Raw genomic sequence first — 288358 nt, 5'->3', positions numbered from 1 at the left:
CATGGTACTCCAGCTGCAGCATGTCTGACAAGAAAGCCCTACAGATGATAGTAAGGGGAGCTGAGAGGGTCATCGGAGTTTCCCTACCCTCTGTCCAAGAACTCTTCCAAAACCGCTGCAGGAGCAGGGCACTGAGCATTTTCAGGGACCCCTCACACCCTCTCCACAAACTCTTTGAACTGCTGCCATCAGGCAAACATTTCCGGAGCATTAAAGGCAGAACCACCAGACTGATCAACAGCTTCCTCCCACAAGCTGTTAGGATGCTGAACTGCTGGTCTGGAATATGCACACTACTGCACCTTAGTCTCAGTCAGAGTCATAGTTCTAGTATTATTTATTCTTATAGTAATTATTTAGTCTTAGTCATTTTAACTTTTTTTATGTTGCACTTTAATCACAGTAATTAAATGTCCATAGCAGCAACCTGTCACTTTTATAGAATCCTAGAGAAACGCTCTCGTTTTGCTTACACACTGTTGTATGTACAGTTGAATGACAATAAAGTTTAACACTAAGTTCGGTAAGGAGATTGGTTGTTGCAAGCTCAGAAAGAGAGAAGACCTCCAGTCTACACAAGAACACACACAACCACTGACTTTAGAGTAAACTCTCTAAAAATTTATTTAGAGAAGCATTCTCTTATTAAACTTTTTTTCTTGTTTCGAGTACCAAATTTCCCTGTTAAACAAAGACAAAATCCACAAAAAAAAACAAAGACAAAAGCCCTTGTTAGGTGCAAAACTTAAATGACCAAATACAAATTTAAAAAAAAGAAATAAAATGAGTCTAGTATTCAGTAAATGTACCCAAATTGGCAGTAAATTAGGACTAAAGCCAGGCATACACTGTACGATTTTTGAAAATCTTAATACCAACACACACTGTACGAGTAATCGTCTACGATGTACGGCCAAAGCTCACGATTTATGTACTCACACTGTACGGTCCAATCATTGAACACAACCCGAGAGCTCACACTGTACGGGTGAAAACCATGTGAAAACGGCCCTTTGGCCCCTGCTGACTGTCCTGTCTATTGAGAGATGTCAATAAAGGTTTGTTTATTAGCAACATGCTAACCAGGCAGAAGAAGGCTGCGTTGTTGATTGCCGCGTTACTGTGCGCTGAAACCTCAAAAAAGAAGAGCCGCCGGCGCATCTGGACACAGAGATGGCTCAACAGATGTGGACAGTACGGACAGTCCTTACCTCCATTTTACAAAGTGAATTGGAGGTAAGGAGGAAACATTGGACAGGCATTCATGCTGTTGCCACAGCTCAACCAATCTCGCCTCCATATTTCTGTTCCACGGACACGTCGCCATGGTGAGGCTCTGCTTTCACTTTGCGAAAGCCTTTGTCGGCCGACCAAAATTTCTGACATGTCAGAAATTAATTCGACCGTCCGACGGAACTCGGAATTTTGGACCCAAAATGCTTTAATTGGCAGTCCTTTGCACTTCTATTTCCTACTATAAGTTCCTTCGTTTTGAATGCATGTCAAACTCAAGTCCCCTTTTGAAATCAGTTCCATTTTTTCGTCTGTCTTGGGCCCAAGAACAACAATAAATTCTGAGATCTCAGGGGAAAAAAATGAAGAAAATCGGGTTCTCCTTAGAAAGATTGCCTTAATGGCTCCTACCGCCCCTTGGAACAGCACACAATGTCCTCCACACATCTGCGTCCTGACAAGATGAAGGCATAAAGGATGGCAGTCCAGGTGGTAGGTAAACAGCTCCACAAGATCACTGAAGATTCGCCCCTTAAAAAAAAGAAAGCCTGCACTCAAGTGTGCAGAACAGTTACCATACAGTCCGAATGTCTCTTTTCTCATCGTCCCTCTTTTTTTTTTAAAGTTATCAACATTATATCTGCAACACATGAAATTTAAAAATTTAAAAATAACCATTACCATATGAACTAAACTGTAACATATATATATATATATATTTTTTTTTTACATATAGCCAACATATTAAATTAACTAGCATATTTGGCCTTTCATATTTTATAATCACACACACATTTGCATTAACCCTTGTTTTAACATATGCATGAATTAGCTTTATACCTTGTATTAATATATACACAAATTAGCTTAATCCTTGTTTTAAATCACGCACAACTTACCTCACCCCTTTTGCTAGGCTGCTGCTGCAGAAACGGGAACATGTAGCATTTAGTTTAGCTGCTAATTTAGTTTAGGCTGCAACAAAGCCTACAGTAACTTCAGCAACAAGCTAGTTTCTCCTCACACATTATCCTGACTGGTTTTTGTTGTTAATCACACATATCAAGGTAAAATAACAAACTAATGCTAATCGCTCACATGAGGTGGCTAACTCACCAGGATAATTCACAAGTTTAGGAGGGAAACGCCGGTCGGAGTTCCTCCCAAAGACTCTATTTTCGACAGCTACTTCTTAACTTGTCCGTTTCCTGTCTTTTTCTTCTGGCTACACACCAGTCAACTTTGTCTTAAACAACGTAAAACATTATAACTCCTTGTCAACATTAGAATTATCGGCGCTGCACTGGCAAGGGGAGACGCTCTGTGCAGGGCTTCAGAAGCCTCGTGTCTGTGTATGATGCATTGAGGGACCCCAGGTAAATTCTAGCGCTTGAGGCGTTTAGGCAACAGGTAAATTTAAGCACTAGCAAATAACCTGGGTTACACTCACGTTCCCATTGTAGGTCCTTTTAGCGATGGGCAGGGGTCAGCATGGGCACCCTGACTGGTCTGCAGGTACGCAGCCCCATACACAACAAACTGTGTTGCGCTGTGTGTTCTGACACCTTTCTATCAGAACTTTTTCAGCAGTTTGAACAACAGTAGCTCTTCTGTTGGATCGGACCACACGGGCCAACCTTCGCTCCCATGATCATGATGCCGGTTCTCCAGTTTTCCTTCCTTAGAACACTTTTGGTAGGTCCTGACCACTGCAGACCGGGAACACCCCACAAGAGCTGCAGGTTTGGAGATGCCCTGACCCAGACGTGTAGCCATCACAATTTGGCCTTGTCAAAGTCGTTCACATCCTTACACTCGCCCATTTTTCTTGCTTCCAACACAAAATGTTCACTTGCTGCCTAACATATTCCACCCACTGCCATAGCAACGAGATAATCAATGGTATCTGTCAGTGGTCATAATGTTATGGCTGATCGGTGTATAGCGGCATTGCTATCCTGATTGTATAGATGGGTAATAAATTGAAAGATAAAAACTACATGAGTGTCTTGAAAAGCGTTGTCACTCCAAAACATCTGCATTTTCCTTCTTCTATATTTATTTAGACTTTTCTTTCCATTTTTCACCTGTTACTTTTTGTAGGTTTTATGTAAAGGCTTGACAGCCTCTGATGTCTGCCAATGACTCCCTCCAACCTTTCCCTGCAGCCCTTTAATATTTGCACCATAATTAAATGTGTTATATTTTATTCATTTGCACAAATGATCTCCTATAGGTTGTATGTGCTGTTTTTCCAGATATGTTCATCAAGCACAGCTGACAGTATGTGACAGAGAACTTGAAAACTTTAAAAACCTCTGAGGCTCTACTTTGCACTAGTTGCTAAAATGCTAACGCAACTCAACATGGTGATTTCTACCTTAGTCTACTGGCAGATCAGTGTAACACAACTTATTTGCTAATCAGCACTGGAAATAAAGTACAGCTGACGCTGATGGGATTTCTCTCCTAGCAGAACCCTTTTTAATATTTTATACTGGCATGAAATAAAGAAAATTCTTAAAACCATTATCCAGCCACACATGGTCACTTTTCAGATTTTTATTACAAAAGACAGCAACACTTCTCATGACCCTCAATCTTCACTCCCATAATATAATCACACCCCTTACAAAAACAAAAACAGAACACCTTCCCCCTGATTTCAATTCAGCCTGCTGCCTCCGGCCTGCATCAGTGTCAGGCCGGGGGCAGCAACAATCACAGTACACTGAGAGAGCGTCGTATGGCAGCAACAACAGGTCCTTCTGCTGGGGATGAAATGGCCTACTCTTCCTCCTGCTGTCCTTCAGAAACAAGAAGGAAACTAAGGCCTCGTCCTCTATTGTGCAACTTTTAAACATCCAGATTCTCCTCACGCATTTCTAGTTAAACTGGAGTTAGCTGTGTTTAAGATGGACGCTACAAGCGAAGATGCAAAGAACTAAGAACTCACAGATCAAGAGTGCCCGTGCTTGGACAAACAAACTAAAGCTTGACCTCTTCCTCACGCTCACACAGACTTTATGTTTATACATTTTCTCCACCCCAACACTCCTTACAAGACTAACTCCTGATATCCTCTGGTCCAAATGAGTTGGTTTAAAATGTCAGGACATCAGAAGGAAGAGGATCATCTCTGCTTCCCAAGTGCTGCAGATGCATGTTTACAGATGAAAACTGATCAAATGACTGAAACTATCTTGTAACCAGTTTTGACTCAGCTTAAAGTCTTTAGAGTGCACAACCTTCTGACATAAAGTATATTTTCGTACAGTAAGTTTTGAGTGCACTATTAACAGAAGATGACTATAATTGATGTGGAGCGCTGTACATTATATTATGTAGAAGCAGAAGGGTGTCCCCTGTAGCAAAGCGTCTGAACTTAGCTCTTCTGGTACAAACATGAACAAGCTGAACTTCAGAAGACGGAGCCAAACAAAACATGATGTCTTAGACAAAAGAAGAACGTTTACTACCTCAGAATGTAAATTATCAGCTGTGTAAAAATAAACATACATAACATGGTTTATGAGACAATTAAATTACAAACAGACAGGATATCATAGGACATGGAGGAGCATACACTGACATGTATCTAGAGTATTTTACTGCCAAAACACAGTAGAATAATTTATTACGGTGAGAATGACCAAGATTCAGTTCGTCACTCGTGACTGCCGCCCCTCCCCGCCCAGTCCAACCCCCCAGCCCAACAGTCCTCTGTTATCATGGAAAACCAGCGACACCAAAGTGCAAAGGTCTACTGCTGGCCCTCCTTCTTCTCTCCCTCTGATGAGCCCGAGCTGCTGCCGCTGCTGCCGCTGCCGCTGCCGCCCTCTCGCTCTGCTGCCATCTACAGGGAGGAAGGAACATGTGAGAGGTGAGGGACACGCACGTCGGTAATTTGTTAATAGTCGCCAATGTATTGACAAAAACTGACTACACCATACAAACAATACAACATGATGCTGTCAACGACGCAAACCAAATTGCAAATGCAAGTTTTTTGAACCGTAATAATTTCAGCTTGTAAAGGTATAAATGCAGACATACACATGAATGAAATCTGATTTACTTCTATGCAATCACACCAGCTCAATCTGCTTTGGTTTTTTCATAGCCCCTCGAACTTCAACGATCCGAGTACAACAGTCTCAATCTGAGCAAAGGAATCTTAATTTGCCTGCATTAGTAAAAATAAAAAATCTTTGCATAAAAATGTAAAAAAAAATATATCACAACATTCAGTCCCTCCAGGAAGCATCTCTGGAACGCTGCATGTTTGAGACTTTTTTTTTCGCTGTGAGGCAGACAGCTCATTGGTGGGATCGTCTCTTTCATGAGTTTCCTAATCCAGCCTCGACCTACAGTTTTTAAAGAGACTCTATACAGTGAATCCATGGTAATAAATCCAACACTCGATGTCTTCTTGTGATCATTTATCCTTGTTTGATGCTTGTATGCTGAAAACTGTTAGCCGTCCACTTAGCCACGTTCTAATGCCTTGTGTGGAGTCGACTGACCAATAAGAGGTTGTGTTCCTGACTTTCCAGCAACCGGAGGCTCTGTTACTGATGTTTGTGTCAGCGCTGATTTAAAAGACTCATTGTACAGTGAGGTAGTAATCACTTTGTCTCTTATCAAAGGATATATATTACATTTCAGCATCCGAAATAACCGGTCGAACAGTGTCAATGTAGCTGGCTCAGCCAATAGACTGCTTTATTGGAGCATTTGTCCCAGTCGCTCACAGTGGATGTGTGATGCGTGACACAGAAAAAAAGGCCTCAAAACATCACAGATTTCATTGCAACTCTTTAAATAAAGCTGCTGCAAAATCAGGCATTTCTGGCCGCTACAATCACAGAAAAAGCTGTGAAATCCTGGAGGGACTGAATGTTGCTATAATCAAGTGTTCCACCATAAAAAAAGCCTGTAACCACAATTATTTCCTGTGAACTTCCTACCACATAATGAGAAAATTACAGCCTTTAAAAACACCTTAAGCCAATTTCCTGCCACACTTCATCTTAATCCTTACATAAGAATCTCTAACAGCCCAAACTGAATCTAAAATTACAGTCACTTAAAGCAAACCAATATTTTGAATATTAGAGTTTTTCTAAACTTGAGATGAAGGTAATAAGAGTAACAGATGGTGTTTGTTAACTGTAAGCTACCGTTGTTCGTGCACCACAATTATCTGGTGCTAACATCTTCATATACAAGCAACCTAGGATCCAGTTTGACGGCCGTATTATGTAAAGTTTCTCTACCTTCTTGTAGGCCATCTCGAAGAGTTTGAGTGACGCCTGCTGCAGGGTGGTGGCCGCCTGTTTGATGTTCTCTCCCGTTTCTGAGTCCTTGTTGGTCAGAAGGTCCCGGACCTTTGTGATCTCCTCCTTCAGCTTGGCGCACTGAGCAGACAAATCAGAGAGACGAGAGGTTATAACAGACTGTCTTAACAATTAATTCAACCTGTACAGTAGTACAATGTACCTGTAGTATGACTGCAAATGTCAATTCACTTATTGACTAAGCGTAACAAAAGAACACATTTGTGCTTCAAAGCAGCTAAAGTTCAGCTTAGACTTGAGTGACCTAAAAATAAAGATAACAAGGAGGCTGCACAATACATCGTTTACCTATCACAAGTGTGATGTGCGATAGTGAAGCAAATTAAGTGAAATAGCCTCTGTCAAGATACTTTTTTGTTGCTCCGAGCAAAACGAAAACTCGCCAGTTTCTCGTTTTTAAGGACTAATAATAATCCACAGGTCTGTCTGATATCACATTAGTGCAGCTCTTCACCAGCGCACACAGAGACCTGACCATGACTGTGTGTCACCTGCCTGTAAACAAGCACCAAAACCTTGCGTCTCCTGCTTCCTGTCGGAACACACCACCTCACGCGGTGTGTGTACTTTGGTTCTAGCCGCTTAAAGTTATCACTCTGCGGCACGTCCGCTCCATTAACTGTCTGTTTACGTGGCCACAGCATCAACGAGCAGCGGAACGAGGTGCCACTGTTAACGGGAAAAGTTTCACTTATAAGCCACCCCACGTAACAGAGCGTGTGCCCTGATCAGCCTGCCGACACCATCTCTGACGGCAGCAGCTCTGTTCGGCGAGGTGGCTCAAGTGAGAGTATTCCTGCCGTTATCAGCCGCACCTCGTCTCGGTGTTGGTTAATGCTGTGGCCATATGAACGGACCGTTAACGGAGCAGACGTGCAGCGGACTGTTTACTTTTAGCGGCTACACCTGCAGCACACACGGGGTAAAGTTGAGTGTGCCGACAGGAAGCAGGAGACGTGAGGTTCTGTTTCCAAAAGTTACCGTCACCAGGCATGTATATACACATATATACATATATATAATATATGAACATGAAAACATGCTACGTTTATCTGGTATAATTTCCTGTATTTTTAAAAAACGCAATAAATATCACAGAACAAAAAAGACATCGCAATGTTTGTTTTGTCCAGTATGGTGCAGCCCTACAAGGAGGTACAGCACACGTTTTTTTTGAGCTGTAAACAGAATGGTATGACTGTATGATGATAAAACACATCAATGTTAGCAGTAATAGTGACATTTCTAACTAAATCTACAACATTTCATGGGTTCAAAATTTCTATTTTAAATCTGCCCTCCATTTTGGAAGACCAAAGCTGACAGGTGGTTTGGGCTAAACTACGTCACCAAACTTGAAAACTTGGGTGGATGTGCGAGGCAGAAATAGCTTGACGTCTTAGCCGTTTCCCCCCCATTTTTTTGCATATTTCAGAATATTGTGAAGCAAGACTTTTACCTCATCAGCAGGAAGCTGGTCCTTGAATTCCTCCATCTTGGATTCTGTGTCGTGGATGATGCCCTCAGCCATGTTGACGGCCTCAACGCGGTCCTGTGCACAACAAAATGAGGGTCAGAGGGAGACAACAGCACACACACACAGTACGCACAGACCAGACAGGTCAGTGAGTGACAGCAAATGTATAGAATAAGGCTAAGTGTTTCTCCCACACTCTTCTGTAGGGCATCGTGAGTTGTAAGCCAAGCTGCTACTAGCTTCAGCTAACCAGCTTATTAAAATCCTTCCACCAGTTAAATGATGGACTTAAAACACTACAAAAGTAGTTAAAAATGTTGTAATATCGATGTCCAGTCTGTACCTTCCTCCTCCTGTCCTCCTCTGCGTACTTCTCAGCATTCTTGACCATGTTCTCGATGTCGTCTTTACTGAGACCTCCTGATGACTGGATAACAACTGAAGAGAGAGCAGACAGCAGAGAGAACATTTAGACACTAAAAAAACAGCAGTGTGACATTTATATCTGCTCATTTAAACTAGGGGTGGAACGATTATTCGACATTGTTGACAAAAATCAATTGCCAACGAATTCAACGAACCAATTTGCCTACACCATCGCGTCCTAAAACGTATTAAGTCTGGGAGCATTTCACCCTCAACGCTGATGAGCGAGCATTTAAAGAGAAGGCACGTTGGGCTTGTGGATGATGCAGACCCGCCCAGATAAGATAATTAGCTTCTTAGCTTGCTAACATTAGCTATCTATAGAGGGAGTTGTACTGGCTTTTAACATTAATATAACAATGTGGTGCTTTACAAAGAACCTGATGCATATCTCTTTTAAACATCAACTGTTAAACATCAACTCAACTGTCCAAAGTCACAGCCACGCTGTTTCAGTCCCTCACCTTAAACACTTCATCTATTTCTCTCCTTCTCTTCTCTTGTTCTTCCTCCTTCTATTTATCTTTTGTACCAGCAGTAGCCTAATTTCTATTTCGAGAGTTTACATAGAAATGTAGATTCTGTGGGCAGTGATGTGACGATTTTAGGGATGCAAGTGTTCTGGTTTCATTTTGTACTAGTCATTTTGACTAATCACGTATCAGCAGGCTGCGGCGTATGCAGGAAAAACAGTACGTGAGAAGAGCAAAAGCAGGCGGAACGCAATCCGTTGTTATGACATCCCGGCTCCCATCAGCAGCTATCTAACAATGATTTAGCTTCTTATTAATCTCTATAGACAGACATCTGCAGGCTAACAATTTGTTCTAGATCTGTAATTCAACGGGAGATAAATTCCCTTGATGCTGTTCAGCGTTTAGATTTCCCAACTTCCCCGAATGCATCAGAAATGATTGAGCTGACCTCTGTTCAACAAACAAACATTTTAAAAGTAGTTTTCTTCTCCTCTTGAGGACAGACATCATGACGTTGAAATTCTGGCAAAGGTAACCGCTGGCTACACGCCCGGCTTGTTCACCATTGCCCCCAGAGGCTATATCGTTGTCAGACTATAAGTGATGGGATCCGAGATTGGTAGTAGCCAAATCAGCGGCAAAGTTTATTGAAAGAAAACTCATATTTATGGTCTGTATTGTTAGTTAGCACATGCTTAAAAGAACCTCAAATTAAATGTAAAAGCTGACAGATAAATAAGAGCCATTAGGTCATTAAGATGACTAGTCATCTATCAAAATTGTCGTTGGTTTGCAGCCCTGATTTAAACCAGCGTTAAAGAGTAAAAAGAAGGCAGGAAACACACAATATGTATGTACATATAATCGTCTTTAGTTACAGCCACATCCACGAACATTAAGAATTAACATTAAGAGTAAATACTACAAAACAAGTGGTGTAAATCATAATAAGTATGAAGCTTACTCTGCTGTTCCCGGCCCGTTCCCTTGTCCTTGGCGGAAACGTGGACGATGCCGTTGGCGTCGATGTCAAAGGTGACCTCAATCTGAGGAACGCCGCGGGGGGCGGGGGGGATTCCCACCAGAGTGAACTGCCCCAGCACCTTGTTGTCTGCTGCCATCTCTCTCTCCCCCTGACACACCTTGATCTCTACCTGAGTCTGCCCGTCAGCTGCTGTGGAGAACACCTGGAGCAGAGCAGAAGGAGGTTTTTAACACCCGTTAATGAAAGCAGAGTCTACTGTAACTACATGAATCAGCGCACTGTCGCTTTAAGTACCTGGCCCTTCTTGGTGGGGATCGTGGTGTTCCTGTTGATGAGCTTGGTGAAGACTCCGCCCAGCGTCTCGATACCCAGCGACAGTGGTGTCACATCCAGCAGCAGCACATCAGTGACATCACCGGCCAGAACTCCGCCCTGGATGGCTGCTCCTATGGCAACAGCCTCATCAGGGTTCACAGACTTGCTGGGAGCGCGGCCGAACAGATCCTGAACCGTTTGCTGAACCTGCAGAGACAAACACGCAGGGTTAGTTCTCTACTAATGCTACTATTCATCACGACTGACGAAGGTCTGCTGAGTTTTGCTTTTTGTGCAGAGACATTATAATCTGTTGTACAGCTATTTTAAAAACGTTTAAACTTTACATAACCCCACAAAATGAGATTAACATACAAGCAACAGCAAATAAACACTCTTGACAATAAGCTAACAACTTGTGCTGGTTTAATTTTAAGGTAAAAGTTTCTTTTATACTTGCATTCAAAAATGAATGTGTTCGTGTCTTTGAGAGCAAGGCTGGAATCTTTTAATTAGTTCCTCACAGAGCTGAACACAACTGTGGTTAACAGCCTGCTTTCATCTTGCTCAAGGTCCAAAAGTGTTGTTTAAACCAGTGGTTTTCAAGTGGAGGGTCGTGGAGCTGTTTTCAGTGGGTCGCGGATGTGTGCTTGAAAAAAAAAAAAAACCTCTATGCTGGGCTTTTATTTTGAAGGACATGGGTGCGTGCAGTAGAAGTGTAGTATATTTACACTCCATGGGTCTTTCTCATTAAATACGTTTGCACATCCTGCGTTCCTCACTTCCACACCAAGAGGACAGAGGAGGTAAATTTGCCAAATGGGTCAATAGCGTCACCGTTAGTGACGTGCTGCTCAGCTGTATGAGCTGTCAAACAGATCTTTAGCAATATTCACAGAATCACTTCTTTACAATCTGAAACCCTGAAGTATCTTTTATAGATGGACGGACAGACAGAAAACTGATACCACTTTATTCAGCCATGTTAATTATTCTAATCATTTAATCCTTTTAAAGTGTCTTTATGTACAGATCAGTGTTATTGTGATTACCGATTCTTTATTTAGTTGCATTTTATTGTCTGCATAAAAATCCAGCAGAGCTGCGAGTTCAGTGATTTCATTGTTAAGTAAATAATAAAGGCCTAGTGCTGCAACACTTTGTAATTATATTATCCTGCATCTAGTTATGTAGCTGTAATTGGAAGATCCTCCATCATGACGGAGGGGAGCCGAGGAGAGAAGACGCGAGGATGCACACATTTATGTAATGAGAGAGACCCCATGTATCCACTGATTGGGCAATCCCAGCTACAGTTACATTCTTGAAACTCAATGAGCCCCACAGTAGTTGTATTTATGTTGCACTTTTGTTTTTTTCTGGGGGAAAGACTGCTAATTTAATTAATTGTAGAGGGTCAGCATGTCATTAAGGAGGCGGTGGTGGGTCCTGAGGCGAGACCGGTTGAGAACCACTGGTTTAAACCTTCCATAAATATTGCCATTAACACTTGTAATGCAGTTTTTGGCCAGCAGATGTCTCACTTTTCACAACACTGCATGGAGGATGTCATTCTCTACACTGAATCCTCTAATTGGATTAAAATGAATGTGTTGTGACTGATAATCGAAGCCAGACATTTCTATAACCACAAAGGTGTGTGAAGGTTTGTTGGACCATCATAAAACACGTCTTGGATTAGTGTCATTCTTGACATTATTCTGCTGCATGTAATGTTACGTCCTCCTTGTCATAATAAAAAATAAACTCGACTAAAACTCTTTGTATGACCTGTGCGCTCGTGCTAGGCTCGGTACCTTTGGCATACGGGACATTCCTCCGACCAGCAGCACCTCTCCGATGTCTCCCTTGGACACCTCGGCGTCCTGCATGGCCTTCTGACAGGGAGCCACGGTGCGGCGGATCAGGTCCGCCACGATGCCTTCAAACTGAGAGCGGGTCAGCTTCATGTTGAGATGTTTGGGACCAGAGGCGTCCATGGTCAGGTAGGGCAGGTTGATGTCAGTCTGGAAGGGAGATCACATTCAGATTCAACACTTTCATGTGTAAAAAGAGTTGGGTTTTTTTGTTACTGAAAAATCTGAGTTTGTAATTGAAGAAAAAGGTCTAATATTCTTGCCGTAATGATGTCAGGCTCAGAATAGCAATCTGAGCCTCGGGAGCATAACGTTGTTGGTCCAAATTGCCTGCCTGAGCAGTACCTGTCGCCCTCCCGCCCTCTTCACTTTGATGTGCATGTTAACAGGTTAGAGCAGCCACACTGCCTTTTTTAATCAACATAAAAACAACCTGTTTCCCTTTCCTACAGGGTTGTCACCATACCAGAATTTTAAACTTCGATACGATACTAGTTAAAATAAATGATACTCAATATCTGTTTCGTTACCACGGCAACAAAAATAGAAGTCCTAGGAACAAATGAGGTCATTTTCTCATTCTTAATTTCCCACTTTCACACAGAGCTGCTACAGAAAAAAAATCTAAACAGACACCAGCTCATCTGACAAACTGTTAACAATAATGATAGGCTTAATGAGCAGGATTTTTCCATATTAAAATCTCTGCATCATCACTCATCGTCCAGAAGTGTGAGCTGGTGTCTGTGTCTGCAGAGGATCTGCCCTTCAGCTGTGTATCTATTCCTATTATTATTCTGCTGTTTGGGATGTTTCTGGACGTCCATCACTGGGCAGGAGCTTGGACAACAGTCCGCAGGTCGGGACGACATGAAAACATGTCTGTCTCTCTGCCCTGCTCTCTGTCTGTCTGTCTGTCTCTCTGCTCCCTGTCTGTCTCTCTGCAACAGACACTATGGTAACTTTAGCATCTTTATGAGACGTGAAAGGGACGTCACCAAACGTCTTTATGTGTCGTTCTGTGAATGAGAACCGTCCGCTGCTGTATCTGAGCTCCAGGTGTGACGAGGGCAGAGCAGACGGAACGCAGTCGACTTCGGCCTATGAAAACCAAACCTTGCACCTTCCTGCGGGTTGTATGGAGGTGTAGGTGTGTTAATTTGTTGTTTAACCACTGTGAAACAATCAGAAAATCACTGCTTTATCTACATGAACAGGGCTCGCTTATACTTCCTGTCAATGCTTCTCGACCACAGCTTTTCAAAGGCAACTTCCAATGTAAACTGACAGTACGAGCTGCAGCAGTTTCCCGAGACAGCCGTCACGCGCTGCTCAGGCAAACTGCACAACCCTAGAATAACGGTTGCAACAAAATTCATCGGAGCTACTTCAGACCTTTTTGTATCATTAGATCAATACTACACTAAGGATTCTGATGTGAACATTTCTAACAAAGCCTGTATACGTACAGAACTATTAACACAAAGTAATAAAAGTGCTTATCTTTCCCTCCCTTTATCCATGAACATCTGCACAGCCTCCACACCCTCCAAAAGAAGAAAATTATTAGGCTTTTTAATACTTTGTAGTTTGTATGGCTCTGTACTAGGCCTGCCTTGCTGTCAGTATCAGGACAGGCCACTCTCACTGGGCCGAGTCCTGCAGCAGCTCAGCAACAGCAGACTCTAAAACAGAACCTGCTGCAGTGAAGTACGACACAGGACGTCCTCTACCAGCACTGTAACACTGAGCCAGACACACACACTGTCCGGACAGCTGACTGAGAGCTGGACTGTTAGAAATACATCACTGAGGAAAAGGCAGGCACAAAGCTGTGCGGATAAGTAGTTGTGTGTACCTGCAGTGAAGACGACAGCTCACACTTGGCCTTCTCAGCAGCCTCTCGGACTCTCTGCAGAGCCATGTTGTCTTTGGTTAAATCCACACCAGACTGAAAAGACAAGAAGAAATGCTCATGAAATCCTGAAATTAGATAAGTGGGAGACTCATCTAAAGACTAAAAGTACTTACATCTCTCTTGAACTCCTTGACGATGTGTCTGAGAAGGTGCTGATCGAAGTCCTCTCCTCCCAGGAAGGTGTCGCCGTTGGTGGACTTCACCTCAAAAACTCCCTTCTGGATCTCCAGGACTGAGATATCAAACGTACCTCCACCCAGATCATACACAGCAATGCTGGAAACAGACACGAGTCAGTGAAATAACTCTCTCACTATCTGTGTTTATTCTGCCGTCTGCCCATCCTGCTCTACTCACATCTTATCCTGGGTCTTGTCCAGGCCGTAAGCCAGAGCGGCGGCTGTCGGCTCGTTGATCACGCGCAGGACGTTCAGACCAGAGATCTGACCGGCATCTTTGGTGGCCTGAACGTCACAGAAACACAAACATTTGGAAATATTGTGATATTAAATGGCTATCAGATGTTTTATACTAGAAATGATAAGGAAATAACTGAACATATGGCTACATCGTATGCCGAAATGTCAAACTAAGAAGACTCTCAAAGTCTGGATGTCTTTCAGGGTCACACTTTACAAGACTAAAACTAGATTCCTCTTGTTATTTTAAGACAAGAAAAACAAACAATGGAGCAGCATAAAGCATTGGGTAAGGCCAGCGTTCTCAGCATAAAAACAAGCACTTTTCCTGGATAAACTTTGCAGCCATTACAGCCTGATTTATTGGTGCCAACTGAAGCGATCTACTGGAGCAATTCTGAACATTTATTTGCATCCGTTAATCATTTAGACTCCAAAATATGCCCCAAAAGGCCCCGTTTGTTCCAATCAGAGCGTTTTACATAGAGCGTTTTTGACTCATCGAGTACTAGGTCCTTATTTAGGCAATAAAAAGCAGCATTACCACATCTGCTTCATAAAGAGAATCCTGTGAAGGAAATCAGGAAACCCTTTTTATTACAGTGCTGGACACAAGCATTATAGGCTGGGAGCCAGGCCCAGCCCTCAGGATGTTTTTTACTACCTTTTTTTCTGTTAACCTATGCCTTGGGCCAACACAAGATGATAACATGATAGCTTTTGGCTACATGATGTCCTAGCACATATGAAGGTAGGTGCATAAACACTCTTACAGGTGTGACATTTCGCAGAGAGTATTCTTAAACTTATGGGAAAGTAAAATAAGATTTAGGGACTTGGGAGTGGTCGTTACCATCTTGTGACGGCCACAGGTATAGGTTAATACAGAAAATAAGCAAAATACATCCTGAGGGCTGGGCCTGGCTCTCGGCCTATTCAATTAAATTAATTGTATTAGAGTCCTGCTCGTTGTGGAGGGCTGATTTTTGTGTAATACTCATCCAACTGTTTAGTGCTCATGTTTTTATAGGGATTATCAGACTGATTATATTATTAAAGTGGAGCTGAAACAGCATTTCCAGAGTATCTAGCTTTTGTATCGTGACGTATTTGCGAGTGAAACAGGACGTGCAGGCGGGACATTAGAGGGATTTGATTTGATCGTTGAGAAGTGGGCGTAGACAGACGTTCTTCACAGCGCAGTAGCTAGCTAACTGACCGAGCGTTCTTGGTGCTCTGCGGCTAAATGTTGCAGATTGATTGGTTGAAATTGTTTGGTGCTAACTTACGTAAGCACGCATGAAATTTAGTTTTACCGGAAGAAAGAATTATCGGATTTCGATTTAAGAATACGAAGAAATGGATTTTCTGTATTTTTTTGGCCTATATTGTCAAATAGATGCACAATATTACCGGGGATGTGTTCTAAAAGGATTAAAATGACAGTTTTTATTTCACCTCGACTTGAATGGAAACACACCGAATAACTGCAGCCTGAGAAAGACATGAAGTAATCGTGTGTGTGTGTGTGTGTGTGTGTGTGTGTGTACCTGTCTCTGAGAGTCGTTAAAGTAAGCCGGCACAGTGACCACAGCGTTCTTCACGTTGGTTCCCAGGTAGCTCTCTGCAACACAAATACCAAATAATCTCCAAAACTTGTACTCAAATTTAGACGATGATGTAAATGACGAACACAGGAGAGCAACATGTCATACCTGCAGTCTCCTTCATCTTCATCAGGACGAAGGCTCCGGCCTGGCTCGGGGAGTACATTTTCCCATGAGCCTCCACCCAGGCATCGCCGTTAGACGCACGTACGATCTTGAAGGGGACGTTCTTCCTGTTAATGAAGTGACAAATTTAACTTTGACATTATAGACAAACTGAATGAACATCACTGAATGTTTGTTAATTTTCAGTTGTTTGTTTCCACATTTGAAGTATTTAATTATTTTCACGATGAGCACACGAACAAAAAGATGCACTCACAGGTCTTTCTGGACTTCGGGGTCATCAAAGCGACGTCCGATCAGCCTCTTCGTGGCGTACAGCGTGTTCTGAGGGTTGGTGACAGCCTGCCGTTTAGCTGGCATGCCCACCAGACGCTCCCCCTCCGCTGTGAAGGCGATGACTGAAGGAGTCGTCCTGGCTCCCTCTGCGTTCTCCAAAACCTGAGACAAACACAAATCCATCAGTCGCTTCTTAATCTTTGGAGGCAACAAAGTTAATCAACTCTGATTAACCATTCACAGCTTTGTCTCCTCCAAGTTGTCTTTCAAACTAAAGCCCTTCATCTTCCCCCGCAGTCTCTCGTTTCAAAGCTAAGAAAATACCTTTTTTACAAACAGATATTTGTTCCCAGACACTAAACTGGAAACTACCAACACCAGAGAAAACTTCTTCAAACATCTACAAACATCCCTGTGACACACAACCAGATTTTCCAGAGCAAATTGGACGGGAGCTGGGATTAAGACACACCGAACATGCTGCATGATGCTTTGACAAACTAAAGACACAGATTACCCCGTCTACTGGAGTGAAAATTTGTGTTTTCCTCAATCTGAGTCAGAGCAAATGGACTTCCTGGTGAGTTCGATTGGCTGAAGGATGACTTTCCACGCTCAGGTTTACAGTGATAACCTGCAGTGAGTATGTGAGAGCTCAGACAGACCGACAAAGACGGTCCAATTCATCATCAGAGAACTAGCAGGCACGGAGGCTTATTGTTGCGTTGCCACAGGTCGCCTCCATCTACCGCTGCTGCTGCTGAAGGCAAACTTGCAGGTACTTTCTGCGCCTGTCTGAGAGGAGATAACTTCCCACACCAGCAGGTGGCAGTAGTCTGTATTGGTCAGTTACCATTGCTTACATAAAGTGATTTCATGCCTTGTTCACCCTCTACATGTTCACTGATCTCTATTTACAGTAGAACTGACCAATCCTTCTTCAGCTCGCTTTGGTTGCATACATAAAAAATAAAAAGGCCCACGTGACGACCAAAAGGGGCAGAACACAATCCACCTTAATGCCATTCCAGCTCCAATAGCGATCACCTGATGATGATTTAGCTTTTTTTATTCATCTCTATTCACTGACATCTACATGCAAGAGCAGCTAACCGTCTGCTTTTAGACGTCCTATCTTAAAGCCTCCATTCTCGCTTCTCAAGTTGCTAATCAGACTGTAAACAATGCAGCGCATGCAGAACTTGGTCTCCGCCTGAAGTCCTTTATCGCTAACCGCTGGCGACACCGGAAACCCCGAAAAGTTGGCCATTACTCCCAGAGGATATATCGCAGTCAGATGACACCTGATGGGTTCTGAGATTGCTTGCGACATGATTCGCTCAGCTGAACCGCCAGTTAGAGGATTTCTATCCCCAACGGCCATCCCTGCCAATTCAACTCGCTCAGTGATTCTTAAATCTGCCGACAATGGCCGATGATGGACAGTCAGCCTGGTGTGTCAGTGGATTTTGGCCATTAAACAGTAAAAGGGCCCTGTTATCTCACATCTCTGCATCCAAACAAAGCTTTCACATTTTTTAATGCGAGACAGAGCGAAACACCAAGGCATCTATTAGGGAAAAATGGGTCGCTCTTCTGATCATGTGGTTATTGTAATAAGTTATTACAAACTCCACTGAGCATATTGACATGTGTCTTTATCACTAAATATGTCGTTTGCTTACATTAAATGTCAGAGGAGGAAACCGTCTTAAAATAACAACAAGTTTACTGGCTGCTGATGAATCTTTTACATATCATGGATTAAAGGAAAAATCAGGAATTGACTTGTCTTTATATCAACTTCAGGAAGCACCAAATGCCAGAAAATAGTGTGTGTGTGTGTGTGTGTGTGTGTGTGGTCGCTAATCAGTTACACAGCTACATCTGAAGGCCAGGGATTCTGCACCGCACTGAGGTCGCTGTTAACAAGGTCCTCACATGCATAGTTCAATCCCATTTAGAGAGAAGCGGATTACAGAATCGGGAAGAGAGATATCGTTTACAAACGGGGTTAATGGTGCAAACCTTCAGACGGTCTCTCCTGCAAGACACTGCACTCAGTTTTCACATACAAAGTGAGTGAAATAGTTGTGTTAAGAATACAAAGAGCTGTGTGTGAATGTCAGATCAGAAAGTCACGGAAAAAGGACACAGACCTAAAAATTGGATGCCAGAAAGATGTGGGGGGGGGGGGGGGGGGGGGACACTGGGTCCTTAGCTGTGAACATTTAGCATTTTTTAATCTCACTGTCCAGATCTTAAGAGACCACAGACTAAAATATTAATAACAGAAGTGTCGGTTCATCCTCACCTTGGCCTGTTTCCCCTCCATGACTGCGACACACGAGTTGGTGGTTCCCAGGTCAATGCCGATGACTGTGCCCTTGACAGCCTCTGACCTACAACACATTCAACATTCAACAGCAGTGATGTTGACATCAGCTTTGCAGGATACTGCAAATAAAAGCCCTGCCAATATATCTGTCTGCCACTATCGTGTTAATAAGGACCGATCACATATACATCTGTATCGATGTACGTTTTTTTTTTGCATTCTTTTACAGAACATAATGCATTCAAACACTACATGAAAGCGAGTAGTTTGTCCAGCAGAGGGCCCGACGACTCCATAGTTTACAGGCCTTTTAGCACTGTCTGCAGCACATGCAGCAGAGCATTCAATCTGAGCAGAGATTTGTCTGTTCAGTTACATAGGCTATATAGTAATGTATTCGTGATAACTCTATTTATAAAGTTATTTATTTAAGAAAGGTGTATGCTGTGTACATTTTCATACAGTCTCAGTTTCAATCTGTGAAAGATCCTCAGAGAAATGTTTTAATGCAGCTAAAACATTTAACGCCATACTGGTGAATCTGCCCACAATAAAATCTGTATCAACCCTTAAAAAATCCATTATCAGTCTGCCTCTAATGTGTAAGTCACCTTCAGAGGATGCATTTCTACTTCACATCATAATTTAAACTTTAATTTGGGCCCTCTAATATTGAGTATCATGTAAGAAACTGCTACTCAAAGTCACACATGCGGACTGAAACTCAAACTCATCACACTGATCAAATCAACTGTGTTTTGACAGTTTTACTACCAATAATTCTGCTTTTCCAACTGCCTTTTTAACAGGACACAATGAGCTGATACTCACGCATAGTCTCTCCTGGACAGAGCTCTGAGAGCATCTGGTTGGAAGCCGCTCCAGCATGCCTATGAACGCATCACAAAAGAGTTTTATCAAAATGTTGTTAGAAACAGCATAATGTAACTTGAAATAATAAAATAATCAATGTTAGATTGTGTGCTGGAACTGTCACATAATGTCCCAACCTATATAATAACAAAGACCTTAATTAGAGCGACTTAGCAGACTAAGAATGTAGACATTGCTATAGATCTTTAAATATTTTCGAGTGTCTTATAACGAGTTGTCAGAGAGGAAGAAGTTTACCATCTCGTGACGTGTATGACAAAAGATTATCACCATTTTCCATTAAGAAGCAGCAAAACGAATACTGTGAGTGTACAATAGGTTATGAATGTGTTCATATCACTTTAGAACAGCATGTGAGAACTGTTGCAGCATGTTGGGAGGGGGGACGAGCTTACTGAAGGTCATGGAGACAGTCATCCGGTTCAGTCTCTGAACCAGTGAACCAACAAATCACGACATGCTTATATAAATACATAAGATCCTCAAACGGTTATGATATAAACACAATACAGCCCATACTTATTCCAGATATCTGACAGGTAACATGCCAAATGTAGGCTGTTAGCATAGCACATAGTACCTGGTATCATCAATGGGACTCATACATTTAAAGGGACAATATAAAGTGAGTTGTCATGTTAAAATATTCAACACCTTTTAATATTTGTGTAAATTATGTTGGTTAAACAACACAGTACGATTCTTCATAGCGCATGTCAAATGACATTTTGATTGTCACGATTAAGTAAAATGGCCTTATGCTACAACTGTTAGCATGATAAGCTAGCCGGCAAATTGACATGTCTCATAACGAACGCTCATCATTAGCGTATGCATAATAATCATCAAGTATGTTTGAAGGTTACCTTTTTAATCAAAGAGGACACATTTCGTGTACAGCTTCTTGTCGGGAGAGTCCTTGAAACGCTTCTGGCGACACTCAACATTTTGACAACTCGGCTAACAGGCTAACAAAATTCAATAAAACGTCCGCAGAGTTTAATGTCAAACCAAACTCTCCCGTTTGTTGTACAGCGAAGAAAAGCTCAAAGATGTCAAATCTCCGGGTGTCTTCACACTTCCAGATGGTGTGTCCTGGGTAAAGCTAGAGCTCAGGTCCTGCAGGGCTGCTTGACTTTTGATTGCCTCGGCTAACGAACTGCGAAGCTCCTTCTGGAATTATCCAACACATGTTGCACCATGCACTGCGGAAGGACCTCAGATTGGGCTGGAAATGTACTGCCTGAATGATTGTAAACAGTGGAGAAAATATAATGGACTTTAATTACAAATAATTATTGACATGTTAGTAATATTATTATATGAATAAGATTATACATGTTTTTGATGAAAAAAATAATAACATTTGTGAATGTTTTTGCCTTTTTTTGTTCAGGCACAGATTAGGGCCGATATACGTAGTGGGCATGTGAAGGTCATGATGTAACGGGTACGCAGGGGTTTCACGTGAGTTACATCAGGGATGCAGGAAGAATATACCTGCTGTCTCATTAAGTAACGTTACTTTTCTTGGTGTGAATGCTGAAGGCATTCACAGCATATGTTCTTCTACGCACGGAATTCTTTATTATTGGTGTGAATGCTGAAGGCATTCACAGCATATGTTCTTCTACTTTATTTTTATTATTGGTGTGAATGCTGAAGGCATTCACAGCATAAGTTCTTCTACTTTATATGTCTTATTATTATTCCGCCGCGTTTTTCGGCTCGCTACTCCTTCCACAAATTTCATCCGATTCAAAAGTCTTTCCATCGGTAAGTCATTAACACCCACATGCAGTAAAATTAAGCACAGGGAAACACATATTAAGTACAGTGTGTATTCAACCATGATTCTTTTTTGTCTGTCCAGACTGTCAGGGTTTTCTACGAAGCTGTCTAGCCAAGACCCCGGAGGCCCAACCCACCCTGGAGACACTTAAGGACCACCCCTGGCTGAAAAGAATATCCACACCCTCCCAGAACACCCCAGGACAACAAATAGACATATAGACAGACATATAGACAGACATTTCGACAAACAGACAGACATATAGACGGGCAGAGAGACATATAGACAAACATTCAGACGAACAGGGCTGCACGGTGACTGCAGTGGTTAGCGCTGTTGCCTCACAGCTAGAAGTTCACTTGTTCAAACCCTGGTTTGGACAAACTTGTGCGGAGTTTGCATGTTCTCCCCTTGCATGCGTGGATTCTCTCCGGGGTCTCCGGCTTCCTCCCACAGTCCAAAGATATGCTTGTTAGGTTAATTGGTGACTCTAAATTGCCCATCGGTGTGGGTGTGATTGCAAAAGGTTGTCTGTCTATATATGTCAGCCCTGTGATTGACTGGCGACCAGTCCAAGGTGTACCCCGCCTTTCGCCCGAATGACATCTGGGATAGGCTCTAGCGCCCCTGCGACCCTAAACAGGATAAGCTGTATAGATAATAGTGGATGGATATAGACAAACACAGACAGACATGTAGACCGACAGACAGACAAATAGACAGACAGATAGACATATAAACAGACATATAGATAGCAAGGACAGACGGATAGAGCCACTGTTTGGTCAGACTTTATCTTTGACGCAGCTACTGTTTCAAACACCCAGCCGTCCGTGGAAGGGGGATCTCTCTTTGAATTGCCTCTCCTGAGGTTTCTCCTGTTTACTTGTATACGAAGGTTTTTCAGGAGTTTTTCCTTGTCTTCTTAGAGAGCTTTGGCTGGGTTCAGAGCTGCTAATCGGGACCTTAGTTTTAATATACATTGGAGTACAGGATTAAGACCCTCAATAGATGAATTTGCCAGCGATTTAATGGTAACTAGAAGAGGATCCCACAAATTAATTGACATGTCTTGGATAGTATTGGTCCCAAACTATTATTGTCAGCCCAATGCAATTCACTACTATTGGAATTTAAAAACTAACATCTGAAAAAAATGTATTTTATGCTAAATTGATTACTCTTCTTGACCCTAACAATGAGGTCATTTAATAAGGAGATTTTAATATAATTTGGAACTTGATTTTAAGTAGGTTATTGAACGTCCCAGTAGGATAATTAATACTACACAAGACTACAAAAGAGTTGAACATTATATCATTTGGACATCATAAAATGTGTTAACTAATCTTGAAAATGGAATAAAAGAAAAATAAATCAGCATCTTACTCATTAAAGTTTCCCATACATATTTACAAATGTTTGTGCCACCTGTTTTTAGGCAATAAATGTAAAAATACTGTTAAAAAATCATTTTAACTCTTTGAAAAGTGATTTTACATAAAAGACTTAAACACATTGTTTCAGACAGAAACACATGCATTACATCCATTTTAAATTCCTTTTGAAATTACATTTTTGGAAGCCTTATTTGTCATTGACCCATATAGCGCACTTAGTCACTATTTAATTACTGTCACAGTATATTTTTTAAATGTTTATTTGTATAGGGACACATAATATTTCCTTTGTAGATAACAACACAAAATCAACAATAGCCAATAATTCCACTGATAGCGAGCTAATTAATAAATATAACTAACTAACCAAATATTTACTTTTTAAAAATGTGGAAAAATATAATTGTTTTGGAATTATGAGAGTTAGAGTATCAGCATGTTCACTCTCAAGCTACGCTACAATGTTCAGGTAAACAACAACACTGATTTCATATTCAGTGTTTTTAAATTTAACAGCAAATTGACACCAACTATTGTCTTTGGTGTGCCGTGGACATCTTCTTTGGAGAGGAGCTTGATAAGACCGGCAACTTCCTTCTCAGAATCTTCTGGCAGGTATGGTTTTCTTCCTGATGCATTGCCAGAGCCAGCAACTTTAATGTGCCTTTGTAATGTGGTCATTGGAATATCCCAAGCCCTTGCTAAAAAGTTAACACTTAACACTTAAACAACACATCCTAGATCTCGATGAATGAAATATTCCAGTTTAAAATCTTCATTGATTACATAATGGAATGCGTTGAGAACAAAATAACATAAGAATGATCAATTGAAATCAAAATCATTAACCCATGGAGGTCTGGATTCAGAATTATACTCAAAATAAAAGTGGAAAAATCAGATCACAGGCTGATCCAACTTCTGTGGAAATTCCTCAAGACAATTCAAAATGAGGCTCAGTAGTGTGTGTGGCCTCCACGTGCCTGTATGCACTCCCTACAACATCTGAGCATGCTCCTGATGAGACGACGGATGTTCTCCTGAGGGATCTCCTCACAGACCTGGATCAGGGCATCAGTCATCTCCTGGACAGTCTGTGGTGCGACGTGGCGTCGGTGGATGGAATGAGACATGATGTCCCAGAGGTGCTCGACTGGATTCAGGTCTGGGGAACGGGCAGGCCAGTCCATAACATCAATGCCCTTATGCAGGAACTGCTGACACACTCCAGCCACATGAGGCCGAGCATTGTCATGCATCAGAAGGAACCCAGGGCCCACTGCACCAGCATATGGTCTGACAGTGGGTCTGAGGATCTCATCCCGGTACCTAATGGCAGTCAGGTTACCTCTGGCTAGCACATGGAGGTCTGTGCGGCCCTCCAAGGATATGCCTCCCCAGACCATCACTGACCCACCGCCAAACCGGTCATGCTGGAGGATGTTGCAGGCAGCATAATGTTTTCCACGGCATCTCCAGACTCTGACACGTCTGTCACATGTTCTCAGTGTGAACCTGCTCTCATCCGTGAAGAGCACAGGGTGCTAATGGCGAATCTGCCAATCCTGGTGTTCTCTGGCAAATGCCAATCGGGCTGCACGGTGTTGGGCTGTGAGCACAGGCCCCACTTGTGGACGTCGGGCCCTCATACCACCCTCATTGAGTCTGTTTCTGACAGTTTGAGCAGAAACATGCAAGCCAGTAGCCTGCTGGAGGTCATTTTGTAGGGCTCTGGCAACGCTCCTCCTGCTCCTCCTTGCACAAAGGAGCAGATAGCGGTCCTGCTGCTGGGTTGTTGTCCTCCTACGGCCCCCTCCACGTCTCCTGGGCTGCTTCCCAAGTCTCTTAAATTGCACCCATGCTTCCTTCACTTGCATCTTTCACTTGCGTCTTAGTCCCTCCCGCCAGAGATGCATGGAGAGACGCGAGGAAACCAAGAGAGGAGAGAGGAAACGAGGGAATGTTTTTTAAGGGACATGAGACGTCCTTTCTGATGAAGCGTCACGTGCTGCGATGTCCGTTTGTGATGATCGCGTCAGCTGATCACCGCTGGATCAGCTGTCAGTCTATTTTAACAGCTGTTTGTGTCTGCAGACATGTGCTCTGTATTCATTCTAATAAAACACACAGTAACAGTGTTTCCTCTCTGTAACCTGTTACCTGTGTAACAAACACCTGCACATGAAGAACAGGCTGCAGTCTGTGTTCCTGCTGCAGAGCCAGACGGACATTTCTTACAGCACTGTGTCTTTATATTATTTGTTCATTATTTACCTTTTTGATCACTGATCATCTGATCTGAATTAATTATTTAATAAGCCCAAATACTGTCTGTTCATGAACTATGAAAATGATTCATTAGGCTCAAAGTTTCAGGATAAATAGAAATCACGTCACGCTGATCAAACCCGACCTCACTGATGATCACGCTCACACGCAGTGTTACCTGCTGACAGAGAGACTCTCCTGCTCCCTCTCAATTCATTCATTCATCTGTAATAAAAGTTAGCAGGGAAATAACTGATCATGACAAGAGGTATTTCTTTAGATTAAATTTAATAGAAATGAATCTGTTTTTGCTACTTTTGATTTTAAGACAATTAACTTATTTTTACTCAGATGTTGACTCAGAAAACAAATCAAATCTGCAGTTATTCACTGCATTTTATATATTTTACGACAAGTTATGATCAATATTTCGTTCTAAACGGTCTCAGGTCGTCAAATACCAACTCATTATACCAACGTTGTTTATAGTCCGTTTCAAGGCGCCCTGTAAAGTCTGTTTTAAGGTCCGCTTCTTCCTCTCTGCGATATGAAACTCCGGTGATGTTGTGAAGTTTCACATAAGTCCGATCTGCTGCAGCGTCCAATCACTAACTGATATCTAATAAGGGGGCATGTCAGCCAGAAAAAGACTTCCGTGGAGGCTGCTCTCGTGTATCCTCGCTTATCGCTCCTCGGAACTCCCTCCTCTCTCCTCACTCCTCGCTCCTCCGAGCAGCGATAAGAACTTTGAGACGGTCCTCAATATGGCGGCTCCTGAACTACTTCCGGTTCGGGCGAGGAGCAAGGAGCGAGGAGCTATCAAATAAGAGACTTGGGAAGCAGCCCTGGTGTACTGGCCTGTCTCCTGGTATCTCCTTCATGCTCTTGACACTGTGCTGGGAGACACAGCAAACCTTCTTGCCACAGCGCGCGTTGATGTGCCATCCTGGATGAACTGCAATACCTGAGCAACTTCTGTGGGTTGCGGACACTGCCTCATGCTACCTCTAGTGGTGAGGGCACTGGAAAATGCAAAAGTGACCAAAAATCAGCCAGAAAGGATGAGGACAGGGAAATGGTCTGTGGCCACCACCTGCAGAACCATTCCTTTATAGGGGTTGTCTTGCTAATTGCCTCTCATTTCAACCTGTTGTATGTTCCATTTGCACAACAGCAGGTGAAATTGATTCACAATCAGTGTTGCTTCCTAACTGGACAGGTTGATATCCCAGAAGTGTGATTGACTTGGAGTTACATTGTAATGATTATGTGTTCCCTTTATTTTTTTGAGCAGTGTATTAGACTACATCTGCATTCTTTTCAGAGGCAATCATCAGTGATGTTGCATGAGTATTTGAACTGTTGTGTAGAAGGCCCTCTCTGAATCTCTGCAAAAAATAACTGTCACTTATTGATGCATCTGTAACAGTTATTTTCTCAAACAATTGTCCTTCAAATGTCACAGAAATTATAAAAAGTTCCCATCATATTTTCCCAAGACGAATGTGGAAGGTCACATCATTACACTAGAAAGCTGAAACTAGTAGCCTATTTTTGCCAATTTGGTTGAATAATGACTCCCAATTTATTGACAATTAAGGAACCGGTAGTTGTAGATTGATTTTCTGTGAATCACCTAATAAATGAATCGAACAATAGTTCAAATTTCAAGTGTCAGCTTTTGCTTGTTAAAAGGAAGTCAGATTCATCCCCAGTGAATTAGTTCAATATAAAAATCTTTCTGTCGTTAGACTGCTTCCTGTTAAAAAATAATATGAATTGATTATCTGTGAAAGTTCAATGATGTGATCATGATGTCGTCCACTGGGTGGCAGCAGTGAATGATTAGAGAAGCCTGAGTGTCCTCCCTCTCTTTATTATCATTGCATAAGAGAATAGAAAAAAAAACTTTGTTTGACAGAAATCTTGTACAGCAGCATTACAAAATATACATTTATGATAATATGTGTGTGTAAACATGAAGTGATGCTCAGGGAATAGTTAGCAGTTATTGCACGAATGACAAAACAGTTAGCAGCAGAAAAACCAGTATTGCACTTGTATACTTGCGTTGTTCGGGAGGGGGATTATGTATTCAACAGTTCTGCTCTGGGGAAGAGGCTGTTTGTCAGTCTGTTTGTGCAGCTGTGAATAGCTCTGAGCCTGCCTGAGGGAAGGGTGGCAAACATGGAGCGTCCAGGATGTGATGGGTCCCTCATGATGGTTGAGGCTAGTCTGTGAAGACGGCTCTGAGGGATGGGAGTGGGGAACCGAGCCATTTTGATGATCCGCTGATGGTCCTGTACCAGACTGTACAGCCGTACGTCAGGATGCTCTCTATCGTGCAGCAGTAAAAGTTCTTCAGCAGATCACACTGGAGTCGTTTGGGCTTCGGGGTCCTCAGGAAGAAGAGCGTTGCTGGGCTTTCTTGATAAGGTGTGATCAGGAATTTGAAGCTGGTGATGCACTCCACCTCCTCCTGGTTGTTGCTCAGTCTGATGTGGTGTGTTCTTTTGTTTTTCCAGAAGTCAGTGATTATTTCTTTGGTTTTCTTTGTGTTGAGATGCAGCTCTTTGTTTCTGCACCATGTTGAGAACCTCCTCCCTGTCCTCCTTTCAGCAGCCTCCTCATGAATTGAGAAATTGACCTAATTTGTCGTCTGTTTCTCCAGTTAAAATCGTAGAAATTCAAACTCACCTGTCTATCAATCAAACAATCAATTTTTATTTATATAGGGCCAGATCATAACAAAACTCTAGAAACACAACATGAATCCACCATGAGCAAGAAGGAAGATGCCTCAAGCAGAACCAGACTCATGTTGACTCACACACGTCGAAAGAGGCTGGATGGGAGACAGAGACTGAAGAGACAAACAAACAGAGCAACAGCAACAGATGAAACAGACTTATGGCTACAATGTCATTAATAATGGTATAAACATGTTTAATATTAGCACTAACAACTTAAATAATGATTATATAAGGACAACTGATATTAATAGTTGTAGCAGATGGAGTGTATCGCGATGAGGAAAAACAGAACTTGTCCTTGAAGGTGAATGTTATTAACATCCATCCATTATTTATACCACTAAGCCTGTTCAGGGTCGCGGGGGGCTGGAGCCTATCCCAGCTGTCATTGGGCAAGAGGCGGGTTACACCTGGACAGGTGTCAGTGATAGGGCTGACACACAGAGACAGACAACCTTTCACGCTCACACTCACATCTACGGGCGTGCTTTTGCTCTCCTCATGGACTGTTTTTCCTGCATACGCCGCAGCCTGCTGATACGTGATTGGTCAGTATTACTCAGACTACAAGCATATACCACAAACGGTAACCAGAACACTTGCAATCCATAAAATCCACGTCCCTGCCCAAATAGAGGTATGATAACTGTGATCTGGATGTAGTAAAAAAACAAAACAGGAAACAAGTAAGATGTATTAGCTGAGCCCTGATAGACAAAAAGTAAATTTTCAAATCCTGATTTAACTTTTAACATTTCGGCCCTGGAGTTTTAAAAAATACATGTCCCCTTTTTAAATGTTCTGTCTTGTTTTGTATGAAGTGAAAGAACATGATTTCACCAGCATTATTTTCCCACAATTAATCAATCTCCCCCTCAGTCTACTCTCTTTGACCCTAATTGATGAATGCCAGAATAATCTCTTCTTCTCACACCTTTTTATCGAGTTTACACATTTTCCTCTGTGTATAAATAACCACACAAGCGTCCATATCTTTCTGCTCCTTTTATTGACTATATGTGAAAGATGTTGTTCTGTAGGTGGCTCTTAACCCTCGGTGGCCTCGCTCTCCACAGGACACAGGTCTGCAGGAGAAAAACAAAAGGACAGAAGACATTTAATGAACATCAAACAGTCAGTATTCAGTTCATCTGTACGAGCAGTGAACAGACCTGTTTGTTTGTAGGTGAAAAATGGAGGCTGAGGGTAGCCCAGACACTTGGCCTGTTCTCCGGCTTTCTCCAGATCTGACGGCGGCATCACGGCTGCCTTGTCTAAGAAAATTAAACAGGAGAAAATAAAGAGTCATTATCTCTATGTGTATTTATTATTTCTATGAATGGTGAAATATAAATAGATAAATAGACATCTATTTATATTTCACATAGAAGAGAAGAGACTGACAGTTCAGAGACTGATTAAAGTGGCTTTGATGAGAATTTCACAGCAACTGCAGCTGACGTTTATGACAGCATTGCTATGGCAACAGCTCTGAAACTGCACCAACTCCTGTCGGCCACCACGCCCCGGTCAGTCCTGGTCCCTGCGAGACACCTGGAGCTAATGTCCTGGTTGATTTCCAATGCCCCAGCGATCTAAGGGAAAAACATTCAGGCTCCAAGCCACCAGTGCTTCCTGTTTCCCCCGACATGTCATTGGCAATTCTAATCTTGCCTTTTCTCATTTCTAAGCACCCGTGGCTCAAGTTTTCTAAATAATGGGATGCTGTGTTTTGTTTATGCTGCCGAACCCCCCGACCTTAAAGTTCAATCTGCATCTATGGAGCTGCAGGAAAAAGACAGCTTAAATTGGGGTGAACAGATTTGGCTGTTTGCATTCACACATGCAGCACAACAGGACAATATTGGGGGATTTTCAGGAGAGCAGTATCAAGTGATAATCTCGAAGATTTTCATTTAAATAAATGTCTGTTAAGTCACTATTTATCACCGAATGAGGTAACACAATGGTGAATGAGCCTATTGCCCACTGATGAAAGCCTGCTTTTCCGGTCTCTGCAAGTGTTGCGAGTATACAGTAATCTACTATGGCTGAACAAACAAAGAAAAGATGGATGACTACAGATACAACTTCAAAAATAAGTGAAAATCCAAAGAAAAAGAAACAAACTCGACGCTCAGATGAAGCAAACAGACTAAAAAGGAAAGCGACCGTCAGCCAGGAAAATCAAGAGTTACAACCAGAGCCAACCGTGGACGTCTGGTTAAACTGGGAAGTGCATAACCTTTATGTGAAAGTATTCTCTCTGACACACTTACATGCATGTGTGACAGCCAGTTGGATCTTATAGTGTCGGAGGCTTTGTAATTGTCTCTATTCTCAACTCTGCTGAGCAGCGTACATATCAGGTATGTTTATCTGCGTGGTTGTATTTATTTTGGTTGTATTTTATTTCTATTTATTTACATTTTAATAGATCTATTGAACTGTATTTTTGTGATATTTGTGTGTGTACATATATATGTGTATGTGAATACATATATAAGTATGTATGTGTTTACTGACTATACACATGTTTAATCTAATTTTATTATTTCTACTATTACTTTAACTTTTTTTCCTATATTGAGCCCTTGTGGGTGGGGGAGGGGTGGTTACTATGTTACTAATGTTCTTATGTTTTGTAAATTGAAAAATCTATAAATAAAGGGTTTTAAAAAATTGCTGCAAAAAGTTTTAAATCAAATCAAATTGAAAAAGTTGCCCATCCTCTTGGGGTTTAATAAAACGTATGTCTTTAAATAAAGACTGAAGTGGAAAATATCTGCTGTTAGGATATGACAATGGTAATCAAACTGTAACAGTACAAGTTACTAAATGTAACTCCAGTTCTGTGAGTAATGACAGCAAACAAATTACCAGTATCTGACTGAATCAAACTAAATAACATTTATCATTATTTAAACTTCATACATTTTAAATATGACATATGATAATGTTAAGGTTTTAACATTGAAGGGAGGCAGTTAGTCTTACGAAAGAGAAGTAGATAAGAATCCTTCTCCCCATTCATTTCAGTGCTGTAGCGCATCATCAGACAGTCATCACAGACCTTCAAGAAGTCAGCTTCAGATGTGAAGTAACCTGAGAGGAGAAACAAATAGAATAGACACCATGAGGGAAAGAAATTTGGACATAAACATACACTTCTTGGAGACGGTTGGAGAATCCAACGAGATTCAGTGTCTCCCTGAAGAAGGAGCTCATGCAGTCTGCAGAACCCAGTAGTGATGAGCTGCAGGAAGGAGTCCTAAAACCCACAAGTCTGAAATTCTGCTATTCCAGCAACTTTACATGCAGGCTCGTTGTCTTGCTCAAGGACACTCTGACATTTGTACAGGAGGGGGTGGGGTTCAGACTGCTGACCCTGTAATTGACCAGTAACCCCTACCAGCCACCACATGCAAGTGGGATTTGGGCCTTGAGATGGGCACAGCCTCAGAGTGGGCTTTTAAGTGTTTGGGTTTTTGGATAAACTTGGTATGGTATGGTATTGATGAGTTCCATATAGACTACAATCTTCTCTGTATGGAGAACCTATCCAAGCTAACCCATGTGGAAACTCCATGGACAATGAAGACAAAATAAGCTGGGCTTGTTTGTTTTCCCAGATGGCCTGACATATTAGGCCAGGTGCAACCCACTTGGCACTCTGCCCCCTGAGTTACAGCACAGACCAATGATTGTATATAAGGATGGACCACGCGTCTCCAGCTCCTCTCGTTGTACAAAAGTGAAGCCCCGCCCCAAAATACCCCCGCAGCGCACCCTGCCATCTTACACATTTGTATCCAGAGTCTGTGCTGTAGAGATCGACCAGTGGTGCCGCAGTATTGACGTCCCGCCCCTTCTACTAACCAAAACACACATTTAACTTGTGGACGAAACGGCAAAGATCCTTCAGCATATATTACAACAAAACAGCTTCTTGTGTTGGTCTGAAGCAGATATTCACACTTATGGACTCTCACTATTCCTCCTCTACTCTGCTACTCAGGAACAGAACGCTGCAGGAGCCCCATTTGTCAACAGAGCTGTCAATCATGAGGCCACACCCCCTTTTTATAGCATCAAATAACTAATTAAAAGTAAACACGTCACTTAAATGAACACTTAATAAATCAGCATGATAAGAACTAACTATAATGACACGATATTTCCAAACTATCTAAAGTGAGCGGAGGAACCGCTAAGGGTGAGGCAAGACCATGCTACATGTATATGCTGCATGCATCAAAGCTCGCTCTACATTATCAGAGGCGCCGGGAGTTGTAATCCTGAATGCACTGTGCGTACATTTTGTCATTATTTTCTATTTCCTGAAAATAAAACTGTGACCTTGTCTTTGCTTTCTTTTATCAAATAATGTTGTGGGCGCTGGTTGAGCTCAGTCGGTAGAGCAAGCGCCCCATGTACAGAGACAGAGTCCTCGACGCATAGGCCGCAGGCTCAACACAGACTTGCGGCACTTTGGTGCATGTCATTCCCCACGCTCTCTTCCCCATTTTTCCTGTCACTTTTCACTGTGCTATCATATAAAGGCAAATGCAAAAAAAATGACCTAAAAAGAATAATGTTCTTAAGTTGCATTCTTTGGCTGCGTCCACCCACAAATATAATAATGCTAATTCGTTTGTCGGCCAGTGATGGGTGAAACTGCCACTGGCTATAGGTCAGAGGTTATTACATGAAAAGATCTCTTCCTTGTGACAATGGCAATGCGGGATTTAGCTTGTGTGTTAGGAAGCTAAGAAGCAGAGAAATGAGCAAACAAGAGAGAACTGTCTTTAGCAGTGAAGCTTCCGCCGAGAGCAGCACGAACCCTGACATTAGTACTGTTGGCTTTAATGCTACAACTGAAGCCTGCTGCATGTCTCGTGCTGGTGTGCTTTGTAAAGGGAAGAGCTCAGAGAGGACTCTACCGTCATAGCTTCCTTAACATAAACACCATCATGAAGAGTCTCGAGGACTGTTTCCATCAGGTAAAGACGTATCTCAGGAATATGATGACTGACAAACGACTGCGTGCACCTACGAACAATCGTTATGACATGGGAATTGATGTGAAAGCTGTTCTGCAAGGGTTTGATACAACAGGTAACTCTGAATTACCTTTAAAAAGGGTGCATATTTATTGTGGCGGACATCTTTTGGCTTTCTGTTGCATATCGTTGTTACTGTCCTCACCTTTTTTTTCTGGCTGTTTTTATAATAAGGCTAAACTGACTTAAAGTGACGTTTTCTTCAGTATAGTTTAGAATAATATAGAATTTTGTTGCCCGTTATTTAGCTGGCTGTTGTTTTTCAGGCCTGTTGTCTGATCTTTGAAGTACATGTGGTAAATCAGAGTCTCTTGGTGGTGTTGTGCTGTAGCATTAGACCTTCACGTGGACGGATGTTTCTCTTGTGTACTGTCAGTTATAATCCTGCCAGCGCCTCTATACATTATCCCTGACTTAGTAGTAAGGCTAATAGTCTTAGTAAATGTTTGGAAGCAAAAAACTGCTATGACTGAGCTTCACTGATCGGCATGAAGTGTTTGTACTGTGTTTGGTTGTAGTAGTTATTTAGACTCACCTGCTGCAGGAGGAAAGCGCCTCTGTAGTTTTATTTTAAAAAGTCACTTTACAGCAAGTTTAAGCATCAAAACATCAGCCACTCCAGCTGGCCTGTTATGGATATAAAATATGAATATTTGGAAGCTCTAATTACTGGCCCTGGATGTTACAGAAAGTGTCTTCATGAGCCCTTAAAGGTTAAAACAAGAAGGATTTTCTCCACCTGCTAATCACACGCACTGTCATAGTTTCTCTCTTAATAGGACATCAAATGTTCAACTGATAAATCTGTTATGGGCTGAGCGGGTAGCTGGTTCTATGAAGCTTCTAGACGTCTATAACTTCATTAAACTATGAAACATATAGAACAGTATAGAAGTTAGCGTAACATGTGCAGCTCCTCAGCTAGAAGCGTTTTGTTCAGATCGGCACAGTCGTCGGGAATCGGAGTGGCTGCAGACACAGTCAGCAGCAGAGCCACAGCAAACACCTGTGACAGGAGGTGCATGATGGACGCCTTCAGAAGATGAAGAAGAGAGGCAGATGTCCTGAGACTGCAGAGAGCACCGATCAGTCAGATCAACCTGTTTTTAATGACAGTGTGTGTGTGTGTGTGTGTGTGTGTGTGTGTGTGTGTGTGTGTGTGTGTGTGTGTGTGTTTTTTTTTTCCACATTATTTCATCCAGTTATCCTGGATGTGTCGACGTGTTTGACCAATATAATCTTCTTCTATATAAATCTAACTTTGCTTTGTCACTATTTACGTCCTTCCTTGTAAGCTATGGAGTCAAACAAGTGCCATAAAAAAAATATATACTGTATCTATAATAAGAAAAACATGTATGTGTGTATATTGTGTGTTATTTAAACCAAATCACACAATCACACTTATTTATGAGCATTTTCATTCATTTATTTAAGTTGAATATGAAGTTGTATTTATGCTCTGTTTGGACGCTTCATTTTATTTTATATCATGTATTTCCTTTTATCTCTTTATTGTCCTTACTATTTAACTATTGCTCTTTCTTGCATTTTATTTGTTTCTCTTTACATTTCCACGACTTTTGTCAAATTTAATCAAAATGAAATGAAGGAACTATATTATATTATTATAAGGTGATAATATTCTATCTTTAGATACTTAAGTGCATTTTATTTCTTGTTTACTTTTACTATTCGTTTGATTGTTGCATCTGTACTTGTTAAAAAACACGTATTTAAAATATATATTTACACATTTCATTTTGTATTTTAATTCATTATTCTGAACCTTCAGAGACTTGTTGCACCATCGATCAGACTGTTGGTTCATTTGTTTGACTTATAAAAATCAATGACCTCTTTCCAGCAGTGTTGTGTCAGTTTACCTGGAACTTAGGTCACTGGCCTTATTTCAGGCGTGTAGGTGGACTGTTTGTTACTTTCCAAAAGTATTTCTGTTAATGCTGTATAGTAATGCTGTTAATGCACTCATGTGCATTTAATATTGCTTAATTAATGTATGACTCATGAGGCACTAAGACATGCATTAATGACTATAACATCAGCAACTAATAATGAGTCATGATGATTCACATACAGAGTATTACATGAATTACTATTAATTACGTCTGCAATTATTAATTCATATCCTGTCTAGTATTAATCTAGTATTATTAATTAATACTGTGTATTCATGTGTTAATTACCAAAAAGAGTTAATAATTGGGCCTCACCAAGTAAAGTTGTAACTTAATTATATCTTTGTAAATCATTAGCTAATGGTTCATTTAAACAGATTCTGATTTCACTTTGAAACAGTTGCCAGGAACACAAACAGGCATCAGTACATCTGAGAAGCTGCAGATCCGTCAGAACCTGAGAAATAAACCAAAAATAACTTTTATCTTTGATGACCATCATTAGTTTGTGGAGCTTTTATTTAACATTGGTTTCAACAACAAAAAAAGAGGTCACCCTGGCTTGGGGTGCTGAGCAGTATAGTAGAGCAGTAAAACATGAATATGATATGAAAAACATTATACATATTTAAGACACACAAACGAAGTTTGGCAGAAGATAGGTTCTAGATAGGATAGACAGTTCTTTAAATGAGAGACAAAGAAACAAAACTCAAAGTAACAAATACATATTCAATCAACTATACAGTGTAACACATTGCATAAACAACTCCTACATAACTGCCTCATCCATATATAAAAACTTAAGACTTTTGTTTGTTAGCTTGATGCTAACACATAATGGAAATTGCAAATAACGGGCTAACAGAATTAGCAATCACGGCAATTTTGACTTGAGAAACGATCTATTTTACTTAACACTCTTAACAAACAACATGACAGACAGACATTCATACTTATTTCACATACACAAACTTAAAAATACAGTTGTGCTAATCTAGTCTGCTGCCTTGATGCTTTAAATGCACCACACTAACAAGTCTACGGCAACCTGAGAGGGACAAACGTAGTGACAAAATTCCCAACCTGGCTCAGGGGCTGAGCTGTACTACAGAGCAGTGAAACATAAATAAGAAATAAAATAAGAATTAAACATGTGGCAATACATATGTGCTCTTACAGGACACAATGTCTGCACACAGGGGTCACTGTATTTAATTGGTTGGGAGTGTATTAGTTCCCTTCCATAGATATATACACGTAGATGCTGCCTCCGGGCTTGTGAGATGCGTCTACACCGTCAGTACCTTGGAGAGATGTGCTCCACCGACTGATCCCATGTTAACACACGGTCGAGACGACAAAAATGCTGAGTTTTGTGCAGCTTTTGAATGTGTAAATAAAAGAAGTACCAAAACTAAGCAACAAGGAATACATAATCACAGAAGAGAAGATGCTCAGCAAAATGTTACTATTACGAACATTTTTAATGTAATATTTTACGTGTTTTGTATGTATTACTATATATGTTGTATATATATTATATATACTGTACATATATATTATTTTATGATAGGCCTAATAGTGTCATATAATGTCATATATGTGTGTGTGAAATGACATTATATGATATATAATAATTCATTACAATACTGTTAATAATAATAATATAATAAAATAAATATAACAGTATGATATAATTAATTAATATATAATTATATATTATACTATATATACATTGTATCATATAAAATATTATATATTAAAATGTAATCAAATATTTATATTATATTATTATATATACACAGTATTTGAAATACATTATATATTATTATTTACTATATAATATATTTTAGAATATATAAATATCATAACATAATGTAATTATAATTAGTATCATATATTTAATATGTAATGATAAACATTTAATCATATTCATTAAATGAATTACATTCACTGCATTGTTTGTCGTTAATATTTTCATTGAGTTTTCCCTGAATTTCATCTTTAACTGCTGAATCAGAAAATTCTGCCTCATGTTTATTTGCTTTGTTCATTCCCCATTAAATGTAATGTTTGTATATTGATGTAGTTCTAAATAAAGTTTAAACAAAAAATCTATTTGTAAACAAAGCAAGCATGGAATACGTTTCCCTGTAAGTGAACATGTAGTTAATTACTGCTCTGGTTATTTATAGTTATTCATTTTCTCTCTCACAGAACAAACATCAGTTTGTGTAACTTTTACACTGCAGCTTCACACAACCCTGCTATACTACATTGTATAAAGAGCATTTTGTACATAATTTGGGACTTAAATAAGCATTTATTCCCGAATTTGTAAACAAAATTACTTCATCGTAACTATTTTTCATAAGAAAATTATTACGTAGGGCTAGTGTATTTATTTTAAATTGCGTCATTAACAGAAAGGTTTCTGTGATTCTCTGTATAAGATCTCTATACTCTGCATATAATATAAAGCATTTTGGTATGAAAACCTGCATTTATAATTTACAGAAGTATCCTGGATCATAAATACATGTCTGACGTTTTTAATAAAACAAACCGCTTGAAAATCAATTCACATTTCAGCGAGTTATGAATATTTAAATTGTGGCAAGACCTCCTGCTGTCTGAGACTTTAGCACATTCGGAGGCGCTGCCACCCCTCTCCGCCGCGTCGATGTATTGCTCCTGTGGGCATCAACGTATTTTTAGCAGCAGACCAGACTAGCATGACAGGTCAGCATTTTTAAGTTCATTTCCACAGAGTATATGAAATATATGCCTGTAGGTATGAGTGCATATGGTATAAAAAGAGTGTTTCTATAATTAAAATTACCGGAATCATGATGCTAATTCTGCTAGCCTTTTATTTGCAATTTCTATGATGTGTTCGCAATGTGACAAGTTGTGTGTCTTTGTGTATTTTTGTTTAAACAGCCTGAACCTGGAGGACGCTGTCTCTCATCTGAAGAACTGTCTACCTATCTTCTGCTGTTTTTTTTTTTACCGTTTGTTTGGAAACTGTTAAATATATAGCTTTTTTCAAACTAATAATGGCCATCAGTGATAAAAGTTATTTTTGAATTATTTCTCAGGTCATGGCTGGTGTACAGGCTTCTTACTCAGATTTATATTATTTATAATGGAGAAACATTGCAAAAATAAAAAAACTTCTGTAAATATTGTTCTTTATTTTCTTCTGTGAGTGTTTCAGAAATGAGATCACAACATTATTTTATAATGTGATTAAAAGTTTCAGCTCTAATTCAGAGCTCTGTCGGTGGCTGTTCTCCCGACATGAAACGTCAGTCTTACTCAGAACACAGCTCTGTAAAGACAAAAGACGACATTCAATATTCCAGAGTATCAATCTATTGTAGAAAAAAGACATCAGGTCAAATCAGGTCCTTGTAGCAGCAAACAGAAATACCATATAACTCAGAAAACGGATCAAATATGAAGCAGAAACTTTAGTTAAATACATAATGTAGACAGTATCTTAAAGGGCTATTTCAGCCATTTATTATTACAAATTGTAAGTTCAAATTAAAGGCCTTTGGAAGAGATTGAAAAACAGTAATGGTCAACATCATCCTCCTGACCTTAAAGTCGAGGTGAAATGAAAACTGTCATTTTAATCCTTATAGATCACATCCCCGGTAATATTGTGCATCTATTTGACAATATAGGCAAAAAAATACAGAAAATCAATTTCTTCGTATTCTTATATCAAAATCCGATCATTTTTTCTTCCGGTAAAACTAAATTTCACGCGTGCTTACGTAAGTTAGCACCAACCAATTTCAACCAATCAATCTGCAACATTTAGCCGCAGAGCACCAAGAACGCTCGGTCAGTTAGCTAGCTACTGCGCTGTGGAGAATGTCTGTCTACGCCCACTTCTCAACGATCAAATCAAATCCCTCTAATGATATGTCCCGCCTGCACGTCCTGTTTCACTCGGAAATACGTCACGATACGGAAGCTAGATACTCCCGAAATGCCGTTTCATCTCGACTTTAAGTTTTAAGTAAAGGCTCCAACAACACAGGATCCTACATTTCCCATATTGCAACTGGATAGTTTTTTCATTAGACTCTCCCTGCCTGGTAACTGATCATGTCCCTCCTATTAGTTACATTAGCTTCTAACTTAATATAATAATAATAATAATTCAAGATTCAAGGAAACATGGACCCAAACATGTTGCCTTTTCCTCATGTAGCCTGTAGCCTCGTATAGATCCCATGTGGGACTTACATCAAGATGATGTCACAGATTTTCAAATTGTTTTCCAGGCTCGAGAAAAGTTCAACTAATAGAAAACCTCCATGGATCAAAAACTCCTAATAGTAAGACTCATAATAAAATGTATTTACACTTTAAATTTCCTCTCAACAGTTTGACAGATGTCTCTTTTATTGACGGCCATTTTCCTCTAACATCACGCTCGGGTGGGGAGCTCTAATGTGCTGTGTTCCAGTTTGTACATTGTATAAACTGTGGGAATATGACAAATCATTATCATTCCACTGCTTCTCCATTGATCAGCAACAGAGAAGACAATCAAACAACATATTTGATGACCTGTCAGCTGTTTTGTACGTGTAGCTAATGGGCTCTCAAATAAGTTGATCAGCCATAAAATTATAACCACTGCGGGTGTAGATAATAACATTGATTATCTTGTTACAATGACACCTGTCAGTGGGTGTGATATGTGAGGCAGCAAGTGAACATTTTGTCTTGAAGTTGATGTGTTGGAAGTATAAAAAATGGATAAGTGTGAGGACATGAGCAACTTTGACAAAGGGCCAAATTGTGATGGCTTGACGACTGGGTCAGAGCATCTCCAAACCTGCAGCCCTTGTGGGGTGTTCCCGGTCTGCAGTGGTCAGTACAAAAGTGGTCCAAAGAAGGAAAATTGTTGAACTGGCCATAGGATCGGCTCATTGATGCTCAAGTGGTTGGATCTAACAGAAGAGCTACTGCAGCTCAAACTACTGAAAAAGTTAATGATGGTTCTGATAGAAAGGTGTCAGAACACACAGTGCCTGGTCTGATGAATCATGTTTTCTTTTACATCATGTGGATGTACCTGGGGAAGACATGGCACCAGGAAGCTTTATGGGAAGAGGGCAAGCCGGTGGAGGCAGTGTGATGCTTTGAACGATGTTCTACTGGGAAACCTTGGGTCCTGCCATTCATGTGGATGTTACTTTGACATGTACCACCTACCTAAACATTGTTGCAGACCAAGTTCACCCCTTCATGGAAACAGTATTCCCTAATGGGAGTGGCCTCTTTCAGCAGGATCATGCTCCCTGCCACACTGCAGACATGGTTCAGGAATGGTTTGAGGAACACGACGAGTTCAAGGTGTTGACTTGGCCTCCAAATTCCCCACATCTCAATCCAATTGAGCATCTGTGGGATGTGCTGGACAAACAAGTCCGATCCATGGAGGCCCCACCTCGAGACTTACAGGACTTAAAGGATCTGCTGCTGACGTCTTGGTGCCAGATACCTCAACACACCTTCAGAGGTCGAGGGGAGTCCATGCCTTGATGGGTCAGGGCTGATTTGGCAGCAAAAGGGGACCTACTCAATATTAGGCAGGTGGTCATAATGTTATGGCTGATCTGTGTATGTTTTTAGCTCGATATATGGCCTGTTGTCCCTTTGAATTTTCATAGTTTATTGTCTTTCAATTGCTCATTATTTGAAAAGCGATGAATGTTTAGAGGACCCACATTCAAACAACGTACAGTTGGAATAAAGCAGCACAATATAATACGGCATTTTAGCTTCACAGCTATGCGTGATGTCAGAGGAAAATGGCCGTCGTATTAATCTGGTGAATGATATTGGTCAATGGGAAATCCTTTTTATCTATATCTTAAGGACGTGTTCTCAATGTATTGTCTAAAATAATGTTCTTTCATATTAACATTTTTAGCCCTGTGATTGACTGGCGATCAGTCCAGGGTGTACCCTGCTCTTCACACAATGACAGCTGGGATAGGCTCCAGCCCCCCAGCGACCCTGAACAGGATAAGCGGTATAGATAATGGATGGATGGATGGATTAACATTTTTGTTTTATTCTATTTAATTCACTTGACAGTAGGAGCACTGCTGCTCACTTTAGTTTCCTATTTTTCATTGTATTTTATAGCAATGCACCAACAACACCAAGACACATTTCTTTTTTGAGTACTTGGCGATAAACCTGATTTTGATTCTGATTCATGGCCAGCGTGACGTCACCCAAAGGTTTGTGAACCGCCCATTTGAGGTTGGCATTTTGGCCGCCGCCACCTTGTTTTTGTGGAATGGAGGTGACCATATTTGGACAAGAGACTGGATACCAATTTTAACCTGACCTGACTGACAGGCTGCAGTGGAAGCGACTTGTCAATAAGAGGTCACATTTATAAACTGAACACCATGATGTATTAAAGAAGACTAAGTGATCGATACATTGAACTTCTTCGGGTAATGTTTACTGAGGTAATAAATTAACTAAGAAGTATAAGCTAGTTTTCTGACTTCTCTACAATCCAGCTGTTTTTGCAGGGGGCTGCTCACCATCAGAAAGAAAAGCAGGTTTAAAAACCTTCAAATCTCTTTTAAAACCAGAGACTATGTCGACTTCTGAAATACAGTCTGCTGTATTCTCACCTTTGCTGGTGTCGTAGTGAAATTTTGCAGCTTTGGGGAACTGGAGACATGCAGCCTGTTTCCTGAAGGTCTCCAAGTCAGACGCAGGTAGAGTCGTGTTCCTCCCTGCAGAGGTCAGAAGTCTTTCTCATTCAATTTCACAGAGAAGCTTTGACATTGGCTCATTTAAACTGTATTACTTATAGGTAACATATTTATCATTAACATCATGCAGCCTTTTATGTACCTGCATGTATCATCCAGTGACCTGCTCTTAGTCCCTGTACCTACCAAATAAGTAGAGTGTTTGGAAATCGTTTTCCTTGTTGTAGGTGTGCATGAGGAGACAGTCAGCACAGGTCTGCAGGAACCGGTGGTAGGTCGAACTAACTTCCACTGCAAAACACAACAGAGATTCATGATGAGGACAATGCTGTTGACATACTTAAATATGTATTTGGTGTAATAAGAGGTGAATATTGTGTCCTCAATGAGACAACTTACAGTAGATCTCTAACTCTTTATCGTTGACAAGGGTCACATTGACCGCAAATCTCAGACATCGATCTTTCCTGAATAAGATCAGACATGAAGGTTTAAGTGAGCGTTGAAGGAAAATAAAGGACAGTTTCTACAGCAAAAGAACCGACAAGACCAAGAGTTTACTGCCATTTCTGTAACTGGAATTTCTTTATTCTATACAAGACTTTTCTGTCACTTGTTATATCAGCTACAAAATGCAACACCATGAATGTCTTCCAGGAGATAACTTTAGAACATTACCATTATCCCTGTATTAAAAATGTGTGCTGTAATATAAGCTCACTTGTCTTGCAACATTATGGAAGGCATTTTTACCAAGGAAGTGTTTGAATGCTAAAGTTAGCTGTAGCTAATGGGTTATCAAACATGTGGATTAGCTTGAAAAGTTATGTTGCCCCACAGCTAGAAGGTTCCTGGTTTGAGTCCTGGTTCAAACGCAGTGGGCCTTTCTGTGTGGAGTTTGCATGTTCTAGTGGGCTAGTGGGCTAGTGGGCTAACTAGCTACCATAACTAACAGAATAATTATTTTAAGGATAGTTTGTTTCAAGGGCCCTTTTTGTTTTGTTAAACATGTGTATCACAGCTATTCGATTGATTTGAAACTAAAAACGTTTACTTTATTATTATTCCTCAGACGCAATGCATCTCGGGATACATTGGGCCTCGAAGGATGCACGCGATGGATCCTTCGTGATTCGGCATTACTCCAATCAAAAGCTCCAACATTTTAGATTCTTCCTAATAACATCTAGAAATTCTTAAAGTATGATAATGATCATATTCTCAGGTGCTCCTGCTTTCTTTTTCATAGATTATGTTATTAAGTGTGTCAGGGTGTAAATAAAGGTAAAGATGAAATATACTAAAGAGACTTACTGTCTTATTTGCTGCTGGGGTACCAGTCTGTTGGCCTGATATAACAGCAGGGTGTTGTTGTCTGCTGTTGTATTTAGCACCATCCTCAAACTCTCTGTGTTCTCCAGGATGGAGCCAAAAAGTTCATTATTAGCAAACCCCTCGATAAGAATCCACCTGCCCAAGACCTGTTCAGAGACAAAACTGTGATGTTATTCATGATTATTAAAAGTCAAAGATAAGTCTAAGTGTACTCTACATGTTGGTGAATTCCCTGGTTTATAATCATTTGATATAAAAACCGATGCTGAGACAATGGTGATCTGTTTGTACCTGATGAAGCTCATTTGCTGGCTGGATCTGTTGACTGCAGTCGTCCGTTATCGGTGCTGCTGCGCTGAACAACAGCAGAGAGACGAGGACAGAGGACAAGAGGAGCACAGACATGGTGGACAGCAGCAGGTCGCACTTCCCTGCAGAACTGGAGCGCCTGAGATTTATAGGCAGGTTGTTTACAACTCACGTGCTCATGGGATCAGTGCGCTGCGATGTGAGTCACCCGGGTATTCCAAAACTTCATTTCAATATTGAACAATTCTGGAAAAGTGGAATTGTGCAATCTTTTGGTGACACCATAAACAAACGACTTATGTTGCTCATTGTCTCTCTATCACACAAAGTCCAACACCACCTCTGAATGTTATTGTGGATTGCAGTAACCTAGGTCATACAAAGAACAGCATGATAAGTTCTGCTCAAAGGTTGCAGTAGCCGTTGTTAGCTGTTACATTTAAGTTCAAGTGTGTAAAGCAAACGGCAAGAGGAAGAAATAACGTGACAACATTGCAACAAAATGGATTCACTGGACTAAAGAAACTCAATGTTTTTTGAGCTGTAATCTATATCATATTGCTGCACTGTGATGAAACGCATAAATGCTGGTGTTAATATTGACAGTTCTTACCAAAGGTATAAAAATCGGCATTTCATGTGTTGGAAATGGCTCAAACACTCCATCTACTGTTTTAAATCGGCCCTGGACCTTGCCAGGTGATGGTGACGTAGAGACGACCGTTTGGGTCAAAATTGCATCATGACATTAAAAAAAAAAAAAAAAGATTGTCAATCAGAGGTGGCCGGTACACCCCCCCCCCCCCCCCCCCCCCCCTGTCTTTTAGAGGGGGTCTGTGAAACTGCACTCATTTTCTAATATATCCAGATCGAGACACATCATTCACTAGAGTTATTTTGCTAGCACACTGTGAATTAGCCTTCTAGCTAACGTTACGTTACCACTCAGAGACTGCGCCTATTCTCTCTTCAGAATCAAAAATAACTGTAACAGGCTGCACGTGCGGTCGGTGCATGCACACTTGCATTGCCTCAGCTCTGAAAGCTCCGGCTTCAAGCATTAGTGGGGCTGGAGCCAACGGCTCAGACTGATAGGGCTCGGGACCACCACGGTCCTCCACCATAATAAAGTGCTCTTCAGGGGACTCTGGAGGGGAGACGTCCTCCACCTCAAAGGAGCCCTCTGTGGCACATGTCCCTTGTGACTCTGTGCCGCTCTACATTTTCCTCTGGCCAGGGGAGGTGATGTCACTGAGCCGCCGGACACCCCCCTCCCCCTCTCAGCTCCTTGCCGACTTTGAGCATTTTTCAAAATTGTGCAGTGGGTGGAGTTATGGTCAGACCTGTGGGTGCAGTTACACTTTAAAACAGTTCATAACTTCACCAGAGGCAGGAAATCATAAGTGGAGATATTGGTACGCTGAATAGTCAAATTTTGTTATGTACCTTATATCAAAACCCTTTTAACATTTAATCTGTGGCTGAGCATTTTGTTTTACGTAGTTGTTGAAATGACAATTTTGGGATGTTGAAAATATATTTTAAATGTTCATCTCACATATGTCAATGATTAACATATATCTTCAACTTAATAATCGATATCAGGGTTCTCTTCTCTACAGAAACCCTAAGCGGACATGCATCCATACATTTTATTTACTCCATTTTCCCATGATTACTGAATTTAGAATCTCGAGATAATAATGCTGGTTTTTCTGAGATAACGAGAAAAATAAGTCATGATCTTGAGAAAAGAACTGAAAATAACTCGCTATCGCAGTGAAACAGAGTAAATAAAATCTATGGATGCATGTTCACTTTGGGCTTCCGTACGTTTCACTAAGTAGAATAATGTCTCCAGTTATCCACAATTAATGTCAAAATGGTGAAAAAGGATTGTGAGTGGAAATGTATGTTATATTCTGACCGGTATAATTTTCTGTCATGATTTTTAAAAAATTCAAGACAAGTTATTGTAGATACCTCAAATACAATTGTTTCGAGGATGAATCCAGTTGTCACGATTGTACTGCAGATATCTGAAGGGCAATTCTTGTTATCTACAGTTATGATTGCAACTAGCAAGAACTAAGCAGTCAATATTAATAATTATCATTTTGAATAGTGAGAAATTAGTCAAATTTACAATTAGCCGTGTTTACTTTCTTATATATGCAGGGACAGTGCACATTCAGGAACATTGCTGTAAATGTGCCAGTGTTAGCCAAGAGGCTATTTTTCATCTGTAGTCCATGGACAGATGTTTTGAGTCACCCTAAAAACTTAAAAACATAATATAAAATTTAAATGACAAAGTTCTATTTAAAACATGCAACACAGTCGCAATACACGATATGCAACCAAACAAAAGATAATAAATAAAGTTAATAAATATATGGACTAAATTATGCTACATTGTGCTGCATTATTAGACAATGTTAATAAAACATACAAAGCAGAGGCACAGACATACAAAAACATGCATAATATTACATGCGTACAATGTGCTTTAGTGCATTTAGTGCTGACAGGACTGAGTACTAATGAACCATTTCTTGAAATGAGTTTTAAAACTGCTTGTAACCAGTCCTCTCAATTGTTGCTGGGATGGAGTTCCATTCTAGTGCAGCTTTAACAGAGCAGGCACACTGACTGTGAAGTCACTTTTTTTTAAGTGGGATAATGCAATCCCCTTCTGTAAACTGATATGCGGTGGTTCTTATGACAAGCATTACATATTTGATCATGTTTTCCCAGCTCAACAAGTTATATATTTTTTAAATATTGTGCAATGATGAAAATGTACCGATTTCTTGTCCAATATTTTAAGTGTTCGTTTACACAGAGATTGTTATGGTTTAAGAGCAGTGGTACTAGCTGTGACCAGATTGTTAAACAGTAAGTGATATGGGAAGTTTGAAACGTACAATCACAGCATGTCATTTAGGGTGAAAAGGTTACTTCAACATCATCTGAGGGGAAGATTAGCCTATAAAATAACCACCTGAGAGCAGAGTTGAATGTATTTAAATGCGAACTGAAGGTAATAATATTGTTTGTTAGCCGTGTTGACAAATTGAGGGCTGTGGTGAGCATAACACCTCAAACATGTGGTTAACGGTTTCATTTGATCGCATCTCGACTTTACATTATTTCCCACGGGACAGTGAATGCTACATCAAATTTCTCTCGCGAGAACAGACTTCCTATGATAACATTGTACGTGGCTTCACAGCTGAGGAGGACTGGGAGTGTTTACTGGGATGTTTCAGTTAAACATACAGGACTGACAACATCTGAGTGTTATGTATCTTTCACATTTGACTTTGAGAGTTGTTTTTATCGACACTTTCTCGGCAGACAGCAGCAGGACGAGCGTTAGCTTGACGGACTGCTAATAGTGCAGGATCCGCCGCCGCTGCAGAAGGCTTCCCCTGTAGATCACCCAGCCTGTCGGTCGGATATGGCGGAGATCGGGTCGTCGGTTGAATTCTCCGGGTCTCTGACGAGCTCGACGCTTCCACCGCCGAGGACACGCATCTTTAAAATCATCGTGATCGGGGACTCGGGTGTCGGGAAGACCTGTCTCACCTACCGCTTCTGTGCCGGGAAGTTCCCCGAGAAGACCGAGGCCACGATCGGGGTGGACTTCAGGGAGAGGCTGGTCGAGATAGACGGCGAGAAAATCAAGGTGTGCTCTGCAGGCACAAGACACCTCTATAAATATAAAACATGAGGAAAGACGCCCATCTTGTGATGTCGTGGCTGCTCTGAATGGAGGACTTTGTCCAATGCAAATTCAAATACATATGTAGAAGTATCAGGGGAGAGCAGGGACAGATGTCACAGAAGATTCAAACTATTAGATTAATAAAAAAATATAAAAACTCAATCACACGTCTAGTGGTAGGGTCTGTCTATAAACAGTCTGTGGACCATTAAGCAGCTCCATTGCAGCAATTGAGGGTCAAGTGCCTTGCTCAAGGGCACATCTATGGTAATAAATAAGGGAGGGACTAATGCTACTTATACAGTTTCTAATGACCACGGTCTCCTATGTGCAATGTTTATCGAATTGAAAACGGCAGTGGCCAATTAACAACTGACTCTAGCCATTTACAATATATTTTCATCAAAGCTCACAAGAAACACACTCTGAAAGCCAATGAGTGTTTAGATTTCCCTGACTTCCTTGAATGCATCAGAAATTATGATATGACTTCATTCAACAAACTAGCTCTGCCTGGTTAATGCTCATATTTTTCAAACCTCATGCCCCAAGTGTTTTTAAGTTCAATCCGAGATAAGCATGGTGACATCATCAGGGTTGATTTCTAAATCTTGATAAAACTCCCGCAGCTCATCATTGACTTCATAAATCCATTCTCGCATGCTGTGTACTGGTTCCAATGATAGGTAAACTGAATTTTTTGAATTAAATAATTTTGGGTGTTCCAAGAAATAAAGAAAATAATAAACAGTAAAAGCCAAGTTTTCAGGAGTTAAAAGTTAATCTGTTGGCTATACAGGCAATAAAATCTAATCCTCAAATAACGTCCAGTGGAAGGACAACGTTTAATAGTTGATAAAATAGTAAAATAGTCGATTAAATGTCAGTGATGCATTAAACATGACAAATCGATTATCAGCTGTGGAATATTATTTGAATTCCCGAGTTTTTAAATAGAGATTGGTTTGAAGTTTCCTAAGTTATTCCATATTTTTCTCATGATTATGATTATCTCATGATAAAAACCAAAACTGACATTTTGTTGACCCAGTGCAACGGTCTGGCACAATGATGTGTTTAGAAAAGTCTTTAGACAACAGAGGAAGGAGTTATATCAGGCTTTGATACACCACAAAGAATACATTTGTGTTTGTCTTCTAATGGGATTTGATTAATTTCCACTGATCCATCTCCACTCTGTCCCTCTACAGATCCAGCTGTGGGACACTGCAGGTCAGGAGCGCTTCAGGAAGTCCATGGTGCAGCACTACTACCGCAACGTGCATGCTGTCGTCTTTGTGTATGACGTCACCAATGCTGCCAGTTTTCGGAGCCTCCCGGCCTGGATCGAGGAGTGCAAGCAGCACGCTCTGGGCACAGAGGTACCCAGGATCCTTGTCGGGAACAAGTGTGACCTCCAAGACTCCATCCAAGTGGGAACAGATGTGGCGCAGCAGTTTGCTGACACTCATTCCATGCCCGTGTTTGAGACGTCTGCTAAGAACCCAAACAGCCAGGGAGACAATGGGAACTGTGGCGGAGCAAACAGCGACCACGTGGAGGCTATTTTTATGACCGTGGCGCACAAGCTGAAGTCTCAGAAGCCTCTGGTACTGAGCCAGCCACCCGGGGGGTCAGGGGTCACTGTCAACCTTAACAGGGGGAGGGATGACGGGGGAGACGGAGCCAGGAGCTGGGGCTGCAGCAGCTGCTGATGGAGACAAATGGAGGAAGAAAGGGAGAAGACTTCAGCCTGAGGCTGCACACAACTGAAGAAAAATGGAGATCTGGAAAGATAGAATGGTTCAAGCTCATGGCTTCATTATCAGCACAACACATAGATGAATGTTAGAGGAGGATACAGGTGTGCCAATGCTTGTGCTCAACTTTATAAAGTTTTTTGGCTACTAATCACAGAAAAATTGTTATTTTGGAATTCCAAAATTCCCAAAAAATCACTGACTAATGGAAATTATCTTAAACAAGGGGCCAAAAATCTGATTGTAAATCAGGTTTCCTCACACAATAATAGTTTGGATCATGAGCCTGTTCCACTGAGGTTTGGTTCACTTACTGTCATTTGTTCTGTGGAAACAGAACACACCGCAGCAGCATCAAATAAGGGATTTGAGGAAGGGAAATGACATGAAATTATTGTGGATCAGAATTTGATTCATGCAGACTTGGTGTGGATAAATAAGAAACACAACACGTTATAAAATATTACTGTGCCATTTCATTTGTCATTTGTCAAACCGTCAGAGAGGTTTTACTAGGGTCATTCTTAAGCCATATCGGTGGCACTCTAGTACTGACTGCATTATGTTGTAAGGTGTTTATGTTGGTTTGTCCGCCTCCTTGTTGTAGTTTGTGTTTGAATGCTCACTTCATCTCTGATACTCTACAGGTGGTTGGAGTTCATTCAACAGTTCCATCAAAACGTGCCTCGTGGATTTTTCTTAGAAACAATGTTAACATGAGTTTCCACCAAGTGTTTCTCCAAAACACATTGTGTATTTTTTAAGTCTCATAAACCTGTTTAATACACTTATTTCTTTAAAAAACATTTGCACTGGCAATATTTGAATATTTGAAACACGGCATTATAATACTCGTGATTGCTAGCTAGCAGACTTCCTGCTTCTGCCAAAATGCTAAATGTATCATGTGTTTCCATGAACAACAATCAATCAGTGGGGTAGTGTCGACAAGAATGTGAAATGCTTTAGCAGCCTGCACATGCTAGAAAATCATTAAGGTTCCCCATCAGTGTCATCCATCCTGGGCTTTTACTAAATGTTTTAAAACAATACTACTCTGGCAGTCATCCCATCACAACCACCACATATAAATAAACAGATATGATTGGCCTGATCAGAATAAGACCCAACAGAACTCTGTCTGAAGTGGAGGAGGACCCGACCTACCTGAGAAAATAAACACAAGCTCGTAGATTTATCTGTTTCAGGTTAATTTTCTCAAGGAGATGGTTGAGATCAAATCTGTTGGTCCAAAAAAGGAATCAAAATGAATAATAATGTGCATTATTACTAGATGTGTCAAAAGCAACTGTTTACTAAAAAAGAAATATGTCTATGTGGAGGTATGCTGCCCCATGAAAGACAAATGATTGCCTACAGTTATAAGTCAGTAGTTGTGTTAGATAACTGACTGTTAGCTAACAGAGCTGTAGTCTCCCTCTTCTCTGTTTATTTAACAATATGGTTTTAATTGCAGAATAAAAAGCCAGTTGGGAATACAGTATCCAGTGTAGAGAAAATAGAGAGATGGTTTTAGAGCTGTATTTAACTAGTGCTAGCCATGCTAGCTAGCGTATTAGAGGTTAGCTCGGTAGCCAGCTAACAAAACAGTAGACAAACAACTAGTCCGTTTTTTGTTCACAGCCTCATTCTGCTTTGTCAGTGGTGAAAAAATCATCAGAGATTTAAAAGCTCAAAGCTACAGAATGTGGGGCAGCAGCTCTATCGACTGTTTCTTGTTTTTAGCATGCAGCACAAGCGCTAACACCGATACAGTATGAATCTGCTGTTTATTCTTGCACTCAATGATGGGCTGTGGGTGTAACCAGGAATCATGAGTATTTGTGAGCTTGCTAGCAAAGGGAAACTGTTTGGACTTCAGTGAGAAATGTGTGTTAGCTGTACCTGCTTGATCCCTCTGCAAAACTGGAGAAAGAGATAAAATACTGTGTAGGCTGCCAGTGAATCAAACATTGAAAACACGTACCTCTCAAAGTGTGTGAGGCTTTGTAGTGTGCACCTCTATTTGTACATGTACATCCATACCCACTACTTATCCTGTATGCTTGTGGTACAATATTCAGCATGTCTTGCTAACACCATTGTATGCTAAACTGTGTTTAATTCCTTTGTAAGCCATGATTCACCCTGTGCTGATGTCCACATTGTGTAGCTTGACAGCTTTGTCTTTGTGGTTTTGTTGTGGCCACAGCTGGTCCTGTGGCTCCTCTGCTGTACATTAACGTCTTCTTGAAGGATATGGACTATCAATCAAACCAAAAGGCCTTCTCTCAGGACTCACCGTCGGCTATGCACATGGGGGGGGGGGGGGGGGAATCGAAGCAGAAGCAGAGACAGGCTGTGCTAGCTGCATCTCTGAAGACAACATCTGGGTGTTTTATAGTTTTACATTTGGTGGCCGCTTTCTTCTGTTCTTTAAGTGTCCTTTGTTTTTGATAAATATGCCTTCACATGATCCTATGATAATTTAATTTGCCTTACTTTTATTCACTACAGCCATAAACTTGTAACGCTACTGTATCTCCAACTGCAAATACCTGCAAAAGAAGAATCTCAATCACAGACTGATATAAATCAAGAAAGACACTAATGAATGGGGAGGTGACAAAAAGAGATACGCTTGCAATGGTTATTTCGTGCGTGTAACATTGCAGTAAATGACCTTGAACCCTCAAATTGTGGCATTTGTTTTCTCTGATGCATTACATTACACAGCTCAGTGAGGTTTTCTTTATTAAATACACATCAAAATGTCAGTTTCAAACAGCATACAGAGAAACACATCTTTCAGTCTTAACATGTCATATACACAGGTATTCAACTTTGGCAATGTTTAAAATGAGCATGGCTGCAGAAATCTTTGGTAAAAGAGCAAATAAAGACACTGCCACAGCCCAAAGTGCTTGGTCCAATCAACAACTCCTCACTCTACAATATCTCTTTGCAACGTCACAGTCTGCTTTAGAGCTTCCTGCCCCAAAGCCATCCACACAAAAAACATGGAATGTGTCAGCACAACATTAAGGAAATATAATCCACAATATCGCCCCCCCCCTCTGAGAGGAAGGCAATAAAAGACCGGAAAGTGTCGGACCAGTCTCTGATGTGGATGTGCGTCAGGTCAGTCGGCTGTACGGAGGCAGTTTGGAGGGACCCTGCTCTTCCTCGGTGGTGGCCTGGTCTGTGGATTGAGCTGGAGAGTTGAAGAGCCGATCATCGCCTCCTGCTGTAAACAAAAGAGAACTACATCAAAGATAGCTGAGATCAAGCTACAAAACTCTCTGTTGCAAACAAAGGCAAGAGTTAGTAAAAGACAATGTTTATAGAGGTATTTTGAAAAGCATTCTTGGCTCAGTTATTCAGAACATTTCATCTGTATCAGAAAGATCCATACTTGGAAATCCCAGTTTTGCTTTCCAGAATCAGCTAGTCCACATTGGTTTGGATCAACCTGATCCAGAAACAGATTTAAGGACCACAAAATCCAGATTACCAGCGCTCTAAATGGGACTACACACCACAGGGTGGCAAAATAAAACCCACACTAAATCAAAAATCTTCTCGTTTGATAATGTCACTTGTTTTTCCACAACCCTAAAGTCTCATCTATTCTGTCACGGTAGCGATTCAGCAATTTAACAGCAAAATATTTTTAAAAAATGTCTAAAGTTTCAACATCATTCTTAAAACTGTTTTGTTTGACTTACTTTAAAAAGGGGCTATATGTAAGATTTTACATGTAATCAACAATCAAATATCATTTTTTATTGCTAATGTGTGAAGGGATAGTAGAAGAACTGATAAATTGAGACCTTCCCCAACTTCCTCCATCGGCCCTAACAACCTGTGGGCTGATTTTTATGTAAAGCACTCAGGATGGTTTTTCCGGGAAACAAAAGGATGTGACGTATCTGCGCGTTCAAGAGTACCTCTGCCTGGAGCAGACAGTGTGCAACACGAGACAACGCAAGCTGTGAAATGGAGACGGATAATGCCAACAAACGACGACAATACGACCACAAAGTACACACAAGAATAAAAAACAAAAAAAGTTTTATGTAGTGAAGCCCGTCTGACCAAACAGGAATGTGATCGACGTCAGGAGGGAAACTAGAGTCAACATCAGCAGGACATGTGAATCGTGGAGACCTTCGATTGCTTTTGTGGATCAAAACAGACACACAACTTATTGTTGTCATAGAAACAGCACTGCAGCGTTCTCTCACCGGGTGCAGCGTTTTTTCTCTCACAGCACAAGTGCTTCATCCTAGCTCTATCCAGCTGCCCTGCCCTGCCTGGCTAATGTAAGCTAATGCTTGTGATGATTTGCTGGTGCGCCGGCGTAATTTGCCGTTTGGATACGAAGCACAATGCCAGAGTCATGTAGTGTCTTTTTGTTAGAGCTAGTTGGCTAACCTTAGCATGCTCGCTAACGTTATGACAACCAAAATACTGTCCGAGTGTGTATGTCAGTGTTGTTAGTCTAGCTTGACAAATAACTTCGCCACCTAACATGATATTAACTGAGGTATTATGACAAACAGTGTTTGTTTTGGACAACATGATGCCGGTCAACATGACACCAGTCAATGAACACGTCTCGTCAGTGAAAAGTGAACAGAGCCGGCGAGTTCTGAAACTATGCATGCTCAGTTTCATGTGTCTTCACCAAAAACCCTGGATGCTCGTTCATTCGCGCGAGTGTCCACACAAGCGCGTACAAGAAAGTTGACTGCAGTTCCCTCAACGACCGACCTTGTCACTAGGAATGAGGATTTTCTGAGAGTTACATATATCACCTTTAAAGTTTTACGAGATTTTGTTCGACATCAACTCCTGTGCTGGGATCAAGATAATGACGTTTTCGATCAAAGTCATCCAGATCCTACAACACAAACTGGAGGTTTTATCCAGATAAAAACCAAAACTGGATTTCCTGATTTTATCTGATTTTGTAATCCTTTTTTCTTCTGAACAACCCGTTTTCAATATTTGATCCTATCCGGTAACTTTAATCCAATAAGATTACCTTTCAACAACCGGGCCCAGTTGTTCAATGGTAATCTTATCGGATTAAAACTATCGGATTATATTTTGCTCTTGAATTTGTGATTTGGTACCATCACGAAGCAGATGAGGTAGACTTTAGGAGTTATGGGAAAATAATGAAGGATTCCGTCCCCATAGAAATATTTCGCCAAATAGCTTCAATATCAAACATGAAACATACAAATATAAGCAAGTGCCAGGATCTTTTGTTTTGTGTGGATTTTGGCGCCCCCCGTGGACAAAGTATGTAGTATAAAGTCCCATACAGAGCACTGGTCATTTGGATTTGGTAGTACTTCAAAGAAAACTGGATAGGATCAACCTTATCCAGATTCAGACATTGAACAACCAGGATAAAAGTAAGATAGATTACTTGATCCTGGATAGAAAAAAAGTGGATTTTCAAATCCGCATACCGTAAAATCCGGAATGTAAGACACAGTCTGTTTTTGGGGGTATCCCACAGGGAAAAAGGTTTTCTATAGCTATTTAAAAACGTGTATACAGGTTATTTCAACACTATTTTAATTTAACACACAAATTACAGCCTACCATCGGTTTTCACCATGTCGAGTTTGCAATCCTGCTAGAAGTAGCTGGCAGTCTACAGAAACGATTGATCATGACGGTGCATGTTCGTGAAAGAGAATTGGAATAGTCGCAAATAAATGGCACATTTTTAACCTGTTGTAAATGTACCTTAAAAAAGATATTTTTAAAGTTTTTAATCCTCTTATCAATATGGGAATGGGCAAATATGCTTCCTTTATGCAAATGTATGTTTATTATACAACGTCAAAGGTACTGCATGCTCAAAAAATATGCTGAAAGCATAACATGGCAAACTGAAGCCCAACAAGCAACAGACGGCATATTGACCTGAATGTAACATTCCTCAGTAATAAGTCATTGGGCCTCATTCACTAATATCTGCGCAGAAATGTTCTTACTCTCCGCAAAAAATAAGTACTTGCGCAAAATCACGGTCGGATTTATGACACGTGCGTACCGGCCAATTTTGTTCTCACCACCGTGCGCATGTTAGTCAATCAGAACCATTCTAAATTGACAGGCGCGTGTCCGCGATCTGCAATCAGCATACTGCCACGCCTCTATTTCTCTATATAAGGACATCTGTTTGGTGCCGCATGAAGAGAGCGGTGTTACGGAGAAGCTGAAAGAACGTGAAAGACGGCCTCAAAAGGAAAAAAGAAAAATTTCACATCAGCAGAAATAGAAACAATTGTAACAAAAATGTTACATTTCAATATGAACATTTTCATATGGTCTACTCTATTGTAAACTTAATAAACTAACTCAACTGAATATTGCTATAAAGATTTTAATTATATGACAATAAATTATGAGGATGACACGGCATTTACGTTTGGTCCATACATTAGTAAATTCAATTATTGTTGTCTATTAAAGCCTTTTTTTTCAATAAATTAAGTTTTAATATAGTATGCATTTAGTTAAAGGGTGTGTGTTAACATTGGACATTTCTTTCATCATTTGTGCGTATGCATGGTCTGAGGGAGTTCTACATTTGTTCACAGAGTACGAAGAAATTTAGGTAAGAACAAATTGATGAATCCAAGATTTGTGCGTCAAACGTGCTTACGCACAGTTCAAGCACAGATTCATGCATACGCACTGTTTGTAAATGAGGCCCAATGAGTCTGCAGCAGGAGATAAAAGTAACATAATTTTAGTCAAAGTTTCACCTACAGACATTTTTCACAACGTGGGGCTCTCTGCATCAGCTGTGTGCTCGGCCAGCAAGTGGGATTTAAGACTTGACGTGCTCCGGTGGTAACTCGGTTCACATCAACAGTAAAAACAAATAACTTTTGTCTTGTCCAGAGAACCATCGAGCAGGGCTTTGAGGCTGAACTTGCCATTTAAAAGACCCTTTTCTTTATCCATTTCTGCTCACAGAGGTTTGTTTGTGCTGGGCCCTAAGTGACTGATTGATAAGAAATAAGAAAAGGAATTGCTCGAGTACATTTCTTTAGCCAGCAGCTGTAAAACAAGATGTAACGGTTGCATCAAAATGCAAAGTGCCAGATCAAAGAATCCAATCCAAAGAATTTCCACTAAAAGTTCTTGTTTTTTTCCCCCGACAGGCTCAGATTGTTATTCTTCAAAGCCACCAGACTCTCTGACAAAAACAGTAATTTTCAACTTCAAACCTTCAGACCTTAAAACATGGGAAAAAATGACCCAGGTTTAAAAGAATATTACATCTCCCTTTAACATTAGTCCTTACCTTGCCAAGTGCAAACCATCTCTGTGTCCCCAGGGTCACACTGCGGAACCAGTGTCTCCTAAAATACACACACAACAAAAAACGTCAAATCCTTGGAGACACCAGAACTTGAATCTACAAAATGCGAGTTACCTCTGTGATCATGATCATTTTTAACAAACACACAAGGCTGATAAATTAGCTGATGTACTGGTAGACTGAGGTTTGCAGAAAACAATGCTCAGGACAATTTAGAAATGGTGTCATCATGTTGTTTATCCAGCAGCGAGTCTACAATCCTCTCAGCATTGCCTGCAGCACTTAAAGTAGAGCATCTCCAGAGTTGGTAGACAAAGTATAAAAACCTTCAAGTAGTAGAACGATGCACAATCCATGTAGAAAGGGTCTAATTTCAGTGCAGCTCAAAAATTCTCCATACGGGTGGATATATTGGTAATTTTTCCCTCCAAAATCTATATTGTAAAATGGTCTGGGAAAAACCTAAATTGGCCCGACTCCACCTTGTTTTCTGTGTTCTGTGTTCCTACCAAGCGGCAACCTCCGGTGTTGAAAAATGAAGCCAATGCGGAAGTGCAAAAAACTGCAATTCCTCGAGTGGCCACTTGAGGCTCCAGAAAACAAGAAATAACATTACAGCAGGTGGGAAAATGCCAATTTTTACAGCTGAAATAAACATGTTTACAGGCTGGTACAAAAACGGTTTTGTTATAAATAGCTAATTTTATTGTTCAAGATAACTGTACGGGGGGTGATTTTTTTTATAACACACCCGTTTTAATTATATTAAGCCTTAAATCATAGGGGCCGGATCACTTGATTGACAGGTGGATCCTGCTGGCTGTCTGCTAGACGTCAACACAGACACACAGACACTAAGCTTAACTTCACCTGTTTGTGTTGTTGGAGACTTTCGGGGATTTTTTCATTCAAAGTTTGGACAGATAATCTCTCTGTGGGATTTATGGAACTTTATGGCTGTGCAAGAAGTCTGAGCTCCAGCTTTTTGGTGAGTTAAATGTTAGTGTTATTGTATTGAAATATTTTTAGCACTAAGTAGCAGGTATACTGTGCTCGCTTTAGCTGCTTGTTAGCCTGTTCAGTGTTTATCAAACATTTATCTAATCGTCGGCCAGTAAATAGGAGTCAGGAGTTTAAGAGATTACAGCGGACTGCACTGATGAAGAGACCGGTTCTTTTATGTTTCCCGTTACGTGTCGGCTCGCCGCTCTCTCACCGGGGGCGAGCGAGCAGCGAGTCCGCTACTTCTTTAGTCTGATAACTAAACACAGTCACCGACAGAATCTCCTCCTGGCAAACTAGCTCATACATTATTTATACAGTCTATGACTAATAACCGCTAGGTACGCTGAGGAGCATATAGCCTAGCTTCATAGCCGTAGCTGGCTGATTCATGCGGCCCGCCCATAGTCCTCAGCCATAGGCTGTAGCTCGGTCGCGCTCCGCCTCTTTGCCTGCCTCTGGATTAGCCGGCTCTGGCATTTCCAATATGGCGACCCCCAGCGGCGGCGCAATTCGGGCTTCAAGACACTGCTTCAGAAACCAGTGGGTGACGTCACTGAGACTACGTCCATTATTTATACAATCTATGGTTCCTACCAGTCCAGTTCTGGCATCGTAGCAGGCACAGCAGGGAAGACTACGGCAACCCACGTAGGCGATGAGGGAGGAGAGAGCCAGGCTGATGGTGCAGGTCAGCAGTATGGTGGCGTTGGCTCCCTTCACCATCCGATGAAGCACAAAAGTCTGAGAACAGAGACAAAGAATGTATTAAATGCTATCCTGTTATTGTTTGTTTACTTCCCACAGATTCCCATTAGTCCCTTCCAAGGTTTTCAGGTGTTTGACATTTTCCACACTTTCCTATCACACACCCAAGCAGCAGAAATAGTATTATATTTTTTTTCAGTGACAATGATTGTTTCTGGGTTTATATCACTACAACATGTAGAAAGATGTTTGTGCAAGACTAGAAAACATAATAAAGACACCTGAGGCGAGCAGTAATGAGCATGATCACCTACTCGCTCGCTGTGAATGTTCTGGACCATTACCTGCTTCACACATCTCAGCCCGACTTAAATAACAGGATGGCAGGAAAAAAGCCTGCTTAATGTCTGGGTCAACAAATTCGCTTTCTCCCACGCAGCACGCTCGGGTAATATCGGGAAATTTTCAGGAGTGCAGTGCATGCATAAAAGGGGACACAAAAAATGGTGCTAAAATTGTCTGAGGATGAAAAGCGGTTTACAGTTTTAAAGGATGCCTCCTGCATTTTTTTATTTTATTTTATTTTTTTAACGCAGGTAGCAGAGAGAGATTTCCTGTATTAACACCAGAATTAATCTAGTTCCTCAAACGCTGAATCATGCACTAATTCCCATGATGCTATTTAAACGTTTCTATAAGTTAGAACCTCACTGAAACATCTCTTCCTAAATATATCTCAAGTCATCATGAACAACAATTAAATGCAACTTCTCCCACTTCAACAAATCGCGGGGGAAAAATAAGTCATAAAATAACTCCTGTGCTTTCTTTATCCTTCCCAATTCATACACCACCATGTTGTCACCGTGTTCTAACTGAATGTGATGCCAAAGTTTGAGCTTATTTGCTGTTACGACACCATGTTAGCATGGTGGCGGCTAGCTCCAGTAAGGGTTTGAGGTAGGAAGGAAGCTAAAGGCCACGCCAACAGCCTGCTAGCTTGAAGGGCTAACCTAGCTTACGTTATGGCCTCAGTCCCCTTGGTCAAAAGATACTCCTGGGGTCCGTTTCACAAAGAAGGGTTCAACAAACTCTGAGTCTAACCCTGAACTCTGAGTCGATCTACTCTGAGATAGGAAACTCTGAGTTTTCGGTTCCAAAACAGCTGATCAGAGTTAGTTCAATCAACTCTGAGTAGGTTCAGCCAGAGTTAAGTGCGTGCACGCTGACTGTAAAAAGTCAGCATTAATGGAACCCTGATACCACGAGTCACCATGGCAACGGTACACAAAAAGAGGTCCTCCTACGTCATACCAGTGGAGCTCAAAATCCTCATGTGGACGTTCAGCGAATACGAGCATGTTTTTAGAAAAATAAAGTAACACAGCTGCAGCTGCAAAAGAGAGAGAAGCGGCGTGGGAAGAAACTGCTGCTCGAGTTAATGCGCAAGTTTAAACTGGTCTATTTATTTAATACTTAATCACGACCGGAAGCTAAAATGTATATTAATTTAGGAGCAATGCAGCGGGAGAAAAAAACTTACATGGAAGCACTTCAATCATATTTTAAATATTAAACAGATTAAATATCATTCAGTGGCAGTTTAAATGTGCATTAGCTTTATCCCTAACATGATGCTGACTTCACATACATTATAATTCATGTTGATTAAACTGAATGTGTTAGTTAAAAAAATAAAAAATCCAATAACTAACGGTGTCTTATTTGAGCGCTCTCGGCAGTGGTGGTGGAAAATCTAAAAATGATGACTTTGACACAGATTTGTCTCTTGATTTTTTTTTTCATAATTATAAAAGACTTTTGCAAAGCGGTCAGAGCAGCACAGAGACGCGACGTTTCTTCTTTTAATTCAGTAACCGCTTAAACACACGCGTGAGACGGGCTGAACGAATGAGGAAGTAGAATGAGGGTTTTATATTCTAGAGGGAGGAGACAGAGCGAAACTCTGAGTTTTCTGAAGAAAACCTGCTCGCGACCAGGTTAGGTTCATAGAGTCTGTTACTACGGTAACTGACCGAGAGCTTAAGTTAACTCCCTTTGTGAAACGGAAAACTCAGAGTTTCCCTCATTTCAGGGTTAACAGACTCAGAGTTTTCAATAAACCTGCTTTGTGAAACGGACCCCTGCTCTTAGTCCTGCTTAATTATTTATCTTGTGAATTTCCACCAGGGGCATGATGGGAAATAATCTCCACAAGATTCTGGTCTTGTAAATAGTGACCCTGCAAGATACCCAGGCAAAAATTTGAAGTGTTTAGATTTGAGAGGATGTCAGACTTTAGTATGAACAAGTTAGTACAGAGTCTTTGCAAAGTTTTCTGGCAGTCACCCAAATATTACTTATGATCCCCAGAACACAAAGAAGCTGTTCTGCTGTTAAACACATCGGCGTGCGGGATCCTTGCTGTTTATTTCGGTAATTCGAGTGTGTGTTTTGGTTAGCAGAAGTGGCTACGGCCGCTCCACCTGCCGATCTCTTCTGGCTCCAAATTACATCACCATCACAAGATGGCAGCGCCTATCAGGGGGGCTATTTTGGCACCACTTTCGTACAATGGGAGCAGATGGAGACGCGTCGTCCATATGTACTGTCATTGATTGAAACTTATAGAGGCTGAATTTTCCAGAACAAAATGCAGACAATAAACATTTTAAACCCGTGTTTAGAGAAACAATGTATGGAACAGCAACATATTTTATCCAAATACAAACAAAGGCTATCACCGAATGGAAAACAGTGCAGCGGCAAGCGTGTGTGTGTGTGTGTTTTTGTGTTTGTGTGTGTGCGTTACCACTTCAGGGCTGTGGTGGTGGTGGAAGACCTCTTTATCCTCCTCTCCATAGGTGAGCGTCAGACAGGAGTAACCCGATATAAACGCTGCAGCCGCACAGGAGAGTCCTGCTGCTACCACCAACACACTCACCTGAAGAGATAGGGAGACAAGTTCAGCTGAACCACACTTCAATTCCTACACTTCTAATTCCAAATCAGGGGTTGGCACAAGCCCTTTACAAAGGCCCCCAAATCATGAATCAAAATTATTATAATATGCAGATATATTGGCTTTTGAACAATGCCCACTGAAAGAATCCTAACCTTAAAAACAAGCTGAGCTAACGTTAGCAGCAGCTTGGCTCACAGTAACTTGGCTCACAGCAACTCATCTGGCAGTGACCGCCAAAGAGCATTAGAGAGGCACTGATATTTGTCGTGAATCTGCTGTATTATGGTTTAAATCGGTTTTAATCATTCAATCCATTTGTTTTGGGGAGGAAGAGACCTCTATGGATAATTTGGCTCCTGGTTAAAAGCCTTATAAACAATGAACACTTAAGGAAACGTAGTGTAAACAAGCTGAGCTAAGATTAGTAGCAGCTCAGCTCGCAGCCCCTTCTTCTGTGTAGTCTGCCGCACAGCATCAGACAGACTGATTAATGTGAAAACTGTTTTCAGGGTTTAAATGTTTTTATTGTTTTCGCTTAAAAAATACAATACAACGTGATAAATAAAGCAAAAATTTGATCAAACTCTTTGGCATTAATAGCCCAGCACAATATAAACTTGCATATACTAAGGAAAATAATAATTAAAAAAACAAGAGGCTAATGAGGGAAACTACCTTGAGTTACAAAATACAAATGTAGAGACAGTCAAGGAGCCGTCGCACTTACCAGAATGGAATTTTTCCTTTGAGAGGCAAACAGCGCCAGAACCCCTGGAGAGGCCATGATCTGTAAGGAGGTCAAAATTATCTCAATGATGTGACAGTTGTTATCTGGAGCCATTTCTAACTTTTACGAGTGAAATAAAGTCCAAATATCGCGTTATCTCTTACTTGACACTCACACCAAACTCCATTCTATATTTTGTAGTGCCTAAACCTCATCAGCAGAAGAATGGTGGTCGTTTGTTCTTTTTATACTGCTTTAACGACCCATGATTGATAAGCTAATGAATCCATATCTCACCAGCCCTCCCCACACCGGTGTCCTAGTGGTACTCAGCGCGGTATCCTTGCGGAAAACGGCGTCCATGACGCCGCACACCACACAAAGACCCGCACAGGCTATCTGGAGGATACCGAGAACCAGCACGCTCTTCTGGTTGAAAATGAAATACCTGTATCGGTCCATCTCCAGGTATTTACCCGCTAGAAGTCCGCTGCTTACAGTCCGTACCTGTTCTCGGTCAGGTGGGTGAAACTTTGAGTTAGTTTGATGTTAGGTGTATTTTCTCTGGTTTTCTGTGACAAAAACACGAATTCCAGCGGTGATAACACCGGAAAATGTTTCTGAAACCTAAATTGTGGTCGTTGTCACCCCCAGATAGCCGTAGTATCACAGTATTTCTCTTCCGGGCTGCAGGTTGGTTTCACTGTTGGTTCAGCAGGTAGGAAGTTTATCCATTAACCTGGCTGACCGGCAGCAGGTGGAGGGAAGCGAGAGGGATTTTTATGCCCACGGTTTGGACTCTCAGACTGGTAAGCCCCGCCCCCTAGTCCTCACATAAGATTTACAGACATTTAAAGCAGAATCTTTTTTTTTTTGCCGAACTGTATGACTCAGTCCAATAAACTAATTTGTCAGTCACACTTAAATAGTTATTTTTTGTACTTATGCCACAATGTTACAGTTGAAAGAGAGAGAGAGAGATGTGGAATGACATTTTTTGTGCAAACTGTACACCAATAACAATAATAATATTTTCTATAAAATGTATTTTCTTTCAGAAAATTTGGGGTGCATTGCAGTTCTCAATCAAAAGGTCAAATGAAGCCGTTGCCATGTTTCTCCTCATACTCCGATGCATCAAGGCCCTCGTGGCTGAGCCAGGTACGTTCCCCAACCACAGAAAGCTAAAGTTAGCTTGTTAGTGTGATATGCAGTGATATAATGTAATGCTGAGTGGCTTAACTTGATGTAGAAACTGTAGCCCTTTTACATATTCCCAAGTCAAATATATTATATAAAGTCACCATCAGAGGTCCACATCCTCACCATGAAGATTACAGTGACATGGTTTTAAATAATAATTAACATTATAGTTCTTAAAACTACAATTTCATTTGAATCTATTTTACATCTCACATCAAAACAATAAAACTACATTTCCCAAACACACTGCTGTCTTGTATTTATTTGACTGACACCATGGCCTCTCCTGTAAAGTGTTAACTAATGACACCACACACACACCAACATGATCACTGCCTTTATTACACGTCATCACTGTGACTTGAATTATTCCAGAGTTGTTGTGATTTCTTCACACAGCAAACAATCAGTTCTATAAATTCATCACACACAAGCTGTCTACATGCTGTTTAAAAAGCCCCCAAAGCAAACTGTTCATAATGACATGTTCAAATGTCATTTTTTACACTCGGAGCAGAAGAAATAAAAACTCCATTCACCTTCATTGATTTGAGAAGACGACAGATTTGTGAAAACCTCGGCACATGAAACAAAGTATCTGAGAACCTGATTACAAAAGAGAGAGAGAAAATACACGTCTGTCATCTGAACTGAGCCAAGTTTCATCTGTTTATCATGTAAGCTGTAAAAATGTGACTTTATGTAAAGATAAGAACAACATGTGAGCAGTTCATCACCTGACTCCATCATCATCATCGTCTCTGCCTTTACTGTCCCACTGTTACAGAGACCTTCACTGGTGAGATCTTCAGAGGAGGCAAATCATCAGTGTAAATGTAAGGACACAGCTTGTCAGTGAAAGTGTGTGTGAAGGTGTGTATGTGTGTGTTAGTGTCAGGATCAGAGAATGACAGCTTTCCTCTGTCCCAGTCCAGATGCACTCTGATCCTCTGAGGCCGTCCTCTCACTGACAGAGCAATGGGTTCACGTGATGGGGTGAATGCTCTGTATTCATCATCATAAAACTGTATTCTCCATAATCCATAGTTAATGTTTCTTTTCCTTTCTGCAGACTCCTCACACACAGCCACTTCCCAGTTTGTGTTCTCTCCAACCTCGACGTCCCAGCTGTGAGTCCCTGAGTTGAAGCCCTCAGAGCCCAGGACGGACCAGGAATCATGAATCCTCTCTGGATTATCAGGAAGCTGCTGTCTCTCTCCTTCTCTCACACTGGTCAGATCTTCAGACAGGATGAGGTCTGAACCAGCAGTGTTTGGGTCCAGAATCACAGGAGTGTAGGAGACCATGTCCTTCATCTTGTTCCAGATGTTGAAGCTCAGGTTGCCCAGGTGTTTGGCCACATCTATCAGAGCTCCTGAGGGCAGCTGTGGATCCTCCAGCAGGGGGCGCTGCTGGACTCTTTGCACTGCAGCCTTGTAGTTGAGCAGGAATGAGACGTCTGCAGCTCTCAGCTCCTCCTCTGTGGCTCTGACTGTGTCTGAAAGAGCTGCTATCTCTCTGCTCACAGCCTCCATCTCCTCCTTCATCCTCTGACTCTTCTGCTCCTCTTCCTCCCTCAGTGCAGAGATTCTGGCCTCCTCTTCCCCCTCTAGAAACTGGTGAAGCTTCTTAAACTGCTCCTTTATCTGCCTCTCTGTGTTTGCAGCCTGGGCCTTGATGTGTTTTCCTGTTTCATCACGGTCTTGTTTGACTTCTTGAAAGCGCTCCAGTTTCTCCTCTAAGGGCTTCAGGGATTTCTGGAGTTGTTCCCTGAGATCTTGAGCAGCTTCATCGATGGGTCTGAATGTGTGGTTGGAGTGTTTTTTAGAGTCTCTGCAGACGACACACGCTGGCTGCTGATGATCCAGACAGAAGAGTCTGAGTTTCTCAGAGTGCAGACTGCAGAGAGCCTCAGAGTCTGATGAAGCTCTCTGATCTCTCTGCAGTAAGAAGGCCTCACACAGGTTCTTTAACTCCAAGTTACAAAGTGGTTCATACATTGAAGGTCTCTTACACATGGGACACTCCTGGGTCTGTTTCTCTGTCCACCAGCTCTGCAGACAGGCTTTACAGAAGCTGTGGCTACATGGCAGGACGACAGGATGTTTGAAGATGTCATGGCAGACAGAACAGCACAGATCCTCCTCTAAACAAGAAGCCATTTTCCTCTGAGTGAAGCTAAACTCACGACAGGCAGACAGCTCACACAGGTCAGACTGCTGAGGCTCCACTCCCTCCTGCACAGAGTTTCTGTAACTTACTTCACTTTGACTAGTGTGTTTTCTAAAGCTCCGTACAGTGTGCAGTCAGTAACTGGTTGAAGTGGCAGTATTCCAGTATTCCCAGTATTCCCTCCTGAAGCTGTCCTCTCTCTGTGGAAGTCGTCTCTTTTATTTCTCACAGCGAACGTTATCTTCTGTCTGCGTGTGTGTCTGTGTGTGTGCGCCTGTTTCCTGGTGTGTCTGTGTTGAGTCATAAACAGGGAGGAGCTTTGTCGGCCTGTTTCTGGTTTTAAAGTCACAGTGGAGCAGAGACGATAAAGTTGGAGCCTTAAAGACAGAGTGTTAGTACTGGGTGTTACAGCAGCTCTGTTTTCTACCTTTGTTTACATGGAGGAATGTTGGTTCTTCAACATAAAATCATCCAAAGCTCAGGTTTTTCTCAGGTTTACTGCCAGTTAGATAATTTTCTCTGGACTATTTTCTAAACGACATCATGTGTTTGAGATTGTTTTCATCACATCCAGGCGGCAACTGATTTTATTTCATTTCATTGAAAGGAAAAATAAAAATAAAAACTCCTGTTACAAGTTAGAAGCTGGTAATTACTGTTATTGTGATAGGACTTGAATGCAGCATGACACAGCTGCATACAGAGACTGTTGAGACACTCCCAAGTGTTGCTGTTTCAGGGTGAAGCCTGTACATGAAACCTATAAAAAGTAACAGAGGTGAAAAATGTCAAGAAAAGTCTGAATAAATAAATAAAGAAGGGAAACACAGATGTTTTGGAGCGACATCGCTTACCAGGACACCCTATGTAGTTTTTATCTTTCAATTAGTCACCCAGCTATACTTCAGGATTACAATGCTGGTGTATACCGGTCAGCCATGACATTATGAGCACTGACAGGTTAAGTGAAAAACATTATCTCGTTATACCTGTCAGTGGGTGAGTTATGTTAGGCAGCAAGTGAACATTTTGTCTTCGAAGTTGATGTGTTGGAAGCAGGAAAAATGTGCAAGTCTCAGGATGTGAGCAACTTTGACAGGACCAAATTGTGATGGCTAGACGACCGGGCAGAGCATCTCCAAACCTGTAGCTCTTGTGGGGTGTTCCCGGTCTGCAGTCGTCAGTACCTACAAAAAGTTGTCCTGGGTAGGAAAACCAGTGAACCGGCGACATGGTTGAGGGCTGTTCAAGGCTCATTGATGTGCGTGAGGAGCAAAGGCTGGCCCATGTGGTCCGAATCAAACAGAAGAGCTACTGCAGCTCAAACAGCTGAAAAAGTTAATGCTGGTTCTGATAGAAAGGTGTCAGAACACACACACAGCATCACTACTCTCTAAGAGTAGTGTTGGAGGTAGAGCCTTCAACTACCAGGCCCCCCTCCTCTGGAACAATCTACCAGTCAAGGTCCGGGAGGCAGACACCCTCTCTTCTTTTCAGAGTAGACTTAAAAGACTCTCTCTCTCTCTCTCTCTCTCTCTCTCCATCTCTCTCTCTCTATCTGTCATATTAATGCAGCTCATTAACTCTGTATCTCCTGGTCTCATTAACATTACTAACCACATATCTTCCCGGGAGTTCTTGTGCTCCCTTGTCTTGAAGGTTCCTGAGGATCGTTGCTGCAGACCACCTGCTGCTGTGGACCTGCTCGACTGCAACTACTAACATCAGCCTTCCCCATAGTATCATTATTGTTGCTGCTAATGCTAATAGTAGACCTGTTGACTTCAACTGTTGCAATTACGATTACCTCAGCCTTTATCATTATTCTGCTTCTCGCGCTAATTTATTTTTTGCTAATCTTCACACTAGTCTACCACTATTATTGGCATTGTAACCACAAGTATGTATTACCTGTTGTTGTTGTTATTGTTGTTGTTGTAACAAGAACATATGTTGTTGTTGCTCTCTTTGCCTGTCTCTATCCTGCATCTCCTTCTATCCCATTTTCGGCCCATCCAGTCGAGGCAGATGGCTGTTCAACATGAGTCTGGTTCTGCTCGAGGTTTCTGCCTGTTAAAAGGACGTTTTTCTGCCAATGTGCCGAATGTTGCTAAGTGCTACTCATGGTGATTCATGTTGGGCCTCTCTTTAAATAACATAACAAAGAGTCGGTCTAGACCTGCTCTTTTTGTAAAGTGTCTCGAGATAACTCTGGTTATGATTTGGTGCTATACAGATAAAATTTGATTGATTGATTGATTGAGTTTGCTGTGTATGTGGCTGCGTTGCCGCACACCGGTCAGGGTTGCCATGCTGACCTGTGTCTGTCATGGGTTGTCGTGTTTGGTTTTGTTCTCAGGTTTTAGTTTGGTTTTAGTGTTTCCAGTTTTATTTTGTAGTTGTCGCCCCATGTATGTCTTATCTTGTTTTTAATTCCTGTCTTTGTGTGTTTTCCCGCCTGTTTGTGCACTGCTCTTATTGTGTTCATCTGCTCCCTTGATTGTCTCACCTGTGCCCAATTAGTCTCAACTCCCCAGTGTATTAAGTCTTTGTCTTCTCATGTCCCTGTGCTAGTTCGTTGTCGTCTTTGATCCTGAAACTTTGTTACTGGTGTTTGCAGTTTGGATTTTCTTAGTGGCTGTTTTATGTTGGACTTTTGATTTGCTGTATTCAGAACAGTAAGCTTTTGTTTTTGCCTCGTTTTGTATTTTTGTTAGTAATTTTATTGTCTGCATTTGGGTCCTCTACCTTTTTGTTTAAACCTCATCCTGACACTATCCACCAACTAAAGCGCCTACAATGGGCCTGTGAGCATCAAAACTGGACCACTGAGCAAGAGGAAGAGGTGGCCTGGTCGGATGAATCAAGTTCTCTTTGATGGCTGGGTGTGCGTCTCTTACCTGGGGAAGACATGGCACCAGGATGCACTATGGAAGAAAGCGAGCTGGCGGAGGCAGTGTGATGCTTTGGGCAACATTCTACTGGGAAACCTTGGGTCCTGCCATTCATGTGGATGTTACTTTGACATGTACAACCTACCTGAACATTGTTGCAGACCAAGTCCACCCCTTCATGGCAACAGTATTCCCTAATGGCAGTGGCCTCTTTCAGCAGGATGATGCTCCCTGCCACACTGCAAACATGGTTCAGGAATGGTTTGAGGAATACAACGAGCTGACTTGGCCTCCAAACTCCCCAGATCTCGATCCAGTTGAGCATCTGTGGGATGTGCTGGACAAACAAGTCTGATCCATGGAGGCCCCACCTCCCGGGTAGCAGACATTAATATTGTCAAGTGTTAGAGAAAAATCTTCTATAAGCTTTTCTCTCACGTCTCAATAAATATTAAAGGATTTCTAATGTCAGACACAGTGAACTTAATCATGACAAGTTTGCATAAAGCTGGGGTTACTTAATTCTGCTGGCTGATTCATTGCTTGAATGATTTTGGTTGGACAAAGTTTTATTATGGATGTATAGAAAAGGTATACTCTAGCTACCAATAACTAGCTTAACAGAGGAGTTTAAGTGTGCAAAGGTCAGGACAGAGTTGTTACTATCAGGGATCAAAGACATGGTAGTTATTAATTTGGTCCCAAATCCAGCAAGAAGGATGAAATGGAACCCAAGACAAGCAGTAAAGGAAGCAAAGGCCGCTCTTAGGCATATAGAGATTGTAGGCAACGTGCAGCAAGGCTGGGGAGGCTTGGGGTTTAGCCCGAGAATCTGTGGGCAGGGACGTGGATTTTAGGGAGGCAAGTGTTCTGGTTTCCGTTTATAGTTCGCTAGTAGTCCGAGTAATATTGGCCAATCACGTATTAGCAGGCTGCGGCGCATGCAGGAATAACAGTCTGCTTGGAGAGCAAAAGCAGGCAGAATGTAATGACATCCCGGCTCCCATCAGCGGCCATCTGACAATGATTTAGACAGACAGACATCTGCATGCTAACAGCCAACAATATGTTCTAGATCTAAAATTTAACTTTCTCTTGACGCTGTGTCACAAAAGCCGAAGCCAAAAGCTTCATGTTGACTTGTTACTAATCTGCATCGTGATGTTGTTATTTCAGCAAAATAAGAGCCGTTAATTTAAGTCAATCACAAGAAAATCTGTTTCTTTTTCGGCTTCATACCGCTGAAGTAAGCCAGAGTGCAGCCTCTGTTACCCCTTTTCCACCAACGTGAAGCTAGTTCTAGTTCAGGGCCGGTGCTTGTGCTGGTTCGGAGCTGGTTCAACTTGCGAACCAACTCAGCCAGTTTGTTTTTCCACCCGCTGGAGCCCGTGGAAGAGCCACGTCATGACTTCACTCTATACGTGACCGCTTTTCCCAGAAGCAACTTTCCCTCACAATAACAATGATGGACTACATGGCATGTTTGCCGTTGTTGCTCCTCTTTTCAAAATCACATTAGATCCCAAAGACAACTTATCCAACAAATTCGTGCTACTCCTCGTGCTTTCCATGGACGGTGACTTCTTATGAGAAGAAAGGTAATGATCCACCCATTTTTATTCTTAATAAGACTGAATGTATGATGTTGTTAGCCTCTCTGCTAGCCCGCTAGCTTAGTTTAGCTTGTTATTTAGACTCAATTAAACTGGTGTCTATTAAACAAATCAGTAATCTCTTGCTATGTTTTTCAGGGAGTGTACACGACAACAGAGTTCTTAAACACTCTCATCTGGATGCACTCAGCGACGGGCAAAACAAAGTGACAATCTCCAGCTGTGATGTTGGACCTTACCTGATCTGTGGCCTGTCGGCGTACCCAATGCAATATCGGCTCATGAAACCTTTTTCAGAAACTTGCAGACTGAAACCTGCTGTGTACTTCACAACATATGTGAGGAACATGGCGATAACTTCACATAAGAAGGGACGAGTGACATTTATCTTTCTCAAAACTATACAACCTGTTCTCTTTGTGTTAAAGCAATCAATATTGTCATTATTTGTTTCCCTGTTGATTAAAAAAGCACTGAATCACAGACGGGTCTCGTTTCATTTTTTATAAAAAAAAAATAAAAAATGTTTATACATGTGTACAAGCTTCATAAAACATGGATTTTAACTGTGGCAGAGCTGCTCGATGGTGCAGGCAAGCTAACATCAGCGGTGGCTGCAGCGTCGTTTCGGCCTCCGCATCATCGACTGCAGACAATTCTGTAAACAACGCAATGAGAACAATGAACAAAACTTTTCCATTGCACATAATGCTTGCCTAGAAGTCAAATGTTAAGTGATGTTAGTTTATGAGCCAGTGGCAAAATGTAGCATGTTAGTAGCATGCTAACGCTAGCAAGCTAGCTAGCTGTTGGTGAGCTAACATTACCCAAATATAACTACAGGGTTTAACGTAACATCGACTTAAAAATGAGTGGCATGCCAAAACACAGCACAACAACAAACCCATGTCTGGTAACAAGGCAAACAAAAACATAACTTACCTTTATCAGTAGAGCTCTAAAAGTGTAACGAGTCTTCCACCATCGACTCCATTATCTAAACTAACTTTTTGTCATATTTGCTCAAACTGTCACTTTAAACATGCAGTAGTACATGAGAGAGATCATCTGTAAAATAAATCATGTTCCTCTGGCTCCTCCTACTGCTCCTAATGGCATTTGTAAGAATCCAACACTCCCGAAACACAACAACCAATCAGAGCCGAGCAGTCTCTCAGGCTGCTGTCAATCACACACTGCGCAGCACCACTCGTCCGCGCATGCTCACACGGTCAAGCTCAATCTCTTCAGTGTGCGCAGCGTCAGCTGGTTTGTGTCCACAAAGGCTTAAAAACAACCACCAGGAATGGAAAAACTGCCCATCCCTCCATTGACAACCAGGCTTATACTACAATTGTATTTGCTTCACATTGCTAAGATGTCTGCGGTTACTGTGATGCTGTGTTACATTGATGTTGCAGTCGGGCTAACGTTAGCTTGTTCTCAATGTGGCTGCTGTTCAGCGTTGTTTCATGGCGGGGTGGCTGAAAATATCTCTGAAGTGTCCAGGCAGTGTGACCGTTTCAGACTTCCTCCTGATAGTTCTGTGTGCCTGTGCTCTCACAGCTAAATGTTCTCAACATCAGTGTGTTACTGCTTAGTTGCCTCTGTTTTTTCCACAGTCTCTGTTAGCAAACTAAGTGCTGCTGGTTTTGCCACTGGTTTGATGTGTATCTGCTTCAATAGTGTCAGTGGTGTAATACAACGGCTGCAGTTGTTGTCATTTCATGTTTTTACATAGTGTATATCTGGTTCCTTCAGTTGCTGTGGTTACTAGCCTGCACACGCATGATAGCCTCCTCTGGTGGGAGGGCTTTGGAGGCTGGACTGTGCGCTGCGGAGAGAGAGAGAGAGGGAGGGGCCTGGAGGATGTAATCTTTCAACTTTTGAAGCTATGTCTGCTCTCTTCTCCATCTAACCTACTGCAGCTTAATGAAACATTTTCATGTCGACTCTCTGACCTCCTGCTCACAGCCTGCATGCCATAAATAATTTCTTCTACTGACCCTTGGCAGCAGTGACAGACATTACACAATCAAATACTAATAATCTTCTTCCAGCTCCTTTGATTTTACAGGTCATATACAGACATCAGTCTTAAACTGAGTCAGTTACATAGCCACAAAAAAACTCCTCACAGTAGTTTAAGGTATGGTAATGTCGGTCAGTCCATCCAACACTTTGGTTCAGACCAGGATGTGATGGTTCTGCTTTGGTTTTGGTTTTGTTGTATGTTTTGGTGGTCTCTCTCCCCCTCCCCTTTCTGTTCTCCTTCTCCTGCAAGGCATGTGTGTGGCAGGGGGTATCAGCAGCAGCAGATAAGGCACAGCTGTCTCCACGCAGCTCATCAACCTGCCGATATAAACCTGGTCTTCTCTCCACTACTCTGCCAGATAATTCTGTGTTGTTCGGTAGTACTTTAGGTATCTTCAGTGTCATATTTTTGTAGTAGCGATTTAGCTGCCAGCTTTTGCAGTTTCTTGTGATCGTGATTTTTGTATTTAACCGTGTTTTCTCTGAGCGCAGATTTTCCTGTGTGCCTTGCTGTTCTGCCAGCCTTTGTCTCTGCGTGCTGAGCCCTTGTTGGAGATTATTCCTCCAGTCAGCCAGCTTTCTGCCTCCTTTTCCTGTATCTAAGTTTTTTCTTGTGGACAAAAAACTGTTTTTTACGTAAATTCTCTTGTCAGTCTCCACTTTGGAGTCCAAACTAACCAGTACTTAACATAGGAGTTCTTTACAACTGTTGAATATCCCAACTAAGATTCCTAATGATTTCTCTGGCCGCTAATCTTTAATCTAATAGTCAGATCACGTTTTCAACAGAATCAACACTTTGTTTGAGAGCAAGATAAACTACAGGACAGATGACTTACTTGGTGGATATCCATGGTCCCCAGAGTCTGAATCCTGATGTTCTTATGAATCCTGCTGATTAAATCTCCTCTTGTACACATGACACAACAAAACAAAACTTTCCCAAACACACTCATGTCTTGTATCTATTTCCAGGGGTGAACAGTAACGTAAATTTACTTGAGTACTTAAGTACACTTTTTGAGTATCAGTACTTTACTTGAGCTTCATTTTTTGGGTAAACTTATAACTTTTGACTCCACTACATTTGAAAGACAAATATCGCACTTTTGACTGCACTACTTTCCTTTCTTAAATCGCGGAGCTCCTTCAAACGAAGCAGGAGAGCACAACGAAGCAGTTAACTTTGGTGGGTGCACTGCAAGGACGGGACAAACTTCCAGCCGGCAGCGTGAAAGCAACAAACATAACAGAGAAGGTCATGGAGTTTATTGTTTTGGATTCGCAGCCCCTCTCTGTTGTTGATAACGAAGAATTCCGCCGCCTAGTTGAGCATCTTGAGCCAAGGTACAGTTTACCATCTCGAAAATATTTTTCCGAGACCGCTCTGCCTGAACTGTACAAGACAGTGTGCCAACACATATCAGAAAAATTAAAGGATGTAACAGCTCAATGAGCTTCACCACAGATATCTGGAGCTCCGACGTGTGCCCCATGACACTTTTCAGTTTAACTGTCCACTGGTTAGACGCGAGTTGTTCACCTCACAGCGCAATGCTCCAGGCAAAAAACTTCCACGGATCACACACCGGAGACGCGATTTCGAGTGCGCAGTTTAGGCTGCTTTGCTCATACGCTGCAGCTCGTAGTCAACGAGGGACTATTGTCACAACGGAGCGTGAGTGATGCCGTTGCAAGCTGCCGACACATTGTGGGACATTTTAAACATTCCCCACTTGCATATTCAAGGCTCCATGATATCCAGATCCAAATGCAAATGCAACCTAAACGCCTGCAACAAGACGTCAGGACGAGGTGGAACAGCACGTATTTTATGATAGAGAGTCTTCTGGAGCAGAGGCGAGCCCTTGGTGCCTATGTTGCTGATCATGGCCTGCCCACGACACTGACAGTCAACCAGTGGACTTTGCTGGAAAAAACTATGAGATAGTAAACATGTTAACATTACATTATAGAATCTTTATCTCTCTCCATAGTAACACTCAGTTGTGTGCAAATTTGAATGTGATAAGATGCCATTATGTACTGTACATTTAAAGTGAGTATAAGTAGAACATATAAAATATAAACCATGTTATTATATTGTTTTTTAAACAGCAATTGTGTGTGCATTGTATTGTGTATATATAGCCTATAATTTCACCTGTTTTATTCTTGTTTCAGATACTTTACAGGTACAGACTCCACAAAGCATGTGAAAGACATACTGACTCAGGAACTTCAGGAAGCTGACTTGAGGAGCAGCACAGCTATCATGCATCAAGCATCAGAAGCTTCAGAGCCAGCAGAAACGGCCCCTCGGTTGGAAGCAGCAGCAGCAGCAGCACCACCACCACCACCACCACCACCAAGTAAGAGCAGCTTTATGGAGGAATTTGATCAGATTCTGGAGGAGCATGAGGATCCCGGTGAAGCAAGCAGCTCAAGCACTGCTGTCCAAGTGCATACTTTTTTTACTGAGAGAACAATTGCTACCTCAGACAATCCATACCAGTACTGGGGAGTCAACAGACATCGGTTTCCTGACCTTGCTGCCACTGCCATAAAGTACCTCTGTGCCCCTTGCACTAGTGTAGAAAGTGAGAGACTCTTCAGCACAGCCTCCAACATTGTGGATGAGAAGAGAAGCAGACTGACACCAGAGAGAGCAGAAATGCTTGTTTTCATGAGAAAGAACCTGCCGTTGCTGCTCAAGTGAGTATTTTGAGCAGGTCACCGAGTAGTGCGAGCACAAAATGTTTACAAAGTTTTATTTAAGGTAGTTATAATTCTGATAAGCTACTTGTGTGTTCTCAGATGCTGTATTTTATATTGGATTTTGTATATCTGTCTGTACTAAATGTTTACATGGAAGTGTTACTTCTGTTTATTTTGTATTTTTGACCAAATTCGTTAAGCTACTTGTTTGTTGGGTTTCAGCTGCTATATTTTATATCAGATTTTGAATATCTGTTTGCACTAAATGTTTACACAGAAGTGTGATTTCTTTTTGCTGCTAATGCACAATTTGTTATTTGTTAATAAATAACATTAAGTACATTTATATGTGTTAATTTGTTACCTTTTTTTAACAAGGTTAGAATGCAATGTTTATGTCAAGCCTGATGCCTTCACTCACATGGCAAGGAATACAGTTAATTCATTCAACAGTAGTATCGGATCGGTATCGGGTATCGGCCGATACGCTGAGCCCAGGTATCGGTATCGGATCCGAACTGAAAAAGCTGGATCGGTGCATCCCTAGTCTAAGTTTGTCTAAGTGGTGTTGTGGTTCCTGTACCTCATGCGTCTCATGGTTGAACGTAGAGCGAACGCAGAGCAAATGTTACCGGCACCAGACCTAGGGGAATATGAACCGGCAGCAAAGGTTACACAGAGTGGAAAGCACTGTGTAGCCAAAATAAACTCCTGTGGAATGATAGAGGACCAGAAGTTACCGTCTTTCTCATGCACAGTCTGTTTATTGTCTGAACACAACAATTGACTAATAACACATACTATCACAGTAACAACATCTAAACATTAAAGAAATAAATATACAATACAACCAAACAGACAATAGATAATATAAAACATACGTTCCAAAATAAAAAAAGTGCACATGACTTAAAAATAATAGAGAATACATATAAACAAAAATAAACTTAATAAACTAAAGTTAATTGGCTTAAAGTATTTTTACTCAAATCAAGATACAGATACGTAACAACATGATATAACACCAGACACATTTAAATCACTCCTCTTCCATTCCCACAGTTACCTAAACACTACACATACAGTTCAGCTTACACTGATTTGGCTACAGATAAATCACAATGAACAACATGGCGCAGCCACGAGATGACACGGGTTATGTTATCATTCATTCATCACCATTCACTCGCAGCTCGACACACATCCTTATTTCACAGAACGTTTACCTTAGCTCTTTATACGGACCAAACTACTTTTCTCACTCTCATGAGAGCTCATTACACTAAGTTAGCAGCTCATGACACGAAGTTAGCATAAAAATGACGACACGTGCCATGACAAAACGCTACAAAATAAAGCTTACAACACTTAAAACACGACACGTTAACCAGCTGCATGTACCTTAAATCTTGAACCAGTTTTACCGTAGCTTACCTGTGGAATGATAGAACTGCGCACGAGCTGAGCCTGCAGCTACGGTCTCGCTAAATGATCCACAGTGGCGTCAGAGCGCCCTCTACAGACTACAAAGCATATTGCCTTGCAAAGACTGTCTTAATGAAGTTAGAGTTGTTCATTCATTATTTCAAAAAAAAGGGGGGTGTCTGTTTTAAATAAAAACTAAACATGTAGCCTTTTCAACCTACTACACAAACATCACACAGATCAGGCAGTTCATTTAGTGCTGGTAATGATGGTTACTGCAGAGAAGGATGACGATTCTCCACCTGAGCAGCCATGACCGTATCTTCAGCCCATGTTTGAGGTTTTTGAAATGAAGAATGATTTGTGTCTTTTTAAATGTTCACTCTGTTTACCCCGCACAAACTTCTTCAGGGTCTATTAATGTGGAGCTGCAAATCTGTAGCATGTGAGTTTAAAATGTAAATGTTTTCTAAATAAACATAATGTAGCAGAATGTACACACATGTATTATTGACTGCACTCATACATTGTGACAATACGTTTTTGAGATTTTTTTAAAAAGTAGTTTGAATAAGTAGTTTTTTTTTAAAGCAAGTACGTCAGTACTTTAACTCAAGTAATAATTTCATTGATCAACTTTCACATGTATTGGTGTAACATTTGACCAGGAGTATCTATTAGTATTCTAAGTAATGAAGCTGTGTACTTTGTCCACCACTGTTTATTTGACACCATGGCCTCTCCTGTAAAGTGTTAACTAATGACACCACACACACACCAACATGATCACTGCCTTTATTACACGTCATCACTGTGACTTGAATTATTCCAGAGTTGTTGTGATTTCTTCACACAAAGTGAATAAATACGAGTTGAACCTGGAACCAAGAGCATATAATCGGGTAGAGACGGTAGGGACAAGATCGTACCAATATTGAGCTACTACTGAATTATCTCTACCAATAACTTTGTTCAATCCTTTATATATAAAGAGCTGATCGACAGGTTCACCAGCCTGCGGAGGACTCAAGCCACTCTGTGTTTCAGGATGAACAGAGACTCCAAACTGCAGGTTAGTTAAAACAGCTTCATGAGAGTAATACAGCTTTACGTCAGGCTTCACCATCAAATGACCAGGCACTGTAGCAGAGACAGACAAACAGTTAAGACTTCCTCATGGACCAGGGATTTTAACTAACAGTCCTACCTGCTGGCTAAAAGTGGCTCTGCAAGAAAAACTACAGGACAGATTACTTATTTGGTGGATATCCATGGTCCGCAGAATCTGAATCCTGATGTTCTTATGAATCCTGCTGATGAAATCTCCTCCAACAAAACATAACTTTCCCAAACACACTCATGTCTTGTATTTTTTTTCCAGGGGTGAACAGTAACGTAAATTTACTTAAGTACTTAAGTACATTTTTGAGTATCTTTAATTTCCTCGAGTTTTATCTTTTGGGTTAACTTTTGACTCCACTACATTCCTTTCTAAAATCCCAAAGACAATAAACTGTGTTTGTGTAGTTCTGTGTGTGTCTAAGTTTGTCTAAGTGGTGTAGCTGTGACTTGAACTATTCCAGAGTTGTTGTGATTTCTTCACACAGCAAACAATCAGTTCTATAAATTCATCACACACAAGCTGTCTACATGCTGTTTAAAAAGCCCCCAAAGCAAACTGTTCATAATGACATGTTCAAATGTCATTTTTTACACTCGGAGCAGAAGAAATAAAAACTCCATTCACCTTCATTGATTTGAGAAGACGACAGATTTGTGAAAACCTCGGCACATGAAACAAAGTATCTGAGAACCTGATTACAAAAGAGAGAGAGAGAAAATACACGTCTGTCATCTGAACTGAGCCAAGTTTCATCTGTTTATCATGTAAGCTGTAAAAATGTGACTTTATGTAAAGATAAGAACAACATGTGAGCAGCTCATCACCTGACTCCATCATCATCATCGTCTCTGCCTTTACTGTCCCACTGTTACAGAGACCTTCACTGGTGAGATCTTCAGAGGACGTGGATCACCACACAAAATGTGAGGAAACAGCTTGTCAGTGAAAGTGTGTGTGAAGGTGTGTATGTGTGTGTTAGTGTCAGGATCAGAGAATGACAGCTTTCCTCTGTCCCAGTCCAGATGCACTCTGATCCTCTGAGGCTGTCCTCTCACTGACAGAGCAATGTGTTCACCTGACGGGGTGCATGCTGTGTATTCATCATCATAAAATTCTATTCTCCATAATCCAGAGTTAATGTCTCTTTTCCTGTCTGCAGACTCCTCACACACAGCCACGTCCCAGTACGTGTTCTGTCCAACCTCGACGTCCCAGCTGTGAGTCCCTGAGTTGAAGCCCTCAGAGCCTTGGACAGAGCAGTAATAATCCTGGATCCTCTCTGGATTATCAGGAAGCTGCTGTCTCTCTCCTCGTCTCACACTGGTCAGATCTTCAGACAGGATGAGTTCTGAACCAGCAGTGTTTGGGTCCAGAATCACAGGAGTGTAGGAGACCATGTCCTTCATCTTGTTCCAGATGTTGAAGCTCAGGTTGCCCAGGTGTTTGGCCACATCTATCAGAGCTCCTGAGGGCAGCTGTGGATCCTCCAGCAGGGGGCGCTGCTGGACTCTTTGCACTGCAGCCTTGTAGTTGAGCAGGAATGAGATGTCTGCAGCTCTCAGCTCCTCCTCTGTGGCTCTGACTGTGTCTGAAAGAGCTGCTATCTCTCTGCTCACAGCCTCCATCTCCTCCTTCATCCTCTGACTCTTCTGCTCCTCTTCCTCCCTCAGTGCAGAGATTCTGGCCTCCTCTTCCTCCTCTAGAAACTGGTGAAGCTTCTTAAACTGCTCCTTTATCTGCCTCTCTGTGTTTGCAGCCTGGGCCTTGATGTGTTTTCCTGTTTCATCACAGTCTTGTTTGACTTCTTGAAAGCGCTCCAGTTTCTCCTCTAAGGGCTTCAGGGATTTCTGGAGTTGTTCCCTGAGATCTTGAGCAGCTTCATCGATGGGTCTGAATGTGTGGTTGGAGTGTTTTTTAGAGTCTCTGCAGACGACACACGCTGGCTGCTGATGATCCAGACAGAAGAGTCTGAGTTTCTCAGAGTGCAGACTGCAGAGAGCCTCAGAGTCTGATGAAGCTCTCTGATCTCTCTGCAGTAAGAAGGCCTCACACAGGTTCTTTAACACCAAGCTACAAAGTGGTTCATACATTGAAGGTCTCTTACACATGGGACACTCCTGGGCCTGTTTCTCCGTCCACCAGCTCTGCAGACAGGCTTTACAGAAGCTGTGGCTACATGACAGGACGACAGGATGTTTGAAGATGTCATGGCAGACAGAACAGCACAGATCCTCCTCTAAACAAGAAGCCATTTTCCTCTGAGTGAAGCTAAACTCACGACAGGCAGACAGCTCACACAGGTCAGACTGCTGAGGCTCCACTCCCTCCTGCACAGAGTTTCTGTAACTTACTTCACTTTGACTCGTGTGTTTTCTAAAGCTCCGTACAGTGTGCAGTCAGTAACTGGTTGAAGTGGCAGTATTCCAGTATTCCCAGTATTCCCTCCTGAAGCTGTCCTCTCTCTGTGGAAGTCGTCACTTTTATTTCTCACAGCGAACGTTATCTTCTGTCTGCGTGTGTGTCTGTGTGTGTGCGCCTGTTTCCTGGTGTGTCTGTGTTGAGTCATAAACAGGGAGGAGCTTTGTCGGCCTGTTTCTGGTTTTAAAGTCACAGTGGAGCAGAGACGATAAAGTTGGAGCCTTAAAGACAGAGTGTTAGTACTGGGTGTTACAGCAGCTCTGTTTTCTACCTTTGTTTACATGGAGGAATGTTGGTTCTTCAACATAAAATCATCCAAAGCTCAGGTTTTTCTCAGGTTTACTGCCAGTTAGATAATTTTCTCTGGACTATTTTCTAAAGTACATCATGTGTTTGAGATTGTTTTCATCACATCCAGGCGGCAACTGATTTTATTTCATTTCATTTACAGGAAAAATAGAAATATGGACTCCTGTTACACGTTAGAAGCTGGTAATTACTGTTATTGTGGTATGACTTGAACGCAGCATGACACAGCTGCCTATAGAGACCATTGACTGTATAGATGGACGACGCGTCTCCATCTGCTCCCATTGTACGAAAGTGCTGCCAAAATAGCACCCGTAATAGGCGCTGGCATCTTGCGATGGTGACATCATATGGAGCCAGAGACTGCGCAGTAGAGATCGGCGTGGGCGCCGCCGTAGCCACTTCCGCTAACCAAAACACACAACTTAACTTACCGAAAAAACAGCAAGGTTCTCGCTCACCGGCGTGTTCAACAGCAGAACAGCTTCTTTGTGTTGGTCTGAGGTTAACGTTCACAGGTATGGAAACTTCAGTGAGTGTAGTGATTGTTTTTGTTATGTTTCCTCTCACCAACAGAGCTGTCAATCATCCTTTTTACAGCATCAAATAACTAATTAAAAATAAACTTATAAATAAAAAAAAGAATGTGTTTGACGTGTATTTCGATAGTTTGACTCATGTCCCATCTGTTAACATGGAGGAGGCGGGCTTTATGACCTATACTGTAGCCAGTCAGCAGGGGGCGCTCGGAATGTTTTGGCTTCACTTTTAGTCGTCCATCTATATATACAGTCTTTGGTTTCAAGCTACATGTGAACTTGATCATTATTGTTTGGTATAATTGGTTGATCACACACCTGACTATAACCCTACAAAATCCCTGACTTTGTGCAAGTGTACCTGTAAGAATTGATGCTGGTTTGAAAGCAAAGGGTAGTAACACCAAAATGAACAATTATTTATATTTTTGACAGCATTCTTAGTTTAAAGCATTTTTTCTCACCTGCCTAAAACTTTTGCAATAATTTGCGAGAATGTTTTTTAAATCACAGGTTGTTTTGATCCGTCAATAATTAAACTCTTCATTCTTTATGTAAATTCTATGTTTTATACAGTGCCCTCAGAGAGTCATACACCTTTTCGAAAGAAGGGGGCGTTTCTTGTAACATAAACTTGTAGCCGGGGAGTAACTTGAATGGTATTGCAGATGGACTCTATTGAAACGAAGGGTGCTCCATTTGGCTGTGAGTGTAATGTCGGAGTTCACTCCGCGATTAACAGGCACAGAGCCTGTTATTAATTCGATTTTCTTTTTAAAGGCACAATTAAATAATTAAAATGAGTAACTAATATAGAGGAAAAAAAAAACTGGTGACCTAAAGTTGTTGGCTGAAGCTCTGACGTACTTCCTGACTTTACATTTATTTAACGGCAGCTCTTTCACTACAAGGTTTAGGTTCTGATCAGAGTTTCATTTATTCACAAAAATAAAAAAGTGAACAAATTTATTAAGTTCACCTTTGTATCGACGTGTACAGAAAAATATAAAATATAAAGGTATACTAACTTTGGCTTTATGCCGAGTTACTTTGCTCGTAGCAATACTCTAATTTACTTTGTCTGCATTACCAGCACTTCATAACAATCTGTATTGTATCCTTACTCAGACATGATCAGCCCTTGGTCTTGATCATTTAATCATTAAATACAAATCTGTGTGCAACTATTAATAACGTACCACAGTGTCTGAATTAGTACAACTATACTGAAAAATAAACCCACCTTAAAAAACACTTTAAAATGGAGTTTACAAGATTTTTAGTCCTTTCAAAAAAGCCCAAAACTTCAGGTGACCTTTTAATCCCAATAGCAACATGATCCACTGCACTATCTGTAGAAGAAGCGTACAGTCATTCCATGGCACGATTCATGAGGCCTGTGAACTGATAATTTTATATGTTCGACTTTATTTTGTGGTCGATGATCACAGATAATGAGGGTAGAAAGTGAAACGAGCTCACTGCAGGTCTGTAGTGGTACAGACGCCATTAGAGTGTTTGAGGTACAAATCAGGAAATGCAGAACTCTACCAAGTTCAGATATAATAAATAAATGAGTCACTGTAAGATAAACTGTTTATCCTTCATGCTAGGTGACGAGGACCATCATGTTTAAAAGGTTTGGATTGGGCCCGCTGAGTCAACGAAGTGTAAGCTTAAAAGTTTGAATACATAAAGATAAAGATTGTGCTGTAAAATGATGCTCAACACATCGAGGGACTGCTGCGTTAAACATTTGACACAGAGGTTAGTGAAGTGAAAACTGAGGAACTTTAATCGTTTTTTAACATTTTCTTAATTTATAAGCACCAAACGTTAAATCTTGATTTCCATTTCCATGTGAGAGGAAGACGACAGTGGTCGTATCAGACAGAACAGCACCTCAAACCAGAGAGATGCCTCAGATCATTTGGTTTGTTGCATAGTTCTTGTGCTGCTCAGGCCTCCTTTCAGACTGCAGGGGATAGAAGTGCTGTGATGCTGCAGGAGTCTTTCAAGGTGTTAGCACAGGAAGAGGGAGGTCATCTATTTTCTTACTGGCCACTGGGAGCCGCCTGTCTCTGCTGGAAGTCCTTCAGCTCCAGTTTGTACCAATCAGGGGCCTCAGGCCCATTTTTCCCCGAGGCCTCGTGATCGTAACCATAAGCCACAGTCAGCTCCTCGTCTTTCTGCACGGCCCTCAACGTACGGATGCACTTGATCGGGCCAAAACGAGGGTGGACAAACCTGCACAAAACAATCATGAAAAAACATTTAAATTCAAAGAAACAGAACAATTGTCCTGTGCTCAACTTGAACTACAGCAAAGGGGAGTGTTTTTGGTAGGCATCGTTAAACTGTTGTAAAATGAGGCCATATTAACTCAAGCCTAATCTCTATGTACAGATTCTACATAGAAATGTAGAGATTAGGCTTTACATAGAAATGTAGAATCTGCAGGCTGTAGGCATAGAAATGTGGAATCTGTAGGTATGGATGTGGATTTTCGTGAAGGCAAGTGTGGTTTCCATTTGTATTACGCCTGTAGTCCCAGTAATATTAACTAATCACGTATCAGCAGGCTGCGGCATCTGCAGGATAAAGAGTCTGTGTGGAGAGCAAAAGCAGGCGGAACTTAATGCACTGTAATGACATCCCGGCTCCCATCAGCGGCTATCTGACAACGATTAAGCTTCTTAATAATCTCTATAAACAAGATAGCCGTGTTGCTGTTGCTTAGCTTGCTACATTTCTCTGGTTGTTAGCTTCAGTATAGTGAAGTTTAATTTAATGTTAAGTAACTGTTAGCTTAGCTTGCTACATTTCTCTGGGTGTAAGCTTCAGTATAGTGAAGTTTAATTTAGTGTAACGTAACTGTTAGCTTAGCTTGCTACATTTCTCTGGGTGTTAGCTTCTGTGTAGTGAAGTTAAATTAAATGTAAAGTTACTGTTAGCTTAGCTTGCTACATTTCTCTGGTTGTTAGCTTCAGTATAGTGAAGTTTAATTTAATGTAACCTAACTGTTAGCTTAGCTTGCTACATCTCTCTGGGTGTTAGCTTCATTGTAGTGAAGTTTAATTAAATGTAAAGTAACTGTTAGCTTAGCCTGCTACATTTCTCTGGGTGTTAGCTTCATTGTAGTGAAGTTTAATTAAATGTAAAGTAACTGTTAGCTTAACTTGCTACATTTCTCTGGGTGTTAGCTTTCAAGGGAGTCAGGGGCCTCAGGGCCAAAACTGGTCCAAACTGGACCGGACAAAACTACATAATGAAATTTATATAAAAAAAAGAATGTTAACGCCTGCCAATCAGAGATGGGCGTGAACCTCCCGGGCCCATCTTTGAGAGGGAGTCTATGAAACCGCGCTCATTTTCAAATATATCCTGATCCAGACACATCATTTACGAGAGTTTACATTATTTTTGCTAGCAAACTGTACATTAGCCTTCTAGATAATGTTACGTTACCACTCAGAGACTGCGCCCATTCTCTCTTCAGAATCAGAAATAACTGCACGTTATAGGCTGCACATGCGCGGGGTGCGACCAGGACTTTTGGGCCCCCAAATGACGTCACTTTGGGCCCTCCAGCAGTGGCCAAACTAACCCTGCACAATTGCTATAACCACTAGGGATGGGCATTTCCAGTAATCTTCATATTCGAGTAATCTAATTACCTTAGGAACGAGTTATCGAGTACTCGCAAATTTTCTTTACCGTTAAAAAACAAAACACTCGGGACACGGACCTGCTGGCCTGGAAATAGTAAGCTATGTGCCTGTAAGACAACATTACTATCTAACACTTTTACATTTATGTAAATAAACTGCAAACAATAGAAAGCAAATGCAATTTCAAATACATTTATTGAACAACCTTAACAGGGCTTTCAATTAACGTTGTAGCATTCCGTTGTCAAACGTCACAGCAGTAGCGGGTGCGCGAGTAGTGTAACGTTACTCGAATAATGACATCAATACGTTGAATACTGTAAATTCAATATATTGTTAAGTGCAGGAAACATCAAGGGTGGCAGAGCAGGGGCTTCTCTCTCCGGCCGTGATTTGAAAGGGTTCATGATTAAAGTGCTGTGTGTGTCTGTGTGCGTATTTCAACTTGCAACAATGTGTCAGTTGCATGAGAAAGTGCGGGAATTCAAGTGGAAAAGAGGAAAGAAAGTGCAACGAGTTGAGTGACGTGTCATGTGACTGCAGGTTTAGAGAAAAGTTGAAGCCAAAGCCGGTAATGATGGATACCTTCCTCGTTGATGTGGGCAAAAAAGCTAAAAGACAATGAATATAAAAGAGGTAAAACCTTGTTTATGCAAATTGTGGACAAAGATGAGGAGAAAATAAGCGCAGTTAAGTATAACGTGTGGCGCTGGTTTAGCTCAGTGGTTAAATCGGCGGCCATGTACAGAGGCTACAGTACTCGATGCGGCGGCCCCGGGTTCAACTCCTGCCCTCGGCCCTTTGCCACGTGTCATCCCCACTCTCTTCCCCTGTTTCCAACACTATCCACTGTCCTCTCAATAAAGGCATGAAAGGCCAAAAAAATAATAATAATTAAAAAAAAAAAAAGTTTAACATGTGTGTTTGTGGCTTCTAAACGAGCCGGGCATTTATCATCCGTCTGTATGACAGCAAGTGGACTTTTAATCTGAACTAGTGGATTAGCATCGCTGTTTTTATCAACACTACATGGATCACAGAAAACCTGAATGTGTTTTATGAACTTTCTCGGCGGAGGATGGATTATATGCACAGCCAGGCACAGGAGAGAAGGCTGCGTCACACAGGTAGGACAAAAAGGTTTGTTTTGACAGCTGACTAGCGGTAACTTGTTAATATTAATTAGGTGGGAAGTCGGTGCTGACCGGGTCTGTTTCGCCCTGTCTTTACCGCAAGGCAATATTTATAAATATAATGCTGATATATGATGCTGATTCATTTTTGAATTTGAAAGTGTATATAAAACGCAGATATGATCCAAGCTTGATTCCTGTCTGACTGCCTTAAATCTTACTTGCTGATATTATCGGAAACTATCGCTAAACTGAGTGAGTTGTGCTCACCTTTCTTTTGAACGACACTAGTTCACAGCTGTTTCCCTCTGCTGCTTTCTCTGTTTATCTTTCTTACTTCTTTTTTGATATCCTGGTTCTACTTTCGTGGGGGAGTCATGGTGCTGCAGGCTACACTGGCACTCCACACTCACTATCAGGAAGAATAATTTCAGAATAATCTACTCTCCTTTTCAGTGCTTACTGCTGTATATGAACACGTGTTAGTTCACCAACTGTCAATCTAAAAATTGTGAATCTTATTTTGAAATTGTCTGACCTCCTTCCTGTCTCTATCCCCTGCTCCACTCAGTTTGTACTCACGGGTCATATTTGCAGTTGGGGGTAAAGGAGTGATTTGCCTTGTGACCCAGAGACGCACAGTATGTCTCTGTCTGGTCGAATGGCTGTGGGACATCGATCACCGTGTCCTCGTCCAATGAGATTGTGTTTCCGTTCAGTGCCCAGTCTCTGCTGTCCACCTGAGGAGGCCATTTAAGTCATTAAAAAAGAAAAATAAGTGGTTAAAGTAGCACAAATAAAATAAAAAAATAAATAATATACATAAATATTTCTTGTTGAAATATTCTAACATATTATCCAACATTTTAAACTACTTTACAATTGGGCCCTTACTTTTTAGCCCTCTTTTCTTATCTTAACTATTAACTATTTTAACTGTTAAAGCATTATTATTGTTAAAGCATGTTAAAGCTAACTGTTATCAATTAGCTTAAGCTAACTATTTTAACGGCTTATCCATTTTTTAAAGTCGAGCTGCAACTGCATTTCGAGAGTATCTAGCTTCCGTATCGTGACGTATTTCCCAGTGACACAGGACGTGAAGGCGGGACATATCATTAGAGGGATTTGATTTGATCGTTGAGAAGTGGGCGTAGACAGACGTTCTCCACAGCGCAGTAGCTAGCTAACTGACCGAGCGTTCTTGGTGCTCTGCGGCTAAATGTTGCAGATTGATTGGTTGAAATTGGTTGGTCCTAGCTTACGTAGGCACACATGATATTTAGTTTTACAGGAAGAAAAAATGATGGGATTTTGATATAAGAATACAAAGAAATTGATTTTCTGTATTTGTATGCATTGTTTTTTTGTGGGGATGTGATCTAAAAGGATTAAAATGCCATTTTTCATTTCACCTCGACTTTAAGCCAACTATTTCAACTGTTAACTGTAAGCTAGCATTTCAGCAGTCATTTCTGTTATTTTCCCATGACAGTTGGCTTACTATTTAAAATGTTTAGCCACTACTTTAAGCTAACTACATAAACTGTTAACCTAATATTTCCAGCTATTTCAACTGCTTTGCCATTACTTTCTTTTTACCACTTTTAACCATCTATTTATTACTTTAGGACAACTGTCATCAATTAGCTTAAGCTAACCAACCACTCATATACTTTAAGATGACAATTTTAACAGCTTATCCATTACAATACTTTAAGCTAGCCATTATCAATTATCTTAAGCTAACTATTTCAACTGCTCATCCATTATTTTAGGCTAACAATTTCAGCTGGTTAGCCATTACTTTGAGCCAACTTTTTTAACTGTTTATCCATTTTTAAAGCTAACTATTTCCACTATTTTTCCACCACTTATAGCTAAGTATTTCCACTGTTTAACAACTACTTTAAGGTAAATATTTCAACTGTAATTTATCACTTTAAACTAACAATTCAACTGTAACCCAACACTTTAAAGTTGAGCTGAAACGGCATTTCGAGAGTATCTAGCTTCCATATCGTGACGTATTTCCGAGTGAAACAGGACGTGCAGGCGGGACACAAGTGGGCGTAGACAGACACACAGCGCAGTAGCTAGCTAACTGATCGAGCGTTCTTGGTGCTCTGCGGCTTAATGTTGCAGATTGATTGACAGGTGGATGTAATGATATTATTGGTTGAAATTGGTTGGTACTAGCTTACGTAAGCACACGTGATATTTTGTTTTACAGGAAGAAAAAATGATCGGATTTTGTTGTAAGAATACGAAGAAATTGATTTTCTGTATTTTTTTTGGCCTATATTGTCAAATAGATGCACAATATTACCGGGGATGTGATTATCGGGGAAGGATTAAAATTACATTTTTCATTTCACCATGACTTCAAGCTGAATGTCCTGGGATCCATCCCTTCCAATTGTTTTTCCATTTCTTTAAACCAATTACTTCAACTGTTAAGTTACTTAACAATCTTTCCACGTTGCCCCAAAGCGAAGTACCCCTGTGATTGTAATGTTTTGGTATCACTGATGTTTAAGATGTCTTCCGCTATACTTCTTTGTCCCGTACCTCAGAGTGAGTGATTCGTACTCCGTTATAAAAAGCCATTACAGTGTCGGTCTCAGCATCTGTCTTGGCAAACAGGCCCTGTCCTGCTCCTTTGATCATGGATTCTGCCACAAACACCCTGACACAGAAACAATATGGTGACAGTATGAGGAGAAGTCCGTAAGTGTTATGCTAGTCATATGTACAATGTATTCACCTTTGGCTCTCATAAGGGTCAGGTAGCAGCGTATGGGTGGCAATACAGGTGGATGTTGACTTGTCGTAAGAGTAAACTGGACCTAAAAACAGAGTATGTTAAGTTCATGTCTTGTTTTCTTACACAAAGGCCCCCCTTCTGACATATTTACTCACTGTTGGCTGTGATTTCGAAGCGTGATCGTCCACTCTGGTTGGAGATCAGGGTGGTGCAGCGAGCCTCGATCAGCTCTCCGTCTACAAATCTTCCATAGAGAGCCGTGAGTCCGTCCGGGTAGATGTACGCTACAGATTCACCTGTCAGCTCCCCGTCCTCATTTACCTCCCCAAACACACAGCCTCCATCCTAGACTCACCACAGTACACACCAACACGCACAAAACACAGTTAACAAAGATTATTTTTTACTTTTTTCAGCTCCTCATATTTTTTTTCTGTGTCTTAGACAATAATAATCAATAACTTTTAGTGCTACATATTTTAAATAAGTAGAGGCATAACTCTTGCTTGAAGGAATTTACAATACATGGCGTCATTTTCCTCTGGCGTCACACTCAGGGTGGCAAACTCAAATGCTATAAAGTTGTACTGCTGTGTTACAAGTTTAAAATCATGTCATTTCAGGGAACCTGACTTATTGTTACCATTGCAACTTGCTTGATAAGCAACTGAAAAGACAAGGAATATTGAAACTCTGGAGTGAAATTCGGCTATATATCAAGTAAAAACAAGGCTAACAGGCAAATTCCTAGCTAACGTTAATGTTCAAATCCCAATTTTAGCTTGTAAGTGGCTGTAGGCTAATGTTAGCTGATGTCTAACAGCAGCTTTATAGTTGCTTTTCTATTGGGAAGCATATGCTAAATGTTTAAGTTAGCAAACATTAGCTTTCAGGTAAATTCATAGCTAACGTTACTTTAGTTTGGAATTTACAACTCTCCTATAATGTAACACTCTCAGATGGTAATGATTGCTAGGAAGTGGCTGTATGCTCACGTTAGCTGTTTTATAACAGCAGCTTTATAGTTCCTTTGCTGTTGTGAACCATTGCAAATGTTAGCATAAAGGCATATCCATACTGTTAGCTAGGATTTTAGGCCTTTCCTATAGTATCATGTACCACTTTCAAATTATAATGTTAGCTAGGAAGTGGCTGTATGCTAACATTAGCTGTTGTCTGTCAGCAGCATTCTAGTTGCTGATTAATTGGGAAGCATAGGCTAAATGTTTAAGTTAGCAAAATTAGCTTCAAGTCAAGTTGGCAAGGAATTTACACCTTTCCTATATCATGCATCTCTATCAGTGGTAACGTTAGCTAGGAAGTGGCTATATACTACCATTAGCTAGAAATTTAGTGTAATTTAGAACACTATCAAAAATATTGTCACTAGGAGGTGTTTAATGTTAGCTGATGGCTAACAGCTTATGGATTATCACAGTGTTGAATATGTTGAATGTAAACATACAGGTAAACATAGCCGCTGTGTTTTAGTGAGCACTGAACTGACTCACAGGGTAGTAGACCCGACATTCCCCAGAGCGGTTGTTGTCTTTGTACTGGCCCTTGAACACCAGGTGGCCCTCTCCATCGAACTCCTGAGCGGGCCCGTTCAGCTCGCCGTCCACGTACGTCCCATGGAGGACGCCGCCCTCTTCATACGTGTACACCCCCTGACCCTGCAGAGCATCGTCTACATAGAAACCCTCCAGGGTGCTGTGGAGAGGAGACAGAGAGGAGAACTGCTGTTAAACTTTAGCTATCATTATATCAACTTAAGGTCAGATAAAGGGATCTCCACAAGTTCAGCACTGTAAGAAATATCTAAAAATATAAATGTGCATGATAATACACACACTACTGATAAGTCCTCACCTTTGAATATGTGCCTACAACTTGAAATTTTATATAATCGTACTTTTGTGCAGAGAATTACAGTAGGGCAGTGGGTCATTGTTGAGAGAAGAATAAATAAAAAAGTTATAATAATAATAATAAAAAAGTAAAATAGAAAAATATTTTGAGGGAGGACAAAGTCAAATATTGAGCCAGTAGGATTAAAGTTGTAATAATTTGGAGAAAGGACAGGATGTATCAAGATAAATGAGATCAGAATCGGCTTCATTGGCCCAGTATGTGGGCACATACAAGGAATTTGACTCTGGGTTTTCTGTGCTCTCAATGTACAGACACATATACTAAACTTAAAAACAAGGACAGGTTAGACAAGGTAACACAGACACTTAGACACTAAAAACTAAATCTAAAACTACTATATAAAGACCTAGACAGGAGACAATAGACAACGGTGCAATAGAGAGTGTAAAGGTGCAGAGGTAAATATGGTTGTGAATCAGATTGTTATGCACAAGAGGTAGATGGTATTTACAGTATTTACAGTGTTTACAGAGAACGTGGATTGACCTTCGATGTAGTGATAATATGGTAAGAGGATGAATTAAGCAATGACAATAAATTAGTAACATATTTCCCATGCACAATGGCTGTTTGTATAACTCACATGTACATTTGATTAGGATATAACATATTTATTGTCCCCGACACTCTGGCTGAGTTAGCTGTTCATCAGAGTGACAGCCTGGAGAAGGAAAAGTGTTTCTTTGTCTGGTTGTTTTGGAGTACAGTGCTCTGTCACGCCTGCCGGAGGGGAGAAGTTCAAACAGTTTGTGACCGGGGTGTGAGGGGTCTGCAGTGATGTCATCAGTCCGTTTCCTGACACTGGACCAGTATAAATCCTGGATGGAGGGCAGGTCCGTGCCAATAATCCTCTCTGCAGATCTGATTGTCCGTTGCAGTCTGTTCTTGTCCTGTTTGGTAGCAGATCCAAACCAAACAGTGATGGATGTGCAGAGAATAGACTGGATGATGGCGGTGTAGAACATGATCAGCAGCTCCTGAGGCAGGTTGTGCTGAGCTTTTTTCCTGACAGTAGACACGGTGCTGTTAAGGATTGTGAGGGGGGAGCATGTGGGGATGCTTCTCCTCAAGTCCACTGTTGTCTCCACAGTCTCGAGTGGGTTGAGCTCCAGATGGTTCTGACCGCAACAGAGGACCAGCTGATCCACATGTTGATACCAGGTCTGAAAAGCCTCACTGTGACATCTGCACACCAACCTTCGTTAATATAGAAGCAGGTTCCGCATCCCCTCGTCTTCCCTGAAAGCTCCGTTATGCGGCCCGCTCGGTAAAGCTGTAAGCCCGGTAGATGTCATGAGCTGTCCGGGATGTGTTCACTGAGCCAGGTTTCAGTTAAACACAGGGCAGCGGATCTGCAAAAGTCCATGGTTTTAGAGTATCTTGTTAGCCAGCAAGCGGACATTCGCCACGAGGATAGACGGGAGCGCAATGCGTTATCCCCGCTGCCTCAGGTTCATCGCTTCCCCCGTCGGCGTCTCCAGCAGATTCCATAAAGAGCTGCTGCTCCTCAGACAAGAATCTCCGTAAAACTGGTTCAGTGAAAACCGGAGAAAAAGTTTTAGCAGAGGAAAAGCCGATGTTTACAAGTTCCTCTCTGGTTAATGTGACCAGAGAAAGAGAGCAGAAGACAGAACAAAAACACAAAAAGTACTAGAGAGCGCAGTGCCGAGGCTGCCATCCACGGTGCCATCTTGTTTTGTTACATTATATTATTTAATTGGGATATCTAAAGCATAATGTCAGAACATAATGATAAAAGGGAAGCTAAATGTATCTGTATGAGCCATTTTGTTGTTTTGTTTAAAAACTATATAAGGCGTCACAGTTTGAGTGTTACATGATCTACAATCTTGGGCATCTGTCATTACTTAAGAAGGCCCAGGTGTGTGACATGAGGACCCAGAGGAGAAAAAGTTTTGTTTAGCTTTAGTTTTTGATATTGCACAGAAATTATTTGTAATTTGAAAACTATTGGTTTAACATTTTGTGGGTTTGGTGGATGAATGGAACCACTTTATGGTAAAGCCAATCAGTGTTTATATTTCCCGACCTTCTGGAATGCTTCAGAAATGATCAATGAAACCTCCAATAAACAAACGAGCATTTTAAAAGTTGTTTTCCACTCCTCTTGAGGACAGACCTGACAAAGTTTTACATTTTTACTCATGATGCTTTCAATATTATTTTTAAAAGACATAAAATCCACTTTCCTTCATCCATGCAGCCTTTGCCATTTTACATTGCACCAAGCAATGCCAGCGTAAAGCCGCCCGAGTGTGTGTTATTACACAGCGTTCTGGCCTTGCGAAAGCAAATCGTGCACAAGGTGTAAACAAACAAATACACACACGCGGTGCTGTTCCGTCGTGTCCCCTCTGTTACTACCTCTGATGCCGACTCAGAGGCGGAACGACCCACCATTCCACCTCTGTTATGTTGTACTCGGTTACTCTGTTGAAAACAATCATGGCGATCGTTCAGCTGAGGTGAAAGTCTACATTTATCTCTCTGTTTTCTTAGCAGTACCTTCCATCAAAGAAGAAGAACTTGCCCTTTCCGTTCTTCTCTCCGTGGCTGAAGTGTCCTTCAAAACGATCACTGGATGAGTATGTGACTGTGCAGAACCCATGGGGCTGATCGTCCTCATCCAGTGGACCTGAATGCACACAAAACAAAGACAAACACACAAACACAGAGGTCAGATGATTCGACTCAACTGAATGCATTCTCGGCTGTGTACAGTTTTCAGTGCACAGACTCTCAATCTTTGCTTCTGTATAATCTCTCTTCTCCTCCTGACACTCTAACCTGCTCTCCAGCATTTTACAGAAAACAGTCATTCTTCAGTGTTTGTGTTTAGACTCTGATTCCCCTAAGAACTCTTTAAACCAAACTCTGCCTCCACCCATCATTTGTCCCCAAATAGGTCCGACCTTCATTTAAATCCATCAATGAACGAAAAAAAACACATTTCATTGCCTATGTATTTTGGATCAAGTAAAACATGTACATTTTTCTTTTGAGGTGCCAATAAGTGTCTAACAATGAACAAAGAACAGAGACAGAGGTGGTGACTGTTTTAAAATATTGCTTTAACAAGAGACTTATTGCAACTTCAAATATGACGCTATTATATATCCAAGCCTTAATGAGGAAATAGATTTTGGGCATGTTTTATAAACTAGCTTAAATTTATAAAACACTTAACTAACTGAAGTCAGCCTGGACTGTTTCCTTGAATCAAAGATCAAACTCACCACTCTGCCTCTGTGTTGCATTTCAATTCCCCCCATTTAAGTGGCTGTAGGTGCAACTTTTTTATTATTTTAAAGACAATTTTTAGGCCTTTTGCCTAGATTGGTAGGACAGTGAAGATAGACAGTAAACATGCGGAGGAGAGAGGGGACGACATGCACGAAACAGGCGAGGTCGGAGTTAAGCCAGCAGTCCATGAGGACTTTGCCTCTGTACTTCGGGCAACCCAATACTTACAACTTCTTAAACAAAAATACAAGATAGGACTAATGGACTTTTCAAAAATGTACAGCACAAAAGTTAATGGTTCGATATAATTATTAGTTTTTATGTGGTTTCATTCTATTATTTTGCATCTTTAGGACAGCAGAAAAAGCTGAACATGTCAACACGTGTTGTAGAGCAGTGTTGAATTTCTGTGGGGGGGATTAGTGTGTCGACCAGGGTTTTGTGTCCCCATCAATACCGATCGGAGCCATAGACAGTATAAAAAGATAGATGACCTGAAAGCTCCCTAAAAGTGAAGCCATAACATTTTTAGTGCCCCCTGCTGACTGGATGCAGTATAGTATGGCGCAAGGAAAAGGACAAAATTAAGACTATTGACAGGCCGAAGGAGGCTATATCCTTGCCGAAGCCAGCTACTGATCTGGCCAATGATAAGCCAGCACTGGTAAATGAGAAGCCGCCTATTCATTCGACAGGGTGGCAAGTCATGCGTCTAAAATAGCAACCCCTTGGACTGGCTTCTGGATAGACTGGTCATTAGCTTCCCAGGCTGTTGATAAGCACGCCGAAGCTAGTTACATTAGCCATTGATTTGACTGGTCTTCTTCTTCCGTTGTATTTTAGTATATTGGAGCCAAATGCGCCACGTTACCGCCACCAACTGGACACACGTAGGATTTATCTAGATTCTTTAAATCAGTCCGTTATTAAGACAGAAAGTGTTTCCTCTTTCCTTTGCTCACAATTTATGTACAGTATGGCTGCTTTGAACATGCATGTGCACAAACATATCCATCCATCCGTTTAATAGTTAATAAAGACCATTAACCGTTACATTTAAATCTACACCAGTTTGTTTACTCAGTCAAGCCCAGCTGTCAAGTTGCCTTGGTGGGTTTTCGGACCAGTGGGAAAGGGGCTTTAGTTTGCGATTTTGTGAGATGAACCCTCATTGTTTTCAAGCCTGTCATGGCCCTTGTGGTCATTATCGATGACGTGTCTTACTATTGAGTGATTGACTGGACTTTTGTTTATCGGAAGTTGTCTTTCATATCATTATTTGTACGTGTTTATATATGCCGGTGACAGGCAAGCAGAGTTTATTACATGATCCAACTTTTCCAGGTTTGCACGCGGTTTTCTTTGACAAAAGAGTAAAGTTTTTATCTCTTAAATACTTTTTCGTCACAAGACACTGCTTTCATTAAGCCACCTCTTGTAACATAAACGACACAACCCCTCCCTGTCATAATTTACAGTTTTAGCGATACTTCTGTGAGATACTTCACAGTCCAGCCGCTCAGCACACCTTACCTTTTCATGTCTTCAATGATCATGAACCGATCCCACGTGCTGCAGCAGCCAGTGAAAAACTAAACAACTGTTCAAAACAAATGTCCCTATACATTTCCTGTCTGGTTAAATGTTTCCAGCAGCGGGACTCTGATCTCAGCCAGGCCGCCCTCGCTCGCTTGTCAAGCGGATTTCCTCCTGAATAAAGTCCGAGGCGCTCTGAAGTTACCGCGCGGGCCCACTGACAGACTGACTCGTGGAGATTTACGGAAAATCCAAAAACAACAGAAACATTTAGCAGCTACTCTACATTTTATCTTTTATAGGGTCAAAACGATGCTGTTTACCTTCCACGACCTCTTCTATGTTTTCATCATCGCTGTCCATGCTGCACGAGACTGCCGGAGAAAAACACCTCAGCTCTCTCCGCTTCTTTTGTCACCCACGAGGCGTCATCTGAGCGTGCAGGATGTGACAGCTGATTTTCAGCTCAGACTTCATGCTGGACGTTTCCTTTGCATAATGAAAAACATGGAAGAAACAGAAGATTGCATGCATAATAGTATTAGTTAAAAAGTAATAAGACAGTCAGGCACGACACCGCAACAATTAAGCTGTAAAAAGATGACAAGCAATAAAACTTGCAAAATAGTGCATAAAATCAGCAACTACAAAAAATAAAAGCCAACGCAATAAGTAAATGTCACTTGCCATTTTTTAAACACATTAAAATTGCTAGGGTGTCAAAGTGCCATCAAGTGACAAATACATTTTTCTGACATGAAGAAAGGATTTTAGAATTATTTTATCATTATGTAGGAAAATGTGTTGACTTTCATATAAATGCTATCACAATATATTTGAAATATGTAACGCTATCCTCTGGAGTTAACAGAGATGTAATTCTTAAAGTAAGTAACTGACTAAATGTAATTGTACTATCAATGAGTGTGCTCAGAGAGATCAGATGGTGGAACCACAGTGTTGACATCCCGCCCCTTCCTCTATCCAAAACACACCTTTACCTTGTGGCCTTGCCGTGTTGGAGCCCTCAGGTGGGCTCAGTCTGCAGCAGAACAGCTTCTTGTGTCGGTCTGAAGCAGATATTCACGTTTATGTAAACTTCAATGACTGTATTGTTAGTGTTAGTTACATCTCCTCTTGCCGTTGCTCCTCTACTCTGCTCGGGAACGCTGCAGGAGCCCCATTTGTCAACAGAGCTGTCAATCATGAGGTCACACCCCCTTTTTATAGCATCAAATAACTAATTAAAAATAAACTTGTCAGAAAAATAAACACTTGGACATAAATCAGCATGATAAGAACTAACTATAATGACAGAAACCATGTTTGAGAAAAATAAATTTGACCTGTATTTTGATTTTATGACTGACTACACAAACTGGTGTAGATTTAAATGTAATGGTTAATGGTCTTTATTAACAATTAAACAGATGGATGGATTATATGTTGATATAACGTACAGTTTGACTCATGTCCCATCTGTTAACATGGAGGAGGTGGGCTTTATGACCTATACTGCTGCCAGTCAGCAGGGGGCGATAGAGAGGGTTTCCAATATTTTTTATGCCCTAGATATAGTTCATGCTTCTCTCTAAATCAGTATAAGTAAGTATTTCTGATTCTGGCTATACAGCCAATGATTGCAACATGACTGAAGTTAGCTTGAAACAAATTAGTCCGACCATGCAGGGGCATGTCTGGCATTTTGGGTGGCTCGACGAGGCTTTGATTTATGCTGGGGTGGCATGAAGTGATGTCCAAATAGCCTTTATTGACCATTTCATCATGTATATTTAACAACTAACATTAACGTATAAAACACATTATATTCCTGTGTAAAGGGTTTTTTTTTTAATTAAAAAAGTCACAGTTTAATGAAATGAAATGCCACATTGCTTACAGCCTGTTGCAACACAGCCCAATGAGTTGGTTTGAACATAAGTCCCGCCCCCGACCGGGCTGATGAAGTAAAGGAAATGCTTATTGGTTGCCTGTTAATAGTCCAGTTCCTGTAAAGGTGCAGAACTACTTGTGTTTGCGTAGCAATGTGAATCATTAATATAACAAAAATTTTATTTTAAAAAGTTTATTACTTTATGCTGTTTGTGGAGGTTTTATATTAAAGCAATATGACACGTGAGGCTGTGGCTGAATATCAGCACGTCTGTGATTATCATCAAAGCATGCTGATATTCAGCACAACACCACTCCCTCTCATGTTATATTGATTAAATATCTCTACATATTTGTGTTTGTTTTTTTCTTTAGTGCGCAATTATCATTTAAAACCAGCATTCAGTGTAAATGTAGATATTAAAAAACAATAGGAGGGGTAAATTATTCGCAGCCAGAAGGATTAACTTATATACAGATGTTAGATTTGATTCTTTTAGCTGACAGAAAGACCGCCGACAGAAACAAACACAACCTTTGTTCTTCATGTTGCAGGCTGGTGCAGAAACATTATTTAAGCATTTTATTCTTGCTTCTCTCTTCTGTTCAGTAACAGGGCAAGGCTTTAATGACACAACGTGACAGCACTTGTTGTGGGATGAGCTAAAGCTAAAGCTTCACCACAGGAAGTACCTCCTACTTCTTATGTAAAGTACACTTTGCTCTCGAGGCAAACTGTGTTGGAGAGTTGTGTTCTCAGCAGAGCAATGGGATCCGACTCCCCTTTTCTGTTGGCTGCCGTGTCTCTTCTGTCTGCCCTGCAAATGGGTAAGCTAAACATGTTAGCATAACCTACAAGTACTCACATGTTCAATAGTCATAGTATATATTGCTTTTCTAAAAGTACTCTGTGGGGGTGTTTTTCAGGTTAAACTTGAAGTAGGAACTGTGAGACACGTACGGTATAGCTACAGAAGACATTATTAACTTTTTAATTCATGCAGTGAGTGGCTGGATCGGTTATAAGGTCACTGAGATTTAGATTTCAGCTTTTGAAGTGAAACCTGTACACTATAGGTAGGTCTGTAACAGACTGAAAACCTGCTCGTCCTCTGAGGATGTATGTAAATATGACAAGAGTATAAGACAAACAAGTGAGAGCAGGAGGGGGACGTCTTTTTTATTTTACAGATCGACAGTAAAATAAAAGTGCGAAGAATGAAGTCAATGTGTCAGGAATTAAATTGAATTGTAGAAAAATAAAGTTTCAAAAGAAAAAAGTTGTAATGTCGAGAATAAAGCTGCAGTGTGGTGAATAAAGTAGAAATGTTAGTCGTATTGTTAAAATGAAAGTCACATGTCAAATAAAAGCTGACATTAAGAGTGAAGTCAAATACTCTTCCGTATAATTTTTGACTTTTTGAGTCTTTTGTTGTTTGTCTCCCTGCAGGCTACCTGGCCCGGCGGGTTGGTTGGTCCAGGATGGCCCATAAGGTCCTTCCTCCCTCTGTCACTGGACCTCCAGAGTTTGAGAGGACTTTCAGAGCACAGTAAGAGGACTTAGACTTCTTTTCTTAAACTTATTGAACTCAGTTACAACCACCGAGTATTTGCCATGTCTTGTCTGTTAGGAATGCACGATAATATCAGCATGACATGTGTAAAAGCTATAGACTGTAATAGACATAGCCACCGTGACGTCACCCATTGGTTTCTCAACTGCATAAATGAAACCTGGAGTTCAGGATTTGGCCGCCGCCATGTTGGTTTTCTGGAGCCAGAAGTGACCATATATGGATAAGAGGGTGGAGCTGGAGAGGAGCGAGGGGTTGAAAAACGAGCTAGTTTCCCACAGAGGAGATTCTGTTTGTGATGTTTGTGACTGACTGCAGGTGTTTATTTATCAGGTTAAAGAAGTAGTGGACTCGTTGGGTGAACACACAGCGGGTAACTCAAAATAACCGATCTTCTGATCATTACAGTCTGCTTTTATTTCTCCAACAACCATCCTGACTCATATGCAGATGAACAAATAAATGTTTGATAAACACTGAACGAGCTAACAAACCAGGTATGGCGAGCACAGTAAACCTGCTACTTAGTGCTAAAAATATACCAATATAATAATACTAGAATTTTACTCACAGAAGAATGGGCCTTGTAACGTTGGCCCTAATGTTTTTTTTTTGCTTCTGGTGACAGCCTCTAGTGGACACATTTTTTTGCACGTTCACATAAGCTTTATTTTTCAACACCAGAGGCTGCCACTTGGTGTCATCCAACATAGAAACCCCCCAAAAACACGATGAGATGATGCAGTCTGCACCTTTACAACTTTGCATAAATATATTATGTTTAACAATTTGAAAAGCATAGAATTTTATATGCGCATCTGCCCGTCAACCTTCATGATAATATTAGACATAGTTATGTGTTAAGTCATATCAGCTTCTCCATCAGCAAATAGCCAAAATGGGTATGAAATCACAGAATATCAGACATCATCAAAAATCTAAATCTGCATCACTAAAGTCCGTCTCAAACCAGTCACAGTGAATGACTGAATGTGTGTGTGTGTGTGTGTGTGTGTGTTTGCAGTCAGAACTGTGTGGAGTTTTATCCTCTGTTCCTGGTCACACTGTGGACCTGCGGCTTGTTCTTCAGTGAGGTGACGGCAGCAGCAGGAGGACTGGTGTACATGATCGCCCGACAGATATACTTCAACGGATATGTCCGGTCCAGCAAGAAAAGGTCATTCATACAACACTGTTTTTACTAAATGCTTAAATATTTGATATGATTTTAATCACATTTGCCCTGACAGAAATTACTTCAGCTGACTGGGTGCTTTCTGGCTTGCAGGTTACGTGGTTTTTACGTGACTCTGGCTGTCATCGCCACTCTTTCTCTGCTGGCTTTTATTGGAATACTTCGTGGAATACTACACAAGTACTTTGACATCCACCTCTGAAGATTTAACCTCCACCTAATCAGACAGAACAATCATAGACTGTATATAAGAAGTGAAAGTTGCCTGGGTCCCAAAAGTAAAGCCAACCCCAAAGTGCCTTAAACCTGCATTCTTTCTGGTGGCCACCAGGGGGCGACAAATAAGCCTGCTGCTAAGTTGGTAAACATTTTCTTATAAGGTTATAGTTTCAATCCTTAGTTTCAAGTGTTTTTTAATACAGTATGATGTTCATTTTGTAAATTATGGTCCCATTTAGAGTCAAATAGACAATAAAGCAGGATATGCTTTCGGGCATGGCTACCTTGCGACTACCACTACCTTAAAAAAGGCTGGTTCGGTGTTTGGTTGTAATGAAGACACTTTGAGGAGTACATTTTGTTTAAAAACGTTTTCTTGACTTTAAATAAAAAGTTTTTCAGACTAGCGCTAGCATTAGCTGATAACTAAATGTTTTCTAACCCCTCACTTCTTGTTTAAAAGTGAAAGTCCACAAACCAATGGGTGCTGTGGTTAAGTCCTCTTCTTCCATACAGTCTATGAACTTCTTGCATACCTTTAAGTCTGACATATTTTATTGAAAAACTTGGCGTTTTGTGTTTTTCTCAGCAATAAAGTTAAATGCTCAAATTTGTCATGTGGTTTATATATTACTACGAATTAACCATAGAATATTACTCCTTTGATTACAATGTGCTTCTCACATTTTATAAAACCATACAAGTTCAAGGCAAACTCATCAAATGAAATAAAGAGTATATTTTCATTTAGTGTGTGAGCTTCTTTTATACATAAAGAGGCCAAAAACCATCACAAACAAAGGTCTGTTGAAGAAAATAAGAGACAACAGACAACACAATGAAGGAAAGGAAGGGGGTTGGACTGAATATATCCTAAAGAAACTCACAATGGATGACAAATGAGGGAGACCTAGAAACAGCTGGAGATGGTCAATATAGGAAGAGGCAAAGAAACTAAAGTAGACTTGGATGGAGCTGGAGAACACAGCTCAGGACCAAGGGGTGTGGATTGGAGTTGACCTGTGCTCCATAAGAAGAGATAAAAACAGTAGGTCAAGTCCATCCATACATTCATGATATGCCCGTACATGTACATCAGACATCCACATGTACTTCTTGTAAAGCTGTATAACATTGATCAATACCAATTTTTTCCACACACATGGTCTAACATACAGTATAAGTTACATTTTTGGAAGTTGGATGTTTTGTGTATGTATTTATTTTGATTCCTCAGTTTCTCCTGTCTTAGACTGACCAGATACAACAATGCTGTAATGCTTTCTGTCAAGCACAATTTTTATTTAATAATAAATGTCTGTATTGATATTAAAATATTAAAAATTGAGTAAGTTAATTATTTTATATATTAATTAAAACAGTTCTAAGATTAAAATAATTATACTTTAAATGGTTTAACCCAGGCAGGTGTTGCTTGCAGGTGTGTCCTGTCGCCCCCTAGCGGCAGGAGGCTGTACTGGCCTGAACAGGACAACAGCTGGTGTCTAACAAGCTGTGGGAATTAACGCTAACTTACCTATTAAACATTTCTGGCGATATTCTGCTTTTCATCGGAGCTAATACTGTTTTTCCCATCGTTAGGTATGTCCAAGTTAACGTTTTTGTTTTTTCAGTTCGTTTTGTGTGGCAGCTAAATAGCATCCGGCTAGTGTGTGTTAGCATGCTAACTGCTAGCTAAGAGCAGGCCTGCATCAGAGTTTGTTGTATTTCCGCCAGCTGGCCTCTTCTGTCACCCTTGCTAATGTGCTTAGCTAACTAACAAGCTAACAGTGCTTCTCTGGATTTTCAGCAAGCCAACGACATGATAGCTCTGTAGCCTGCATGTTGGCTAAGCTCGGGTCAATAATGTATATTATGTGTGATTATTGTTAATCACGTTGTATGTGATGTAACGTCACCCAGCCACTATTCATCACTAGCATGTTGAGATGCTAATGTGGAACTCCGTTTGAAATGTATATTTTTGGCTTCCGGCGACTGTACGAAACTTAATTATGTAATAGAGGTATTTTATGTAAATCACAGTGTTCTTAAGACAAATTCGGCGTACGTTAAAATAGAAGTATGGGTACGCTATTAAATTACACCGTTCAAGTTAGTATGTCTCACATTACTCGCTACGGACATAACGGTGTACTTTGGAGGAAAATGTTTATTGTAGTTTTAGTGAAAAAAAGTTTGCAAGTACTAACATGTCTTATAGCTATTTGATTCACCTAGTGGCCAGAAAAGCGCTAGTGTTTTTTTAACCAGGTGATTCTCATGAACATGTCCATGAAATTCATTAAATATTATAATTTATATATATATATATATATTTTTTCTTCTTACATCCTGCAGTGTCCCTTAGAATCGCAGCCCTGCATTCCAAAAAGGAAGACGAGTACTTCACCATGAGCTCAGACGATGGTGAGACAACACACCATTATGTCCACATTTTGCATGCCAGTCAGTCAATGATGAGTATTTGACAGTCTCTTTATACATCTGCAGGTGACATGGAGAACCAGGCTGAGCTGGAAGAGAAGACGAGGCTCATCAACCAGGTGTTGGAGCTTCAACACACTTTAGAGGGTACGGTACGCACAAACACAATTTATTGACTGACATCACATCCAGGTTGTTTAGCAGCATTAACGATGGTCTGGTGTAACTTTAGCGCTGCAGCTCAACATGATGCTGGAGACAGTTAGCATAAGTTGTCTGGCTGTCAAACCAGACCGCTGCTTTGTTGCTGCTTACTTTTCACTTCAAGAGCAGTTAAAATGCTGTACTGAAGTGTTTGGTCATTGTAATTTATGCCAGGAGCCAACAAATAATATCATTTTGAGGCATGAGAGGAAGGCTTTGGCCAGTCTCTTCTGTTGCCTTATATGCAATAACTGTTAACTTATAGGCCCCATATTAACCTATTACAGTTACATTGAAATATGTTTACGTGCTGTCCGATATGCACACAGTGTAAATGATAACTTTTTTTAGATACACCATAGTTCAGAAAAAGGTGCTTGAGTTAAAAAGAAATGTAGCTGTCGGATGATTTGTCCTGAAGAGAATGTTTTGGCTTCATCTGTGTGGACGTTTCTTACAGTTTTAGAGGGAAACAACCAAACTGCATTTTGCAAAGCAGATTCTGTAAAGTTTGAAATATTAAATCCTCCATCTTTGTTCACCACAGCTTAGCCTTTGTTACCTTCTGTTGTAAGTGAACTGACATATTTTTGGTTCAGTTCAGATCCTGCTAACAGTTCCTTTCCCATCAAATATCAAAATAAGCAAACAGCTCTTTATTTGTCAAACCACATTATTTATTTATTTAAATAATGGAATTTAAAGCTCTTGGTATCTCGTGAAAACACAGCTGTCATTGTATTTTTCTCTGTGTAATGCCATAAAAACACTGCCTTAACTTTCTGTGGAGACTGCAGGTTTTAGATACTTTTGGAGGGAATGATTCAGAAAAGACAAAAAAGGAGAAAAGACAAGTTGAAAAATTGACAGGAAATGGCAACTTTTGACCTTTTTAACACTTACTGAAATACTGATAGCAAGTAACAATTGACTTCAACACCTCAGGCTGAGGTAGAAGTGATGTAAAATAACTTGTTAAGAGAAAGAAGCTGCTGGTAAAGCTGTCAGAAAGCTGTTTAAATTGAACTGGAGATGCTGCATCAACTTTAAGTGAGAAGTCTGGAGCTAATTTTAACTTAATTTCTTTAATGATTTTTATGTTGATGATGTCTGTGTGTTCAGACCTGTCGGCCAGAGTGGACGCTGTCAAAGAGGAGAACCTGAAGCTGAAGTCGGAGAACCAGGTTCTGGGTCAGTACATCGAGAACCTCATGTCGGCCTCCAGTGTCTTCCAGACCACCGACACCAAGAGCAAACGAAAGTAAGGAGAACGCCAGAGAGTCTGACCTGGACCCCCCCACCCCAAACACACACACACACACACGCACACACACACACACACACACCCCTGAACCTGAACCTGAACCCAAACCGCCCTGGATGACTGGACTCTGAACATGAACGTCCTGTACCCTTTAATGCTGCCTTAAACCCTGTTAACACCTGCATCCTGGGTGATCTGATCACAGTGGACAGCTCAGTGCACACCTGGCATTAGAATCTCCACTGATCAGATCCCATCTCCCCGCTCTGTAAGCATATAAACATAAACATCATTTGTATTATAAAAAAAAAAAAATTGGTAGAAAAAACAGACTTAAGTTTCTGTGAACATTGAGAACAGAGAGATCAGTCATTTACGAGGGAGACCTGAGGGCTGTACTACCAAGCACGATTAATGGGTTATTGAGGTGTGTGTAGCCTAAAGCTTTAGATGTCCCAAGGCTGGCTCTCTTTTCACCTGGCTAGATCACCTTTGTCATCCACTCTGCAAACAGAACCTTATTAACCAGGTTAACTCTAAGCGATATAGATTCTCAGCTGAGGGAACATAGATATTGAAGCTGTGTGGTTTCAGCAGATTAGACTGTATCATCCCATCACAGGAAGCGACATGCATTCAGTTAGTGTTGCAGTCTGCCTCTTCCCTTCACTCATGAAAAGTGATTTCCGCAGAGTTCTTATTAAGCGTCAGTGTCCGATCTGAATGCAGGTAATAGCTATACTGTTGAAATCATGGGTATCATGCTTAAAGTTTGAGAGTTGTACTATGTACAGTTTTACATGAGAAACTAGCAGGAGGCTCTGACAGAGCATCAGGTGGTAAAAATATATTACCGTATTGGTCAGAATATAAGACAATTATTTTCCCTCGACATACATCTGAAAAAGTGTGCTCATCACATATTTGAGGTCTAGACTTTTAAAGGACAATATATGTTCACAAAAGTGGATGAGCCACTTATCTGTAAAGGTAGTGTACCCTTCATGACTGAGGCCAGCCGTCACTCACAGCTACAGAGCCCCCAGGACCGTACCTGTCCTCCCCGGCCTGGAAAAATGCTGCGATGTGCCGCAGTTCCGCTGTGTCTTAGAAATGCTAACAGTCTTAGCTAACAGATGCTAACAGAAGAAATCGCACCTCAAAGCAGTCATTTCCAGAAGGCTGACAGGAGAGTGTGTGAGTGTGTTACTGACTAACAGAACAAAGGTCTGCCCGGCACCAGAGCTGTCATCCAGCTGTTTACAGGCTGCTCTACAAATAGACCTCAATTCGATTTATTGACATTTGAAAGATATTTAAAACATGATTTTACTGAAAAGGTAGATTAAAACATCAAATTTGGTCTTAAAAAAGTATTTCTCCAAAAATGTGTCTTGAAAGGGTTATAACCAGGGTCATCTTATAACCAGGGTCGTCTTATAATCAGGGTCGTCTTATAATCAGGGTCATCTTATAATCCAACCAATATGGTAATAGAAGAATAAACACACTAGTTCTCTGCGTTATTCCTCTCTTGCCTTATTTGCAGCAGCAGGGTTGGTTTTGACCATTTTTAACCTTTTTATATTCTTCATTTCTGTTCATTTCAAAAGTCTGACAGAAGTTAGCAGCTAGCGATTGTTCCTTTTTTTTTTTTTTCAGCGTCAAATGATGGGTAAGATGCCCTTTTTATGTGAGCGTGCACAGAACCTGAAGCAGAAAGCCTGAGTTTGCATCCACCTCTGTGATACAGGTTATTCCTGATCGAGGCTCCAGTTTTTGTTGAGCCAGTTTAAGCAAAGAGCCTGGGAATGTTGAACTTGATTTGTAGTACAACCCTCTGGGCAAGAATAGCAGCAACACTCTGGAAGTCAGAGAGCAGTACTGGTGCAGGGCAGCGGTGGCAATGACAGAGCAGAGGAAGAGACCCGAAGTCTTGCAGCTTTAATAGACGCCACATCGGCAGTAAGTGTTTGTCAGGTGATGAGAGAATGACGCATGTCGGAGTGAAATTAGTGCCGCTCGAGTTGCCTTCCTGAATTAGCTCGCATGCATCGTCCCATTGATAGTATGTGGACGTTTAAGATCAGGTGCAGAAAACTTAAAAGATTTTGGGAACCGCAAAATCCAAATATACAGAAAACAATGGTTGTGTTTTCCACCCTTCAAGATTACGAAATGTGCAAATGGGATTTATGCCCAGAACGGTTCTGTTAATAAAAACCTAGCAATGTCTGAGTCGGCCTGCACTTAAAGGAGGCGAATTAAACATAAACTCTCACCGTGAGTAATAAAACCACTGATTTTAATGAATCTCTGTGCACCGTGATCGCAGCATATGAAGGCGTACTAAAGCAGTTTCTGTGTCCGTTAAAAGAAAAGGTCTGAGCATTCACAGCTGTGCTTGAACCTGTCCACTAGTGATCAGATCTTAATACCAGGTGTGAACAGGGCGCAAGCCTCAGACAAGTTTCAGGGGCTGTTTCAAAAGTCTCTTATTTGATATCCTCACTCTTCGATCCTCGCTCGAATCAAAGCAGTTTGGGATTCGCCATATTAAGGACCGTCCCAAAGCTGTTATCACGAGGAGGGAATTCTGAGGAGGGAATTCTGAGGGGCGATGTGCGAGGATATACCAGAGTAGCCTTCCTGGAAGTCTTTTACTGGCCGACATGCCACCTTATTGGATAAAAGTTATTGATTGGGCGCTGCTAAATAATGAATACAAAGTCATATTATCATTAATTATAACTGCAAATAAGCAGCAAACAGTTTGAACACAGAGTGCAGCCTGTTCTTCATGTGCAGGTGTTTGTTAAACAGGTAACAGGATACAGGAAACACTGTTTTATTAGAATGAATACAGAGCACATGTTAGCCGTCATCACAAACAGACGTCGCTTCACGTGACGCTTCAGAGGACGTCTCATGTCTCTTAAAACACACCTCGTTTTATCTCTCCACACTTGGTTTCCTCGCGTCTCTCTGTGCATCCCGAGTGTGAGGGCTTAAGATGCAAGGATAAGACGCAAGTGAGAGATGCATGGATGCAATTTAAGATACTTGAGAAGCAGCCCCAGGTGTTTGTCCAATAGGTGGCAGTGTTGCATTTATCACAACAGAATTTACAGGAGAAGAAAAGAAGGCAGATCAAATGTTGCCTGTTTTCAGTCGTGAAAAATCAGTAGGACCCTAATTTTTTCTAAACTAAACTTCTCAGCAGAGATGTACCCACAGGTTTTTGGACACATTGTGCAAGCTGTGAGAACATTAAACATCCTGATTGTGTCTGCATACAGAGATGCAACTTTTTAGAAGCATGCTATGGATTTAAGTTATCTGCATCTCATATATACATTTTCATCTCTCAGTCCTGCGATGTGTGGTCATCCAATTCTCAAATAATTCACCAGTTACAAACATGCACAGTTGTGGGTGAACTGATTGCAGCCTTTGTTGTTCAATCAGAAATTAAATATAACGCTTCACCTTTGCAATATATGAAGAATTGGCTTTTTGAAATGACAACAAACGGATCAAACGATAGAAGATGTTCGTGCAGCAGGGGGGTAGAAAACTCATGCTCAAAATTAGGCTTTAAAGGAACGCTGCATTGTTCCCATATTTCCTAAACTTTTTGTTCCCAATCCCACAATTTGATAACTTAAAACAGTGGCAGTCAAATAGCTGACCCAGACTAAATAATAAATAAACTGTGTCTGTGTCCAAAACCAACAAGCTGCATGGTTTAAAATCGCAGAGCCCCAATGGCAGAGGTGGGGGTCATATTAATAAGATAAATTAACAGATTGATGGAGGTTTGCAGTCAATGATGTAAACAAATCAACAAAATACCAAGCTGTCAGTCATTTCGGTGTGTTTTCTATCCCCCTTCATCTCATGGTGCTGCTGGAAACCCACCGCAGATCTAAAGCATCACACTGATGATGGTGATGTTTCTGCTAATGTCCTCTCCCTCCTCCTCCATACTGAACATACACACACGCACACCCTGTTCAGATTTTTATAGAGTTATAATGTTTACGTTAAACTTTCCTTTTCTCCTGCTGCTGAACCGTTTCAGATGTTCAGTGTTTGCCCCCCTTAAAGTGGACAGACAGAGTACAGGAGAATTTGGCTTTTTCCTTTTTGTTATTTATTATTCAGTATTGCTGCCATTGCCATAAGTCCAGTGGATCTGATCTAATGTTTTTATTGTTACTGCGTATAACCTCTGTGAAGAGAGGAGGGTCTAAAGGCCCATTTTTATTGCTATTCCATGTCTTTTTGTTGCTGCTTATTGCACAATAGGAGTGAATCACACCACTTTAACTACTGTCTCTGTTGCAGTTTGAAGCCAAGACAATGTGTCAAACTTTAATGGAACTGCAACAGACTTGTGTTCGTTCTAACTGTTAAACTGGCAAAGCCTAGCTTAGCCTCCATTAACCAGTGACAGACATGCATACTTTTAGTTTATGCAGAAATGTTGAACTTTGTTTACATATTACTGTTTGTTTTTTTGTTGCTAATTTAATCTGACTTTGTTTTAATAAAGTGATGATCCTTTTTGATGAAATGTTTGTCGGTGATGTTTCCTAAGCTAATCCTCTGTTTCATGTTTCACACGCTCACAGAGTCACTAAGGGTGCTCGCAAGGACAAGTGACCCACTGCTTTGCTTTCTGCACTTTCAGTGTTTGTATTTAAAAGCTGGTGACAAATGAAAGGGAAAATCTATAATATAAAAAAATGTGGTGGACCAGGTGTTCCTCCCGCTTGTGGAGACCTGAATGACCTGAATGACTGGTTCAAAAATTCTCAAGTAGGTTGCTTCAGCCTGCGGCAGCAAATCAGGCTGCAACATGTTTGTGAAAGGCAAATCCACCTGATCAAAGTACATGCACTAAAAGTTTTCACTGACAGGCCCCCATTATTCTAAGTGACAACATTACAGAAAGGATCCCTACAGAGATAGACCTTGTTCTCTTAAAGGGGCGGATCTTTTAAATGGATATTCTCATATTTTGCAGGGTTTCACATTTTTGGGTGTTTATTGTTCACAGTGAAAAACTGAAAACTGCATAATTCCATGTTTTTCCAGAATTACATGTTTAAAAAGGTCGCCTCTGAAACGGGCCGCTCAGAACAGCTGCAGGTTTCTACGTAGATTTTGCTGAAATCCACCAATCGTCGTTCAGCGTCCTTCACCTCGGGCTGCCTTCTTGCTGTAGCTTGTAGTCAAGTCGTCTAGATTTCAACTTACCGTTCTGATACCTATTGTTGATTCTAGCTCGTACATATAAGGCTGAATAACTGATCATAGAGCAGCCATGTTTTCTACAACTTTGGACTGACAGTGCAGTGCGGCCGCTCCCCACGTGGGGGAGGGGCTACGCGGTCACTTCAAATACTGTCAGCCAATTGCGGCTAAGGTCTGACCTTTGAATGGCAAAACAGCTTGTTGGTTTCAGGAGGAAGGAGAAAATAATTAAATTAAAATATGTATACAATTTTAAAACAAAACAAACTTTACCAACGTAATTCAAAAACACATTTGATTAATAGGAAATTGATCGCATAGTTAAAGCTAAATAGCATAGCTAAATGTTCCCTTTAAAGATTAAGATGCTTTTTTAAATCAGAAAGTGCTGTTACATTGTTCTCTAAAGCCACCAGACTCCATTGACAAAAACAGTATTTTTCACTTGCATGACGTCAGACCTGCTTGTCAACTGCTGCCTCAATTGTTTGGTTTGTTTTTTTATTTTGTGTTACACAAATAATGTGAGGATCTTTACCAACAGTTTAAAATACAAACGTCTCACAATTACACAAAAAGAATTACAGATCTTGGAAGCTGTAGACCAGCAATGCCCCTTGAAAAAACCCTGAAAAATTACGTTTTTGGCTAATGGAGTCAAGTGACTTTTTTCTAGTTTCATATAAAAAATCTTCCTCTTCAACAAAAGCTCTATCTCTGTAGGGATCCTTTCTGTAATGTTGTCAGACACTTAGAATACCAATCTGAGCCTGTCAGTGGAAAAACAAGAACTTTTAGTGGACTTTGATCTGGAGTATTTGCCCTTAAGGATTACGTTGCAGCCATTACAGCCTGTTTTGTGGCTACCGGCTGAAGCAATTTAATGGAGCAATTCCAAACCTTTTTGTGCATATTAGTCATATAGACCTCAAAATCTATTAAAAAACAGGGTCCAGGTTTCAAAAATTCTGGATCCCCTTTCATGCTGCACTTTTCCTTTCATTTGTAACTCACCTGTAGGTTTCTATGTTAGATTACAAACTTGTAGTCACTGTTTTGATGATTCCACACTAACATTAGTCTCTCTATATTGAACTTGTATATACTCTGGTTCCCAGAAACATCTTATAATCAGCATGTTTATTAAAGGAAAAGGGTTGAGATGTTGGGAAGCTGTGTATTCTGCAAGCTGTAGGCTCAGCAGTGGTGTGTATCATAGTTTCCTGGTCGTCACTGTAAAGACAGAGAAGAGAGCAGAGTCAGGAGTTAAGCAGTTTTAGTATTAGCACAGTTAATCACACAGTTTGGATCTCCTCAGACTCTGGTTTCTGCTGTGTTGTGTGTGTTTGACCTTGTTTTCCATCGTAGCTCAGTGTCTGGTAGAAGAAGCCCTTTAAAAAGAGCATGCTGCACATGATACACCTCACTCTTATTACTTACTTACTGGACTGGCTGTACTGGATCTGGGAATGCGTTTTGTTTAGCATCTAGTTCTGATTCAAGAATTTATTTTATACTAAATTTTATATCAAAATAAAGAAACATTTCAGTGCACTGATGACAGTATGGGACAGTTATTATTTTTTTAGGGGTCATAAGTTAGGTAAAAAAACATATATAGAGTTGGGCTGTCGATCAATTAAAAAAAATAATTTAATTATTTAAATTAATTAAATTTATCGCGATTCATCGCTTTTTTCCTTCTTAAGACTAATAATAACAAACCCAGGCCTATAAGTGCCAGTTGAATTTCAAAACCATCACTGTCCTTATCCATCTTTAGCCAGGATGGTTCGGTGTGGTGGTTGTCACAGCACTGCTGCGGCGAGCGAGTCTGATTGGCCGCTGTCCTCCTCCTGGTCAGCCCCGCCCGCCCCTGACTGCCTGCGCAGTGATGCTGCGTACGAGACAAGCGGAGAGGGAGCAACTCAGAGCTGTAGGCAGAGGAGCCGTTTACTGCGATTACTCTGAGCAGCACACATGGGGATTAATTACTATAAAATACGTTGATAAATTTGTCGCGAGTCGCTTTTTAGAAAAGAGTCACCAAGGTGGAGAGAGATAGTCGCTAAATTGGCAACACTCAGGAATTGCTACAGGAAGTAAACACAGCTGTGTTAATTGCGGTTTTTTTTTTTTTTTCTCGAGTTAAATGTTTCAAATTAATCGCAAAAATTAACGTGTTAATTTTGACGGGACTAATTTAGAGTTTATGTTTCCAATTTGGTTTCTGGTCTTTTTCTAAATATTTTTTTAAGCAGTATTAAGCTCGGTTTAACACTTATGCCTGACACTAAAATGCAATCTATTACGGCTGCACGATATTGGAAAAAAAGTGACATGTTTGTTCTGCATTATTTATTGCGATATCAAAATAAATACAGGAAATTATACCGGATAAAAACTGTGTGTTTCTACATATGCAATTAACACATTTCCTCTCTGGGGATCAATAAAGGATTATATTTGGAGCACCGGGACGAGGTGCCGCTGACAAAAGCAATGCACACACTGAAAAGCCACCATGCATAACTAACAGCCTGCCTCGATCATGTCACCGACATGGCCTGTGACGTCAGTTCACTCTGTGCTCCGATGAAGAGCTACACTAATGTGATATCAGACAGACTTTTCCTGTAGATTAGTCATGGAAAACGAGAAAATGGCGAGTTTTCCTTTTGCACCAAGCAACAATAAAGTAGCAGCTTTATGTGTTTCACTTCCTTTCAATTTTCCTGCGATGTGACTTGCACATGCGCACATCGCAATTTCCGGTGGTTAACAGGGTTCTTGCACCATTTTTAAAACTGAATTCAGTGCTTTTTAAAACATTTCTTTAGACCTCAACAAATACAATTTAAGGCATAGCCTCACTACCACTAGCTGCTGCATAGCGCTGGTGCTTTCCAGATCTTATGTGGGAGTCAACAGCTTTCACCCCCATAGTCCCTGACAAGAATGTCTTTTTTGCTTGACCTGCATCTCCCCATATTAGCTTAATTATATCAAACCACAAAACGTTGTCACACAGCCAGACGTAACTGTTTGTCGTTGACCAACAGAACGTTAACATGTAAAGCTTGTGAAGTCTCTGAGACATTACGGTCAAACAACTGCTTCTATTCTCTTCATAATGTTAGACCACTGCGAGACAATCTTCCCACCAGCCTTAAGCGCACAATCCACAAATTTAGTACCTTCTGTAAATTTATAGTAAATTTAAGACAATTTATGACCTTATTTTCCCTGATTTTAATTTAAGACCTTTTAAGACTTTTTAAGGAGCAGTGGGAACCCTGGTTAAACGTTTTATCATGCAACCCCACAAACAATGAATCAAGCATGAAATCAGTGTTTGGTTTTGAAAGTTAACCTTAAACTGATCTGTGTGGTTGTTATTGGTAAATACTTCCTCTTTGAGCATCAAGAGAGGGAAACACATGAGTGCATGAGAACACCATTGTGTGTTCTGTGGGGAACCTAGTTTGCAGCAAATGTAAACACAGGAAGAAAATAAAATGGAGTTGAAATTAAGTACTCAAAATCTGAGGTAATGCTGTGTATTTTTCTTTATTTGTATTTTTTACAAAATATATTGTAAAAGTTACTTCATAACAATATGCGAGTTAATAAATTACTTCTTGAGAAACTCTGTTTTATCAATGAACTCTTTGATAAGCGGAGCATCAATACATCCCTCTTCTGAACCGTATTTACATATTTTACACTGATATCTGTAACATCAGAACACTTCAGATGGGTTCTTCTTCATCACTGAGCTCAGTCAGTCAGTTTAGGCACTTAATGTAATCCTTATAAAAAAAATAAAATAAAGTTCCTGCAGTGAAAGTCTTTGTCCAGCAGGGGGAGCAGTTTGTTCAGGTGAAGCTCACTGTGTGTGGTTTCCTCCTTTCTGTGGTCATCAGACTTTAATGTGAATCTGACAGACAGGAACAAGAGCGAGGGTTAAACACACGTTAGCTGCTGTATGACTACACACACACACACACACACACACACACACACACACACACACACACACAGTACTGATGTCTTAATGAATGACAGTTAGGGAAAATTAGATTGTGAATAAAGGGTTTTGTATCTCTCACTTGAAAACTTGTACAACAATGCAAGTTGAAAATACTGTACAGTGAAACTACCCTGTAAAAATGTTTTTGTTTGTTTGACCCATTTAAAACTTGTATCACATTTAGTTCCTGATATCCAGCCTGAATCCTCTCCGTTTCTGGGATCAGGATCATCCTGGTTTTGATCTACTCAAACCGGAGGTTTTATCCAGATATAAGGCGAAACTGGATCACCTGATCCAAACCAAATTCAGAATCCTTTACTTTGCTTTACTTTGAAAAAACCGCCATAGAGTAAGATGGATTAGTTGATCCTAGAGAGCAAAAAATGGGATTTCAAAATCTGGATCTTTCTGGACCAACTGGGCCGAGCTCTGTACTTAAAGATCTTCTCATCTCAAACGTGTGATTAAGTCAAAGTTGTGTTTGTCTGACGTTAACAGGGAAGCGTCGAGCGTGCAGTCAAACCTGCTCTGAACATTGGGGATTAAGAAAACAGACCGACTCTCCTTGTTCCCCTATGAAAAGTATGTGGTCAGACGGGTAGGTGCTAAAGCTCAAGCATGCATGTGTAGTTACTCACCTGACATAGTTTCATTTACAGTGTTAGCCTACATTTGTTTTAATTGGTCGTGTTTTTGAATATACAGACGATAAAGTCTTCATTATATCTGAATGCAAAATAACTGAACCTTGTCTAAAACACACTCACACACGCATACACACACGCTCTCAAGTCAGACCTCACTCAGCACAGCCCAGACGGAAGCGTTGGAGTGAACCACCAGGCGAAGAGCTGAGACCGGCTGCAGCGCTCCTTCAATCTCACCCTCAGCGACCCCATTCTCAAATGCACCTGAAGCACACATAAACACAAACACACACATTAATGGTGTCTTATGTGCATGTGTAGTACTATTGTCATTAGTATTCAATGTGTAAATCGTCTCTCATTAACAAAAGCACATTTGGACTATCATTACTCGCTGACAGCACATCTGGACTAACTAACCCTCAGGTGATCATTTTCCATTTTTAGACTTTAAAACAAAAACATTTGATCAAGTAACAGTTGATCAGTTTTTCATTATTTTTCATTATTTTGACCCACGTTTTATGTTACAAAATACAACACAGAGAGAAAAAATGGTTTGTAATCATGGAGTTTCCAGCTCCTCTGGTGTTTCCTCCGATGCAATCAAATGAAGACGATTAAGCATACAGCCAACAACTACTGTTCACATAATCCTTTAATCTATTTTTAAAAACTTTGAATCCATCTTTTTATATGTGGATATTTTTTTTGTTTATTTCCTCTTTTATGACAATAAGCTGAGTAGCTTTGGGTAAGACATTTTTAGTAGGGATAATGTTACTATTATCAAAATAAAGCAATTTAGTGTTCTAACATTGCTTATTAGCACTAAACACAACAAATTCACTAACTGACATTGCTGTCCCTACAGCTACAGGCTAGAAAATATAATAACATAATGTAATTAAAATTAATATAGTATAATGTGTAATGATAAACATTTAATCATATTCATTAAATGAATTACATTCACTGTATTGTTTGTCGTTAATATTTTCATTATGTTTTCCCCAAATTTCATCTTTAACCGCTGAATCAGAAAATTCTGCCTCGTGTTTATTTGCTTTGTTCGTCCCCCATTAAATGTAATGTTTGAATATTGATGTAGTTCTAAATAAAGTTTAAACAAAAAGTCTATTTATAGTTATTCATTTTCTCTCTCACAGAACAAACATCAGTTTGTGTAACTTTTACACTGCAGCTTCACACAACCCTGCTATACTACATTGTATAAAGAGCATTTTGTACATAATTTGGGACTTAAATAAGCATTTATTCCCGAATTTGTAAACAAAATTACTTCATCGTAACTATTTTTCATAAGAAAATTATTACGTAGGGCTAGTGTATTTATTTTAAATAGTGTCATTAACAGAAAAGTTACTGTGATTCTCTATACAAGATTGCTATACTCTGTATATAAGATAATAGATTTTGGTATGAAAACCTGCATTTTTAATTTACAGAAGTATCCTGGATCATAAATACATGTCTGACGTTATTGACAAAACAAACCGCTGGAAAATCGATTCACATTTCAGCGAGTTATGAATATTTAAATTGTGGAAAGTCCTCCTGCTGTCTGAGACTTTAGCACATTCGGAGGCGCTGCCACCCCCCTTTAAGAACAGCAGCGTAGCAGGTTAAACATGTTTAGCAGGTATGTTTACCATGGTCACAAATCAGCACATTTGCATGCTTAAATGTATTTATTAGCACGAAACACAACCTATTTACCCTACAACATTGCTAAACTACAGCTACAATGTTAGCATGGCTAAAAATAAATGTATGAAAAGCGTTCCTTTATACTCTAAATGTCAGGCTAACATGGTGATGTTAGCAAATATAATGGTTACAGTACCATAGACACAATATAGCATGTCAGCATGGTAATATCTGCTTATTAGCACAACGCGACTAATTGTCACAAAAACAGTGCTACCACTTCAGCGACAAGGAACAGAAGTGCTTTATGCTAAAGTAAACGCTAATATACTCTAAATGCAATGCTACCACACTGATACACAGTGCTAAAGCCCAGTTTAGCATGGTAGTATGCTAGTATTTGCTGATAAGGACCAAATACAAGACATGACATTTCTATCCCTACATACTGCACCTACAAATATAACTATCACAAATTATTGAGTGTTGACTTAAGTAGCTGTTAAACCTAATAATCGTGTATGTGCTTGATGGGCAAAATGTGTTATTTTACACAAATTATTTATAGAAAATATCAGTTTGTATCTGGAGTTGTAAGTGCCACAGACAATGTCAATCTGAAACCTGTTATACAAAAGATGTGTAAGTAATGTTGGAGAACAGGTTTCAGCTCATTTGCATATTGAACAATTTGCCACTGTTCCTGAAATGTGACCCACAAGCCTCACCCACAGGAGGACTCGCAACACTGCAGCTTCTGTAAATACACCAATGGCGGCTAAATTGCTCTATTCATATTCTTGTTAGACTGAATGTATGCGACATATTTACCTATAACGGTGAAGCCCTGATCAGATTGTTGATTGGAAATGGTCGAGACATTCGCTGGTTTGACTCGTGCCGACGCCTGCAGAGGAAAACACAACAGATATTCAGGGAAGTTTAACACATAACTTCTGAGATCTTGTGCGTTCATTACAGTTCAGTGTGACTAGGGCTGCATCTGTTCCAGAGGTTTGTCGGTCGAATCAGATTTTTCTGTTAAATATACTATCCCTTTTTCTTAATATTCAAGAGGCGGCTGTGAGCAGGACATCAAAGAGAGAGACAGATTTTAACTGTGAAACTTGATTGATTCAGTTTCTCAGGGGTTGTAATCAAAGGCTTTGTTTGTTCTGAGGCAAAGGAGAGCTCTGTGGATAATGTGGCCCCCGGTAAAAACTGTTTAACGGATAAACACTACATGATTGACTCTATAAAAAGATGGACAAAGCCTTAACATTCCTGTCGCCCCCTGCTGACTGGCTGCAGTATAGATCATAAAGCCCGCCTCCTCCATGTTAACAGATGGGACATGAGTCAAACTATAAAATCATCAGTTCATTTTTCTGACAAGTTTATTTTTAATTAGTTACTTGATGCTATAAAAAGGGGGTGTGACCTCATGATTGACAGCTCTGTTGACAAATGGGGCTCCTGCAGCGTTTTGTTCCTGAGTAGCAGAGTAGAGGAGGAACGGCGAGAGGAGACGTAACTAACACTAACACTACAGTCATTGAACTTTCCAGAAGAAGCTGTTCTGCAGTAGACTGAGCCCACCTGAGGGCTCCAACACACCAAGGCCACAAGGTAAAGCTGTGTTTTGGGTAGGGGAAGGGGCGGGACGTCAATACTGCAGCTCCACCAGCCGATCTCTACTGCACACACTCTGGATACCAATGAGCGAGGTGGCAGTGCCCGCGCTGTACAATAAAGGAGGCGAAGTTGCGTCGTCCATCTTTATATACATTCATTGTTCTAACAGGCTGAACACTCACAAACAAGCTAGCAGCAGCTCAGCTCACAGCCCTCTCTGGTGTCCTGTAGTCTCTCAGGATTTGTCTCTTGGTAAATAAACAGGCGTGTCTTCTCAAACCCCGCCTTTTATCAGCAACGTGAACTTTGTTTCTCTCTGGCCTTGAAGCTATCAAACTTGTTACGCCGGGTTCAGAAAAGAATTCAAATTCTCCATTTAAATTTTTATAACACTGGTCGAACACATCACAGGTATGTATATGCAAACTCTGATCCGTTCCCAAGGTCACTATCAACTGTTCAAGGCAAGGCAAGTTTATTTATATAGCACATTTTCAGCAACAAGACATTCAAAGTGCTTTACACGGAACAACAAAAAGACAGAAACACATCATAAAAGAAGACATTAAAAAGTGTAGTGAAGATAAAATAAAAGCCAAAATTGAAAAAGAGTAAAAGCTACAGTGCAGATATAAATAATTAGAACAGTTATTAAAATAAATGTATTAAAATAGTTTAATGAAGGCAGCTGTGAACAGGTGAGTCTTCAGGCTTGATTTAAAAGAAGAAAGTGTTTCAGCAGACCTGCATGTTTCTGGGAGTTTGTTCCAGATATACGGAGCATAAAAACTGAACGCTGCTTCTCCATGTTTGGTTCTGACTCTGGGGACAGAAAGCAGACCTGTCCCTGACGACCTGAGGGGTCTGGATGGTTCGTACTGTGTCAGTAGATCACAAATGTATTTTGGCCCTTGACCGTTCAGCGCTTTGTAAACCAGCAGTAGTACTTTGAAGTCTATTCTCTGACAGACAGGGAGCCAGTGTAAAGACCTCAGAGCATGAGTGATGTGATCTACTGTCTTGGTCTTAGTGAGGACTCGAGCAGCAGCGTTCTGAATCAGCTGCAGTTGTCTGAGTGATTTTTTAGGGAGACCTGCAAAGACACTGTTACAGTAATCGAGTCGACTGAAGATAAATGCATGGACCAGTTTTTCTAGATCCTGCTGAGACATAAGTCCTTTAACCCTGGATATATTCTTGAGGTGACAGTAGGCTGACTTTGTAATTGTTTAAATGTGGCTTTGAAAATTCAGGTCTGAGTCCATGACAACACTCAATAAAAAGAAGTCTGCTAACCAAGAAAACATTGAAATTGTCAATAAAGTGCACTGAATGAACAGTACAAGCAGATGAAAGCCACTGATTCAGTGCCCACAACCTGCTGAATCTCTCATCTGCTTTCTGACCGGTGGTATGGGGCCACTGATAAACACATCGGCATCCAGAGAGCTAACTGTGTTCAACAGTCCTGTTTCATCACTTCAGAGTAAATAAAAGCAACTTCCTCCCACTTCATAATGCACGAGACACCTTGATCAGTAGATATTGGCCTGCATTTTACACAGGACTTCATTGAAAAATAAAACACTCTACAATCATATCTAACAGCAGGAACAAAAATATTGTCACATCAGCGTAAAGCAAAACCTGTCCACACCCTGCTCTGTGTGTGTCGATCCTGATGTGTCATGAATATTCAGCCTACACTCCCCTGTTATCTGAACATTCCTGATAATACCGCTGATACTTTTGCACAGAGGAAAATTATACACAAGTTGTGATAACACATATGATGACAGAGAAATATTAAAGGAACATTATCAGGTTTGAAAGGCGTATTATTTAATGCACACGACATTAGCATAGCAGAACCCTGACAATGTCGGTTCTTTCCCTCTTACATCCCCTAGTGACTGAGAGCTGAGGAGTTCATATTTATTGACTTTATCAATAAGAGTCTGTTCTTTTTTGGGAGATAGTTTCCTGATTTAAATCAAGCTATGTTTCATGTTGTGTTTATGAGGAGTTTTTTGTCATTCAAGAACATGCTAGTACGCGAAAGGGAACCACATTAGGTTCTCAGGTTAAACAGACATCAGTAATAAGTTCCAAAATTCAGACACCCGTCAGCATAAAACAGACCGTTTTTAAAACCAAATAAACAGCTCTGACTGTAAACAGAGAAGCAAAATTCATATGCTTTTATTTTGGTAGTTTTTGTTTTTGTCCATCATTGTGTCATGACGTTTCCATGTCAGCAGTGTTTCCCACTTTGCTCTGCGGGTGTTTCACCCGCAACATGAAGCCTCTGAACTCGTCTTGTGTCCCTCTTATCTTCCCCACAGCGATTCTGTGTCTGTCTAACTTTACTCAAAGGTCACACATGGCAGGACCACTTTTCCCCTTTCGTGTGACAGAAGTGTCGATTGACACACACACACACACACACACACACACACACAGCCAGAGATAAGCTGGGGAGTGACAGCAGATAGCTTGTTGTGTTTCCTGGTGCCCTGGTACTCTTTCTCGAGGCACCAACACCTGAGATGAAAACCAAGACCTGCTTGACGACAATAAAGGAGCTAGACAACACACAAAAAACACGTACACACAAGCCCACACACACAGAGGCAGGTCACTCACATTGCCAGGTAGCACTTCCACTGTCGTGTTGAAGAATTTATCTCCACTGTGCTCGACATTTCCACTGCGAAACAGGTACCTACAGAGGAGAAGACAGCACAGGTATAATAAGTCTTACTGTAGTGGAGTTTCCTGCATGAATGGACGCACAGTGTAGGGCCATCATTTGATTACATTTCTTGAAGGCTAAGCCAGAGATTTCAAATAATTCCACTCCTATTTTACACAATTATTCTTATTATTTCAAATGTAAATCAAATGTGTCTGTATTATTTCCAGGGACGGTACATATTAGAAACATCACATTGTTTAATAAATGTAGCATGTTATAATTCAGGTATAAGGAGCGTCGCAGGGAAACGCATCATTATAATGATACCGTCAGACTATCGAGTCTCACAGGGAAGATGGTGCCACAGCGAAGACTTCAGGGAAGCAGGAAAGATTTTATGGTTCTCGTTAAGTTTCTTTCTCATCACAGACTATATTATACATTATCATGTCTCCTCAAGTGCAGCCACAAGCCAACGTGTTATCGTTCACTTTGGACATGGGAAATAACACAGCGACCTTCAGGGCCGAGGAACAAAGCCCAATGCTTAAGTGCAAAAAAAACTGCAGTTCCTCTCCTGTCCACTTGAGGCTGCCTCCAGCAGTGAGCCAGTCATCACAGAGCATGTTAGAATGTCCAACTTTACAGCAGAAATAAACATGTGTACAGCCTGGTACAAAAACAGTTTTGCTCTCTTTAGTAGGGGTGGGCGATATGACCTAAAATTTGTATCACGGTATTTCTTTTCCATTTGGTGGTATTGGTATTATATTGCGGTATTATAAAATAAGAAAGTACTCATAATATGATTCTTTCTGCTCTATTGTCAATTTAAAGGAACACATCAAGGTGTTTTCATGTACATATTAACAATTAACAATTACACTTAATGTTATTTGGGACTTTAAAGTCCATTTTGTATTTTACAAAAATCCTTCCTACTTTTACCACACTTGGTTCAGCAACAACAGATAGATGTGTTGGCTGCAACTGGGTTACTTGTCATCTATCGTTTCTAACGGTGTTCAAATGTATGTTTAATCAGCATGACCAGCGCTGTGACGGTAACTTTTGGAAACAAAACTCACGCATCCCACTTCCTGTCGTCGATGTATTTTTGTTGCTTTAACGACAGATTTATTCTCTCAGCCGTGTCAAACTATGGAGCAAATAAAAATAAATATAAAACCAGTTTAAAGCAGAATGCTTACTTTAATTACAAAAGTACTTCTGGCTTCAGTGTTTTTATCTCTGTTGTAGATGTGTATCAGTAAAGCTCGATGAACATCTTTCATGAATGTATTTCATAAAATCAGACGGTATAGAGGAAGTGTGTTACCACTCTCTCTCCCCCCTCCCTCTCACCATCAGCTCACAGAGCTCCTGAATCAAGAGACCTGATTGGTCAGTAGGTGGTGTTTAGTTCACGTTGATCTCTTATTTCCAACATAAGGTATTAAGCATAAGTTGCCATGGTGATCTACCCCAGTAAGAAGAAGTGAGCCACCTTCGTAGTACTGAATACTCGGAGTTAACCCTGAAGTTACCGCGATAACCAGAAATCCTGCTTCGTAGTGTACCCCCCAGGTGAAGCTGCTAAAAGTAAACACTCCGTGGTCCGTTCATGTGTCCACAGCGTTGAACAGCACCGGGGAGAGGTTCTGCTAATAACGGGGACACATTCACTGGAAAGTTGACTCGCGTAACTGTGCGTCTCACTCAGTCATCTTGCTGACATTATACATGATGGCTGCAGTGTCGCACACATGTTTACAGGCAGGTGACACACACTCACGCTGCATGCAGAGCGTCAGGCCTCTGTGTGCTCTGCGGAACAGAGTTAACCAAAACGTTTGTGTTTATCGCAGTATTGACGGTATTGCAAAATCCATTTCGAGGCAGAACGTGACACCGCTGACGGTGTGAAACTGCTATACCGCCCACCCCTACTCTATAGCTCATTTCTCTATTCATGACTCAACCTGTTTACATTATATTAAGGTTTAAAGTGATGCATCATTAGGGGCGTGGCCTCTTTGAGTGACAGGTGGGAGCTGCTGGCTGTCTGATAGGTGTCCCCTCAGCTATTCAGTCGCTGGGCCGTGTTTGTGCTGTTGGAGCCTTTTGAAGATTTGTTCATGTAAATATCAGACAAATAATCCGTCTTTTGTGCGCTTCACTGGACTAACAGACCGTCCAACAAGTCTGACACACAGTTTTTACACTCAGTCACTATACTCTTGTTGTTAGCACTAATTTGCACATATGTGTATCTGTGCTCACCATACCTGGCTTGTTCGCTCGATCAGTGTTTGTCATACACTCATTTATTTGTGGCGTGGATGGATTGTCAGGATGGTTGTTGGCTTTTCATCACAGAGAACATCCAAAATAAAACATCACGTGTGACATCAAGCTCGTTACTTCCAATACTTCTTAAATACAGTCTATGCATTATGTACAGTATATCTTTACTCGCTTTAATTTTAAGTCAATTTAAACTGTTAACTTTCTACAAACACCAGTAAATCCAGATGAGAAGAAACAATTTAAATTAAACAGTAGACTCTATTGCTTCTGTGTTTCATCAAACTATGATGAGGAGATGCAAAATAAAAAAAAGTCCTATTATCTGTTATCTTAAAACCTTTCAAACTCATTGTCCATGTGTAAGTTGTTACACTTGTGGTTGTTTTATCCTTTAAAATGATGTTTAAATGTAGTGCCATTGCTCACTGCAAAGACTAAAAAACGTTAGCAGGGTGGAAGATAATTGTGACTTAGACTCTTAAGTGTGTTGATTGAAGGAGGAGTGATTCTATTGATAGTAGGTAAACAACAGTCAGACGCTTAATTATGGGATCTTTACCTTTAGATGTCAGTGGAAAGGATACGTTGACCACTGGATCATGAGGAGACATGCATCAGTGACAAAGTTGTGTGTTCAGTGGGTGTGTTTCCATCAAGACTCAACAGTCATTACTGCTCTGATGATGGGAAGCCTTTAGTTGCTTGTTGTAACAGTTGCTGTGCTTACAATCTTACAAGACAGTGGCCTTCAGGTCAACGTTGCTCCAGTAGATTGCTTCAGCCAGCAGCTCTGAAACAGGCTGTAATGACCTCCACTTAAAGGCTGTTTTTGACATTGTCAGGCTCTGATTGTTATTCACAGTGAAAACGGAAATAAAACTCCATTGCTCTTTTAAAAGCCACCAGACTCAATGGAAAAAACAGTCGTTTTGCAATGCAACACACAGGCGTTGCTGGTCTGCCTCTGCCTTGATCTGTTAGTTTGTTTGCTATTTTATAACTTTGGTGTTTTAAAGTTATCCAACGCAGTATTGATGTAACACACTATAACAGAAAAAATAAATGACTGAGCCAACAGTAGACCAGTAGAACTCCTGTGTTCTGCAAGGTAAAATTACTACGTTTATCAACACAGTCTGGGTGGCTGGAAGAGAGCAATTTTACAGCTGTTTCTGGTTTCTAATGAATAACCTATCTCTGTAGGGATCTTTTCTGTAGTGTCAGACACTTAGAAAAACAAATTGAGCCTGCCAAAGGCAAAAACAAGCACTGTTAGTGGACGTACATGATCAGGGATTAAATTGAAGGCATAACAGCCCAATTCACTGCTGTTGGCTGAAGGCTCTAAATGTAATGTTAAGAAGCTCCTCCTGTTACTTTCACATGCTGCTTTAGCTAGCATAACTCTAAGCAAACAGTACCGTTAGCTTAAGAAGTTTTGAGGATATGCTAACGTGAGCTTAAGCAACAACAGCGTGCGGTCTTTATGGTTAGTTACTGTATGTTGTTAACATCAATGGCAAACAACTCTGAAATAAGCACGTGCTATATTTAATGTAAGACAAAATGAGTTTAGGATTAGATGCTTCATTTTACAACAATCTAATTTGATATCCATTTAAAGTGTGTTGTCAAACATTTCAACAAGTTATTTTCTTCCAATTATTTTCCCTAACTGCAGTTTCTCTTTATTTCTTAACTTCATAATTTCCCCCTCCATCATGGTGTAAAAGAACATTGGCTGACAATCCTTGATAACATAAGATAACAGTGTCAGCTGAAATAAAAAAGGATTTCTGGTGTGATAATTTAAGGTTAGTTTGTTTAAGATGTTTTTAGGTTACAAATACAGACTTCTGGCACTCATGCAGAACATGCATAAGATTAATGGCATGTGTGTTCATTTTCTTATGCAAGTACAGTATATGGCAAGGCTGTGTGACCCTTTAGCTGATGTGGACAAACATTTCCCCATTTTCCCTAGTAAGTACACTGACCTGAGAGGATTTTAAGTACAAAATATGAAGAAAGAAAGGATCAAACATGTTGAAAGCTCTGCAGAAACATAAACATTTATGTGGATGTGCTGGCCATCTGTAAACTGATTTTTTCTGAACATTGTTCTTACTTAATGTAAAAAACAGTCTCATCCCCCGGCTAGAAACATTTATGGAAAAAGGGGAAACCGAAATGGCAAAAAGTGGAAATATCTTCGACCACTTTTCTACTTTCTGCATAAATCGAGAGATCTAAGTGAGCGTCTCATGGCCATGATTTAAATCCTGCACACACTCCAAGTAATTCAATCGAACTTTAAACTTTGTAAAAAAGAAATGGTTCGTCTTTGCCAACATTAATTTCTTTTTAGCTTGTTGTGATGTAATTTCCTGGAATATTTGAATGCATCATATCCCTAAAATCAGTACAACCTAGGGTCAATAAACTATAAAAAGTGATGAAATTATTGTGTCATGATTTCAAAAATAATGAAATAAAAAAATAATGTATCTAATTTTGCTAAATAAAAATACTAAATATTAAATATATTAAATATTCATCCACAACAGTTCTAATTGTAGAAACATGGACAAAATATGTATTAATTAACAGTAACTCTGTATTACCCTGTATTGCTATTTTTTCTCTTGAAGATATATTTTTAGGAGTTTTTTTCCAGGCTTTTTACCTCTAAGTTATTTTATTTATTCTTTAGCAATTACAGCTTTTTTGACTATTTTAATATTTTTCCTAATAGTTACCCTGCGAATCCCACCCCTAATTCTAATGGTGGCAACAACAAATGTACAACATAATGACATGTAGGAAGACTTAGCTTTACTGTGCAAAAAGGCAGAATGCTCTAGGCCATAACGCCACTGGGAGTTGCCTGTTTTCTTGTCACTATGTTTGTAACTGCACATAACATAATTTGATGGCCACATCAATGAAAGTGCAATGTGCTGATGAAAAAGTCTTTAGACATTACGGTTGTAATTTTAGATCACTGCAGCCGACCACACAATTTATTTGTTGTTAAACTGACATTTCAGACTGACCCGGATATGTGGATTGGCTGTGTGAAGGTGAAGAGGACGTAATCATCCTGCATGGGCGATGGCACCCAAAAGAAGTCCTCTCCTTTGTATGCCCTCTCCAGACTGTGCGTCTGGTAATGTTTCATGCTGCTGCTCAGCTCTGCGGGTGGGTTACTGTGGGCCTTGAACAGAATCTGAGACTTAAAGTCCTTATCCTGTATGGAACCAAAGACAAGTACACACACAGAAACAAAAGGTCACAATCAAAATGGTTCTACATCTGAGTCTACATTCCACACATGAACTATATCAAACACATGCATGATTTCCATTGACCTTATATGACCTTAGAAACCAAACAATGATGCCAGGTACTCGTGTGTATCTTGTAATCACTCTGTTTACTTCAGTCTTTGATGGCAGCTTCACCCAATTTAATGATGTAAAAAAAAAGTGATCTATTTGCCTACAGCTTAACAGTTTGAAACCCTCTTTGTTCACTTCTTCAGTGACCTTAAACATTCACACGCCTCTTTTATCCACCCAGAAGGACAGTTCCTCCTCTGCCACCTGATGCAAGAAGCAAAGGACATCAGCAAATGCAACTTCTACAGACCATTGAGTAAGAAATGTTATTATTGTCAAACCCAAACTGAATAAAGTCTGTAATCGTTTCACAAATCCTCTAACATGCAAATCAAACAGGCTTCAGGAGGTCTGCAGTGGACACCTTTGGGTGGGGAACAAAAGAAGCCTTTTACGGTCAACTACATGCTTATATGTAGCCTACTAGTCCAATTATGATCATTTCAATGCCAAGCAGAATAAAAAAAGTGCTCCATATAAACACCTTAATCTGAATTAACAGGACAAACCAAGTGAATTCCAATCAGTTGCAGAGAGGAAGTTTAAACCTTTTCACAAAAGGTTCACATTCTCTTTTCGTTGCATAACTTCCTCTTACTGGACTGCAAAACCTCCAAAGTTGGAAATGCATGCTTATCGCTGGTTTATTAAGAGGAACAGAATTTAAGTAACGACAGCGCTGACTCAGTTGATAGATATCCATCTTCAGGGAGCTGATTTGATGACCTGCAACTTGATTTGACAAAAAATAAATGAATTGAGACCTGACTTGGACTTGAGACATGATGACTCGGATGACTTGAGTGTGTTCATAAGTTTGAATGTTAGCTGTTAAATATAAAATGATAAAATTCAGTGTTGACAAGTATGTACGCAGCGCAAACTGGGAATCATAATTGGACGACTCAAAAAGCTCCCTGTATGTTATTGTCATGATTGGAGGACTGGCTGTCAGTCAAACTCCTTGCTATGGCAACACGCAACATCAAAGCCCCCAAAGAGAAGCCTCATCAGTCGTACTCGTTACTACTCAATACAGTCTTAGACCAGACCATCATCATGGCTGCGTCTGTGCCAAGATAATACAGATACAATTCATCGTCATACTTTTTGAACAGGTTATATAAATTGGCCAATAATATCATTATTAGTCGGGCTACTAACACCTTGTCTTTTCTCTTTATAAAGACCGGATAATACAGGTAAGAGTGCTGGATCTTGGGTGGAAAAAAATTGACTTGACTCTGGACTAGACTTGCCTTAACTAAGGACTCGATGTGACTTGACTTGCCCAAGACAAAATGACTCGAGACTTACTTAGGACTTGAGCAAAGATGACTTGGTCACAACACTGCCATATAGATACTAGTAAATGAGTTTGTGCTAAAAGGAAGTACTTGAGGACAAGGAATGGATGATGTATTCGCTTTTGTGCATGTCACACAGTTGTTCAAATGACCACATGTAATCACCAGACTGTGTCAGATCTCTTTTCATGTGTAACTGTTGGAAAACAACACAACGGAACTGGGAATTAGATTTAGGTGTATCCATGCAACCTGAGACATGGGAGCATATTTGGGAAAAACTGTACACAAAAAAACACTGAACTACATTTCTTTGCAGACGACACACCATTCTTCCTGATCAAACTAATGACAAAAACTAATGACAAAACAAGCCTAAAAATCCCCCATAACTGCTTTGGTGACATCAGAAGTTGGATATCTGACACCTCTCTCAATCTGAGAACACCAAATCAAGGACTGTCCCCTTTATAAAAAGCTGTTAATTTTACTTTTAATTTGTCTATGCTTTGAATTGAATCGTTTTTATACTCATTCAATTGCCCCTGAAATAATTGCTTACTGGACCCTGTAACTTCTTATCATGTCTTTTCTCCCTATCTTATCCTGCTTTCCTCATTTATGCATGAACAACTTTTTTGGAAAAGTGAAATAAATAGTTATTATTAGTAAGTTAGTAAGTTTTATTACTTTTGAGCTGCACTCACCTTGAGCTGCTGTAGTTTCCCCGACAGAGACGAATGGAGGCCAACATGCTGGAAGAGAGAGGGCTTGTAGCTCAGCTTGAGTAATGCCTTCTGCTCATTACAGTTTTTCTGTGGAAGACGACACACCAGCGTGTAAGTCACTATGAGGCACACTGCAGAATTGAGTATGTTTTTGACACATAACTACAGAATCAGTGTTGAGTCTTTAGCAAAGATCAGTAAGGATCAATAATAATGTTTTATTGCTTTAACAATGTGTAAAATAGTGTGGTCTTGTTTAAAGTACGTAAAGTTTGGAATATTCTCCAGCAGATTATACGTCCACTAAAAGTTCTTGTCTGAGACTAAAAGTGTGTGACAACATTACAGGAAAGATCCCTACAGAGATAGACCTTTTTGTTACAGAGGAAGATGCTTTTTTAAACCAGAAAAACTTGTTATGTAACTTTCTTAAATGCCACCAGACTCTGTTGACAAAAACAGCAATTTTACCTTGCAGGACATTGAAGTAACAGGTCTACTGCTGCTTCTGCTGGTTAGTTTTTTTATGTCATAGTGTGTTACACAAATACTACTTTGGATCAGAACTGAGCATTGAGAACATCAAAGTCACTCAATAACACTTACAAACTGATGGAGCATGTGGCAGACCAGTTCTGTAAGGGTCAAATTACAGCTTTTGTCAGTGGAGTTTGGTGGCTTTGAAGAGAGCCACATAAGTTACGCTGTTTCTTGTTTAAAAATCACTCAATCTGTCATCAAAAACAAGCATGTTTATTTGCCCTTGATTGGGCCCATTTGCCCTCAGGGATTATGTTGCATTACGTGACAGCTCATTTAGCAACTGCCAGCCAAAGCTATCGACTGCAGTAATCCTGACACTTTTTGTAACTATTTGATATTTACACTCTTAAATATGTAATATGTAAGCATAGTTTATTGTTCTTCTACTGTTCTTTATTTTATTGATCTGACCTAACTTTTCATTTCTATGTGCTTATGTTTTCATTCTTTAGTTATTTGGTGTTTTTAACCGAAGATTGCTAAGGTTATTTCTAATCTTAAATGAAATGTCAGATTTCTGCCTCAGACCCACACATTCTCATCGCCTGCTTTTCAGTTTACATGAGAAATATATTTATCATTTGTGCTTGGTTATTGGAAAATGTTCAACTCTTTGCACAATTGACTTACTACGTCTTTCTCTGGGCTACAAACTTTGACCCACAGGATGTGATCTAACAGCCAGTCGATGGGTTTGTCTCTGTGGAACATCAGGAAGAACTCTGCGATCATAGGGAGGTCCCGGGTCCGAAACATCTTGCCTGGAGGAATAAACACATGCACACACACAAATGCATTTAATTATAAGTAAAAGCAATACTTATGTGGGTTTACCCATCACTTTGTTACTTCATATGCACACCTATAAATCCCAGCTGGGAGAACTCCAGGTAGAGCCATTCCTTAGAAGCTTCCTGGTTGGCAAAGGTCTTCATGTCGCTGAAGTAGTCTGCCTGTGCAACAACATCGTCCTCTAACTGGAAAACACACAAAAATACACTTTCAAAACTCAATTTAGCAAGCAGCTACTATTTTATTTGGGTGAGTGACTATCTATTACATAAAAAACTCCAAGAACTGTCTGTTCTTGGAGTAGGCAAACAAGTTGCATTTGTGGTTCTGTCTGTCGTCATTGTGACTTCTTCTTCTGCCGTAGATTGAGGTTTTGTTTGATCCTGATTCTGTTTGAACATGGAGCTCATAATGTGCTCAGCTGTGCCTCTGTTTGTTTCAAACAAACAGCTGATGCTGGAAAAGTTTCCGTCGTCTTTTTGTCCTCCTGAGGATTTCTCCTATTAAGATTTACAGCTTTGTGCAAATGCATAAAGTGTTTTAATGACATGACAAGAGAGGCTCCTAGGAACCGTGTTTGTGTTAAATGCAGTTACACTTAAAAAGAGAGATTTATTTGTTCTTAAGCGCATTGAGAAACATTTATTTAGGCTGCTATTTGGGCTGTTTTTTACAGAGGAATATGGGAAAAACAATTCAGGGGAAAGATCGGCAAAAAGTTGAGAATAAAGACAAAATGTTGGAAGTAAAGTTGAAATGTCTGAATGGCAAGAATGAAGTGAAAAATACTGAGAATGAAGCCAAAAGGTCGAGAATAAAGTCAATATGAAGTCACTCCTGTGAGGAACTTTCACTTTGTGTTGATTTTGGCGCCCCCTGTGGACAAAGCTGTACCTCTAATCTCTTTGCTGATTTTGTCCTGTGCATGCTTAAGTGGTGGTTTTTAACACAAAGTCACTTCCTGCTTTCTTTAACTGTCACATGTATCACTCATGTTAAATGTTTGCCCTGTAAAATGTAAACAAAGGCAGCGTGCAGTTAATCGCTTTGTCTGACACCTACCCCCCCGCCAGTAGTTTCAGGCATCAAAATAACAATATAGAAATAATCAGTCTTGTCGCTGATGGTCAGGTTTGCTTTTGTAGTTCGTATAGAGTAATCAGAATTAATTTCAGTCTGTTTCATAACCAGCAAAAAACTCCTAATGTCCAGAAAAAAGTCAATATGACGTCAATAAACCGGAAAAGTCAATACTGGTAAAATTTATAGAACTGACCCTTCGCTAAGTCCCGTCCCCCTTGGTTACTGTTGCTATGCCTGTCAAGCTTTTGCACCAGCATTTAAATAGTATGGCACTTGAAACTTTAACAGTGAGAGATGTTCTGAGGGAAATAATACCAAATTTCTGTAAAAACAGTTCCCAAATATCAGAGAGAAGTCGACAGAAAGGTCGACAACACGCATTTGAAAGCTACATCCGGAACATAATAATCGAGGCAAAAACAAACTGGTCCCAATGCAAGCGTCAGACAGCCCACGTCTTGACAATTCCTGTCATATACAGGGATCATATACAGGAACAACAATGTTCTTGCACAGCAGGGTAAGTCAATATATTTATTTTAAGCTAATGTTTAGTTATGACTCCATATAATGTTCATTATCTAATATGTTTGAGCCCATTGCCAGCAAAACTAAATGATCCCACTTTTTCATTTGGTTTAAAGCGCGTCAGGATATTGCTCGCATATCGTGGGCTTGATCCAAACACTGGATCTGGATTAACTTATAATTCATATTCAACCATCTTTGTTTGCTAACATGCTAACCTAGCCAAGTTAGTTAGCGTCTTACCTAGGAGCAAACGAAGGAGTTTTTGTTGATCTAAGCTGCGAGTGAGGTCTTCCACAATGTATAATCCATGTCCGACATCTCTCGAGTTTTTGGCTTTGAAAAGTGAAAACTATGACAGACCCTCTGAACTTTAAGGATATCTGCTCTCCGACTTGCAGATTCCATATGTCACCGTTTCTGCATTTCTCCTTGATCTGAAAGCTTGACAGGCCTCCCACGCCTAGTTACGGTTGCTAACGTAAGATTGGACAGTGGGCGTTCAAGGGAGGGGCTTAGCGAAGGGTCAATTAAGACATTTCTTTGACAATTTAGTCGAAATTTGAAGAATAATGGCCAAAAGAAAAAATTTAAATCCTTCTGGTTTGCGAAAAACAACTTTTTTCTCAAAGTTTAAACAAAATAAAACACTTCTCCGATCATACAGTATGGCTACATCAGTAGCTGGAGTGTGACCTTTGACCCCTACCTGAACATAATAGGTTCCTTTGTCCTGAGCGTAGAGCATGAGGAAGCTGAAGTCCAGATTCTGCTTTGTTCGCCATCTAAGAACAAAAACACAAAAATAACAGGAATTTGTCCTCTTTTACCCACTTAAGGTAAACCTCTAAGGAAATCAATCTTAAACAACATATTTTTTTTACTGTACAGTATGCACCCACTTCTTCTTCTTCTCTAGCAGAGAAGATGTGATTAAATGCTAACGTTTACACGGCAGCAGCAGAAAGTGCATGGACACAATAATAAAGAAATAAAATAAATGGGATTAAAGCTAAAAACATTAAAGTTCAGGTCTCACTTTTGTTCTCTCTAGCGGCCCCTCTGGTGATAAGGACCCCACTGTAACAGAAGTCTACACTGTTTCTTTACTGACAATTCAGGCTGTTTGTCTTCATCCGAAAGCGAAATGTCTTTCTCCATAGTAGCAGTTTATTCACAGCTAAGCAGAGACTGGAAAAAACAACACACTGCTCCGCTGATTCAGCCACTGCTGGTGATTTGTCCTGGGAATAATGCCTCTTTAACAGCCAATTCATAACACCAAAGCATGCTAGCCAAATCAACAACCATTCTCTGCTATTGTGCAACTAGTTGCTAGCCTCATCTTATTGAAGACACTTATGTGTAACATAACTTCAGCTGTTCATTTAAAATAAAGCTAAGTAGCCATATAAATAATCTTAAATAAATAAAAATAAATTGGCAACCATGAACCTGAAAATCTTCAGAATGATCACTTTAACATAACCCAGAGTTCTAAGATCAAATAAACAGTAAGAGAAATAGTAAACGTACTTGACTCTGTCCTTGGGGTCTCCTAAGGTCTCTTTGAGGCTGGTGAAGTCGGGGTAGTAATACTGTGAAGGAGAGACGACCTCCAATAACCCAGACTGCACCTCCTTTGGAAAACTACAAAGAAACAGCAGTTAACTCAAGACTTTACCAGGAAAAGACAAAGACAATACACAAACAAGGCAGTATCAAATCACATTGGACCAAAAGATTATTTTCACTGCAGTACATATCTGACTTTATGTATCACTTCATTTAAAATTGCCTTTTGGTTTGGACAGTATATCTGAATGCTAATGACTGGATAAAGGAAAAAACTACTTGGTGTACTGAATGTATAATATACTGAATGAACCTGAATGCAGCAGGAAAAACAGAAACACGAAGCTCAACAACGCTTTTATAGCTGATACCTAGCATGCTGTTGCACACGACATAAAACACATTATGTATTAAGATAACATAAGATAAGTTCAAACTTTATTAATCCCAAAGTAAAGCAACACAGTAAAGTATAATTAAGCAATATCACATGACAGGGAGTGAGGATGTACTGAATATCATCGTTATCTTCTGCACTTTGCCTGCGTCATCGCCAACATCACAAGTTATGCAAGCGGCAAATAGTAGTAAAAAGTAACAAACAACAACAGGTTATTATTTGTTGCTCAACCAACTTAACTAGTTCCACAACTTAACTGAAACTGGACCAAACATTCTCCTGCACGCTGTGTCTCCAGGTTACCACAGATCAGCTGTTTTTTATCATGAACATTTATCTGTTTGTTTTAATTAATCATCAGCCAGTGAGATAAGAGTCTGCTGTGTGATTCAGAGGCACCAGCTTGATTAATGTGGACGTACATGGTCTGCTGTAATGTTAATTCACAGTATTCAGAACACCTGGCTGAGGCGGAGTGATACACACTAAGAAAAGTCCCAGTGATGTTGTACTATTCAGTGGTTCCCAACCTGGGGTCTTGGCCCCCCTCGGGGGGGCACCAAAGATCACTGGGGGTGTGCGAGGCTTTGTCTGCACTGAGATTGTCAAGATTAGATTTGCACGCATGTTGAATAAAATCATTAAAAAAGCACTTACTCGATAATCAAAATGTTCAACTATTCCACAGATATATTATTGACATACATTCATATGTTCAGAAATGCCCATATCCACATATTTAAATATAACTAAAAGGGGTGTTTATTATAATAACTAAAGATAACTTGATAAACAAACAACAAAGAACTATAGGCTGATTGGCGTTCATTTTTGCCAATAAAAATTTGGAAATAATCACTTTATGTTTTGAGCTAGGGGGGGCTCAGCCTTTCTTGGATACATTGGGGGCCCCAATGAAAAAAGGTTGGGAACCACTGGTCTATATCAGCACTCATGGAATCACTCTTATTCAATCAGATTACTCGGTTGGAACCAACTGTTAATAATAACAGTTCAATAAGAACTCAAATATAAGTGAAATATAAAATATAAAGTGTGTTGACTGCAAAATAGATATAATAGAATAACTATCTTAACATAAGTTCAAAATGTATAAAATATTTACAGAAAAAAATATAAAAGATTTAAACTGTAGCTGAAGACATTGAGCATATGATAATAAGTGATTGCAATGGCTATCACACAAAAGCACACATTAGTGACTGTCAGAGTGCAGATTCAGCACAGGAAAGGCTGTGTGAAAACGGTCTCCCTTTCTTATTTACATAGCTGTCATGCTACATGTCATATCACAGAGAGGGCTTTTATAGACTTATTTATTCATTGTGTAAAACTGTAACATGTTAGTGGTGTTTTCTGTTTAAAATCTAGGCTAACTAATTGTGCTGTACACTATACAGGTTTGGTTTATGGTTTTTACTGCTTACTGCCTACTACTAAAGATAGTGCCCACTTCCTGTGCAAGGAAAGCTGCTTTGTTGTAAAAGCCCGTGGTTGGAGTGGTTTATGTTTACACAGATTAAATGACATACATTCAGCTGTTGTCATAGCCTACAAGTAAGAAAACATTTGACTAAGGGAAATAAAAATTTAACAGCTAGCTATTTGAGCTAAAGGTGTTATTATCACCTGCCACAAATGACTATGTGAAAGATAAATGACTCAAACTTATATTCCTTCAGAAGTAACAATTACAACACACAAACACAGATATACTGTGCTAGCTAGCTCTTGTGGCTAGCCAACTGTTGTAGCTAGTAACTATTTTGTTGTCTTATTAACAGTAAAGTCATCAAATTTAGTGAGCTATGACCCTATTTTACAAGCTAATGTAGCCGAGATATTCCTATTCTAAAAACAGCCATCTTGGCTCTCCTCAAACAAAAGTCGCTGTAGTTTCATTAACAGACAACTGGAAAAATTGAGTGAGCCTGTCGGGAAAATGATAAATGCCAAATTAAAATGTGTTTTTGGACAAACTCTACTGTTAAACAAATGTTTTCTTGCACACATATTACCAAATCAGGATTCAATTATTTCTTAAGAAAAATACATTTATGTTCCACCTAAAATAACCATTGTGGACCTTTTTCTTCTTCTTTATCTTTAGTAAAAAAATCATCTTAAGCTCATATTTGGCATTAAAAAATCAAACTGTGAGGAAACACTCAGAGACTCTCCAGTTGCATTAAGTGAATCAAAGTCTAAAAATGACTTGCATAATGAAACTGGCTTTGTGACCTATTCACACTCGATATTGACATACACTGAACAAAAATTTAAACGCTCCCATTTTTCATGAGCTGAACTCAAAGATCTAAGACTTTTTCTATGTACACAAAAGGCCTATTTCTCTCACATATTGTTCACAAATGTTTCTAAATCTGTGTTAGTGAGCACTTCTCCTTTGCCGAGATAATCCATCCACCTCACAGGTGTGGCATATCAAGATGCTGATTAGACAGCATGATTATTGCACAGGTGTGCCTTAGGCTGGCCCAATAAAAGGCCACTCTAACATGTGCAGTTTTATCACACAGCACAATGCCACAGATGTCACAAGTTTTGAGGGAGCGTGCAATTGGCTTGCTGACTGCAGGAATGTCCACCAGAGCTGTTGCCCGTGAATTGAATGTTCATTTCTCTACCATAAGCCGCCTCCAAAGGCGTTTCAGATAATTTGGCAGTACATCCAACCGGCCTCACAACCGCAGACCACGTGTAACCACACCAGCCCAGCCAGGGCAAACTGAGAACATTCTTCAGAAAATAAGTCTGCCTTGGGGCGTCACTGACAATGTAAAGGCAAGAAACTCACAAAATTCACAAAACATCACACAACCTGAAAGGTCACTTAAGTCCACCTCTTACTACAATTTTAAACAGCCTGTCAAACAGGCTAGGTCTGTAACTGACACATCACAAATGTCAGTGGAAGAAACTCTGCATAGATTAGTTTGTCATTAGGACCTTTCTAGTTGGCTGGATTAGGCTAAATGAACAGGGACACGCACTCGTTTAAAAAAAAAAATACCTCAACATCTGTGTCGCCAATTTCCCCCTGTGTCCAAAATGTATGAACGCATGGGTCACAGTTTGCCTACCTGTGCGCACATTTCCCCGTCAAGTTTGTTTTTATAGACCACAACTCTTGCATGGGAAGTGGCATACGCAACCGTTATAAATGAGACCCCAGGTCTGTTTGTGTTGGAGGCCTCTGCGTATTATTTGGCTACCTGTAAAAATCTTATGATCAATGTACACTAAACAAATCCTAACCTTACTAAAGCATAAACAAGCTAGCAGCACCGCAGCTCGCCCCTCTTTTTTTAACCAGTTTTATTTAAAGAGTCAGATTGATTATGAGAGGAGGACACCCCTGGATAATTCTGTAAAAATTGTCTTCTCACCTTATTCAAAATGTTGACTTTTAGAGGGAAGCCCTAATGAACACTTCCACAGAGTTAGCACATTAGTCTGCTTACAAATGAAAAAACAACAACCTGGTTGAATTTTTGTGCACGACTTTAAAGCAGTGATGACATCATGTGGAGCAGCACCTAATTTTTATTAGTGGACATTTTCAGATCCAGTACTGGATACTGCAGATATGTGCTCAGTAGAGTTTGGTTTCACAGCAACAGAATTCTAAGAAATGGCAGCTAAAAATTGCGTGAGTAATCAAAGTTTATCAGTGCTGCAAGTCGCAGTACTACCAACCCCAATGCAGGGACTGAAATAAATTAGACTCTGATCTGTGCAGTGAAAAGTTCCTCCAGATGTTTATATTCCTTGAAAAAAGACGATAACGCAGCTATTGTTATCTGAACTTCTTTTAATATTAAAATGTTTATTAGACCAACTTTTCTCAAAATGTTTCTTTAAAAATAGTCTTAGCGGGAGTGTTTCTCTACACTGTCCAATATTACTACAACTATCCACAAAGGAAATGGTGTACATAGTGTGTATATTTTTTTATTTTTACTACTGTTATTATTTATATTGCCATATTTTTGTAATCATTTTATTGCCCCATGTATTTTTTCTATCTTGATCACTTGATTACGTATTTATTTTGCCTCCTTCAGCTGCTGTTCCCCTGTGAGGGATCAGTAAAGCTTATCTTACCTTTTTACTTTCACAGGTTGACAAAAGCTACAACCACAGGCTGTCATGAAAGGAAAATCATCTCATAATCTTTCAGTTCCTCTTCTGATCTAAAAAGGACGTAAAAGTTGTTAATGACGTGACGGCACTTCTAAGGCACTCAGAAAATTTCCCACATCTGACTACAAGTGAAACTCAGTACAGGATGAGAGGGGAAACGAGGTGAATCTGTGACGTCTGAATTATTGATATGGGGTGGGAATCGCCCTTCTCGATTGCACCCCTGCTTTGTGATACAGGATGACAATAAGACTGGTGAATGATACAGTAGAAATAAGATAATTTTTCACCTGAACTCACAGCCAGCAAACACAGGAAAACAAAGTAAACAGCAGCAGTGATATAAAGTGAAACTGCGGTATGGGGAGGAAATCTAAAGTCACTCACTTTGTGGTGATGATCTCTGCTACCCTGCTGACGTACTCAGAGTCCGTCTGAAGTGAAGGGGAGAGAAAAAAGGATAGAGTCAGTGACAGAGGGGATTTCTGATGTGGTTACTTAACATCAAACATGCGATCTTTGCAACAATGAACAGAATGAGATGCCTGTGCTTCCAAAACCAGACCTCGTAGAACCAGTATAGGATGATAAAAGGCGATGTTCCCTCCAACCATGCCTGTAAGGCTGTAAGGTTTAGGGTCAGGTTTTCAGGAGGTTATTTCAGATTGTGTACTCTATATTACATTACATACATCAGCCATGTGTCCACACATACCTCAAAGAACTCGACTGACTGGAGTGTGTACAGTGCTCACTGTGAGTGGATCAAGTCAATCAGCTTTGTATCAGTGTTTGCGCCACACGTGCATGAAGGTGTGACCTGTGTTTAGGAGAGAGCAAAGTCTGTCTTGCCCTATCTGAATAAATCCTGGCTTCCTTTGTTGATCAGGATTTATGATAGGCAGTTGGAAGATTAGGGGGCTGGCTCATTGACAGACATGTTGTTTTACAGTGTTTCAATTTCCTTTATTAGACGCTTTATCCCAAAGCGTTGTATATCTGAGAGTTAATACAACATAAGCAACAATCAAGACAGGAGGGAACGAAGTCAGTAAGAGCCAACAAACAGCTGCAAGTGCGATCAGACTCCGGTGCTGACAGGCAGTGCACAAAGCGTTTTTTTGGTATCATCATCAATAGCATCAATATCATTAAGGTCAGAGGTGTTCATAAAGAGCTGGGTCTGTAGCTTCTTCTTAAAGGTGAAAGGGACTCTGCGGATCGAATGGAGTTTGGTATCTCTTTCCACCACCTGGGGACGACTGAGGAGAAGAGTCTAGTTTGAGACTTAGGGCCCTGTTGTGATGGGAGCACCAGGCGCCTTTCATTGGCAGATTTGATGCGAGCGCAACTGAGAGCCAGTGGAGGGATACGAACAGTGGAGAGATATGATCAGTGGAGTGACGTGTGCCGTTTAGGGTTAATTGAAGACCAGTCGCGCTGCTGCGTTCTGGATCATCTGCAGAGGTTTGAATATGCATGCAGGAAGGCCTGCTAGTAGGGAGTTGCAGTAATCAATGTGTGATACCACGAGAGCCTGTACCAGCAGTTGTGTTGCATGCTCTGAAAGGTAGGGTCTGATCCTCCTGATGTTGTACAGGGCAAATCGAGGCCACGTGAAAAGTGTTCTAAAAAAATGTTTGTCTCTCATTTCTCACGCAAGTCTGACTGCCAGATTATTGGTCTTTAAAAGTGTGAACAACACGTGAAAATCCACCCTTCAGATATTTGAAGAAAAATGGCAACATGTCTGGGTTCTTAACAAAATCTGGAGGCGCACACAGCTGGGTTAATCTCCCCTCCTCCTCCTGAACTGTGTCTGGATGAACTCTCCTGCTGCTTCCAGCTCCTTGAGGCTGACCAGCGCCCAGTGTGATGAGCTGTTAGCTCGGATCAGTACCAGGATGACTCTGACGGACACCAACTACCGGCGTTCTGTTTCAGCTGTGGAGTGCCTGTACATCTGTCTCCGCTGAGTGACAGTTTCACTGTATCTAGCAAGTTACATGTGGGCTGAAGTCCAGCTTTCTACAGTGCTATGAACCCAAAATGAACAGATTTATCTGTGTGAGAAACAGGTCAAAATTACACTGAAATAAAAAAAACCTTGTTACTGATTGGTGAATAGAACATACATTCATTCTTTGTCAGGTCTTTCCGCAAGATGACGAGCAAACAACCTTTAAACTGCTTGTTTTTTGAATGGAGTTTGGATCATTTTTTAAAGCATTTTCAGGACATCAGAAAAAAAAGCACTTTTACGTTATAATTACATCATAAATACTATAAATACTACATTTAGGACACTGGTTGAAACTTAAATCCTAGACTGGAAATTACAAAAATAAAAGTAGTTTTGTTTCCTCTTTCATGTTTTTCCTTGAACTGAATCAGCCCAACAGCACCTGAATCTCACTTATTACCATTTTATATCTGTGGTTATTCATTCATACGGCCATGTTAAAGTGATAATCTTTTTGATCTTTTATTTAAATAAATATAATATATTATATTATATATAATATCTCCAAATGAGATAACACAATGGTGATTGAGCCTATTGATGTAAGCCTTTGCATTTGCAGTATATAGTATTATTATTGACTGGGTGCCCAGTTAGTGACGCGTTTCCCATCAGCCAGCAGTGGTTGGTCTGCCAGAGAGGGTAGGCGGAGCTAAGTGGCTGCTTTTCCCGTTTCTGCAATTGTTGCGAGTAAACAGTAATCTACTATGGCTGAACAAACAAAGAAAAGATCGACGACTACAGATACAACTTCAAACATAATTGAAAATCCAAAGAAAAAGAAACAAACTCGACGCTCAGATGAAGCAAACAGTCTGAAAAGGAAAGCGACCGTCAGCGAGGAAAATCAAGAGTTACAACTGTAACAAAGGGAGCTCACTGTGACGTCTGGTTAAATTGGGTAGAGTGCTCTAATAGCTACTGTTTATCACTAAAGGTGGCACCAAAGACAACGAAAATGAAATCTTCGAGATAACATCATTAAACAGGATTAATGTGGCTCAGGCATGACTTCATCTAGATTTGGCGTGTCGCCTATTTTGTCTGTAGGATAAAGAGACAGAACACACTTCTTTATCTGTTTCTGTCTAAACCAAATATAAATTACAGGTAAGCAGGTTTGGCAGGTAATTATACAAAGAAAAAGTGAACAGTAACAACAAAGACTTAAGACTTGTGTTCGTGTTTGCATGGGTGTGCATCTTACTTCGGCTACGAAGACAATGATGAGGATATCTTGCTTCTGTGATGTAGTCAGGCTGTAGAGCAGAGAGCCTAGTGTGGTGACCAGATAGCTCTGCTTCTCACGCTTCACTGTAGGAATACCCAGCACCATGGACACTGAGGAGGACACACACAACACAAAGACACACAACAAACACACACAAGTTATGCTGAATAAAAAACATAGCAGCAGTGAACAGCTCTGTGAGCTCTCAGGAGCATCTTTTGGCAGGTATAAGACCAGCATCTCTTGATTTGACTCACTTGCAATAATGCCCAAAGCTTCCTTCCCTCCCAGGTACATATAATGAGAATCTTTCTTTTTTTAATAAAGAAGCTTGGTCGTGTCACGTCGCAATGCACAAGACCCCTCACCCCTCCCTTCTTAAGACTGTGCATGTGATTCCTTTGCTGCATCAATACAAAGGGAGACTGGCACTGTCAAGCGTATCTTTCACAAGACTTCACAAGGCCCTCAGGCCATCTCAAGCAGGTCTTCTGTCACCTGTTTCTTGGCACCCAGGCCACAGCAAACAATTCTGCAAACACTTCCTGGTTCTTCAATAATGAACCTGTGTCAGCCTGTGGTAAGCGCTGCTTTACAAACACTCTTTATGTGAGGTCAAAGTGTGTGGATGAGGCCTATCCTATTACACTTTCAGCCAGCTACAATTTTTAATGCAACAATCTCAGAATTAATTTGCTTTGAAAGTATAGCCTAAGTCTTCTATCTGTCAAACAAAGCTGGAAACAAAGCGTTATAAGTCATGTTTATGTGCGAGTGCTCCATACCTCCTCTGCGTCCATGTCCCAGCACTACGTTGGGTATGAGGCTGTCTGGATGTTGTCTGAGGTGGGGCAGGTAAAGGTAAATATTGGGCTGCAGGATTGTTTGTGCGCTTGATTTAATGGTAGCCCACCTTCTTGTTGCTGTCCACAGGAGGGGAGAGGAGAAAAGGTATTCCATCAGTTTAAGATCTAAGTTTTTGTAAAACACTTGCAACTATTTAACACATTACAAAGCTTCTTAAACAGATTACATTTTTTCAACTTAAGAAGCCCTAATAGCTTCTGGGATAAGTCTGACAAGGTAACTTCCCGGCAGCCACTCCCATTATTTATTTTCTGTATGAAAAGACAAAAAAATATGAAAAACAAAATCTCCATTTAAACAAGCCTGATTGACACATGGGGAAACCTAAAATGTTCAGGTCCTTCAGATGTTAACAGCTTTTTGATGATTCATTTTTGATGAATTGATGATTTCCAAATTTCCACTCAGGTGGGTCCAAAATTTGTTTTTGAGCTTTCATAGATATTATTTTTTTCAGTTATGTGTGTTGGGAACATAAATAAGCTTGTTTAAGTCCTACCTGTCCAATCTGAACTTTTTTGTCTCAGTTTAAACCTACTAATTAAAGAAACAAGCCATGTGGAGTACCTCAAGGTTCTGCCCTGGGTGCCTATACTTTTTAGTTTTGTTACAATTATAGGTCATTGTCTGCAAGCATACAAATACATAACTCTTTTTTGGCTGTTAATTCTGGATCCTTACCCATCTTATATTATTGATGGGAATATTGCATCAATATTGCAATATTCCTATTCATTGACTCAACATATCTTTACCAGGAGAAAACAAATATCCTCATTTTTGGTAAAATAAAATCTTGTTGGTCTCTATCAACGTAACTTTTAACAGTCAACTGAACGTTTTTAATAAATTAAAGAACATGTTTAGACCTCCCTGCCCGCTTCTCGCTGTTGGCTGAAGCAATCTTGTAGAGCAATTCCAAAACTATTTGTATTTATTGTACTCATTTAAATTCCAGAATACGTGAAATAAAACAATGGAGAAAAATACTGCAATGCTCCTCAAATTGATGTTCCTCCCTCAAGACAAGCAGAGACATGATTGTAGCAACTTTTTTCCCTTTTAATTGCTGTTAGTATTGTTTGTGTTTTACTGTTACACTGCTACCCATCACATACTTTTTATTCTTGTTCCTGTGGAGATGTTGGCGATGTTGTTGTTGTTGGTATTGTTGGTATTGTTGATGGTGTGATGGGTGTTGTTGGCAGCTTTGGAAATGTTCTTCAGTCCTTCCAGGATGCTGCTGAGATCCTGTCTGACCTGCCCTCCCAACTGTTCAGCCACATACAGACGCTCGTACAGGGTCTGCAGCTCCAGCTGTATTGTTGAAACTGGAGACAATGCAGACAAATTGGTACCATTAAACACAATTCTCTACATATCTGCATGGCCGCCATTTTCCTCTGATGCAAAATATGGTCGGGAAGCTCAAATGCTGTTATAATGTCGTGCTGTAATCCAGGTTTTAAATCATAAAGGGTAACTGACAATTGTTATTTTTTTTAACCACTTTTCTATAAATGAACAACTGTACAACTGATAACTGATAGTGAAATCCAGACGGAAATATGGACATTCAAAGTAATAGAACATATTTGGTAACCCATTAGTTATCGTCAGATAACAGCTAATGCAAGCATTCAAGCACTTCCTTGTTCCTTGTTTTTGTTTTTTATGTGACTCTGTAGGCTGTAAAACTGAATTGCCCTCTGGGATAAATAAAGTTGTCTCAAACATTACCTGTTGTCTGACCGTAGCTAATTTTTTCAATGTGTTCTTTAGGTTTTTAACCTGGAGGTATTTGTGAGATCTGTGACATCAGGACAGGTGACATTTTTCAGGTAGGTTTACATTTTGTTGAAGAGCAGCTTTTTTTGTGTGTGTGGGGGGGATTTCCAACCACATCACCAAACACAGAGGTCATGTGAAAATATTAGTCCTGTGGAAATTGGCATTTCCATACTTTTCAGGAGATATTTCAGAGCATATTTGACATCAGAGTACAAATCACTGAGTGTTTGTACTGTGAGTATATGTTTTCCTGCTCAGTTTAATCCAGACTCCAGGTTTTTGTAGTTTTCTTTTTATTTTATAAATAAGAAAAGATAACAAGTTTACCATAAACTAATTTTGACACCTTCCATGCATCCTTCTTTCTTTACTGTTTATGACAATGATGATGAATGCAGTCATAATGGTTTTCTTACGCAGAAAAGATAGTAATTTTTCTGTTCACTACTTCAAAATTGTTCATCAATTACAGTTAAATATGTATGTATATAAAACTAAACAATTACAACAATAACATAATGAGTCACAGATTAAAAGCAGATTTAAATAGGTGGGGACTGAGGGAGAGTGTCTGAGGTGTTGGAGGAGAGAGAGGGAGGGGGCGACAATAGAGAAGGCTCTCAGCTCATTTTTACATGCTTTCTGTACGTTGACTTTATTGGCACTGTGTGGTCTGACAGTTTAAGATTTCTGATTAGATAAGAGAAAAAAGGAAGCTTCAGACGGAGCTTTTGAGTTATCACAGTTTTACATTCTTGTGACCAGAATACATTAAAAAACAAAATGAGGAAACACTTCAGAAGATAATTTACTGCTCGAAATATGCTTACACATCCTTTCCTGGACTGGATTCTTTTTCCTCTAAACCTTGCTTGTGCTTGAATATGCGTATAGATCACTGAATCAAAATAACATGCCTGCAAGCATCTCTCTGATTTTTACAACATCACCCTCAAGAGAGAAAATGTCAACATAATTGCAAAATGTAACGTCTTTCTTGTTGATTACTGTCAAAATGTTGCAGTCAGAGTTGTGGTATTTTGTTAGGGCAGTTTATATTGCATTATAGTGATACTGGGAAGCTCAACTGCTGTGTTCCAGTTCCTCAGTCGTATAAATGAAGGGTATCAGACAAGCATTAGTATTAATGGTTTCCCAATTGATTAGCACCTGAAAAGACAATTGATAATGTAATCTTGAGGGACATATTTTTAAAACAACAGCTAATGTTAGCATTCAACCTCTTACTAGCTAACAATAAATTGAATTCATAACTTTTCTATTGTATCCTGTAACACAGAGTAATAGTTTCCACCACTTCCTAGCTAATGGTAATATAAGTTAGTTAGTGGCTGAATGCTAATGTTAGCTATTGTCCTGACATTGTATTACAGGTAAATTAAGTATTTACTATTGTATCATGTTTCAGTATAAAGGTAGTAGTTTATTCATCAACTTCCTGGGCCTGGCTAATGGTAATATAAGCTAGTCAGTGGCTGAATAATGCTAGCTGCCTTTTTAACATTATTGTAACACTTCTAACACAAATTATTGTAATTACATTATTGTAATATCTCAGAGTTATGGTATCCCACCACTTCCTAGCTAACAGTAATATTAGCTAGTTATTTGCTGAAAGGTATAGCCTACTTATTGTCTTAACATTATGTCAAGGGGAATTACTTTTCCTATTGTATTGTGTAACAGTACCAAAAAAATCATTTTCAACCACTTCCTAGCTAACGGTAATATTATCTAGTGCTAATGTTAGCTGTTTTATGTTTTGTTAACATTATGTGATGGGGAATTTACACCTTTCCTTTTGTTTAGTGTAACACTACAAAAGTACAAGTTTCCCGCCACTTCCTAGCTAACGGTAGTATCGGCTAGTTTATGGTTGAATGCTAACGTTTTCTTGACATTGTGATACAGGGAAATTAAATGTTTTTGTTTTATCAAGTTACAATATAATAGTAATATTTTATTCATCAACTTCCTGGCTAACAGTAATATTAGCTAGTTATTCGCTGAATGCTAATGTTACTTATTGTCTTAACATTATGTTTATAGCAACATCTTTACTGTTGCTGATCATTTAGACATGGTGAAATGATAATGATCTGTAAAACAACAACATTATAACATTTTAGCCTCCAACCCTGAGTATGACGTCAGAGGGAAAAGATTGTTGTTTGAATGAGGTGAAAAGTCTACCCACAAAGAAATTTGTCCAAGGCTGTCGGGCAAAGTATGCTGTGTAATAAAAATGGAAATAAAATAAAAAGATATCTTCTGCAATGGATTACAATACATAACATAATACAAACAATAAGTGAGTGGGTCTGAGAAGAATTCTGTTAAAACTAACTGCTGAATGACATCATCATATAAGACTAGATAATGTATGAAATTTAATAAAGACATTTATAGTTAGAGCTGATCAATCTATTCTTATCTGCTGATGGAGCTTCATGACAACAGTGATCAGACTTTTGCTATTAAGAACATCTGCCCTAGTTTCTTTTAAATGTCTTAATTTAAAAGTCCCCATGAGAAAGTTTAGAAAAGGTTTGACATTTTTATACTGTGTTCATTTACTTAATCGTATCTCTTCTAAGGTCTTTACTTCCTTTGTGCACTTGTCTTCTGTCACTTAATCTGCCTTTTTGGTCTTAAATATCTTATTTTCAAGCAATGTGTAACAGGAAAATAATATAAATAAACTCATTATTATTATTATTATTATTATTAGTTGTAGTACTTGTCATAGTAAAATAAGGCTGGATTTCAGGCATAGAATGTAATGAAACTTTTGAATTGGTCAATTTTATCAAATGGTTTATATATATATATATATGTATTTACATTATTGTGTGTATGTATATTTTTATATAACTGTTACAGTGAGAAATTAGATAAAATAGACATTACACTACTTTTTAAAGAAAATAAAAGGGTTGAAGAAATAATATCCAAGATGACTGTAATTTATCAAAGAACATTCATCAAAATTACCAATTAGGCTATTTCACCTATTTCACTATGTTGCATCCCTTATTGAAAGACGGTGTTTGGATTGTTTTCATTTTACAATTTCCACATTAGCTAGCTATTTTATGCTTTTACGCAGCTACTAGTCTACATTTTGATATGTAGTCCCATATTGAGCACTGGTAATCCGAACCAATCCAAACCCTGAAATGTTTGTGTTTGGATCAGGTAAACCAATACAAAATTGCTTTGAAAACTAGCGCAGAAGTAGAACTGCAAAACAGGGGATGTTCCAAACTAGCTCATTCTGATCCAGATTAAACGTTTTCAATAACTGGGCTCAGAGTCAATAATGTAAAGTCAGTATGTTGACCTGACCCCAGGATGCACAGGATGACTGTATGAGGATTACATCTCAATCATATGAATTCTGTTTTACAGCTGGAATTTCAAATATTTTTTGGGATAAAATAGTGCCTGCCTCAGAAGATATTTTATCCTCAGCCTTTTGAATGAAAAGATACCGTCGTAAAATAATTTCAGGTGTTGAGCTAGTCACCGCAGCTACCTGTATGTTTTATATGCAAAGTTTGACAAGTAAATTTAAAATATTTGAAGTTGTCAAACAGCTACATAACGACAGGTTGTTAAAAAATATTATATTTTCGGATAATTTCACAGTCAGGTATACTGAAATTGAACTTTTTAGCAAGCTTCACTCACAGCTTACCTCCATCATTGGGAATCGATTTAATCCAGGTAAGCGATATAAAACAAGCGACGGCCAGCAAAAATCCAAATCTGACGGAGTAGAACCTCATTTCATTTCTCACAGACAGTCCGTCCGTTTTTGTCCGCCGACTCGCCCCCGGTGAGTTCCCAACCGGCCAACAGGTGCATGTGAGCGACTCAGGTAAAGTGCAGTTTACGCTGTAAACTAACAGTTGTGACTCTATCCTGACGTCATAGACAAACAACACAAAAGCGTGCCTGCATTTACCTTTTCCGCCTCCGGGACCGAAAGTGTGACACCATGACGGCTCACTTCAACAATAAGATGGAAAGTTGCCAGAGCGATTCACAGACTGGTACTATGTTAATGAGAGGGAAACAGCGACATCTGCCGATGGACTGAGAGAACACTTGTCCTGTCATATCGTGCATTTCGTAGACCGTATAGCGTCTCATAAATTATTAAAAAAATGATATTTAAAAAAATGATTTAAAGCAGCGTACTTTGACAAGGACACACGAGAACCCCCCCCCCCACAAACCCCAAATCTACTAGAGTATTTAACTTTTTTGTCTTTTTTAAGGGTTGAAAAGACTCCGAGTAATTATCAAAACACACAATACTTTATTTGTTTTTAACGTACGTAACGCACTTTTAAAAGATCATTTGTATTCATATTATATAGTAGCTACAATAATGGCACTTCTTTTATTTTGTGATTTTAAAAAAAAGTAAACCTATTAAATAAAATTAATTATAGACTACTTGTTTTTTGATGTGCCGGGACAATGTTTTATAGCTCAATTTCCGTCAGTTTTGCTCAGTTTAAGAGATACCCCTAACGTTCGTTAACTACACATTTGAAGTAAATCTAGATGACTATAATTTCGGTGTTCTCTTGTAGTTATTTTGCAACCTAACATTATATTTCTAACATCATAAACCGCCGAGAAGGGGTGTAACGTCTGCGAGTTTGAAGTCTATTGTATGTCCGCCAAGTCATTTCAGTAAGTGAAATTAACCGGTTTCATGTGTAGAGATCGACTTTTCGTCCCCATTATATGCAAGTAGCTTAATTAATCTACATTTACATACATAAGAACGCAGGTTAAAAGAAGTATAAATATATTGATTTTCTCTGCGGAAGTAACTGGGGATGTAGCTCAGTGGTAGAGCGCATGCTTTGCATGTATGAGGCCCCGGGTTCAATCCCCGGCATCTCCACTCTTTTCCTTTAACAGCACATTTCTGCGCTTTTCATTTGGCCTTCTTTCACGGTCATCGCCTTTTAGTAACAAACTAATCAAATCAAAGGTAAATGTTTTACCTGTCTGTACCTCAGCTGCATCAGGTACAGTTCGTAGACCGAAAAACGGACTGACCGAAATGGGAATCTGACGCCTTTATGTTTCAGAGATACAAAACTATGACAAAGTTATAATTTGTTTGGTGTCATTGTCACCAACTCAGCGTCTACCGTTACCTAGTTAAGATGTGAACGAGATTTACCAGGCATCGAACGTTCGAAGATAACCGGTAGTCTAGTTAACCTTCAAAATAAAAGCGAGACATCTAAAAAAACAAAAACGGTAAAAAGTAAAGTAAAGAAATTATTTTAAGACCAAACAAGGTCAAAACATACTGCATTAAAAAAAACTTATAGCCAAGACACAAAAAATAAAGTAGGAGTATTTTTAATGATTGTTTAAGTTGTCATACTCTGTAGAGTTAGTATTTCCATGGTAGTTTCTGTTTCTTCCTGACTACATTCAGCCAGGTTTTTCAGTTATTTGTTTGACAGGGTCAGTGGGTATTTTCAGAATAAGATATAAAATTGATATATGTTGGCAAAAATATGTTAGGCTGTAGATGCAACTGCCCAACAGTATAAAGAAGTCAAAAATTATTAGATTTACCATATTCAATTAATTGTACCAAACTGTAAAAGTCAGTAATCTCAGTCAGACACTGCTGTGGACCTCTCTTCCATCCAAAGCTGCTCTGGCGGTTTACCACCATCTGATCACCAGTCACCACAGGTCAGCTCCGTCACACCAGCATCAGGGCGGTCCATTGTCAACAACATTTCTTTTTACAGTGTAACAGCCTGTTAGCCTGGGGCTAATGGTCCCACAGATACTCCATCATCAGATATTATGAGTCTATGAGACACTTTCACTAAAAATAGGATTCAGATGACTCAATAATGGCTGTTTAAATCTGTTAAAGTGTCTCACAGACGTGTACAGAAGGATCCCGTGGGTGCAGGACTTCAGAGGCGGTCACCCAGAGGAGTCAACAGACTCACCATGAAGTCCAAAAAGAGCATTTTTGTTGCTATGGACAGCAACAAGATGAGCCCCACACAGACCCAGACACACAGCTCCATTCATGTATTTAAAAGGTCCCCACCCCAGCATCCATCACCCATTACCCCCAAGTGACCTTTGACCTGTCCCAGCAGCTGCATGTGGGAGGAAGAAGCCTGTTGTCACAGTGACAGAGGAAACATCTAATCTCAGTTCTTCCCGGAAACATAGATTTTAGGTATCCATATGACTTAATTAAATATGAAAGAAGAACTTAACGTGTTGTATTCTACCCAATTTTTATCTTCCATGCTAAAGATATTATTTTTATCTACATATGTCTGATTGTATTATCTTTTTATTTTCGCCTCTCTTGTCTTCATCTTCATTGTGATCGTATGTTAACAGGTTAGAGCCTTCAGACGACTCAGGCGCTGCTGCAGCTCCAAAAGTCTAGAGAATAGGAGGCTCGCCCATTGTTACCGCTCTGCTAATTCTAGTTACAAGCATTACGTTACTTATAACCAGTACAGGCGTGCGTTTTCATGGCTGGAGAAAGTGTTACATATTTGGACCTTTGTCTTGTCCTTGTTTGTGCATACTTGGCCACCCAGGTGTCGCCCTGCATCTCTTCATGTGGGTGTTTAGATTTGTCTTGTTGCTGTTGTGTCTTCATGTTTCTTCATGTAAAGTCCAGATGCCTCCTGGCTGGATTTTAGAAGTGGATCCCTTCATGTTGCTGTTTTCTCCTTGAAGTCTCCTTACACTGACCTTCCTCTGATAAAAGGTCAAAGGCCACCGTCTCAGTCTTGCGCAGAGTTTACACTGGTTTTTTTTTTACGGCCAATTTGGTTGTTAATATTCCAGAATTGAGGCCACGTAGAAAAACTATCGGACATATGCTTTGAATAGCAATATAAGCCTCATTAATTTCAACATGAATGAATTCATTAGACATCATCCTAAATGTGTGTCTCTGCCTTTCATTAACGTTGAATGACAACTTTACAATAAGCTACATGAAGAAGCCATACAGGCCTGAAAAAAGAAAAAAAAATAGCCTCATCGGTCCAAATTTGTTTGAGGTCAGTGTGCGGCTTCATTGAACACAACAGCTCCACTGCTTTTGCAAAGCTGAAGCCATCCAACCCATTGGGACAACTTCCAAGTTATTAACCTTTTTCCTCTGTGAGGCGGCTTCTCTGGCTCTGCTTTTATCCGGTTCTCGAGCAAGAAGCCACGCTCTGCAGCCACACTCGACACAGGAATTGTGCTGGCAGTCTTTGCCAACTTTGCCCAGTCGGAGTAGATTTCCCTGAAATCTTGGATGATAGATTCTCAGGACCTGTGGAATTTCAACCCGGCATAGCCACGCAGCTGTGTCACCGTCCGCACTGCACCTGGCGGAGTACTGAAATGCAAATGCTAAGTTCCTCTGTGCCGTTGTCCGTCTCTGCCTGTCCATCTCACCATGTTTTAAGAGTGGAGGAAAAGATGTATAAGTTTATATTTAAGTTCTCCTGGCAACACAACACAACAACACAATACAATTAACACAATAGCCTATTCAATATGCCATTACACATTTTTAAATTACTTATTTATATGGCATATTTTCTAACCGGACATTTTGCCCGTTTATATTTTTATCTGCCTGACAACTACTTGTGATGCCAGCAAAAAGCCGGTACATACCAGCTATTGTAAACCCTGGTCTTGCAATATTGGAGACACTTGTGTCTGCACAGTGTTCAGGATTGCAGCAGCTTTCAGCAAACTGATTCATAACTTTATAATCAGGCCATTGACCGGCTCCTCTGACATTCTAATCGACCCAGAGCTCTGTGGACAGATGTAGTCGCATGTGAATCTTTACACCCCAAAAAAGTCAAAAAAGAAAGTCAATTTTATGACAAACATGAATGTCAAAAAGCTTGAAACACGGGAAATGCTCTGACACACAAACTGCCTAAGGAGAAAAATCTTAGACAAAAACAAACATATATTTCTTTGATTCAGGATATTTGATCTTCTCAGATTTCTCTCTGTGCAGTGTGAGGAGCATCAGTCAGTCACTCGATCTGCCTGAAACGGATCAGAAGAATCAGGTTTCCTGCAAAAACATCACATCAGCCTGAAATGTGTTTTTACAACCAGCCATCGTCCATCAGCAGACAAAGAGCAGATTAGATGGACCTTAATGATCCCAGTGGGACGCTTCACCGCTAATAGAAACACGACTCAAGAAAGAAGGAAGGATTGGTGGTATCGACATGAATCAGCCTGCAGCAGCATGGAAACTAGTGCAGCACACACTTTTATTCTGCTCTTTACAACAGGTTCTCTGCTCTTTAACTTTAAATCATTAGGATATCAGGAGAGTGTAGTAGGAGGATATCAGTGAAGAAAGGGGTCAAAATGTCGGCTTTGTTGACCCCATAAGAGTCGATCTGAAGGCTTAAACACAAAGAAACGACAGGAGAAAGAAAGGAAACAGACGGCTAGAAAGAGAGGGATGCAAATCTGTCTGTCTTCATTTTTAGTTTTTAATCTGCACGTTAAGAGGATTGTGTGTAAAATGTTAATGCCACCATGAGAGAAGATACACATGAACATGCAGATGTTGCACACATGCAAACACGCACAAAATCTAAAGCCATCTTTGCTGCGAAACACTCGCTAATCCTCCACCGGGTCAAACACAGGATTCCAGACTCGGAGAGCACTGTGTCATGACTAATTGTTTTAATTTTAAAATCATATCTTTAAATGTATGAAGCGTTTGTGGAGCTGACAGATGGAAGAAGACACACAGAGTGACTCAAAATCTTCTTAAGTGAGAGAAAGAGGCTTTTTCTGCTTCGTGCATGTGTCAGTGGGTGGGGTGGGGTGGGGGTGGGCGGGTTACGAGCCGGGCTTTGACTGAAGAAGAAGAGAAAGGACCCATCTGTTCATATGGAGGCAGATAAAGAGAGAGGGAGGACGGACGCAGACGAGGAGGAAGAAGGTAAGCGTGAAAACATCCTGCTGTGTGGTTTGACCCTGTCGTTTACTGCATGTTGGACTGGGTGTGAAGATGTTTGAGGTCTATCTGATGCATGCAGGTGTTGCACTAACAAAGTGTTGGAGGTCAGAGGCAGATGGGGACAATGTTGCATGAGTCAAGACCAAGATAAACTGAATTAGTGTACAGCGGCTGGGCGGCTTCTGTGCAGCTATTTAGTCTCATGGGAAAATACAAGTTTAGGAATCTGTGCAGGGGAGATTTAAAAGTACTGAGGTCATAAGTATCGCTCGTCCAGCCCGGAAGATTTTTACTAGAAATAAAGTTTATTTTTGACATATTTAGATTAAGCCAAGTCTGGTGGGAAAATTCAAAGTCTTGTTTCATTATAACTTGTAAAACTTAAAAGATAATCCTGTGATGAACCCATAAAAAAGCAGGGAACTCAGAGCCCCCCGAGGGACGGCCGTGAATGGGTTGGACTCTAATGTTTCTCTCACTTTCCACACGTTGACTGAATGTGTTCTCGGTGTAAAAAAGGTTCAGTTAGTTCGACTCTACGGGCTTCTAAAACAAGTGTTACCGAGAGATTGAGACTCTTATTCGTAAGGCCAAGTCTTTAACGAGAAGTCTGATGGGAAGAAGAAATAAATCTAAATTTGAAAAAGTCAAACAATTAATAGGATTGCTTTCCTGCTATGGTCAACTCTTACCGTTTTTACACATTACTTTCCTGTTCTTCAGACATTCTTAATCAGCAGCGAGGTGGTGAAGACATTGTAACGGCTGACCTAAGCAGCTACAGAAAAAGTTGTCAGTAGTTGGTGGAGACCAAAAACAGAGCTAAGAAAAGAGTTGATAATGGACGTTGCTGCACATTAGACACCGGTCTCAATTAGAAGCAGATTTACATTCATGTTTATCTGGTTGTCTGATCAGTGAAGCACCGTTTTTTTCACTGTCACTCAAACACCACACATCACATTTAGGCTACTGATCGCTGTGGTGGCACAGACAACATGAGGACCTGAATGGTGTCAGTTGTGGAGTTTGTGGAGGAAAAGGAGCAGTGAGAGATTTATCCTTTGATCCCAAGAGAGTGAGAGGAAAAATAAAGCTGAACTTCACTTCTGTCCGAGGAAGACGGTAAAAATCCGGTAGGTGTAGTGACAGGGGGAGGAAAGTAAACGATCAGCTAGAGCTTAATGTGTGCATTTGAATTCACAGCATGCGAGCACAGCATCTCAGTGTCTCCGTCAGGTGATCAGGATGAAGGTTAAAGAAACAGACCACAGTGAGAGTCAGGAGGGACGAGGAGGACTCTGCTGCGTGTGCTGCTTTATAGATGGAAATAAAGGTTGAAATAACAAATATAATGTTTTTTCTCTCTCAAGCGAGTTTTTACAGTAAACCATACGTGTTCAACAACAAACACAACATATTCTAATAGCTTCACAGGGGTCTCTCTCTGTCTCCCTCAGTGCAGCAGGTACGGGTTACAGTAGATATGTTATTTTTGTATACAGGTAAATATTCGTACAGGTTCATGTCAACAATTTTATAGTTTCTCCATCTTTGCTGTGCAAGATTTCTGTGCAAAAAATAATTTAAAAATAATAACATTTTTCTACTGTTGTTAAGGCAACCACCGAATCATTAGCTGTCATTAACCTAACCGTTATATTGTAAACTGACAGAAGGCCCGCCTCTCCTTTCATCCGATTGGACAATCAGAAAAAACGCCCATGATGTTGGGCGCTTTTCTGCTTTGAGTTGAAGTTTTTTCAGCTCGAGGTGCTCGGAGCGTTTCCTCAAAAACGAGAAAATAAAATAAATCAGTGTTTGCAGACCGTCAGCAATAAATAAGAAAAAACTACAACCTACAACAAAACCAGTGTAAGCTAGTTTTTCAAAATAAAAGGACCTTTGATTTAAAGGTTTGTTGGCTTTTATCAGTCCACCTTCTTGCTCGCTTTGCTGCTTTCATCTCATTACTCTAACACTCCTCTCTCCCCCCTTTCGTACCTCTCATCCCTCCCTCCATCCAGCCCCGATGCTTTAACTGAAACGGTACACCCTCTAACTTAATTAAAAGAAGCATCTTCTGTGGGACACGGACACACACACTCAGTGTCAGTGGTTCCTCCCCTCTGGAGTCTATGGTAATGTCCCTCCATCTTCTGATTGCATTGGGTATATCGTCTCCCGGAGGGAATACAGTATGGATGTTTCCCGTCATCTTCATTCACCGGCTGCTTTAACTCATTCATGCTTAGTGACATTGGATGTCAGGGTGTTTGTCCTGATTCTGCTGTCAGAGAATTCAGTCAACTCACCAGGAAACATTCGAGCACAGAGGGCAAAAGAACGTTTATTTAATTTATTTGTCTATTTTTTTGTCTCTAACTAAAAGCTGGGGATAAAAACCTTATGAAAAGTGAATCTGTTTTATGTGTGATGGAGGCGTATTAATGGGATTTTACAGAAATCTAAAGAGGATTTGGGTTTAAAAGTGTTTAGCCAGATTTGGGCTTAAATGTTGTACTTACAGAGTACAAAAATGTAAACAGGAAATGCAATGGTGTTGTACAACCTTCACTTCTATGTTAATGTTTTTTTACATTATTAAATATTTCTGCAATTCGACCTCAGCTTATTGTGAGTTTCAGATCCTTGTCGAGCTCTGAATTCACTGTTATTGTGAATTGTTAGTGTTATTTTTGATCCACAATTAGCAGCAGTTTTCAGCAAAACAAATTGTAAAGGTGCATTCACACACAAAAAAGCAACAGTTACTTTTTTTTTTTTAATGAAAGATCAGCCTTAAGACTCTCCTGACGTCCTTCGATTGCATCAAAAGTGGTAGATGTTTGCACGTCTCTTCTTGGGGACAGACCTGACATTTTTGGAATCAGACTTGAAAACATGCGCTATGATTTAATCATTTCAGCGTCCTTTTGACCTATTTTGGGGCCATACCACTTTAGTTACTTTGGCAGATGACTCAAGTGACACAGACGCAGACATGTCAGCAAGTGGTTTTCTGATGTTGGAAGGAGAAACAATTTGCTTTTGGTTTTGAATCAAGCTAAAGCTGCTGCACACTAACTGCTTAGCATCGAACCGCAGACAGAGACTGTTAGAGACTTTGGGTACTTTCGCAACTAAAGTCTGTTTGTTTGGTCCGAATCAAAGACCAAATTGTTACAATGTTACATTTTGCCTCAAGTTTGGTTTGTGTACACACGGCAGCTTTTACCAGCGGACCAAAAGTTTTGATGTGCGAGGAAACTGCTCTCTAAACAACAGTCTCTTAATCACTGCAAGATCAAGGCGATCTATGTAAAACTCACAGAGGCTGAATGGTGGGGCGTTGTTGTTGTCCCTCCTCTGAGGTAGTAACAGAGGCTGTCAGAGGCGAAACAACGTTAGTGTTAGCAGCGGAGCTAGCAGGGCAGAACAGCGCCGTGTGTGTATGTGAAGCATGCACAGTTTGTTTACACCTCGTGCACGTTTTGCTTCATCAAGCATTTAAGTTTGTTTGTTCAGCCCATATTTCTATAAGAGCCCTCACCTCGTCGCTCCCCCACATCTGCCCTCTGCTCATCTTGGCTGCGTGGCTGCCTCTGCAAGTGTCAATATCCGTTAACTACCCACAATGCACAGTGTTTTTGTTTGCTTCCTATATTTGGTCCTAGTCCTTTTATCTCTTGACCTGAATCGAACCGGACCGTGGTTCATTTGGAAATGGACTGAGTCCCGTATTTTCTGGCAGACTATGGTCCGATGGTTTGGTCCACACCAGAGTTTGAATGCCTCTACACACCTGTCCTGTCGGACTTTAGGAGTGAAGTCCGAAAGTCCAGACCAAAGCTGTCACGTGAGAAAGCACACTCAAAGTACCTTGGTAAGAGTTTGGGAAAGTTTGGCGTCATGGATTAACTGTTAAAGATTTTCAGCCCTCTAGGCTGTGAGGTTATACTAATGCAAGCACGCTAACACACACACATGCTAGCAACAAAAATGTTGGTAAGCAGGTATTTTTGAGTTGTTTATATCAACTTAGTTTAGTGTGCTAGCATGCGAATGTTTAATAATTAGCACTGAATAATGATCACCGATCTCTGACCTTATGGTGGTCCTAGAGGAAAAGTCAGGTGATCACCTCCATAGTAAGGATTCTTCTTAAAGGGCCCTTAAATATATCTTAAAAAAACATGGCATCAAAAAAAGGTAGCGGACTATGAGTATAGAAAGTTTTAGTGATTTGAACGAAGGACAGGAAGGAGAGAAAGTCTCTGAGAAACATTATGTGGATATTCTTGGTCACCAGAGGATGATTCCTGATGTTGTTAATGATTTTAACCCGTCTACTCCAAATTCTATCCTCGTTTAAATTCTCAACTTTAAATTTTGACATTTTTGTAGTTGAACTCGGAAATTGCAGCTGCACTTCATCTCCGTGTTTTAATCTTAATTTAACTTTTTGATTTTCCTTCAGGGACAGAAAATCATCTCCGACTCCAGCAGATTTGAAGATTTCTGTTACGTTTATATTCATGTAAAACTATGCAGCCAAGATGAGGATGTGGATTCTGTTTCTGTGCCTGAGCTCTGGATGGAGGCAAACAGCCTCCACTGCTGATGTGACCCCCCCACCCTCCTCTGCACCGGTGACATCCACTGAAGATGAGAGCACCCAACTGGTGGTAAAAGAAACAACATAAACATTTATAACATTGAAATGCATCCGCTATTTTTGGAACATTTTGGACATTATTTATTCTCAAAATGCAGAAATACATTTTGGTTTATGTCTGCCTCCAGCACTCTTCCTTAGACATCAGCAAGGCAATCATTTTATTTATTTATCTATAAGCACAACACACATTAATCATTAGGGATGTGCAAAGATATCAATACAGCAAAGTATCACGATATTTGTTTTCTCGAGACCATTGATTTTCCCACCCCTCGCATCGATACACTTAATGGACTCAAAATGCCCTCATATTTCCCTGAAGCTCCTGTGATCACAACAATCAGATGTTGCTGTCTGTCGCTGTTTTTTCCCGGCATCCGTCACTTCTGGCAATACTTCAGAGGCGAGTATGGTGGAAAAAATAAAAGCAGACGTTTGAGGGCACCTCGGCTTTGCAACAAAAACAGAGACTAATAATTTAGATAACCAACTTATGATATCAATAACAAGACACCCTGCAGAAAGCCTAACTCTTTTTCTCCACACACCTCTCTGCTGTAACCGAGGTGCTGTTACACAGCGGCTTGTGGCACTTTGCATTTTTCAACCGACCCTGTTTTGCCTTTAAAGTGATAATCTCTAAGATTTTCATTTAAATAAATGTCTGTTCTCTATCTATCGCCTAATGAGGTAACACAATGGTGATTGTGCCTATGGCCCACTGTTGAAAGCCTTTTTTCACAAGCGGCCCCCAGTTAGTGACGCGTTTTCCATCAGCCAGCAGTGGTTGGTCTGCCAGAGAGGGTAGGCGGAGCTAAGCGGCTGCTTTTCCGCTCTCTGTAAGTGTTGCGAGTAAACAGTAATCTACTATGGCTGAACAAACAAAGAAAAGATGGATGACCACAGATGCAACTTCAACAATAAGTGAAAATCCAAAGAAAAAGAAACAAACTCGACGCTCAGATGAAGGCTCAAACAGTCAGCCAGGAAAATCAAGAGTCACAACCGGAGCCAACCATGGACGTCACACATGCAACACTGTCTGGATATCTGGGAAGTGTGCTCCTGTAATTACTGTTTATCGCTTAAGAGAACGAAATTGAGAGATTATTACTTTAAAGATGTTGTGTATCAAAAAAATCCAAAACCAACTGACGTGGTTCTGAATGACATGTTTTATAAAACAGCGCCATAACAAGGTCCGTATTTAACAGGAGACACCTCAATTCATGCACTTACGGGACAGACGTACTGGCGGTCGTCTCTGTATGTGTGTGTGTATGTTTCTCTGAGGAGCATGTGTGGAGACGCTGCTCCCAAGGGGTGCGGGAGGGGCACAGCGGGGGGGGGGGGATTAGAATTTAACCAATCGTGGGTGACGACCTTGGGGGGAGACCAGGTTTATTCAGGAACTTTACACCAGGTCAAATCATAGACTGTCTATAAGAAGTGGACGTAGTGAAGCCAATGCAAAAGTGCCTCATATCTGCATTCTGGATAATGTCCAGCAGGGGGCGACTGCACTGTAACCAAAAAAGAGTCTGATTGTACAGAAGTCTATGAGAAAATGAGCCTACCTCCCCCTTAAATTGATACCTCAGTAAACATTTTCCTCATAATTTATGGTCTCCATCTCTAGTTTCAAGTCTTCCTCCACCCTCTCTTCTAAATGTGCTCACTTCTGGCTCCAATAAAACAAGATGGCTACAGCTAGAATGCCAAACATGATGCTTCCAAAAGGTAGTCCACCAACTCAACTAGACTTGTTTTGGATGCAAGACGTTCAAGACGACAATCTGCTCTTGTGTTCACAGGACTGGTTGATGAAGTATGGCTACCTCCCTCCCTCTGACCCCTCCACTGGTCAGCTGCAGGCCTGGACCGCTGTCACTAACGCTGTCAGAGCCATGCAGAGGTTTGCAGGCCTGAAGGACACTGGAGTTGTTGGTGAGGATTGCAGACTGTGGCTGGGAGTGGTTTTATGATTGGTGTCTAAAATTGAAACTGCTCCCTCTGTTTTCTTGTGTTCAGACGAGGACACGACGGAGTTGATGAACAGTCCACGATGCTCCCTTCCTGACGAGGATGAGTCGTCCAAATCATCGGTCAACCGAGAGGGGAGGAACATGAGGAGAAGGAGGAGAAGAGCGATCTCCATGTGGACACGCAGGAACATTAACTGGAGGTTGGATAAGATCTTGTCATCTATACCAGAAAATGAGCTGGTAAACTCGACCAAACATGAGCTTTTCTATTGTACAATGAGGAACTTGTTTAAATACTTGCAAACAGAAACAGGGCACCAAGATCATCTTACTCAGCAGTGCAGTTTTGGGTTCATCTAACCCTTTACCCCCTTAATTATGTTTAATTTGCCACATGAGCTATACAATCCTTTTGTAAATTAATAAACAATAATTACCTTCAGGTCATCTTTGGTCTTCTTCTCTGTCTCTCATTCTTAGGCTGCGTTCATACCCGTCTTCCTCCCATCTGTCTCGAGAGACGATTCGCTCACTGGTCTTTTATGCGTTAAGAGTGTGGGCGGAGCCAACACCGCTGGAGTTCCACGAGGTTGGTACATTCATCTGATACTGCATTAAGACATTTGTGAAAGATGGTAGATATAGGGTTCTTACAGGGCTGGTACCCATTATTTATACAGTCAGAGGTGCCAAACTGCACATACTTCTGCTCAGCCCTAAAAACTCAGCACCCTTCCTCTTGTCTTCAGGTGGGTAGCCCAGAGGCCGCAGACCTACAGGTGGACTTCCTCCATGGTTATCACGGTGATGGATATCCCTTCGATGGGGCAGGCGGGGCAGTCGGCCATGCTTTCTTCCCATCAGACCCCGCCCGGGCAGGTGGAGTTCATTTGGACGCAGAGGAGGAGTGGGCCTTCAGACAGCCAGGTGGAACGATGTTAAAATGTATTCTGTGACCGACCCGCCTGATTTCAGCAGCAACACCTCCAGTCTTCTCCAACCTGTAAACTCTAACAACTAGTCCACTCCCAGATTCACACGGCGGCCATCTTCCTCTGACTTTATGTTCAGGGTGGGAACTTCAGATGCTGTTATCATGTTGAACTGCTTTAATTAATTACCCACTGAAAAGACAATTGGTAGTGAAAATCCCGAGGGACATCAGACCATATTTAAATGTAAAACCACATATTTGATAACTCATTAGCTACCTTATGACAACGGCTAATGCTAGCCTTCAACCACTTCCTAGCTAACGCTACATTAGCTATGAATTTACACCCTCCCCAGTGTGTAACTCTGCCAAACGTAACTGTAGCTTTCAGCCCCTTCCTCGCTAACGGTTACTGTCAAGTAAGTGGCTGAATTATTGCATGAGTTATGGTCAAACTGTAGCTGATTGGTTGTTATAGCTTAAAATAGGGCTGATTTTTCCTCCACATTTTCACTGTACATTGTTTTTGTAGTTGCTGACAGATCGACGAAGTGGTGAAATGATGAGGATTTTTAAGATATCCTAAATTTATATAACAAAAACTACGGTTTTATAACATCATAACAGTATGTGAGATTATTTGAGGAAAAATAGCCGCTATGTGAATATGGATCTTGAATATTAATGAGTTTTCATGACATTTAAGATAAGATAGACTTTATTGATCCTCCATTGGGGGAAATTCACTTGTTACAACAGCTCAAAGTAAAGGACAGGGTAAAACAAATGATGGATAAAAAATGGCAAGACCAAAAAACAATAAAATGCAATGATAATATTAATAATAAATATATACACTATGTACGCCTATCATTTCACATGCTTCTTCACAAACATGTAAGCAATATTTGAACGAATTATCTACCATAATGCTTTATCTAGCTGTACAAACCTGAACCATTCCACAGCCCTAGTTTATTCACCATAACGTGTTCCTTATCTTAACCATACCAACATGTTTATGTCTGGCTAGGGTTGGGTCATTAGAGGACCCTTCCTTGAATCCATCCATGTCCTTACACTTATCCAGGCCAGGTCACAGTGGCAGCAGGCTAGAGTTGTCACCATACCAGAATTTCAAACTTCAGTACGCTACTAGTTTTAAAACAAATGATTCTCGATACCTGTTCTGATGCCATGGCAACAAAAAAAGAAGTCCTAGGAACACAAAATTAGATCATTGTCTTGAGGCCTTTGCAGCCATTTTAAAGAAAAGAGACATTATCAGAATGTTGTTTGTTCTGTCCAACGGCTCCACCTGGTGGTCATACTGACATACTAAGTCAGACATTGTCCCGCATCAGTCAACCCCAATGACGAGCTCTTCAACATTTAATCAGATCGGCTGACCCTGAGTAATTATGTTTTCTCTAATTAAACTGATGTTTAACTTGTCCAAACATATCAATGAAGATATCTGTAGAACTGTTCAGGCTATTTAAAAAATACCATCATGTAGAAACTACATTTCAACAAGTCCAAACAGATTTACAGATATCTTTAATTTAATGAAACATATCAGTCATATCTTTTCCACTAGTAAGAAAAAGTGTTAGAGATATCTACTGTTAAATTCAATGTGCTGATTGTGACTTGTTGAAATGTAATTTAACATTTCAGATATCAACAACTGTATTTCTAAAATGTAAAACATATCGGGCCCGTTTCACAGACAAGGCTTTGATTGAGCCAAGAGCAGGCCTTAATGTGTCAGTATCACAGAGAAGGCTTAAGCCTAGTCCCAGACTAAAATGCCTGTTCGAGCTGTCTTAAGCGAGTTGCACAGACTTATATTAAAATAGTCATGGATTTAGCCTGTTCTGGATTAAACTAAGCTGACAAGAAAAGTTCAACTTCTTGTGAGTTAAGACAGCTCAAACAGGCATTTTTGTAACCCCCCCTCTTGCCCAATGACAGCTGGAATAGGCTACAGCCCCCCATGACCCTAACCAGTATAAGCAGTATAGATAATGGATGGATGGATGGATGGAATTATGCAGCAAAAAATACAATTTAATCTTGGATATACAGTATATGAACACCATTTAAGATTTCTACAATCCACATTTTGACAAGCTGAAATCCCTTTTTTTGATTTTTAAAATCCAATTCTGACAACTTATGAAAAGAAAACCAACTTTATCTCAATATCAATCAATAATCAATAACTTTATTACATTTTTGATATCTACATTTCGATTAATGTCTGCAAAGTAAGATCAATACTTGGATATCTGCAACGAACATTTGCACAAGTAGGAATTTAATTGTTATCCACAGCAACCGTTACCGCTAGCCTTCTTAAAATGAGCTAACACAGCTGTTTTTTACTCACATTAAAGAGGGGGTATTATGCTGTTTCACATTTTAAGACATATATATATATAATATTACAATGGTGGATTATCAGACTAAACATGGGTGAAGTATCAAATCTGTAGGTAAAAGTATGTTGGAGTAATCCCCTGCTAAAAAAGTCTCAGTCTGCTGTGAACGCTTACATTCAGACAGACTTCTCTAGACGCTTCACTTTGTGATGTCACAAAGTGGAGGAACTCTATATTTTGGGCATCTGCCCACAGCAGAACTTCCTGCCCGTGGCACAGTTCAAGGACACGCCCACCCAGCAGCTCAGTCTGCCTAAATTACTCCACCACTCTCTGGATCCCTAGCAACGGTCTGTTCTTCATAGCAACGGTCTGTTATCGAGAAATAACAGAGCTCAGAATCAAGTTTTTAACACAGCTGTGTGAAAACATTAATAAGACAGTTAAACAGTCAAAATAACATTACTGATAATATGTCAACCTGGAATTATAACAGCAGGACTCTGATAGTACGGCCTCAGCACTGTAACACATCAAAATTAAAGTGTCGACATCTGTAATTGAGTTTAAGATGAGACAAATAAACTTTATTAAGATAGGACAATGATCTCTAATTGCACAGAAAATTGCACAAATTATTTAATAACACACATTTTATGAAGCATTTTCATAAAATCACAGTAAAAATTGCAGAATATTATTGCACAGTAGTTTTTGAATAGAAGGTTATGGTAAAGGTAAAGGTTGACTTGTTTTCATTAAGTTACAGATAACGACAATGAATGTTTCCTCTATAAAGACCTAATTGTTGATCTTTAATTAGAATGTCTAAAGGTCAAAACTACATAATGGACGTGTTTTCTTGGGGTTGTTTCTAGTTAGAAAGCATCATCTGATATTTACAGTCTCTGTTAACGCTACTTATTAAGCTAAAGTGATTTTCAGTCACTCCTACCAAAGAGAAGATTGAATATAAGAATTTGTTGTTCTCTCTCTCTCTCTCCTCCAGCCTCCGAGGGCACTGACCTGTTCACAGTGCTGGTCCACGAGTTCGGCCACGCACTCGGCCTCGCTCACTCCTCATCCCGCCACTCGGTGATGAGGCCGTACTACCAGGGACCTGCAGGGGACCCTCTCCACTATCGCCTGGCACCCCAAGACCTGGAGCTCATCACCCAGCTCTACGGTGAGGTTTTATTTTGAAAGATTAGACCGCATGTCAGAGTGTCTGCCTTGAGAATTTATGGACACACTGGGCAAGTTGTTGAAAAGTAATTGGATTACGGCTACCGGGTTGGATCAAATCTTCAGAATGAGATGTTCAACAGAAAAAAGGATTCCGAAATCGGACTAGATCCGTTAATCTAATCTTGGCTTTTATCCGGACAAAACCTCCAGTTTGTGTTACAACTTCTGAGTTGGATTGGGATAACTTTGGATGTTCCTGATCCCAGCAGAGGGGAGGATTCAGGCTGGATTACAGGAACAACATTTTGATAAAACTTTTAAATTGGTCAAACAAAACAACATTTTTACAGTGTGGATTATATAGAAGACATTTTTTTTATATTTTTAACTTCAATTGCTGTATTACTTCAGTGACATAGCAGATAAAGTAGATATTTGGGTGGTTAAAAAGGAGTTTGTCCCCATGAACTAATTCAACACATAGCATCAATATCAAACATGAAATATTTAAAGCAGCTGTGAGGAACTTTTATTTTGCATGGATTTTGGCGCCCCCTGTTGACAAGGTATGTAGTGTGTAGTCCCGTTTAGAGCTCTGACAATCCAAACTTTGTAATCTTGAGTCTGTATCTGCATCAGATTGATCCAATGCAGTTATATTTTGACAAATCAGGACAAAAGGAACTACTGGGCCCTGAATTAATCCTGATCCTGGCTGGTGTACGAGGATTCATTTATTGTGAGAAACAAACTGTGTCAGCATCATGACAGACAGACAGAAAGAAGGAACACTATATTATTATTTTTGACTTAATGTGTTTAGATTTTGGAGAAGGCTTACAGCTGGAGCTTTATGGAGAACAGAACAGCTGGAGCCTGGTGTCCTTGGCTGACCCCTGCTGTGTTAGTGAGGAAGTGCAGACGGACAGTTTTATCCTCCACATTATGCTCAGATGCTCCTGTCAAAGCCTTGTACTGTTAAGAATCAAAAGCAGGAAACTCTGAAATAAAATGTGTGACTGTTTCTTAATTCATTTTATCTTTGCATAATGTCATGCATGCTTCCTCCACATCATCAGCAGCTCATGAGACGGACAGCTGTGTGCTTGGATCTGCAAACGTCTGTTCATTTCCATCTGCATGGGGATCAAGCAGCTGCTCTGTTTAAACACATCCCTCTGCTCTGGTTCAGATGTAGTCTGTTCAGTTAGACTTTGCAAGAACACTGCATTTGTTTTATGAAATTTGGCCTTGATATGTGCCAATGATTTCTCCGACTAAGGTCAAAAAATGAATTTATCCAGTTAATTATCTAGCTGCTTCTGTGATTGTTGTGGCCTAAAATGTCTGATTTCACTGCCTAATTTTTGAAAAGTTTCAATTCAAGTTGGCGTATTTTGAGGCTCCTTTTCTGTGTAAGACGCCAAATAAATAAAATGTGTAAAAACTGAATGAGACTAAAGTCAACAGCCATGAAATTTCTCACTGCACGTGCACATTTAATGCTATCCATATGTTCAAAGGAGAATCTACATGTTATTTATTACATTCACGTAGTTCTACTCGTTATTACGTGAATGGCTTACAGTTTTCAGCAGTGAAACATTGGAGAATAAACACAAGAAGTGTGTCCTTAAAGAGACTCTAGTTTGAGACCAGATTATGTAGCTCATGAAAGAGGAAGAGAAATTGAATGTTTTCACTCTGTTACTATTACAAACATGCTACATACACTCTGGCCTGAAATACGCACATGCACAAACTCTATGGACTCTCTGGACATGCAGTAATGGAGAGATGTCAGAGTGAGGGGGCTACACATGGACATGCGCCCCGAGCAGGGGATTACGTGCCTCGCTCAGGGGTGCCTCGACAGTGCCAATGAAATCACAGGGCACATCTCCAGCTACCAGTCCCAAATTCCATGTTTGGTCCGTAGCAGGACTTGAACCTGGCCACCCTCCGGTTCCCAAGTCCCTACAGACTGAGCTACTGTCTACCCCAAAGAACACATCAGCCGTCTGCAAAAAAAGAGCAAATCTCTAGCATGCAGCGTTCCAGATATTAAAGATACAGTAAAAGATGCCCTTCGTTGTTTAGTAAGAAAGTTTGGTGACATAAATGTTTTAATGTGCGCAAACAAATAGGATGATTGATCAAATTTGCAGAAAAGTTGTAGCAATTGGCCAAAACTGCAAGGTTGAGAAAAAGTTGTGGTGGTTGAATTTGCGGGAATGCAACATTGCAACTTCCTGGAGGGACTGATTTTTGCATGATAAACATGAGGTCAAAAACTGTAGCACATGAAAAAACTGTGGCCTTTTCCTAACCATACTAAATATAGTTGTAAGACATGTAATAAGTCTGATTTCAGAAGATTACGACAGCAGAAGTCGACTTGTTTTAACACTTAGCTCACTAAAAGTTCTTCATATTTATTGCATTGATAATGTGTATTTCAGAGCAGCAGATTGTTGAAGCTTAAAGGAAAATAAAACTTCTGCACACGTATTTGATCCGCTCATTACCGCTTTTAGTATTTTCTTCTCTGTCTGCAGGATTATTGCTTCATCATTACTGTCACGATTTCTAGCTGCTCTATTTCAACAACAGTTTGATTTTTGTTTAGGTAAGAGGAGCCAGCTGCTGGCCACTGACGCTCCTCAACTCGCTCCAGAGCTTCAGCTGCGCCACGGAGGACACAACCCTCATCCTCACACACACAGGTTTGACTCACAATAAATACATCATCTTCAGTTTTGGGCATCATTGTGTGATTGTGTTTCCAGCTAACCGTAGAACAAACACGTCTGTACAGGAATGTTTAGAACTTCACAATAAAGATGAAATTAATTTTTAAAGCTATTTTAAGATTTATTCCAATGATCAGAAGTCCATGTCTTTTTTTTAGCTTCTCTTTATGTTTAGATTCAAACTCAAGTTATCAGATAATTTGCTGGTTAATATGATTAAAAGCAGTTTATTGTAGTTTTTATTGAGATGCAAAAGATCTGATCTAAATTGTTTTTGTCGTCTGTGTTCATGAGTTAAGTACCGGCATAGACTTCATAGAATGAAGTCCCTTCATTGTATTTTTCATGTGTGAAACTAAAAACAGTTTTTCCAGGATGTAAAAAAAGCAAAGTTTTATTGCATAATTTAAGTTCCTTTTTTATAATTAATACATAATTGCATGTATATTGTAGACACATATAAATGTTACTGTTTTGTGTTTAGAGTTTAGAGTTACCTGGAAGGAAACAGGAATGCTTTCATATAGAGATAGTGGCTGTGCTCGAAATGCCAGACTATAGACTACATACTAAATACTACATACCATACACTACATGCTATATGCTGCATACTGCGTTGGCGGTAGTCTGTAGTATGGAGGAGCTTTTCAAATTATTTTTGCAGTATGCTATGCCAGGCGGAAGTAAACAATAACCGCTGCTTTAGCTATAGCGCCCCCTTCTGCTGGAATGGTCTATTGGTGCACTTCTGCCTCATGTGGCAAAAATGAGAATTACAACAAAATTAAGAAAAATTGGCCTGACTCTTTAAAAAGGGAATTAAAAAATTAACCTGGAAAAAAATGTAAGTAAGTGAGAGAAATTATACACAACACCTCAACACCTCCAACCTTAAAAAACTGTTTCCCTAACTATTTGGGAAATGAAAAAAGGGACACAGAAGTTTAAGGCTGGAAAAAACTTTTTTTAAAACCTGCATCTGAGTCATAACCACAAAAGCAAAAACAACACAGATCCTAATGTGCATCTCAGGGCTTTAGTAAGTTTTACAGCACTCAGTGAGAAATAACAGAATCATTTTGTCTGGAGTTGTAACTATTGCAAAGACACTCAGCAACACACGACAATCCCTTTCAGGTTGTCCAAAATGTAAAGCTACACTTCACAAGAAAGAATAATTTCTACACCATTTGGTTTCAAAGTTCAGCCCTGATTTTATTCCAACATGTGAAGTGTGTTTTCTGCCTGCAGCTCGGTCATCGATCGCTGTAACAGCAGCTTCGACGCGGTGGCGAGGATCAGAGGAGAGACTTTCTTCTTCAAAGGTCTGAACACACCACATAATTACAATTACATAACAGACAGTCAAGACAACATTTTGTCTGGCTCCCTTTTAACCCACTCTTTCACTTCTCCTCCTTCCTGCCGCCTTCCTCGTCCTCCAGGTCTGACGATGTGGCGGGTCAACGGTGGGGGCTTGGTGTCGGGTCGGGGGGCTTCAGTCAGGAGGCTGTGGAGGGGTCTTCCTCCTGACCTGCCTCGTCTTCACGCTGTGCTGGAGAGACAGTCAGATCACGCCATCATCTTTATCAGTGGTACAGTGTATTCACATTACGTTCATACAGTATGAGTGTTACTTTATTTTGAAGGATTTGCTGGTTTTCGCCTCCACAGAGACTTTCATTTCAGGATTCAGACCAGGAAGAGAAATTATATCAAAGTTTGTGGACTCAAAACAGAAAACACACACAGCAAAACAGTGAGCTGTAAACCTACGCTTTGACTGTATCAATAATGAACATAGCCTCTGTTTGAAGCCTCAAGTTTGACATTTTGGCCTTAGCTAGTTATCAAAGCTATACAATCTACGCCTATAGATTATTTATTAGCCTGTTAATTTGCTAGTTAGCGTTGACAATTCTATTTGTGGTGGTAGCTGACCGGAATCTGGTAATTATGAGACATAAAAAGCTTGTAACAAACTTGCCGTTCGCTCTCACACATCTACAGTGAGAGAGCGAGCAGCAGGGGAACAAAATCACTACGGCCCACTGTCCATGCCAATGTATGAGAGACACCTAACGAGCTAAGAAGCCAGGTATGGTGAGCACAGACTCAGATCGCTGCTAATTAGTGCTAACATATAAATAAAATAATAGCAGAATTGACTGAATGTAAAAACTGCCTCAGACTCGTTGGACTGCCTGTTAGTACACTAAAGCGCACAGCAAGATCATTTGTTTGTCTGACATTTACATGGAAAAATCTCCAAAAGGCTCCAACAGTCAGTGACTGAATTAGCTGAGGTGACACCTCGCAGACAGCTAGCAGCTCCCACCTGTCACTCAAAAGCCTTTTTTACACTGCGGTTCTGCCTCAGTGCTGTGAAGAAGCTCCATCCTCATTCCACCTTTGTCATTCTACATTGGACCAAGCAACGCCGGCATAAAGCCGCCCCAGTGTGTGTTTTTAAACAGCGCTCCAGTGTTGCAGAAGCAAAACGTGCGTAAGGTGTAAACAAACAGCGCGTGCTTCAAATACACACACACTGCGCTGTTCCACCCCGCCGGTTTACACAGACGGAGTTTTGCCTGTTGTGCCTCTGTTACTACCTCCAATGCCGGCTCAGTGGTGGAACGACTTCGCCCACCGTCCCGCCTCTGTTCAATGAGACGGAACATAACAGAGGCGTAATAATCCTGCCTTGAACTGGCAGTGTAAAAAGGGCTAAAGAGGCCTAATGGGAATAAATAAAGCAGCAACCTCTGGAGTTGAAAAATGAAGAAAAATGAAATGCACAAGAGCAACTGCAGTTCCTTGAGTGGCCACTTGAGGCTCCAGAAAACAAAAAAAAACATTACAGCAGGTGGGAAATTTTTTTACAGCAGAAATAAACATGTTTACAGCCTGGTACAAAAAACGGTTTTGTTATAAATAGCTAATTTTATTGTTCAAGATAACTGTACGGGGGGTGAATTTTTTTATAACCGGTTATTTTCCGTTCACCTGCCGCTTTCTCGCTGGGTGAGCGAGTTTGATAAGTAAACACCTGCAGTCAGTCACCACCACAAACAGAATCTCCTCCTGGTTAAGTTAAATTAGCTCATTTACCAGCTAATGAATCAGCCAAGGACACAGACTGTTTACCTTTGATAACTTGATGTTTTTCAACCCCTCACTCCTCTGCAGCTCCACCCTCTAATGCAAATTTGGTCACTTCAGGCTCCAGTAAACCAACATGGTGGCGGCCATATTTTGGCTTCATTTAGGCAGTCTAGAAACCAATGGGTGACGTCATGGTGGCTACATCCATTATTTATACAGTCTATGGGATAACCTCCATTCTGGTGTCAGCCTCAAGTGGACATTCGTTGAACTGCACCTTTTGAACTTCTGCTTTTGGTCTTCAGCCCTGAAGGTTTCTGCTTGCCTACAGCTTGACTGTTCTTTGGTAAATTTGGAAATAACAAAGAACTAACCTCTCCAGGTGGTGTCTTGCTGCAGGTTCACAGTACTGGCTGTTCAGGGATCTGTCCCTGCAGGAGGGCTACCCGCAGCCTCTGTCTGCCCTCCGGATGGGGCTGAGCTTAGCTGGAGCAGATGAAGATAATGAAGAGGAGGAGGATGCAGCAGTGAGGTGGGGTCTGGTCTGGGACCCACAGGAGGGTCCTCTGTGGGGAAACATGGGAGGCGCTAAGGAAGACGAGCAGGAAGACGCCTGGACTCGCCTGCTGAGGGAGGGAGTCAGCGGCATCACCACAGAGAGCGACGGTGAGGACAGGATGTATCTATACTTCACATTGTTTGTTCTCACATGCATAATTCAAAAGCGAGTGTTATTAATTATTAACAAACTCAACACATTGTTTCTTCCAAATGCGGCAGACTCGTCAGCCGCTTCAAAATATGAAAAACTAATGTGAAAATACGAATTATTGTGATGAAGATTTGATTACATTTTGCAGATGCACATTTGCAGGAACAAACAGTTAAAACATCTGAAATAGTTCAGAGCAAAGAAGCTTAAGATTAAGCAAAGAAGATTAATCAGAAGATGTAAGACAGGAGGGGAGAGGCTGATAAAACAAGCACACAAGTCAGACAGGACAAAATAACATTCAAATATATAGACTGTGTGTTGTTAAACCTCCTCTCCTTCCTCCAGGCTCCGTCTATCTCTTCAAAGGAGACCTGTACTGGAAGTTCTTGTTTCCAGGCTCCCCGCTGCAGGAAGGCTACCCACGATCCTCTGCAGCAGACTGGCTGGACTGCCCTGACTCCGCCTCCTCGTCCTCACCCATCGTGGACGACCTCTCCTTGTCTCTGTCTCCTCCTGCAGGGCGGCAGGAGCTCCGTGAGGGCTGGAGGGAGGAGAGGGAGAAGGAGGGGGCAGGAGGAAGAAGGAGGGACAGACATGAAAATGAACATAAAGACGCACAGGACAGAGGTTCACACATCTGGACACAATGCACCTGTCAAAATGGAGCCCCTGGTGAAAGGACCTCTATGTCTGCTGTCCTGCTCCTGATCACAGTGACTCTGTTAACTTTTTAAAGCTGCACACAGTCAATATAAGTCAACTGTCTTATTCAGGTGTGACAAAAAGCATAGCTGAATACATAAAAACAATGCAAAGACTCAATTAGATGTGAATTTGTAAGCTGAGTTGATATTTTCTGTGTGGCTTCAGAAATGGCCAAGCTGAACTCCATTCAAAAAACAAGGATTATAAAAGTTGTTTGTCTTTAGGACGGGTGTGACAAAGCAAGAAGTCAACCTTTTCTAAATCTGCATCAACACGTAAGTATTTCAGCATCCTTTTGACCTGTTTATAGCAACTAAATCACAACAGAAATCAGTTTAATCTGGCTTCATAGCGCTGTAGTAAGACAGATTTCAGCCCACTTGTGACTTGCTAGATACAGTGAAACTGCCACTCAGCGGAGACAGATTGACAGGCGCTCCACAGCGGAAACAAATCCTGGCACTGATCCGAGCTAACAGCTCAAACTGGGCACTGGTCAGCCTCAAGGAGCTGGAAGCAGCAGGAAAAGTTATCCAGACAGTTCATGGAGGGGGAGGGGCGATTAACTGAGCTGGGGGCTCCTCCAGGTGATGTTATGAAACGCCTGGCTTTTGTTTTTTGACACATCTAGACGGGAAAATATCCCCAATTCTGTTTAACCAACACTAATAAACACAAATGAGACCATAGTCAAAGTTGCGCGAGGCAAAAACAATGCTTCTCTTTGTCTAAACTCAGCTTTAGACTAAATCAGAAAGTAACAGAAGAGAACAACATGGTTAGCCTAGCATAGCATACAGACTTGAAGCAGGTAGTAACAGCTGGCCTGCTAATTTGATACCTGAACAACAACGCCAGAACTTCTGTGCAGTTCCTCCGTCTATAGAGTGATGAAAAGATCAGGGCGGTGAGAGGGTTTTAGTTTCGTTTTAAAACTGGCAACTTTACTGTGATAAAACCAGCCTCTGCTGCTGTTTGCTAACTCCGAACACATGCTTGTTCCAGAGATACCTTTAGTTGTGTTTGTGATAGAATTAAAAAATGATGTATTGTGAAACATGAAATACAACTGCTGGCTGTGAAATTATTTGTGAGCATTACTTTGGGAACTCAACATCTTTTGTTATTTGACTCCATATGTTATAACCTCATGTTTCCCACAATGCAGCTTGTAGTCTTCAGTCAGTAACAGCTGCTGACTCAGGTGACACCACTTAAATGCAGTCTTACTTCCACACATCTGTAAGTGACCTCAGATTAATGCATCTTTATTATGAAATAAAGAGACAATTCAAATGTAAAAAAAACAAAAACATTGTGTTGAAAGCAAGGTCAGGATGGGGTTAGACTCTGACCCAGGTCATTTTTGTTACTAAACAAACTAAATTTGAATAATAAAACTTTTAACAAACATTGTTTGTTTTTTAATGGAGACAGATCGCTTTTTCATTGATTTGAAATTGATAGATTTTTCCAAACTGTAAAATTGATATTTATCATGAAGCGGTCATTGCATGGGTGAAAAAGTGAAAAAGAGTCGCTCCTGCCAACGTTACTTGTTGCGTTACTGCATTACCTGCTGAGAAAAGTAACCCGTTAGATTACTTTTGTGTTACCAAAAATTAAACCCTCTTTGTGACTCGTTACACAAGTTGGTTATATTGTCAGGACGGCGTGTAGCCTACTGTACATCTACCTTTGAATGTATTGACTCTACCGTCATTGCAGAGCCTCGTTTACGGCCCATAATCTGTCACTCTGCAGCCTAATAACAGGAATGACAGAGGCAGTATAACCTTAAAGCTCTTTATTATGCTAACAATCTGACAGTGAACTGGGCAGAGGCATACAGTATTAGGCACAGCTGTTTCCATGACAACAATACAACACGGGCTCTTAGTCCCACCAGTGTTGTGGAGCTGTGTTTAGCTGCAGACGCTTCTTCACATTTGAAGTTGAGCTCTTCACAGCTGACGAGCACTTATCCTCCAGACACAGCTTACATTTCACCGTCATGTTGTTCTCGTCCCTTTCACCCAAACATTCAGAATACTGTGAATATTTCCACAAAGTAAACGCTGTCCTCTCTTACATCTCGCTAGCTGAATGCGCACTGACACAGCTGTGTTTACCTGCCAAGAAGGAGGAGAGAAACAGAAACAGTGCTTCGGGGATTTTATGTTTTTGTGGCGACAAAAAACGGATTACTTTGTAACGTATCACCCCCAAAAATATACAATACATGCCAATGAAGAAACTTGTGTTCTGCAAGGTAAAATTACAGTTTTTTTCAATGGAGTCTGGAGGCTTTGAAGAGGGCGATGTATCAGCTGTTTATGATCAAAAGAGGGATCTTATGTTTAGAAAAAATCTCCTTAGAGACCCTTTAAGTAAGACTAACAATATGTAATTGCCGCCAAAGGTTGCGTTGCAGTCATTACAGCCTAGTTCACTGCTGAAGAAATACACTGCAGTTTTTGTACCCAAGTTTTTAAAACCCTAACTTATGTACAAATAGGGCAGAGGATTGGAATCACACTTGAATAGTGGATCACATTTTTAAAAAGTGATTCATATCGAGTGAGACATATTTGAGATGTGGGAAACCTTTACCAATACCTGTTCATTAGGAAGTTGGGATTGTTCCAGATAACTCCCAGAGTGTGTATGTTAGGTGAGAAAATGGTGTTAGTTATTAGGTGACGGAAAAAAGACGGAGGGCCAAGAAGGTCAAGGGAAAGAGAAAGTTATAATTAAAGGGAGAGGGTTGAGACTGAATGTTCAATATTTGCTTCTTTTGGCTATGGGTGGCAGTTTAGTGGTTTCTTTGCTCCTATGCCGCATACTCAGTGGAACGTAGTGCTGACTGCTTCAGGGGGGATTTTGGGGTGAGTGGTCATAAATTCCTCTATCAACGCTTCAGGGTTGTGTTTGCTGTTGGATGCTGGAAAAAAGGAGGTTGTATTTTATGCTATGTGGTGGTAGATGGATATGGTTTCTTTTGTCCTTGTTTTCTTCAGAATTAGAGGCGACAGAGGGGGACTGTGACGGAGGTAGGACTTGGTGGAGTTCCCCTAAAACACACAGACACAAGATTAATTTATCTTCAACTCTGCAACCGTCCAAAAAATTCAATATTTTACAATTGAAACATTCTGTGACATGCCTTGAATTTTGTTTTTGAACTTTTAAACCTGGAAGTTGCCGTAGATGAACCAGAGCTTTGAGAAATAGCCACACTGCATTTACCTGAGCCCACAGCAGCAGTAGTATCATCATGCAACAGCTCTAAAGATACCTTACGAAAAACTATGACCACGGCAATTGTCAAATAACAAGACTTTGTCACCCCGCTTTTGTATCTCACAGTCGCACACTGTAGCGTCTGTTTCATGGTAAGTTTTCTTCCTGTCTTACATAAATGTTAAATGTTCTGTTTGTGTAGGTTTAAAACTATTTTGTTCAATCCCCTTGTATTTAATCAAATACTGTAAAATTCGGTGTATAAGACACACTTTTAATACATGTTTTTCATCTAAAAAGTGGGCTGCGTCCTATAAACCAGTGCGACCAATATACCAGTATAAAATGCAGAGGTATTTTATTGTGTTACAGTATTTAACACAGACGATGGTGCTAAAGCTTCCCAACAGACACGCACCGTCATGATTACCCGTGCAGCCGCTACCCTCACAACAATAACAAACTATGAAAAGTCAGAAAGACAGTAATGTTCAACCTTTGTGAATATTTATCTGAAAAACACAAACATCTCTAAACACGTTAATAAACAACATAATAAATGACATGTCGTCATTTACAGATCAACATATTTGCAGTTTCCGTTCCCGTCACCGTCCATGCTCGCTTTTACATTTATTTATTACATTTTATTAAATACTACTTTAACATTTGTTTACATTTAGTGTGGGGCTGGACAATCACATTTGTATACGTCACCAAGTTGGCTCAGACTCTGGGTGACTACAAAGGGAAAGACTGTGGATATGCAAACTCATGGGAAGTCCTGAATTTGGCGTTAAAGAGTCTGCATCAGAGCCCTCACGCACTTGGTGATCTGACAGTGGGACAGCACGAAGCACTCACACACTTACCAGGAACGCGCCTCAAAGTCTGTGAGTGTGGACATTTTGATTTAGCCGATCAACCAAAGCTGAGTTCAACTACCCCATCGATAGCTAGCAGGATTGCAAACTCGACATGGTGAAAACAGATGGTAGGCTGTAATCTGTGTGTGTTTTGAATGTGTTTCTGATGAAAATAAGTTTAAATAGTGTTGAATATACACATTTTTTATTAATAAATAGCTAGAGAAAACCTTTTTTCCTCTGGGATACCCACAAAACCAGACTGCGTCTTATATTCCTGTGTGACTTTGGATTTTGGATTTTGCGGTATATCCTGCATCTAACCTCACTTACGTGCCAGTATCTGGCTCAAAAAGGACAAAAACTGTTTTATTTTAGGTATCCTTAATGATATTTGAATACATTTTCATGCATTTAAACGGTTTCACATGATTCAACATCCCTGCATCCTTGTAATAAAGAGTGCAGAACCTACGAGCTAGCTAGAGAGTTAGCATCCAATGCTTGCTAACCCTTTTGATTTTCATGTCCCCCATTTCAAAACGACAGATATGCTGTGGAAGGCAACTAGCACGTGACACTTTGGCTTACATGTAGCTGTAGGCTACTAATAAGTTCATGCTCCTGTTTATTGTTTGAAACCAAATATGTCCATTCGTTTGAGACACTACCATTAAAATGCATGTGACACTCACACCAAAAACAGTGGCAGTCACGGTGGTTGAGATCGAGTAAGAAAATAAGGGAATGGACATACTGTATGTCTCACTGAATTCTAGCTGGGTTAAAGTGGATGCTTTGTTTTTCACTTGTAACCCCTCTGTCCCCTGACGTGGCTGGTTTTTCACCTAAATATGAAGAATCTTATTGCACTCTTAATAAACTTAATAGCGCACTCCTATCTGACCTCCCACGTGTGGGATGGCCGGAGCAGCTGCTCTGATGGTTTAATATTAATGTGTGTGGATAAAATTGGTCTACGATTCAAAGGTAATATACAGATTGTATTGCATGAGTGTTCTGAGAAGCACAAACAGTGAAGTGGACTCTACTTCAGTTCAAAGTGTTTACATATAATGATGAAAATAATTAACTATTCTTTCTAATAAGCTCTAGATTGAGTGATTTGAATGTGTTATGTTTTGTCAAAGCATCATATCTCACACATCTTTATGTTGTATAAATACATGCGAGTCATATGGGAAAGAAGTTGTTCTGCAGCCGTCACATGAATACAGAAACATCTGATCCATAGTGCAACAATTACTGTATTGGTCCGAAAATAAGACGTTTTTTCCCCCTCGAAATACATCTGAAAAAGTGGGATTGTCTTATATTCGACGTCTAGACTTTTAAAGACCAGTATACGTTCACAACAGTAGACGAGCCACTTATGTGAATCGAGTGTACCCATCATGAATAAGGCCAGCTGTCACTCACAGCTACAGAGCCAGGGGGATGAAAAACAGAGAGATAAAGTGATCGTCCGGAACAATGTGGCTTAAAAGTCGGCCAAGTTAACCAACAACTGAGGCGGAGTTATGATGCTAATTTTAAGATAATTGTTGTCACAGAGTGTAATGTCTATAAAATGCTGAGCCCACAAAAGGGCCACAGCTAGCTACGGAGCTCGGTGCCCCATCCTCCTGCGCTCTCAGCCCAGAAAAAATCGTACTGTGGTCCTCGAAGCGACCGCTTCCAAGAGACTGACAGGAGAGTGTGTGACTGAACAACATAACAAAGGTCTGCCCGTTACCAGAGCTGTCATCCAGCTCTTTCAAGATAAATAGACTTCACTTCACTTCAATGGTTAATGATTTATTGAAATGTTGAAAGGCTTTTTATTTTATTTAAATGTGACAATTTAATCTTAAAGATTTTGAAAACATGATTTTATTTAAAAGGTAAAATTAAATTGTTTTCTTTATAAAAAAAAAATCTTCAAAAACTCTTTTTTGAAACAATTAGTGTTGAAAGGGGATGTCGTCTTATGATCAGGGTCGTCTTATATTTGGACCAATACGGTACTAGTTACTTTAAATACGAAAAGAAACAAAAGACCTCAAGTGGTTTAAGCCTTAGCTTTGATGATTTAGCCACTACAATAAGTGATTTATAGATAATACTTTCCAGTTAGATTTGCATATTTGTGCCTGGATTAGCGTTTTGTTTTCACCCTGTTTTTATTAAGCATCGACACAATTTACTCTACTTTAGATGTAGAGCAGTGTATTCCAAATAAGGGTGTAAGTACCCCCTTTCATGGAAGAAATCACAAGCGGCCCCCAGTTAGTGACGCGTTTTCCATCAGCCAGCAGTGGTTGGTCTGCCAGAGAGGGTAGGCGGAGCTAAGCGGCTGCTTTTCCGGTCTCTGCAAGTGTTGCGAGTAAACGGTAATCTACTATGGCTGAACAAACAAAGAAAAGATGGATGACTACAGATACAACTTCAACAAGAAGTGAAAATCCAAAGAAAAAGAAACAAACGCGACGCTCAGATGAAGCAAACAGTCTAAAAAGGAAAGCGACGGTCAGCGAGGAAAATCAAGAGTTACAACCGTGACAATAGGCTTGTTCCAGATGACAGGCGAGAGCAGCTGATTGCATTCGGGGGAGGAGTCATAAAGTCTGTCTGACACTTCATGAAGTTTAATGAATAATGATGAATAAGACAGACGTCTCATCACTTCCTTTTGGGGGGTGTCAGAGCTTTTTTCAGCCAATAAGCACTTCACTCAAACCAGAGCAAGTCGTTTCCCATCATGCACGGAGTTGTGCAGTCAGTGGAGAAAAACTGCGGCCACCTCGCTCTCGCGGGACTTTAAAGCCTCTCACAGTCTAACCATCATGCAATGTGTTTGGCAAGGTGGCGATCGATTCTGCTCAGGCCTTGCTCATCTTGAAGAAGCCTAATGGTAGCCAGCTGTGGACGTCTAGTTAAATAGGTGAGTGTCCTCCCGCAATTATTATTATTGCCATCAGGGGGCGCCCAAGAGAATGAGACTGAAATCTTCAAGATTGTCAGTTTAAATGGAGTTAAGTAATTCGCTACATTTGTACATCCATCCATTACTGAGTAAAACATGTATCTACGAGCTAGAAAGAAAACTGACTAGGACTAGATACCAAATCAAATGCATCGCATCAAAAACAGGCCAATCAGACCAAAGTGTCATGCATGGCGTGAAAACGTGGGTGAACCATGAATGGGGCAGAAGAGAGTTCAGAGGAAACACCACCTTTGACGCAGACTGACACTGAGGATGGAGCCAAACTAACCCTTTAAAACACCACACAATAATACAAAATACTTTAACTATATAAACCTTTGCATTGTTCCAACTGTACAATCAGTTCGTCTCTTCCTTTTCAGCTCAGTTCACAGGATGCATGTGTAAGGTAACGTTGGCGTTGAGCTACTTTTTATTTTTACTTGAGTAGAATATTTAAGCACTGTTTATTTTGTTGTATTTAGAGGATCTGCTGGCAATACCTTGATGCTCTTGACAAAGATGATTATTAAACATTTACAAGTATTGTATTGTAAAAAGTTTTCATCTCCTATGATGGGAAAAATAAAACTTGCTCGTTTTCTTTTGAGAGCCACAAAAAAACAATCTGACCAACATTCACAGCTCAACTTAACACGAGAAACACGTTCTCAGATGATTGAAATTGTGACTATTGGGGTTGGAAACTGAAACAATCCGGTTAAACATGCTCATTTGCAGAGAAAGGCTTGAGCCACGCTGTGTTCAGAGGTTCATTGCGGGTGATCTCACTGGTTAGGACTGACTGGCACCGTGTTATCACAGCATGGAATCACTAGTTATTACTAGTACTGAACCTTGTTTTTCTGTTATGACATTGTTTTTATATTCTCACTTTGAGACGAACCTGAGAACATTTCACAACCACCATAACTTTTTTTTAAATCTCACAATGAATCGACTACCAGAAGGGTTTTGTATTTCTGAGGTAGGCAGACATTGATGATAAAAATCTGCTCACTGTGCAGAGAACATACTGACCCGGGGTCAAACATTGCTTTAAAAAGGTGTTTTAAGTTGTTGCATAAACAGGATATTTAACCATGTCTGCTGGGGTGGAGGTCAGGAGTTATGGTTGGGTCAGACATACAGGATTGTACCACAGGAAAGTGTGTCGTATCTCGTACAAGACTAAAAGTTAAAGCTGAAATATTTTAATGGACTTTCAAGACTTCCTTCTGTTATAGTTTGCTTGATGTATTGTATGTTACTATACAACACTTTCTAGTACAATCCCAGCCTGAACATGGGCTCAAGTGCTGTTCAGGCTGTATGTAAGGTCTATTTCCTTTAAATAAACAACAGAGCTGGTTCCCATCTGAGAGCGGATTTCTTTTATTACAAGACAGAATAATCAGATGATCCTCTACACATGTAAGCTCTCAGAGATGACTTGCTCTCAGAGATTACATTAAGAGCCAAGCATGATGAGACTTTTTGCAGCATCATTAAATAGTAATGAAGCATTCAATACATGTTTAATTGTATTAGACTTTTTTAGAAAAAAAATGTTGGTTTGATGTAGTTGCACAAATGAAAAGCATCATTCGTGCCACCAATACCTGTGGTTTCACACTGTATGCATGCGCAGTGTGACAGCTTTCGTGACACAGCTTTCGTGACACAGCATCAAACAGATTTGTCTGAAGTTGAATTTTGATCTGGAGCAGATTGTTAGCTGAACTTCCTTTAGATGTCTGTTTATAGAGATTAATACATCGTTGTCAGATGGGAGCCGGGATATCGTTACGGTGGGTCACGTTCCGCCTGCTTTTGCTCTCCACACAGACTGTTTTTCCTGCATACACTGCAGCCTGCTGATACGTGATATACTACTTGGACTAAAAGCGTGCTACAAATGGAAATCAGAACACTTAGCGTACTAAAAATCCACCTAAATCTGCCTACAGGTTCTACAGTTTTTATGTAGAATCTCTAAATAGACATTAGGGCCTATGAGATGCACATGAGACAGGTCAAAAATCCAGAGAATAGGAGGCTTGCCTATATGAACTGCAAGCCGTGTGCTGTTTTAGACTGTGAAAATGAATCTCTCTCTCCGGGGAAACGCCAACAACTCCTGACTCCTATTTACTTACTGACGATTAAATAAAGCAAGCAGCTAAAGCGAGCACAGTATACCTGCTACTTAGTGCTAAAAATATTTCAATACAATAACACTAACATTTAACTCACTGAAAAGCTGGAGCTCAGACTTCTTGCACAGCCATAAAGTTCCATAAATCCCACAGAGAGATTATTTGTCCAAACTTTGAATGAAAAATCTCCAAAAGTCTCCAACAACACAAACAGGTGAAGTTAAGCTCAGTGTCTGTGTGTCTGTGTTGACGTCTAGCAGACAGCCAGCAGGATCCACCTGTCAATCAAGTGATCCGGCCCCTATGATTTATGGCTTAATATAATTAAAACGAGTGTTTTATAAAATAAATTCACCCCCCGTACAGTTATCTTGAACAATAAAATTAGCTATTTATAACAAAAACGTTTTTTGTACCAGGCTGTAAACATGTTTATTTCTGCTGTAAAAATGGGCATTTTCCCATCTGCTGTAATGTTATTTCTTGTTTTCTGGAGCCTCAAGTGGCCACTCGAGGAACTGCAGTTTTTTGCACTTCCGCATTGGCTTCATTTTTCAACACCGGAGGTTGCCGCTTGCTTTAAACATGCAGTAGTACATGAGAGAGATAATCTGTAAAATAAATCATGTTCCTCTGGCTCCTCCTACTGCTCCTAATGGCATTAGTAAGAATCCAACGCTCCCGAAACACAACAACCAATCAGAGCGGAGCAGTCTCTCAGGCTGCTGTCAATCACACGCTGCGCAGCACCACTCCTCCGCGCATGCTCACACTGTCAAGCTCAATTTCTTCAGTGTGCGCAGCGTCAGCCGGTTTGTGTCCACAAAGGCTTAAAAACAACAAGCAGGAATGAAAAAACTGCCCATCCCTCCATTACCAACTACAGCTTACACTACAAAGACCGTTAAACCGAAGAAGAGAAATGAGGAAAAGGAGGCTAAAAAGAAAGAGTTGGAACGAGACAGAAATGAAACGAGAGTAAACATCAGAGCGGCATTTCTGAGGTGGAGAGAGCTACGGGACCTGAGAGGATTAAAAAGAGATGCTGAGTTAGACGGTTCTGCTCGACAGCTAATTACCCCAGCTTCATTTCTGCTGTATTTGTTTCACATTGCTAAGATGCGATTACTGTGACGTTGTGTTATGTTGGTGTTGCAGTCGGGCTAACGTTAGCTTGTTCTCAATGCAGCTGCTGTTCAGCGTTGTTTCATGGCGAAGTGGCTGACAATATCTCTGAAGTGTCCAGGCAGTGTGACCGTTTCTGACTTCCTCCTGATAGTTCTGTGTGCCTGTGCTGTCACGGCTAAATGTTCTCAACATCAGTGTGTTGCTGCTTAGTTGGCGCTGTTTTTTTTCCCACAGTCTCTGTTAGCAAACTAAGTGCTGCTGGTTTTGCCAATTAGAATTTGCTGTAGATTACCTTTCACAGCAGAAACACTGATTTCTGCTGGTTTGATGTGTATTGTATATCTGGCTTCTTCAGTTGCTGTGGTTACTAGCCTGCGCTTGCATGACAGCCTCCTCTGCGGGGAGCAGTGTTGCCAACTTTTTTCCAACTAATGTAGCTAGCACTAGCTCCAAAAGTCGCTAGAAGTCGCCAGATGACATCATACGCTAATTTGCATATTTGTGACGTCATCACATACTCATTTGCATAATGTTTAGTGGTTGTGAGCACAGCAGCCCGCTGCCCTGACTGCCTGCGCAGTGCTGCTGCGCACGGGACAAGAGGAGAGAGGGGAGAGCAACTCGGAGCTGTTGGCAGAGGAGCCGTGAACTGCAAATACTCTGAGCAGCAGGGCTTTGTAGGCAGGAGAGAGAGGGGGAGGAACCTGGAGGTTGTAATCTTTCAAGTCCACTCTCCTCTCCATCTTCCCGACTGCAGATTTAACCAGGAAAAACGCTCTTCAGATTAAAACTCCCTTTGTCAAGAGTACTAGGGCCACAGCAGGCAGCAGCACATAAAGTTTTGCACAAACAATGATCTGCCATTAATACAAACATAACACAGGACACATGACTGTAATAAAAAATCGAACACAGTCGTATATTTCAGGAAGCAGATGTGCCGGCCAACTTAGAGCATCTCTTCCTGTAGAAGAGAGATGTTGTATGTCAACACTTTGAGTACACTTTCAAAGTAAAAGCCTGATCCTGATTTCTCGTTTTTACATGATGTTTTTATTCTGAAGTGTGACACAACCAATGGAATGACAGGTGATGGACTCGACTCACACCTGCCAGGGTAAGATAAAACATGCAGAGTTCAATGTCCAGTCCAGGTTAGGTGCACAGGTAATCAATAAGGCAACAATCCAGAAGAGGCAGGCAAAAAGCAGAGTCAAAATAAGGCTACGGTAACACACAAAATCATTCACTAGGAAAAAAATGATGGAACAAGCGACACAAAGGAGCACACAACAAACTGGCAACCAGAGGGAAGACACACAGGGTTTATATACACAGACAATCGAGGGGAAATTGGACCCAGGTGGATCTTATTAGGGCGGGGTTGACACGTGAGGCAGGAGACAGGACTATCTGGAGGACAGAGGGCATTTCTCAAACCACTTTCTACACACTTCCACTCCGTTTGAGCGCTCGTGTGGAGGCTCCGCCACATTGAATGCTGTCCCAAAGCTCTGAGAGTGGAGTGGGAGTGGGTTGTTAACCCTCCACCAGCGGGTCTGCACCGATGCTGACTTACTGACCAGGTGAAAAGCTGTGTTGATGATGATCGTCATGAGATGAGACACGTAAATTCAAGTTCCATGTTATTAACTGCACAAATGAGAACTGATTAAATTAAGATAAACCTGAAATAATAAACTGACATCAGCGTCTTAAAGTTAACGTTATATTCAGGATCTAATAAACCGTTTTCTTGTCTAGAAAAGATACAGTGAAAAGTTTAGAGTGTTTATATTTACAGGGACGGCTGTAAAAACTGAAAAATAAAATATATTTACAGATAAGACCACCGTGTTAGCTCCAAGTTTGTCTTCCACATGACGTGGAGTGATTATAATGACTCTGCCTCATTAGTATTTATGTAGCTTTTGTTATTTGTGTGACATGTAACCATAGTTGCACACATTTCCTGTCTCCGCCTTAAGGAAGGGTGCTCTGTCCAGTTGTGAGCGTGACGATGTTTGTTCTTTTAAACCAGCGGTCTCCTCTGGTCAGGATGTGAACCTTGCTGTCTTCAAAGGAGTGTCCTTGTGGAAGGGTTGTTTTGTTTCCCTGATGTACAGGTCCCTGCATACATTGGGGAAACAAAACAACCCCTCCACCAACGCATGGCCCAGCATTGGAGAGCCAGCTCCTCAGGTCAAGACTCAGTTGTCGACCTACATTTAAAGGACAAAGGACACTCCTTTGAAGACAGCAAGGTTCACATCCTGACCAGAGAAGACCGCTGGTTTGACAGAGGTGTCAAGGAAGCCATCTTTAGCTGCTTTCCCACTGTAAAAAAAGACACACAGCTTTTTTGTTTAGTGGAAAGTTTGCAATCGGCATTCAGACCCGGGTCAAATGACTCTGCATTAGACCCTGGTAATTATCACCTCGGCTCTGATCGGCAATGATGGAAACACCCGTGTTGACACGCTAATTTCCGCCCCCATTCTGGCGCAATAATATGCTCCGTCGGTAATTTCTGCGACTCCTTGAGTTTGATAAACAGACTGAATGAGTAATAAAGACCTAACCACCGTAACATCTTACTCACCCTGTTTCGAGCGCGCTTGTGACGTCAGACGGTGACGCCGCAGAAAAGAGACCGACAGGAGTATACTCCACTGGCAATGGGAACGGAGACAATCGGCATCTATAAGCGGGTCTTCCCAGCTCTAAAAGACCTGTGTCAATGCGCTAAATTTAGGTGGGAAAGAGGTATAGTAAGAAAAACCATCCCTATCACCCACTCACAATGCAGTGTTGAATTCTCTGCCCAAACAGCTGAGATCACACTCAGGATCATGTGAGCCCAACGACCCATCAATACCAGAGGGTGCTAACGACTCTCAGTGATATGAGGTCAACGGCTCAGGTTAACGACTCTCCCTTGATCGCACATCTATTAGCATACTAATGACCTACAGCTCCGTCCACCAGTCACGTAGAACTAAAGAAGCCTTTTGGATGAGAGGTGAAACATCTTCAAGAACTTCGACCAAATCCAGTTACCTTTTGGATTAAGCTTAGAATTTCTGATAAGACCAGCCCCTGAAACCTGTATAACACCTGAAACTACTCCTGTATATGGCAAACAGCCAGGTAAAGTGAAGAGTGATGAATGTATGTATTTTATTTACCTTGATTCATTTTTATTTACAGTTGAGCAGACGCCTCTTCACTATTTCCTGTATAAATTAAATCTAGGTGACACGTATAAGTTAAGACATTTAAATTGCTTATGGCCTTTATTAAATTAAAAGGCCTGAGAGTGGGTTGTGTTTGCTATGTTGAACTTTAAATCCCATAATGAAAGAAGCCTACACGTTATGTCAGTGATTTATGAGAGGCTGTGACGTCCAGCGCTGGAACTCCCCCAGCTGGATGAGGAATTGAAAAGGGGAATCCTCAGATTTCACATCATCTTCGAGAGCAAAGCAGAGAGTTTGGTGTGGTTGCCAGTGGTAAGATAAGCTGCTTTCTTTCACGCTAACTGAGGCTTCAGAAGTTTCAGATAGCATTAAGGAAAACGAGTGAGTCAATCTTAACATGGAACACACTGTGCCGTACAAATATCAAAGCTTTTAATTTGAAAAACCCACACAATGCAAGAAAAACTACAAGGACAAAACAAATAAACACCTGAAATCTTAAGGATATTGATCACTTTGAGGGAAAGAGCTGTCCTCATAAAGAGAAGAACTGACTGAAAAATGGACGTTCAGAGAGACGGTGAATTTTCCCTCATGAAGCGACGGTTTGGTGGAAATCTGTGTGCGGAGAGATAAGACAAGCTAGCTGCATTAGGCTCCCTATCTCAGCCATCAGAATGTAGCTTGCCACATAAATCCCTTAGAACCTTTAAATGAATCAGCCTTTCAGAGATGAGACATAAAACACTTTTTCACTTTTCACATTTACTTTTTTAACCTAATTTTTAAAAATGCATTTCAGGGTTTCATTGCTCGGAAACCTGTGCAAGACAACTAGTCAAGAGTGAAAGTGTGCAGAAATTAAACCTAAACCTTCATTTACAATTCAAATCCTGAATCTACACTACAATATTTATTTGTGCTTAACACACCAAACTTTGTACCAAGGAGCTCAGCTTTAAAAAATAGAATAAATGTACAAGTTCTGTCCTCGGTCGACGTGATGAAATAGGTGTTTCAAACTTGACATTTGAACTCAACTTTAAATTTTAATGTCGATTGCAACTTTCTAAACAGGCTGAAATTAATACTGATGCATCAATGAGCTTCAAAAGCATCAGTAAAAAATGTATTTATGTATGGTTTCCACAGAAGAGATTCAAAGCTTGCAGACCTGAACTTGTGTAAATAATTTCCACTTTAAAGTTGCACAGTGAGTTGTATGTTAGTTAGATAAAAAGGAAACAGGATGTGATTTTTTTTTTTATCAGAAAACACAACTAACACATGTGCAGGAAAAGTTCAGCAAAGAGATAAGAAGTACCGCTTTGGATCCTCCATCTCTTCTCATTTACAGATTTTCTGGAAACTGCCTCTTTACTGTAATAAACCTCATGTGGGTCGGAAACAACTTACTGCTGCTACCACCGTTTTTTTTACCCAGTGTGGTCTGGTGTCAACACACAACGTTTACAAAAGTAAGGCTCTTCTAAGCAGCAATGTTATTCATAGCCTGAGTAAGTCTACACGCTCAAACACAGAACCCCTTAAGTTTCCAGGGGAACAGGGAACTTCTCTTCTTATGCTGTCCTCACCGCCGGCAGCCTTAAGTGGCTACGAAAGGCACCCACCCTGACACCGTGAGTGCAAAAAGTGGTTCCATTTAACAGACTTTCGACATGGATCACGCTCCGCCCCCAGACACACTGCCACTTGCTCAGCTCTCATTTATTAGTTCAGCTTCCCCGTAAATCAACCGCTGCTGAGGATGATCAGCTCACGGAGTCTCTGGCAGCGGCAACAATCCAGAACAGGTTAAGCACAGTCTCTGAGTAGTTGCCATAGCCACGGAAGACAACTAAAACCCAGGTTCACTACAGTACGTTATAGAGCAATATTTAATATTTTTCAGCTGCCTACAATTTGTTTAAACAACATATATGTTTCTATTATTCATATTGTTGCTAAAATACTCTAATCTTAAGAGTTAAGGCTGAACCCAGTTGCAGACTGACAACAGGTAAGGTGTCAAAAAGGTGTTTTATTTTGAAAAGCTGGCAGGGGATAGTTAAGGGGTAGCTGGTGGGGGTCCTGGGCTGGGGAGTGATGGAGTGGTCTGGGAGGAAGTTGGCTGGCTGGTGGGCAAAAAGGAGGCCCTGGAGACAGGGATCACAGGTGTCACAGAGGAGAGTTGGATTCATCATTCAAGCGTCTCCATGCTGTGTTGCCGGCCCTTCTGGTAACCCCGGGAGTTTACATCGGTGACTCTCACCGGTGTCTACATTCCCCCCCAGACGGACGCGGACGGAGCGCTCGGTGAGTTACACAGACTGATCAATGCGTATGAGACCGCTCATCCTGTGACCGCACTTACTGTTGCCAGGGACTGTAACAGGTCCAGTCTCAGGAAAACACTACCCAAACTGTACCAGCACATTAACTTCAGCACATGCGGAGAAAACATTCTGGACCACTGCTTTTCTCCTTTTATACACTCCTCCATCCTGCTCCTCCCCTCCTATGAAATGGGAGGCCCCAGCCTAGTGTACCGTACACCGCTGGTCAGACCAATCGGACACCAACCTGCAGGATTGTTTTGATCACATGGACTGGGAGGCGTACAGGACCACAACTGGCAATATCAATGACTATACAAACATCGTCACCAGCTTCATCAAAAAATGCACGGTGGACGTAGTCCCCACAAAAACAATAAAAATCACTCCAAACCAAAAACCATGGATTAACAGTGCCGTCCACGCACAGACAGCAGCCCTCACCTCTGGCTCACCAGAGGAGTACAAATACTCATGCTACACATTGAGGACAACAATAAAACAGGCAAAAAGGGAATACTAACAACAACTGGAGTCCAGGCTGGCTTCCAACAACCCGAGGCACCTGTGGCAGGGACTCCAAACCATCACAGACTTTAAAGGAAAAACACAACAAATCACCAACACAGCAGCAGCCCTCCAAGATGACCTCAACTCCTTCTATGCCAGGTTCAACCCTTCTGCTAGACCCCCCCACCATGTCCCGCCCCTTCTGACAACCTGAGGATCCCCCCTCTCCCCTCCACAACCACCACTACAGATCAGGACGGGCCCCTCTCCATCACCGAGGCTGATGTTCGCCGGTCATTCAGGCACATTAACCCACGCAAGTCAGCCGGCCTTCTCTCCCTTCGGACTTTTCCCTCCTGCTTCAAATCCACCACCATTATCCCCATTCCTAAACTACAGAAGGTGGCCAGCTTCAACGGCTAGCGCCCCAACGCCTGCACCCCCATAGCCAGCAAGTGTTTCGAGAGACTGGTTAAATCCCTTATCTGCCCCATGCTCCCCCTCACCTTTGACCCTCTGCAATTTGCATATCGCCAAAACAGAGCCACAGAGGACGCCATCGCCCACGTTCTTCACACCGCTCTCTCCCACCTGGAGGGAAGGGACACTTATGTGAGGATGCTGTTCATGGACTACAGCTCAGCATTCAACAGCATAGTGCCCTCCAGGCTTGTCAGCAAGCGCAGGGTTCAGATCTGGGCCTGAACACTGCACTGTGTGAATGGATTCTGGACAGACCACCTCCAGGTGGTGAGAGTAGACAGCCGCACCTCTTCATCGCTGACTCTCAGCATAGAAGCGCCTCAAGGCTGTGTCCTCAGCCCCCTCCTGTATTTTCTGTACACCCACGACTGTGTGGCGACACAGGCTTCAAACACCATTGTGAAGTTTGCGGACGACACAGCAGTTGATGACCATCCGTGAACAGTGGTGCCAGAACCACCACCTCTCCCTTAACGTCAAGTCCAAGGGCACTGCATTGTGGATTAAACGGGAGGGGAGACACTCACCCCCCAGTCACCATCAACGGCCCAGCGGTGGAGATGGTGGACAGTTTCAAATACTTGGGGGTGAACATCCACAAAGACCTAACATGGGCTAACCACACTGTGGTTGTCAGGAAAGCCCAACAAAGACTGTACAATCTCAGGCACCTAAAGACGTGTGGCCTGAGGCCCCAAATCCTCAGGGTCTTCTACCAGGGCACCATAGAGAGCCTCCTGACAGGCTGCTTCACCACCTGGTACGGCAGCTGCACTAGCATGGACCGGAAGGCGCTGGAGAGGCTGGTGCACACGGCCCAGCACATCACCAGGTGTGAACTGCCCCGCATGCAGGGACTGTACGCCCAGCGGTGCCTCAGGAAGTCCCTGGGAGTCATCAAGCACACAACACCCCTCACAACAGCCTGTTCTCCCTGCTGCCCTCAGGTCGGAGGTACAGGTCCCTGAAGGCACCACACCAGCAGACTGAGGGACAGCTTCTTCCACCAGGCCATCAGACTTTTAAATAAATAAAACAACACAAGTGCGATTCAACCCTCTTGAATGTGTATAGTCCTCTGCCTTACATGTACATAATTTAGCCTTATAATGTATATACTAGAAAAATGTAAATATTTCTCAATATCTTTATTATTATTATTTTTATATTTTATGTCTCTATATTTAATATTATACCTTTGCTAATCAGAGCGTCCCAGCATAAGTATTTCACATGATTGTACTTGTAGAACTGGAGTGACAATTAACATCTTGAATCTTGAATCCAAACCAAAGCAGGAAAGAAGTGAAATAAGTATTTTGAGTATTTTGTCCAGCTAGATTACATCCTCTCAGATCCGTCCTCTAATCATGAGATTAACCATAACCATTGGCTGCTGAAATTTTCCGACCTGCCACAAACAGACTGTCACTTTTTAACGCTTTCTAAGAGCTCTGTGGGTTCAAGTCAAGGACCCTCAGAAGACCAGCTGAGACGGAGAACAATGCAGGCTGCTAAAACCTGATGTGACAAAGCAGCTCGAGCCAAACATAGACAGAGTTTGGAAAAAAATAGACTTATAATCATCCTAAATCTGAACTCTAAACACATTTAAGTCGAAGACATTTAACATTTGGCAAAGACTGGGTGTCTTGTGGAGGAAATTTACAACAAAAATCACTAATGGAGCAGAAACAAACACTGTGTGAGCAGTGCTTTGTGTTATCTGCAGTGACTGACGCCTTAATGTTAGGTAGGCCTGCATAACAAGCTAGCAGGTCACTATCACTTCAAATTATCACTGGAGTTTGTCTGGAACGATCCAATGTTTATGGAGAGGATAAAGAGAGATCTTGTATGCATATGATTTCTATAACGTGCCCTTTAGAATACCAGATTGCAGATCTGGTCCATGGCATGGATTTCTGGCAACTACATAAGAGATACAATGAAATGTAATTTTATCATTTTCTCTGATCTGAAACACTGACAGGCTTTTATCTAAAAAGATCGACAGAGTATGACGCAAATTTGTGTGAATGGAACAGATGCTAACAGAACAGTCTGTTTCCAGTTTAATCTGTTGCAAATGAGTGCCAGGCTGTGTAGGCTCCTACTGGAAATAACAGACCCGTAAACCTTCCCCAAACATCACCATATATGGACATCAGTGTTGCACCTAATATGTGGATAAGTGTTTAACATTTTAGGATATACAAGTATATTATTAATGGGTTACCTGACTTTGGACTTGTCAGGGTCAAGTCTTGACAGTTTATTGAGACATGTCTAAACTGAATCATTAAAGATACATTATATGGGGAAATTCACTAAGAATGAAAAGCGGCCGCTCATAGCACCATAAATTGCCCCCGCTATCTGCTCCATCTCAGGGTCCAATTCACAAAGCAAACTGCACTGATGATATTCAGATGCAAACATGTCCATAAAGTTTCACCCATCTGTGCAGTAAGCTCTTGTTGTGTGTCTGATTGTGGAGAGAAGCTGTCTGCACCTCCACTCTCTGCTGCGTGGTGCTGCGCTCTCAGGCATTAACTGACCTTCACACTGACGGAGCTCAACAGCATGCGCAGATTGATGACGAGCAGGGAGAGGAGGGGGCAGCTCTTTTAACAGTTTATTGTAAAGTCCGGACTTGACAGGTGTTTACTAGTTTCACTGTAACACAGCTTCATTTTTGTAAACAAGCACCAACAGCAGCTCGTCCATATAATAATCCCCATCCTGCGTAACGTCTTCTGACTGTCTTCGCACGTGTGGACAAACTGTGCCCGTGTGCTGGGGTTGAGCCTCGCACAGCCCCGGACTGATTTCTCTCCAGATTATAATAATAATGACAATACATTATTAACAGACAATCACTGATCACTGTAAACTCAGACCTTCAGCCCTTTTAATACTGCGCGGTGCTGTTAGCGCTGGGTTTTGTGAATTAGGTGCTTTTTGACGTGAGGCTCATTTACATAGAAAGGGGTCAAATTTGCCCTGAATGTCTGCATAATGACTCATCTTTAATAAACGCATAATCGGCACCAGAGCACAGAGACGCTGTTTGCTCTGCAGTGCACTTTGGGGAGCATTCAAACCTCTGCGTGTGCTTCGAGAATGAGCCTTTTTGTGTCATTTGCACACGTTTAGTGGTTTAGCCGTGCAATGCTTTAGTGAATTGAAATATATTTAGGATCTAAAATCTAGATGAATACATCAGTTCTTTCGGGACTACGTCCAGGCTAATGCTAGATAGCATACTAATGTTGAAGTAATCCTGAACACACGAGCACGCAGGTTCGGCATGCAATGTGGGTTTGTTTACAGCAGTGATTCCCAAACTGATGAATCTGTACCAAACGTCACAACTACTAAAACAAAGACAGTGAAATATGATGGATCCTATCTCTCCCTCGCCCTCACCGTCCCACACTAGCCGACAGCGCTTGTTTGGAGGTGTTTCAGGTTTAGGGAGAACAATAATCAGCAAAGAGGTCATGAAACCTGCGTCTGCGCCGCAAAGCAACACGACTAACTCGTTCAGGCAGCTGAAAAAACAACACAGAGTGCAGCATGATGCATATGAAGGCGAAGAGGAAGAACGAGCTGCTCCCCGTCCTCCAGCGTCAAGTCAAGACATCCAGAACAGAGACGTTGTACAGATACACCCTCTCCACCCAACTCCACAAGACAAACTGAAATTACCCACATTCAGGTAAAAAACTTGATTTTAAGTCTGAGGCCATGTCCACACGTACACGGGTATTTTTCAAAACGGCGCTTTTTCTCGGTGTTTTGGCCTTTTGTCCACACAAACGCCGTTTTAGGTCACTGAAAACAGATCTTTTGTAAAACTCCGGCAAGGGCGAAGACTATTAGAAACTCTGTTTCCACGGAGATGTGTCAACAAGGTAAACAGCGTTTTTGGCTCGTGACATCAGGGTGTGCGCCGTTATCTCCCTTGTGAGGCGTCACTAATGAGGTGATATTTCTTGCAACATGACGACATGACAAAAACAGTGATGCTTCTTACTTGTTGCGACTTGTTTACACATATATGTACAGCTACTCGTCCACTATATTGATATATTGCCCCCCTTCCTCATTGTGCCATTGCAGCCTGTCAGGTAGTCTTCCGGCAATTTTCAGACTTTTGATTGGCTGCGAGTTTCTTTTTCTTCTTTGCAAGACCAGGTTATATCACCGCCTGTTGTTGTGGCTTTCTCATGACAGCGTTTCTGTTGTGTTTTTGCATTTTCATTTGGACGGGGATTTTTTTATAACCATGCTTGAGTGGACCAGGTTTTTTTGGAAATGAAGGAAGGAAAAGCCTTATAAAAAATACCTGTGTATGTGTAGACATGGCCTTAGTTTGATGCAACATTTGTACATGAGCCTGAATGTAGCACAGAATGAAACTGAACGCGTTGCTCTGTTTATTTAAATGTTAAAGTACAATATAAAAATGTCCTTAAAATGAATAATTGTGATCTCAATATGATTGAAATATTCATGATTATTATCATCAGTAGACCGTCTTAGTTGCGTGCTCAAGAGTCCTTCAGGACTAGTTGTTTGACGTATAGTAGATGGTACTCTCTCTTTCCCCACCCACATTTTCCAAGTGGTCTAAGGATAAACACAATGAGATCTATTTTGGGCTTTAGACAGCCGAGGAGGTGAAAGCCAGGAGAAACAAGAAGTCTGTGTCCGACAGCTCAGAGAGGATGCTCATTTCTCACCAGATGATTCAGCCAGACGGTGTGGATGGAAGCATCTCCGCTGGCCACGTGCCTCAGGACTCTGATGTGACTTACACAAATCTTAAACAAGACATTCTCTTTTATTTTGAAAATCTTTGTGATCTAATCTTCAAGAGGCGTCTGAAAACTTTTTTATTTTTAATCTGACTTACCTTTTACAATCACCAAGGTTCAAGGCTTATGAGGGATTTTCACAAAGTGTGTGAATCTCTCAGAGCCCTGAAACTAACAAGTAAAGCAAAAGGAGACGCTGCTTCGGAACTACAAGCAACAACTTTTATTTTGTTGTTTACTTGTCTTATGGACTACAAAACCCAAGCCACCTGAGCGATTTGGAAAAAAAAAGTAAGGAACCTGTTTTAAGAAGAAATTAACCATGGGTCTTTGCACAAGCAAGTCCACCGTCACCTTGGATCCCAGCGCTCACACCCTGAGTGCAGACCGAGCCAGCCGAGCGGCGGGGGAGGGAGTCAGCCCTGACAGGACCCCCATTCTGGGCGAGGGCATCCTGATGGTTCAGCCCGTCAAAAGCAAAGCTGAGGGTGGAGGGGGAGGAGGCTGGATCAAGACAGGGGGCGTAGTCAACCAAACCGCCAAGGGCTACCTGGAGCTGGGGGGGAAGGGAGGAGGAGAGTTGGAGGCGCGGACTTCCCGGGAGGCCGAAGAGGAAGAGGAGGATGAAGAGGGCGACGAGGTGGAGGAGCTGATCAACTTCTCAGACAGCGAGGGGAGTCTGAGGAGCGAGTTCCTGGAGTAGAGAGGAAGAGGAGGGAAAGGAGACAGATGGGCTGTTGTTACATTCATGTTGTAATCGCTGAATGATTTTAAATAAATCTCGTTTTCTTCTTTGGATCTGAAGGTGGCTGATTCATTTAGTTTCCATTTTATGATTCATAATATATTTTACATAAGTTCTGCTGAACCTGATATTTCGGCCCCAACATCTTGCTGATTGTTCAACTACATTCATATTTATATTATAGCAGTTAAATGATTTTTTTTGTCACCTGTGAGGTTTAAACCTGAATTTGTAGAACTCGATTATTGCTGTTTGTAAACAAATGTTTTTTTTACAAAGTAGTTTCAACTACTTTTTCTAAGTAACCAAGCTAGATTCCTCCCTCGGGTAGCTCTGCTGTAGCACAATTTCTTCCATCAGGAAGTCATTGGTAGTTTACTTTCATTTTCTACCATTTAATAAAAAAAGAATGGCATCTTCAACTTCAACGTGAACTCGTTTTTTGTTTTCCACGTCCGCCTCCATCACTCATCAAAAGTCTTCTTCAAAACGCGTCGTCGCCTGCTGATCTAGAACGGCAAGCCCTTTCACATTAAATTAGTAGCTTTAATACGAATATTACGTTTCAACAAATGAGTCTTTAACAGTTGATACATGGTGCAATTTAGTATCAATTCTATTTAAAGAAATGTGAGGTCAGTGTTCTTTCTTTCTAAGTAGTGGACATCCATCGATACATTATCTACACCACTGTCCTGTTCAGGGGAGCTGTGGGGTCTGGAGCCGATTTCAGCTGACATTGGGACGTGAGGCGGGGTTACACCTGGACAGGTCACCAGTCAATCTCTGGGCTGACACACAGAGACAACCTTTCATGCTCATACTCACACCTACGGGCAATTTAGAGTCACCAATTAACCTAACGAGCATGTCTTTGGACTGTGGGAGGAAGCCGCTGTACCCGAAGGGAACCCACGCAAGCACGGAGAGAACACGCAGACTCCACACAGAAAGGCCAACTACGTCTGAACCGGGATTTGAACCATAGGCTGTATAAAAATATGGACGACATGACAGTTCCCTCAAAGTGAAGCCAAACCCTCTCTATCGCCCCCTGCTGACTGGCTGCAGTATAGGTCATAAAGCCTGCCTCCTCCATGTTAACAGATGGGACATGAGTCAAACTATAAAATCGAAATACACGCCAAATACATTTTTCTCAAACATGGTTTCTGTCATTATAGTTAGTTCTTATCATGCTGATTTATGTCCAAGTGTTCATTTTTCTGACAAATTTATTTTTAATTAGTTATTTGATGCTGTCAAAATGATGATTGACAGCTCTGTTGACAAATTCGGCTCCTGCAGCCGATCTGTTCGGGATTAGCAGAGTGGAGGACGATCCGCAAGTGGAAACGTAACTAAAACAATCACTACAGTCATTGAAGTTTCCATACCTGTGAACGTTAACCTCAGACCAACACAGAGAAGCTGTTCTGCTGTTAAACACGCCGGTGTGTGGGATCCTTGCTGTTTTTTCGGTAAGTTAAGTGTTTGTTTTGGTTAGCGGAAGTGGCTACAGCGGCGCCACCCACCGATCTCTACTGTGCAGACTCTGGCTCCAAATGACTTCACCATCACACGATGGCAGCGCCTATCACAGGGGCTAATTTGACATCAATTACGTACAATAAGAGCAGATGGAGACACGTTTTCCATCTATATATACAGTCATTGGTTTGAACCAGGAACCTTCTAGCTGTGAGTGCTAACCACTGCACCACCATGCAGCCAATGAAAATATTCATTACTAAAATAAACACAATTCTCACTCGGGAGAAAAGGGCCATTAATAATATAAATGTTTGCTGTTATGTTAGAGATATCTGACTGTAATTCTAGATTTGCAAAGTTCATAGTTAGTTAGCAAAGTTAAATAGTTAAAATTAAATTATTATGATTATTATGTCGTCTTGGAACTATAACTAAGAGTCAAATTTTAATTTGTACCAGTAACAATTATAAAACTCTTTTTTATTACTGGTCATTTTTTATTCTAATTATTAAAAAAGGGATTGTAGAAATCATGAATTATGTGTTTACACGTGAGAAATGAATATGGTGTAACTGGAATACAAATCTGAACGGGTTTGTTGGTATCTGAAATGTAAAATAATATTTTCACTTTATTAAGATGAAATTGAATGTAGAAATGTGTAATCATTATTTTTACAAGTAGAAAAGGGACAACTGAGATCATTGAAGAAACCCACTCAAAAATGTGTCACATGTTAAAGTGTTTTACAGATACATTGAGACTGAAAGTCAGACGAGACAAACAGTATGAGTCTGCCCCTCTTGTTAAATGTGAAATGGACTCTAACGAAAGAGAGTTTCATCTTCTTACTCTGAGTAGTCAAACTGTGAAACAGCAGGGGTCACATTATTACTCATTTCACATTCTGGTGTAATTATTTAGAATTAACATTTTGATGTTGGCCGGAAGGAGAGTTTGACCAGAGGAGGGAAATGTTGTATGTCTGTCACAGATAGGCTTTGTTAAAAGTCTTAATCCTGATTTAAAATGTGATGGACCACTTATTATATTCTAGCAGCGTCATCACGTCAAAGATTGCCCTGACCAAAGAGTCAGAAGCTGAATTGTCAGTTTATTCTGATTATTACCGGAGGTGAAACTTTTTGTATTTTGGCGTTTAAATGACAGGTAGGTAGACATAGTTTTGGAATGGCTCCAGCTGATTGCTTCAGCGTGCAGCAGGCTGTAATGGCTGCAATGTAATCTTTTTTTTTGGCCTTTTACGCTTTTATTGACAGAGAGCAGTGGATAGTGTCGGAGGCAGGGGAAGAGAGAGTGCAGGGATGACATGCGCCAAAGGGCCGAGGGTGGGAGTTGAGCCTGGGGCCGCCGCATCGAGGACTGTAGCCCCTGTATATGGTCGCGGATTTAAAGAAGTGGAAGATCTTAGCCATCAAGAACTGCGATCTGAAGATCTTTGTCTGCTGGTCCAGGAAGCTTGCCGTGGCTAGCACTACCGGCTTGTTTTTCAGCCTTGACCAGATGAACTTGTAGTGCACAAAGATTTTTCCCCTGTCGATCTGCAGGAGGTGGAGGGGGAGAAAATGGTGGGTCGCTGCAATGGTTGTGTTGACGAGGCACGATTAACATGCTCAAGTACTCAAACAGAAACTATTCTGCTTTCTTTTGACTAACATTGTTAAACAATCATTTTCTAAGTTTGAAAACTTTTCATTAGTTGAGATGAAATAAAAACCAAATATTGAGTTATCACAAGATTTACACTTCTAACTTAAAGCCCCTGTGAGCTGGTTTTTCACTGGTTATGAAACAGACTAATTCTGTTTCATAACTGACATTAATTCTGATTAGTCTATATGAGCTACAAAAGCAAACCAGACCATCAGAGACAACATTGATTATTTCTATATAGTCATTTATAATGCCTGAAACTGCAGGTGGGGGTAGGTGTCAGACGAAGAGATTAACTGCACGCTGCCTTTGTTTACATTTTCCAGAGCAAACATTTAAAGTGAGTGATACATGTGACTGTTAAAAAAAGCAGGATGAGATTTTTTGTTAAAAACCACCACTTACACAGTTTGAATGATGACAGATAAATGCAAACACCAGGGGCCTATACTACGAGTTCAACAGACCCAGGCTCTCTTTTCCTGATCTGGCTTCACTTAACCTGACACAGGAGATCACGCTGAGCGGTCACACGACGCTGGTTATCAACTCGATAAGTCAACCCAGGGTTTCTATGAGCGCGCTCACATTAAAGGGGCGTGTTTGGAGCAAACGACTGATCTAAACACGGGCAAGTCTGCCGTCAGCTGATCGACATATTTTACTCAGAGCAAACTCTGATTTTAGAAAGAGATGAAGAGTTTACACATAATCCAGACTGAAGTCTGCTCAGCTGCAGCTGCTGAATGCAGGAAGGACAAACAGCAACAAAACACAGACTGTGTAAATGTGCAAATGTAATAATATCACTGCTCCATCATTAGAGCTCCATGTATTTATTATAACACCTGTGTGTTACATTAGATTAATACGCTGCACAGATTTATTTTTGTTGCATTAATGACAGATTTAGATTTATCCTCTCAGCTCAGACGTATCAAACGGATAAAATGGAGCAAATAAAAATAAATATAAAACCACAATTTAAAGCCGTACGAATGCTTACTTTCATATCCGATGAGTATAAGCAGGCTAGCCTACTTCAGGCTTCATTGTTTTTATCAGTCTCTGTTGTAGATGGATATCAGTAAAGCTCGATGAATACTTTCATGAAGATATTTCATATAAAAATGATAAAGTAAAGCAGAAGTTTGTTACCGCTCTCTCTCTCCCTCCTCCCTCTCACCGTCAGCTCACGGAGCTCCTGAATCAAGAGACCTGATTGGTCAGTCGGTGGTGATGAGTTCAGGTTGATCTCTTTCCAACAAAACCTGCTCCGGAGCAGGTCAGGTGTTACCATAGTGATCTACCCCGGTAAGAAGTGAGCCAGCTTCGTAATCCTGAAAACTCGGAGTTACCCCTGAAGTTACCTCGATAACCACAAAGCTTCGTAGTGTAGGCCCTTGAACAATAAAGTGAAGCTTTTATCTCTTTGTGCTTTTCAGTAAGGTCACTGTATAAATGTAATTCTCTCTTCATATTAAAACATGTATATAACATACTAAAATTGTGTCGGGAATCTAAAACAAATACAACAAAAGATTTTTCAGAACATATTGCTAACTCTTTTTTTTATGAGCAAAGTTTAGAGGTGTTTTGGTCTGATTTCCTGAAGTATCTTCAAATGCTTCATATCTGTAAAATCTGTACATTATACTTATATATGTTTTGCTCTAGCTCATTCATTTAGGATTATGCAAAAAACATTTCCTAGGCACAAAAAGAGACCTGAACATTCATCCACAACAGATCACAGCACAAACTGCAAACCTGACATGCTTTTCTTTGTTGAAGACGCAATGCATCGTGAGGTGTAAGTTACAGTTTATCTGATTTAATATCACTTTTCTCATCGCTCCTCAGCTGAAAATGAGTCTCTCGATGCCCCTAACGTGTTCCCTGACGGCGCATGAAGTCTCTGATGTGGCAGGCTGGTTTTACTTTCTAAGAAAACCACCGCAGTTATTCATCTGTTGTTATCACTGTTTGCTGAGCCGCCCACAGACTGCAACGACAGAGGGGAAACCTTTGTTTATTCTGATGGTTATGGAAATTAGTAAGATTTGCTGTTTTGGTCAATAATATTATCTGCTTGAGAAATAAAGTGACCTTTGTGAGTTTCAGTCATGTTATTCCTTTCACGTAGCAACTGGCACAACTGGAGGGGAAATGTTTCTGAACTTCCATGTTAATGTTTTATCTCAATAAGCAAAGGTCGCCGTGGAAAACAAAAGTGCCACTTTAATTAGTTTTTTATCAACTTTTAATCTACACAGTCGAATATTTTCAGTCAAATCCTGGAAGTGGAATAGTATGAAGATGACATCACAGTTATTAAAGGAGCAATTCGTCAGTCAAAGCTGGTGTTCCCTGTAATCCATACAAGCAATAATATTTGAAATTGGAGCCATAGCTGTGGAGAAAGTTGTACAAACAGCTCGTGGTTTCGCCCATTCTACATTAGGGCTTGCACAGAAAAGTCAACTTATCGACGTCACTACCTCAAGTCGGCAACTATTGGGTGACGTCGACGAGTCGTTGACCACGTGATTTCACACACAGCCAGTAGAAGAAGAACACACACTACAAGACTATCTGCGGGTGGCGCGTTGCTACCTTCAGGACGCAGAAAGCGACTTTGCCTTAGACAAACAAAAACCTGGTCTAAAGTCTTAAGTCTATGGCGCAGTCTGTGTTTGCTATTTAGAGGGCGCATTATGGACATACATCGGAGAGTTCACAACACCAGTCTGTGCTTGTCACTCACACGGGGACGCACAGCAGCGCTTTGACTCGTAAGGAAAAAGCGGTGCGTTTGCAGATACGGTGAAATGCTGTGCCTTGTGCATAAATGTATGTCTTTCTTTATGTTCATTTCTGCTGGGCAGTGGGATCGCTTCAGTGGCTTTTACGTCAATCTGTGCTTTGACATGTATCTTATAGTGACCTGTGTTTTTTGCACGTGTGTGTGATGACGTCATCAACGGCACGTCAACGTTCCGTGGACTCTATTGATAGAAAAGTCGACCTGAAAAAAACACTGACATGTTTCCTGTCATTATAGTTAGTTCTTATCATGCTGATTTATGTCCAAATGTTCATTTTTCTGACAAGTTTATTTTTAATTAGTTATTTGATGCTATAAAAAGGGGGTGTGACCTCATGATTGACAGCTCTGTGGACAAATGGGGCTCCTGCAGCGTTCTGTTCCCGAGTAGCAGAGTAGAGGAGGAACGGTGAGAGGAGACGTAACTAACACTAACACTACAGTCATTGAACTTTCCATAACCATGAATATCTGCTTCAGACAAGAAGCTGTTCTGCTGCAGACTGAGCCCACCTGAGGGCTCCAACATGTCAAAGCCACAAGGTAAAGGTGTGTTTTGGGTAGAGGAAGGGGCGGGACGTCAACACAGCGCCTCCACCAGCTGATCTCTGCTGCACACTCTCTGGATACAGATGTGAAGATGGCAGCGCTCTGGGGGGATTTTGGCCTCATTTACGTTCAACTAGAGTAAACGGAGACTCGTTTAAAGTCTTCTTCAATACAGCATGATGTTTAGATTGTAGATTTTGGTCCTTGTTAGAGGTCAATAGATGATAAAGCAGGGTATGTTGTAGGGTGTGGCTGCCTGTGATTGACAAGTTGCTACCTTTAAACCAACGTAGAGGCACAGCTATGTGTATATGCTTCACATGCTTCTCTCATTGGAATCTGGTCACTTCTTGCTCCAACAAATCAATATGGCGATGACCAAAATGACAGCCTTGATGCTGCAAAACAGTTTTCAACTAACTAATGGGTGACGTCACAGCAACTATGCCTTTCTTTTTATTACCTTCAAACAAGATTAGCTGTGCAGTACAGACAAATGTTCAGGAACAAAGCACCGACTTTTGTCTTTTGGGGCGGTCTGACAATTTTGGCATCCTTTCAATGTCCATGTTTATTTCCCATGAATAAGAATAGATAGAGTCCTTTTGTCCACTAACACAGAAAAGACAAATAAATGCACATTATATTCATTTAAATGACAATAATAAATGTTGTTGATGTTTTCATTAATAACTAACAAAGAGACACAATCAGTCCTTGGTTACAAGCAGTCCTTGATGCAAAGTGTCTTGGATGAGATATTTGAAGTCCAAATTACAGTCATTTCAAACAGTCCTTTTTTATATCTATAGCGCAAAATCACTGCAAAAGTTATCCCAGGACACTTCAGAGCAGCTCTAGAGCATACTCTATTTTATATTATTCACAGAGACCCAACATGAATCCGCCAAGAGCAAGAAAAACGTCCTTTAATGGGCAGAAACCTGGAGCAGCACCAGACTCATGGTGAGACTGGAGGGCAGAGAGAGAGGGAGAAGCAGACAGACTTATACATTGGCAATAATAAAAGGAGAACTATTTCTGATAACATGACAGTCATGGCTGTGAAAAGGGACTAACTTGGCCTAAAACCATTTAGGGCCAAAAATGGTGACATTGGACTTGTAATTTCGCTGAGGATAGGAGTCTCACTCACACACACACACACACACACACACACACACACACACACAGCTTGTGGCTTACAAGTTTAGTCCACAGCCTTTAAACTGCAGAAGAAGAATATCTGACTGGTTTTCCTCCATGCAGTGACAGGCAGCTCTACACAGAGGTGAGGAAATGCCGCAACAGTCATAAGCAGTCAGATCGCACTGATATGTGGATGTGCATCGTGCACACACATGCTGTATCACTCTTGCCACAATGTCAGGGTCATGTTGAGTAAAGACGATCTGTGTGGGTGCATTTTATCAAACCATGGACAAAAGGTGCAGGGATTCCCCATTGAGCGGGAAATGTCATCCATGTGTGTTAAAAGCAGACCTTTCGCCCATCCATCGACAAAGCATCAGGAGAAGGGTCAGGCGTGTAGCGCAGGAGACAAAGACTGTCATCACATTATCTGGAGGGAAAACTGATAAACATAGCTGGAGTTTTAATCGGTATTGCTCACTAGCACTTAGAGTAAATCTTATTTATTAATTAGCCATGTCTAGGTCGTGTTGCTCCTCCACATGGATGCTGCCTCTGCTGCTTCTATCTCTTTGTCTCTCCTTCCATCAGTCGTCCTCTTCCAACAGCAGTCACACCGCTGTGACAAGAAACAACTGCAAAATGCACGAGTTCAACATCTACATGGAAAAAATTGGAAAGGCTGTGAAGGTAAGGCTGATCAATCCATGCAACACTTTTACTTTGAAAACAAAGTCTTTCTTTTAGACAATGTTTCTCAAATGTTCTCAAATGAGACCAGAGAAACTCCTTATTAGCAACCAGTTGTTGGAATGATTGGAAATGTAGTCTTTATATGTTCATTTTTTCCCCTTGTTTTGTATATCATGTTGTGTAGTAATAAAAATAATGTGTGAGTGAGTCCAGTGGTCACACAGGGTCTGCAGGGAATCCAGACCAAAGCAATCAAAAGCAGTGTGTCGATGCTGAAAGAGCGACCACTTTAAGCATCTTTTTTGATGCTACATGTGTGATTTTGACGTCTTGTTTTTGGATTCTCAGAACTGTTCTGAAAACTGCAGCTCAGTTCAGATGACCGTAAGTCGACCATCATGTTCGTGTTATTTTCATTTTGTCGCCCTGCTCTTTGATATCTGCACTCTTCCACCTTCACTTTTTACTACAAGAAAAAAAAGCTCACACTTTGTGACCATTTAAGAAGAATAGACAATTTATTATTTGTATTTATTAATATTTACATTTTTGACATGTTTTATTCCTACATCAATTTTACCATCCTCATCTTTCATCTATCGCTCTGTGCTCTCTCCACCAGCTTTAGTCCTCTTGCTTTAACTTAATAATAGCTCAACTTTGTGCTGGTTTTTGCCCTTATTGTTTGTGTTTCTTCTTTTACATTTTGCATATTCTGCAGAAGCACTGTGTAAAATCTCCTTAAAATAATAAAGTCATTATTATACAAATAAAAACGCACTGAATGCATGCTCTGTAGCAGGGGTGAAATAATCACAGTAACATTATTCTATGACATGACAAGTGTTTGTTAATGGACGGGAAACGGGGCACAGATTAGTCTTAAAGAAACCACATTAAATAGATTAAATGTCTTTAAACTGTAAATCACAACGAAGTGGTGAGTGTTCACAAGAGGAGAATGTTTCTGGATGTTTTTTTCACTGTGACGTCACGTTTGCTCTCTTCATTACGCATGTAATCTGCAGCGTGCTCACACACAGCTTCAGCACCACTTCACCACTTCCTCTTTGCTTTGCTGTTATCTCATCTGAACATATGTCACTCATTATCTTTGCATTTCTGCTTTTTTTCCTCACAGTCATCTGCCACTTACACTTTCTCTTACACAGAGACACTTACCTTTACTCTTTATGTTGTCTCTCTGTAGGATAAAGTATGCCAGTGTTTGAACATCAGCGTGCCAGAAGGGGTAAGTGTGTGTGTGTGTGTGTGTGTGTGTGTGTGTGTGTGTGAGTATGAGAGCAATCATCATCTTTAATAACGTCATGTGAGAAGAATGCTTGTGTAGACTGTGATGGGTAAGGGATGGAAGATGCTTGCGTCATGCAGAGGTTTCCCCGTGTGTTAACGTCTGATCTTTGGAAAACTGTCAGAATTTCTTGGATTGTTTTCATGTCTGCTCAGAGAGCCGAGCAGAGTGAGGTCATGGACCAGGTTAAACTTAGCACAAAGATGAGAAGCAGATAAAAACTGTTAGTGTAGATCAGACAACAGCGAAAACTAAACCTTCAGACAACTTTAAAGCATGTGAGCTAACTCTTAAACTGCATGCATCATCACAAGAGACCTGTTAACATTAGGTTTCAGTCACTGGAGGTTAAAACAGGTCAGAAATTTGATCTGGAAAGGGCCCTTAAAGACGAGTCAAAGAGCCGATCCAAAGAGACTGAAAGGCGAGCCACTGTTCAATGCAATGTTTGAATGATTTAGTTTGATCAGACTTATAGAATCTGTCCTCACATAATGCTTTGTGGCCTGGTTTGGTTGTCTCACTACGTCCAGTAAGGGTTAGGGTTAGTAAGGGGCAAGTAAGGTGATCGGGGTGCAGCAAGCCCAGCTGCAAGATATTTATATACATTTTATAATGAACACGTTATCAGTAAGGCTCAACAAATGCTGAACTGTCCTGACCGCCCACTTCTTGCAGAGTCCTTCCCTCCAGCCAAAAACAAGGCCATATTTACTTGACCTGTTGCCACTGCGCAGCACTTTCTTGAACATGATGATGTACTTTAATGTGCTTTTAAACTGTTTCAGTCTCTGGTTCAGTGTGGAAGAGTGTCTCTGTTTTTCAGTTGTGGAATTACAGTATTTATATTTTTGATGTTGTCTTACTGTCTCTGTTGTGTTTTGATTGAATTTGAAAAGCTTAAAGACAACTCTAAAATTCTGAGCCTGAAAGGGAAGAAGTTAGCTTGGCTAACGTTTCTTAATGATGAGCATTCAGGCTAAACTGTCTGTGTTTAAAGACAAAATCTCCAAGTTCTCAGTCTCATTCTATTTGGCGACACCTAAAGGCAACATACGTCCCACGTAACCAGAAGTACGGTTAGCTCCCTTTGTCACGGTTGTAACTCTTGATTTTCCTGGCTGACGGTCGCTTTCCTTTTCAGACTGTTTGCTTCATCTGAGCGTCGAGTTTGTTTCTCTTTCTTTGGATTTTCACTTCTTGTTGAAGTTGTATCTGTAGTCATCCATCTTTTCTTTGTTTGTTCAGCCATAGTAGATTACTGTTTACTCGCAACACTTGCAAAGACCAGAAAAGCAGCCGCTTAGCTCCGCCTACCCTCTCTGGAAAGACCAACCACTGCTGGCTGATGGAAAACGTGTCACTAACCGGGGCGCCGTTTGGGAATTCTTCTGTGACTTAACAGACATTTATTTAAATGAAAATCTTAGAGATTGATACTTTAAAGTAATAATCTTGAAAAATCAAAAGTTACAACCGTGACAATGGGAGCCAGCCTTAGATGTCTGGTAAAATAGGGAAGCGTGCTCCTGTTGTTATTATACATTGCCTTTAGGGGGCGTCCAAGAGAACAAAACATAAATTGTTCTTAAAGTATCACTGCAGGTCAGAAGGTAAGTAGATGTTGAATATTCTGTTTAAGTTAGTCTGACCGGCGTAGAGATGTCCGGGTTGGGTTGATTTGATTTATCAGTGTTAGCAAAGAAACACAGCAGAGACATCACTGTGTATCTGTGAATGTGACAGCAGTGTCTGCTGCTGTTAGCACGTCACTGTGATTAGAAATAGGGCCCAGGATTAAAGAAACAGTACATATAAAACATCATACATAACTTGCCTTCAGAATTATCAAATGCTGATGGCAACCACATGCCTGTTAAGAACTGGACACTAAAGTACTGCGTAGAAACTAAACTATTGTAAAATGTGTACTGATGTTGATTCGTTGTGTTCTCCGGACAGGAACGTGTATTTTTTCACTACTTCACCGAAGGTCTGAACTCCGTCCAATCACAATACACCAGTAAGCTGGTCAGGATGCTGAAACGAATGCTTAACAGGTTTGACGTGAGTCTGATTTGTGTCTGTGTGTAAATATAAAAACACAAATATTTAAATATGTGTGTTAGAAAGAAAGTGAAGTTTTAGGCATATTTACATTTTATTACAGGCTGAAATCATTAACATACTTTAGCTGATGATACCACAGCACACACTATCTTTGAACTACTTTAAAAGTATGCTTTCAACCAGGTGTGAATGGAACATCCTTCCCATTCAACACCTGTAACCGCCACACTTACGCAGTTGTTTAAGTCCCTGCAGGGCAATTCTTCTTTTCCCGCATATTGGAGAAACTCTGGACTAAGTGCAACAACAGAACTGGTTAAAAAGGCTGCAAAATAAAAACAGCGTTAACATGCGCAGGACAGTAGCCGAGGAACTCCAGGCACTCTCTTTCAAACTATTTAACAAAGGAGTAAGGTAAAGTTTTGACGTCCTGGCGGAGGCTTGATGCTGCGCTGGAAAGGTGTAGGAGTTTGTTTAAAGGTGTGCATGACCATGCTGTGACTAAAAAGGCCTTTTAATTGTTTAAAAAAGAGGCTTTGAGCTTCCTGACTTATGACCACATGCATCTCGATCCAAAAAGCACCTCAGACTAACACTGTTTGACTCCAGAAGGCTTCGAACCCCGGTTCAGACCTAGTGGGCCTTTCTGTGTGGAGTTTGCATGTTCCCCCCGTTCATGCGTGGGTTCCCCCCACAGTCCAAACACATGCTCGTTAGGCTCATTGGTGACTCTAAATTGCCCGTAGGTGTGAGTGTGAGCGTGAAAGGTCATCTGTCTTTATGTGTCAGCCTTGGGATTGACAGGTGACCTGTCCAGGTGTAACCCTGCCTCTCACCCAATGACAGCTGAGATAAGCTGCAGGAGCCCCGTGACCCTGAACAGGACAAGCGGTGTAGATAATGGATGGATGGATGTGTTATAGACAGCACAGTTATCAGTCTCGCTCTCCTCGATACACACACAGCTGTTCAGTTTGCTCCGCTGCTGCAGCCTGATTGACGTGAGCAACGTTTGAATTTGTTGATCGTACACATCCTCCCGTTACACCGCTAGCTTGGTCCCCTTCGCCAGGTATCTCAGCATGCTTAGAGTACAGAAAAAGCCAAACACAAACTTTCTCACACATCAGTTCACTTTCTGTTATGATTTTCCAGACAATCTTTGAAGAGAGTTGTGACACCGAGCCGTTCTGTAAATGTAAACTAACAAAATATGGAGCAGTGCAGCTTTATTAACAACATGAATGTGTTTGTGTTTCTCCTTTTAGGAAGTGATCTCTTCACTGAAAGTGATGAAGTATGAACCCGTCATCTCACCAAAAAGGTTCTGGGAGAAACTGAACGTCGTAATACAGCAGATCAACACCATCTGCGCTGAGACTCTCGCCTCAAACAAATAATCAGTAATAACCTGTGATCCTGTTTCTTTATTAGTCCAACAAAGCCCGGGACATCCTCACTCTCAGTAACTAGTATTCAACTTTTACCTGATTCAGATCTACACAGTTATCAGTATGATTCCCTTTTAATATTTTAGGATTAAGCTGGTCAAAATCTCATTTAGCTGATTTTTATTCACAGAAAGGTTTTTGACATTATGAAGTTAAGAAAGTCAGTAAAATATTATTTAAATGGCTCAGAATGAGTTTGATTAAAGTAATATAACTCATAGCTCCACCTGCAATGAAATATGCTCACAAATCCCCCCAAAACAGGCATCATGTTTATATATTTCGTCAATAATCAGTCACCATCAGGTCAATCTAGAGCCATGTATTGGCAATAATCAGGCCGAGCATCATACAGTATATTGAACATATATGATTTTAATATAACAATGGCTGTTTGTCCAATCTAAACAGGGACTTTGTCCATATCAGTAAAATATTTTGTGTACAAACTATTGATTAGAAATCAGTGTTTTTTCCATACAGAATTGTAAAAATTATTTATATATTAAAGTGTATTGATATTTTCTTACTCCTCTGAATCAGTCAGCATGCTGCGAGATTGACATCAAGATGTATAACAGCAGTACTTTGATGGATTTCAACACATTGATGCCAAACAATGATGATTGTTTTCAAATATATTGTTAGACTAATTATTTATTCTATTTATTATTAATTTATCACCGTGTTGAGGAACAATGTTCACTGATTTACCTCTTCATTATTGTTTTTCCCCACGTGGGTGAGAACACAGACCATCAAATGTTCTTTCCTCTGGGCTCCTCTGTGACCTGATCTGTCTTCAGACGTTCTGTGAATCTCTCTGTCAACTGTTACTTAAAACCATGCAAATAAAATCATGAACTTCATTCATCCAGTATTTGTTTTTTTGATCACCAGCAGTCATATAGTACAATTGTACAATGTAACTTCCGCTCTTAATGTAACTGGAACATTTAAACACATGATTTGTGACTGCCCAGAGGTATTTGGAAGAAAGTGGCATCAACTTTATCTGTGATGATTGGCAGCACTATGCCTGAAGAATCCCTCTTTTACTCAATGATGACAGACACATAGAGCTTAATGGGCAAGTTATGGCTGGCTGGCCTAACTGCAGCCAGAAAACTGCTGCCACTGCCTAAGTTGTTCAGCAGAAAGTGGTTGGAATATTTCCTGGATGTGGTCATGGTAGATTTGTGTAGAGCCCGGTTAAACGCGGCCAACGTGGGGGGGCTTCCTCTGTAATATCAGGATTACTTAGAAGAACGTACATGAATAAATATATGATGGTGGGATAGCGGGAGGGGTGAAAATACAAATGTAATGTGACGTGCTTGTTGATTCCTCTATAATAACAAACAATTGTTCATGTAACTTCTGAGGTTGACAAATGAAGCTGCAGTTCCTCCAGTGTCCACTTGAGGCTGGCTCCTGAAGTGAGTCAGTCCCCACAGAGCCCCATGTTGAAATGTCCAACTTTACAGCAGAAATAAACATGTTTAGCCTGAGTCTGTGTTGTACTTGTGGAAGGCAGGCAGTGTGAGTGGGAAGGATGGAAAACCGGGAATCACTTTTCTTAGTTGGAAAAATAAACAGAATTTATTCAGGCCAGCCATACAACAGGAAACAAAAATGTTCACCACAGGAAAAACTGGCTCTTCTCACCTTTTATACCCTGGTACCTGCTTCCTTGAACCAATCAGGTTGAAGCTCTGTAATCAGGGCGAAGTTGCTTCAGGTGGAATCAATTACCCCTCACCTGTTCAATGAGACTAAACAATGTTTAAACAAATTACTAATCAAACTTTACCTTCATAACCAAAACATACATGTTATAAAGGAAGTAAATAGATATTCACTTTCCCCTAGTCAGTTGATAAGTCAGTGTGTGATGTCGAGGTGGCTTTTTACATTATTTAGATTTTGAGGAAAAATTAAGAGACCACTGGAAAAACATGTTTTTCTCTGGTTCTTATATTTATAGGTTTGTTTTAAATTAACTTTTGTTTCATTGTTATGACTCGTAAAGAAAACCTAAAGATTTGTTTTTCAGAGCTTGAATAAAGCAAAGAAAACGAGTTCATGTTCATGTTTAAACAACAGAATTCTGTTTTAACTCGGGAAGAGTTCACAGATCAATGTTTGGAGGAATCACCTGGCTTTAAACGTTCATGCATCTTGGCATGCTCTCCACCAGTCTGTCAGTGCTGTTGTCAGCGCTCTCAAGCTCGGATCCCATCAGCTGTAGTTTGACATCGATATGGCGTCTGGGGACAACGGTGAACATGCCGGGCATTTAGCCAGCGGTTAGCGATAAACGACTGAAGACTTCCTTTTCCGTGTACTGCATTGTTACTTGTGATTGACTTTGATTAACGGCTCTTCAGTTTGCTGAAATAACAACATCTTGATGCAGGTTAGTAACAAATCAACATGAAGCTTTGTCAGGTCTGTGCTCAAGAGGAGAAGAAAACTACTTTAACATGAGACGTTTGTTGAAGGGAGGTCAGATCCATCATGCATTGTTAGCAGAACTTGCTGCAGATGTCTGTTTATACAGATTAATAAATCATTGTCAGATAGCCTCTAAAGGGAGCCCGGATGTCATTACGGCGCCCTACGTTTCGCCTGTTTTTGTTCTCCACACAGACTGTGTTTCCCGCATATGCCGCAGCCTGCTGATACGTGAATGATCAATATCACTCGGACTACAAGCCTACTACAAACGGAAACCAGAACACTTGCCGTCCCTAAAATCTACATCCCTTCTTATAAATTCTAAATATAGAATCTGTAAAAAAGAGATTTGGCCGCTCTTAGAGCAGCTCGTCTTTGTTCGATGGCTTGTGACCATCCATCTTCCTCTTGATCACATTCAGGAGGTTTTCAATGGGGTTCAGACCATGGCCATGGCATGTAGAGAGAGATGCTGATTTTAGGAACATTTGGAGGGGTCTCTTCATTTTTTATAGAGCTATATATAGTCTGTGTATCATTATATGAAGTCATTATATGTACATATATATATTTGTATGTTTTTTTGTTTGAATAATTTACCTTGATTTACCTGAAACATTGTTTCTTTTGTGGTTTGTATTTTTGAGTTTATGATCTGTCCCTTTGTTTGATGAAGCAGATACTGCCCTCTACAGGCTGTCCTCGACACAGCACCACAGAGAGCGAGAGAGAGAGAGAGAGAGAGAGAGAGAGAGAGAGGTGGGGGAGAGGGAGAGAGTGAAAGAGAGGGTTGCACATGTTAGTGAAAATATAGAGGAAGTAGCAGTGCTCCACAACTGAGAGAAACTTAAAGAATAACGGAGACATTAACAGACCATGCAGCCTCCACCCAGAAAGGTAACATTCCTTTATTTAAACTACATTCAAAGGGCATGTTAATGTTGGATGCATTGCATTGATCCTGTGTAAGAGTGAAAGTGTCTGCAGGTATCAGAGAACGTACAGACAGCTGAGGCATTATATATTGCACTCCTGTCAGAGCTGGACTAAATTTCATGTTATAACCTTCAGGTCAAAATGATCTGTTTTTGCTGCAACCCTCACCTCATTTTATGCAGAAACATAGGGAAACATTTAAGATTTCGAAGTGCATCTTTTAAAGGGAGGCTAAGCCTGTTAAAGTGTGTGTTTCACTTAGTTGCAGTGGCCAAATTCAGTCAAGTCAGGTAGTTGACAACAGCACTACAGCTTCAGCTGCTCTACAACAAGCTGTGACACATGCTAACAACATGTCTTATTTATTTTAAGCAGCAGCTTCTGCAATTTAGGAAGGTTTCTTTTTAATCTAATAGCTTATAATGCTTCATAGTGCCTCTATGAAAACTAAACACAATTCAGTTTAATCAACATGAATTGTAATGTATGTGAAGTCAGCATCATGTTAGGGATAAAGCTAATGCACATTAAAACAGCCACTGAATGATTTTTCATTAGTTTAATATTTAAAATATGATTGAAGTGAGGTTCAGCCATGAGCCTGTTCTGCCTGAGCCGCACCTTTGAATGATGTTCTGGTATTTTATTTTTACCAGCTTCCATGTACGTTTTTCCCCGCTGGATTGCTCCTAAATTAATATAAATTTTAGCTTCTCTTCCGGTCGTGATTAAGTATTAAATAAATAGACCAGTTCAAACTTGCGCATTAACTCGAGCAGCAGTTTCTTCCCACGCCACTTCTCTCTCTTTTGCAGCTGCAGCCGTGTTACTTTATTTTTCTAAAAACATGCTCGTATTCGTTGAATGTCCGCATGAGGATTTCGAGCTCCCCTGGTGTGACGTAGGAGGACCTCTTTTTGTGTACCGTTGCCATGGTGAATCGTGGTATCGGTTGCTCCATTAATGCTGGCTTTTTGTAGTCAGCGTGCACGCACTTAACTCTGGCTGAACCTACTCAGAGTTGATTGAACTAACTCTGATCAGCTGTTCTGAAACCAAAAAGCCAGCGAATTTTAACTCAGAGTAAGTCAAACCACAGTCCGCGGTCAGACTGAGGGCTTGTTGAACCTCCTTTCTGAAATGGACCCCAGATGTGTATTGTGCCCTGTCTTTTAAGGTGCAAATCAAACCGAAGCCAGTAAAAGCAAAATGGTTTTTAAAGATTCACAAAGTTTATACAAATTAAACCTGAAAAAAAAAGAAAATAATCCTACAACGTTTGAGCTTCCTGCTCTGGGTGTGATAAATAAACATGGCCAAGGTTTTGTATATGTTGAAAAGATCTAACATTTGACCTCGGCCTCTGTGTGTTTTGTGTGTGCATGCAGGTAAAGGAGAGCCAGCAGGTGAAACTTGTATTCTCAGAGCAGCTCAGCAAACTGCAGGCCAAACAACATCAGGACACTGAACTGCTGGAGGAGATCAGGTACTCTGATACCCTCCCACGAGATTCACTGAACGCAGGGTGATAGGCAGAAAGATCAATACAGTGAAAGCATGTTAAATTACACGTCTGCTGATGTGTGTGTTTATGTGTTCCCAAAGGTCCTTCAGTAAGCAGCGAGCAGCCATAGAGAAAGAATACGGTCAGGTGAGTCCACAACTATTCTAGTCCACTATTAGTTCAATTACTGGAACATTTTTACTGGAAATGCTCGTCATTTATTGATTTCAGGTCCCATATCAGCACCTGAGTGCTGTGTTGTGACTGTGTATGTCAGAATGATTCTGCCATCCCCACTGTAGATTTATCCCTTTTTATACTTTCATTTTAACTCCCTCTCTCAAGATGTTCAGAGTTTCCAGCTTTTCAGAGAGCCGAGAGAGCTTCATGTGCGTTTGCACCATGGTGGAGAATGTGTCACATATATGCGTGAGAACAAAGGATAAACGTGTGTGTGTATGCTAACGCTGACAAACACATAACCAACTTTATAGGACAAAAATAAATGAAGGATGAAATTAATTATGCAGTTTCCTTTAATAATATTCTTGAAAAAGTTACATTTAAATCTCACTGAAAAGAAAAATAAGGGGGCAGTTTCCCAGTTGCATGTGGTCTAACCATAGACTGTATAAATAGATGGACGACCTGACAGCTCCCTCAAAGTGAAGCCAAACCCTCTCTATCGCCCCCTGCTGACTGGCTGCAGTATAGCTCATAAAGCCCGCATCCTCCATGGTAACAGATGGGACATGAGTCAAACTATAAAATCAAAATACATTTTTCTCAAACATGGTTTCTGTCATTATAGTTAGTTCTTATCCTGCTGATTTATGTCCAAGTGTTCATTTTTCTGACAAGTTTACTTTTAATTAGTTATTTGATGCTGTAAAAAGGGGGCGTGACCTCATGATTGACAGCTCTGTTGATAAATCGGGCTCCTGGAGCGTTCTGTTCCTGAGTAGCAGAGTAGAGGAGGAACGGTGAGAGGAGACGTAGCTAACACTTACACTACAGTCATTGAACTTTCCATAAATGGGGCGACGCCTGCGAGCTAGTTCAGGCAGACAACTCAAGCTGCGTTGATTTAATAGTTGATATGCATCACTTCAACATCACCTGACAAACACTTCCTCCCAGTTGGCGGTCTATTTAAGCTGCAAGATTTCCTGTCTCTCCCTCTGCTCTGTCATTGCCATCGTTGCCCTGCACCAGTATTGCGCTCTTACTTTCAGCCCCACCACCACCCCAGCAACCACCTGCAGGCTCCAAATAGGGGGTTTAAAATATTATCTTATCACTCCTCAAACTCCAAAATTTCTGCATGTTACACTAACAATCTGACAGTGAACTGGGCAGAGCCATACAACATTTTCACAGCCGTTTCCATGACAACAATACAACACGGGCTCTTAGTCCCACCAGTGTTGTGGAGCTGTATTAAACTGCAGATGCTTCTTCACATTTGAAGTCGAGCTCTTCACAGCTGAAGAGCACTTATCCTCCAGACACAGCTTACATTTCACCGTCATGTTGTTCTCGTCCCTTTCACCCAAACACTCAGAGTAATGTGAATATTTACACAAAGTAAACGCTGTCCTCTCTGACATCTCACGTATGAGTCAGCTAGCTACACATGTGCACTGACACAGCTGTGTTTACCTTCTGCTGGTACACAGCTTCCGCCCAAGAAGGAGGAGATAAACAGAATTTTGAGAGCGTTTTCTCTTCTTCTGTGTGTGTGTGTGTGTGTGTGTGTGGGGGTGTTTCAAACTACTCCCTTTACGATGTCCCTGAACCTTCTTGTTAACATCACAAAGCCTATAAAGCGCCGTCCTTTGTGTTGAAAATACATCTTTGTGTTGAGAAATGGAGGTACAATCATCACTTTTGTCAGACTTTCAACACTAAAATGAAGAAAATATCAAACTTTTAAACAGTTAAATCCGGTTTGGTGCTCATTGGGAGGTTATAACTTAAAGAGGAATTAATTTTACTGTCTGTATTTGGGTTTTTATTCAGTGGTGAACTGCATTTTCAGGCTCTTCAGAGGTTAGCTGTCCAGTACCAGAAAAGAGACTGGCAAAGAGGAAACGCAGATGCTATTGCTTCTGGGTAACCACACACACACACACACACACACACACACACACACACACACACACACACACACACACACACACACACACTAAACATACACGCACAAACAAAACAAACAGTCATTTCAACAGGTTTTCCAAGAACCATGGTTGATTTTGAGGTTAAAGGTTGTTAAATTTAATGCAAGTGCATGGTTAGCTCATACAGTTAACTGCAGAGTAAAACTATCAGTGTGTGTGTTTTCAGGAGTGTGTTTGGTGTGTGGCGATCAGTGGTAGACGCTACAGCTCAGTCTGCTGCGTCACGACTTGCTGCTGCAGATGAATACCGACGGCTGATTGAACAAGCCTCCAGAAGTCTTCGCAACGCAAAGGACATCCGAACTAAGAGGGTGAGACAGAGAGCTGCACAGTTACACACACAGTGATCAAAGGCTAGGGTGATGAAGAAGTATGCTGTGTGTATGTATGTGTGTGTGTGTGTGTGTGTGTGTGTGTGTGTGTGTGTGTGTGCGTGTGTGTTTGTGTGCTAGGGCCTGGAGCGTCTTCAGAGGGTGCAGGGGGAGGTGGTGGATACTCTGCGGGAGCTTCACAGGATCAAGAAGAGCTACTATCAACTCAGTCACATCGCGAGTGTTGCCAGGGAGAAAGCTGCAGATGCAAAGACCAGGTGTGTGTTTGTGTGTGTGTGACAGGAACAGGCAGGATGATGATTAAATGTGGAGGGCAGTGACAACGGATGGTAAAGACTTACGAGTCACTACAACTCCTATTTAGAACCAAGCGAGCATCAGATACTTTAAGTTTGTCCCTCCTGACACTGCTCCAGGCGTCACCAGGCTGAGCCACATGATGCCTGTTTGAAAAAAATGATTCTATTGAGGAGCGAAGCCCAAACACAACACAACTTTTCACGCTCCTTCTACTAGCTGTTTGTCAAGAAAAGGTCTCATAACTAATAAGGTAATGTGGACAATTAAACTAGTAACAAGCTCCAATTTGTTGTGTCATATAAACCCCCTGAAATCTTATTGGCCACCCCAAGTGCCACCCCAAAATCCTAAACTATGATTGGCTATTTGCTTTGTCAGAGGCGGGACTTGTGTTAACATCAATTACTTGGGCTGTGTTCCAACAGGCTGCTCGTAGCTTTCTTTCCATTTCAATGAGGCATATTTCCCTTTGGTACTAATTAAATGCTATTCATTTGCATGTGTGTGTGGACACATAGTTCATGCCACACCTGAAGTCAGTGCCGCAGTTGGGCCACCCCAGTCAAAAAAGTCTGGATCTGCCCCTGTTCCTGCTAAACCCAAATAACACCTAAATTAATCAATCAATGACAATCACATGAATCCACCATGAGCAATAAAAACTTCCTTTAAAGCTGCAGTAGGTAAGATGGAGAAGAGAGCAGACTTTGATTTGAAAGATTACAACCTCCAGGTCCCTCTCTCTACTGCAATTAGGAGCAGTAGGAGGAGCCAGAGGAACATGATTTATTTTACAGATTATCTCTCTCATGTACTACTGCATGTTTAAAGTGACAGTTTGAGCAAATATGACAAAAAATTAGTTTTAATAATGTTACCTACTCTGCAGTAGTGCATAATGTGCAGAAACCTCGAGCAGAACTAGACTCATGGTGAGCACACATCTGCTGAGATTGGATGAGGCAAGAAAGAGAGATAGAGGAGAGACAGACAGGTAGAAAGACAGGTAGACGTACACAGTCAGAAAAAAACTTAAAATTTACCTCGGTCATCTGCTCTGGCCCCACAAATACACTTTACTCTGCTCGCCTGCTTCGCAAACAGAGTCGGTTTCTTGGCCGGTGTGTCGCTGAGTGGGGAAAAATGATTTGAAACGTGGAGTGATCGGTGATGAACCGTGGGCTCCTTCAGCTTACGGTTGTGCTTCCCTCGGATAGAGCTAATCTCCTTGCATCACATGGTACCACTGAAAATGTTTGTATGTTTCATTTATTATGATTTATTCATATTCATAGATTTTGGATGCTCTTCACCAACATTTTAAATTATTATTGCAGAAAAACACAGGTTTTGTTATTTATGAATATATGAGACGTGTGGCAGCATTCTGTATATGTGTTATATGTGTCTCTTTTGCATTAACCCGTACACTTTACATTTTATATTTTCACTTATATTTGAGTTGTTTTTTGTATTTCTCTAATTTGTACTGTATTTTTGGAGCTATCTGGCACTATAATTTCCTTCGGGATTAATAAAGTTCTATCTTATCTTATCTTCATGTATATTTATAATATGTTATAAATCATTTTAACTTCTTCTTTCAGGGCTAGAAAGAGTGAACATGGGATTTTCCATTCTAAAGCAGGACTCCAGAAGATGACTGCTAAGGTATGAATCTGAAATGAGTAAGACATTTACAGGAGAGCAGTTCAAGTACAGCTTTTTGTGACGCATTTGGAGTCAACAAGAAAGGCAGGTGGGATTGATTTGTGGACTGCTGTTTTTATGCTTCCAGTTTGGCATTTTGGCGGTAGCCATATTGTTTTTTTAGAGTCAGAAGTGACCATATTAAGATTAGGGCTGCAACTAACAACTATTTTCATAATCGATAAATCTGTTGATTATTTCTACGATTCATCGATTATTAATCGGATAAAAAGAAAAAAAGCTCAACTTTAGTATTAGCATTATATTCAAAACACAAAAATATTATATCTTGTTTTCTTGTACAATGCAATGTTAATACATCAATTATGTAACTAGATTAGTATCTCGTTGATTTACTTAATAATGTCACATGAAAAAGGAAAGTCCAGACGAGGACACTACAATAAAAAAAAAACATTGGGGATGCGGCCATGAATGTCATGAGTATAACAGGGAAATGTAACTAACCAATATATATTTAATCAGATGTCGCTCAAGTTTCTGAATGAATAAAAGATTCACTTCAGTCTGTCTCTAACTAACAGGATAACAGGATAAAATATTCAAAAACTCCATAACGTCATGTTATACTCCAGAGTCTGTCCGAACGATTTTCAGCTAACTAGCGATAGATTTGCGTCCATTCTGACAGACAGAAATACTTTAGTTTTAGTTTTCTCTCCATGTTGTGATGTTAAATGAAGCCGGACATTAGCTTTATCAAGAGTTAGCGTTAAATTAGCTTTACCAGTGGCGTTAGCTTATCAACAGCTTTACTACCACAGTCAGCTGTCCTCTGCTGCTTTATCAGCGGCTCGGCTATGGGCCCATCACAAAACGGAGAGGAGAGAAAATAGACGCCGTTTCAGTCCCCCAGTAACATTTTCACAGCGCATGCCGTGCATCATAACAAAGACCCAACTAATCGATGATGAAATTCGTTGCCAACTATTTCAATCATCGATTTTAATCGATTTAATCGATTAGTTATTGCAGCCCTAATTAAGATGAGAGACTTAAAGAGGAGAGGAGAGAGGGGTTTGCAATCGCTAAGTTATCAAAGGTTTACAGGAATGCCAGCAGCTATGCATTAGCTAGCTGGTTAGCTAAAGAGCTAAGCTAACAAGCCAGGTGTGATGAGCACAGATAATTAGTGCTAAAATATGACAAATATAATGATAACAGAAACTCACTCAGTGAAACAAACTGAAGCAGACGGTCTGTTCGTACAATGAGCAGCAGAGGACGTACATTTGTCAGACATGTGCATGGAAGTTTTTGAAAATGCTTTAACAGCACAAACACGGCCGAGATGTTCAGTGACTGAGTTAGCTGAAGTGACACCTAGCAGACAGCTAGCAGCTAATTATGCATAACTAATATGCAATTATAAAAAGCAGGTCTTTGGGGATTACCTCACTTTTGGAATCATTAGAATTGCTGGTTTAGAAATCTTTCACTGCTTTAATTTCCAGCTGGTTGCAGTTTGTTCAAGCTAAAATACGCAAAGGTCACACAAAAGATTACAACGGCGTATTAGGGCCATTGTTAAATAAAAAAAACAAACACACACATTGGAGCCGGAGGAGAAGAGTAATGTCCTGAGAAAAAACAAGAAAATGACAAGATTCGAGTCGTAAATTTGCCAGAAAAAATGAAAAATGTGTGTGAAAACAACCAGTTATAAGATGATAAAGTCATAAATTTGTGAGGGAAAAAATGTAAAATAGTGTTTATCGGAACATTTTTATGACTTCCCCAAAAAGTAGGTTGTGGTTAACGGCCCCCTCCCTCTGATTCACCTGTTTCTCTTCTCTGCCATGTTGGCTCTGCTGCTCACACAGGCGAGCGTGGCACGGAGCTCGGAGCATGTTTAGTTTTCTCTGCACACAAGAAGCAGACTTGAGAAAGACTGAGCGACCCTCTGCTGCAAAAACACCTATTTATGCTCCCTGTTTGCCCCAGGGGTGACAGTTACCCTACTAACTCATGATGGCTACTAAAAGAAAACAAACCTGCATCACAGACAAAAATGTACAAAACTACTTTAAATCAAAGTGTCAGTCGTTTTGTTGTGTGGATGGAGGCTTATACTGTACAACAAAGTCTGCATTATTAGGACTTTTTAATCTCATAAATTTGCCATTTTTTCTTGCAAATGTACGACTTTAATCTCAGAACTTTTTGAGTTTTTCTCTGAATATTTCTCTTCTCCTCCAGGTTGACTTATATTTTTTTAATAGATGCACAATATAACTGGAAGTTTGATGTAACAGGGTTAAATTCATGTCCATACCATGTTTTACCATGGTAAATCTTGTGATGTCTTTTTTTTTTAACCTGATTGGAAAATATAATTTAGTGTGTGTGTGTGTGTGTACGCAGCTCAGCGCCAGGTTGAAAGAGTGTGACGACCGTTTGACTGAAGTTCGTAATGAGTACCTGCTGGCATTAGCAGCAGTCAACGCCCATCACCAACACTACTATACTAATGACCTACCACATGTTATGGAGGTAAAACACACACACACACACACACACACACACACACACACACACACACACACTGACACAGAAAAGCTTGAGGAAAGGAAACTCCACCATGACTTGTTTATCTGATACAAAGCACTGACCACATAACTTCCTGTCTTACTGCTGATGTTGGTTTTCTCTGCACAGTCTGCTTTCTTGTTTCTCAGTCTGTACATTTATGATCATCATCACTTCCTCCTTGATGTTAGATTTGACAAAAAATAAATTAAAAAAATTAAATACCACCACCATCTGCTTTGTTTTCCTCATAATTAATTCTCTCAAACTAACCAAGAACACCTCAAACTACTTTTCATCTTTGCAGACAAAAGAAACAACACTTTTGCTCTCAGTAAAAAAAGATCAAAGACAAAATAAAACCAAAAGCCAAAAGGGCAATATATAAAACTGCTGTTTCAATAATGATGTCAGTTCCCTAAAAAGCTTTGCTCATTGAGTGTACGTGGGTTTCTGAGTATTTAAATGACAGAAACCCCTCTGTCAAAGAATCTTATATTTACTTCTTCTTCTTCTTTGATGCATTATTAAGTAGTTGAGTAGTTAAATGAATAGATATAAAGAAGCCATGGATGTAGTAAGAAGCAGCCAGATCTCACAGTGAATACAAAACTGCCCAGGAGCCCGTAACACAGTGCAATACGTGCATGGTGGCAGGTACCTCAGAAAGAATGCTGATGCAAAGTGCAATTAAGTGAAGAAGAAAGCTTTTTATATTGTTGGTATAAACACTGTGGAAAGGCTGCAGTTTTATTACTTGGTTAAGTTTAGAAAAAACGAAAACCCGTCCATTTTCTTTTGCTTATCTGCGGCCGGGTCGGGTTGGCAGCAGGCTCAGGCTAAGCAAGGTGACCTAGACGTCCCTCTCGCCAGCAATAATTTCCAGCTCCTCCAGGGGGATTCCAAAGCGTTTGCCAGGCCAGACCGGATATATAATCCCTCCAGCAAGCTCTGGGTCTGCCTCGAGGTCTCCTCATAGTTGGACGTGCCTGGAAATTATCCAAAGTGAGGCAGCCAGGAGGCATCCTAATCAGATGCCAGGTCACTGGTCACTGTGTGTGTCACTAAAATGCAACCTCAATGATAGTTCTGGATTCTTTAATATGACGTCTGTCATTCACAGTCTGCTTTGTGAGCTGTATTAGATAGAAACATGCATCTGATACAGTAAACTCTGAACTCTTTAGTGTGAAATGTTTAGAGTCGTGCATTAAAGCTGTAGTGTTAAAATGTTGTACGCTTATTCCCTCACCAGCTGATGGACGGTGATGTCTATGATGATCTGAGAGGACATTTCACCCTGCTGTGTGGGACAGAGATGGATTCCTGTCTGGCCACACACAAGCAGTACAGCAGGATATGGGAGACTGTAGTCAAGGTATGTGTGTGTGCATACACTATTTTCATTATTAGTATACATATTTCTGGGCTTGATGGATGTGCGTCCACTAAAAGTTCTTGTTGTTGTCACCAACAGGCTCAGATTGTTATATAAGTGTGTGAGAACACCACAGAAAGGATCCCTACTGACACAGACATTTTGTTAACGAGGAAGAGGATTTAGTTTAACCACAAACAGCTGTTACATTGCTCTCTTCAACACCACCAAACTCATTTTACCTCAGAGTTCACAGGAGTTGCATGTGTACCTCGATCGGTTAGTGTGTTTATGTTGTTGTGTGACTAAGTTGGAACACTAAATAATGCCAAATAGGGACCAATGGTTGTGGCAGGGATAGACGAGCAACTTCTGTGTTCTTTGGGGTAAAATGACGTGTGTTTTTATCAGTCTGGTAGCTTTTCAGAGCGTGAGGATAAATTGATCTTATTCTGATAAAAAAACCCTGTAAATGTCAAATGTTAAAAAAGCTGTAACATTTAGAACAAAGTGCTTCACAAAAAAATCACAGTACAATAATAACAACAACAATCCAAAAAATGAACAAAACACAGAATGGAAAATGTTATTGTACAAATTAAGTTACATGGTCAAAAGCCGAAATGAACAAATATGTCTTTAACTGCTAAAAGCATCAGTTTAAGATGAGTAGGAAGAGTGTTCCAAAGTGTCTGAGCAAAGAGTTTCAAAGGCACCTTTTGTCCTCAGTCATTCACGAGGAACAACAAGTAGACCCTGGTCAGAGGAGCTGAGGGATCCACTGGGCATATATGGGTGGAGCAGGTCTGCAATGTATTTGGGTGCTTGGTTGTGCAGGGCTTTGCAGACAAAAAGAAGGATTTTAAAATGAATTCTGAATTTCATTGGGAGCCAGTGTAGAGAGGATAGGATGGGAGTGATGTGAGTTGTCCGGTTGGTCCGAGTTAGTAGCCTGTCAACGGCAGTTTGTAGACGGGCAAGGGACCCTTTATTGAGGCAGGTGAGGAGGGAATCGCAGTAATCCAGCCGGGAAGAAATAAAAGTATGAATGAGCATCTCTAGCTCAGCATGCGAGACAACAGATTTATATTTAGCAGTGTTTCTTGGATGTAAGAAGCATGAACTGATATATGTTGCTAAAAAAAACATTTTCTGATCAAAACTGTCTCCAAGATTTCAGATTCTTGATTTCACAGACGATGAACTGGAACCGAGACTCTTAGCAATGTTAGGGGCAATGCTGTCAGAGGCAATGAGGAGGCCCTCAGTTTTATCAGTGTTTCACTGGAGGAAGTTGTCATTCATCTCGTCCTTAATGGCAGTCAGAGTGGACGTATGTGTGACGTTAATTTAACCACCAGTTTCAATAACTGTATCCCACGGTAGCTCCTGAGAAACCAGACGTAGGACATTTGTCACTCTGTCTCTCGAGGAGGTGAGGGGCAGAGGGGTTACAGGCAAGACAGACGAAATGCATAAAGGTGGAAAATAAGAAAGGAAATAAACAAGGGTGAAAAGGTCAAATAGGAAGGGAGTGTTTGAAAGTGAGGATGAAGAGAAGAGCGAGATTATTTTCAATGGAGAAATTGTGGTGCCAATAGCCATGAAACTTACCGGTGGTTTTAGAAAGAACGTTTACCGAAGAGAAATTCAACACGTACATGAAATGTTTGAACTAATGTGGCAACTGGGTGAGCTGTTCCCTTCAGAAACTGTGGGTGGGCAGAAAGCATTTTTACACCTACGTTTTTATTCTTGTGATGGCACTGGTGAACACACTGAGCCTTTGTTCACCTGAACCTGTGCTAATGGAGTCTGAGCTGCTTTGGTGGCCCGATGTGCTCCCAGTGGCCTTTACACTGTCGAGAGCTTATGCTTCCAACCCTCTTTATTCCCTCAAATGATGGAAGTTTTGCCTTGAAAAGGAACGTGTTGGATAAATTGTTGTTCTTCTTCCTGATTATGATTGATTGGTTGATTCATCTTCAGGTGACCAGAGAGAGAAATGTGCTGCAGTTTCTCCAAGAATCCATCTCCTTCAGCAAAACACCTGAATTCACCTTCCAGCAGGCTCCATGTGACAAGGTGTGTTTGTGTGAGTGAACTCAAATTGTAGACATTGAGGAACTAGGCACGACTGGAAGTGCCAAAAATTGCAGTAATCTGAGTGTCCACTAGAGGCCTGCTCCAAAAGCGAGTCAATCCCCATTAAGCCCCAAATTTTTTGAAAAAAACATGTTTACAGCCTGGTACAAAAAACAGTTTGGGTCTCTAGAGCTCATTTCTCTCTTCATGACAACTGTACGGGAGAATCTTTATTAAACTCACCTGTTTACATTATATTACCGATTGAATTATAGGGGAGTGGTCACTTGAGTGACAGGTGGATAGTGCTGTCTGTTAGAGTCCAACAAAGTCAAACCACTGACTGTATATATAGATGTACGACACGTCTCCATCTGCTCTTGTATGAAATTGATGCCAAAATAGCCCCCATGATAGGCGCTACCATCTTGCGATGGTGACGTCATTTGGAGCCAGAGTCTGCGCAGTCGGCTGTAGCCACTTCCGCTAACCCAAACACACACTTAACTTACTGAAAAAACAGCAAAGATCTCACACGCTGGTGTGTTTAACAGCAGAACAGCTTCTTGTGTTGGTCTGAGGTTAACGTTCACAGGTATGGAAACTTCAGTGACTGTAGTGATTGTTTTAGTTACGTCTCCTCCTCCACTCTGCTAATTAAGAACTGATCGTCTGCAGGAGCCGAATTTGTCATCAAATAACTAATTAAAAATAAACTTGTCAGAAAAATGAACACTTGGACATAAATCAACATGATAAGAACTAACTATAATGACAGAAACCATGTTTGAGAAAAATCTATCGGGCGTGTATTTTGATTTTATAGTTTGACTCATGTCTCATCTGTTTACATGGAGGAGGTGGGCTTTGTGACCTATACTGCAGCCAGTCAGCAGGGGGCGATAGAGAGGGTTTGGCTTCACTTATAGGGAGCTGTCATGTCGTTCATCTCTTTATACCGTCTATGAGTCACAGAGTCACTGAATTTAACCTCTCTGCTGTGTTTGTGTTGTTGGAGCCTTTTGGGGATTTTTATGCAAAAATCAGACAAATAATCTGTCCCTCTCTCTCTCTGAGATTTATGGAACTTTCTGACCGTCCAAGTAGTCTGAGCTCCAGCTTTTCAGTGAGTTCAATTTTGCACAAAGAGAGAGAGAAGACCGGTTATTCAAGTCGTTCACCCGCCGCTCTCTCACCATGTGAGTGAGCGACGAGTCCGCTACTTCTTTAGTCTGATAAAAGAAACACCTGCAGTCAGTCACCACAAACAGAATCTCCTCTGTGGGAAACATGAAGTTAAACTAGCTCATTCAAAGGCTAATGAATCAGCCACGGGTGTTGAATGCTTCTTTCACTTCTGGCTCCAAAAAAGCCCAACGTGGCGGCTTCATTTACACAGAGAAACCAGTGGATGATGTCCATTATTTATACAGTCTATGAGGAAACTTTAAACATTTAATGTCCTCATAGGGCTACTTTATTAAGTTATTTTGATGCATGAAGATGCGTGATGATGTGTGGAAAGCTCAGGATGTTTGTCCGTCTTTGTGCAGGTTTCTGCTCTACAGGAGGTTTGTGCTCCAGAAGCTGAGGGCTGTCTCATTAAAGAGGCCAAGAAATGGGCTACAAAAGCTGCCAAAGACTACAAGATCCTAACACATGGAGAGAGGGTGAGACTCGATGAAGAGTACTTGCTGTACAGCGTTGTTTGGTTTGGTCAACATTTAGATATTTCCTTTGAAAGGATCAGTGAAAGCAGAAGCTTTGCAATGAGTTATTTTGTGTTTTTCCTTTTTCATCCAACAAAAGCTTGACTTTATTTGAAGTAAGTGTTATATGTTCAAAATAATACTCGTATATCTGTGTCTGTGCTTCTCTGTCAGGCTCTGCAGACCTTAGAGAGCCGGCTGAAGCTCCTGTCAGGGGAGACCGGGCTCAGCGTGGAGCAGAAGATAGCTGAGGTGCAGGACAGCGTCAGGAAAGCAAAGGTGCTTCTTTTCCCTTTAGCATTCTGCTCCTTTTTGTTTTAAATAAGACTAAGACTAACTAAAACGAACAGGGAGCCAATGTAGAGAAGCCAGGATTGGGTTGATGTGATATCGACTGTTAAAAGTGGCAGCAGACTGGGTTTACCATATTTAAAGCCCTGTTTCCTCTGATATCACCATGTTAGCTTCTTTATCCCAGAGCTGCCTCATGTAGCTGGTTGTAGAGCTGCAGCACTCTGAACTGGTCGGAGGCCAGAGAGTGCTTTTTTTGGTTCATAAATTGATCAGAATGCGTGATGTCTTGTTTCCTTCCTGTTTCAGCTCAGCAGGGTGAAGGCCGAGGCTCGTCTGGCTCTGCTGTCAGACAGCGTCGCAGGAATCGAACTGTGGCTTCGAGATGCCATGAGCCAGGCGGAGGAGGAGCTGGAGAGAGAGAGACACCTCAGTGAGCAGAGGAAGTCGACAGAGGACTTTTCAGTATGCAAACACACACACACACACACACACACACACACACACACACACACAACGTCCTTAAAGTCCTCACTGAAAAGCTGGAGAGCTGTTGGGGGATCCAGAGTTTCTGTAGTCTAAGTTCGGGCAGGCCTGAGACGTGAAAGATGTCCTTATCTCCGCTCTTTATTCATTTGCACTCATTTCTAGGCCATCAGTCTCCCTGTTGAGCTCCACTTATTACGAGAAAGAGGTGATATGAGGAGCTCAAAGGAAGAATGCTATCCTCCTCTCTTGCAGCTGCTGAAAATTTGAGTTGATAAAGATGAAGAAATAGAAAAACGAACAAATAATCCTTTTAACCGTTGTTTAACTGTTGATTCTACTACAGAGTATCAAATACATTTAATAAAGAAAGCGCTAAACTGACTTGCTGTATAGTTGTCATCGAAAACTGACAAGGTCCAATAAGGCCATACACCAGAAGGAACCTGAGGAAGACTTCTACACAAGAAACACATCACAGGGTTTCATGACACAAACTGGCACAGAGACAGGGTCAATGGCTTAATGCACTGGGAAAGAGGGGGTAATAAGACACAGGTGAGACACAAGACAGGAAGCAAAGCAACATACAAGGGAGAGTAATCTGGGATCCCATTGGCTACAGTCTGAGACGATACAGCCTCTGGGGACACCGGTGAACGTGCCGGGCGATAAGTGATAAACAACTTCCCGTCAAGACTTCCTTTTCGGCGTGCTGCATTGTTACAGAGAGAGACACCGTAAGTGAAGTAAAAGTAAGTAAAAATAATAAAAGTAAGTAAAAATTCAGGCTTTGTCAGATCTGTCCTCAAGACGAGAAGAAAACTTTTACAATGCTCGAGGAAGTCGGGAAATCTGAACGCTGAACGGCTTTCGTGACACAGCGTCAAGGGAATTCATCTCAAGTTACATTTTAGATCTAGAGCAGATTGTTAGCTAAGAAGCTAAGTCGTCGTCAGATCACGCTGATGGGAGCCGGGATGTCATTACGGAGGATTATATTCCGCCTGCTTTTGCTCTCCTCACTGTTTTTCCTGCATACACCGCAGCCTGCTGATACGTGATTGGTCAGAATTACTCGTAGTTCAAACGGACACCAGAACACTTGCCTTCATGGAAATCCCGATCCCTGCCTATAGAGATTAAAGGAAAAGAAAGGGAAAGAAAAGTAAAACAGGAAATGAAAACTTAACTTGAATGCATAACAAAAAAATTATAAAACATGACAGTTTTCAGCAGCTGAAAAGCGAGTATTTGGGGGCAGAAGGACACTGAATGTGGAACTGAGTCGTGACAACCTGTTGGAAAAGTAAAATTTGATTGAACTATTTTTTCTTATCTGATGTTTCCTGTGTTTTTTAGGAGGACGAGTTTGAGCTGACAGACTTTGAGGACTACGACGATGAGAACGGAGACATCTTTGCAGATCCAGTGTCAGCATCTGGAGTGTGTGTTTACCCTGCAGCCTGCAGAGTTATCTACAGCTTCCAGGTAGTGATCACCCAAACAATCAATCAATGCATTTTTATCCAAAGAGCGCCAAATCATATTCCTTTGGGGCGTGGTTTAGCTCCATTTATCCTCAAACACAGAGGCTACAGTCCTCTATGCAGCAGCCGCAGGTTCGACTCCCGCCCTCTGCCCTTTGCTGGTGTCATCCCTCACTCTCTTCCCCCTATATTTCCTGTCTCATTTCAGCTGTCCTATAAATATTATCCTACACACTCTTTGTTATATTATTCAATGAGACGACAAAAGTGGCAAGAAAAAAAAAGCCCTTTTAACAGGCAGAAGCCTCGAGCAGAACCAGACTCATGGGTGAACATCAGGACCGGGCTTCAGTCAACACTTTTACAGTTTGTCTGTAAAAGTTCTGCAGTAAACCTGGAGTCAGTGCTTTACATGTGGTGGTAAAACTTTTATTGTAATGCTGTTAAAATATAAAAACCATGCACCTCACAGATATGTCAATGTGTCCATTTAACACCTCTCTAAATGCAGTGGCTATGAGGTCATGTGGTCATCATTTTGGGAAGTAAAGTGAGCTCACAGGAGAGAACATGTTGAGAAAGTGTGTCGACACCGACAAATCAACAGGGAGGAAGAGGAAGCATTTCAATTCAGCTTCTTTTGGTATTTTTAAATGCAGCTATGTCCAGCCTCAGGCCAGATGATTGTTCAACCAAATTCCCTGTTGTAAACATTTCTGCTAAAACAGGAGAGTGTTCCATCGTTTGGTGTAAGCTGGTCATTAAACTCTGTCTTTGCTGTCTCAAGTCTGGATGTTTAAGAGGTTCAACATTGTCAAAAACAGAGAAAGTAACCTGGACAGGACGTGACATGATACTTGTTCGGGCATGTTGGTAGTTTACAGTGTGGCGCAGTCTGTTGAAGCGGTGAGATTGTGAAGTAGGGAGGAAGTAGAGGCCTTAATAACTGCCTGCTAGCTGGTTGTGCTAAACAAGCTAACTTTTTAAAACTTACTTTTTTAAAAAGCATTGCATTACTTAATTACTCCCTGTGGAAAGCAATTTGTTGCACTACTTGTTACATTACTTTTGCAGTACTCTTTTGCATCCAAGAGTCATCACTGTGCATCTGGGATCCCATCGGCTATAGTCTTATATGATGTAGCCTCTGGGGACATCGGTGAACGTGTCGGGCGGTAAGCGATAAAGACTTCCCGTCAAGACTTCCTTTTCCGCGTGCTGCATTGTTACAGAAAGAGAAACCGTTTTCTTGTGATTTACTTGTTGTTAAAGGAGTCCAACGCTGAACCACTGAGATGTTGATCCAGGAGCGACCTGGCTGACGCGCTTGACCGCAGTTTGCAGTTACCTGTAGCAGATGATGTATTTGAGTTGAAACAGATGGCAGCCAGACTGGATTGCAGATAAATGTGTTTCTTTTTTTCTCATCGGTAAGGATCCACGGCAGATACAATCCAACAATAGTGACACAGCCCTCACGGTACAGTGGTCAAAACCCTTATGCCCTTCCAGGATCACACTCCTAACCTGACAGTGCTCTTACTTACCATTTATGCCTGTATCTGTGGCATCACAGCGACACCCTCAGTACCAACAAATCGTTACAACCACAACACTCCAATTTGGCTCTTAAACTTGTTATTAAAGGTTCTTACTGGGGACACCGATGAACGTGCCAGGCGGTGAGCGATAATCGACTTCCCGTCAAGACTTCCTTTTACGCGTGCTGCATTGTTACAGAAAGAGAAACCGTGTTCTTGTGATTTACTTGTTATCAACGGGTCTTACCTTTGCCCAAATTTCAACATCATGATGCAGATGTGTAAGAAGTAAAAATTCAAGCTTTGTCAGGTCTGTCCTAAAGAGGAGAAGAAAACTTTTAAAATGCTTGTTTGTTGAATGGAGGTCGGATCAATCTGATGCATTCGAGGAAGTCGGGAAATCTGACAGTTGAACGCCCTTCGTGACACAACGTCAAGGGAATTCATCTCAAGTTACATTTTAGATCTAGAACAGATTGTTAGCTGTTAGCATGCAGATGTCTGTTTAAAGAGATTAATAAGAAGCTAAATCGTCGTCCGATCACGCTGATGGGAGCCGGGATGTCATTATGATGGATTACGCTCCGACTGTTTTTCCTGCATACGCCGCAGCCTGCTGATACTGTAAATAGAGATTACTGTGCATGTGATAAATGGAAACTTAAATGAGATGCATTGACACATAATTGTAAGCTAATAATATAACGTTAAACCTTACACATGCCCACGTATCAGCAAAAGACAGACAATTCCTTATTAGGATAGGGATTTGTGTGGAGTATATTTCTGAAAGACGGTGATTCTACTGTAGTATCGGGCACATTCCCTCAACTAAACGATGCAACAAGCCTGTTAATCTCTGCGTTTGTTACCTGTTGTCGAAAAGCAAGCTGTGGCTGCTCGGTGGGGGTCGGCGTACACTCAGCTTGAGCATCACTCTGGTTACGGGGGTCTTTCCAGCTTTGTGTTCGCATGTTGCTTTTGCAGGTGCTTGGTTATATTCCATGTTGTGTTCACAGAAGGGGATAGGTGCTCCTGGCCTGGACACAGTTTGCACTTTACCCTTAAATTATTGTCCTTTTGCGCAAAAAATTCAAAGCAATGTCTATCTACATCCCTCAAAAGTTGCAGGTCGCTCTGACATTTTGCCTTATCTCTGTTTGGATACGTCGTGATGTGAGGTCAAGCAATTGTGGTGTGCACAGCATGCACTGTGGGTGTGCATGAATGGCAGAAGAGGAACTTATGATAATGTGATTACTGAATTTAAGACAGTAATGTGTTACATTACTGCGTTACAGACAAAAGTAATGTGATTACTGTAACACTGCTTATATGTGGCTTATATCCTGCGTATGTTGTACTGAGCTGCATAATGTTGATTTCTTTACTTCCTGTAGGCGAGTCATTCAGACGAGCTGTCAATCATAGAAGGGGAGGAGCTTCAAGTGGTTGAGGATGGAGACATGGAGGACTGGCTGAAGGTATACTTCAGGATAGCAGCCATTTTTATCTCACAGATGGTGACAACAATCCTCGATGCCAGCTCTTCATTACCTGTCTGTGTACCTGCCCTTTTTTCTGTCCAGGTGTGTAACTCGTGTGGTCAGGTGGGGTACGTCCCTGAGCGTTACGTGCAGTTCCTGTGTCTACCAGCAGAGGATGCCGCTCAGCTGGACAGTTCTTTCAGCTCCACCTCCTCCAGTGGGAACAAAGACAGGAGCAGAGGTCAGCTCCTGAAATAACTCCTGCACATGCATGTATTACTTACTCACACGGATGTTTCTAAAGGTCAGTCACATGGATGTGGTGATATCATGTTAATAATGAGTCCTGTGTCAGGTGTAGCACGAGCTCTGTACTCCTACCAGGCTCAGAGTGCAGAGGAGCTTTCCTTCCAGGAGGGGGCGCTCATCCACCTGAGACGCTGTCGACACGGAGAGGTTTGTGTTACCAGAGAAACGCACAACAAATAAGCACTGTTCAGACTTCCTCTAACAAACCATTATAAATCAAGCTGTAAAATCATTAGATACCTTGAAGCACTCGAGAGCCTCGATGTCACATCTGGACCAGCCTCTGTTTACTGTACCTGAAGACAAATCAACTATAGACTGTATAAAAAGATGGCCGACATGACAGCTCCCTATAAGTGAAGCCAAACCCTCTCTATCTCCCCCTGCTGACTGGCTGCAGTATAGCTCATAAAGCCCGCCTCCTCCATGTTAACAGATGGGACATGAGTCAAACTATAAAATCAAAATACACGTCAAATACATTTTTCTCAAACATGGTTTCTGTCATTATAGTTAGTTCTTATCATGCTGATTTATGTCCAAGTGTTCATTTTTACTTTTAATTAGTTATTTGATGCTGTAAAAAGGGGGTGTGGCCTCATGATTGACAGCTCTGTTGACAAATGGGGCGCCTGCAGCGTACTGTTCCCGAGTAGCAGAGTAGAGGAGCAACGGCGAGAGAAGACGTAACTAACACTAACACTACAGTCATTGAAGTTTACATCACTGTGAATATCTGCTTCAGACCGACACAAGAAGCTGTTCTGCTGCAGACTGAGCCCACCTGAGGGCTCCAACACGCCAAGGCCACAAGGTCAATGTGTGTTTTGGGTAGAGGAAGGGGCGGGACGTCAATGCTGCATCTCCACACCAGCCGATCTCTCCTGCACACACTCTGGATACAGATGAGCAAAATGGCAGCAATATTTAGCTTTGTACTAAAGAAGGAGGTGGAGATGCGTTGTCCATCTTTATATACAGTCAATGCTTAGATCTGAGTGTAATTGAGGTAATTCTGTTTTTTTTTTTAACTAGGTCTAAATATTTAATAGGTACAAAATGTTTTGGAATTGATCCAGTAGACTTAAGGGCGAATGTGCCCTTCAATCAAAGTCTGTCCACTAAAAGTTCTTGTTTTTTCTAAGTTTCTGAAAACATCACAGAAAGGATCCCTACGGAGAGAGAGCTTTTTTTTAATCAGAAGAAAATGTATTTTAACCAGAAACAGACGTTACAGTGTTCTCTTCAAAGCCACCAGACTCCATTTAGAAAATCTGTCATTTTACATGTAAAACATCTACTGTAAAGATTCATTCTCAATGTTTAACTTGAGGTCCAGTTTCTAGTTTATACAGACCTTTCTTCACCACGTCACCAGCGAAAGTGGTGGAGGTCGCTCTCAGTTATCACCACATGACAGAAGTATCGAAACTTCTTATTCATTTTGTATATTTTACCACACTGCACGGATGTTTTTATCTGTAGGTGGACGATGGGTTTTGGGAAGGAGAGCTGAACGGACGGACCGGTGTCTTCCCATCATTGGTGGTCGAGCTCGTCCTTAATGAGGGGGAAGAGGAGGAGGAGGAAGAGGAGGAGGTGAGACTCTTCTCTTTATAGTTTACTGAAGTATTCATTAATTTTCTTGATTCAAATATTTGACATATATTTCACTTTTCTTCCAGCCTCTCCCAACCCCAACCATGCCTCCCTTCTCTCCCCCCATCCCCATCCCTTCTAACCCTGGCTGTAGCTCAGCTCTTAGTGCTACGCCCTCTAGCTGTGTGGAGGACAAACAACAGGTCTTTCCTCCAAAGCTGTCAGAGGACACAATAGGTGAGTGGTGTCAGACCTGAACCCAGCCTGAGCACAGTTTTCTTCACTTAATTTGCTTTATGAATGTGTTCAAGCTGTTTTATGTCCCCTCAGAGAACGAGCGCTGCAGCCGCGATTCTCCGGATCTCTCCAGCGGTCGACTAAGACCAGTACGTAATGTGTTCTGTGTATTTCTCGGCACAGAAGAATGCCTTTATTGATGAAAAGATAACTTATAACTAGAGATGATCTCTGAACACACCTTCTCCTTTCTCTGCACTGCTTTAGTGTCGAGCTCCTCCTCCGCCTCCAACACAGAAGCCTTCACCTCAGCCTTGAGAGGAAGTCTGGAGTCGCTGTCAACATTCGCAAGAATACTTCATGTCATGTTAGGACCAAAAAACACTGGCCCTGTGCCTTATATTATAGCATTGAACAGATAACTTGTATTTGTTTGTTAGTATTTTTTAGGTGAAACTTTCGGCAGATTGTTAATCGTCCATGCACAAAGGAGATGACCTCCATATCGGCAGAAACAAGCTGTAGTTCTTCATACAGAAAGGCCTTTCAACATTCAGTGTAACTGTGATTTAACATTAAAGGGGAATCTGGTGTTTTAAACCAGTGCCTTATTTTCTTTAACATATTTTGGGGTCTAAATGACTAATGGGTGCAACAAGTTTTGGAGTTGCTCCAGTAGATTGCTTCAGCCGGCAGCCATGAAGCAGGCTGCAATGGCTGAAACGTAATCTTTCAGGGCAAATCTGCCACTAAAAGTTCTTGTTGTTTCCACTGACAGGCTCAGATTGTTGTTCTAAGTGTCTGACAACATTACAGAAAGGATCCTTACGCCGGGAACACACCAGACGCTGAAGCACCGCGAATAGCCGAGAAGCGCCGAGAAGCGGAGCCAGTTTCCTTTCGGCGCCCATGTTAACCGATCGTGTCGTTCACACCAGGCGTGCCGCGGCCGGCTCGCGCCCTGCAGCGATCGTTTCGGCGTCTGGTCTATTTTTTGCGCGAGCCGCGAGCGATCGCGTCAATCCTGGCAGGAAGTCACACATGAAACAATGAGAGAATCCGGTCAATTTTCAAAATTAAAAAAAAATTCAAAATAAAACACCGCGATTGACAAATGCGATGTTATATTTGTTTGCTTTTATACATTTGTCAGTATCTAAACAGAGCGCGAGAGAGATGAAGATACACACAGACACACAGACACACACAAGAAAGAGAGAGACACAAAGTGGACTGGCTATAGGGGGTGCAGGCGGGGTGTCAAAACACACACGCAAACAGAGAGAGAGAGCAAGAGAGAGAGAGCATGACTAAAAAACAGCTCCAAATGTGAGTAAACGACAGCTGAGGAGCAGAGGCACTTGTCGACCGGCGCGGAGAAATGCTCATCTGGTGTGAACGGAAGTGCTCCGGCTAGCGCGCGATTTTCGTTGCGCGGCGCTTCGCAGCGCTTCGGCATCCGGTGTGTTCCCGGCGTTACAGACCTTTTTGTGACAGAATGAAATCCTTTTTTCAAACCAGAAACAGCTGTTATCATCGCCTTCTCCAAAGCAACCAGACTCCAGTGACAAAAAGAGTTATTTTACCTCGAAGGACACAGTTGCTGGTCTTCTGCTGCCTCTATCAGTGAGTTTGTATTGTTGTGTGACTTTAATGTTTTAAATGGTTAGCTGGGATTCAACACAACGCAACAAACTGAGGTAACATGACTGAAATGTTTTTACTGGAGTCTTGTGGCTGAAGAGAGTGATGTCACAGCTGGATTAAGAATAAGCATCTTCCTCTTTATCAAAGTGTCTGTCTCTGTAGGGATTCTTTCTAAAGAGTTCACTGTCAATCAGAATCAAAATCTGAACCTTATTTTATGTTTATTAAAGTTCTGTGTGCTGACCATCAAAGAAATCTCGGCTTTAAATGTTTATTTACTTTTTGTTGCTGCTGGATCTCATGGCTGTGTTGTCTCCTGTGCGTGCAATGGAGACTGGACAATGTTTTAATATCTGTGGGCACGACTGTCGGTGCGACAGGGAGTTATGTTTGAGTGTGGTAACAAATGTACCTCTTAGTAACGTGTGTGTGTCTGTTTTTTGCTTGTATTATAGAGCGCATGTGTCTGAATTAGCGCACAGTATGGAGAGCTTGGTGTCGTTCTTGGTAGTTTTTGGCCCGTGCACGGCTCGAGCAGGAATCTCCTTGAAGTGAAGCAGGTGTGTGTGGAGGCAGCGGCGAGCTTGTCCATGTCTTTCTGCACTTCTCAGCAGATCGGTAACAAACCGAAAGCAGTATCATGATTTAAGGAGACAAGGGAAACCAAAGCTTGCAGTCTGTCCCTTAAATGTTTTTCACTGTATCTGCAAACACGCTGCTTTTACCTTATGAGCAGAAGCGCTGCTGTGCGTCCCCGTGTGAGTGACAAGCACAGACTTGTGTTGTGAACTCTCCGATGTATGTCCATAATGTGCCCTCTAAATAGCAAACACAGTTTGCGCCATAGACTTTAGACTTTAGACCAGGTTTTTGTTGGTCTAAGGCGAAGTCGCTTTCTGCGTCCTCTAGATACGCCACCCGCTTGCCTGACCACACCTCATATCAAAACCAACACGCCAACGGGCGCAAATGGTGGCGTAAGATCACTTGCTATTTACTTGTGGGCGCTGGGCGTGAAAATGACGACTTAAATATATGTAATTTTGTATCACCATCATTGGTGTTTATTTGGGAGGTTAATTATGCTTTGAACAGGAGCCTGTGGTATACAGCTCGTTGTATAGAGACAGAACACACACTCACACAGGTTTGAAAAGCATAGTTCTGTTGATTTATTTCATTTGAGTGAATTATGATACATCTGCATGTTTACATGTATTCTCTCACATCACCTGCATGTGCATTAAGCTGTACATACTGTAGATTCCAGGCCCTGCTAGACTGGTTATATGTTCTACGTGGTTTGATCAGCCTGCTTGATCAGAGAGAAGAGTTAAAAGACTTTAGAGCCTCTTTAGCTTCTGCAGTTTTCAGTGGTGCTCCAATGTGAGTAGATCAATACTTCTAATACATGTGATACTTGACGTTTACTCCATTTTTTATGCATCAGAACAAATTAAGAAAGATTTTCTTTACATCAAAGGCAGCAAATAGAGCATGTGTTGAAAACTGACCAAAATGTATTCATCATTGGTCCCATTGTCAAAAACCAAACTCATCATGTATTTGTATGGGCCGTGTCGGTGTTGTTATGCGTCAACCTACAGCAGAAATGAAGATCAAAGCAAGTGAAAAGCAACACTGAACTGTCTGTGTTCATCCTGCTGCTGGTGTAAATCCCTCGTCTGATTGTGACTCAACCTTAAGGAGTTAGTTTTCCTGCTTTACACTTCATTCAATTAATGAAATACTATCAATAATCAGGTTTTAATTTAACATTTTAATACCAGGTTAAACAAAGCCAGCAACACAACTTTTGCCACTCTATGGAAGCCCAGAGGTTCAATATAAACAGGCTTTCTTTAAGTAAGGCTCAATAAAGCCTCAAGCACCGGTTAGAGATAACAGGTATGATGAAGGTGGTTATGAACTTTCTCTGTTAACTCAGGCGTTCTGCTTCAGGCTCTGTGCACGCTCACAGAAAAAGAGGCGTTTTACACGTCATTTGGCGCTTCTTCTGCACAAAAAGGAGCGATCATCGGCTGTCTGCTTCAGTCTGACTGTTAATTAATTAATGTTTTTATTTTACCTCATGAAACACTCTCAGTGCCTCCTGTTTATTTCTAATGTAACAGTTACACACAGTACAACTCTTAAACTTTAACAGTGACACACATGATTTCAGTAGTATAGACAGGAACTACAGTTAGGTCGGATACTTTCATTCATAAAAATTAGTCAAAATAACTTTGGTATTTGGGAAAATATAATTCAAATAATGTTTTTTATTTGAATAACACCCACAGATTCATCAGTTTTATTATCTGTGTTTGAGCTGCAAAACCAGCCGTGTGAAACGGCTGAGCAGGAAATTAGGAGCAAACATAAAAACGTGATCCAGTGTCTTTAGCTGCTGTGTCCTCATCCTTCTTTTACTGTTTGGATGATCTGCAGGAATTTAAAGTGTTAATTTGACCTGAAGCTAACAGGTAAAAAGAGAAGAGGGAAGCTGGAGGGGGCGGGGTCATGTACTTATCACTACCTGAATGCATAGGCTCCGTGGTGCGATGCATTCAGTATGTGCTACTGTACCTGCACGGCTTCGTTCTGTCTGTGTGTGTCTGTGTGTCGTGTCTGTACATGTGTAACGTTACGTTCCAGAACTTTCCGTATACATATGACCTCAGCTGAGGATCTATATTACCCGCGGAGAGACCGCAGGACATTATTAAAGAAAGGGCGGCGCTTTACAGCTCACAACTCTGCAGAGTAAGTTGCCATGGTGATTAAGCCTGGGTAAAAGAGAGCCAGCTTCATAACACTGAAAACTCTGACTTCAGACCCGGCTAACACTTTAATCTTGCTTCGTAGTACACCCCTCTGGAAGGCCATTTTTAGTTGCCATTTTTTTGGTGCCAATTGAAAAAAAGTGTGAAAGAGGTGTGAAGAACAGGTGTGGTAAAAAGTGGAAAAAACAGAAACAACAGTTTGCCAGGATCATTTTCTAAGTTATTTTTTTAAATCAGTGAAAACAGGAGATTTTGTTGTTTGTTGTTGTTATTGGATTTTGGCTATACATTTGTTTTTCTTTGAAGAAGACAATTGTAGGAATAAAAACAAAACTTTTCACTTGTTTTTAAGCGAAAAAGAACAGAAAAAATTAGATCTAAATTTATCTTAATAAATGTATTAATCTTGCCTCTCAGGGTTTAAATAGCTCAATAAAGCCTTTACATGAAGCTCATAAATGCTGCTTTATCTTTAACTTGCTTTGTAACTAAATCATCGTCTGAATTATTGCTGAAGATATTTAAGTAATATCTCCTCACTACATGGTCCCTAATTAATTTAAAAGGACTTGTTACTGAATATAAATAGTGCCTTTGGTTTATCCAGAATAACTTGACAATGTCTCATTACTCTGTTGTAGGACTTTGTTAACAGCAGGATTATTAATTTGTTAAATGTACTTGGTTAAAGTAGACTTTTAAAAATATAGATTTAGCATCAAAGCTTGATATTTTCTTTAAAAAGATCCTATGCAAGTCAGCTTGTGTCAAACACTTCCTGAAATAAAATAACTTTTTACTCACTCGCTCTCTTCCATGAATGAGGAAAACTGAAAAGAAAAGAACAAAACTTTTCTTTAAAGGCTAAAATAACTGCAGACGACCTGTTGGGACGGAGAATTGGTAGGTCTGACCTTTGACCTCAACTGTTAAAATCAATTTTGAGGCAGTAGATTTATAAAAATGTCATATTTACAGCAAACATTAGAGAACAAATAAAGGCAAACTAAGCAAAGCATTAAAGACGTCTTGAATGACATGGCTCCTGATCATCTTCAGGTGTACACAAGTCTATATTTGCAGTGAAATGTACATACATGATGCATAAAGTCACCGCTTTAAATCTTAAATGGCTTTAAATATAGTGTATAAGTTAAAAACAAACACAAATCAAAGCCTTCTTTATACATACTTATTTTAAGCAGTGAAATTATTACATGAAACTTTTATCATGGCACCAAACTGTGATGAGAGGTAACACAAACGCTGTTAATAGAATAAATATGTGGATGGTGACTCAGCAGTTTGGAAGCACATTAGATAATTATTACACATGTGTAAGTGTGATGCGTTTGGTGACCAGTAGATGGTGACACACAATCATTCATTAACAGATGATGAAAAAATCTAAATATATCGATAAAGATCCAGCTGAATGTTGTCAAAGAAAAACGTATTGAGAGTCAAACTGGGTCAGCAGACGACAGGCCTCCTGGTTGCTTTCCCATAAAGACCAGAAAGTGCTGCTGACCTGTGTCCCCTGTCTGGTTAACTGAAGGAGTCCCAGAGGCGCCGATGTGCTCTGGGCTGAAGGCCAGCAAATAGAAATCTCAACAAATACAGATCCCCCTTCTCATGACAAACAAAAAGACAGAGCACTCTCTACAGACAGATCGTTCTTTAAGGTTCAGCTCACACAAGTTATATAAATAACATACTAATTGTTTCCCTTAATGTATCAGCTGAGGAGATTCAGACACCGTCACTCCTTCAGTGCAAACTTTAATTATCCCAAAGAAAATAAAACCAAAATATCTGCATGGAAAACCACCGAACAACTTTAAAGTTGTCTGATTGTTTTCTTTGTGTATTAAGGAAGTCTAGAAACATATTGTGAAGTAAAGCATGAGGTTGTGTTTGTATAGCATCATACTGTTTACCTGTACTTATCATCAGGCTGCTCTAATGTGTGGAGATTTTTAAAATGATATCTCACAATGTGTTTTCCACTCTGTTGCCAAATGAGGAAAATTCATATATGAATTGTGAGTTCTACTATAGTCATTGATTTGCAATATTACCTTTTACTCGATCTGAAAGCCATGTAAATTACTTTAAAATATATATGGAGATGACACTTTTCACAATTTTAAAAGCTGCTAAGATTATTCTTTGGAAGCTTCATGTCCCTGTGGACTTTATTTCCCATACATGGCTCCAGCGTACTGCTTGATAAACTCAAACCCAGGCTCACTGCAGTTCATAAACTGTTTTTCAATTGATGGAATATTTCAAGCCTGAAAGACACAAAACTTTTTGTCTCAGTCGGCATGACTTCATTGTATAAGCTTATGACAATAATTTCATGCCTGACAGCCTTCAGGTCTTTCCAGCAGACAGCCTTTCTCTTTTGCCCAGGAGAACTTGCTCTGTCCCAAATGAATCCAGACGTCAATGCTGACTTCTTCTGACTTACGTATCATCCTGAAGTTGTCTTAAGTACGCAATGTCACATTGGAAACATCTGATTTTCATGAAACTTGGGTAGGGTTCAGTATGGGCCAAGGAGGAACCCATGCAAGACTCTCATACAAGCAACTAATAACAGACACACTCATGAACAAGCCACAAAAGGGGATCTGAATCACCAACGAAGGACTGACCAGATAGCATTCCTTTGGTTTTAGAAAGATATTAGGATGTTGATAGATTCCACTCCTGTTTATTGTTCTGCACCTAAACATCAAGTCAATTTCCTTGTATGTGTAAACCTACTTGGCAATAAACTTGAGTCTCATTCTGAAATGCTCTCGAGCTGGTCAAGCCAAAACCTTATGACCCGTGTAATACCAGCATTTCTTTGAAAAGCTTCTTGTTACCAAATGCTGGAATGGTGATCTATGGTGACGATAGAACATTATCCTCAAAACATACGTATGTTAACATGTCATGTCTCGATATTGAGGTTAGCATTCAGTTCAAACCACAGCTTTGCGCAAGTACAGCCCCATAGAGCTGTAAGCACAGTTGTATACTCTTTGGGAGCCAATGTGAAAGTACCCAAAGACATTAAAAATTCTAAAACACAAAAGCATCCTTTGCAAAATTATAATCCAGGATGTAAAGTGTGCGCAGTGTACAGCATATCATCCTTTTAGTATAGAAGAGACAAAGTCAGGCCGGTCCAGTCCTGCTGTGACATATTCAGTGCCGTGGTTAAATGATTAAAGGCAGGTTTATAATTGCTTAATTGTATTATTACGACATGTCCTTCGCTATAGTCAGCTAAATGGTGCCATTGAACCCTTCACCATCCAAGATATGAGACTCCAAAACTCAGTCCTGTTTGGACCCGATGTTCAACATCTTCTCCTCCGCACTCTGCACTTCTTGCTCCTGAGTCACTTTGCAGTCCCTTATATCTTCCATCTCCACCATATCATCCTTCTCTTGGCTCACCGCTAGCATTTCCTCTGCTCCAGAAGTCTCTCCACTTTGTTTTTCAGGTTGTCCGACACCTGAAATATAAACCTCTCTTTCTCGATCAACTGCTGGACTAATTTTCTGTTTTTCTGGTTCAACCCCAGTTTCAGAAGGGCCTCCTCCCTGGTCTTTTGTTGAAGTAGAGGATTCTTCCTTCTTTGCCATGGTGACAACAGAAAACTCTCTCTTGCTGTCAGGCCTGGCTTTGACAATGGTCACACTACTTATTCTGCTCCCTATGGGGGAGGAGGACACTGGACTGGATGGCGACAGAAGCAAACTGCTCGGTCTGTCTTCAGAAAGTTGATCAGAGGGGGGGAAATGGGCAGGTTCTTTGGAATATCCTTCAACTGGTGAAGGTTTAGCTGCTTTGAGAATCCCAGTCTTTTCTTCTGTCCTTGGGATTCTGGCTCCTTCTATCTCTTGTTCCTTCATAGACAGTGGGCTTGAAACACTATCTCCTTTGGTCAAAGACCTTACTGATGCCACGCTTCCTGACTTCAAAGTCAGACAAGGTGAATGTTCAAAGGACTGCTCAGCAGGAGAAGAGGGGGTTTGTGGTGAAAATGACATGGTGTCAAGTTTGAGGCCAGCCGTGAATCCAGGTGAAGGAGTTTGGGCTTGTAATGGACTAGTGCTTATTCCAAAGGATGAGGATGGAATAGGGGATTGGCTAGACATTACTCTGCCTGGTGGGAGTTTGGGACTTGGAGTGAGGGCAGGGGAAAAGCCAGTTTTTGTAGCCTCTGATCTATTTCTTGGACTTAATCCGGGGCTTGGAGTAATCGCCAGGGGTGAGGTAGGTGTTTTTAAAGAAGAAACTGAAGATTGGGTCCTAATTGGGTATGAAGACGGAGGGGATGATCCTAAGCTTATTAAAGCTAGGTTAGCACCAAAGCCTGTTTCCAGATCCGGGCTGGAGCTTCTGTCAGGGGGAGTTTGGGTAACTGGATAATCTGTGCTAGAATAGGGATCCGGTTGGTCTGTATGAATCAAGGATCCATACAAGGGGGCGATGGGTGTAGAGGTCTGTAAAGGCCCAGGATCATATCCCTCTTCATTTATTAACACCCTGTCCTCAACATCTCTTGTCTTAAAGGTCTGTCCAGACAAAGCAGGAGATATAACAGGAAGCGAGCTTGGGGCTGAAGCTGCTGTACTCCCAACCTTGATCCCAAGGTTCATACCACTTTCAGGAGACGGTCCATGTTTAGAGCCATCCTTAGGAGCCGTACTAGAGTTATGGTCCTGATTCTTACTTAGGGAAGAAGGAGAAACAACAGAACCTGAAGTTTTAGCCACACGTTGGGGTGAAGCAGGCATTAGATTCTTTGAGGGCTCAGGTTTGATACCAGGTTTAACACCACGTTCAGAGGGAACTTCAATGTTCTCTGAGTGCAACAGTTCCTCCAGCACTACAGGTTGCTGCTGAATAGCAAATCTAACACCTCCGGTCTCCCTACCTGTCCCGTCTCCTGCTTTAACAGCAACTGGGTCGCTGGTCCGCCTTAGCCCGAATATGGTTAAACTCTTCCTGCGTTTTCCCACATTCGGAGCTACCCCATTGGTGTTCTCTGAAGGCGGTCGGACATCCTTGAACATGCTTCTTAAATTGTACACGCCCTCCTTCCGCTCATCGCTATCCTGGGATTGGTCCAGCTGGTCCCCTGAAGTGACCAATGGATTAGGACCTCCATGGAGCTTCTTATCAGTGTGAGTAACTCGGAATCTGAAAGGATAGTGATACAATCAGGGTGAATGGTTCTGCTACTCTATCCCAGCATGCAGAATTGCAACAGTGGTGTAATTATGTTTTGTTACCTGCCAACAGAGAAGACAGTTTGCTCTCCAGGTCTTTGTTTGGAGCGTGGAGTTCGGCTTTGTCGTCGGCCCTTTTTAGATCGGACCTGGGCACAGAGGTGGCAGGAGTTGTGGTCGGTGCCTGAGTGGACTGTGTGGTGATGGGGAGGAACACCACCAATGGACTCCTTACGCAACCTGGACATCAACAATATTATTGTTACTATCCTGAAAATTGTTCTAGTTATAGTAGCATGTGTATAGTATGTAGTGTGTGAAATGTAAATCAACTTTATGGTTGTAACATTCTCCGGCCAATATTATGGGGCTCCCTGTGTAGCTAGGGTTACTGATATTGGGTATCTTGAACAAGACTTCCTCTTCTGTCCATTGGTCAGTGTTTACAGTCTGACTGGCAGCTTGAGTCACAAGAATAGTGTTGGAGTTGAGAGAAAAGGTCTCCAAAAAGATTATTTTTACTCATATGCAGATAAAGGTTTGTCGAGGTTAATAAAAAAGATGAATCAAGAGACAATTGCCGATGGGTTTCTGATAAGTTCTGCCTCTTTTGCTCTCAACAAGGACGGTTTTACTGCACAACCAAAACCTGCTCAAACATGACTGGTAAATACTACAAGGTCTAAAAACACAAACCAGGACTCTTACATCACAGAAAATCTTGTGTCTCTGTGGTATACAAGTAAAAGAATTTAAATAAGCAAGGCAAATGCCACAATCAACAAGTGCCTAGTAGAGGACTATTGCTCTGCTAGATAATCATGGCAATAGTACTATACTGAAATGTACACTTACATTTTTGAAGGAAAAAATGGGAGAACACATCCCACTCCGGGTGTGTACTCTGTGTGTGATACTGGTTTAAGGGTCTAACCATGGATGTGATTAAAAACTTTTAATTTAAAAAAAAATGTATACAATGAGAACATCATTTTGGTCATTTTAAGCAATTCAGGAATGGTTTGTTTAGTTGATCGGACGATTTAATGGAATGATGGTAAGAAAAAAACATACAGGTCATCAGTTTGTAAAATTAAAATTGTTCAATAGACATTGTTTGAAGCAATGAAGCAGGCCAATACGCCCATGTGGGCCCTCCCTGGGTTGGATGGACATCAACTGTTATATTCTTCCCACATTGGCCCTGTATGGAGCCCATGAAAGGACCTTCATCCACACATATGGGGCCTCCATGGAAAATTGGTTGGCCAGTTTTGCCCCCCATAGGGTGTGTTGGCTGGGAACATGTGAAGTCCCTTGATTCTGGTTTATAATGTTTTTATATCACACAGTCGTCAGATGTGGGAAACCATTTAGTTATATAGCATGAAGGCTTTGTGACATGTGAAGTCGGCTGTTAATCGTTTTAAAGGGTTCCAGAATTTGTACACTTCAAACACATTGTTTCAAGCTTACCTGGGGTCATGACGCACACAGACATTGTGGTTTCCTATCATCTCATTGAAGGCCTCCATGTTCGCTACAAATGACAACAAAAAAAAACTCAGATTAGAGCACTTATTGAGCACCGTTACGTGGATTTTCTGATATGATTGCTCTAATGGGTGAGAAAAAAATTGCAGGTCGCGGAATATTTTTTTGCATGAAAATTGTCAAATGTAGGTGGGTTTAAAAAATATATCAACAGCTCTCATTTAGAAGTATTTCCATCATGTTTATCAACTGCCTAAATATTAAATCAGAATACAGTTTATCAAAGGAGAGTAAAATTAAGTAGATTAAAGTTGACACACTGTTCAGAAAAATAATATAATAATATATTATAATATAATATAAGAATAATATTTGTCACCTTCGTTTTCAATAATGCATTTGAGGATCTGCTCCACTGTATCCTGGTTCTCTTCATCATCGTCTGAAACACAACAAACTGATTAAACATTTGAATTATGGCAGTTGTACAAAAACACCATCCCAAACAGTGGGCCGTGTTATTGGGGTAAATCTACAGAATGACCGTTTTCATTGAGACAACTTATTTTGTAGAAAACTGCCCAATGAAAACAGCATTATAAAACCTGTTAATGTCTATCAGGTAGCTATCATGCCTTTTAGAGAACTCTGCTCTGCTCATCTTCTGCTGTCTTTAGTTTTCTATCTGAGCGTACGTGATTAGTAATACGAGTTCATAGAGAGTTTTGTGGATCAAATTGAGTGTATGTTTGATGTGTAATGATTGTGACTCAGACTTCAAAGATGACCACATAGGTTTGTGAGTGTTTGTGTATGTTTGTAGAAGTGTTGTGAGTGAAAGAAAGCAAGATTAAATAGAGAGGGAAGGGCATGAAAGGAATTGACAAGTTTTTCCTTTTAACATCACTTCTAAAGCAGCTCCTCTTTCTGCTCCCTCTCACAGCATTAATGCCTCTACTTCTACCATCAACTGTTCCTTATGAATCTTAAATGTGATTAAACATTCAACCAAAAAACAAATGACTAATGAATGAATAACTGCAAGATTACAAAATGTCTATATACTTTGTCTTTTATTTTAAGCCTACATCCATAAGTATTTTTATTTTAAGATGGACCAAGTCACTAAAATGTGTCATGTGAAAGGAGCCAGCCTTTAGACTTATCAACTTTTACAAATGCTTAGAATTAACAACGCTCATGTTCCTCTATTCATGTGGATATTTAGATATATGAGCTGTGTCCAAATTCAGGGGCTGCATCCTTCAAAGGACCTATGTGAAGGCCGATTGCGTCACAGCAGCGCGTCGAAGGCTCCTTCAGATGCGGCCGACAAATGTGTCCTCCTTTCCCCGGGTAACGTATCCTGAGATTCATTGAGGACCAATCCAAACAAATGGTAGACTCTGAAGAGGCTGTTTTAGCTCAATCGAATAGCTGCGATATTAAAAAACTAAAGGGGCATTGAAACTTCAACTTCTCTTTAAAATAGATTGTTTTTTTCACATTTTAGTGGCATTAGTTATGTAGCTAATTAGCCAGCTAGCTATCTGTCACTACAGCTGGTGACGCAAACAGGAAATCCTCCCGTCTCATTTCAGTTCGGCCTTAGCGTCTGCACAGGCTACGAATGACCTCCATAGACCGTGTCCTTCCAAGGCTATATCGGGATATCTCATGCATGCCACCCTCCCTGCCTGGTTATTACCCATGCTTTAAAAACTCTGTGGCCCCCATTTGACATGCAAACTCTCTGTTGAATTTGTATCTTCAAACCTAACCCCAATGCTACCCCTGAAAGTTTAGACTTAATACAGAAAACCTCTTTGAATTCTTGCAGCCTTTCTTAACTCACCGTCAGGAATTCCTCCCAGCTTCTCCTCCTCCTCCTCCTCCTCCTCCATGTCCCCGGTGCGGCAGCGGTAGCCCTTCTTCTTCAGCAGGTGACAGACAAGGAAGCCCAGCAATCCGGTGAGGAAGAAGAGGAAGACCACCACAAAGATCATGTAGGGCGGGGGGTTTTCCGCCACACCCGAGGCTTCTAATTCAGTCATAATGTAGGTTCAAACTGAGTCATGGAGAAAGAGAGAGGGAGGATAGATTTGATACCTTCAGCTTTCTGACTTTCAACCACTAAAGTGAGAAGATTTTGAGATCGTTTCAGTTTGTCCAAGCTGCTTTAAAATGGTAGGTAAATAAAACGAGACTCGCTTCAAATGAAGAATAGAAACGAGAATACAAAACATTTTTATGTCATGTTTTGTAATTGTTTCCTCTTTTGCTGTTAGATTACTGTTCTTGTTGTTTGGCTCTACTTAAAAACGTGATGTTACAGCCAGTTACATTACACAGCAGCTTATACCAACCAAATGATACAGACACATCATAATAATTGAGAAGAGGGAACACAAGAACAGACTTATAGTAACCAGATGGTGTTTTTGACTAAATTATAATACATGCTGCTTCTGTCGTTACAGGACGTTGAGGTTGCCGTAAATATGAAAAGAGTTTTACCAGAATAATGAGGAACATTTAAGCATCCTTAGTTGTTGTTACTTTAATAAAAGTTACCATCCTTCAACCCAAACCTTCTAGAGAAGCAGTACGCACAGGCTGGTTGATGGTTTAAATCATCTTGAAAACTTCTGTTGCAGACGGGTCGACATCAGGAGTCAGTCTGTGGGAAACAGAGGAAGAAAGAGATCCCAATCAGGTTATCAGACTCTCACCTATAAATCTATACGAGTGAGCTCTAACCTGTCATCTCTCTCTTTTCAGTCCAAGTTCACTGAAGAGAGGAGGAAAGAGAGGGAACGAGACAGAGGAAGTCTTTCTCGTGTTGCATTTTCAATAAAGTAATCCACAAGCCTTTTTCCAGCCATTTGACAAGAAAAGAAGCACAGGTTTCACTGATACCCTTTATCATTTTAAAAGCTAGACAGACAGACACACAGACAGACAGGTCTTTATTGTCACTGTTATAAAAACAACGAAAGGCAGTTTAGCAGCTCTTTGGTACAGACAAAACACAGCAATATTAAAGTGGACATATTTTAGCTATGCAATCAATTTTCTATTATTTAACGCATTTTTGAATCATGTTTGTGAAGTTTGTTTCATTTTAAAAATCGTATACATATTTTGATTTAATTATAATTCCTTCCTCTCCAACAAGCCCTTTTGTCATTCAAAGGTCAGACCTTAGCCACGATTGGCTGACAGTATTTGGAGTGACCGCGTAGCCCCACCGCGGCCACCGCACTGCACTGTCAGTCAGAAGTTGTAGAAAACATGGCTGCTCTATGATCGGTTATTCGGCCTTATATGTACGAGCCAGAATCACCAGGAGGTATCAGAATGTTAAGTTGAAATCTTGACAACGTCTTGGCTACAAGCTTGTGTAAGAAGGCAGCCTGAGGTGAACGATGGTGAATGACGATTGGCCGACTCAGGTAAAGCAAAGTTCTACATAGAAACCTGCAGCTGTTCTGAGCGGCCGTTTAAGAGGGGACCTTTTTGTAACTCGGAAAAACACGGAATTATGCAGTTTTCACTTTTTCACTGTGAACAATAAACACCTGAAAATGTGAAACCCATGAACATATGAGAATATTCATTCAAAAGATACGACCCCTTTAAGACAAAACGAAACACGCTACAAACATGCATGATGGGAAATTTGAACTCTTTACTTAAACGTTTTAGTTGCATATGCTTCACAAGACTGTCTTGTTGCATTTACTCTAATAAAATGTTGCAAAATAATCCTTATGAATAATAATCCTAATCTGAGTTGTTGTCTCCAGTGAAAATCCAGTGTTTACCCTGTAAACACATCCATGTGGTGTTCTTCATGTGCTACAAGACATGTCAGGGACAACATCAGCATCATCTCCGTGGCTGGGCCTGTCTGCTGCTAAACTGCAGTGTACCAAGGACAGGCTGAACAACACGTTTTCAGATTGGCAGGTTTGAGACGTCACAAACCTAAGGAGCCAATCCCATTAATGGACGGGGCGACGCTATGCATATCATTATGTGTAACCTATGGCAACCATTTGGGCGATGCGCGAGCCAGCTGTAACCGTCATTGTAATTTTTGCAAACTCACTGCTGACTATTAATGTTAACCTTACTACTAGAAGTTGGCACTTTACGATGGCAGAGACGTGTTTTGTTTTCAGCTGTAATTTTACGAAAGGAGAAACGTAGCTCATAGTGGGCGGGGCCTATGCTGATTCAGGAATTTTTAATGAGGGAGACGGAGGAGATGCCTTGGGAGAATTTTTAAGGTAATTAAATGTATTTCGCAGAAAAAACATATGAGACACTATATGTATTATTTTAAGCAGAGCGTTTTATATGTGTTAAAACACAACTGGAGCTGCTCTTTAAATTCTCAAAAACTCAAAACTCAAAAAAAGAGTTCACTTTTAGGTTTAAGTTTTATGTTGTTGTTTTTTTGTTTGTTTGCATATTATTCTTAGACCTGTAGGTGGGCCAAACTGCAGGGGAAAAAATCGAACATTAAACACCAATAATGAAAACAACAAAACAAGCAGAAGCAGATACCACATTAAGACAGAACCGTTCCTGAAGACATTTAGACACCTGAACTGGGTTTGAGCTTTAGCTTCATTTAACATCATGTTCTTTAAATTCCTTTCTTTTCTGTAGGCCTGCTTACTTCAAAACGTTTTATTTGAGTATCTTTGCTGCAGCTCTTATCTCTCCTTCAAATGCACGGGCCTTGCATATATAAAACAGTCACATCCTAACATCACTCTTTATACCTGATGGCTGAAAAACAGAAAGGTCTTACCATTCTCCTGCCTGCTTAAAGGAGACACATCCACCCGTGACCGTCATAATTTTGAGTGTGCTCTTAAAAAGAAGGAATAACTATAGAGATTTGGTTGAGTAGCCTAACGGTGTGTTGGATAACAAGCTACACCAGCTGATAATGTGAGCCCCTCCTGTTAAGAATGGGCTCCCCTTAGCTCCACCTTTTCTGCCAATCAGAGGAAGATGGAGGCTCAGCGAGTGTGTGAGAGAAGGAAAAGAGACACAGATAAAACAAGAGAACTTCATCGACCCTGTGTTAACATTGACATAAAGTATAAACATGCAGACGCCAATACATGTGTATGACAGATAAATAAATGTATATAATAATGTAGCAAACACACACAGAGTGACTATTGGTGAGCACACAGCAGCTTATCAGTGTGGTCCTCCTGCTGGCTTATCAACCATTAATGCCCCTCACACGCACACACACACACACACGCACACACACACACACACACACACTTATCAGCTCTTGTGCCTCTGACACGTTCTTGGTGGGTGGTTAAGCATCGATAGCTCATATCATTAACACTCACCACTAACAACAATTTCAACAGCTTACATTTACATTCATCTGACTGAAACATCGCTAATTTAATTTAATTTAATCAGCTGGCAAAGAATCCTCCTGAGTTATACCTCTTTCACACCAAAATGAGCGTGTTGACGCAGGTTTTTCAGACCCGGGAAGACCCACAAATAAATACAGATTGTCTCTCTTCCCACAGCCAGTGAAGTATACGCCTTTCTGTCTCTTTTCTGCTGCGTCACTGTCTGACGTCACAAAGGCGCCGGAAACAGCGTTAGTAAACAACAGTATGAACAAAGAACTTACATTATACTCTTGGTAAGCAGCATGGAGGCCAGTGAAGATGTTACGGTGGTTAGGTCTTTATTGTACCTACTACTCGTTCAGTCTGTTTATCAAACTCAGCACAGACAAATTTGGAACGATGTTCAAGCGCTGCTTGGACGGAGACGGGCGGCGGTTTTGTCATTTCCTGTTTTATTTTGAAAGTAACCCTTGTTTCAGATCACTTTACTTCCTGCCCCTGTGTTCCCCGCGTCTGGTGATTGTCTGGCCCCTCCCTAATCGGTTTCACCTGTCATTCCCTTCCTCATGTTTAAATAGTGGCGTCTCCCTTTGACCTGTGCCAGTTCGTACTTGTCTCTATGTCAGTCGACCCAGCATTTTCCGGAGGAGGTGTGGCCTCAAGAAGAAAAGGGGGAAACAAAGATATTAGTGTTGCACATAACACCTCCTCCCATAAATGGGTTGCCCTAAGGCAATCTATAAAGTGATAATATACAAAATCAACAAATTTCTACTTTTAAATAAGCAAAATAGATACATTTTCTCTTCTTTTTTTCACAGGATCATTCATGACCTTGAAAGAGAGTCAGCAGTTATGTTGTCCTTTCAATGGATATGCTTGATGTTGAGGTTAAACCCTTACAGGAACAGACTCCATCGCATCAGGTGATTGTTTGCGGTTTTTATCCTGCTGAGAGAAACCAGGGGGTTATGGTCGGTGAAGACCACTAGGGGCTGACTGGAGGACACATACACATCAAAATGAATCAGAGCAAGAATAAGGGCCAAAGCCTCTTTTTCAATTGTTGAGTAATGCTTCTGATGCACGTTGAACTTCTTTGAAAAATTAGCCAAGGAATGCTCAACACCTGACAAATCTTCTTGAAGAAGTGCAGCCCCAACACCAACGTCACTTGCATCAACAGCCAACTTAAAATGCCGATCAAACTCTGGGGCAGCAAGAACTGGAGCACTGGCCAGTAGAGCTTTTAAGTTCTCAAATGCTCAGCTCAGAACGAGAACTTGGAACACCAAAATTCAAAACAAAGATATTAGTGTTGCACATAACAGCTCCATGTTAAAATGTCCTACAGCCTGGTACAAAAACTGTGTTAGTCTCTATAGCTCATTTCTCTCTTCCTATTTCCACTAAAACAGTGGAAAGTTCCCAGCTTCTACAGCTTGCATGTTCTTATCTAACCCTGACACAAACCTTCACCTCGTCTTCACTCTGATGTTTTGACCTCGCTGCTGCTGTCATTTTCGCTCATTTCCTCGACATGTAACATCAGTGCTCAGGGTCCAGTCAGTGTTCAGAGATACGTTCTGCATTAACGTAACCCTGCCGCCACTGTCAGTCGAAGGAAAACTATTTCCTGTTTTCTTTGAGGGAGTAAGGGGTCACACACACACACACACACACACACACACACACACACACACACACACACACACACACACACACAAACAGCCATAAGGCAAAGCTGCTCACAAAAACACACAGCATGGTTGTCTCTTATTTTTGGACTTTATTCAGTTTTTCTCTGATTAAAAAGACTCTTCCTCAAACCCTCGAGAAACTGTTCATTGGCAGCCAGAAGTTAGAAATGGAGTGAGTCATGGCCAACACTGTTTTCATTTGTGCTGAAACTCAAGCAGGAACACTAACACATTTTCTACAGCGCCTACAAACCAAAGAAAAGAAACACATCAGAGGCTCAGCAGCAGCAGCAGCTGCAGTCGTCTATTCAACCACAGCACTACGGTACTAACCGACGATTTGAGCAGTCAGTGTGCACTGAAGTCTGAAGAAAGTACATTTTGATACGAAATCATTTCAGGTTTTCAAAGCTGTTTTGATTTAAACTGAGCTACGTGCTTTTAACGTTGTCCAGAGGAATCTTTGTAAATTAAGACTTAGTCAAAGTTTTTATCATTGTTTTTCACCGTTGGGTAACGTTACTTTTAAAAGTAACTTGTTACGTTACTGCGTTACCTGCTGAGAAAAGTAACACGTTAGATTACTTTTGTGTTATCAAAATTAAACCTCCTTTGCGACTTGTTACACATGTGTGTTATATTGTAGCCTGCTGTACCTCTACCTTTGAATGTATTGACTATACCGTAATTTCAAAGCCTCGTTTATGGCCCATAACCTGTAACTCTGCAGCCTAATAACAGGAACGACAGATGCAGTATAACCTCAGCTCTTTATTATGCTAACAATATGACACTGAACTGGGCAGAGGCATACAGTATTAGGCACAGCTGTTTCCATTACAACAATACAACATGGGCTCCTAGTCCCACCAGTGTTGTGGAGCTGTGTTTAGCTGCAGATGCTTCTTCACAGCTAACGAGCACTTATCCTCCAGACACAGCTTACATTTCACCATCATGTTGTTCTCGTCCCTTTCACCCAAACATTCAGAATAATGTGAATATTTACACAAAGTAAACGCTGTCCTCTCTGACATCTCGCTAGCTGAATTAGCTAGCTACACATGTTCACTGACACAGCTGTGTTTACCTTCTGCTGGTACGCAGCTACCTGCCAAGAAGGAGGAGAGAAACAGAAACAGAGCTTTGGGGATTTTGTGGCGACAAAAGTAAAATATTTATTTTGATTTATTTTCCAGTTACAGATTTTTTTCATGAAGAAGTAACTAAATAACTGATTACTTGGTCTGCAGAAGTAACACGTTACGTTAGTCATGACAACAAAAAGGTAACCCAAGTACTTGGATTACTTTGTAATGCGTTATCCCCAACACTACAATAGCTTTATCTCTGGTTTTTATTTTGTCTGAACTTATTTTTAATTTATTGATTTCTATCATTATATTGTTTTGACTGACTTAATTTTTCAATCTTTCAAAATTTGATCTGTTTCTGTTTTTCCAACTGTTTGTTCCCATGTGAAGCACTTTGGGCCGCATGTTTGTATTCAGATTCAGATTCAGATCAGCTTTATTGTCCCACAGAGGGAAATGTGTTCTGCAGCAGGAGCGTGCAGAATGAGTCAATACACAAGGACAACACTGACAGTGAATCAATTAATCTTGGACAAAATATATATAAACAGTGCTGTATGAATGAAGTAACAGCTGTAGGATCTGAGGGACTATTGCGTTAGCAGAAGACATAATCAATACTATGATTTGATGATTGATTTCTTTAGTTAGTAGGTCTTCTATTCTGCTAATACAACCCACTCACTGTACACTATCTCTTACCTTTGTGCTTCTAAATGGATATATTTGTTTTTTTTCTACACAGCTGATGTCTATGGATGGGAATATAAAGAATATATGAAAGATACAGATGCAGAATGAAACAGGTACGTCTGATGCTGAGAGGAAGACAGCTCAAGTATTTAAACTCACAGCTGAGAGAAGCAGAGAGATGACTCAGCATCATCATGACCTCGAGTGAATCGCCTCCCCGTGTGTGCGTGCTAGTGCTTTACGACTGCAGTGTGTTGCTCAGCATATCGTCTCAAATAAAGGAAGGTGAAGGATGGACAGGGGTGTGCATGTGCGTGTGTGTGAGCTCTGACATCACAGGGATCTATAATAGTTTTCCTGCGTCATGGCAGAGCAGAGAGAGGGTGGGGTTCCTGAGTTTTTAGCAACTATTGTGATGCAGTGAAACTACACAGGGAATTCAATTGGTCAAAGCTGATTCCACTGCACCATTCTCGTCATTATGAGTCAAGTTGTAACACAATATACATACGGAGCAAAATTCATGGTCAATGGTGCTATTGGATTTCATTGAATAATAGGTTGTTCCCTTCAGTTTGTCTGTCACCTCTGTGTGTTAGACAAAGGTTGATCTATGAATAGCTCCGTGGCTTTTAATGGGAAGGTGACGACACATTCCTGCAGACAAATTCTCCACAAATCAGGAGGACCGGTCCGTTTCTCACCTGTGATACTTCTGGTTCAGGCTCTTGCCACCTCGCCTAGACGAGGGGAGAGTCGCCTTAAATGTAACAAGTAGTAACGACTTCTATTGCTAAATAAATTCCATTATACAACAATTAGTTCCAACAAAGTAATCTGATTGGACAAGAGGCATTCCATTCGTGCTGATGTAGGAACAGCATCGCAGCGACTTTTTACGAAGTGTATCACTCCCCTCAGGAGTTATGAATACAGTTAATAAATGCTACACCAGTCTCTGTTTACATTGATCAAGCTGGTACCTCAGAACAACTGTTAACAGACTCCTATTTCAATGGATGCATGATAAATGGTTATGTAAAGATAAATAAGTAATATCACATGAGAGGGAGTGCCGTTGTACTGAATATAAGCACACCTGTGAATTGGTTGCAGGCCGGGTGATGTCTGTAAAGGTTCTCAGTCATTTATACTGCTTATCCTGTTCAGGGCCGCTGTGGGGGCTGGAGCCTATCTCAGCTGTCATTGGGCGAGAGGCAGGTTACACCCTGGACAGGTCGCCAGTCAATCACAGGGCTGACACACAGAAACAGACAACCTTTCACGCTCACACTCACACCTACGGACAATTTAGAGTCACCAATGAACCTAACGAGCATGTCTTTGGACTGTGGGAGGAAACCGGAGTACCCAGAGGGAGCCCACGCAAGCACAGGGAGAACATGCAAACTCTACACAGAAAGACCCGCTACTTCTGAACTGGGATTGTAACCAGGAACCTTCTACCTGTGAGGCGACAGAGTTAACCACTGCACCAGCGTGCAGCCCATTCAGGTCATTCAAAATGTAATCCAAAAAGATCCTGCCAGAACTGAAGAAACCTTTCGGATGAAAAGTCTTGAAAAACTTCAACCAAGCCCAGTTGCCTTTTGGATTAAACTTTGAAGCTGTGCTGATATTCAGTATAACAGCACGACCTTGAGTGTCATATTGCTTTTATACAACAGTTAAGCAGCATAAAGTAAAATGTAGTATCAACATATTATTGTGTTTTGTGTATCCTTCATTTAGCTACTTTGTATTATTTACATTTATATGTATGTTTTCGTATTAATTAAAATAAGAGTCTGCTGACAGTTGCTTTGATGGACTGTGTAATTGATCAGTGTAGACAAAGACCATCTGCTGAAAAGTTATTTAAAAGTATTCAGAACACCTGAGGCGGAGTGATACATGTATTGAAAAGTCCCAGTGCTCTTGTACTCTACTCTATTTCAGCACTCATGTAATGTCTCTTGTCCATTCAGATTGTGTTGTCAGAGCAAACTGTTGTTTGAATGTACATTATATAAAGATGCTGGTCTGTGGTAACGTGTAGACTTCTACAATGTAAACAGAGTGCGGGAAAAGTGTTGGAACTAGTTCTGTTGGTGGAGCCAAAGGAATGATTAAAAATAAACAAAAAATAATCCTTTGTTGGTTATTACTTTTTACAACTATATGCTGGTTGTAGAACTGTTGGATAAAAGAAGCAATATCACACTCGAGGTCGTGCTGTTGTACTGAATATCAACACGTCTGTGATTACCTTAAAGGTATAATAAGTAGTCATTTCCTGTAAAAATAAAATATAGACTTTTACAAATATAATATAATATAAATAATCACTTATGGGTCTCTATACATGTGTGTTGGTGAGTGTGTGTGCAGACCCTTGTGAGACCCTTCCCTCTGCATCTATTCTGTTGTTCTACTTTGCACGGGATGTTTTCAGGAGGGGCGCTTTTATGGTTCCCTGAGCCAATCACAGCGTACAGGTGAGTGTGGGAGTGGTTCAAATTAGCAACTGGGCCCCATTCAGACCGGCGAACATGGAGAAAGAGCGATGCAGAGTTGGCCTTCTTTCTGTTGGACAGGTAGGTGCCTCAAACAAGGACAAGCTAACCGGCAGTAAGCATGCTAGCGCAAAGGTAACCGTGATACATGTATTTACAGGGATACAGGGATCTATAATAGTTTTCCTGCGTCATAGCAGAGCAGAGAGAGGGTGGGGTTCCTGAGTTTTTAGCGGGCGGTTAGCATGCTAGCACAATGGTAACCGGCGGTTAGCATGCTAGCACAAAGGTAATCGTGATGCTGTCGGTGTTACTCGATGGGGTGGGCGTGTTCTTGCACGAGAGAGTGAGAGTGAGCTTCTGGTGACGAAGAGCCCAGGAGGAGGGGCCCAGTTTGAATGTGTTTCTGACAAAATGCAAGGAAAAATTCCTAAAAATCACCAGGATTCATCTTTTCAGCAGGGAATAGCGGTTTGAAATTAGGTGTGTGTAAAAATTAAGAGTTTTTTTTCAAAAATAAAATTATTTTTATGTCGTGGAGCTAAAATCCACACGGGTTGTCTGTATGTACGTAAGGACAGGAATGCGGCAGCTGGTACACCCAGAAGCTTTAAATAACATCATTATGTTTTATTTCATTATCTGATAACATCCTTCGTATGAACTCAACATAGAAACAGTCTTGACTGAAATACTGTTGATTTGTAATTACAACAATTAGTTAGATGCTGCGTTTTACTCATGTAACAACCTTAGCTCACGCTGTTATAACAGAGACACACAGCACTTTAATTGTAACATCACACAGCATCCACTTCTGAGTAAAATTCTCATGATTTGTTTTCTCTAATGAAAACTGTAAGTGGTTTATTATAGCCTAACACACACACAGTTAGGTATTTGCCTGAAAATATATCATATGTCAGTTAAAAAAATCTCTTAGTAAAAACAAAAAACGACTGTGGCGTCTCAACCCCAGAACACTCATCTGCTATAGAAACACCTTGGTCCATTATAAAACTCTCTTTCTCTTAGCCTCACTGTTTAATCACTGTGTGGCTGGTCTGAATGTCAGCCCATCTTTCCTGTGGGTTTCCACTGTCCAAAACTTGTGCAAATAAGTCCAGAAACAGCCCGAACAGTCCAACATCATGCATCTCAGTTTAACTGAAACACTAATCCACAAATCCACTTGCAAACAGAGGAAAATGTACATAATTTATCTCTTCATGGGGTTAGCAGCAGGGTTTTTCTGACACTTCAGGCAAAGGTGAAAATTCAGATGAGGACAAAATGTGTCTGTATGTACTTCTCTTCTCCCTACTTTATTCATGAGATCGTATATCATGTTCATGTCATCAGTGACAACACACAACAGGTAGGCTACTTGTACCCCTGGGGTTACCTCTACATTTGCCACAGGATATGCACTTGGAGTAGAATACACAGAAATTATGATTTTATTTTTTAAAAATCTATCAATTTATTAACTCAGCTGTAATGCGTAAACACTAATAAAATCATGCAGGAGTGCATGAAAACTAGCCAACAAGCTAGAACAGAAGTGTAAAGAGAAAAGTAATGTCTTAAAATAGTTGGTTAAAGTAACATAGAGTAAAATAATGGTTTAAAAAAATTAAATATTTGGCTGAAAATCGTTAAATTAGAATTAGAATTAGAATTTAATAGTTCAAATGTTTGGTTGAGAGTTAAAAAGTTTGAAATATTTGGCTAAAGTAGGGGTTACATTTTAACTTTGCTTTAGTCCACTATTTCAACTTTATGGTTACAATGATAAAATAGTTGAAAAAGATGAATTTATGGTTAAAAGTTAAAAATAGTTAACTAAAGTAATTGATAAACAATTGAAAAGGCAAGTCAAACTCCACACAGGTGAATTAATTAGTTGTCAGAGTAACAATTAGGCCTAACAATACTATGTTTCAAACAATAGTGTAATACATTTAGAAGATAATGAGGGTAGGCCTTTGAATGAAGCGATAGTTGAAGACATGGCAGGCAAAAAAGGTAAGAGAACGCCTGCCTTAGAGGAAATGGTAATGTTTGACTCTTTATTTGTAGATAGGAGGTTTGATGGGGAAGCAGTCCTTATAATAGCACACAACACTTTACAGCGGGGCACAGAAATAATCACAGAAGATCTCTGTGTATGACCTCTTTATAGCACTAGCATACATCTACATGAGTGCCATCTGATAAATATTTGACTAACTTCCTGTAGGAGGGCTGGGAACTCTACTCCACGAAGCACTGAAGCCGACCCTGGTCTACATTCCAGACGACAGTCATCCAAAGGAGCCAACAGTCTCCGGTCTAATCCCAGAAGAGTCCAAAAGAAAATCCACATCTTTATCCAGAGGTCATTAATGTTCCTATTTTGGTGTTTTACAATGGGAACCACCACAGAATTACGTCTAAGATCCTATTGGTCTAATTATTTATAGTCGTGCGTAAGGTTCCTCCTCTCTACGGTCCGGCGAATCACTCACACCAGACTTAATGCCAAAATGTTTTAACTTTCATTGGTTGTTCTTGTCAGCAGCTATCAAGCTCTTATAAAACACACGTACACTTAATCTCAATCACATTGCTCTGCTATTTAATTCGGCGCACACAAAATCCATCGATCATCTTTACTTTCTTTAAATGACCTTACCTTTAGCACGCTGTATGCAGATGGCCAAGCCAGTAGAGGATTCCTTCAGCGGGACACTTCGGTTTACACGCGAAACATTTGTAAAGTTTAAAACGCTACCTTAGTAGACATTGGTGAGTAAATCAAAGCCGAATTTTTCAGTTCACTCCAGCCATTCCTAAAATATCGCGATTGTTATTCTATCATGTAAGTTTACATTCCGAGAGGTCAGAACATCGAAGTCCGAGATTTTTCAACGGAGTTTGGCTTGTCATTTTTCATGCAGGATATATCACGTATACTATGCCAACACCTACAGTAACGCTGATTCACTGCATCATCCTCCCCACCCAGTCAATGACACCTAAACCACACCGTCATCGTCATCTCTGTGGGCACATTGCGACCACCCAAAGTGATAGGGTCCCTCTGCTGAGCACACACACAAACTCACCTTAAAAGCATCCTGAAGGTTAAATACGTATACTATGAGTCAGTACATTAAGACTACCGGCCACCTAAACACATCCAGCTGAGATATTCACCTTCAGTCAGGCAGAGTCGCAGCCCGGTCCTGTCCGGTGCTCCTGCGGGTGGGATGCGGTCCCATGGCTGCAGTTTACTCCGTGTCCTCTGGCCGGAGCGGGAGGATGCGACTGTCTGCTGAGGAGGGCAGAATGACAGGAAGCTGGGAGGCATCTGTCTGTCTGCACCATAGGCTACCCCTGCTGCAAGTTTGAATCTAACCTTCGTTTATTCGGAGAGTCAGCTGGGCTCCACGCAGCCTCACATTCACCGAAACATGCCGCACACGTCTGTTTTATTTATAGGCTTCACCCTCCACCCAGCCAAGTATCCAGCACACAAAGTATTTTACAATGCATGAAACTATATTGGGTTCAAATACAACAATTAAAATAATCATTTAGTTTTATGTTAATCAGCTAAATTAATAAATTGACTAATTGTTTTAGAAAAATGTGAGCCTCAGTGAATCATTCCCCATAAAACTTAAGTCAATTTAACCATTAAGGGGTAAGATATCAATAAATATTACTAACTTAATTATCCAAAACCATCTATTAATTAACTATTAATGTTCGTATGTTGGTATAAACAATGATAAGTATATTGTATACTACACCAGGGGCACGGAGTGCTTTTAGGCTATTTGAGCCAACAAATCATCACATCAGATAACTTGAATCTGTCTCCGCCGTGTGGCCAGCTCACTGTATAGGCCTATTTGTATTATATTAAATCTCATATTCTCTCTTAAAGCTCCTGTGAGGAGTTTTATCTGTTTATGACAATAATAATTCTGATGCCTCTACAAGCCATGAAAGCACCATCAGCAGCGAGATTGACTTTATATAAGCCTAGTAATTTGGAATCATTTTCAATAAACAACCTTCATTTACATTTTCCGAGACAAAGACTCACAGTGAGTGGTTTGTTTGACTGTTAAAAGAAAGCAGGATGTTTAAAAAAAATAGAATTACAACCTTGCGGTTGTATGCCTCCGCCAACTAGTCTAGTTGAAATTGCATTTCTGTCTGTGTAGATGTTGGAGTTATTAAACAAAAGGTATGAAGTGTATGTTTTGGCGAAATGGAAGTTAAAACTATAGCGACATGTATGATTCCAGTGAATAGTTGGGAGGAAAGAGTACTGATAAAGAGCTTTGACGATGATGATGCAATTATCATCTCCTTATGTTCAATATTAGCTCGATCAAAGAGCTTGTTGTGGCTCACCAGAGGAACAGGAGGCCCCCTGTCCTGTCAAACAGTTAGAGGACGTGAAAATGGTGGATTCATACAGGTACTTTGGGGTCTAAATCAATAAGAATTTGATTGGAGTGACAATATGAAGCATTATGCTGACACAGGGAAGATGACCTTTCATCTTTTGGGTATAAAATGTCATCACTCCATCATTTTAAACCTATGTGTGAAATTTTGTCACAATTAGCCTATGAATTCTTGAGTTATGGCCACAAGCGTGTTTTGCGGGGTCACAGTGACATTGACCTTTGACCACCAAAATCTACTCAGTTCATCCTTGAGTCCAAATAGACGTTTTGTGCCAAATTTGAAGAAATCCTCAAGGCATTCCTGAGATATGGTGTTCATAAGAAAAGAATGGTTACAGTGACCTTGACCTTTGACCACCTAAGGGACGGACAACCTGAAAACAAATATTACACACGCTTGCACAGGACACAACAGGAAGCTTTTGTTGAATGAGGCCCACTGACCTTAAAATGGCACCGATGTTAAATAGCACTGTGTGGCTGCTTTTACTAAAATATGTTATGTTGTCAGATCTGTACCAGAAACACTTTGACACCATTGTCCAGAGTTTCAGCAATAATAACTTCTAAGTTATTCATTTCTGGCATGCAATGCATTGTGGGGCAGCAGTATTAACTCTGTCACATAACATGCACAGAAACATGAAACTTTTTTACGGCACATCAGTTTAATTAAAATGTCATCACATTCAACTTTGTATTACACTCTACCCAAATTAGCATTTAGTTCACATCACAATCGTACATGATTTTCATCAGTTCATTATCCGCCTGCTCGCCATGTCAACACATTCACTCTGAACATAAAACGCTGAAAACAAATGTGTCCTGATGTTTGGTGGAGGATTAGATTTCCTGGTGTTCATTCTTACAGAACAATGTGAAACAAATAGTGTTAATATTGTCGTCTGTGAGCAACCTTACATCTAGAACCACCTCTACAAACATGTTTTCTTCTCATATTTACAGTAAACGTTTCCTGTTGTCTTATCAAGCTGCAGCGATGGAGGCGTCGTCCAGCTGACGACCCTGAGGCTGAGGAAGGAGAAGAACAAAATTAGGATCTGAAGCTCTGAAAATCTTCACAGTCAATGAGTGGTGTGTTTGCATTAGTGAGTGTGTTACCTTGACAAAAATGCGTTGTGGCAGGAAGCGTCTCAGTGAGTGTGTGTTGGTGGTCGGGCAGCGCGGCAGGCTGATGTTGAGCTGTGGTAGTGTTTGGTAACCAGCCATCAGAGGGTAGTAGTTATACAGCATCTGCTGCTCGGAGCCAGGAAGGATACGCAGACGTACCTGCACACAGGAGCACAGTGACAGCAAGTTTGTTTCGATCGGGCAGTGAATTTTTGTTAGTTAATACAGGATTAAAAACGGCAATCTTTGTCCTGTTAGGCCTCGGCTTAATGAGCAGGATTTTCCATATTAAAATCTCTGCATCATCACTCATCATCATCCAGGAGAAGTGTGAGCTGGTGTCTGTGTCTGCAGAGGATCTGCCCTTCAGCTGTGTTTCTATTCTTCTTATTGTTCTGCTGTTTGGGATGTTTCTGGACGTCCATCGCTGAGCAGGAGCTCAGCCGACAGTCCGCAGGTTGGGACGACATGAAAACATGGCTGTCTCTCTGCTCTGCTCTCTGTCTGTCTCTCTGCCCGGCTCTCTGTCTGTCTGTCTGTGCTCTCTGTCTGTCTCTGCTCTCTGTCTGTCTCTCTGCTCTGCTCCATCTGTCTCTCTCTCTGCCTGTCTGTCTGATATCATTCTGTCTGTCTCTCTGCGCTCTGTCTGTCTGTCTCTGCTCTCTGCTCTGGTCACTGTCTGTCTCTGCTCTCGATCTGTCTTTCTGCTCTGCTCCCTGTCTGTCTCTCTGCCCTCTGTCTGTCTGTCTCTGCTCATTGTCTGTCTCTCTGCTCTGCTCTGTCTGTCTCTCTGCTCTGCTCTGTCTGTCTGTCTCTGCTCTCTGTCTGTCTCTCTGCTCTGCTCTGTCTGTCTGATATCATTCTGTCTGTCTCTCTGCTGTCTGTCTGTCTCTGGTCATTGTCTGTCTCTCTGCTCTGCTCTCTGTCTGTCTCTCTGCGCTCTGTCTGTCTCTCTGCTGTCTGTCTGTCTCTGGTCATTGTCTGTCTCTCTGCCCTGCTGTCTGTCTGTCTCTCTGCAACAGACACTATCGTAACTTTAGCATCTTTATGAGGTGTTAAAGGGACGTCACCAAACGTCTTCATGCGTCGTTCTGTGAGTGAGAACAGTGTGAGTCAGAGCTGCTCTCTCTCTTTTGCTCGCGGCAGCTTTGGTTTGAAAATCTGACTGTAGATCTGTTGTTGTTTTAAAGCTTCAGTACAATGAGACATAAAATAAAAGATTGTTTTAAAACACATGGTTTTGAACATTTTTGACAATTCTATTAATGAGTGAATGGCTTTCTAACGTTTGTAAAATAGAGCGATCAGTCCAACACAACTTCACAAAACTGAGCACATCCTTTCTACACAATTTCTACCCACCCTGCCTGTCTTGGTTCATTACAAAGTTACAATTCTGTGGTTTAAGCATGATTAAAGAAGCTAATTACCACCATACACTAGAAGACTCCAGAAACTACTAAATTCTGACACCCTCTCACATCTAAACACATTTAACCTATGTTGGCCAATTCAATTAGCTGTCAGCTAACCTTCCAGGAGTCCCCTTCATGTTTACTGTCTACCCAGTTTGCTGCTTCCTGTTTGGGGTTAGACCTTTTTTAAGACAGGTCGGACTGAAGATGGTTTGGTTTAAGGTGTTACACCAAACCATCTTCTGTAAAACTCTCTCTCTCTATTCTATTCCAACATCAGATGATTGTCTGCAACAGTGAAATAACTTGAAGTCTTAAATGTAAGGCTGGCATGAGCTACTGCATCCATCAGCTGATAATCAGAGAGCTCAGGCTGTATGACACCACTGTATGTGCGGGATGTTAACAACAGACATGGTGACACTCAAGGAGGTTACTGTTATAGTTACTCTGAGTTCTGAGTGGCCCGATGACTGACAGAGTTCTGTACCCAGCTCAGGCAACTGATGACTGGTGGACAGAACACACCACCTGCACCGGCCCCGCTCCGTCTCTCCAACATGTTCCTCGGACGCTTCGGTCCCGGACTTGTTTTCATGTAGTTTTGCAGATTTCCACGTCAACTTCTAAAACAGAACTTATCTGTCTGCAGCTGTTTGACAGGCATGTTTGTCTCTGTGCAGTGGCAATGACACATCGTACAGATGTGTATAATTGTGGACTTGGTCTGTCAGCTTGTCTTTAAAACTTTCTGCCATTGTTGTCCCTGCTGCTGTGTTGACTCTGTCACATCCCCTCTGCCTCTACACTGCCCCTACTGCTCATGTGCAGACTGCATCTCGTGTACGTGTAGTGTTAATGTTTGAGGACATCCACAGCTAATGCTCAAACTGATGCAGGGAACGCTGGGCAGTGTTGACATGCGTACACGTAGTTAAAAGCAAGTGTATCACCAGCATTTTGCCCAATCTTTATTTAAAAGTTGTACCTGTTTGAGTCCAGAGAACATGAAGGCATCCGATGGTTCGACAGCCATCTCCACCTCCTGCACCAGAGCTGTTCTGTTCTCTATGTGGTAACGAACTGAAAGAGACTCTCTGACTCGCCCAAAAGATGGCAAATCTACACAGAGACAAAGACGTATGTAAATAAGATGGACACATAGAACACGGCTGACTGTGAAAGGTGTAATTATTCAGGAAGGAAATGACAGAAACACAAGAAAATACATGAAATGTTTGCATCTCGCGATCAAAGTCACAGCTTTAAGATAAGAGACATCAGCACAAAGCATTGTGGGTCATTTTGTGAAGAGTGCATGTGATGTGTGTGTGTGTGTGTGTTGACTGACCGGCGTGGATGTAAAGGGGGACAGACTCCAGGATGACGTGAGGTAGAGTGACTATAGTCTGGATCAGAGGACTGTCTGCACTCGACGACTTTCTGTAATTAAAGAGTTTTGAGCTTTACAGACCTGCTCATCACACAGAGACATCCTCTTTGAACATGTGTGTGTGTGTCTGTGTGCATGTGTGTGTGCACATACCTCCTCCATGATATCAAGTACTGTCCTGTAGCTACGGTGCTGTTGCTGTTGGTCTGTGGTGGACAGCGGAGACAGAAGCACTCGCTGGCACACTCGCCTGTCTGCAGAACCACTGAACACACACACACACACAGAATAAGTTTTAGAAATAAGGTTTACATTTCTTTTTCTAATTCCAGCAATGAATCTGAAATAAGTCTTTGTGTTCTAACTGTGAGCACTAATCCCATACCTTCTTGTATCTGTGACTGAAGCTGAGGTGTGTTGCTGGTCATGGTGAGCAGCTGCAGAGAGGAGGAGGCCAGCAGCAGAGGCCAGGGAGACGATGACGAGATGTCTGTCATCAAGAGGAAGGGGATGTCCACCGCTACCCGGTCCAACGGCTCAAACTGCAAACACACAGAGAGGCACTGATAATTACAACGATAAACATGATGCCCGCTGCAGCACCACATAAGTAAGTAGCAAATAGATGTTCACCCATAGGAGTGTTAGTTTTAAAGTGAGCTGTGGTTTGGCGTGTTCCTGTTCTTGAGGCAGCAGAAGCCGTTTGTGTCATAGACCAACAAAAAACTGGAGTAAAGCCAGCGACGCAGTATATTTAGGTTATAAACAGGGAGAATAATCACTTATTAAGCAGTCTGGGAACTCATCTGCTACCGCCTGACAACTATATACGCCTCTGGGAGCGATGGCCAACTTCCAGCCAAGACTTAGTCAAGACTTCCTTTCCCGTGCGCTGCATTGTTTACAGTCCAGTTAGCAGCTTGAGAAGCGACCGTGTGTTCAGATCAAAGTGAAGTGAAATTCTCCCTCCAGATATGTCTGCTAAATAAACGCTGTCATCTCTCGGTTCATCTCATCCCCCGGAGGAGCGCCCGTTCATCTGTCTGTGCTGAGTCTCAGTTTCACTGTAAACAGTAAGTTACACAGAGGCTGCACTCTGGCTTACTTCCGGCGTACTCGAAAAAGACTATGTTAATAATGAAGTAATTACTCCGCAGCAGCAGAAATCACACCACTAAAGTTAGTAACTTACTTTCTGTAGTTACTGCTCTTTATCCTGTATGGGACATAAGGCTACAATGACATATCTCCATGGCAGCAGCTCAGATTTTGCTTTTGCTTTTTAGCTTTTTGGGGGCCCTATGGAAACTCTTGTTTAACAGGGGGGGTACGTTTTGAATAAATTAATAAACAAAATTGAAGAAAAAAATATTTTTCTACTGATAGTTACACTGATGTATTATATATTTTCTGTAAATCTATGTGCGTGTACTGTAGGCGCTGTATAACAAATCTTTGACTTATTATTTTCAGATTGATATTAATTAATATAAACATACTGGGTGGGGCCTGAATGGATGTAATATTCAGATAACGTGCTGTTTTGGGTGGTTAATGTTGTTAGGCCCAATTAAATTAATTTAATTAAAGTGTTTTTCAAGTGTTTGATCATTTAATCATTTGTATGATTTTGTATTTAAGTTAGAGGTCACTTTGAATCATTAAAACTAATGATAATTTAAAGAAGGAAATATTTTAAGATTCTTTTCAGGGCAAATCATATTTCGGGGCGTTTCAGCGAGGAGAGGGAAAAAAGTTAGTCAAGAGCCCTGCCTACGGACAACTTAGAGACTTAGTAGACTGGCTCTAAGAGCATCACCTAACCGACCCATTGTACACCTGTTAATACATTAAAAGAGTATCAGCTACAGACCTTGGTGGACACAAACTTGACAGACACCTCAAATGGGATCACCGTCTCGATGGTAACCGTTTCATCCTGCAAGACAACAGAACAAGACGAGAAAAAATAAACATTCACCGCACAACATGAACGACAGACATGTAGCGTCTGTGCTGACAGTGAGGCGTTCTTCTCTACCTTGTGACATTTGCAGACAATCTGTCGTCCTTCCACTGTGGTGTCGATGCTGTAGGCCACATGGAACAGGAAGACCCTCGGTCCAGTTGACTCACACTTCACGTACACACACTTCTCCATCTAGATACAAACACACATGCACACCATGGAATTACAGGAATTACTGCTTTTCACAGCAATAAGCTGAAAATATAGACAAGTGAGTACTAAAGGAGGTTACAGTGCAATCTCAGGTGACACAGTGGTGATCGAGCCTATGGACCACTGATGAAAACCTTTCTATTTGCAGTATTACGGCCTGGGTGCCTGGTGCGACTTCCAAGGAAAAAATCACAAGCGGCGCCCAGTTAGTGACGCGTTTTCCATCACCCAACAGTGGTTGGTCTGCCAGAGAGGGTAGGCGGAGCTAACACAAAGTAAAACGGCTGTTTTTCTGGTCGAGTAAACAGTAATACAACATCAACAATAAGTGAAAATCCAAAGAAAAAAAACAACTAATTCAACGCTCAGATGAAGGCAGTCTAAAAAGGAACGGTTACCATCAGAGCCAACTGTGGACGTCACATACGCGACACTGTCTGGATATCTGGGAGGTGTGCTCCCGCAATTACCGTGAATCGCCATAGGTGCCGCCAAAGGAAACTGAGATCTTAGAGATTATCACTTTAAGTGTGGGCGTACCTTCTCGCCGGGTTTCAGATCTCCTAGAGGAACGTCAGGGAGCAGGGCAGGAGCAGAGTCGTCACAAACCTTCGAGCCATCGAGCGTCACATGCGTGGTCTGGCCTAGATTGGCGTCCTGACCTGGAGAGACCAATTGAGATAAATACTAAACAATATAGATAGACTGTTCAATGCTCACAAAGACTGTAATTCAAAGCTTACTGAGGTGATGTACCAGAGGACTGTAATATAACTTTTAATGCTGATGTCAACGTAAAACCATTAAAGGAATAAAACATCAGGAAGTATAAAACTTGTTTCTGAAGTGAGGTGAGGAGAATGATACCAATCATGTCTGTGTAATAAAGTACATTCCAGTATTCAAACATGACAACATGACAGAAAGCTTCCCTACAGAGACAGACCTTTTTGTTAAACAGTGAGATGCTTTTTCTAACCAGGAACAGACGTCACATTAGTCGCTTCACCAGACTCCATTAAGAATGTAATTTCACTTTGCAGGAGTTGTTGGTCTTCTGCTGCTTATAGTCAGCTTATTTTTTTAAATGGTGATTTTGGATCCAAAACTATTTTTTAGATCACTCAATAACGCAAAAAAACCTAACTGATCAAGGCAGCAGTGGAAAAGCAAGTCCTTGGTTAAATGAAGGTTTTTGTCAGTGGAGTCTGGTGGCTTTGAAGAGAGCGATGTAACGGCTGTTTCTGTTTAAAAAACAGCATCTTCCTCTTTGTGACATCCTGCCGTCCCTGCCTGCTAGTGGTTTGGTTGTTTGGCTTCCTGTGCAGAGTCGGGGAGGACATCAGGAAAGCTGAGTTAATTGTTAATTATTCATTCCACTCTGACTCTCCTCTCTTCCTCCCAGCTGGTTTGGTTATTTCTGTGTTTTGTTTGCATTCAACGCTATCCACACACTGCATTCATGACTGACTTATCTAACTTACATAACTACATTTATTTTATCTTCAGTTTCACAAAAAAATGTTTCAAATGGTATTTCATGTGTTAATCCCTTCTTTGTCACTGTCACTTTGAGCCAGTTAGTGACAAATTGGGAGCTTGACTGTCTGGTTAGTTAGTGAGGTCACTCACGTATGTGTAATGCCAACAAACTAACCGATCGGGGCACCTGTGGACAAGCAAAACCTGTGTTCTGGAGGGTTAAATTAATGTTTTTGTCAATGGAGTTTGGTGGCTTTGAAGACAGCGATGTAACAGCTGTTTCTGGTTAAAAAAAATCTTTCTCTTCAACTAAAAGGCCTCTCTCTGTAGGGATCCTTTCTGTCATGTTGTCGGACACAATCTGAGCCTGTCGGTGGAAAAAACAACTTTTGATGGCTGTACTTTGATCAGTATTTGGATTATGTTTCAGCCGTTACAGCCTGTTTAGCAGCGGCTAACTGAAGCAAACTACTGGAGAAATGAAAAAAACTAGAAGCCAAAATATGTTTGAAAATAAAATTAAATAAATAAAGAGGGTCCAGGTTTATTATACCAGAATGACCATTTCAGTAAAGAGCTGGAGTGTGGAAGTTTTTAGCCTAGCTTAGCATTAAAATTAAAAGCAGGAGACAACAGCTAGCCTGACTCTACCTACCAACACCTCTATAGCTCACTTAATAAAACATTCAGTCTAATTTATTTAATTTGTACAAACACAAATATAAACACAACAATTTATAGTCAGACAGGGAGTTTAAACTGTATTTTTTCTGTACATGTAAGAGTGTACCTGGTTTGAGGCCAGCTGTCAGTTTGACATCCTTTGCCACGCCCTCCTCCTGTGATTGGACAGTGAGGCTGATGCAGTACATCTCATTATGGAGTGCGGGCGGCTGGTGACTCAGCTGAACAGAGATCTTTGGGACTCTGGAGATGATCCTAAACAGCGAGTAGGAACAAATTAAACATGTGCATGTGTTCATTGATATCTGGGATTGTGTTGGCTGTGAACAAAGCCTCACATGGTGCTGTGCTGCATGGTCAGGTTGTCCCAGTCCGGCTCCTGACGTGCCTCGATGCTCCGCCCCCATCGACGTGATGACCTGCTAGCCTGCAAGGCTTCATGGGCAGAAGCAGCGTCTCCACCCGCCCCTCTCCAGCTCACAAATACACAGCGGCCCCGGTCACCACCCAGCATCACCTCAATACCTGTCATCTAAACGTACACGACCAGCAGCACACAGTTAGAGTCACAATAAACATTCAACAACCTGCTAAATACTGTAAAACCCAGTTTCTGCAGCTCTGAACTACTTCCAGATTAAAACCTTCCCTGTTGTTCAGTGAGTTAAAAAACATATCTTTTATCTCCTCTCTGGTTAATATTTTAACTTCCTGTTTGCTGGAATCAACCAGTTGACCTGATCTCTACTACAACTGCTCCAAAATGCTGCAGCCAGACCAAGTCAGTCCTTTCATTCATTTTGGGATTGATTTTAAGGTTGTGCTGTTTATATAACAGACCTCCTGAGCCCTGATGCTGCGTTCAGATGGATTCAGGCAGACAGCAAACTGGATATCATCTTAGTGGACGATAGCAGGACAGTGTGGTGAGGCCGGCAGAGATTGTCTGCAACGGCAACGGTAGATGGCATTGCCTTCCAAAGTTAAAAACTTTTTGCTGTCCTCGGCAAGGGAACTTACAACCGGATGTTAAGCACCTCCCTCACACAACAAGACCACATGGGCGATCTGGACAACGAGAAGCTGATCATTTTGGTACAACACCCAGAACTTTATGAGCAGCGTTTAAAATCACACGAAAAGACGAAGAAACAAGCGATACACCAAGTGCAGCTCTCCTTTCACTATCCATTGGAAATGAATGAATGACCTCACGTTTTGAGGGAAATCTATCAATAATATCAAGAGGAAGCTGCATTTAAGGTACAAATATTAGAATAATTACATAAAATGATAACACGAAATAAATGTATTGATTCAATAGTTTATTTAACATCCCCATAGCAACAGCTTGTCATGTGTGTTTCGTTTTGCCGTCCTGCCGTTCTGTCGGAGTGTTTGTTTGTTTTCCCTGTTTCGTGCAAAAGAACGCAGCATTACTCTCACATGGGCTTCTTTCCAGTCCCTCGTTCTATCAGATCGGCCCTCCCTGTCTACTCCGCCGTAGCTTAAAAGACACTTTCGTATGTTTTATACGTTGACACAATTTCCTCACCTCGATCTTCTTGCCAACGTCTTCCGTCTTTGCCACAAAGCTGAAGTTGAAGCATTTGGTTTTTCCGGGCAGCAGGTTCATACTCTCCTGACCTGAAGACTCCACCACACACCACTGGTTGTACTCCTACACACACACACACACACACACACACACACACACACACACACACACACACACACACACACACACACACACACACACACACACACACACACACACACACACACACACACACACACACACACATACACACACACACAGGATATTTGTTTAGCAAGAATCAAAGCGTTAGATTAATGTGGTTATGTGCTCCTGAGGCGCACAGACTAGTCTTCTCGCTTTAAGAGAGCACTCCTAATCTCTACTCGTTACCTGTATAAAAGACACCTGTTCACAGAATCAATCAATCAATCAGATTCGAACCTCTCCAACATGGGCAAGACCAAAGAGCTGTCTAAGGATGTCAGGTCAAGGCTGGCATGGACTACAAGACCATCAGCAAGCAGCTTGGTGAGAAGGAGACAACTGTTGATGCGATTATTAGAAAATGGAAGAAACACAAAATAACCATCAATCTCCCTCGGTCTGGGGCTCCACGCAAGATCTCGCCTCGTGGGGTATCGATGATCCTGAGAAAGGTGAGGGATCAGCCCAGAGCTACACGGGAGGAGCTAGTTAGTGATCTTAAGGCAGCTGGGACCACAGTCACCAAGAAGACCATTGGTAACACACGTCGCCGTAATGGACTGAAATCCTGCAGCGCCTGCAAGGTCTGTGGAGGGAGCTGAAGCTTCGAGTTGCAAAGCGACAGCCTCGAAGCCTTGAGGATTTGGAGAGGTTCTGCAAAGAGGAGAGGACCAAAATCCCTCCTGAGATGTGCACACACCTGGAGACCAACTACAAGAAACGTCTGACCTCTGTGCTTACCAACAAGGGTTTCTCCACCAAGTACTAGGTCAAGTTTTGCCAGGGGATCAAATACTTATTCCAGTCAATCAAATGCAAATCAATTTATAACTTTTATATAATGTGATTTTCTGGATATTTTTTTGATGTTCTGTCTCTCACTGTTAAAATAAACCAACCATTAAAATTAGAGACTGTTCATTTCAGTGTCAGGGCAAACTTACAAAATTGGCGAGGGATCAAATAATGATTTCCCTCACTGTATATCTGTAAAAAATAAAATCTTTGCATGCATGTAGCTATTAATTAAAAAACAATACAGCCTTTGGGGAATTCATACAGTATCACAACTAGGGCTGCACAATTAATCCAATATTAGTCCAGATCACGATTTTGTCTTCCCACGATTTAATAAACATGATTGACGGTGATATTGACATTTAAAATGCTGCAACTGCTGCAAATCACATCAAGCGCTCCCTACCCTAACAGCCGCTCCCCCAGGGGGCTATGGAGAGGTTTGGGCTTCACTTTTGGGGGAGCTGCAGTCTGCAGCAGCAGTTTAGAGTGGAAGAGTAAACAACAGAGACGGTTGGAGAAACTAAAGTTAAATGTGTGGAACAGAAGACGAAGAGCTGGTCCCCTGAAACAGCTCGTCATCGCTTGTTTGGAGGTATTTCAGGTTTAGGGCAAGAAAGAAATAACATGCCAAGAGGTCATGAAACCTGCGTCTGCGTCTGCGCCACAAAGCAACACAACTAACTCATTCAGGCAGCTGAGAAAACAGCTCAAAGCCACGAGGAAGAACGAGCTGCTCCCCGTTCTCCAGCGTCAACTCAGACATCCAGAACAGAGACGCTGTACAGAGACACCCAATCCACCCAACTCCCAAAGACACACTGGAATTACCCATGATGCACCACATTCAGGTAAAGAACCTGATTTTAAGTTTGATGCTAGTTTTGGACGTGAGCCTGAACGCAGCACAAAAAGGTTTATTTAAATGTAAAAGTTCAATAAAAAATGTAAAAAAAGCATATCAATTATTTCTGACACTATTTATACCAGTGTTTGGTGAGGTGAGAAATAATTAATCCTCCCTCAAAAAGCTGTTTAAGTGTTTAAAAATCTGCCAATTTCCCAAATTAAATAGAAAATTCAAAATATTTTATATGAAAATGTTGTTAAATGTGTTTTTAAGCTCCCATATAATCTGCTTTTTCTCTTCTTCATTAATACCACCATCAGACAGACTTCCTTAACCCCCGTTATACTGTGTCCACTGTAACACTATGCAAAGGCTCCTCATTGGGGGTGTCGAGCGTACCTGGTTACTGAGGCTGACGGCCAGCTTGTTGAAAGAAACCGGATGGGGACAGTCGGCTCGGAGGAAAACCTGGAGCTGGATGGGCTGGTCTACGTGGAAGCTGGGGGACTGGAACTTTGCCTTACACTGGACTGGAGTCAGGAAGGATGAGACAGAGTGTAAACATCCTCAGATATAGAGCAACAACTAGAACACAGTTTTTAAATGAAAACAGACAAACTAAAGTAGTTTATTATCTGGAATATGTGCTGCACTCAACATTGCTTTGAGAGTCACTTTTCTCCTTAAGCTTAGCATCATGCTTTTCTACAGTCATTATGTCTTTCCTTCATGAACATGTTGAGTTTGGAGAAAAATCTACTTCTAAGAGTGAACACTAGTGACCCATTGAATTAAGAGTGTGTTTGTGTGCACTCACTGAATGGGATGTAGTCCTGCACTTCTATAGTCAGCTCGTTTGTTCCGGCCAAAGCCATGCGGTCGCTCCACAGCGACCTGGCTGCAGTGACCGAGGACGGATCACAGTCCGGCTCAGCGTCAGGGACCTCGTTCTGAAAACAGGAACATGATTAAAGTGGGAGCCAGCCAGTGTTTGACTCATTTCACTTTACAGCATCGCTACAAACTGCATGAGATGAAAACAGTCAGACATGAGAATTTCAAAAGAAAAGGTTTTGATGCCCCCCGAAAAAGTTACTCTGAAAGATACCTTGTTACATGAAGTCTGCACTCACTGCACAGAGTAACACACAACGTCAATCTGTGCCATGTTAGAACTTTTTATTAACAAGAGAAGAGACTTCACCAAAGAAGCCAAAATAATAAATAATAGGATTTTTTTTTTGCATATCTGCACATTGAAAACACAATTAATTTATCTGGTTTAATTTCCTGTATTTTTTTACAACGATCAGCCATGACATTATGACCACCTGCCTAATATTGAGCAGGTCCCACTTTTGCCTCCAAACGCCCTGACCCGTCGAGGCACGGACTCCATCAGCCCTCTGAAGGTGTGCTGAGGTATCTGACACCAAGACGTCAGCAGCAGATCCTTTAAGTCCAGTAAGGTGCGAGGTGGGGCCTCCATGGATCGGACTTGTTTGTCCAGCACATCCCACAGATGCTCGACTGGATCGAGATCTGGGGAATTTGGAGGCCGAGTCAACACCTTGAACTCGTCGTGTTCCTCAAACCATTCCTGAACCATGTCTGCAGTGTGGCAGGGAGCATGATCCTGCTGAAAGAGGCCACTGCCATTAGGGAAGACTGTTTCCATGAAGGGGTGTACTTGGTCTGCAGCAATGTTTAGGTAGGTGGTACGTGTCAAAGTAACATCCACATGAATGGCAGGACCCAAGGTTTCCCAGCAGAACGTTGCTCAAAGCATCACACTGCCTCCTCCGGCTCGCCTTCTTCCCATAGTGCATCCTGGTACCATGTCTACCCCAGGTAAGCGACGCACATGCACCCGGCCATCCACATGATGTAAAAGAAAACATAATTCCTTGGTCCAGCTTTGATGCTCACGTGTCCATTGTATGCTTTCAGTGGTGGACAGGAGTCAGCATGGGCACCCTGACCGGTCTGTGGCTATGCAGCCCCATAGGCAACAAACTGTGATGCTCTGTGTGTTCTGACACCTTTCTATCAGAACCAGCATTAACTTCTTCAGCTGTTTGAGCTTCAGTAGCTCTTCTGACCACATGGGCCAGCCTTCGCTCCCCATGACCATCAACGAGCTTTGGCCGTCCATGACCCTGTCGCAGGTTCACTGGTTTTCCTTCATTAGAACACTTTTGGTAGGTCCTCAGCACTGCAGACAGGGAACACCCCACAAGAGCTCTGGAGATGCTCTGACCCAGTCGTCTAGCCATCACAATTTGGCCCTTTGTCAAAATTGCTCTCATCCTTTGCTCATTTTTCCTCAAACTCAATCAGAAGCCTTCTCCTTCCACAAAGCTTAACAGGAGCTCTAGTTTCCGTTTTCCTGATGTGAGCTGGTAAATCTGCTCTGCCCTGTGGCTTTAAAACAGCACATGCTAACAATGCTAACAAATGAGGTTAGTAGAGATCGCCTTTTTTCTGTCTCTGCTTGTTTTCTACTTGTGCTTAATAAATAAATAATAATAGAACTAGTTACTTGATTTATGCTCAGACACAAAATTACATTCATTTCCTTTACTTTATCCAAACATCTCTTCCGCCTGCTGGTCGCCACTCTGTCATTTTTCGTCTTTTGTTTTTACTCTATTGTTCTGTCATAAGGAACAGAGTCAATCTTCATAGTCTAGCTCTCTCCACACTGAATGAACACTGATGTTCACAGGAGAACTCGAGCATTCATGCCCACAATTCAACACTGCCATCTAGTGGTTGAGGGTCTAAGTGCAACACACAATAAACCCCATCAATGAATCTTTTAATTTTAATACTACGTTTGGAAAAGTGGACAGAAATAGAGAATAGAAAGAGTTTATTACGTTAATGTTACTTCTCAATATCCTGGTATTTAATAGTGCTATCGTCCCCGCATAGTTTAAAGGCTTTTAATCTGTTTATTTTAATATCTGATATTTTGTTGTTGAGTCTCTAGATGGCTGCTTGATTTGGTGATCATCATGTTGAGCCCTGGAAGTCCTACTCACCGTCAGGACTTTGGTGAGATTCTTCTCGATCCTCGACTTCTGTTCCTCCTTCAAGGTTGAAGCTACAAGACAAGACAAATAAACCATTACCTCTTCTTGTTTTCTACTGACAGTTAATGCTTTGTTTTATATATCTTGTTGTTATCTAGTAGTTTTAACTTATCAAACAATCCTCATGTCCATTTTCTGGCAAGCAGATCTATAAGAAATTAGTTCTCAATCTATTTGATCCTTTTCAGGTCAGAGAGGAAGAAAGAACCTTCACACAGATGAGCTTCTTCTAATACAAAAATTAATGAATATAAGTTTAGAAAAATGAGAAAAAACATTACACATTATGGGACACAACAGTGTTTAAAGATGGTGAATGGAAAAGAAAATGGTCCTGTTCAGCTTGTCTCACTTCATCATCAGTGGAAATATTCAGTTTAATGTGAGTAATTACAGTTAAAGATATAATCTCGAAGATTTTCATGTAAATAAATGTCTGTTAAGTCTCTATCTATCACAGAATGAGGTAACACAATGGTGACTGAGCCTATGGCCCACTGATGAAAGCCTTTGCATTTGCAGTATATAGTATTATTACAGACTGGGTGTCTGTGGCGACATGCACAGAAAAAAATCACAAGCAGTGCCCAGTTAGTGACGCGTTTTCCATCAGCCAGCAGTGGTTGGTCTGCCAGAGAGGGTAGGCGGAGCTAAGCGGCTGCTTTTCCGGTCTCTGCAACTGTAAACAGTAAACAGTAATCTACTATGGCTGAACAAACAAAGAAAAGATGGATGACTACAGATACAACTTCAACAAGAAGTGAAAATCCAAAGAAAAAGAAACAAATTCGACGCTCAGATGAAGCAAACAGTCTAAAAAGGAAAGCGACGGTCAGCCAGGAAAATCAAGAGTTACAACCCGAGCCAGCCATGGACGTCACACACGCAACACTGTCTGGATATCTGGGAAGTGTGCTCCTGCAATTACCATTTATCACCATAGGTGCCGCCAAAGAGAACAAAACTGAGATCTTCGAGATTACAACTTTAAGTAGGTGATATTAAGAGTTTATTGCTGCCATGAATGCAGTTCCAACTCTATTATCAAACACACGTTTTCATGCAAGAGAAAAAAAAAATCTATTTTTTAATCAATTAAATCTCATAATTCTCATTTACAAATTAATATTACGCATCAAATGATGATTGATTTCAGGAAGCAGCCTGTAATAAGCGGGAAAATGTAGAGGGAGCCAAAATAAAGCCTGACAGAATGATGCCACACCCAGGGCTCACTGCTCATTAGACCCAACTCATTCTATTGGAATAATTGCTCGTGTGTGTTCAAGTTTTTTTCACCAATAAAATTCTGATGACGTGATGTGCTACTTGTCCAAATTTTGAGAAACATTACGCATGCCACTTCATATCACACACACATATCATGTTAAATCATTGATGCATGAGTTTGTACCATAAAATTAAACAGGTCTCTGATCAGGGAACGATGCAAAGGTAATGACACTGAAAGTTCATCTCACGACAACGTTTCAGACACCAACTGAAGTTTAAGTCAAATGGAAAGTTGAACCGTTTGCATAATCATATTCATAGTAGCAGAGGTAGACGTCACACACAATGTAACCTCCTGGCTCACCTCTGCCCAGCAGCTCCATGCAGTAGATGATGTAGTCTTTGACACTGGCCATCAGATAAGCACAGCGCAGAGCTGTGGTCAGAATGGCTGTCAGGAGGCCCCACCATCTCTCTGTGCGATAGTCACACATCACGTAGTCCAGCAGCCTGAAAACAAAACACACCAACACTCACATTGAACATATAATAAGTAGGATTTTCCTAGAAAAATAAAATATGTTTGGATCCAGTATAATATTTTATTACCAAAAAATAGAGTAAAACAACCAGACCAGCAGCTCCTGTGTTCTGCAAGTTAAAAATACTTTAGTAAATAAAGTCCAGTTACTCAGAGGGGAGCGATGTAACCGCTGGTTCCCGTTAAAACTTTTACTGGACGTACTTTGATAGGGTTTATTTCCCAGCAGGAATTACGTTGCAGCTGTTAAGAAGTGTTTTGCACCTGCAGACTGAAGTCATTCCAAAACTTTTGTACTTATTAGTCATTTATTTATTTATTCTTATGTAAGATCAAGTAAGTGTTTAAGGTTTGATATCTAGGAATATGTGTGATGTCTTATTACAGCCTTTCAACAAAACAAAACATTAAAGGTATAATAAGTAGGATTGTCCTAGAAAAATAAAATATAGACTTTTACAAATATAATATAATATAAATCATCACTTATGGGCCTTATGTGTGTTGGTGAGTGTGTGTGCTTTGCATGGGACGTTTTCAGGAGGGGCGCTGTTGTGGTTCCCTGAGCCAATCACAGCGTATAGCTGAGTGTGGGAGTGGTTCAACTTAGCAACTGGGCCCCATTCAGACCGGCGAACATGGAGAAAGAGCGATGCAGAGTTGGCCTTCTTACTATTGGACAGGTAGTTGCCTCAAACCGGGTAGGACAAGCTAACCGGCAGTAAGCATGCTAGCGCAAAGGAAACCACAGTTAACATGCTAGCGCAAAGGTAACCGTGATGCTGTCGGTGTTAGCTCGGTGGGATGGGCGTGTTCTCGCACGAGAGAGTGAGAGTGAGCTTCTGGTGACGAAGAGCCCAGGAGGAGGGGCCCAGTTTGAATGTGTTGTCGACAAAATGCAAGAAAGCAATCCTCTTTATTACACCTGTAAAAGGAAACAATCATCCTGCAGCTTCACCAACAGATGTTAATAGTTTGGATTTAGTCTATTTATGACCGTACCCACTCACCTATTATCTTCAAAGTTCCACACAGAGTTTTTTTATATATTTATTAATCTTTTTATTACAATCTGTACAGTTTTTAATTACACGTGTTTTACATATGTTGTATTATACGTATTGCTTATTATATTTTTATTCTTAATGCCCATTTTTTATATTATTCTATTTCTTATTTTTATTCTACTTCTGTGTTAATTGTTCTGCACTAAAATCACCAAAACAAATTCCTTGCATGTGTAAACCTACTTAGCGATAAACCCTGATTCTGATGATCAGACTCTAAAAAGTGTTAGACTTTTATTCAGTAAACTTTTGCACACTCTCTTGGCCACATACTGCACAGTCATGTACCAAATAAAACAGCTGTTTAAAGCACCAAAACAGATATGGTACTTATTTTATATAATACTGTTTATGTTTACTGTAATGCACCAATAACATCAAGACAAACTCATTGTCAATAAACCTCTATTGTGACTCTGTGTGCAGCATACATATCTGACACATGAGATTTCAAATGCTACCTTCAGATTAATCACAGGAGGTTCCTGAGCAGCTATCAGAAAGTCAGAGTGAGGAACTTTCCTCTACCAGTCCAACTTGCGTGTGTGTTGACTTACTTTAGGGCTTTGGTGTAGTCTTTAGCGTGGTAGTATTCCTCTCCCATCTGCACCACTGCAAAAAGAAAAACAGAGCATGAGACAAAAACTGAGTGAGCTGTGACAAAGTTTAAAAACCACCAGGGGAAATAAAATCTTAAGTGCAACAGAAAATGGTCCTTAATAAAATATTGAAATCAACAATTTGATGTTCTTCATGGTACGCCTGAGCATGGAGAGCTTAGCATATGAATGTGACATTAACCCAGCAATGATTGAAAATGGGAATGCATTGTTTTTCAATTTGACTCTAAAGTACCAGCAGGATTTGAAGACCCTGTGGAGACAAAGAGAGCACAATAATACTCACTGAGGTGACTCTTCATCCGTGGACACTTGTACTTCTTAAACTGGGCGACAGCGTTACTGAGAAGAGCTATGATGAGCTCCTGAAGCAGCAGAGACAGAGAAGCAGGGATGGTATCGTTAGGATTCTATCAGTACAGGTGTCGATGCCGATACCGCTTATTGATTTGTTTTCTGAGCCATGTCTTTATGAGGGTGTCTGATAATGTGCCTATGGAAGGGGGGTGTAACTGGGGTTAAGGGCTGTGGTCTTCTCCTTACAGTAACAACAGTTAACATTAACAGTAAATGCAGGAACAGTAACAATCGTAAGCAAAACAAACACAATTTTCATGCAACTCAAACTCATTCTCACTTAGGCAAGCTATCAGAGTACCTAAACCTAAACCTGCTGGACTCCACTGTAGTAAAGTGAATCTTTGACAGTAACCATGACGACAGCTCTGTGACATTCCGAGGTTAGTTCCTGTGTCATTTTCCCTCGTTTAGCGACGGAGGATGGGTTTACCTTGGGTGTCAACCTTACTAATGTAACCCACTGCAGATGAAGCTGGGGCTGCTGCTTGACTGACGCTTTCTAGAAGTGCTAACAACAGTGACTGAATAACTACAGGCTTATTTATAAGAACTATGTGTTTTAACTGCATGTTTAGTTTGGCTAATCCCATCTGCAGCACAGCTATCGGAGCCACTGGGACTCTGAGGCTGCACTGAGGACGTTCTTGCGGTAACTCTAGCAACGGCATTAGCATTAGCTGCTTTGCGAGCATGAAAGGTTGTCTGTCTTTATGTGTCAGTCCTGTGTTTCAGTGGTGATCCGTCGAGGTTGTAACCCCGCTTCTCGCCTAATGACAGCTGTGATAGGCTCACAGGATAAGCAGTATAGATAATGGATGGAGGCCAAACTATCGAAAGCTTTGTTCTGTCTGCCAAAGAACCACAACAACGCAACGTCATTGCCTGACACTGGTGGCTTCGTCATCACTTTGGGACAGATGCCAACTATGTTAGAATGAAACGACTGAATGAAAACCACATTAAATAAGGCGTAATGTTAACGTTAAACACCGATTAGTGCTTATCGGCACTTTCGGTACCGACCAATCACATACCAGTACCAAAAAGTACAGCAGAACAATCTGTGGTAGAAAACATCTAGAAGGGGAACACATTTGATTTTGGAATATGGGTCTGTGAAGGAAAATAATCCATATCTAACAATGTGTGAAGCGTTTTGTTCTTAAATTCCATCAAACAGCTGTTTTTTTTTCATTGCTGCTGTGATGTTTTCTTTGCACGCCACATTGCTAAATATTATGTGTAGAACTTTAGGATTACATGTTTGGCGCGGCCCCATGGTATTTAAAAGCAGCTGTGGCAGATGGTTATACAGGCAATTACACAGAACCTGCAGATTTTCACAGAACAAAAAAACATCTGAATAATTACAAAGATGTATGTGTGTGTGTGTGTGTGTGTGAGAGAGTTCTTACAGAGTGTGGTACGTCTCTCTCTTTAATCTGCAGGGCCAGAATACCGGTCTTCTCCTTCTCTGCATCTGGAGGATCAATGCCTAAAAACAAAAGATTACAGAAGTCAGGTTTTATCCGCACATTTATTAACACCCTGTGAGAGACATCAAATTTAACACAACAGTTTTTAACACGCTTTTGAATTGGACATTTGGCAAACAGTGCGTGTGCATGTGAACATACTCTGGTGTCCTTGTCTCCAGGCTCTCTGTCCATAGAAGTCCAGTCCTCCACTCTGGGTCTCCAGTGATTCGGGAGAGGGATTACTCGCTCCAGCCTAAAACAACCGACACATTAAATTAAAACATTACCTGCTGCATTAAGGTATTACATTACATCTCAACTTCTTAACTTAGTAGTACTACAACAGACACCTCCAGACTGTCGCACCTGTTATACCTCAGTTTGTTCATAAGTTAAGCTGCAGAGTCAACACTAGTCCACACATAGAAACAAGTCTGTTTGATGCTAAAGCTGTGTGCATGTTTGGCTGCACCAATGACAGGCAAGGTTCATCTTTGACAGGGCTCAGACCACATGATTAATCCCTGATTCGACCCTCCCAACAGAGGAGAAATCTGGTCTGGGAACTTGCTTGGTACTGACGTTTTCACCCATGATTATCTGGTACTGTGAGCGGTTACTGATCCAGTCCTACACCTCCTGAAAAGCTTGCAGACTCGTCGGGGCCAACCAGATTATTTCAGATAATAATGTTTGATATTTAGGATTTTAAATCTGGATGATCACGTCTAGAGCCTGACCGATATATCAGTAGGCTGATATTATCAATCCAATACGCTCCAATGTTAATATGTAGATTTCTGCAGAACACAAAACATAAAAATGCCTGGACAAGTGTAAGGCGCTGTCACTATGTCGATTAACAAGTGGAGGGCACTATAGTTATTTTTCAACACCAGCTGGAGTCAAGAAATGTATCAGCCTCCTCACTCGTGGTTACAACTATAAACCAGCACAAAATGTTCTGAACAAACACATTACAAACACAAACAAAAGTTATTATTTGCATTTTGGAACATAAATCAGTAAACTTAACTCAACAAACTACTCAGTCAGCACCAGGCAGAAGGCATGATGGGAAATGAGGACCGTCCCTATCGCTGGCAGAGTGCGAATCACAGCTGAGCAGAGCAGCAGACGCAGGTGCGAAGGAAACATTTTTCATGGTATATAAAATCGGCCAATATATCAATATCAGATTTTTTTTTACTCCCTAATATCGGAATCGTCATCGGCCCCAAAAATCCAGAATCGGTCAGGCTCTAATCATGTCAATACTTTCCAAATATGACCACAACAGCCAATGAGAGAGAAGTCTGCAAGCGGACAGTGTTTCCAAAAAGATTCTAGCCCCCGAGGCTAATTTAGCTAGCATGCTTCTGTTGTATGGATGTTAAAACTGATGGTTAAAATCTTACCTCCAGTTCTTCCTGAAAAAGAAAAGACAACCTGTGTAGGCCGCACCTCCACAAACATGACCTGACTTGTAGAATCTGACTTTGACATCATTAGGATTTAAAAATACCTGTACCTTCCTACTCTGGATTGAAACCAAAGTGACAACTTATGATGCAGAAATTACACTTTCACTCCCCCTGGCAAGACTATTGTGCTTCTCTGGCCCTATTGTCTTTGAACACTGATGATAACACCTAAAAAACCAAACAGCTAAAAGGCAGGTAAACAGCATTATGAACTACAACCTTAATCGCTGCCTAATGCAAAATAACACCTTCAAACCACTTCTACTCCAGTACAACCCTTTCCTTTAGAGAGGTAGTAACGGTAGCTGCAGTGGAGTCACCTGGCAGAGCTGCTGTGCCTGTTGTTTCCTGTCCTGACTGTAACAGGCAGCCTGCTGGTAGTAGAAACCAGGATTCTGTGTCTGGATGGCGGTCAGACCCAACTTTATTGCTTCGTCGAACAGCTCACCGAACGACTGGAACCTGGTAGAGAGCAAAGATGAAGAGACAGAGACAGTTGTGCCTTCTTCTTTCATTAAGATGAGCTCCATGTACAAAATAACGGATCATCTTTGAAGGAAAACTGTTTTAAAAATGAGCTTTTAGCCAAAATGTCAGCACAAAACCCCTAAAAGAACCTTTTATTTTATAAAATTGGCTGTAATTGTCGTTAGTTAATAAAGTGTTTAGACATTTTGCACAGGAGAAGCAGGTGGAGGTGACTCACGAAAAGTTCAAACTGAACTCTGTGCCTCAGTGTAAATCTTATTTGTTCTTCAGCATGAGCACGAGTAAAGAAACATTAAAGGGGGGGTATTATGCGTCATGTTTCACTCTGTGATACCTGTGGAGTAGCTTAGCATCATTTACACTTTAAAAAACTGCTTTGTGAATTTTTCTCACACTGGTGCTCTGTGCAGGCCCTCATATAGCCTCTGCCTGAAAACGACTCAGTCAGCTCTGTCCCTTTAAGAAACCCCGCCCCTACAAGCCCACTTTCTTCTGATTGGCCAGCTCTCTGAAGCCTGTTGAGGCTGCACCATAGACTGTACAAATAATGGACGTAGCCAGCGCGACGTCACCCTTTGGTTTCTCGACTGCGTAAATGAAGCCAAACTATGGCCGCCGCCATGTTGGTTTACTGGAGCCTGAAGTGACCAAATTTGAATGAGAGGATGGAGGGGTTGAAAAATGCCAAGTTATCAAAGCCAGTATGTGACTGTGGCTGATTCATTAGCTTGTGAATGAGCTAGTTTAACTTTCCCAGGAGGAGATTCTGTCAGTGACTGACTGCAGGTGTTTATTTATCAGACTAAATAAGTAGTGGAATCACCGCCTGCTCGCTGGGTGAGAAAGCGGCGCATGAACAACACATAAAGTGAAACGTAAAATAACCGGTCTCTTCATCACTACGGTCCGCTGTAATCTCAACCAAAAAGCCTTCCCCACTGGCTTCATTTTTACACACTTCACAAAGTGCAGCGTGTAGAAAAAACTGTGTGAAACGTGGCGTTCACAGCAGCCTGCAGACTGAGCTGAGGAGCCTGGGGATTACGCCAACATACTTTTACCTACAGATTTGAAACTTCACCCACGTTTAGTCTGGACATCCAACATTGTGACATTACATATATGTCTTGTGAAGGAATGTGAAACAGCATAATACCCCCCTCTTTAAATACATGTAACAGGGGTGAAGAGCACAGCTTGTTTATGATGTCAACAAGAACACGCCTGGTATCTTCAACAATGTGTTTAAGGACTTTTGCTTCAGTGTTTGAGCTGTCAAAGATTTGTTGACTGATCATATAAGTATTGTTTTTTAGTCATCCAGCCAAGTCAATTTAATTTTTACCATTAATGATATGTTACCATGTTACATGATACCTTCAGGGTGTTATAGGTATTTATTCAGGACTACACAGTGTGCACAGTGTGTGAGTTATTGTGTATTCATACACAGTGTGGATCTCACTGTTTAGACATCCACGCGGCGTGTTCGAAGGCCAGTTCAGCACTGCCGATCTTCTTCTTACACAGGTCAATGTGCTTCCTGAACTGAGCTATCGCATCTAGAGGAGTGTTGTGCTGGAAACACAGACGGCAGATCTGAAGAGGCAGAGAAAGGAGAGAAACATCAGGGCCAAGAAGTGAAGGTTGTAGATGGTGAGTAACTGCAGACTTCAGACCTCCATCGGGTGTAGCTGTCACCTGAAAGTCAACGATTCAAAAAATCAGTCTGCAAACCTTTAGGAACCAGCTGTTGTCTCCCGATTAACTACAAGCTAACAATACTGGAAATAGAGGTCTGATGGCAAGAGAGGGCAGCACATCAGAGAGTGAATCAGCATTGCAGCTGATATCTGTGGGCTACTCGGACGCTCTCAGCTCTGGTGCTGAAGGCAGGGAATTTGGCAAATCTACAAGTCGTTCAGGAGCCGAGCAGGAAAGACAACTTAAGACCAGGAGGTACACTTATTATTTCTGGGGTTGTGTGAAAATCTGATATTTTCATATAAACCTCAGAATTGACATGGAAGCTGCTAGAGGTTTTGAGGGGAATTCACCAAAGGGTTCCGCTTTTTGAGCTGGCTAAACCTGTGCAAATGACACAAAAAGACTCATTCTGAGGGAAAACACTGTACTACTGCAGCGCAGTATTATAAGGCCTGTCGCGCTCTGAGTTTGTGCTCTGAGTTTACACTCTGATCATGACAACAATTCCACCTTTTGTGTGACCAAAAAATGTATTTGTCTATAAAAACAAACTGTTGATAATATATTGTCATTATTATTATAATCGGGAGATCAATCCGTCCGAGGCTGTGCGAGGCTCAACCCCCGGCACACGGGCACACTGTGTGGAGACAGTCTGGAGCTGTTACGCATGACGGGGATTATTATCTGGACGAGCTGCTGTTGGTGCTCGTTTAAAAAATTAAACACCTGTCGAGTCTGGACTTTACAGTAAACTGTTAAAAGAGCTGCCCCCTCCTCTCCCTGCTCGTCATCCATCTGAGCATGGTGTTGAGCTCCGTCAGTGTGCAGCTCAGTTAATGCCTGAGAGCGCAGCACCGCGCAGCAGAGAGAGGAGGTGCAGACAGCTTCTCTCCACAATCACAAAACAAGAGCAAACTGCACAGACTTTATGGACATGTTTGCATCTGAATATCATCAGTGCAATTTGCTTTGTGAATTGGACCCTGAGACGAGGCAGAAAGAGGGGGCAAATGATGCGCAATTTATGGTGCTATCAGCGGCCACAATTCATTCTTAGTGAATTCCCCCCTTAGTGTGTTGCAGTTGCTCAACAATAATCAATATGAGTTAGTACGTGCGCATGCGCATCTAATAATTTAGACTTTTAATCTCATAATTTTGACTCTTTTTTTCATAATTATGACTTGAAGAATGGGCTTCCATAGCAAACTACAGTCAGACAGAAATGTACCTTATAGTTGATGAACCCAGCCATAGTTTTGATCTCCAACATGTTGGTCTCGTGGGCTCTGAGCTCATGAACAAGACTGTATGCAGTTCTGTAGTATCTAAGGACACAAAAGGGCTTCCTTAATAACAGAAAGTACAACACACAGGTCTTTGTGAGTCTATAATAACAGCAGCATTTCAGATTGGATGCATTATTTTCAAATGCAAAACATTTTTTACATAAAAACCCACAGAAAACATACTGATCATAAACAATTCTGAAAGTAGAAAAATGAACTTTCTTAACACTGCAGAAGTTATTCTAAGTTTTATGGTCAGAAAACAAAAGAGGTTTTTATGTTTCATCTGCCACAGATCTACTCTGCCCTCACTGGAGTTTTAGCTGATTGTGATGTCGTTGCTTTGAGTATCTCCAGAGGATATTTATCTGTAACTTTATGTAAGTCATGCTCTAGAAATTACTTTTTTCCATTTAAGATCAAATTAAACAACATTATGCAAAAATTCTTATCCAGCATGCCCGTTTCCTGCATTAAACACAATGTAAAGTAACATGACAACGTCATCAACAAATGAAAACATTTGATGGAACAGAAGCCTCAACTTTCCACTGCAAAAACATGTTGGCTCTAACCTTAGTATTTATTTTAGATCAGTTTAAATAGAATTATGCAACAACAATCTCCAGCGACCGCCAAAATTAGTGCTGTCAGCCGATTAAAGGGATCCAATCAATTTTAGGCTTTGTAATTAATTAGTCGCATTTAACACCCTCGATCAATCAGAAGCACCACATCACATGTAGACTTACTCAGTTTCTAGATGGTTATATTTTACTTCCACACTTAAATAGTTCTTTCTTCTCCACCTTATTAAGTCTTAATTCACAAACTACTCTAATCTGATCACCTCGCTTCACTTCAGCACACCTCTGCCCATTTTGTCACCCCGGGTCGCCACATATGAAACAAATTACTCATTCATTGTCATTGTCAAAGCGCGCGTCTTGCGCTCAAGTAGGTTCAGTGTCCTCAACCTGGCAACCCATGTGCGCTTCGTGTTGTACTAGAAGCGTAGCTCTGTCTGGGAAAAGCTGAGTGCGTGAGAGGGTGGTTCAGCGAGTGAGTGAGAGAGACAGGAAGTGAGTGTGTGCACATGAGTTACCAGAGTGAACGGGGATCGGAGCGGATCAACGGAGAGTGTTATCAGTAACTGAAAATAACAGAAGGACTGTACAGTAAGGCTGTGTGTGTAATAAAGCCACATACGCTCCCGTGTCCTGCTTCCTGCTTGCTGCTGTTGTGTGTAAAGTGATGGGAGTTAGCACCGAAGCTAGCAGCAGCTTCGGCCCTAGGGCAGACGGATAAGTCTCCCCTGTGCTTTCCGACCACGGTCGGAACGCTGCAGCAGGAACGGCTAACATACGAATCTGGGGAGGAGGGGGCGGGGGGAGACAACGCTCTCCAATATTTAGAATTTGGACTGCAGAACCCTTTTTAGACGCTAGCTGTCATTACATATTGGTCCTTTTAATATTTTCTGTCGAGATTCAGTGTGTGCACGAGGGATGTTAGGATGTAGCCACTCAAAGTTACGTATATAACATGACCCAAAAGTGTCTGAATGTATCCATTAACATGCCAGAGCAGTTGAGGTTCTTTGGTCTTTAAGAAACACTGAACATTAGGATTTAATCTGTAATAATGACAGTAGTTACTGAGGATTAATAACATCCCCTCAATGACATTTTTATGATTATCTTATCAACACTTTTATGTTGAGTTTCCAACAGCATTTGTTTATTGTAACCACCTAATGTAAAAAAAAAATACTGCTGCTGAAAATCAGTTTCATAAAGTGTGAGACTACAGGAGATGATCACAACAAACAACAACATGATGAAACCTACTTGAGAGCGTTCTGTGTGTCCTGTTTCAGCTCACTGAAGAAGGCGATTTTAAACTGGTGTCTGACAAACAGCAGCTGTGAACATCAGGAGGAAGAGGAGAGGACAGTGTGAGGAGCGTCTGAAGAAAACATGTCAGGGCAGCCAAAGGTTTGTCTCTCATCCAAAGCAGCTTTGATGGCTGCAAGAGATTTTCTGCACAGTAGGGTGATGTGTTTGTGTGTCATCCTACCTGATGTGTTGTCTTGTTGAGGAACTCTTTATGTGATTTGACTCGACGGATCTCAGTGTAGTAGTACGTCTGAGCATGTTCATAGAAAGCATTCTCCAACCTACAGAATCACAGGGAAGAACACGCTTCAATAAACCTGCCTATAATGTTTAGAAGAGATTCAGGCTCATTTTATAAGTTTGCTAAGACCACATCGTATTAAACCAATACAGTTCAAGAGCTGTCGCTATCACAATATAAATATAAGGGCTGTCAATTGATCAAAATATTTAATCGCAATTAATCGCAAATGAATGGCACATTTTTACCTGTTGTAAATGTACCTAAAAGAGATAGTTTTTAATCCTCTTATTAACATGGGTATGGACAAATATGCTTCCTTTATGCAAATGTATGTTTATGATTATTGCACCATTCCAAAACAAAGACAAATACTGTCAGAATATTCTACAGAATAACCTTAAAGGTACTGCACGCTCAGAAAATATGCTGAAAGCATAACATGGCAAACTGAAGCCCAACAAGCAACAACAGACGGCATGTTGACCTGAATGTAACATTCCTCAGTAATAAGTCATTGAGTCTGCAGCAGGAGATAAAAGTAACGTCATTTTAGTTAAAGTTTCACTTAAAGACATTTTCACAACTTGGGGCTCTCTGCATCAGCTGTGTGCTCGGCCAGCAAGTGGGATTTATGACTCGACGTGCTCCGGTGGTAACTCGGTTCACATCGACAGTAAATACAAATAACTTTTGTCTTGTCCAGAGAACCATCGAGCAGGGCTTTGAGGCTGAACTTGACATTTAAAAGACCCTTTTCTTTATCCATTTCTGCTCACAGAGGTTTGTTTCTGCTTGCTATCCACAACATCACCGCTGCATCACTTCCTGATTTGCGTTGATCGCGCATTAAAAACAATAGTGGTGTTAAAGGGGATGTGCGTTAACTCGTTATTATCACGTTATCTTTGACAGCCCTAATAAACATGAATGATTTAACTGTATTCATATGGATTTATCCTACAAAATTCTGTATATGTCCAACACAAAGCAAAGAGAGCAGAGCAGTGGATGCCATTTGGATCACTGGAAGTTCATAAATGCAAAATATCTTTTTAAATGACCTTATGATGTAGCCCACTAAGTGGTCGGTGTGTGGCAGTACGAAGAGACTCTTTCCGGACAGGTCGCAGGCGTTACAAAGAGCTGCTGCTCTCTCTGACGCTACCAGGTCCTCACCTGTAGAAATGGGAAAATAAGTGATGATGAAGAGCCTGGAAACAGGCAGAGCAGGTGTCTAAGGTTGTGTATATTCTTTGGGTCGTGGGTTGCATTTTTTTAAAAACAAAACTACCCATGTGCATAAATATTAGTTACATCCTTTTATTTCTCGTAATCATTTTAAAATGTTGTAATTGTATATTTGCATCACTTCTGCACATGCTGTTAATTATCTGTGTTTGCTGAAAACTTTACTTTTTTTATTACACCTGTGTCTCTTGAAAGGAAGATCTTGATTTCAATGAGACTTCCTGTAAATATAAAGGATTAAAAGGATTCCGTAGAGCCGTTCACCTGGAGGTAGAGGAGTTTTCTTCTGGATTAGAACCACAGCCACCTTTGTGTTCCTGCCCTGAAGACTGGTCCTAAAGACAAGCACACAGATTGGCATGTAAAATTGTTTATGCTAAGGGTGTCAAGTCGTATCGGATGGCACCTCAACAAGCACAAATTCTAAACATCCTGTGTAACAGCCCACGTACACAACATAAAATAATCCTGATAGTAAAGTTAAGTTTGTACTCACTCTCTAGCTATAACTGTAACCCTTTTTGATGGTGTTAAAATATACAGTTACCTCACAATTTCCACTTTTGTTGCGCACTCAGACTGTTTCTCTTTCCACTGTGGGTCGTCCCAGTCCAGTTCGTAGAAGAGAACAACCAGAGCTGGAACCAGGTTCAGATGTTTATTCATCCAGCCTGTTTTCAGGATGCCTTTAGGAATGTACCATTCATACGATGTTCTCTAAACAAACAAAGTTAAAATAGACTGTTTAGAGACACTCAAACTGCAAGACTTCTCACTTTAAGACTACACCGCTCCTTTTGTATATTGTGTTTTTCTGTATGTGAATAACCTGCAAGTGAGCAGCAAATGCAAATTGAAACTTCGTCTCTGTTCCATGCCCTGGGTTGAGTTTCTGGGATTAAACCCTCTTGTTTTTTAAAGAACTTCTAAGTCTCTACATTCACTACTCACCTTGGTGCGACACTTGGGGTACTCATGGTCTCCTGGGAGAACTTTAAAGGAGATAGGAACTCTGTCAGCTCGCCGGTTAGCGCAGAATGCGTCCCATATGGCCCGGTGCACTGCATTGTACACCACATCCAGACCAGTTAAAGCCACAAAGGCCATGGGCCGACAACAGAGCTCTGGAGGAAGCTCCCACTGGGAACCTGCCATCGTGTTGGTTTAACAGTGGATTCACCTACACAAGACAGAGCATCATCACTGCAACAGAAACAGATCTTTACAGGAGAATATTCTCTTTGTTCCCCTTACTGAAAAACATATCCTGGTAGAAAAAGACTGTAATGTATTGTAAATGAGCAAAAGCACTGTTATTTTTTTAGGGATGCACAATATTATCTGCATTTTATTGCTATCTGCAAATAATGGCTTGAAAATTACATCAGCATCGGTAGATATGTCATTTCTCTGCCGATATTTTCCACTGATGAAACAATGCTTTCATTTTGCCTAAATGCTCCATGATTCCCTAAAAAAGCTGACGCAATGCTACGACATTAACTCGGCGCGAGTGTGAGAGCACTGCGTGCACCACGCCTCTTCCATCAACTATGAAGAAGCAAGATGTAGGCGATAAAGCAGTTTTTCAATGTTTCTGAAACGGACAGCAAGGTTATGCTCAGCATCGGCCATGCGAGTAGGGGCCACATCTCATCATCCAAGCCTGTCTAAGTTGGATGAACATTACAGTTTAATTTGAAAGAAAATGTTACAAACAAATGAAAATGGCATTTTGTACATAACCTAAGTTTAAGTAGTTTTCTTATCTTGCCCGGTGAATGTGTGCATTTTAAAAAGCACTGTATTGTTAATTCTGTATCTGCCAGTGGGCCACTACAATGAGAGTAGGCATGATATCAATTCCACTACAGGGGAGACTTGATGTTCTCTGCAATAAGGTGGGAAAAAACATGCTCCTAATATATATATTTTTTTTTAATCAATACTTTTTGGTGTTTGCACACTGGGAACAAAACTGAAGTAGGTGTTTTGCATCATTAGGGAATTGCAACACAAAGTCCTCAAGCATGAACAGACAGAGCCGTTATTGAAAAACAACTTGCAGGTCACAAGACTTGAGGGTTAGCATTAGCTTCACTGAGGTGTGCAAGTAGCTGCGAACGGTGACAGTTCACTTGTTTACATCCTACAGAGTAGAGCTCGACACGGATTTCTTGACGCGGAGGCCTATCTCAGTCATATCGAAACACGCTGAACAATGGAAAAAAAAGAGGGTCACACAAAATATGTTTTTCTAGCACAATAAATACATGGCTACAGAAACCGTTAAGACGAAAGCGGAAGTGAGATAACCTGACACGGCTATTGCTAGTAGCATTGCTGTTAGCCTGTTAGCCTCCATCTAAAAACGTAATTAAAAAAATATCATTAATCCGTAATAACAACATACCTCAGTTGCATCACTCAGGTGGACGGATAACGGTGCGAGGTACAGCTAGCTTGCTTGAGTTAGCTGGCTAGCTGCAGTTCAGTTTGGATGTCTATCAAGGTTAACAGTAAGCTAGTGGGCGAGGTTTGCAGATTTAACTATCGAATAAACGTCAGTGCACTTTGAGTTTTATGCCGCTTGGCTTCGTTTCAGCCAAGTCTTTGCGCTGGTCACCATCTGACAGCTGATCATCGATGTGTCAAACTCGACAGAAGCAGAAAATAAGAGCTACCTAGCAGCTGTTGCTGAAGCAAAAACAAACTAGCTAGTTAGCTACCTGTGTCAAAACTTGAATAGCACTTCCGGTTTGACTTTTCAAAATAACAGTGCCACCTCATATATTGCATTATTGGGACTACGTATATTATTTTTAACAAGAGATGCAGAAGGGAAAACTATATCTTAATCATGAATACCGTAATGATAATAATGATGATGATAACAATACACTCTACCCATTATTCATCCCAAAAATACACTATAAAAGCATCTGTATTTTAAGAAATAGAAAACCTACAAAGTAGTCTGAACTATTTTTTAGCATATCCTTTGTGCTGGGACTGTTAAAATATTACAATGATCATTTCATATGATTATGTCAATATTGCATTTGCCATAAAAGGCTGTAAACATTACTACATGTAATTTTAGCAGACATGAGTTATGGCTGCATTAGCTGGTGACAGCTTGGAGGTAAAGTGCACACCATGCCGGATTGATGTCTTTGTGAGCAGAACACACACATCA

General features: G+C 41.0%; 13 protein-coding genes, 1 long non-coding RNA gene and 2 other non-coding genes across 18 annotated transcripts; 7 read left to right on the top strand and 9 right to left on the bottom strand.

Moving 5' to 3' along the window:
• Nucleotides 1-3691: 3691 nt before the first annotated feature.
• On the bottom strand, nucleotides 3692-20888 carry hspa9 (heat shock protein 9). Its single transcript, XM_069669821.1, has 16 exons — nucleotides 20594-20888; nucleotides 19665-19723; nucleotides 18810-18897; nucleotides 16476-16657; nucleotides 16202-16326; nucleotides 16037-16110; nucleotides 14425-14531; nucleotides 14181-14343; nucleotides 14008-14100; nucleotides 12090-12299; nucleotides 10252-10479; nucleotides 9937-10159; nucleotides 8414-8508; nucleotides 8053-8145; nucleotides 6513-6653; nucleotides 3692-5089 (listed from the first exon to the last, which is right to left on the bottom strand). Exons 1-16 carry the CDS (start codon nucleotides 20672-20674, stop codon nucleotides 4997-4999), a joined length of 2055 nt encoding a protein of 684 aa, XP_069525922.1. The 5' UTR covers nucleotides 20675-20888; the 3' UTR covers nucleotides 3692-4996.
• LOC138598787 (small nucleolar RNA SNORA74) lies at nucleotides 13739-13941 on the bottom strand. The gene has a single exon (XR_011308659.1). It is a non-coding gene; the product is annotated as a small nucleolar RNA SNORA74 (small nucleolar RNA).
• Nucleotides 20889-46631: 25743 nt separating the features above from the next.
• On the top strand, nucleotides 46632-51675 carry rab33ba (RAB33B, member RAS oncogene family a). Its single transcript, XM_069670074.1, has 2 exons — nucleotides 46632-47033; nucleotides 48284-51675. Exons 1-2 carry the CDS (start codon nucleotides 46806-46808, stop codon nucleotides 48785-48787), a joined length of 732 nt encoding a protein of 243 aa, XP_069526175.1. The 5' UTR covers nucleotides 46632-46805; the 3' UTR covers nucleotides 48788-51675.
• Nucleotides 51676-51969: 294 nt separating this feature from the next.
• Nucleotides 51970-62209, bottom strand: LOC138597744 (uncharacterized). Its single transcript, XM_069669226.1, has 6 exons — nucleotides 61892-62209; nucleotides 61595-61654; nucleotides 60715-60846; nucleotides 57792-57938; nucleotides 56175-56232; nucleotides 51970-52076 (listed from the first exon to the last, which is right to left on the bottom strand). Exons 1-6 carry the CDS (start codon nucleotides 62054-62056, stop codon nucleotides 51970-51972), a joined length of 669 nt encoding a protein of 222 aa, XP_069525327.1. The 5' UTR covers nucleotides 62057-62209.
• An 877-nt stretch (nucleotides 62210-63086) lies between these two features.
• On the bottom strand, nucleotides 63087-65210 carry LOC138598308 (E3 ubiquitin-protein ligase TRIM39-like). Its single transcript, XM_069670070.1, has one exon. It carries the CDS (start codon nucleotides 64957-64959, stop codon nucleotides 63565-63567), a length of 1395 nt encoding a protein of 464 aa, XP_069526171.1. The 5' UTR covers nucleotides 64960-65210; the 3' UTR covers nucleotides 63087-63564.
• Nucleotides 65211-76401: 11191 nt separating this feature from the next.
• On the bottom strand, nucleotides 76402-79246 carry LOC138598561 (E3 ubiquitin-protein ligase TRIM39-like). Its single transcript, XM_069670363.1, has one exon. The coding sequence runs from the start codon at nucleotides 79026-79028 to the stop codon at nucleotides 77631-77633; it is 1398 nt and encodes a 465-aa protein (XP_069526464.1). The 5' UTR covers nucleotides 79029-79246; the 3' UTR covers nucleotides 76402-77630.
• Nucleotides 79247-81564: 2318 nt separating this feature from the next.
• setd7 (SET domain containing 7, histone lysine methyltransferase) lies at nucleotides 81565-94756 on the bottom strand. The gene is made up of 8 exons (XM_069670367.1): nucleotides 94672-94756; nucleotides 92075-92204; nucleotides 89125-89326; nucleotides 87769-87958; nucleotides 87614-87695; nucleotides 87418-87535; nucleotides 85429-85586; nucleotides 81565-82289 (listed from the first exon to the last, which is right to left on the bottom strand). The coding sequence occupies exons 1-8, from the start codon at nucleotides 94709-94711 to the stop codon at nucleotides 82097-82099; spliced, it is 1113 nt and encodes a 370-aa protein (XP_069526468.1). The 5' UTR covers nucleotides 94712-94756; the 3' UTR covers nucleotides 81565-82096.
• A 2238-nt stretch (nucleotides 94757-96994) lies between these two features.
• On the top strand, nucleotides 96995-99825 carry mgst2 (microsomal glutathione S-transferase 2). Its single transcript, XM_069670368.1, has 4 exons — nucleotides 96995-97069; nucleotides 97692-97791; nucleotides 98840-98992; nucleotides 99104-99825. The coding sequence occupies exons 1-4, from the start codon at nucleotides 97009-97011 to the stop codon at nucleotides 99210-99212; spliced, it is 423 nt and encodes a 140-aa protein (XP_069526469.1). The 5' UTR covers nucleotides 96995-97008; the 3' UTR covers nucleotides 99213-99825.
• An 877-nt stretch (nucleotides 99826-100702) lies between these two features.
• On the top strand, nucleotides 100703-107724 carry LOC138598568 (short coiled-coil protein B-like). The gene is made up of 4 exons (XM_069670370.1): nucleotides 100703-100831; nucleotides 101591-101659; nucleotides 101744-101824; nucleotides 103004-107724. The coding sequence occupies exons 2-4, from the start codon at nucleotides 101644-101646 to the stop codon at nucleotides 103144-103146; spliced, it is 240 nt and encodes a 79-aa protein (XP_069526471.1). The 5' UTR covers nucleotides 100703-100831; nucleotides 101591-101643; the 3' UTR covers nucleotides 103147-107724.
• A 4247-nt stretch (nucleotides 107725-111971) lies between these two features.
• LOC138598559 (alpha-1,3-mannosyl-glycoprotein 4-beta-N-acetylglucosaminyltransferase A) lies at nucleotides 111972-145751 on the bottom strand. Of its 2 annotated transcripts, XM_069670360.1 has the most exons (15): nucleotides 145583-145751; nucleotides 141189-141401; nucleotides 139989-140126; nucleotides 139180-139313; nucleotides 136337-136383; nucleotides 131323-131436; nucleotides 130496-130571; nucleotides 128246-128360; nucleotides 128014-128144; nucleotides 126820-126927; nucleotides 124461-124654; nucleotides 119043-119121; nucleotides 115593-115668; nucleotides 113242-113354; nucleotides 111972-112347 (listed from the first exon to the last, which is right to left on the bottom strand). In XM_069670360.1, exons 1-15 carry the CDS (start codon nucleotides 145671-145673, stop codon nucleotides 112330-112332), a joined length of 1647 nt encoding a protein of 548 aa, XP_069526461.1. In that variant the 5' UTR covers nucleotides 145674-145751; the 3' UTR covers nucleotides 111972-112329. The 2 variants fall into 2 exon arrangements, with proteins under 2 accessions (XP_069526461.1, XP_069526462.1); XM_069670361.1 differs by lacking the exons at nucleotides 111972-112347; nucleotides 113242-113354; nucleotides 115593-115668 and having other exon boundaries at nucleotides 119047-119121; nucleotides 124448-124654.
• A 986-nt stretch (nucleotides 145752-146737) lies between these two features.
• Nucleotides 146738-146809, top strand: trnaa-ugc (transfer RNA alanine (anticodon UGC)). Its single transcript has one exon. It is a non-coding gene; the product is annotated as a tRNA-Ala (tRNA).
• An 8648-nt stretch (nucleotides 146810-155457) lies between these two features.
• Nucleotides 155458-186226, top strand: mmp17b (matrix metallopeptidase 17b). Its single transcript, XM_069669371.1, has 13 exons — nucleotides 155458-155607; nucleotides 157415-157547; nucleotides 157632-157785; nucleotides 158066-158174; nucleotides 158335-158512; nucleotides 161916-162092; nucleotides 164724-164820; nucleotides 166099-166172; nucleotides 166293-166442; nucleotides 168352-168618; nucleotides 169013-169380; nucleotides 185252-185518; nucleotides 185981-186226. Exons 1-13 carry the CDS (start codon nucleotides 155479-155481, stop codon nucleotides 186224-186226), a joined length of 2349 nt encoding a protein of 782 aa, XP_069525472.1. The 5' UTR covers nucleotides 155458-155478.
• Nucleotides 186227-201429: 15203 nt separating this feature from the next.
• LOC138598569 (uncharacterized) lies at nucleotides 201430-205923 on the top strand. Its single transcript, XR_011308644.1, has 3 exons — nucleotides 201430-201499; nucleotides 203522-203626; nucleotides 204898-205923. It is a non-coding gene; the product is annotated as an uncharacterized lncRNA (long non-coding RNA).
• A 2431-nt stretch (nucleotides 205924-208354) lies between these two features.
• LOC138598557 (F-BAR and double SH3 domains protein 1-like) lies at nucleotides 208355-231551 on the top strand. Its single transcript, XM_069670357.1, has 21 exons — nucleotides 208355-208437; nucleotides 209865-209962; nucleotides 210082-210127; nucleotides 212022-212095; nucleotides 212327-212471; nucleotides 212613-212749; nucleotides 214400-214463; nucleotides 216888-217016; nucleotides 218308-218430; nucleotides 220420-220515; nucleotides 222069-222185; nucleotides 222399-222503; nucleotides 222825-222980; nucleotides 224364-224492; nucleotides 227433-227516; nucleotides 227622-227760; nucleotides 227875-227975; nucleotides 229314-229427; nucleotides 229514-229664; nucleotides 229758-229813; nucleotides 229932-231551. The coding sequence occupies exons 1-21, from the start codon at nucleotides 208417-208419 to the stop codon at nucleotides 229980-229982; spliced, it is 2136 nt and encodes a 711-aa protein (XP_069526458.1). The 5' UTR covers nucleotides 208355-208416; the 3' UTR covers nucleotides 229983-231551.
• Nucleotides 231552-237436: 5885 nt separating this feature from the next.
• rell2 (RELT like 2) lies at nucleotides 237437-242890 on the bottom strand. Its single transcript, XM_069669370.1, has 6 exons — nucleotides 242691-242890; nucleotides 241215-241277; nucleotides 240818-240881; nucleotides 239405-239581; nucleotides 238751-239312; nucleotides 237437-238081 (listed from the first exon to the last, which is right to left on the bottom strand). Exons 1-6 carry the CDS (start codon nucleotides 242887-242889, stop codon nucleotides 237437-237439), a joined length of 1710 nt encoding a protein of 569 aa, XP_069525471.1. The 5' UTR covers nucleotide 242890.
• A 14483-nt stretch (nucleotides 242891-257373) lies between these two features.
• trappc11 (trafficking protein particle complex subunit 11) lies at nucleotides 257374-287885 on the bottom strand. 2 transcript variants are annotated; one of them, XM_069670352.1, is made up of 31 exons: nucleotides 287573-287885; nucleotides 286111-286339; nucleotides 285707-285876; nucleotides 285424-285494; nucleotides 284973-285087; nucleotides 283849-283948; nucleotides 283620-283693; nucleotides 281712-281808; nucleotides 280236-280369; nucleotides 278602-278743; nucleotides 276957-277050; nucleotides 276735-276814; nucleotides 275246-275324; nucleotides 274897-274951; nucleotides 273341-273382; nucleotides 273096-273241; nucleotides 271448-271509; nucleotides 269218-269350; nucleotides 268800-268930; nucleotides 266564-266689; nucleotides 265347-265540; nucleotides 265115-265263; nucleotides 263383-263504; nucleotides 262702-262821; nucleotides 262534-262599; nucleotides 261046-261202; nucleotides 260814-260925; nucleotides 260619-260710; nucleotides 260256-260389; nucleotides 257844-258011; nucleotides 257374-257753 (listed from the first exon to the last, which is right to left on the bottom strand). In XM_069670352.1, the coding sequence occupies exons 2-31, from the start codon at nucleotides 286312-286314 to the stop codon at nucleotides 257709-257711; spliced, it is 3414 nt and encodes a 1137-aa protein (XP_069526453.1). In that variant the 5' UTR covers nucleotides 286315-286339; nucleotides 287573-287885; the 3' UTR covers nucleotides 257374-257708. The 2 variants fall into 2 exon arrangements, with proteins under 2 accessions (XP_069526453.1, XP_069526454.1); XM_069670353.1 differs by lacking the exon at nucleotides 273341-273382.
• Nucleotides 287886-288358: the final 473 nt, after the last annotated feature.

Source organism: Semicossyphus pulcher, unplaced genomic scaffold (genome assembly GCF_022749685.1).
Source record: "Semicossyphus pulcher isolate SPU_LCO1_2020_fin unplaced genomic scaffold, fSemPul1.0.p SCAF_2, whole genome shotgun sequence".
Lineage (NCBI taxonomy): Eukaryota > Metazoa > Chordata > Actinopteri > Labriformes > Labridae > Semicossyphus > Semicossyphus pulcher.
The sequence above is the reverse complement of the archived record's forward strand: the minus strand, read 5'-3'. Positions and strand labels throughout refer to the sequence as shown.

Bases quoted from the DNA above. Each gene is read 5' to 3' on its own strand.
- mgst2 (XM_069670368.1), top strand. From the start codon at position 97,009: ATGGGATCCGACTCCCCTTTTCTGTTGGCTGCCGTGTCTCTTCTGTCT. The intron at 97,070-97,691 runs GTAAGCTAAACA...GTCTCCCTGCAG, and splicing joins TCTGTCTGCCCTGCAAATGG to GCTACCTGGCCCGGCGGGTT. The intron at 97,792-98,839 runs GTAAGAGGACTT...GTGTGTTTGCAG, and splicing joins GAGAGGACTTTCAGAGCACA to TCAGAACTGTGTGGAGTTTT.
- LOC138598557 (XM_069670357.1), top strand. From the start codon at position 208,417: ATGCAGCCTCCACCCAGAAAG. The intron at 212,096-212,326 runs GTAACCACACAC...GTGTGTTTTCAG, and splicing joins GCAGATGCTATTGCTTCTGG to GAGTGTGTTTGGTGTGTGGC. The intron at 222,186-222,398 runs GTGAGACTCGAT...CTTCTCTGTCAG, and splicing joins TCCTAACACATGGAGAGAGG to GCTCTGCAGACCTTAGAGAG.
- LOC138598308 (XM_069670070.1), bottom strand. From the start codon at position 64,959: ATGGCTTCTTGTTTAGAGGAGGATCTGTGCTGTTCTGTCTGCCATGAC.
- mmp17b (XM_069669371.1), top strand. From the start codon at position 155,479: ATGAGGATGTGGATTCTGTTTCTGTGCCTGAGCTCTGGATGGAGGCAA. The intron at 158,175-158,334 runs GTTGGTACATTC...TCTTGTCTTCAG, and splicing joins CACCGCTGGAGTTCCACGAG to GTGGGTAGCCCAGAGGCCGC. The intron at 168,619-169,012 runs GTGAGGACAGGA...TCCTTCCTCCAG, and splicing joins CATCACCACAGAGAGCGACG to GCTCCGTCTATCTCTTCAAA.
- LOC138597744 (XM_069669226.1), bottom strand. From the start codon at position 62,056: ATGGACCGATACAGGTATTTCATTTTCAACCAGAAGAGCGTGCTGGTT. The intron at 57,939-60,714 runs GTAACGCACACA...CTCTGTTCTCAG, and splicing joins ACCACCACAGCCCTGAAGTG to ACTTTTGTGCTTCATCGGAT. The intron at 56,233-57,791 runs GTAGGAACCATA...TGTGTATTTTAG, and splicing joins ACGATGCCAGAACTGGACTG to GAGACACTGGTTCCGCAGTG.
- LOC138598559 (XM_069670360.1), bottom strand. From the start codon at position 145,673: ATGAGGTTCTACTCCGTCAGATTTGGATTTTTGCTGGCCGTCGCTTGT. The intron at 141,402-145,582 runs GTAAGCTGTGAG...CATTGTCTCCAG, and splicing joins ATCGATTCCCAATGATGGAG to TTTCAACAATACAGCTGGAG. The intron at 131,437-136,336 runs GTGAGTGACTTT...GTTTCTTTGTAG, and splicing joins GCAGAGATCATCACCACAAA to TTTTCCAAAGGAGGTGCAGT.
- rell2 (XM_069669370.1), bottom strand. From the start codon at position 242,889: ATGACTGAATTAGAAGCCTCGGGTGTGGCGGAAAACCCCCCGCCCTAC. The intron at 240,882-241,214 runs GTGACAAATATT...TGTCATTTGTAG, and splicing joins ATGCATTATTGAAAACGAAG to CGAACATGGAGGCCTTCAAT. The intron at 238,082-238,750 runs GTTGGGAGTACA...CTGACTTTGAAG, and splicing joins GTATGAACCTTGGGATCAAG to TCAGGAAGCGTGGCATCAGT.
- setd7 (XM_069670367.1), bottom strand. From the start codon at position 94,711: ATGGACAGCGATGATGAAAACATAGAAGAGGTCGTGGAAG. The intron at 92,205-94,671 runs GTAAACAGCATC...GTGTGCATTCAG, and splicing joins CATAGAAGAGGTCGTGGAAG to GTCCACTGGATGAGGACGAT. The intron at 87,536-87,613 runs GTGAATACATTG...TTTCTGTGTCAG, and splicing joins GACCCTTATGAGAGCCAAAG to GGTGTTTGTGGCAGAATCCA.
- rab33ba (XM_069670074.1), top strand. From the start codon at position 46,806: ATGGCGGAGATCGGGTCGTCGGTTGAATTCTCCGGGTCTCTGACGAGC. The intron at 47,034-48,283 runs GTGTGCTCTGCA...GTCCCTCTACAG, and splicing joins TAGACGGCGAGAAAATCAAG to ATCCAGCTGTGGGACACTGC.
- trappc11 (XM_069670352.1), bottom strand. From the start codon at position 286,314: ATGGCAGGTTCCCAGTGGGAGCTTCCTCCAGAGCTCTGTTGTCGGCCC. The intron at 285,088-285,423 runs GTGAACGGCTCT...CCATTTCTACAG, and splicing joins GAAAACTCCTCTACCTCCAG to GTGAGGACCTGGTAGCGTCA. The intron at 262,600-262,701 runs GTAGAGAAGAAC...GTTGTCTTGCAG, and splicing joins TTGTCTGCAAATGTCACAAG to GATGAAACGGTTACCATCGA.
- LOC138598561 (XM_069670363.1), bottom strand. From the start codon at position 79,028: ATGGCTTCTTGTTTAGAGGAGGATCTGTGCTGTTCTGTCTGCCATGAC.
- hspa9 (XM_069669821.1), bottom strand. From the start codon at position 20,674: ATGTTGAGTGTCGCCAGAAGCGTTTCAAGGACTCTCCCGACAAGAAGC. The intron at 14,532-16,036 runs GTACACACACAC...TGTGACGTTCAG, and splicing joins TTAACGACTCTCAGAGACAG to GCCACCAAAGATGCCGGTCA. The intron at 12,300-14,007 runs GTACACACAACT...TCTCCCTTCCAG, and splicing joins AGCTGTCGTCTTCACTGCAG to ACTGACATCAACCTGCCCTA.
- LOC138598568 (XM_069670370.1), top strand. The intron at 101,825-103,003 runs GTACGGTACGCA...CTGTGTGTTCAG, and splicing joins GCTTCAACACACTTTAGAGG to ACCTGTCGGCCAGAGTGGAC.